Source organism: Rhinolophus sinicus, chromosome 17 (genome assembly GCF_057876585.1).
Source record: "Rhinolophus sinicus isolate RSI-liver-muscle chromosome 17, RSI-T2T, whole genome shotgun sequence".
Taxonomy (NCBI): Eukaryota; Metazoa; Chordata; class Mammalia; order Chiroptera; family Rhinolophidae; genus Rhinolophus; species Rhinolophus sinicus.
In genome coordinates this window covers 162,440,979-162,686,792 of record NC_142517.1, presented here as the reverse complement: position 1 = coordinate 162,686,792, position 245,814 = coordinate 162,440,979, and the positions used below count along the sequence as shown (strand labels likewise).

Below are 245,814 nucleotides of genomic sequence, written 5' to 3'. Positions count from 1 at the left end.
CTTCCAGAGCCCATCCTTTGCTCTGGGCCTCTTCTTCCATCTGCAAAGCTAACAAAGGCTACTCAAGTCTTCACATCTAATCACTCTAACACTTTGACATTCTGCATCCCTTTACCACTTGAAGGACCCTTGTGATTACAGTGGGCTCACCAGGAGAATCGTCCTATTTTAAAATCAACTCATTAGCAACCTTACTTCTGTCTGCAACCTTAATTCCTCTTTGCCATGTAACCTATTCACAGGCTCCAGGAATTAAGATGTGGATATCTTTAAGGGGCCATTATTCTGCTTACCACAGATGGCCCTTCTACTGCTGACATACAACTACTAAAGATTTTACTTCTAAAGATTATTTATGTAATGTCACAAATGGACTAATGTGAACTCTTCAGATATATTTAATGAATATAGGTATATAAGGCATATTTAAACTTAGCTGCAAAATTTCCCTTGTGTTTCAAAGGATCGGATAAAACTAGAAAAAAAAAAATCAGTACAAATTACAAGTAACATGCAGTTCCAAAGGATATATACTAAACATAGACACAAGTGGTTTTCATCAGGGTTCCACATTTTTTAAACATTTTGTTTAACACAATACAAATATTAGATGCTTTTGAGGGTTGGGAGTCATAATGTCATAAATTCTGTAAAAAAGTAAGTTTGAAAGGAGATAAACCACTCCATGTAGTCTGATGCATATGTCTTTGTTTTGTATAAGTGCACATACAAATGTCTTCTGATTTGGAAGCAGCTAAGTAAAGTCATAAGCAACCCTTTGATTACTTAGATTTTTCAGAGAGTTGGTGGGGAAGAACTTAAATTCCTTCTACAGTATTTTTTAATAACTTTCAGTGCACTTCAAAGATCCCTTTCCTTCATTTAAAAAAAAACATGCATTTGAAATTGATAAAGACTGCTAATTTACACCTTGAGTTCGTTAGTGTTGCACTGATTATTTTTCTCTTATGCCTCTTTAGACTTTATAATTTTTATAATGTCAAACCTATGCATTACCTACGGCCTTAAAGGGTTTCTGAACCAACACAGTGTTCATGAAGAGAAATGCTGAAATGCATCTTGTAATTAAAAATAAATACATTATCATTTTTAACACTTCATTCGACTTTCAAAAAAGTCCACTTTTAACTTTACAAGTGGCCTTAGGAATTCTTTTTAATCTCTGCTTTAATTATTCTTCATTGTTAAGATTGAGGAACTATAAAGTGCTACCTACCAATAGTCGGGATATTCTTACCCATTCAATGATGAGAAATAGTCCCATGTAGTTGTGGAAGGCACTGATTTGCTGTTTGGCTTTCAACCTTGGTCACCAAGGATGCTAGACAGCCCCAAGAGGCTAGCATTCCAGCCTTGCAAACTTAAAAGCTGAGGGAAGGTATTTCCACATACAATTATAACATAGTAACAGCTTTAAAGAGGCTCGCCTTACTTGTTCCACATACTCTAATGATATGGGTAGAAGGAATTTAAAGTGATAAAAATGTTAGGCATCTAATTCTCCTTTTTTGAAATAATAAAGTAGAAATCGAACACATAAGCTTCATAATAAAAAGGATGTCTAGTTGTATGTGTAGAGATTCCCCTAAGTACTGAAAACCAAAAAGGAATCTTCCAAGTTTAATGAATCGATTCAAGAACAAAAGCCCTCAACAGTGACATTTCTTTTCAAAAACGACAGGAAAAATCGGGTATTTGTCATTCTTATCCTTATTAGAGAAATTCTTTTTTAAAAAAATCTGTGTGTGCCTAGTGACATTTATTTGTCCAGGGGACTGGAACTGCACTGGCAGACTTAAGACACATTTTGGGGCACTGCCTTTTTCCCTAACGTTTAACATAATTTAACACTAGCAAATTAATTCCTATAGGAGGTGCTGTCGATTTACAAATGGCCAGGAAGGATCAGGTTACTAGGTTAGGACTTGTTTATTTATCTGAATGTTTTGTGGTAAGTTAGTCATAATTTTATTTAATGTGCCAAAATAGGCAGAGGTTGCTGCATAACGGCAGGTCTGCTTACCTTGCAAAGTGAAATGGAGATCTTATTTTGAATAATACGTTTTCATCTGAAGAAAGCATTTTATCTGAAAGGCTGGGAGAGAGACCTATTTTGCTGTTCGCCCATGACACCGCTTGCTGATAAAGAATCAGATCAGTCCCCGCTGCTGGGAGCACCGCGTCTCCCAGTTTTAATCACCAAACATTTAATATACTTTAGCATCGAAGTTAAAAGATTTCCAAAATCCACCTGAGCCGTTTCATTCTCCTTACGTAATGACCACTGAGCCAAGACGCTGGTGGAAGCCGCTCAGTAAGGCTCCACACCCGGTCCTAAGATCAGGAAGAAAGCTGCCTTTTAGCTTCAGTAGCTGAAGGATATTAAGAAATCTTACTTAGGTTTTCTGAGAAGAAAACCTTAGTAGTTTAATACTTTTTGAAAAGATAAAGATATGCAATAGCTGCAGGACTTGGGAGCGGTTTTTTGTTTGTTTGGGTTTTTAAATTATTATTAAAGGGGAGAAATGCTTTTAAAAAGTTGTAAGGAACAAACAAGACGGACGCAGCTGAGAGCTCTCCTGATGAGATTCCTAAACTCATCACCTTCCGCCTTTCTCCTCCCTTCACGCCATACTTACCACCACCCTCAGAATGTAACTAATAATGAAGCGAGGTGCGGGGTGAAACGCAGAAGTGGCTTATAATGGAAAGACACTCACATTCTGGTCCAAACTGCCCGTGAGCCACTTTCCCCCCTTTCTAGACGCAGGAAACCCCTGTCCCTTTGACTCGATGGCCTTCCGGAGGGGTTGGGCAGCAGTGGAGGTCCGGGGTCTCAGAGGCTGACCAAAGCGGGCTTCCTAGGACCTTGCCCCAAACCCAAAGGAAACCGGACAGGCGCTGAGGTAGGTGATGGAGTGAGTCCAGAGCTGGGGTTGCACCTTCCCATCCCCAGAGGCGAGGCTACCCCTGCGTTCTATAGCGCTTTCCTTCTACACCCGCGACTGGGAACCTTCTGAACATACCTCAAACCAAAATGGAAAGGCTGAGACTTAGGGGGCGCATCCCGGTCCTATATGAAGCGCCACCCGCGCGAGGAGTCCGCTGGACTCCCCACCCGCAAAGTGCAAGGGGAAAGGATCGGGTTAGCTCGCAGCTCCGGTTCTCCGCCCCAACCACGCCGGTTGCCCTCCCAGAAGAAATTCCTGGGCCACTCCGCCAGGTTGCGGGCCACAGGAGCTACGCTCTGGAGACCCGCGCACCCGGACCATCTCGCGCCCTCGCCTGCCAGCTTCTGCCTGAGCTCGCTCGGCCTTCCGCGCGTTTCGCGGGCGCAGGTCGTAGGGTGGACTCGCCTTCAGCAGTCAGGAAAGCGAGCGAATTTCTCTCGTCGCTGGGGCTCCACAGGTGAAGAAGGCGCTTTAGGACGCCGGTACTCCTGGGACAAAAAGGAAAATGTCAACTCTCGCCAGCAATCTGCAAGCAGAAAACGGACTAGGAGAGACGTCCTATCACTTTGTATTTCTTTTATATATGAATCGCCCAGAAATAGACGTTTGTAAAACAATGCAAAATCTCTGGTATGAATTTCCAAAGGAAGAGAGTGTAAAGGTCTTGGAAAACCTAAAACCTTGGTTGCTTTCCTTTCCCGGATCCCAGAGAACAGGCCGTAGAAGAATGTATCCCCACTGACATTCTGAAACCTTCCCCTTAACTGGAGTTGCAAACACTGTATATATTTATATCAGTAACATATAGGGTAGGCATGTCTGTATGTATTTACCTCATACATATTTCTATAAACTCATGCGACAGGAAAGGGTGGGGGGTAAATAACACTGAACGGTTAAAATTATGGAGAAGGGATAATAACTGATTACTAATTTGAAAGTAAATAAACAGGTGACTTTTTCAGATCAAATTCCTCCTTGGATCGTTACAATAAATATCTCTGAAGGAAGCTCTCTATTTATGTTGTCATTGATTAATTCTTCACTACCTCATTTGATTTCGATTTAGAACGATTTGATTCTAATTTAATTAGCATGTAATTTGGATGTACATAATTACTGTAATTATGACATTCAGGTAAGGCAGCTTTAGGCTGAAAGGCAATTTCAAATTTTCTACAACCTACTTTGTACTGGGAAATGGACAAGGACTTTGCGCCCTGCTATCCAAGTAGTAATTAGCACATCTTTGAAATAGGCAGTGCGGCAGGGTTTGTATTAAAACAGCAAATACAAACCCAGCCGAGTTATCCGCTGCAAAGGTGAGTGAGAGTTCCCGGAAACGCACGGCGTTTCCCTGGCGCGAGATCCGGGATCCCCGCGCCCCTGCGCCTCCGCGGGCTCTTGCTGCTGTGGTCGATGGCGCCTCCCGCGCGGGACTTGGAGGTGTAGGTTTTCAGATTAAAATACAATAAACGTGTGAGGTAGGGGCGGAGGGAACAAGAAAGGAGGGGAAGAAGCCACTGCACAACGTCTAAAGATGGGAGGTGGGGTACCCAACTAGGAAGAGGAGGGAAAGGGGCGGCGGGGGGAAGGCAATGCAAACAGAGGAGAGAAAATTGGTCAACGCCCCCAACTGTTATCCTATTTTAGATTTGGGTTTCAAAGGGAAAAGTTAGGGGCAAAGGGGGTCAGTTTGGGCGGGCTGGGAATGCAGAGCCTTTGGGAGGGGCTGGGGTGAGGGGTGAGGGGTTTCTGGCAGCTCTCGGGGCCCTGCGCGCCCCTCCCGGCCCCGGCCTGCCCGGCAGCTCCCAACACCCAACGAGGGCCCGTCGCCTGGAGGACGCGGGCGAAGCAGGAGGCTGCTTCTGCCATCCCGGCCCTGGGCTGGCGAAAGCTTCGGGTCCCTCGTTCCCTCCCCTTCAAAGGGGTCTGGGGACATGGGACAGTCTGGTCGCCTGGTTTAACCAGCTTGGTTGCGGCCCGCCCCGGATAGTACACGCGGGCCTCACCGACCCGGAGGCCTCGGATCCGGTGTCGTTGGGCGAAGAATGCAGGGGCTCCGCCCACGGCCGGGTCCCCATCCCGGGGTCCACATCGCCGCCAACAGCGCCCAGCTTGCTCAACTGAGTTGGAAGATCCAGAAGTTGCTTTGAAAGGGTTGTTCACTGTGACAATTACAAGACTAGGGACAAGCAGGGCGTTATTTTGTTTTGTTTGGATTTTCAGTTAGCACGTTTCAGAAACGCCCTCCTTCCCTAGGAGCAGTAACATCAGCCATTAGTTGGGCTCGTCCCCCCGGAATACAAAGGCTCGCGTTTCTTTGCTTGATCCGCTGGGTTGTTGCAGATGGCGGTAAACGCTGGTCTCCCCGCGGTTAATAGCGGTGAGCGGGGCGGACAGCGCAGCCTTCCCTGCCCGGAGCTCTAGATGGCGCCAGCGAGCCGCACTCGCCAAGCTCCTCTTAAGGGAATCAAGAGCGACTGTCAAACATAAAAGCAAATCAGAGTTTTCAGTTTTTTTAATGTGTTAAGAATGTTATTCCTTAAGAAAATTTGTAGCTAAATTATTCTCACTTAAAATAAACACTTAGTATACCAATTACACAAATGGGCGGGATTTATGTAAGATTTACTTCATCTGCATTTTTGTAGTGGGAGAGAGCCTTGGTGAATACAGATAATAGATGCAAATAAGATTAGAGTTAAAATAAATAAAGTTTCCATCTGAATAAAAAGAAATTCAGTTTTACACGACTTATAACGATTTGACGGAATGTCCAGACACACCGTTCAGGTGCACAATCCAATCTTGTCAAAATAATGTTGTTTTCCCTCTTGAGGAAAGAAAATCTTTCTCTTTTCGTCTCCTTCGTCTTCTCCTTCTTCTTCTCCTCCTTCTCCTCCTTCTTTATTTCTTTTTCCTCGTCAGGTAAGACCCAATTCACTCTAAGGGACAGAAAAAGAAAAAACCTCCGAGGGAGGCTGTAGATTGGAGCTTGGGTAGGCGCAGGGTCGAGGAAAACGGTCTTCCTCTTCTGCGCAGGAAGCTACAGAGCAGGAAACGCTGGAAGAAACCGGCTGAAACGAAATCGCATTTCCCCTCACTCGGGCCTGAGCAGGACTCTAGGGCCTTGTCTGCGCTCCCCACCGCACACCGGCTTCCGGACAGCGACCCTCTGCTGCGCCCCGACCCCTGGCTCCCGCTCCTCCCGGGCCCCAGAGGCAGAGCGGCGAGGCCGTAGGAGGCCAGGGGTGGCCTTGAGGAGACGCCCCCCCGCCCCCCAGGTAAAAACCTCAGTCCTCTCCTGGTTGGAGGCTCTCTCCTCCCACACACGCCCTCTTTAATTTGCTCCGCCTCAACTGGTCGCCACCCGCTCAGGTCAAGGTTGCCCTGCGCCCCCAGGGGCCCCTAGGGCTGGGGCTTAGTTGGAGGACTGGGGTCTGTTTTCGCTGTTGCCTTCGGCTGGGAGACAGGGCCCCTCTCCCTCCAGGTTCAGGTTCCGCGAGCGCTGGTCTCCCGGCTGGACGCTCCCGCCCCGGCTGCCGCCCGCGGTTCCCGGTAGCCGCGGTGATGGACGTCCTCTGACCCGCGGGGCAGAGGCAGCGCGCAGAGGCCTTGATCACTGGGCTGCGGAGGGAGCCGCGCGGCCAGCGGGACCTGCACCGCCAGGCCCTTTGATCTGCCTTTATTATCCACGAGAAACAAAGCTGCCTGGGACAGACGCCCCGGCGCCTTCATTCCTCAGGAAAGCCCACCACACCCTCACCTTCCGCGCCGCCGGCCCGCACCCCCAAACGCGCCGGGCACCCTCTCGGCCTCCAAGCGCCTCGACCTAAAGGCCCCAGAACAAATGCACCCCTGCCAGCTTCTGCAGAAGACCAGACCTGACCCAGAAGCTGGGGGTGGGGTGGGGGTCCTGGTTAAGAGCTGTTTGAGAGGGGAGAGAAAATAGCCAACGAAAAGAAAAACTCAAGAGCGGGGCAGCCGAGGCTGCGGGGACCACAAGGAGGAAAGGGAGGAAGCCCTAGAATCTCACGCAGCAAACGCCCCTCTAGGGACCTTCGCTCTGTTTTATCGCTACTTTGTTACTTGGCTTTTCAGAGCAGAGTTTCCGAGAAAACATTTTGTTGATTGTTAATGACAATAATTTATATTTTCTTTCCTAAAAATCAAAACCTCCCCAAAATGGACAATAATCAAAAAAATGTTTTTTCCCATCGGGGCTGACTTTGCTTGTATTTCCTATTGTGTGGAGAGCCTTTTAGAATTTTTTTATTCTGTAAATACGTACTTTATTTTCTAAATTAACATTTTTTCGAATTGCGAAATTATCTCATTTACCAATTTTCTTTTCGTCCCTTCCTCTCTTCTCTCTCTCTCTTTTATACTGGGGCTGTTAAGTTGGTGGTCAGAAGACAAAGAGAGTGAAAATAATTTTCATTTCAATAATTGCCTTCTGGTCAATTTAACTGTGCCTTATTTTGAAAGAGACTGTCTAAATGAGATTCCTGTCCCAAATGTGTTCCCAGGCCTGATCCCAGCCTTTAATTATTCCTGAGTTTTTTTTTCTTCAGAATAAGACGCCGCACTGAGTAATCACAAAGAAGTCAGAGAGCATCCTTGAACCTTTTCAGAAGCAGCGCCACTGATATTCAAATAACCTGCGAGGGCCATTTGACGGCGCGGGGACCTAGGCATTTCCAATTCACTATTTGCATAGATCAGCCGTCTTTGAAAAGGAAAGGAGCAGTTGTCTTCCATAACATTAAAAAGCCTAGTTATCAAATCAAGTGCTTAGTTTGGGGGCTTTTAAAACGTTTACATTTTATCTCAGGTTGCCCTTTACCGTTTGACATGCAAATTTGGTGCAGTTAATTTAGACAATTAAAAAGATCTTCAAGGGAGCTTTGTCACGGAGAATATTTGGAGTTTTCCCCGTGGACCAGCTGAGATAAAGTTGGCCAGAACAAATGATGTCTAGGAGATTAATTAGATATTTGATAAGACATGAATCCCTAATAAGGGAATACAAGGCACAGGGGGCTGCTGTGTGCTCTAAGTCAAAATTAATAACATTTAACAAGATTTTCATTTAGGCATGAAATGTCTTTTCCGGGGTATTGACTCTAGCGATTTATTCCCCTGAGTCCCCTCCCAACATAGAGGGTCTTGGGAACTAAAAGACTTCTTTTAAAAAGCTTTTCCCTTTCACAGATTGTTTTTAAATCGCTTTTTAAAAACAAACAAACCCACTGGAGTTTTTTCTGACCCCGGGAGAAGTCACCTCCCCAGTTAAAGCTGCCAAACACCTTTGCTTTTTTTTTAGGTGCTCCATAGTTTTTAAATGTCACCTTTTGAGAGCTCTCCCATTAATACAACTACACATTCTTATAGCCCAATTTACTCTGTTGATATACAAATAAATAATTTTGACTCCTCAAAAACGTATATGTAGTATGGCTTTTATAATTCACATGAACCTTACATCAACTAAAACTAACATTAAGGGAATTTTTTCCCAATCCAAAAAGTCGACCCACATAAAGATTATTGAGGGAGGAACAGGATTTTTAAAAAAGAAAGTGTATTGTTCAGAGTCCTTTAATAATGCCAAAATGAAAATATGTCAAGATTTTCTTCATACAGATAAACGCTTTTAATTTCTTTAGATGACCTTAACTTACGTGTTTGTGAGTGAAATGATAACTCAACATTTTAAATATCTTTTACATATATACTGACTTTCACAAAGTGCATCAGAAAATTAAAGAAAAAAAACTCCCTGAATTTCAGGAATTCACCAAAAAAACTATTCGAATGAACATTTACAAGAAAATAAAAGAGAACACAATCTTTTGAACCCTATTTATACAGATATTATGAAATACAGAGAAATTGTCACTAGACTTCCAGTTGAATTTCTCACCTTAAGCCTTTTTTGATGCTTCCTTTTTTAGGAAAAAAAAAGTCTCATTGTAAGTAGATATCAAGCAGGACTTGGAGCATTTTATATATAATATAATCCACACAAAGGGTCTGTTTTTATAGGTCCCGTTTGTTTTCAAATGTTCTGACAGTCCTTTGCAGGGTGGTGGCTTGTTTTTGGAGAAAAGGAAAGAGAAGGGCAGTGGAAGGGGTGGGCGATAGAGGAGGGAGCGTTTCTGTATATTGCTCTTTGCTCGAGAAGTTTGTGCAAGTGGTGTGTGTGCGTGTGTGTGTGTGCGCGCGTGTGTACGCGCGTGTGTACGCGCGCGCTTACGCACGCGCGAGGATGCGTACTTATGGTTGTAGGTCTCCTGTGTGTGTTTATGTCTCTGTGTGTAGTTTTTAAAGTGGTGTTTCTGTCGGAGGATGATTCGCTTTTGTTCCTGGACCACGCGTTCGATTCTTGTGTAGGCTCGGACAGCAGAGGGGAGCTCCTAGCGTGGCTGGCGAGGAGCGGCCGGGGAACCGGGTGCGGCTCCACCTCACGCCGGCCCAAAGGCGTCACTGGAGCCCCTGCCAGTCCGTCCCCAGCTCGCTCGCCCTCCCAACCTCTAGCTAGCTCTCGGTGTCTCTACTCGTTCGCTCGCTCGAGCCTCTCGCCAGGCCTCTAAGAGTCGTTGGGGCCAGATGCGGCTTCCTTGCCTCCCGCCGAGGCCGCCGCCGCCGCTGCGGCCGCCGCCGCCGCCGCCGCTGCCGCCGCCCGGGCCGCACTGACGCCGGAGTCGTGCAGGATGAGGTCGGGGGACTCAGAGCGGGGCGTCTCCAGGTTGCTGGCGTCTGTGTCACTGTCGCTGCCCTTTTTGCCCCCGCCGCCCCCGTTATGCGTCTTAATGTGTTTGCTCAGGTGGTCGCTGCGCATGAAGCGCTTGTTGCACACCGGACAGGCAAAGCGCTTCTCGCCGGTGTGAGTCCGCAGGTGCCGCTGCAGCTCGTCCGAGCGCGTGAAGCGCTTGCCGCAGAAGAGCCAGTTGCACACGAAGGGCCGCTCGCCCGTGTGCCAGCGCAGGTGCGCCTTCAGGTGCGACGTCTTGCCGTACACCTTGCCGCAGCCCGGGATGTGACAGCTGTGCAGGCCCTTGCGCCGCAGGCTCGCCCCGGCCGGGCCCAGCCGCTCCGCCTCCTGGCAGTTGGGGCAGTCGCAGGTGGCGCGGCCCGAGTAGCGGCGGGCAGACCGCGCCGAGCTCCCCCCGGCGGCGGCGGCCGCGGCGCCCGAGATCATGGCGCTAGCGGCGGCAGCCGCCACAGCGGCGCTGGAGTCCGAGTAGGAGGGCAGCACCGGCTTGAAGCCGTCCTGGGCCAGCAGGTGCTGGCTTGTGGAGAGCAAGTGCGAGGCGGCGGCGGCCGAGGAGCCGAGGCCAGTAGAGCTGAAGGCCGAGTGCGTGAGCGAGCTGAAGTCGGGATTGTAGGTACCGAGCTGCGAGTGCAGCGAGGCCTGGGGGGCGCCCGAGTGCAGCGAGCTCTGGAGCCCCCCAGCGGGGTTCTGCACCTCCAGCCACGATCCCGGGCTACTGTGCACGTCCCACCATGACGACGCCGCGCCGTTGGTCACCTCGCCCGCTGCCAGCGTCGAGTGGAAGCCTGACTTGTACCACGACTCGTACGGGTGCGCCATACCCACGCGCGGGTACAGGCCGTCGGCCGCCGTGGTGTGCACTTTGGAGATGAAGGCCGACTGGCCTCCTGCCTCCTGCGGGGACACCCCGGCCGCCGCCGCCGCGGCTGCCGCCGAGTTGGAGAAGAGGCCGCCGTAGTCGCTGCTAAACGCCGACGACGTAGGGGACGTGGAGGCCAGGCAGAAGGCGCTGTTGGCTGCGCCCGAACCTCCCGCCAGGCCGCCGGAGCCGCGGCCTCCCGTGGCCACTGCGAAGCCCGAGAGGCTGGAGCCGAGGTTGCAGCTGGACGAGGAGCGCTTCCAGGGGTGGAAGCCGCCCTTGGCGAAGGCGCTCGACTCCGGCAGCGTCGTCAGTGGGCTCGTGTTGCCGATCTTGTTGCAGGTCGCCGCCAGCATGGCCAACGGGGTCGTTCCGAAGCGCGGCTCTTCCTAGAGTGGGTGGAGGGGAGGGAGCAAGGAGGAGGAGGGCAGGAAGAAGTGGGAGGAAGACACAAAGTGCACCCGTGAGCAGCCTCGTCCCCTGCGGCGGGTCCCGGGGGGAGGGGTGTCGTGGCTTCCCGGTTCGCGCCTCCTCCCCGCGCTCTCGCTGAGGATGCGCCGCGCCGCGCCCCGCGCGGAGCAGAGGCGATCACAAGGGCGAGGAGCCCAGCGCTGGAAAGTTGTTCTTTGGTGGGGCTACAAATCAAAGACATCCCGGTTCTCCTCGCCTCGGAAGCTGCAACCCCTGCCCAGAACCGGACTCAGGTTGCTCCCCTTCCGCTCTCCGTAAGCCCGCTCCTCTCTCAGAAGCCCCCAAATCGCCCTTCCGGGTGAAGCACGGAGGTAAACACATAGACTGCAAACACCGGGTGAAAGCGGAGGCGGCCGAAGCAGTGGCCCAGGGGCGGGGGAAACTTGGGCACTCTTTCCAAGGGTGGCTACGATTTGACTCCTCTTTTTTAATAGAAAATGTTTTTAATGTTTACACACCGAAAAGAAAACCCGATGAGGAAAACAAGAATCCGAAGGGAAGCGACTCAGCGATAGATTTCTGTCACAGGCGAACTGGGGAGCCGCAGAAGTGTAAATGTTTGTTAACGTGACTACATGAACTGCAAACCGATTAAGGCTGTTTTCTGGAAACACCACTGTCGCGTAATTGCAACAATCCCCGAAGCAAGGGGGGATGGGATATAAATCACGAGGGGAAGAAAAGAAACCTCTAGGTTTTCTTTAAAACCAAATTAAAAAGGACTTGCTTAACAAATCATTTCTTACAAAGGCACCTCCTAGTTTCCAATAACTTGGAATCAGTCCCGGAAATGTGGAAAGTGCTAAAAGAAGCTGACGCTGCCATCCGGCAGCAACAGTTTCTCCGGAGCCGCGGACCCAGAGAAGCCATAACGAAAAATTACTCCAGTTAGAAGAAGCAATGTGTTGCTGCGCTTCGACTTACCCCGAGTATAGACGTGGCCATAGCAGGTCCCTGGGCTGCGCGGCGGGGCCGGGAGCGGGGCTGAGCCTGGCGGCTGCTCGGGAGAACTGCTCGGGTCCCGCGCGGTTCCCGCGTCCCCGCGCTCGCACCGAGCGGACTCCGGGCTCCCGCCGGCTAAACTCAGCCTAAGTGCGAGGAGCACCCGCTTTGAAGTGCCGCTGGCTGCGCCTCTCGCCCAATGAGGGCGCAGGCGGAGCAGAAGGGAGCTGCCCCGCAGCCAATCAGACGCGCCGACGGGCCCGAGCCCGGGCTCCCGGCGCGTGCCAGTCAAGGCGGCTAGCTAGGTGGGGGGGTCGACCGAAGAGATTATAGTGCAATTAAAAATTTACACACACGCACCAAGCCAGGTTTAAATACCATTGAGACCGAGCCACAAGCCCCCCGAACCACCCCACCCCAGTAAGTTAGGACTGACATCCTACCTACTCCCCACTTGTGGGAAAGGAGGCGAGAAGGGAGGGGGCGCCGAGGCGGAGGCCGCACGAGCAAGGCCCAAGTGGAGACGGAAATGTCAACGCTAACTTTGTCCGCGCTCTTGCCTGTGGAGCACATCAGCTGGAATCCATCATTCTTGCTGGCGATTTTATCATTGTCGTTTGTCTTCTATCCAGTTCCTTATTCCCACTGGATTCGGTTTTACTCACTCTGAGTCACAGTAAGGAGAGGGCGCGAAGGGAGAGCTCCTCCAAGGGTAGAGAGAGAGGCCTTTCGGTCCTGGTCTACACCCACAGACGTGATGGGAGGGCCTGGAGTCTGCTGCATCCCGCCATTTCCCCCCAGCGGTCTAAGTGACTTCCTAATTGTCGCTCTGGCCTCTGACCCGGGGGGTAATACAAATGCCACTCACACCAGAAGCTTGTGGTGGTAATTGAGGGCACTCTTTGTACCGTTTCGCCAGCGCCTAGTACCAGGTTAACCCAGTTGTCAAATATAACTAAACAGTGGGACGTGCTGATTATCTGCCTGGGTTTCGCTGCGGACTGGCATGGGGGTGGGAGGCATCAGCCCTTACAACAAGCTGCACGAAGCTGCTTATTTTCACATTGTAATAACTTTGGAAACAGAGACCCGCGCGAGCCGCGTCCGCCCCCACCACCACCCCCGCTGAAGCTACAGCTTGCTCCGCTGTTTTTTTAACCCGGTGAAGATTTACATGTTACGTTTTAGCCTGGAGTCGAATTTTCTTGCCCCAGTTTCAACCCACTCCCACTCCATACCGCCTGGGCCTAGACACTCCTCTGCTGAGCAAGGGCGCCCTAGTGAGAGGTGATCTTCCCCCAGCGCTTTGCTTTCGTGGACGTGCTACTTAAGGAGCCTCTCTCAGGGACCTCTACCCGCGAGTGCGGGGAACAAGGACACATGGGCGCCGCGCGCTCCACATTTTGCAAGCTGGAAGCATCCTGAAGTCCTCTCCGGATCTGGTCGGTGTGAAAGGTTGTGTCCTCAGACAGACAACTGCGCGTCCTGGAGTCCCTCTGTTTTTCTTCTTTCTGGGTCTTGCTTTCTCTTTCTTCTTCAGAGCCGTCAGGAGCCGCTTTTGAAGCAGAAATACTAGCGCCCTCGGACAGACCTGGGTACTGGTTTTCGTGCACCACATTCCCCTCCAAACCCAGATCCTACTTTTAAAAAGACATTTTAAACCACGAACCTCAAATGCTTGGGTGCAAAAGACGAGTTGTTGCGTAGGGGGAGCAAGTGAGGAGGACATGAAATTGTTCTTGCACTCCTTTTGCAGTATCTCTTGGCCCCAAAGTGCAACCAGCGTGGCTCTTCTCTCGGCTCTAAGATGGAACCTGCGTGCATCCTGGTGCTCTCCGTGGGTGGGGAGGGCTATGTAGGTTGCTTTCTTTGCTTTTCGTTAGAATACCTTTGCTCAGAATGCTTTTTCCTCCCCTTCGGTTTAAGGTGGTGAAAGCACCGAGGAAATTATGACAGAGAAAGAGAAAGGAGAGAGAATACTCGCGTTTCTAAATCGAAGCGCTGTGCCCTGGGGGATTGTGGTGGAAATCCGCGGGGGGTAGGGGAAAGCTGTGACAAGCCCCGGGGGACTCAGGGTGGAGGGTTGAGGGGGAATCCAGGAAGCTTGGAAGAGCCAGAAAGCCCGGCAGGGGGACCTGGGAGCTGTTCCCAACAGGTGACTTCTGCCCTGGAAGGGGAGACTGGTGCTCTGCTTCCTGTAGAGTCTCCGCGTGGATTTACTAATAGAGGGATTGTTAAGTGGCAGCGAGGCGTTTCCGACTCACCCAATGCAGTCCTGGGAGGAGAAGCAAGGAGATATCCCCTTTCCACCTCCTCCCCCACCACAACATACCCTCTCCTTAAGGAAACCTGACAAAGTAATAAATAAGACAATCCGAAAAGCCACTTAGCACTGGTGACATTTTCAAGTCAACCGTTTAAAACAGTTCACGCTCCTACCTCGGGTTCCCGGCGCCCTGTTTGCCTTCCTCCTTTCCTCCTCTTTCCCTCCCCTCCCCCTCCTGCCGTTTTCAATGTAGTTCCAGTTGTCAGATTCTCGACAAGGGTACAGGGATATTCCTTTAGATACACGCGTCGGGATCACAATAAAAGTTAGGGAAATCTTCCAAACCAACGCTGGCAGACACACCGGCCACTTAGACTCTAAGGAGGTACCCCAAGGAAATCTTTCCAGAGAAGTCCAGTTTTTTTCTTTGTGACAGATTTTTTTCATCCTCTAAAAAAATCCAGTTTTTAAACAAAGATCAATGTGTTATGCTAAAGTATTGAGCTGACTGTTAAAACATTTGGGGAAAAAATGACAATGTAACAAAGGCCTGGTTTGGAGTGAATCATCACCCTTTTTAAAAGTTAAAGCAATTTTCAGGAGAATAGCTTTCAGCAAACGCTTTACATTATTCAAAACGGCCAAATAATGCTCTATTATAGCGCCTGAATGCTGCCAGTCAGCCCCTAAGTGCAATTTGTGCAAAGGCCCCGGTGCCTTATCTCCACTTCTTTATAAAGAGGTGAATATAAAACAATTTCTTCCAAACCCAGACAGAGAGCACGAAAATTGCTTCCCTTTCTGCAATCAGGGCAATTTAACTGGAGTGCAATTAGCACTATTAAATGTCGATTCTGCATAAACAAATCTGACTGAGCAGCGAAAGTGGGGTGAGAACCTCATATACACTGAAACTGATTTTTTAAAATTATGTATCCGGGTCCTTTACAATTGATCCGTGACGTTTTTATCTTGGAATATATTTACATTGTAAATACACTATGGTTAAATCAACATAATTTTTTTTTGCAAAAAAGTTTCAATAGGAATCCTAATAAAAAAGAATGGAGTAATTAAAAGAAAGAGTTCACTTCCTTTGAACAAATATTGTTTCCCCATCTTGCCTCTCCCGAGAGCTTTGATATAGAGAAACTGCTCAAGTTGCTGCGTTTAGGAGGCAAAGCCAGGGAAACAATTCCGTCATTAGCACTGATCCGAGGGGTTGGAGCGCTTAGCCACGGGGGGGGTGGGGTGGGGGGGTGGGGAGGAGGCGAGGAGGAGGGGAATGCTTTTCCCTGATGCACCAGAAGCAGGGTGCAGAAGGGGAGGACCAGTTATCTTCTGAATAACTTGAAATATTAGGTGGCTGCCGGGTCTCCCGGGTGCTTTGGCCGGTCGCAGAGTTAGCAGCGGATATACAGCCCAGGGCTGGGGTGGAACTGGGGAGACTTGAGGATGTGGGTGGGAGGCGAGGTGTCCGAGGAAGGAGAAGCCAAGGTTCTCTCCTGGGCCCTGCTGGCCGCTGCCAAAGCCTCTGCCGTCCGTACCCGGATGCCTAGGGGCGGGGAGAGGGGAGAGGGGACAGAGAGGAACCCGTAAAAAGCATTTATCTGACCTGTCCTCCCACCTGCCTTTATTTATTTGCTAAGCCACAGGGCTCCCTTTTTGAATCATTTGCGCAATTAATTATGCTTTTCCATTTGCATGACCTATACTAGAGCAGTGATTATCAGGTCAGCACGATGTGGGAGTTGGGGAGATACATTAATAACTTGAGTTAAGAAAAAAGAAAAAAAAGCTGCCCTGTGTACCATAGTCACCTGCCATGAACAAGGGCGGAGGAAGCCGGTACAGACCATAGCGCCTGTTGAGTGTGGTGAATCCTTCCCACAGTTGGAGTTGGTAAGTGGTGGGTGCAAATGAAATGCAGCTTTTGATTAGAAGGGAATCTTTTATAGTTAACATAAACTCATTTTTAAAAAGCACCAGGCTTGAGATCAAACGGATGGAGAAAATTAATTGAAAATTAATTTTCAATTAATTTTCTCTCCCACAATTTCCGTTGAGCTTTCATTTAATATTTGTTCGAGAATGCCCTCATTCTATCCCAACCCTTGCAAATAAAACAGCAGGAAGGATCAATAGGCCACTAGAACTTTCATCTTTTCTCTCAGAAGTGTTACTGCTATTTAGAGGTGGCAGGAGATGCAAATCCTTCTTGTCTATAAGGTCTCCTGGAGAAACTGAAAACTCCTCGTCTATTAAGTACACTCCAAACATTTGCAACACAACTAATCTGCTGCTAGATGTATCTGGGCCATATATTTTAAGCCTGACTTGATCTGTTTATCTGAGCCAAAAATGTATTAACAATTAAAAGAAAGACTCTGGTATGTCAAAGGAAGGAAGGTGACTGTAGACTGTGTGATGATTTTAATGACTGCAATTATTGGAAGATTATTCAACAAGCATCATAGATTTGTTTACTGCATTGCTCCGAAACTATGGGGGGCCTGTTCAGCTTGGGATTTTACTTTCTGCCTTCCCTTACCAACTACCATAGAGGGGTGTTAGACCTCAGCAAATGTGGCATTCAGTGTTGGCTTTCTTTTTTTAGAGCATTTCTACCCAAGTGAAGCACATTTGTTGTCTCAGCCAACTCTAATGGGACCATCTTTGGAGACATTAAAGCAATCTTTTCACATAGACCCTGAGCTGATAGTAAAAACAAAATAAAACAAAACAAAACACAAAAAAACAAAACACAAAGGCTTTTAGTTATTTAGTCAGCTTCCGCCCAGCCAGGGTACCAGTTTCCTCAGTTTTACCCTTTCATAGGCAGCCTTTGAGGAGACTTCCAACTCTTCCTCCTCCATTCAGGACTTGGAGGAGGCACTGCAACTGCAAGACGTGAAACACGAGCTTCGGCATAGCTCCAGGACTCCATATTGGAGAATGTGTGTTTTTTTCTTCCTTCCTTTTAACACTCTCTTCCCCCCATATTATTTCCTATCACAACCCTTGATGTTGCCCTTTTAGAAATAAGTAAATAAACAGAAGAGTTATGACTAAGGGGCATACCAGTTTGTGACTAAGAAAGTTTTTATTGTATATACAGACACAGGGAATACAAATAAGGAAGATTTCATGAAACTGTCCTCAGTCTACAATAACCTATAAATCACAGCCCAAGCTTTGCTCATCAATGAATTAATGATTTGGAAGTGAGATTTGAAAAGAAAAAAAAAAAGAATAGCCTCCCAGTAAGCCTCTTTTCCTCCCTCCCCTGAGTCACTGAGACTGCAGTGACCTAGTTATCTTGGTGCTCTTCCTGGGTCTGTAATCATCCAGTCTCAAGATTGAGGTGGACTTTGTTGGAATCGAGAACCTTCCCTGTTCAAACAGGAGCCTGCAGAACTCTGCAAGTGGCAATTAGTGGCCTATTACAAGACATTAGATTGATTAATGTACTTGAAACAATGCGAATGATTTATATGGCTGCTTTGGGGTGGGGGGGAGAATAACTCCACATCCTTTACATCCATCGCACTGTTTTGGAGAAGACCCGGGCCCAGCCTCTGTTCATCACTGCTTAGAACCACCAGAGAGATTTATTTAGAAAACTTTTCAAGCAAAGACAACAGGCTCGCCTGGCTCGTCCGGTGGGTGGCGAGATGCACATTCTTTGCCCCTTTCTCTCTTTTCTAAGGAGGAGCTTAGAAAGACCAAGGCCGGGAGGAGCAGCCGGGCGTCACAGCGACCCCACTCTCCTAACGGAGGACACCGCCCGGAGCGGTCCCAGCTGCCTCTCTTCCCCGGATCTGTCCCCGGAGAGGGGGAGGATGAGTTACATATTTGTTTAACGGAGTGTTGGAGAGCTGTGTGGCCTCCTAATTATGGCAGGAACACAGAACCACGAGCCCTTGAAGTTTTTAGGCGAGACTCGGGGAGGAGCGGCGACCCAGCTCCTGCATGCACGTGACGCGGAGGTTGGGGTGGGGGTAGAGAGGGAGGGGACTCCGCGGAACGAAACTCCTCGCTAGGGCTGACTATTTCAGCTAATCTATCTGACGAAGACAAAATTACAACAGAGCTGGAGCGATCAAAGCTGGCCCCGCCACTCCCCTCCTCCCGCCCTCCTTCCCGGCCCAAAGTCTGTTTGTAGTTGTCTCCTCTGCTGCAGACACTCGTAGCTCTTCTCACGACAAGGAAATTCCTGCCAGTTTTTCCAGAGCCTGCAAGGAGAGGACAGACGCACTTCACACTTCCCAGTGAGGGAGAATTCCCTTTGTCTTATCTCCCCCTCCCCCAGTCTGCCATCAGCTCTGAAATAGGGGACAGGAGGCGGGCCAAAGGATCCTGGGAACCGAGGGGGGCGATCAGAACGGCATTCCATGTCCGACTCTGCCCCTGCTTGTCCCTCCTCTTCCTCCTCTGTTTTCTCTTTCCCAACCGTCTCCTCTCTTCCTTTCACCCTCCCTCCTTCCAATCCGTCTAGATCCTCTTACCACTCAGGTCTCCCGGGCTCCCGCGCCCAGAGCCTGGGCAGGCGCTGCTTATTTCCTGGCCTTAGTGGTTTGGCGGGAAAGGGCTTCGTCCTAGCTTGTTCATGGGTGTCTGGGACAAATCCTTTTGTTTGTGTCTAAGTATGGAATGGGAAGCATTCGGGTTGATAATGGGGCATAGAGGGAAGAGGGAGAAAGCCAAGAAACCACATGCATTGGTAGAGTTGCTACCTGTGACTTTTGTAGCCAGTATGCGATGGGAGTCCACGATTTGGAAACTCTTCTAGGTGGATCATGATTTCACACACACACACACACACACACACACACACACACACACACACACACGCACCCCTCCCACCACCACCAGCTGCTCTTATCTATCCTGTATTACCCCATGTCTCACTCTCCTGAGTTCTTCTCTGAGTTAGTTCCTTTCAATCTCCGCCTTCCTAGGACTTCTTCTCAGGGCCCTACAGCTCAGTGAGAGGCTGAGAAAGTCAGTTATAAAATTCCCACCAAGAACCCAGGCACTCCTGTGACACCCCCAGGAAGAGGACTTCCTGGGTCCACACTTTCATGCTTTCAGGATTTCAGCCACTTTAGAATCCGGCCCTGCGCGGGTTAGCCTCTCTTGTCACACCCACTCGCACCGCGAGACCAGACTGACACCTTTCCACTCTGACTCACTTCTTGAAGTATCAGAGCCGGGGATACAGAAGGGCAGAGGGAAGGCCAGCATTCATAGACACGTGAACGTCCCTTGCTCCCCCTCCCGCGATCTCATGCAGAATGCACATTGATGACACACATACACTTACTCTGGCAAGCACCAACGACGTCCATCCTCCTTCCCAGCCAGGCAGCAGCGGAAGAGACGGCCTTGAGGCAGGTGACATCGCCGCGGGGAGGCGGACTCCGCGCCCCAGATGCCACCCTTGGAGCGGGGATGTTGAGGTCTCCCAAAGCCAGCTGTGGGCCTCCCTGGCCTGGAGGCCTGTGGCCTTGCAGCGGCTGGGCCTCCCCTCCGCCTCCTGTCCCGCTCCGGGCACCGCCTCTTGCTCTGAGCCCCTCTCCGCACCTCCGCGGTCGCAGCCCGAGAGGGCGCGTCTCCGAGAAGCCTGCCGCCCTCCCGCCTTCCATAGGCTCGGTTACATCTGGGATGCATTGTCCCTTAATTGTCAATAGCATTATTGTGATCAAGTGAACGTTGCTAATCTCTACATTTATTGTTTAGGTAAATAGAGGCTGCGTTTAATCAATACCCAGGGCCCCAGCCCTCGCAGAGCCAAGTAACTTAAGTCAACGGTGAAGATTTCAGTGTGTGCGTAATTACAGAGCACGCGGAATATTCACTCCAGCCTAATCCCACATCTCTTCTACTACCCTGGGGGAGCCGGAGGAGGGAACTCGAGGAATCTCCACCCTCCAAAAGATTGAGGGCCGGCTCCATCCGGGGAAGAAGAGGACTTGGTGCCTGTGACACCGCGCGCCTGTCACGGGGGCCTGAGGTGGACTAGGGATGCCCGGACCCACCTCCGTGCGGTTGGATTCCGCGCTGTGCGCTGTCTCCCTGCAGCCTTCGGAGCCCCTCCCCTCTAAATCTACCTCTGTGAAGAGGAGGGCTCCCCACTGGGCAGGTCCCCGCCCAGCGGGAAGGCTGAGGGCGGGGCCCCGAGAGGCGGGTCGCCGGGTGCTCCCCACGCCCGGGCCTGCGCGAGCTGACTCCCTGTTTCCTCCCCGGCTGTTGAGAGCTGCCGGGTTCCTTGCCCGGCGGGAACTTTGTAGAATACCACGCTTGGGCGCCCAGAGAGCAGGCTATTTGCGCTTCTTCTTAGATAGCTATTGTTTCCTAAAAGAGTACCTTTGCCCTCTGAGACCGAGAGGCTCTGGTGTTCGCAGCAGGGGGTGGGCAGGCCTGGAGAGGTGGGCGGTCCGCTCTGCCGAGCCGTGGTGTCGGCTCCTTACACAGCCCTGCTGCTGCTCTGGCCTCAGAGTGAGGGTCTCTGCGCCTCGGCAGGGAAACGGTTACTTGGGACTCTTCCCAGTGGCTTTTAAAAGAACTCGAGACCTCCCCAACGCCCTGCAGTGGGGCCCAGGAGGCTGACCCTGTTTGAGGCACTAACACTTTTCTCCTTGAGCAGTTTGTCGCTTGGAGTTTGTTTCTCCTGGTGCCTCTTTCTCAGCTCCATTCCCGAGAACGTTCAATATAAACAACCTATAAATCCAGTTGTAATCAGATACCCGCGTTGCATGGAATTGTCCCACTTTAAATAAGCTGGATTCTAAAGTCAACTCTTCATTTGTAAGTTTAGGGTGTCGGTGCAACCACCGAACTAAATTACAGCTGGAGCTTGAATTAGGGCCTACAGTATTGAATGGCAGCTGGCTGTTTTTAATTTTTGGAATTGAACAGTTCTCGTATAAGGTATCTCTCTCTCTGCTTTCTCCTTCCCTTAAAAGTTGAATAGCGTTTTGAACAAGAGGAAAATTAAACACAAATGTCAGTGCAATCCCGAAAACCGTTTTCTTCCTGAGCCTCTCCTCCACCAACCCCACGCTAGCACCCAAGCCTGTGACTCTCCTTATCAGGTAGGCTGGCCTCTCACCGCCCTGCCGCAAATCATCCTGCCAGTCAGTCCGCAGGGCAGATTAATAAGGTTGCAGATTCTTGACTGGAGATGTCAACTTAACTTTTTCTGGGTTGTGGTTGTTTTTAAGCTAGGACAAGGGGGAAAAAGGCAAGGGGGCAGATGGCCAGAGCTCCTAGGTGGGCACAAACTCTTTGGGGCTCTCAGGAGCTAGGTGTGAGTTAAGGACCCCCACTTAATGTTGTGATCTTGGGTAAGGCAAGAAAGTTCTAAGTTTTCTTGTCTCTGACATGAAGCTAATAATTTAAACTTCGAGGGATTGTTATAAAGGTTAAATAAAACTATACGGGGGAATTCCTAGCAAGGTGCTCAAAACTTAATAGTTGAGCTACAAAAAAAAGTTCTTGCCTTTCGGTTTCCACTGAAAGTATTCCCACCTAAAACTCACATAGAGTGGCCGGTTAGCTCAGTTGGTTAGAGCCTGGTGCTAACAGCACCAAGGTTGCTGGTTGGATCCCTGCATGGGCCACTGTGAGCTGCGCCCTCCTTAAAATAAACAAACAAACAAATAAATTAACAAACTTATATGGGACTAAGGACAAAATCAGCAGCTACTATAAAACAATTTGTGTGTGTGTGTGTGTGTGTGTGTGTGTGTGTGTGTGTGTGTGTAAAGCACAGGACCTGGTACAAAATCAGGTTGGATGAAGATGAATGTAATGGTAGCTACCAGCTGCCTGTTTTGGATGGGGTAAGGTTAGCTGCTCCAGTCAGAAACACATTTCATGGTCTGGCTTTCACTGTGTGAAAGAGGAGGCATTTTCTCTGATAGTAATAGCTAAAATTTACTGAGCATGTATTATAATGCAGGCACTCTGCCAAGTGCTTTTCATACAGCATCTCATTTAACACACCCAATAACTTATCAGGTGAGTATTATTGCTGTCTCTCTTTTTAAACTTTTATTATGGAAAATCTCAAATATATATATATATATATTTAAAAGTAGAGAATACTATAATTAACCTCTCTATGTCCATCATCCAGCATCAACAATTGTCAGCTCATAGCCAAACTTGTTTAATCTCTACCCTATTTTTTCTCCTCCTTTATTTTGAAGCAAATCTTAGACATTATATCATTTTATTTGTAGATATTATAGTATCAAAATATCAAAAGACAATTTAAAAAACCCCCACAATACCATGTTATAATCATATCTAAACACATTTGAAATAATCCCTTAATATTACCAAATAGCTAAGCAGTGTTCAAGTCTCCCCAGTTGTCTCATAAATGACTTTTTGCAATTACTTTTTTCCCCCAAATCAGAACTAAGTAATGTCCACACATTTAGTTTCTCAAGTCTCTTTTAATCTATAGGTCCCTCTCCCTCTTTTTCTTTCCTTGCAATTTATTTATTGAAGTAACCAAGTCATTTGTTCTGATATCTTTTTTATAAATGAAGAAGTAGGCTCAGAGAGGTTAAAGGAATTTAGTAAGAGATAGAAAAGGAATTCAGTCCTAGAATCCAAGAATCCAAGTGCTTAATGGCTTTATTATATTCCCTTGAAATCAAGTGATGAAAAGCAGGACACAGGAAAAACACAATCACCCATAAAAGGTTTCAGAATATGCATGACTCCCCTAAGTAACCAGTTCCTTTACCAAGAGCCCACAGAAAACCATTCACTTAAAACCCAGGCAGGGTTTGAAATGTGGGAAGAGAAATTGAAAACAGCATAACCCAGTATCCTCCTTATGTTTTGAATCTGACCAAATAATTCTGCGTGCAAGTGTATCTATAACATGGTGAAGGGATTTTTATTTCCAACAAGTATTCAGCAAAGTAAAAACATTTCTTGAATGAATTTACCACTTTCCTTTTTTTATCTTCTCCTTCTTTACTTTCCTCCTATTTTCTCCTTTTCTCTGTTCTCAATAGCTAGCTAGATAAGGAGAAAACATCTCTTACATAGTTATTTTAAAATACCAGTCAAATTAACAATTTGGTAGTTTGATATGTGATATCTGGCTTTTGTCATGGTAGTTTTGAAACCATAATTACCCTAGCAACTGAATACATTTTTTCTTTAAAAAATTTTTAGCTGTCTGGAAGAGAAAAAAAGAAAGAAAGAAAGAAAGGAAAAGAAAACTTCTTGCCAGAATTTTCCCATAATAGCTTCCATTAACTGTAGGGACTTCTATTGGAGAGGCCAGCACTGCTGTCTCCTGCTGTCACCCATCATTCACTGATCTAGCAGACGTTTTGTTTGATAAGGCCAATTTGAGCTTTATAAAACATTTAATTTTTTCACTTCCTAGGAGCAAATACCAGTAAGGATGGGATTCAGCATTTATCACTGGATACCTACGAGTGGAGCTTCTAGGTGAGAAGAAACACTGAAATAAACCTAAGGGCTTTGTTTATTTTATTTATTTATTTTAAAAGATTTTATTGGGGAAAGGGAACAGGACTTTATTGGGGAACAGTGTGTACTTCCAGGACTTTTTCCAAGTCAAGTTGTCCTTTCAATCTTATTTGTGGAGGGTGCAGCTCAGCTACAAGATCCAGTTGCCATTGTTAGTTGCATGGTGCGCAGCCCACTATCCCTTACGGGAGTCGAGGAATCGAACCAGCGACCTTGTGGTTGAGAGCCCACTGGCCCATGTGGGAATTGAAGCCTTCGATTAGGAGCATGGAGCTCCAACCACCTGAGCCACTGGGCTAGCCCCAGGGCTTCATTTATTTTAAAACAAACAAGAGAAGTGACATCATAGGAATGGTGGCAGTGAGGTGATCTTCTTGAGTTCTCCTCTGGAACTTACCACAAATCGAACATCTATAACCCATCAAAGGACTTTCTGCTCATCACACAGAACAGCTAAGAGACTCGTACGAGGATTACTTGAAGGGCCCAGGCCAAGAGGCACAAGATTTAACACACCCAGAGGCCAACTCCAGACCAAACCAGAGTATTACCGGGTTTGACTTACAAGTGACACACCCAGAAGGAATTCTCTACAGGCACAAGAGCCCATAGGGGCCAAGCCTCATCTGAGCGGTCATCCCTCACACAGCAGCTCATCCACTGTGGGCATAGCCAGTTCTCACAACTAGTCAGCCTTGGAGTCAATCCCACCTACTGACAAGCCAACAGCAATTAAAGCTCAACTTTAACAGGATACACACAACACAAGGGTCACCTTTGGAGCACACACACAGGAGAATAGGGAAGTGGTGCAAGTCAAATATAAAGGACACATACTACATAAGATCACCCAGCAAAGACCAAGAACCCTAGGGGATCTACCTAATACATCAAAGCAAACACAGCGAGTTAGCCAGAATGGGGAAACAAAGAAACATATCCCAAATAAAAAAACAGAAGAAACCTCCAGAATTAGAACCAAATGAAGTAGAGGTAACTAAACTATCAGAGACAGAATTCAGAACACTGATGATAAGAATGTTTAAGAAGCTTAGTGACGACATAAAGAAGGATAGAGAAATCATAAAGAACAACCAGTTAGAACTAAAGAATACAGTAACTGAAACAAAGAATACATTTGAAGGAATTGTGAGCAGGTTAAATGAGGCAGAGGATCGAATCAGCAATTTAGAAGACAAGTTAGCAGAGATCACCCAAGCAGAACCACAAAAAGAAAAAAGAATAAAAAACAATGAAAATGGTTTAAGAGACCTCTGGGATAACATCAAGTGCAACAACATGAGCATCATAGGAATACCAGAAGGTGAAGAGAGGAAGCAAGGGATAGAGAACATATTTGAAACAATAATGATGGAAAACTTCCCTAACCTGGTGAAGGAAACTGACATACAAGCCCAGGAAGTGCAGAGAGTTCCAACCAGGATAAACCAAAACAGGCCCACACCAAGACACGTTATAGTTAAAATGCAAAGGTTAAAGACAAAGAGAGAATCCTAAAAGCAGAAAGAGAAAGACAGCAAGTTACATACAAGGGAACACCTATAAGACTATCAAATGATTTTTCTACAGAAACTTTGCAGGCCAGAAGGCAGTAGCAGGAGGTATTCAAAGTGATGAAAAACAAAGGCCTACAACCTACATTGCTTTATCCAGCAAGGCTATCATTTAAAATTGAAGGTGAAATAAAGAGCTTCCCAGAAAAGAACAAGCTAAAGGAATTCATTACCACCAAACCAGCAAGGCAGGAAATGTTAAGAGGGCTTCTGTAAACAGAAGAAAGATGAAAACAATCTAACCAATGAAGACCAGAAATATAAATAACAAAATGGTAATAACTATATACCTATCAACAATCACTTTAAATGTAAATGGATTAAATGCTCCAATCAAAAGACATAGGGTGGCTGAATGGATAAGAAACCAAGACCCTTGCATATGCTGTATATAAGAGACTTACCTCAGATCAAAAGACACACACAGGTTGTAAGTGAAGTGTTGGAGTAAGATATTTCAGGCAAATGGAAATGAGGAAAAAGCTGGAGTAGCAATACTTACATCTGACAAAATAGACTTTAAAATGAAGAATATATTGCAAGACAAAGATGGGCACTACATAATAATAAAGGGATCGATCCAACAAGAGGACATGACCCAATTAAAATCTATGTACCCAACCCAAATATATAAAACAGGTATTACTGACATAAAGACAGAAATCAACAGTAACACTATCACAGTAGGGTATTTCAACACACCACTGACAACAAGGGACAGGTCCTCCATACGGAAAATAAATATGGAAACAGAGGCCTTAAATGACACAATGGACCATTTGGATTTTTTTTTTTTTTCTAAAGATTTTATTGGGGAAGGGGAACAGGACTTTTATTGGGGGAACAGTGTGTACTTCCAGGCCTTTTTTCCAAGTCAAGTTGTTGTCCTTTCCATCTTAGTTGTGGAGGGCGCAGCTCAGCTCCAGATCCAGTTGCCTTTTCTAGTTGCAGGGGGCACGTGTGCCCACCATCCCTTGCGGGAGTCAAACCGGCAACCTTGTGGTTGAGAGGACGCACTCCAACCAACTGAGCCATCCGGGAGCTAAGCAGCAGCTCAGCTCAAGGTGCTGTGTTCAATCTTAGTTGCAGGGGGCAGAGCCCACCATCCCTTGAGGGACTCGAGGAATTGAACTGGCAACCTTGTGGTTGAGAGCCCACTGGCCCATGTGGGAATCGAACTGGCAGCCTTCGGAGTTAGGAGCATGGAGCTCTAACCGCCTGAGCCACCGGGCCGGCCCGGACCATTTGGATTTAATCGATATTTTCAGGGCATTTCACCCCAAAACAGCAGAATACACATTCTTCTCAAGGGCACATGGAACATTTGCCAAGATAGAACACATGTTAGGCCACAAAACAAGTATCAATAAATTTAAGAAAATTGAAATCATACCAAGTGTCTTCTCTGACCACAGTACTATGAAATTAGAAATCGATTACAGGGAAAAAATTGGAAGACACACAAATACGTGGGGGCTGAATAACATGTTACTAAATAATGAATGAGTGAACAATGAGATAAAGGAAGAAATCAAAAGATATCTCGAGACAAAAGAAAATAAAAACACAATGACCCAAGATCTATGGGATGCAGCGAAAGCAGTCCTAAGAGGGAAATTCATAGCAATGCAGGCCTACTTAAAGAAATAAGAAAAATCACAAATCAACAGGTTATCCTTACACTTAAGGGATCTGGAAGGAGAACAGCAAAATAAGCCCAAAGGAATATAAGGAAGGAGATGATAAAAATCAGAACAGAAATAAACGCAATAGAGACAAAAAAAAAAAAAAAAAAAAAAAAAGGACAAAAGATCAATGAATCCAAGAGCTGGTTTTTCAAGAAGATAAACAAAATCGACAAACCTTTAGCCAGACTCATCAAAAAAGAGAGAGAGAGAGAAGATGCAAATTAATAAAATCAGAAATGAAAGAGAAGTAACAACAGACACCACAGAAATATAAAAAAATTTAAGAAATTACTATGAGCAACTATATGCCAGCAAATTAGACAGCCTGGAAGAAATGGACAATTTTCTAGAAGCATACAACCTTCCAAGGCTAACTCAAGAAGAAACAGAAAACCTGAATGGACTGATTACTACCAGGGAAATTGAATCAGTAATCAACAAGCTCCCAACAAACAAAAGCCCTGGACCAGATGGTTTTACAAGTGAATTTTACAAAACATTCAAAAAAGAATTATCACCTATTCTCCTCAAACTATTCCAAAAAATCCAGAAGAAGGGAAGGCTCCCAAACACTTTTTATGAGGCCACTATCACCCTGAACCCAAAATCAGACAAAAGCATTACAAAAAAAGAAAACTACAGGCTGATATCCCTAATGAACATAGACGCAAAAATCCTCAACAAAATATTAGTGAACAGAATTCAGCAATACATTAAAAAGATCATACACCATGAGCAAGTGGGATTCATTCCTGGTATGCAAGGTTGGTTCAACATCCACAAATCAATGAATGTGATACACCACATTAACAAAATGAAAAATAAAAATTATATGATTATATCAATAGATACAGAAAAAGCATTTGACAAAATCCAGCAGCCATTTATGATAAAAACTCTTAAGAAAGTGGGAATAGAGGGACCATCTCTCAACATAATAAAGGCCATATATGATAAACCCACAGCTAACATCATACTCAATGGGGAAAAGCTAAAACCATTCTCCTTAAGGTCAGGAACAAGGCAAGGTTGCCCACTTTCTCCACTTCTATTCAACATAGTTCTAGAAATTCTAGCCACAACAATCAGACAAGAAAAAGAAATAAAAGGCATCTAAATTGGTAAGGAGGAAGTAAAATTGTCATTATATGCAGATGACATGATACTATATAGAGAGAACCTCAAAGACTCCACCAAAAAACTATTAGAACTGATAAATGAATTTAGTAAAGTAGCAGGATACAAAATTAATATTCAGAAATCAGTTGCATTTGTATATACCAATAATAAAATATCAGAAGGAGAAATTAAGAAAAGAGTCCCATTTACAATTGCTTCAAAAACTATAAAATACCTAGGAATAAATTTAACCAAAGAAGTAAAATACCTGTACTCAGAAAATTATAAGACACTGAAGAGAGAAATTAAAGAAACAAATAGATGGAAACACATACCATGCTCATGGATAGGAAGAATTAATATCTTTAAAATGTCCATACTGCCTAAGGCAATATACAGATTCAACGCAATTCCTATCAAACTACCAAGAACATTTTTTACAGAAATAGAACATAAAATCTTAAAATTTATATGGAGCCGTAAAAGACTCCGGATAGCCTCGCCAATCTTGAGAAATAAGAACAAAGTGGGAGGTATCATGATACCTGACATCAAATTATACTACAAGTCTATAGTAATCAAAACAGCATGGTACTGGCATAAAAACAGACACATAGATCAATGGAACAGAATAAAGATCCCAGAAATAAATCCATGCAGATATGGTCATTTAAACTACAACAATGGAAGCAAGAATTTACCTTGGGGTAAAGATAGTCGATTCAATAAATGGTGCTGGAAAACCTGGACAGACACATGCAAAAAAATGAAGCTGGACCACCTCCTTACACCATATACAAGAATAAATTCAAAATGGATTGAAGACTTAAATGTAAGATCTGAAACTATAAAACTCATAGAAGAAAATATAGGAAGAAAGTTTACAGACATTACCCAGAGTAATATTTTTACTGATATGTAGTCACACAACAGCCTAGCCAACTGTCCCCCCATGTCTTTCCTTAAGGAAAGAAGAGTCTGTGAGACTGTGCCTTTCTGGGACTCTGTTCCATCCTTGTGTTTACAACTTATGTCTCTCTATCTGGTCCCCAAAAGATGGTTTGCAGCCAAAGATAAGATATCTCACGGGAGATACAACCTAAGCCAGGCGGAACCGAGTGGGGACCCCCAATGAGCTGCCTTAGAAAAATATGGGAAGGGGCCTTGCCTCCCCTTCCCCCTGCCTGGGAAAAGCCATTGCCGGCTCTGGCTTTTCTCTCGCAGCTGTTTGTGAGAGAAGTCATGAGGACAACAAAGATCAGTTCTCTCACTTATCCCAACAGAGCTGTTACAATAGGAGAGACTTGACCCTGAGAGGGTACATACCTTAGGTAAGACATCATGGGACCTTGTGCTTCGGCTGTTTACAGACAAAGGGTGATTGGAATAAACATTTTTGTGCTATAATGTATGAGTCTCACAGACCGTGTAAGAAACAATGTTACTTTCTTGTTTTCATATACCTATCAATAAAAACCTTCAGTCGGCCTTATTCTGGGCTCCAGTCCTCTGAGACTGAGAGACCCCTGGCCTTTTGGGAGATTTAACTGCATTAAGTCTCAGTTTGTTTCTTTCTTAAAAACTTAACCCAAGCCGACCCTTCTCGCACCCTCACTGCCCCTGTTGCGCTGGACGCAACACTGATATATCCCCTCAGGCAAGGGAAGTTAGAGAAAAAAATAAACATATGGGATTACGTCAAACTAAAAAGTTTTTTCACAGCAAAGGAAACCATCAATAAAACAAAAAGGGAGCCTACTGAATGGGAGAAGATATTTGTCGATGGTATAGTTGATAAGGGGTTAATATCCAAAATTTATAAAAAACACATTCAACTCAACACCAAAAAAACAAACAATCCAATTAAAAAATGGGCAGAGGACATGAAAAGACATTTTTCTAAAGAGGACATACAGATGGCAAACAGACATATGAAAAAATGCTCAACCTCACTAATCATTAGAGAAATGCAAATAGAAACCACAATGAGATACCACCTCACTTCGGTCAGAATGGCTATTATCAATAAATCAACAAACAAGTTCTGATGAGAATGTGGAGAAAAGTGAACCCTCGTGCACTGTTGGTGGGATTGCAGATTGCTGCAGCCACTATGGAAAACAATATTGAGGTATCTCAAAAAATTGGATATGGAACTACCTTATGACCCAGCAATTCCACTCTTGGGTTATCTATCCAGGGAATTCCAAAATGCTAATTTAAAAAAAATGTATGCATCCCTGTGTTTATTGCAGTGCTATTCACAATAGCCAAGACATGGAAACAACCAAAATGCCCATTGGTAGACGACTGGATTAGGAAACTGTGGTACATTTATACAATGGAGTATTACGCAGCCATAAAAAAGAACAAAATCTTACCATTTACAATGATATGGATGGACCTAGAGAACATTATGCTAAGTGAAATAAGTCAGACAGAGAAAGACAAATACCATATGATTTCACTTATATGTACAATGTAAAGAATAGAATAAATGAACAAGCTAATCAGAAACATAGAGGAAAAACTGAGGGTTGCTAGATGGGAAGGGTGGTAGGGAAAAGGGAGAAGGTGAGGGGATTAGAAAGCACGTTTAGTAACCACCAGATTGCCATGGGGATACAAAAGTCAATTTGGGGAATATAATCAATAAAGTAAAGATTTTGTAGGGTGTTAGATAGGCACATGTCTTATTAGGGAGACCACCTCAGGGATGGTGTTGATGCCTGATCACTGTGCTGTACGCCTGAAGCTGAACAATAATGAATGTCAACTATAATTATACATATACATATATATATATACATATACATATACATATACATATACATATACATATACATATATATATATATATATATGTATATATATATATATATGCACAAGAAGTGGAGTACAGCATAAGGAATAGAGACAGTAGAAATGTAACGGCTGTATGCAATGTCAGAGGGGTAGTAGACAGGGGTAGGAGGGTGTGGGGGCAGAGCCCCAGAAAGCAGTTTCCAGGCTCTTGGCCTCACATAGAAAGGTGCTGGCTCAGGTAGTAAATGGCCACCACTGTGATTGCATGGCCATCAGCTGTGGCTAGTTGGCCGTCAGCTGTAACCAGTGAGCCATTGGCCACTAATATAACTGCTGTGGCTACGCTAGCAGGAAATGGGGGCTAGCAAGAAGATGGTGGCTGGGCCTGCAAGCGGCGGAATGAGGGTTGCAGATCATGTAGGTCCTGTTTCCTGTTTTTCCAACCCAGCCGCCAGCGAGAATATAGTGGTATGACTCCCCTATCTATGTGTGGGGACAGAGCCCCAGAGAGCAGTTTCCAGGCTCTCGGCCTCACATGGAAAGGTGCTGGCTCGGGTAGTAGATGGCCATCAGCTGTGACTGGTTGGCCATCAGCTGTAACCAGTGAGCCATTGGCCACTAATATAACTGCTGCGGCTACGTTGGGGAGTCGAGGAGGGTCGAGGAGAGTCGTTGGTCGGTTGGCAGAAAAGCGGACAGCAGGTTGCACGTCGTGTGAATCCAGCCTCCAGGGAGACTATAGTGGTATGACTCCCCTACCGATGGCTCTGTGGGTGTTCTTTTTTGGCCTCACCATCCTGTGTTCTTATGTGGGGAGTGGGACCAGAGACCCAGCATGACACCCCGCATGACACATGGCGCAGTGAGCAGGGTCTCCTGCATGACACATGGTGCAGTGAGCAGGGTACGGTGCCGGCCAAAGTTCTCCGAAGGGCAGTGGAGCAGTTTGTGCGTATGAAAGCTCAATCTCAGGAAGACCAGGAGGAGCAGCTGCCAGAGAGCTGGACCCCGTGGAGGGGTGGAAAGACATGTACGTTTTCCCAACCAGCATAAGCCGGAGAAAGTGAAGGACGTTGCGGCCCTGTGGGCTGGGAAGGGCTTGCTGAGGCAGCCTGGATGCAGGACTTGTAGTCCCAGGAAGAAACGCTTGCTGAGTTCTCTGTGGGAAATGAGGGTAAGGTCAAGGTCGTTCCTCACCCCCCAGGACAGCCCTGGCGAATGACTATGGACTATGGGGAATGGGCTCCATCCCTAATTTAATGGACAGCTTGACTGTTTGCTTGGGAACATGCCACCATGTAGTGGAACTGGTGGATGTTTGTTTTTGTGTCTTGATCGGCCGCCGTGGAGAATATGTGAGAAAGACTGGCTGTGCCCAGGAAGACTGGTGGTACCCTGAGAACCCTGGCTGAGCCCAGGAAGTCTGGCTGCGCCCAGAGAGAGTGGCAGTGCCCAGAGAGTGTGCCCAGAGAGAGTGGCTGTGCTCGGGGAGACTGGTGGTACCCTAAGAAGCCCAGTAAGTCTGGCTGTGCCCAGAAGTACTGGTGGTGCCCTGAGAAACCCTGGCTGTGTCCAGGATATTGCGTTCACCTCCAGGCTCCTCGCACAGGGCCCCTTGTCGAAGACGCTTGTTGCATAGATTGTGAGGCAAGACCCTGTAGGGGTGGAGTGTGGGGACAGAACCAGGAGTGCAGTTTCCAGGCTCTCAGCCTCACATGGAAAGGTGCTGGCTTAGGTAGTAAATGGCCATCAACTGTGATTGGATGGCCATCAGCTGTGGCTTGTTGGCCGTCAGCTGTAACCAGCGAGCCATTGGTCACTAATATAACTGCTGTGGCTATGCTAGCAGCAAATGGGGGCTAGCAAGAAGATGGTGGCTGAGCCAGCAAGCGATGGAGTGGGGTTTGCGGATCGTGTGGCTCCTGCTTCCTGTGTCTCCAACCCAGCCGCCAGAGAGAATATAGTGGTATGACTCCCCCATCTATGGCTCCATGGGTGTTCCTTTTTGGCCTCACCATGTCCTGCGTTCTTATGTGGGGAGCGGGACCAGAGACCCCGCATGACACCCCGCATGACAAAGGGTTATTTCTTTGTGAGGGGTATAAATGATAAATGTGTAACTATTACAGTGTTTTGTTCACATAAAACTAATAAAAACATAATTTAAACAAAATTAAAAAAACAAGAAAAAGAAGTGAGGGATGGCTAAAAGACATTAGATCAGTCCCTAGAGACTTAGCAAGAACAAAAAAGTGAGTAGAAGAACCGATAGTCTACTATGGAATCTTTCTGGAAACACCTGGTAGGTGTAGAGTTGCCAAAGTGCATGCAGTTGCCAATGATGCTAGTTAATACGTAAGATAAGGAATAAGAAAGGGGGTGACACACATTGCATTGGGTTGGGTTTCATAGATTTGATAAACTCTGTGTTAGCATTTCAAGGGGGTGAAGTAGAGAAGAATCAGCAAGGGGAAAAGGTGTACATTAGGGGTTTTTGGGAGCAACTAGACTCTGAGCATTTGTGAGAATATTCACTTGTTTCTGAATAAAATTTCCCTCACAGTCATGCTCCTAATGCACATAGCTCTAAACAAAACAAAACAAAACAAAACAAAACAAAACAAAACAAAAACCCCACCTGATTATATGAAATTACAAATACTCATATCCTTTTTCTTGAATAGAAAGAAGAAGGTTGGTTTTAACACCTGGGGCTATGGTCAGGGTAAATCAAAAGGGAGCAAAAGAAATGCTGGGTGATTTTGCTAGTGTTGGTAAGATGCCTACGTTTATGCATCACTTAGGGGATTGTTTATTTTGTCATTCTACAGAAAACTTTAAAAAAAAAAAGACTTCTGGTACAGGAAGACCTCTTTTGCAATATAATGGCTCAATGAAATGAAGGTTCCAGTCTTTCAATTTTATTTCAGATTGCTCTATGTAGGTAAAATATATATATTTTTAAGATTTTATTGGGGAAGGGGAACAGGACTTTATTGGGGAACAGAGTGTAATTCCAGGACTTTTTCCAAGTCAAGTTGTTGTCCTTTCAATCTTAGTTGTGGAGGGCTCAGCTCAGCTCCAGGTCCAGTTGCCGTTGTTAGTTGCAGGGGGCGCAGCCCACCGTCCCTTGTGGGAGTCGAGGAATCAAACCGGCAACCTTGTGCTTGAGAGTCCATGGCCCATGTGGGAATTGAACTGGCAGCCTTCGGCATTAGGAGCACGGAGTTCCAACCGCCTGAGCCACCCGGCTGGCCCCTAGGTAAAATTTTTTGACTTGAAGAACTTTATGTTTTGAGCCAAGGTGAGAACTAGAAAAAGAGAAAGAGAGAATATCAATTCTATTTGCAGAAAATGTAATTACTCTATAGTAAACTAACCCTAAGCAACAAAAAAAACTTGTTTTTACAAATATGTGCACATTCCTCTGTAAGTCAAAATAGAAAAGAAAAAAAAAAAGAGCAGGATTAGCAATATCACTTAGAACTTTTTCTTACCTACTTGAACCTTTAAAAGAATCTTTTTGAGGTATAATTGACACATAACATTGTGTAAATGTAAGATACACATATTGATTCGATATACATATGTGTTAAGAAATGATTACCACAACGAGTTTAATTAACACATCCATCACTTCACAAAATTACCATTTTTTAAATGTCATTTTTTAAAAAATAAATTTTATAGGGGGATATTGAGGAACAGTGTGTTTCTCCAGGTCCCATCAGCTCCAAGTCATTATCCTTCAATCTAGTTGTGGAGGGCACAGCTCAGCTCCAAGTCCAGTTGCCGTTTTCAATCTTTTAGTTGCAGGGGGCACAGCCCACCATCCCATGTGGGAATTGAACTGGCAACCTTGTTGTTGAGAGTTGAGAGCTTGCTAACGCTCTAACCAACTGAGCCATCCAGCCGCCCTTCTGGAAGCTCAGCAGCAGCTCATTGTCTTCAATCTAGTTGCGGAGGGCACAGCCCACTGGCACATGTGGGAATTGAACCAGCAACCCTGTTGTTCAGAGTTCGCGCTCTAACCAACTGAGCCATCCTGCCACCCCACACAATTACCATTTTTGTTGTGGTGGTGCTGCTGGTTGTGGTGAGAACATTTAGGATCTACTATTTTAGCAACTTTCAAATACACAATACGGTGTTGTTTAAGTCACCATGCTGTGCTTCATTAGATCCCCAGCCCTTATTCATCTTATGACTGGAAGTTTGTACCTTTTGACCAACATCTCCCCATTTCTCCCCCACCCAGAGTCAGGAATAGATAGAGTATGGTGGGTATGGATGACTTGTCGCTGAGCCACCATCTCTGAATGAAGCTTCAGCTGGGAAGACTCAAGGGCTGTCGGTGACTCAATGACTGGGGGCTGGAATGATCTGGATGAGTCTTGGCAGTTGATGCTGGCCCTCAGCCAGGATGCGTATATGTGGTCTCTCTGCCGGGGCTAGTTTGGACTTCCTCACAGCATGCATGTGAATTCCTACAATTGAGTATCCCAAGAGGGCAAGATGAAACACGTGGCATTTTTGTGATCTAGCCTCAAAATTCATATAATATCATTTTACATTTCTTTCTTAGTCAGGGCAGTCATAAATGTTTGCCCAGGTTGGAGGGGAAAGAACATAAACAGCACTTCGCTATAAGAGGAGTGTTAAGGTCACATTGTAAAAAGAGTATCTGGGATAAAAGGTACTGTTTCAGCCCCTTTAGGAAAATACTCTCTGTAAGAATATACATATATACATATAAAGGGAGCCTCCTAACAGAGTGCAGAGAGTTGACATCTGAGAGCTATTTTTATTGTCTGTGGCAGTTGAAAATTAAAGTCTTTCTTCAAAGACTGAGGCGTAAAGCAGGATTTTAGATATTCCCTATGCTTTCTTTATTAGGAATTATTTTCCCTTCATTTCTTGGAAGTGTAAAATTTGCAGTATTTTGATTAACATTTAGTTCTCACATGCACAATTTAGTAGTTGCATTATAATTCTTTAACTTCTCACCAGCAGACAGCAAGTCCAGAATGTCAGTATTTATAAGAGTTTCTGTTTTGGCTCAAAACACTGCCATGAGTGTATTGATCTAATAACTTGATAACTCCCATATTTTTAAAGAAAAATTTGATAGACTGCTTTAATAAAGAATTATCGATAATAGAAAAATAATGCTCAGTCTCTCAGTTGTGCTTTCCTTTTTTATTAGCTTCTATTTGATTATATAATACAAAGGCTTGGAATATTAGAAATCAGCCTGTATCTTTAAAAGAAATGTTGTTAGTACTTTTCTCTGTTATTGCAGATCTTTTCTGTTTTTTAATATGAAAAGAAACTGAGAAAATGTCCAAATGTTTGGTTAACAAATTAAAAACCCATGTTTAAATGCTTTAGTGTCCTGGTCTTATTTCATTGTGTCATCAGGGGTTGATTTACCAGCTGTAAAAATGACATAAGAAATCTTTTAAATGTAGAACTGTTGATAATATTTGAACCTCCACATAGATACTGTGATCTTCTGATAATGACTACATTCATTGTGACAGCTCGTTGTGGCTCACCCAGACTGGCTCTGAAATCAGTGCTGCATTTTCTGAGATCTGAGACAGGTCATAGGCTGTCTTGGTTTCAGTATCCAAAGCTTGTTACACATTCAATAGTTCAGGCCTTTTCCACCCTTCTCCAAATCCTTTTTGCAAACTTTATGAACAAAACACCTGTTTTAAGAACCAAACAATTGGTCTATTTGGGTAGCCGATCACTTAAGAAGGCAGAAAAGATGTTGATTATACAGCAAGACAGACCCAAGGGAAAGGAGTTTTGGAAGTTGACAATTTGTCATTTTAAAACAGTAAGTTAATGGAACACATTTCAGTTAATAGTCATATTAGATGAGGTGGCATTAGCTAACCCATTTTTCCTGTGTGCCTAGCTCTACCATAATTGAGGGATAGAGGAAGAAGTACACAGGAATGTGTATAAGTTAGGATTTGTTTGGATACATGTGTCAAATCAACCAGAAACCAAAATAAATAACATTGGCTTGAAATTTAGAAAAAAGAAGTTTACTTCTAGACTGGTATTGTGGCTCCATGCTCATCATGGATCTGACTCCTCTCTTGATGTCTCACCTACTTAGTACACAGCCTCATGAGTCAAGATGTTTAAGTTCCAGCTGCTCATCATACATTCTAGCCAGCAAAACGAGGAGGGGTGAAGAAAACATACTCTGTCCCCTTAAGAACACGTCCCAGGAGCCAAACTCAATATTTAACATCTCATGTAGTAGAATTTACTCATATTGCCACATCTAGCAGCAAGGAAGGCTGGAAAATATAATCTTGACTCCTTGTAGCCATGTTTCTAGCTAAAAATTCTGTAACTAAGGACATTATTGGAGGGCAAAACAGTATTCCCTATCTAAGATGGTCAAAATATTGATAATTTTAAATTTTGGTTTATGGATATATGGGATTTATCATAGTATTATTCTTTAGAGTATTTGAAACATTTCATATATTTTTTTAAACTCATCAGGATCAAAATTTCTAAATCCTAAGTGATAATCTGAGTTCTTTGTGGCTTTGGCCATGTTACTTAATGTTTCTGAGTCTCGGTTTCTTCACATGTAAAATGCAGATGGTAATACTTGTCCTAACTAGGTAACAGCACTGCAGTGAATGTCAAAGGTGAAAATGCCTGTGAAAGTGTTTCAGAACCTATAATACAGTATGGCGTCAGTTATTGTTAATAACATGCTTGCTATCATTTTTTTACCATTATTAATGTGAGGGCAGAGGCCAGATCTCATTATTCATTGCTGTATCTCCAGTGACTAGTATTATAACAATGCCTGGCATTTACTAGATATGAAATAAATGTTTCATAAACAAGTGATAACACAAATTCAAAAATATTTGTATCTGAAATTGACATGGATAGACGAGACCTGAGAAATCATTCAATAACTTCATATGACATAGAAGCAAACTGAGGCCCAGAGCAATTAAATGACTAGCTTAAAATGACACAGGGTGGGTGGCAGAATTTCAATACAGTGGAGATGCAAAGGCACAGTTACCTTTAAAATCACAAGGGAAATACCAGAAACTCAGAGAGAATGTTATTCCTTTTTAGCTACCTTGGGAAAATACGCCATAATATAATCACATCACTTTTTGTTCCAGTCCCAAGGAAAATCTAGCAGTACTCAGATTGTTTTCTATTAACGACTGTTTCCAAATAGGAGGCTAACTAAGTAACTAAGTAACCTGAGTAAGAATCCTTATATATTTAATACTGCTTCTAGTTTATTATAGGAGTTACTTCCTAAAAATGTTGATCACAGCTGGATTGAAAAAGTATTTGGGAAATTTGGCAATATTGTTAATATAAGTACACCACATTATAACTCTGCTGGTGATCCAAAGGGATTTGCCTCTGTGAAATTTGAAGCAAAAGAACAAGCAGCAAAAGCTACTGAGGTAGGTCCAGAAACTAAAAAGAAAGAAAAGCGAAGAAAATTAGCAAGTATATAAGAATGGAACTTTTTCTGATGATTTCATTTCAGTTTCTTAACCCACCAGAAGAAGCACCAAGAAAGCCTGGTGTATGTCCTAAGACAGTGAGAAATAAGCCCATCCCTGCCCTTGGAATAGCTGGCGAGTTATTTAATACTAACATTTAAGTTGTGTTACTATTTAAGTATATGTAGCTGAAATAAAAGGAAAATGAATGATAGCACTGTTACAGAAGAAAAGAAAAAGACTGAATGAAGAAAGAAAACAATATCCAGACCAAAGAGTCAAATGTGCACACAAACAAGGAGAACATCTGCAAAATGAAAAGATCCAGGACAACACCTGAGGCTCTGAAGTAGAGATTACTGAACCCCAAAAAGCCACTGTCAAAGAAGAATAAACAGGATAGAGCTGAAATATCTGGCTTACCTGTGATCACCACAGGCTGGAGGAGAAGCAGCTCTGAGGAGGCAGAATGCCTCACTCCCAGATCAGAAGTAAAGAAAATGGCTCGGAAAGACGACTTAAAAAAAGAAGCTTCAGAAGTTTCCAACGAAAACAAAGGTATTTACCTGTATAACTTTAAGGTTAGGATTAGATAAATAAGCTCTCTGATTTCTTAATGTATGTCTTTATTTCATAACGCGATATTTAATTTCAAGATTTAGAAGTCTCTACCGAAGAGGAAAAGGATACTGGAGATATATAAAAGATGGATCCATCTTAAAAGCAGAAAAGAAGTATAAGAAAAAAACCTAATGGGAGGCATTAAATGGGAGAAGAGGTTATACCACTAAGAGTACTGTCAAAGTAAGTCAGTGGAACAAATTCTATTGTTATAGGTTGACACAATCCACAAACATTTTGGTTCTAATAGTCCCTATAAGAATTGGTCTTGTAGGGGTGGTCTTGTAGTTGGTTAGAGTGTGGTGCTAATAACACCAAGGTTGCCGGTTTAATCCCCACATGGGCCACTGTGAGCTGTGCCCTTCTTAAAAAAATAAATAAATAAAAATAATTGGTCTTGTAGATGGAATGACTTCTTATAATCTTTTCTTTAAAACTTCTCATAATGCTGTTACATGATCTTTGTGGCCAAGATCTGTAAATTCTATCCAAATGTTTCACGGGAAATTCTCTACTTGAGTATATATCTGAATTAATCATTGCATCAGTGTCTACAATCAAGCAGAGTTAGGACCACTTTTTTCCATGAACACTAATTTGATGTGTAAGCTATGTATGCTCAATGCTCCCCAAGCAAATAACAGCAGATAGCCTTCATTCAGTAACCAAGATTACAATGATAGACATTATCTGACATTAATTTACTTTGGCATACAATAAATATGTATTTTTGCTCACGAGACTACGAGGTTAGTTAAGTAGTTCTACTGATCTGAGCTGGGCTTCCTTGATCTCAGCTGAGTGCACTCTGGTCTGTGATCAGCTGCAGGTCGGCTGGGAGCTCACTGAGTCAGTATGGCCACGGGTGAGATGGCTCATTCCTGCACTCGTCCTCCGGCAGGCTATCCCACGCTTGCTATCATGGTGGAGGCAGGGTTTTAAAAGAGCAAGCAGAAGTATGTAAGGCTTCTTGAGGCCTCAGCTCAGAACTGGCACATTCACTTCTGCTGCATTCTGCTGGTTAAGCAAGTAACAAGGCCAGTAAGATACAAAGGTAGGGAAAACAGATTCCACCTCTACATGGGAGAAGCTATAAAGTCATATCGTAAGAGACATGGATACTGGGAAGTGAAGCATTGGGGCCATTTTTTGCCATCACTCTACCATAATAAGGATGAAACTTTGCTAGGGTTCCTGTGGGGACAGAGTCCCAGAGAGCAGTTTCCAGGCTCTCAACCTCACGTGGAAAGGTGCTGGCTCGGGTAGTAGATGGCCAGCAGCTGTAACCAGTTAGCCATTAGCCACTAATGTAATTGCCATGGCTAAACTAGCAAGCGGGGATTGCAGCTAGCAAGTGGGGTAGGTTGGTTGGCAGAGAAGTGGATGGCAGATTGCGCTTCTTTGTGTGGAGGCTGCTTCCTGTGTCTCCAACCCAGCCACCAGTGAGACTATAGTGGTATGAACCCCCCATCCATGGCTCCCTCGGTGTTCCTTTTTGGCCTCGCATTCTTATGCGGGGAGCAGGACCAGAGTCCCCGCATGACAGTTCCCTTAGTGAGGTTTCCTTTTGGGGTGTTCGCAACTAACCAAAGGACCTAGCCTTCCACGTCCTTTACCTCTTCAGTTTGGAGAAGAGAAGAGCTTCATTAGAACTAAGATAATGATGACAGAACATTTCTTGTGAGAAACAATATAAGCAAAACAACAGCAAAAATAACCACAGTGAAGCAACATTTTAAAGCACTGAAAAACAAAGAGCTGTCATAAATATACTATACTCAAATATCTTTTAAAAATGAAGGCGAAAGAAAGACCTATTGAGACATTAAAACCTGAAACAGTTAATTACCAGAATATCCACATTACAAAAAGATGTTAGAGGAAATCTTTTAGGTAGGAGGAAAATATTATCAGTTGGAAACATGGACCTACCAAGAGCAATAAAGAGCATTGGAAACAGTAACTATGTGGGTCAATGTGCAATATTTTTTCCTATTATTTCAATCTTTTTAAAAAGATAAGTGACTGTTTAAATGACAACAAAAATAATGTGGTATAGGATTTATAACATACGTAGAAGTAAAATGCATGACAACAGTAGGACAAAGTGCTAGTTTGCTTGGAGGGGAGGCTAACGGAGGTCTGTCAGTGACCGAATGTTATGTTACACTTCACAGAAGTATTAGAAAACCTGTCTGGCCTACAGTCTGAGTCCAGCTCTCCAATGTGGTAAGTATAAAGCCAGTATTTTCTTTCCTAAAGAAAAGGAATGAAGATGAAGACTGATCTGTATGGGCATTCAGTATGGATTTCATCAAAAATGCTGTAGGTCACTGATTCTTCCTTTGAACGTCCCTTCCACTGGGCCCCAAGCCACCACTACAGCAGGCTTTGCACGTAGGTCTGTCTCAGGGTAGGTTGGGACTGGGGAACAGGCATTCAGGAAGGTTCCCTTTTAGGCAGAGAGCATGGCAGAGAACAGACCAGCAAGCTGGCCTTCCTCAAGCCAGGGGGACACGGCTACTGGGATACTCAGATGGCAAAGCCCACCCTGACTTTATGGTCCGGCCAAAGTGAAGCTACTGGGCAGAGAGCCGTCCTCCAGAAGAGGCTTGGGGACACTTCCCAAAGTCCTTTTATTTGTCCCCCAATATGAGAAACCAGAAAAACAGATAAATATCTTTATAATCCCAGAGAGGCAAAGATATTTCTAAATAGCATAAGATCGAAGCCGTACATAAGGAATGCTACCTCATTTACCAGTCAGTGGGACTCACTTTTGCCAACAGTGCATCAAACAACTGATTTGCCTAATATGTTCGTTGATTTGACAATAATTTTGCCACTGTATAAATACAGAACTGGAAATAATTTTCAAAAATTAAGACTGTAGTGTTTGGCCTTAAGGATGTCAAGCCTAGAAATTGTAAAAATTGGGTTCTCAGGATAAAATACAACTGAGAGAGGAATTGATTATGGTCTGGTGCTTTATTAGCTATGAAAACCCATAGAAAGCTATCTGGTTCCTAGCGCTTTTGTGCTCTGTTCTAATATATGATTTTGCTTCTAATACTGTTGGGAATGTTGGAGATCAAATGAATTATTTATTCAGACTCATAAACACAAATAAGTTTCTCACTCTACACAATACTCTGGGAATTAATAATGTTTTGACCAAAAATGAGGATTCCCTTAGACGTTAGCACATGGTTTTTATATGAAGAGATGTTAGGCTGATAAAAGTCTTAATTTGACTGAGTAGAATAAAAATCTTTTTAATGAACATGGAGAAGCTGGATATATTATATTCTACCACCTGTTATCAACCTTCCAAATAAGTGAAAAAGCCGTAGAAAGAAAATTAAGACTAACATCGATTAGCTTTCTTTACGAGGCATGTTTGTATCTAAGCTATTTGGACTCTAGCACTTCATCTGGAATATGCATATTGCAGAGTTGACAAAATGGATAACTACTGTGCTAATTTGCATGGTTATTGTATGAATGAGCTTTGCTAGTTTATGTTGCAATAAGAAACATACACAAATCTCAATGGCTTACAGCAACAAAGGTTTATTTCTCACTTCTGTTTAATATGTGTTCGTTTCAGGATCCAGGCTGAAGGAGCAACACCTATTTAGGACACTCATTATGGTGGCAGAGGGAAAAGAGTGTAATGGTTCAACCATGCAACGGTTGTAACCTTCTGTTTAGATGGCACATGTCAATCATACCTCACATTTCATTGGCCAAATCAAATCACATGGTTAAACTTAATGTTAATGTAATGAGGAAGTATGCACTTGCTGTAGGAAGGGACTACAAGTCACATGGAAATGTGTACGATACATAATTTTCTTAAAGGCAGTGTAGTGAAGAATTGAGAACAATAATGTAGTCTTCCATGGTTATTAAATGGGATGCATCTGATGAAGAAATAATTCAACAGACTCTTCTGCTCTGATCATTCAAATAAGACCAACCTGACGGTTTATGTAATATCGTTGCAAATTTTATAACTGCACCTCCACTTTAAGAATTATGTAACTTCTAGGGAAATACAAACCATTGCTACTCATTGCTATTTTTGGGGGGTGGGGGGTGTGTGGAAAGATGGGGAAGAAGAGTCTCCTTAACAGGACCAATCACTAATTAGTTATGCCAAAGATAATGACTATTCTCTCTAACAGCAGTGCTCCCAAGCATTTCTTACCACATATAGCTCATACGTTCTTTTAAAATGTAAGGTAGCCATCACCATTCATAGTCCCTAGGACAGTAACCCTGTCCTTTAAAATTTGTCCCTGACTCAAAATCTTTTCTTAAGGAGAGCTGTCATTGCTTTTGTCCAATATTCCAGCGTGATGCCACATTGTTTAAAGCTGACTGTCAGTGTGTATCCTTCCAGCAGTTCTGCCTGTAATCACCCTCCCTCGTCTGCTTGTGCTCATCCCGTAGAAGCTCGTTGGTTATCTTGATGCCACACACATGTCCAGGGCAGGGAACTGTTTTGCAAGAGCTCTGCTACTGAACAGATTTTGTTAAGTCTTCATTTGTGATTCAAGAATTTTGGGATGATGTCTGATGTTATGTTTTTAGGGAAGAGATAGAGTTCCACCACAACCTCAAAGACCTTCATTGTTGTCTGTTGCTTGATGCCACCCTATTTTTCAGTTTCCATTATGATCTGATGGTCTTCCTTAATAAGAAAATTATTGATAAATTTTCTTTATTAGTGCCTGTGAGAGAATTACCCTCCTCACTCACACTGCTGCCTTTCGAGAGAAAATTGTCTATTATTAATGGATGAGATGAGTCATTAAAGAGATTGTGGGTAATGGGCAGACCTGATAGAGTAGGTAAAGGTGAGATTATTCATTAGGTTTAGAACTTGGCTTTCATCTTTGCCAGGCACATGAGTGGAAAGTTTGAGGTTTCCGAAAGATAAAACTGGCAACTGAGTGGAAGATCCAACAGAGAGGCATAACTTTTCAACTTCAAGAGTCAGAAATTCATCTGCTTGCCCCCGGTGGAATGTTGACAGAAGATGGAACATATGCTATGAGGACTGAGATGCACGGAATTGCTGAAAAAAGCAAATGTCCCTTAAAAGCCTTCACAATTCACTAGCAAAAGGGCTTCAAAAATCCCAAAAAGGACCGCTCATGCACTATTGGTGGGAATGTAAATTGGCGTAGCCACTATAGATAACAGTATGAAGGTTTCTCAAAAAATTAAGCCTAGAACTACAATATCATCCAGGAATTCCATTCCTGGGTATTATTTCAAAGAAAATGAAAACACTAACTCAAAAAGATGTATGAACCCTCATGTTCATTGCAGCATTATTTACAATAGCCACGATATGGAAACAACCTGTGTGCATCGACAGATGAATGGATAAAGATGTCACACACACACACACACACACACACACACACACACGAATACTACTCAGCCCTAAAAATATGAAATATTGCTATTTGCAACAACATGGATCTTCAGAATATTATGCTAAGTGAATAAGTCAGGTGGAAAAGGACAGAAACTGTATGATTTCACTAATACGTGGAATATAAAACAAAAAGAAACAAATGAACAAACAAAAGAAAACAAAACAATCTCATAGATACAACAATGACGGTTACCAGATGGAAAGGGGAATCTGGGAGGGCAAAATGGGTAAAGGGGATCAGCTATATGGTGATGGAAGGAAACTAGATTTTTGTGGTGAGCATGCTCTAATGTATACAGATAGTGAATTATAATGTTGTACAGCTGAAACCTGTATCATGTTATTAACTAATGTAACTTCAAAAAAATCCCAAAAGTTACTGAGAACAAGGGTCAAGGATAAAGCTCTATCATCATCAATGTGAAAAAGGTGACTAGCCAGTCATTACAGGATTCTTCCAAGGAATTTTGAAACCACAGAGGGAACTGTCTCCTTTCGGTCTTTAGGGGATTAGGAAAAGGCAGAACTCAAGAGGCAAAGTGGCTGATGGCATTGGTTAGGGCATTGGGCCCACATATAGCAGAATGGTTTCTGGAAGAGACAAAGAATTCTGTCAGTTCTGGTGTTGGTGCGAGATCTTGCTTAGGCGAGACTGATAAGTATCTAACTCACCAAGTATCGAACTCAGACTGGGCAGTACCAAGGCATGGAAGGGGAGGCTATGTTAGCCAAAGCCAATCTGGGGCTGAAAGCCCAGAAAAGGGAGAGAGAAATCTCATGCCCCTTTCGCCAGGGAGGGGGGGTGGATACTATTGTTTGACTTCAAGAAACTTATTAAACCACAGTTACCTGTGGACACGGTCACTGTGATTCAAGACATGCACTTTCTTCTCCCTGCTTTCATACAATGAGCTGACATGGAACTCTGTTCAAAACACTCAGATATTTTACTCTTTTTTGATACTTCTCCTCACTCATGCAGCAGAAGAATAAAATGAGCTGGGGTCTACCTCCTTGGGAAAGGCTGGCTTTTCTTTCTCTCTATCCTTTTCCACTAGGTGCTGTAGTTCCTAAGTTAAGTCCTTTGCAGGGCGAGTTAATCTTCCTTGGTCCAGGTAAAACTACCTGTATTCTTAAGCAGTTTAAAAAAATCTTTCTTGTGTCCTGGAAATTTCTATGAAGAACAAGATATACGAACCTGAACCTGTTCCCAACCTGGCTTCATTCTGTTGGTTGGAGAGAATTAACTCATTCTCCCTGGGCAACATCAAAGAAAAAAGACAAGATTTTCAGGGCTACCAAATGTGTCCAGTGGTGTTCAGGTCTACAGGCTGTAGGTTTTCATTTGTTATAAATGTTTGCTCAGCTTATGATGGAATAAGCAATATACTGGGCAGTGGACTAACACATTAGATAACCCATGCTCTACAGGTGTTTTACATATAGAATTCTTTCATGTGTAAAACTGGGGAGAAAACAGCTGTTCCACAGCCCTTCTTATCCCAGCAGGCCTTTTCTTTTAAAGAATAATAAAAATATATTGCTCCTTGCACATTCTCTATTTCTGCTGTCACAAAGATTGTATCCAGGAGACATGTGATTCCAGAAGATCCATTTGATGATGGGTGAATACTACAAATTAATTTGGCTAAATTTCTGGAAGTTGAACCCAACTATCCTGTCCCCTTTGAAATGTTGCACAGAATGGCAATTTGCTGCTGACTTTCTGAGCCTATTTTGTGGGATGAAAGGACCAGTACCATGTAAATTACTATTGTGTTCAGACTCTCTCCATACATTGCTCCCTCAAGAAACAAGTCTGTGTTGGCCGGAAGATGATCCATTAGTCACAATGCAAACAAAAATGTGGTAAGGTTAACAGTACAACATGGAACTCGCTTTCAGACTTTCGTATTCAGTTGTGGGACACAGTAAGGGAGGGTGTCATGAGGGGAAGGTAACTACTAGGGTCATTGGATATACCTCCATCAGGAGTCTGTTACCTTGGGCCAAGCACCATGAATCCAGATGGTAGCCCTAGAATTCAGCTGCTCACCAGAAATTGTTCTGCTAATTTGATGGCCTTGTCTATTGGAGCAGGAAGAGAGGAATGTAACATTGAATCAAGAGCATTCCTGCGGACTTCAAAGGAAGATCATGAACTGGGAGCATTTAGCACTTTCTGATTCCTTATGTCTGATTTATAACATAATTTAGATCCAAACATCTCAAATAAGTGAGTTATGAATATGATTATTTCAGGTAAACATCTTTGTTCATATCTGATCAGAATGTATTGAATTTTTTTGGTTTAACTGAAATATGTTTCATCATTCAATGCTATTGTAGCATCATTATACTCTAGGTTATATATACTCTAGGAAGTGAAAATTTCTTTTCACAGAATTTCTTGCTTTGAGTAATAGCTGGAACTCAATATTACGTAGATGAGCCAATGACTATGTCAACACTTAGAACTCCACAAATCTTTATTGAATATATAGTACTTGAAAAGTAGGTTCCAAGGTGAACCAAGTAATGAACCCTGTTGGGAAAGAGATTAAAGTATACATATCAAAATATCCTGATGAAATGTCAAAAATGTAATGTCCAACATAGAGATGTTTGAAAATTGAATTTTTTGATTGTTATCATCATGGGACAATGTAAATGTAGCTTTTAAATACTGATTGACAATTCTGTTAAAATTTCCACGTATAAAAAATCACCTCTATTCAACAATTAAGTTAAAAATCCATGTTATATTAATATTAATAGAGTATTTCAGTTCTCATAATACTCTGCTTGATAAAGATACTTTTCAGGTATTTTTTTCCTCCATTCCCCTACTCCTTCTCTTCCTTTTCCCCTTCTTCTTCTTCTTAAAATTATTAAAGAATTCAAAAAGGAACAAATCATAAATTTCATTTTTCTAAAGTGTACAATTCAGTGATTTTTAGTATACTCTCACAAGACTACACTCATCATCACTATATAATTATGAAACATTTTTATCACTCCAAAAAAGAAACCCTATAACCATTAGTAGTAACTTCCCATTTCCCTGTGCTCCCAACCCCTGGCAACCACTAATCTACTTTCGGTCTCTGTGGATTTACTTATTCCAGATGTTATATAAATGAAACCATATAACATGTGGCCTTTTTTGTGCCTGGCTTCATTCACTTAGTATAATGTTTTCAAGGTCCATGCATGTTTAGCATGAATCAGTACTTCATTTCTTTTTATGACTGAGTAATATTCCATTGTATGGATATACCACATTTTGCTTATCCATTCTTCAGTTGATGGACATTTGGGTTATTTTCCAAATTTTTGGCTATTATGAATAATGCTGCTGTGAGCATTTGTGTACAAGTTTTTGTGTGAAAATATGTTTTCAATTCTCTTAAGTATATACCTAGGAGTGGACTTGCTGGGTCATATGGAAGCAATGTTTAACTATTTGAGGAGTTGCAAGCCTGTTTTCCAAAGTAGCCACACTCTTACTTTCTTATCATCAGTGTTATGAGTTCCAATCCTTCACATCCTTATCAATACTTGTCATTGCCCATTTTGTTCATTATAGTTATCCTAAGGGGTGTGAAGTGGTATCTCATTGTGGTTTGAATTTGCACGTCCCTACTGAGTAATGACGTTGAGTGAGCATTGCTCATATACTTACTGGTTGTTTGTATGTCTTCTTTGGAGAAATGTCTATGCAAATCCTTTGCCCATTTTTAAAATTGTGATGTATTTTTGTTTTTGAGCTGTCAGAGTTCCTTATATATTCTGGATGCTAGACCATTAGCAGATATATGATTTGCAACTACTTTCTCCTTTTCACTTTCTTGATAGTGTCTTTTGAAGTATACCAGTTTTTAATTTTGATGATATCTAATTTATCTATGTTTTCTTTGGTTGCTTGTGCTTTATGTGTCGTATCTAACAAACCATTGTCTAATCAAGGCCATGAAGATTTACCCCTATGTTTTCTTCTCAGAGTTTTGTAGTTTAGCTTTTGCATTTAGGTCTTTGATCCATTTTTCATAAATTTTTGAATATTGTGTGATAGGGGTCCAACGTCATTCTTTTGAATGTGGATATCTTTTCCATTTTGTAGGCATTTATGCTTCTATTTTTTAAAAAAGGAAAGCACTGATCAAGGAACTGATATAATTCTAATGAAATACAGTACTAACAATAAACTTAAAATTCAGAATTTCTGATTTCTAGGTTCATATCCAAATCACACTGATTTTCATTTAAGGGAAATCACTAAATTTCTTTTGTTGAACTTTGAAATCATTTGAGCATCATGGATTTGCAAAACTCTCTGAAATACCAGCTGTCTATAGGTTTTGGTAGTTTCTTATAGGGCATTTTAAAAGAGCAAACTACTTGAGCTGAGTTTGAATTCCTCAGTTGGTACAGCCAACCTTCCATATGCATGGGTTCCACATCTGTGTATTCAATAAACCATGGATTGAATATATATGTATATATATACATATATATATGTCATTGCTGATGTGTACTATGTATTAATAGTTAGGCCTATGATGATTGTATCTGTACCGAACATGTACAGACTTTTTTATTGTCATTATTCCCTCAACAATACAGTAAAAACAACTATTTACATGGCCTTTACATTGTGTTGGGTATTATAAGTAATCTAGAGATGATTTAAAGTATATGGGAGGATGTGTGTAGGTTATATGCAAATACTATGCCATTTTATATGAGGGACTTGAGCATCCACAGATTTTGTTGTCTGCACAGGACCTGAACCAATCCACTGCAGATTCTGAGGGACAACTGTAATTGGCATTCTGAACAGGAAGCAAGTCTGGTGAATAATGTATTTTATACATTTTATTTTAGCATTACACTCTCTCCATATTTTTACAGCAATGATTGGACAGTCAATATTTTTAGCTTTACCCTCTTATTTCTTGGCATTTATTGACTTGGCTTCAGTCAATTATAGCTGTTAAATTTGAATCCTGTTCTTCTATCACCCATAATGCTCCCTTGCCTGTTTGTAGCTAGAATACATAGCTATTTTATTCAAAAATGGTCAATGAAATTACTCATCCTAACAGACAAAATATCTCAAATGAGTCAAGTTTGGCTTCATCTACCTCATTTTTGAAATTAGTGCAATTTCCACTTACCATTCTCGGTCCAGGAAATATTGGCTGCCTTTGATGAAAATGTTATAGAAATAAAAGCAGATACAGCAATGCATTTATTTTCCTCAAAGACATTCAGACCTAAAGCTTTCCTCCAAACCTGGCTGCCATGGAACTGGCGCTCTAACAAGCAGATTCTGTAAGCAAGAATGTCAATTATTAATGCACCATAGCATTGTCACCAACAGACCACAAAATCTATTTAAAAAATTCTTTTACATACATTGTACAGATTTTGCTGTGGCACTATGTGCTCTAAAAGCTGTGGATACATTTTAGAAAACACTGATGAAGCCATTACTGCTCTGTCCATTTGTTCATAGTATATATCATTATTCAAGAAATTTAAGAACCATAATGATGGAAAATCACACAGAAAGAAAAGAGAAGGAACATGGACTCTGTCAGAAACAAGGGCTACATTTTTATTCAAGAGGTTCCTAATGATGGAAAATCACAGTGAAAGGCAGAGGCGAAACCAGGATTCCATAAAGGATCTGACACACACCAGTAGTACAAGTAGGAGAACAGCCATAGCAGACGTGTAAAAATAAAGAAAAACAAAATTAACGAGAGATAAGCTGTACTGGGACTGACGCACAAAACAGCAACAAATCACAGCGAATTCTGAAGATTAATTTCAAAGAATCTTCTGAAATAAGCAAGGAGACAGACAGCATCAATATTAATGAAGTTGAAATGGAACTCCAAAAGAGCCACAGCATAAAATGGCACATGAATGTTTTGTTTTTAAATGGATTGTAGATTGGATCACAGGACCATCAGGAAAATGAAGGGACATTCACAAGAACATCATAACAGGGCCAGCTGTGTGATAAGCAATTACAACATCAGCGCTAAAATCTCCAATGTGAAAGAAAAACATCAGTGTTGAAATAAAAGAAAATGTCAACAGTCTGCAGATGAGGTAAAAGACAGTGAAGAATAGATTTTATTGAGACTCAATAGTCTGCACTGTGTCAATATCGAATGCTTTTGATAAAACAGACAATAGGCATTCGAAGAAAGATCAGAATTTTATTCCATCTTGTATTACACTCAATTTCCCTTCAGACTGTCAGTTAAGGCGGCCCTGGAATCAGCCCAATGTTTCTCCTGCTTAAACTACTTGCTGGTTGTAAACTAGATGCTTTTGGAAGCTATACAACTTTGACAGTCTCCTAGAGTTCAGCAGATGTATCGCTTATGCATCCCTGCAAATCAAATTTTAAAATAAATATTTTAAGTGTGTTAATAGCACAGGTTCCTTAGAGGAATGTTATTGTCCAAATTTTTATAAAATGAAGGATTTATTATTAAAAGGCAAATTATCATATCCCCGTTGGTTTGATGGAGTGCTGACCTCTAGGTGGACAGGTCCAGGGGCGGTGTAGTAATGTAGCCATGGCAATTCTACTTGGCATTTCCATTAATATGTAGTACCACTGAGAGATAAAATAATGCCCACTTCAAGCTTTTTCTCTCTTCCTATAGCTCTACAACATTGATGATTGCAGGTTGTTGAGATTTTTAAACCACTAGCTGAGCCAAAGCATGTTTGCAGGGGAAGGAAAAAGTTAGAGAGGTTCACATCCTATCTACAATTAGAAAAGTAAGTCATGTCTGGCACAAAACAGCTTCTATAGGGTTGGGTTCTTTGCCAGTCTCTTCCATAAAGATGGGTGGGAAGTTATGGATATTTCTGGGGAACTTAAACTAAGGGGTCCTTTTACGAAGCGTTGCTCTCTGCACTACCATAAGGAAACAATATTAGTATTGTCGTAATTTTAAAATATGTCCACAGAGTCTTTTGTACTCTTCCCTTCAAGAGCTGGCACTTAATTTTAATTCTCCTCTCCTTGATAGTGGGCTAGACTTAGCGACAAATAGAATATGCTGAAAATGATGGGGAATGACATTGAAGACTAGGTCATGAAAGGCATTGAGCCTTCTTCCTTGTTCTCTTTTGAATCACTCACTCTGGGGAAAGCAGTGGCCATCTCATGAAGTAATCTCAGGAGGGCACTCAAAATGTCCTACGGAGAGGCCCATCGGTTGAGCAACTGAGCCTCCAAAGAGCCCCCAACAGGAGTAACTGAGGCCTTCTGTCAAGAACCATGTGAGCAAGCCATTTTCTAGTCTAGTCAGTCTTCAGATGGCTGTAGCTGGGGCCGACATCATGACTGCAACCTCATGAGAATCTCTGAGCCAGAATCTCTTAGCTAAACTTCTTCCTAATAACTGACTTACAGAAACTGTTAGATAATAAATGTTTGTTATTTAAGCGCTAAGTTTGGGGGTGACTTACTACATAGCAATAGATAATTAATACAAGTGCCTGCCATTTATGGTATTTATGTGCCAGACTCTGTGCAAAACTTGTATGAGGGTGAGCTTCTTTAAAGAGGTCTAAGACCTCTAATTTCAATGTACATATGAATCAACCTGTTAAAATTGCTGTTTTCTGTGGCTCAGCCCCCTAAATGGGGCCTATGAATCTATATCTTAACTAGCTTCCCAGATGATTCTGATGCAGTTGGCCAGGGCACACTATATGAGAAATATTACTTTAAGCCTTTACCTCTTTCCTTCAGGAAATACGCATCTTTTAAATAAGACCCTATGGGTATATTGTTCCTTTTTTAAAAATTAGTACATTATTATTTTAAAAATACTACCCAAAAACTGTATTGGAGTTTCTGGAAAGAGAAGGAGCTAGTGTACCCTGATGAAGAGAAAGTACTTTTGGATCCTAACAACTCCTCAAACCAGCATTTAAGCAATTATCTTCTTTGCTTTGGTGGACATACTGGATGAGACACCTGCACCCGCTAGGGAATTTTGGAATTGTATTTAAAATAATTCTATAGGCAAGAGCCTAAGCTAATTTTGTTCATAAGTGTATCTAATTTTCAGGAGGTCAGACAGGTCTGTCTCAGAAGAGTAGATAGTTGCCCATATGATAGCTCTGAGGGCACGCGAAAGCCTTTACCCACAGAAATCTCCTTTACTTTCATAGGATGGATTAATTCTCTTGACCATATCTTTTAAAATGCTTTTGGGATAGGTAACATTCTTAACCATCTGTCACTAAAAGAGAATGAGTGAATCTTTTTTCCCCTGTCAATCTTAGACAAGAGTAGGGGAGTGGAGACAAAGAAGGACCATTTCATGGAATTTGCGATGCCTTCTGTCATAAGAAGCACTTTTATTTGACTTATTTTTAAAAAAGAAAACAAGCTTCCAATTAGAATTGGAAGATGCTATCAATTGTACAATACAAATTCCTGACATTAAAACAGTTCTATACTCCTAACAGTCAGCTATATTCTATTATACTCAAATATTCTATAGTTAAAGATGAATTAATACAATTTAAAGATCCAATTTCTTTAAAAAACATTTACAATAACATCAAAAATATGAAATACTTTTCTGACTAATGACATGCAAGACCTGTACACTGAAAACTACATAACGTTGCTGAGAGAAATTGAAGAAGACCTAAATAAAAGGAGAGCTAAATTTTGTTCATGGAGTTGAAGACTCAATATTCTTAAGATGTCAGTTCTCCTCAAATTTATCTACAGATTCGAGGCAATTCCAATAAAAAACTCAACAGTCTTCTTTACAGAAATTGACAAACTGATTCTAAAATTCATATGGAGAAACAAATGACCTAGAATAGCTAAAGCAACTTAAAAAAAAAAGGGAACAAAGTTGGAGGACTTACTCTATCTAATTTCAAGACTTTATAAAGCTTCAATAGTCAAGATAGTGAGGTGTATTGGCAAAGATAGACAAATAGATCAATGAAATAGAATAGAGTCCGGAAATAGACCCACATGTATATGGACAGCTGATTTGTGGACAAAGGTATAATGGCAATCCAATGGAAAGAGGATAAGTTTTCCAACAAATGGTGCTGGAATGTTTGGATATCCACATAGAAAACAATGAATGGGTATATACTTATGTCAAAACTGGTCAAGTTGTACACTTTAAATATATGTAGCTTATTGTAGTCGTTATATCTTAATATAGCTGTTTAAAAACATTCAGATTTATTTCTGAAAAACCAATGTGTAGTTTTTCAGATGATGTTGTCAGAAGTCTTCCAAATCATAATTGGAATGCCATCTGTGTTAGGATCTCCTCTGGACAGAGAAACACAACAAGAGTGCAGAACTTGGTCAAGGCAACCCTCTCCCTTTGTCAGTTCACAACGACTAAATTCAGATGCTGCCATTAGATTATCTTCTTTTGAACTTAAAAAAATTTCTTACTGTACTGGATTAGAATTGGTGATCTGAACCAGTTGTCATTTTACTAAAAGTTAAAAGAATATATTTTTAACTTTGAAATGAGTACAGTAATTCTCCAAAATAAATTCTAATTTTAGAATCACATGATTCATCCAGATATTTTTTTTTCTGTCATCTTTGATAATCTGAGTTTGTAATATTACGTTAGACAGGAAATCCTATTAAATTTAATGCTAGGGAAATGAAATGATTCACCCAGAGTAAAATTCTAAGGGCAACAGTTTAGCTTTTAGTATATTCTGACAGTGTAATAGCTATTAGAATAACAGTTGGGCTTGGTTTAGTGGTTAAGAGGTTTGTCATTCAAAAGATCTGGCTAACTATCCATCAAGCAATGAATGGATAAACAAAACATGGCATACGTACAATGGCATATCATTCAGCCTTAAAAAAAGAATGAAATTCTGCTATATGCTACAATATAGATGAATTTTGAAAACATGCTAAGTGAAATAAGCCAGGCACAAAAGGACAAGTATTATTTGATTGTGCCTACATGAGGTACCTAGAATAGTCAAATTCATAGAGAAAGAAAGTAATAGAATAGTGCTTACCGGGGGCAGCGAGGAGCGAGGAGGGGAGAATTAGTACTGCATGAATATAGTTTCAGTTTGGTATGATGAAAAAATCCTGGTGATTGACGGTGGTGATGATTGCCCACCAATGTGAATGTACTTAATGGCACAGAATCACACTCTTAAAAATGGTTAACGTGCTAAATTTTATGTTATGTATATTTTACCACAGTAAAAATAAATATTTTTTAAAAAACCTGGACTGAGAACCAGTTCTGCCACTTAAAGGTTATGAGATCTTAGGCTATATAGGAGCCACACAAGTTCTTCATATGCAAGTAGGGATAATAATAACCACCGACAGAATTTTTGTGAGAATGAGATAAATTATGTAAAGCATTTAAACAGTTTTTTTTGGACAAAGTACAAATGAAGAAGTGGTAACTATTATATATATATACATATAATATATATTTATATATTCTATATTTATATATTCTGTATTTATATATTCTATATTTATATATTCTATATTTTATATATTATATAATATATAAATATGTATTTTTTATGTTTACTTTTATTTTATAAATAAATAAACTTATTTATTTATTTATTTACCTCTGTATCTCCAAGGTCAACAATTTGTTGAATGAATAAATGAATGAGTGAAGAAATCAATGAATTGCAGCGCACTTTTCCCAGTGTATCTGAAATGTTAGAACAATAGCAATAAAAATGACAACATTTGCATAGCGATGCAGGGTTTACAGAGAACTTTCACGTTCATCACCTCGTTTGGATGTCACAATAAGGAAATGAGAAGGGCCAATGTGAGGCTGCTCTTTCTAACCACCAGGAACCTACAGCAAGGGCAGCAATTGGGGGGAATGGTGCCATGAAAGAATGGAGTAGAGCAAACTAAAACTTTAAACCCAGCTTTGGAGTCCAGGGTCTTTTCCCTAAACACAACATAAAATGACCAACAGGACAGGAAAATGTGAAATGTGCAGAACATAAGGTCATGAGAATGGTTGCTGGGTAGTACCACTTTGGTTCCTTTGCCCTCACACCTTTCTCCGCGGACCTAAAAATTAGCTACTACGCCTCCGGCAATTAGAGGTTAAAGTAGTAATTCACAGCCCCTGAGATGGTCAGTGAGAGCCAGAGAGAATGGGAAAGAGAAATCTGACACTGACAACCTCACAGGAAGAAGCATGGCTGTCCTACAATCTCATTTCCATTGCTGTAAGAAAGCCCTAGAGCAGTAAGGAAGACTGTCTCATTTCTTGGCCCATGACTTCCTCTCCTATTGTGCAAGTCACTGTCTTCCTCTACGATATTGCACTTCATATAGGGTGGAGGATGGACAAGGCAAAGATTGAAATAGACAAGGAAACTGGGCTAGTGCAAACTCGACCAGATGTGTTTTTGCTATAAGTTGAGGACAGTGACTTAAACAATAAGTGAAGAAAGGCCAAGCAATTGGACCATCTTCTTTTATTGCCACAGAGCAGAGCATTTTGCAGCAACGAAAATGAGACTGGAGTCTCCCGTGCATTATTATCTGTGGCAACTCTTCCTCCATAATTCCCTGGGCTGTCTTTTTTTGATTTGTTTTTTCAGACTACATTTTTGGAGGTGTTATCTTCTACCTACAAAATACGATTTCTGCCCTTATATTCTGCAGCTGAAGTGTGCACTAAATTCTTATATCCTTTAAAAAGTTAGAATTGAGTCATAAGAAAGCTGGATAGCCATACAATCACCCTGAAAAGTGCTTGAAGCAAAGCCTTAGTGAGATGAGTCCCCCTCAAACTGCATGGCAAGCACACATGCAAGGTTCTCCCAGCGCCTTCATCACGATAGAGGTGATCTTCCTGTCTGTCGTCTCATTTGTTGTCTGCCCGCCTAAGATGCTCTTTCCGGCTCTAATGAGTGAGGCTACAGACACATGTCATTGCTCCTTTCTGTCTACTCCTCTGACCTCGGATAGCATGCAGCCAGTCTCCATCGTTACTGCAGAAAGTGCTGTCTCTAAAGGGCCATGCCTTTTGCAGTCTTGTAAGAACTCCAGCTGGTCTGGCAAAGGTTGTAATCTATCTCACACCTTAAAGGACTACTCTTCATTTTGGGGTGTCTTTAAAAAGCAATACTCTACAAAAACTTGTTCCTCATGTAAAAATTCCTCATGTCCTTTACTGCTATGCTTAAGAACACTTGGATGGCATAAATACTAAGATCTGAAAGCTCAATGCTACAAATTATTAAAATGTCATGAAAAATAAAAATAGTAAATGTTATTACCTGTACATGTGAAGAAACTTTAAAATAAACAGAAACTTCTTGAGTGAACATCTGTAAAACACAGTATATTTTCAGATTACACCAGGTTGTTGGTCTACTAGAAGATACAGAGAACATTTCATATGGATGTGAAATTGTGATGGTTTCTAAAGCTACTGCTGTACCTATCAGGAAAAAACATATATGCGGCTAGTATATCATCTAGTAATATAGATGCTACTTTCACTGGTTCTGGGATAGAGAAGCAACTGAGGAATATGGAACCTGATGACGGATGAGGGTAATAATATAATAGACCTGTGGGTAGTTCAGGGCCCCATGGAAGAATGGAGCCCAAGGCAGGAGTGGCTGTGTGCTAATAGGAAAAGGGTCTTAGAGAGGAGATGGGAGTCACAAAGTTTGATGGAGGCAGTAGGTGGCCAAGATAGTTGGTATTTAGAAGGAGATTCTGGAGGAATACATGGGGAGTGCGTTAGTTTTCTTGGGTTGTGATAACAAAGTCCCATGGGCTGAGTGGCTTAAACAACAGAAATATAAGTCCTCACAGTTTTGGAGGCTAGGAGTCTAAGATCAAGGTGTCAGCAGGGTTAGTTTCCCCTGAAGGCCTCTCTCCTTGGGTTGAAAGTGGCCATTTTTCTTTCTCTGTCTTCATCTGGTCTTGCCTCTACGTCAGTGTCCTAATCTGTTCTATGGCGACCAGTCAGTTTGGATTGGGGACCGCTCCTATGATCTCATTTTACCTTAATCACCTCATTAAAGGCTCTCCCTCCAAATACAGTCAATTCAGAGCTATTGGAGGTTAGGACTTCAACATTTGAATTTGGTGGAGGGGATACAATTCATTCCACAAGAGAGAGCATTCTAGGCAGAGCATGAAGTCAAGAAAGTATATGCTGATCACTGAGTGTTTGCTATAGTAAAAGTGTAATGTGTTCCTGGGGGAGTAGAGAGAGATGGGGCTGGAGAGGTCAATGGGGCTCAAAGGATTAAGGGTCTTGTCTACTAAGCTGGGGAGTTTGGATTTTAACATGGAGACTATTAGAAGCCATGGAAAATTTTAAATTATGGAAATGGCACAACCAAATCTCTGTTTTTGAATGCTCTATCTTCATTGGGGATTGAATTGTAGAGAGGGAAAGTGTTTGAAAGCAGGGAAATGAATTAGGCAGTTAAGGGTGAATCCAGACAGATGGGACAAGCTAGAAGGAGAGGGTTTTTAGGGTGTAGAGACTGCAGGGGAGGAATGGTGTGAAGAACCTGAAACTATATATGAGGCAGTCAACCAAATAAGGTCTTGAAGGAAGCCAGCGGCATGCAAAAGGCACAGAGAAGGAGATCAATGAAGAAAAGAGGAAAGATGTAAGGATTAAGAAAGATTCAGGTAAGTTTACAGATAGGAATTAAAGGAGTCCCCCCTGCCTGATGCCTATTTTTGTTTTTGTATTTGCTTCTGCAGAGAGAATGATGGGTAAAGTCTGGGACTTGAAGACAAGAGGAAAGGTTTGGAGTAGCCACCATGAATAGAAAAGAAAACAATTTCTGAGCCACATTGAAACCTCAGCAAGGCAAGGCTTTCACAAGAGTGCAGAGAGACCTGAGATGTGATCCCGGAACAGAGAAATTGAACTAGGTTGATTCATGTTTGCTCAGCTGATAAGGCTGAGGGAATTAAGGAGATCCGTGAGAGAGTGGCTGACATTTTGGGATCCAGGCGAGGAGGTTAAAAAAGAACCAGGAGGGGGCTAGAAGTCTGACAAACTAAGACGCCTTCGATATAAGGCTGAAGAGCAGGTTTAATAACAGGGAGAACATGAGAAGTGCAGGAGCATAGAAAACGGTGGTGAAAACAGTAAAGTTTCTGATTAAAGATTTTGAAGGAAGAGTAGTTTCAGGTAGTGACCAGGTCCTAAAATCTGTATTAATATGTGGAGATAATGTGCGGAGATTACACAGGAGAGTTTGCTATTAGACCTAAAAGGAAAATTTCCTGAAAAATTATATCAACATGGCTCTATTATTTGGTCTTTTTAAAACTTTGGGCTTGGGAAAATATTGGAAACCCCTGTTACCTAAAGTAGATGAAAGTAAAAAGATAGAGCACTAACAAGCAAGTCCATCTGGGGATCATTAATTATGTGTAAAAAACCAGAAACCTCCTCAAAACAAGAAACAGGACAGGAGAGGTAAGCACTTTGCCGCTTGCAATGTTAAATAACTAGCTAGAAAGAATTCTTTGCCTAAATCTTCATAATAAGGCATTTTATTTGGCTATACTTCCTGTAAATCTTAAAACCAGAGAACTTTTATTTAAGTTTTGTTACATAAATCCCCCCTACCTCTGAAAAACAGCTTGAATTCTCTTTTATGTTCTTGTCATCCTCCTGGGGTTATGAGTTTGATTAGTAAAGTGGACCTGTAATTTCTAACTTCACACTCTGTACTTTATCTAACCATTCATTATTGCCCTAATTTCTCCCTCCAGAAATCGTTTTCTTTTAGACAGCTTTCTTTTCTCCAAAACTGTCCGTAGTATTACAATAAAAACTAAAAAAAAAAGCATTAGCCTTGTTTATTTAGGATGTTCTATAGGAATCTTTGGTTTAAAGTGAATAAAGCTGTACATGAATGTTCATAGCATTGTTCATAATAGCCAAGAAGTGAAAACAACCCAATTGTCTATTAACTGACGAATGAATAAATAAAATGCAGTATTATCCATACAACTGAATATCATTTGGTCATAACAAGAAATCAAGTACTAATATGGGCTACAGCATGGATGAACCTTGAAAGCATTATGCTAAATGAAAGAAGCCAGATGCAACAAGCCATAGATAATATGATTGTTTATATGAAACATCCAGAATAGGCAAAACCATAGAGACAGAAGAAATATTAGTGGTTTCCAGCAGCTGGGAGGACAGGGAAATGGAGAATGACTGCTAATGGGTGTAGGGTTTCTTTTTGGGGTGATGGAAATGTTCTAGAATTATAGCGGTGATAGTTGCGCCTTGTGGATATACTAAAAAGCACTGAGTTGTATGAGTTGTACATCTTAAAAAGGTGAATTTTATGGCATGTGAACTATATCTCAGTAAAAAATAAAGTGAATAAAGCTACTAGAGATTAAAGTAAGACCTATATGAGACATTGGGCATGCTACATAGAAATAAAACATTTACTCCAATTTAGTGCCCCACGGCTAGTTTATTTTGCCTTGTTATACTTATCTATCACCCTAAGCTCTAAAATTATCCAATTTAAAATTTTAAAGAAAGGATTTAAACTTACCTTTTAATCAGTTGGTCATATTTCCTTTTTGTATGAATTTAAGATTCCTACATACATTAAACATTTCTTAATGCCCATTATTTGAAAAGTCTCACTATACAGGCCAATACTTCATGGTGAAACTGGGTCCATAGTCTGTAAGTCAAACAGCCAGGAGTGGAATCGACTGGTAGTAAGTATTATACTCCTTGACAAGCTCTCTTATACCACATTGGGAGAATCAGTTAAATGATAATTGGATGAGATATTTTATAATTCAAGCAAAGTAGGAGATTGGGTCAAAGGAGATACTAGCTTAGAAGCAAGATTTTCTTCTTTACCAAGACCAATTAAATGTATTCATGGCCTATTTAAAAAAGAAAAGAATAGAAAAAGAAAAAGATGGATGGATAGAGGGAAGGAAGGAAGGAAGGAAGAAGGAAGGAAAAAAGGAAGGAAAGAGAAAAAGGAAGGGTAAACTTCTCAATCTTCTAATGTCTGGTTTAACATTCCCTCATTCCCTGATGACTTGCAACAAGGTTTGAGGTTGGGCTAGGTCTAGTCAGCGAGCTTCCCCCACACGTAAGTGCACCAACTTAAGAGTCAGAACCCAGACTTCATGCAATTTACCCCAAACCAGGCAGCTCTAGACTTAACTGTTATGGTAAAATTGAGGGCTGAAATTAGCAACAATTCCTCTCCTCCCTAAAGGTACACTTTGTTCCTCATTTTTAGAAGTGGAGTGTCTTAGCTCAGGCTGCTATAACAAAACTGCATAAACTGGGTGGCTTAAACAACAGAATGTTTTTTTCTCACAGTTCTGGACACTGGAAATTTGAGATCAGGGTGCCAGCATGTGGGGGTTCTGGTGACAGTCCTCTTCCATGTTGTAGATGGCAGACTTCTTGTTGTATTGTCATATGGCGGAAGGCCTCTTCTTATAAGGGTACTAAACCCATTCACGAGGGGTCCATCCTCATGACCTAATCACCTCCCAAAGGCTCCACCTCCTAATACCATCACATTGGAAGATTACGTTTCAACATATGAATTTCGCTGGGGACACAAATATTCAGTCCATAACATGGAGCTTTTTATTCCCCACCCCCCTTCAATATGAGCTGGTCTTGTGGCTTGCTTTGCCCAATAGAACACAACAGAAGTGGCTTTCTGGGACTTCCAGGTTCAGGCCTTCAGAGGGCTGGCACTTCACCTCTTGCATCTTGGAACCCTGAGCCATCACGTGAGAAATGCAGACTCTGCTGCTGGAGCGAGGCCACATGGAGTGACTTTGGAGGGTGAGGTACCATATGGAGGGGCCCTGAGGCACCAGACGTATGAGTAAAGAGGCATTTGTAAGTTGTGACTCAACCACTATAACTGCAATCATTTTAAGTCAGCAAGTTTTGGGATGTTTTTTATATAACAATAGATAGCCAAGACAGAAATTGGAATCAGGAAGTATGTTGCTAGTGTAACAAAAACCCAAAAACATGTGGCATTGGCTTTGGGACCAGCTGGAGGGTAGAGGGTACAAGGGCCTTGAGGAGACATGAAGGCGGAAGGACAGTGATAAAATTATTATTGCACACTGGGGAAAAGGCAACCCCTGTTTATGTAGTGGTGGAAAGCTTGTCAACCCTGTTGACGGTGGTAATATACAAGCTAGAAAACATATCTGATGAACTTGTGGATTGGCTAAGGAGATTTGCAGGCAGAATGTCACAAGTACCAACTGGTTTCTTTTAAGTGTGTATGATGAAATGTGAATATAAATAGAGTCCAACCAGCTAGACGATAGGGTTTCTACGAATTTTGAGTGCATACATCTTGGATTTTTTTTTTGCTAGACAAAAAGTCTTCTGAGAATCTTCAAGGCCATTGTCCCACAGCATCTGACTCCAAATCCAAGATAGAGGTGGTCTGTCTCAACCAGATTTGTGGGTGTGGCTTTTTATCTAATGGAGATTATAACTTGATATACTGGAAAACCTACAGAGTGCTTTAAAAAGGAATTATACAAGCATGGCCTGAAGGAACAGAGAGAGTTTAAAAATGACAGAGGCCTCTGAGAACCCCAAATTTTCTGGGCAGGAAGCAAGGAGAGAAAGCTACTCCGCTGCAAACACAAGCCATGTCTTATGGAAAATAATGACTCAAAGGGCAGCGCCAAGGGCCTAGAGATCTGAGAGAACTATGCTCAGCAAGCGGAACTGGGCCTTCCTCAAGGAACATTCTCTGATCTCAGAGTTGGGGAAACGTGATCATATGTGCTTGGACTAATTTCAAAATTACTATGGTCTGGTGACTGCTATGTGCCTCCCAGCCCCCCACCCTTTTGGAATGGTGTATCTGTTGTGGTAATCCTGTCCCCTTTTCACCATTGTGTTGTTAGATGCTTGTGGGGCAGGTAATTTGTCTTTTTAGTTCACAGGTATTGCAACCACAGTGCTGCACCTGAGAGACCACACCAAAAGAGGTTCAGCTGCTGCTGGACCTTATTTAGCTGACAAGATCTGGACTTCGACCTGATGTTGTAAGAGTATGAGACGTTATAGGGGTTTGGAGGAGTGGGTATCCTTTGCATGTGGAAGGATGTGAATTGTTCTGGCCAGAGGATGGATTTTAATAGGCTAATCTCCAAAGATTGTCCCTTCAAATACTTCCCCTACTTCTATACTTGCCACTCTTGACATTAAGAAGAAGAGCTTATTTCCCTTTCTTTGAATCAAGACTGGCTTTGACCAATAGAATGTGGGCAAAGTGACAGTCTAGGTCTGGACCTAGACCCTAAGAGAACTGGCAGCTTCCACTTTCAGACTTAGACCCTAAGAGAACTGGCAGCTTCCATTTCCTATTGCTCCTGAAATGATCCCTCTTTGAACCCAGCCACCATGCTGTGAGATGCCGGAGCTACATGGAAAGGCTGTACAGAGAGGAACTGAGGTGCCCTAACCAACAACCCCAGCTGACTAGCACCAAATGCCAGCCAAATGAGTGAGGTCATTTGGGATCTTGTAGCAATCCCAGTGCCTAGATAATACCATTTGAAGCAGAAGAACTACCCAGATAACCCACAAAAAGGTGAGACGTACTAAATTATTGTGTTAAGCCACTGTTTTGGTTGTATAGAAGACAGTAAGGGAAGGAAACGAAGGGAAGGGAACTGTGAAGAGAAGTGCCAGGTCGCCTGTTTGCCGCTGTATAGACCACCTTTGTTAATCCTCACAAAACCTTTATGAGGAAAATGGTGGTAAGATCAGGAAACAGGCTGAAACAAATAAATTGATCCAAATGACATAGCTAGTAAGTTCTGTGTTTTCGGGGAAACATGGTGGTAATACCAGAATTCAGGTCTAGATTATCTGGCTTCAGTGCCTGAGTTCTTTTTAGTATACCATGACATCTACCAATATTTTATAATAGAAAAGCTTCAAGTTTAACCTAAACATAAAACACAAATGATTTGTGATTTTAAAGAGTATTACTCTAGAAACCATGTTTATACGAAGTACTAGCAAGTTCTTATTTTATATACAATGCTAATGTAGAGATAACCAAATTCTTGCTTTATCATTGTCTTAACAGACTTTTATTGAACTTAATTTATTCTTTTAGCTTGTGTTATTAAAATAACAGTAAGACATGTTCATTGTTTATTTTGATAATAAATTTATATTATATTTCTACGAAAAAATCTTTTGTTCTTGTAACTTATGAAATTCTTTGGTTGGTTTAGTGCTGTCAAACCAGCTGACAAAAATCTATTCATTACATTACACTTTCTTTAAAGTTAATATTTGTGACATAGATAGAAACTGCAACAGAAGATAGTTGCATTTGAAAGGTACAACATTCTTGATATTTTGGCTTATAAAAAATAATGTGGGTTAGAACACTAACATTAAAAAATTTTTCAAGCAGCATGAAATATCTGCTTCAAAGCCCCATATCTAAGAAAGAATCTGTGGATAAAGAATAGTGACATTTCTATACTTTCCCAAGATAGCTCATTTCAATTTATTCACAAATGGTTGGGTAGTTATATTTGGCTTACAATTCTATACAAAGGAGTCTCTGAACATTCGGTTTAGCAGTATAGTTTTATATAAATGTGAGTAATGGTTTTAGGCAAAATTGTTCCTTTTATTTGCTTGCTTTAGACTTTTACAGTTTCATAGTCTGGCTCTTCTTGGAGTTATTTTTCCAGTTGGTAGGGACTTTACTACATTTTAATTGTGTACATTAACAGAAACATTGATGGGGACCGCAGTGGCGAGAAGCCTGGCAGGCAGGTCCCTTTAGGATCTTGCCTGTCCACTGCCATGGAGAACCTCTTGCCCCGCCCTAGCCACGTGCAGCTATTTACTGGTGACACTGTGAGTTGTGTTCTTGCATTTCTCTGAGACTTGCTCCCCATCTCATTTAACTCCAGTCTTTACAATTCAGCACAAGTGTCCCCCATGCCAGTAAGCGCTCCAGTTCTTATCAGTCTTGGTACCACACTGCATTCAGTCTCCTCCAGTTTAGCCCTCACTTATTACTTTGTGATCCCTTTGTTTCTTTTCCGCATTAAGCTACGGAACTACTGAGGGAAGGCAGCCGCATTTTATCCATTTTACTTTTCTGTTTCTCAGCAGAGTACCTGGCACAGCTTTAGGTTCAGCAGATGCTTGTTAAAGCAGAGAATGAAAGGGAAGCCTTTCTGCCTTATAGAAAACAAAACAAAACAAAACCAAGACTTAGAAAGGCACCTTCAAGGAGGACCACAGAAAAACACTCTTTTATTTTCTCTTTTAAACAGCTTCATTGAGAGACAATTCACATGCCATGTAACTCACTTCTTAGGGTTCTTTATGTTATGATGACCTGCTGGAGGGAGTTGAAATTTATATTCCTTCAGACAATCACATATACTACAAATAGTTGTTTTTGAAAACTAATGTATTTTTTTTATAATGACAATTTTCAAACATACTAAAAAATATTCAACACCTTTAAAATTCCCAGAAGCCCATTTGTCTAGCGCAGTGGTTCTCAAATGTTAGCTGCCTCAGAATCACCTGGAGGCTGTGTTACACCCCAGGTTTGCTGGACCTGCCTTCAGAGTTTCTGATCCAGTGACTCTGGGTGGATTCAAGAATTAGTATTTCTAACAAGTTCTCAAATAATGTTGCTGCTGTTGGAGGAGCACATTTTGAGAACTACTGGTCTAGCAGTTTGAACAATTACCAGCATTTTGCCATATCTGTCAGTTATGCCTCCCTCCTTCACTTCCTTCTTCTTTCCTTCTTTTCTAAAAGAAAATTTCTGATATTTCCTTATCATGTTACCCCTAAGTACTTCTGTTTGTATCTAAAAAATAAGGACTTAAAAACATATTATAATATTATCACACCTAAAAGCTAACAATGCTTCCTTAATAGCATCTAATTGATAATCATCAAAATTTTCTGATTATCTCACAAACCCTTTTTTATGGTTGATTTGTTCAAATCAGGATTAAAACAAGGTTAACACATTCTGGTTTTTTGTTTGTTTGTTTGTTTTGTTTTTTATTGGGGAAGGGGAACAGGACTTTTTTTTTATTTTTTATTGGGGAACAGTGTGTACTTCCAGGACTTTTTTCCAAGTCAAATTGTTGTCCTTTCAATCTTAGTTGTGGAGGGTGCCGTTCAGCTTCAAGTTGTTCTTTCAGTCTTAGTTGTGGAGGGCGCAGCTCAGCTCCAGGTCCAGTTGCCGTTGCTAGTTGCAGGGGTTGCAGCCCACCATCCCTTGCGGGACTTGAGGAATTGAACTGGCAACCTTGTGGTTGAGAGCCCACTGTCCCATGTGGGAATCGAACCGGCAGCCTTCGGAGTTAGGAGCACGGAGCTCCAATCGCCTGAGCCACCGGGCCAGCCCAACACATTCTGTTTTGTTGTTGTGACTCCGAAGTCCCTTTTTGTTGTGAATGTAGAATAGAATCTAGAACAGAAATTTAAAATTTGCGTATCTTTTTATCCTTAGAATACGTATTTTTAAGAATATATAGTCTCTCCTTTTTATTTTCTCATGCCATTGACTTGTTGACAAAATTAGGTCAATTATCATGCAGAACGGCTTATTTTCTGGATCTGGGTAATTGCTTCCTTGCAGTGGAATTTAACTTGTTTTCCTATCCACTGTATTTCTTGCAAACTGGAAGTTAAAATTAAAGTTTCAATTAGATTTAGTTCTAACTTCTTTAGCAATAATATCCTGATGCCTTGTAAATTATTGTGTATCATATCGGGAGGCATATAATGTCTGGTTGTCCTACTTTTAGTGATGCTAAATTGATTGGTAGATTCAAGTGGTAACAGCTTAATCTTTACATTGGAAAGTGAACCATCAACCTTTCTCCTACAGTTTTATCATCCATTGATGAGCACTGCTTAAACCACAAAATAGTGGTTTTCTTATTCTATCATTCTGTTCACATTTGTTAACTGGATTTTCCTCCTCACTTAGGACTATTTACTAGTGATACTAAAACAGATCGTACAAAATAGGCTGGATAAATTCTTTTTTCTTTTCCTCTAATTTCTAATTTCCAAAGTAAGGACTTGGTGCCTGTGGTTACTAAATTGTGTCCCCTCCTCCCCAAACTCATAGGTTGAAGTCCTAACCCCTACCATCTGTGTTTAGAGATTAAGTCTTTAAAGTGGTAATTAAGTTAAAATGTAGTGGTCCCTAATCCAATATGACTGGTGTCCTTATAAGAAGAGGAAATGTGGACACAGATATACAAAGAGGGAAGGCCATGTGAATGCAATGGGAAGAAGCGGCCATCTGCAAGTCAAGGAGAGAGGCCTCAGAAGAAATCAACCTTGCTGGCATCTTGATCTTGGATTTCTAGCCTCCAGAATTGTGAGAAAATAAATTTTTGTTGTTTCAGCCACCCAGTTTGTGGTACTTTGTTATGGCAGGCCTAGCAGACTAATACAATGCCCTAGCTACTTCTAATGATGACCTGTGACTTTTATGTATTTAATTAATTAAGTAATTAATTAGCTTTCTAATATCATTATGAAGTCATGGATTTTATCCGTTCAATGGGTTTCAATCAGTTGCAGTAATTTTTCTTCTGGACGTTTAAATTATTCTGTGTTTTACCAGAGAAAGCCCCAGAGGAAGTTGACTTTTGCGTCGTTTTGATATGACCTCCGCAGTCTTTGATAACTTCCTTGTTTTCAGGCAGAAGACATCCCAGGCTCATTTTTTACATTTTCTGTCCCTGACCTGGAACCAGCTATCTTAAAAATGGTATAAACTGGGTGTCAGGGGTGTTCATTGCTACTGGTTACCATTGCTTTTAAGCTTTTTCAGGAAAAAAAATTATAGGGCTTTTCTTCCTTTGTTTTTCACTTTGTATGTTTCATCTGTTACATAGAAAATTTTGGATCCTAACACATTAACATAATTATTTGCTCTATAATATTTATAAAAGTTTCAAAAATGATGCAATTTTTTTACTAATTATTACACTACCAAATGAAATTTAAAATTTGCCTATCTTTTTGTCCTTAGAATACATATTTCTAAGACTATATAGTCAAAGTCTTATGTTCTGAAAAATCTTAAAATAGTTCTCTTTGTGTGGTTATATCACCAACTTGGTATACAGTTAAGTTCATTTGTTTTAAAACGGTCTTCTTGGCACTCTGTCAGACAATGTTCTTTGTTTATTTTATAAGCATCATTAGAAAATACTTTCCTTCAAGCTGTAATGAGAACTGAAGTTAAAAGACAGACGAAATGGGAAGAAGCAGCGTTCTGGCACCTCAACTTCCTACTTTTATGCATCATGTAATAGCTCACCAATGAATTCACAGCAATTCATCCAGAATTCCCTGAATAAAATGTTCCTGACAAAACATTTTAATCATTGTCTCAATTTAGGTAATCCTGGTCATGTCATGAACACTGAAGCCTTAATGTTTCTAGGCTGCTATCTGTCCTTGAATAGCAAAGCCTACAGATATATTGAATATGTCTTCCAGGACTGTTAATAGTCGTATTTACTGAACTGAAATATTCATCATTAAAAAAAGAAATCCTAGCCAGAAGTTCCCTTTGAGGTCAAATTTTTTTACATGAAATATTTGAGTTAATCTTTTGCTCCAGTAAACAGCACTTGTGCATGTGTGCACACATACACACACACACACACACACACACACCTTTCTTTTTTGTACTGTCAGACAGACTGCAGCATTTGCTATGTATAAAACATCATTGAGCTATTGTGAGACAAGTATATTTGAGTAGAAAGTCCAATAAGTCTGGAGTCAGATGGACTTTATTTTATATAGCCCAATAACTAGTAACAATGAGACTGTAATCACATTGCCTAACCTTTTATGGACCTCGTGTCCTTAGCTATAAAAGGGATCTAATAACACATACTTAGAGAGTTAGTAAATTAGGTCCCAAATGTAAGCTGGCTAGCACAGTACCTGGCGCACAAGAGGGGTTTAATAATCGTCTTCATTTTCTCAACCTAAAAATCTCTTAGGAGAAACAGAAGCAGAGGAAATCGTTTGATCTGGAAGATGATTGTGAGTAGAGCCCTACTTCTTCTCTTGATTCTTAGGTCATTTTGTGTAATCTACCTCTATTGTAAATGAGCACCAACTTGAGTTGTCACTGCGTCAGTTAGCCAGGAAGCCAAAGCGTTAAGCAGTCTTTTTAGTCCTGCTACTTTGCATAAAGCACAGGGGTAATATAAGAAAGTGGCTATCCTAACTTGGGGTTCTCCTATCAGCTGTCAGACAGGATATCCAAAAGATAGTTTCTGGAGGAAAGTTCCTCAATAATTTCCCAGGATCACGCAAGGGAAGCTACATGCTTCATCCCACTCTTAGGAGATCTTCTACTCCTTTCGAAAAGGCATTTTCTCATCCAAAGTAAAACGAAGCACAAGACTCTTAATTATAATTCTAAATTTTATCCTGATAGTGAGACATCTGATGGGAGCAATGCTTTCCTTAGGGTTGGTACTCACGTTTTTTTTCCTTGTTAAATAATCATGTTTGTCATTTGGTAGTTGTTAACAAACAAAGGAAGAGCAAGCTCTTCAACAGATTTTTACTGCAACAAAAAGTACTACTAAATCACTATTTAATAGCAAATTTCAAAGAGTTTTTCTCCGCAGAGCACATGCTGTGAGAGATTTTAATATGAATTATATGAAAAATTATGTCCACATTTGGTAATACTGGGTTGAGGAGATTTAACAAGTTTCTTTACTGCAGAACTTCTCAGACCCTTCAATATACTGATGTATATTACAGTCTCCCAAAGGGGGATGCGGATGCAGCACTTTCTGACCCTGGATCCCTTGTTCCACAGAGCAGCATGGAGGATCATGGTCTCAGAGAACACAGTCCAGAAAATAATGTCTTATAATTTAAAAACGCAGGCAAGAGCAACATTGGACCAATGTGTCCCCAACATACACTAGTGGTTTTTAGGGCAGTGAAAATTCTGTGCTTTGGCTCTTGCAACAATTGTTTGACTAAGAACTAGAAACCCTTTGCAAACTAATAATGTAAACATAAAATGACAGTTCTTGGTAAAACACAAGATTATCTCACAGATTCCAAGGTCAGAAAATCTACAGGGCTTTAGGAGGACTAGACTGCAACTGGAAAGTCAACACTTGTGATTAAGGGACCATATGGTTAATTACACACCTTTTTTCCTGCCTGCCCGTTTTGTTTTTCTTTTTCTTTGGAGAGCTTTATCCATAGCTGTCAAAAAAGTGCCTGCACAGTTCTGACTCTATGTTCCCTTTAAGCAGTCAGTAGTTTTTATTGCTATGTCCTACGTCCAACTTCTCAGGAGAAAGAGAGCCTTGATTGCCCAGCTTGGGTCAGATTTTCACCCAGCCCTAGTCCAATCAGCTGTGGCGAGGGAGTCCATGTACTATAAACAGGAAGAGTTAGGCTTGAGGGGAATGGATCTTTCATAGAATGAAGGGGCCATGGAATGAGTAGGCACGACCAAAGTAACATTAGTCATGGCTTATTCATAAGAATCACCTTAGAAACAAGGGCAGCCTCGACTGCCTGTTTTATACATTGACAATAGCAAATTGATTTAGAAAGAATGTTCTGCGTAGAATCTATTTGTAAATATTACATCAGGCATTATCACCATTTATTGGTTTCTAATTCTCCTCAGCCTCTGGGTACAAGGTTTCTCTGGCCCTTGAAACTAAACGTGTCCATGTGACTTAACTTGGCCACTGAAATGTCACTTCGAGGAGGGGGAAGCACTTTGATGTACAAGAGTTGAGACTGAAGCAACCTGGAAGTGCCACGCCCGCTCATGGACAGCTGGCAGATCTCCGGCGCACTTAATGTAAGAAAAGTACTTTTGTTCTGTAAACCCCGTGACATTTTGGAGTTGTCTATCATTGTATTATCATCTAGCCTATCATAACTAGCACAAATATTCTTTGAAATGAACAACACAGGTTCAGAACTGTAATGAAGGTGAAATATTGTGCTGAGCTGGTGTTAGCGAGGCTGTGAGTTTGGTGACTTAGGTCTCTGCGCAAGGTTCCCTAATTTCCCGTTCAATTGACAGGACCCTCGTGACACATTTGGTAAGTAAGCTTCCCTTTCCATGACTCAAATTTTAAATATCTTGTAAAGATGAATAAAAATATTTTTACATGCTTTCATTTTATAACACCATTAAGTGTTACGAGCTGATCAGTTTTCTTCAGTGTTTTCTTAGGGACGAAGTGCACCGACATTTATTACAACGCAGTTACGTACATTACATCAGATGACTACCAATGCCGCTGACTCCTTTCAGAATTTTCACACTATGCTCAAGCTGTTACCTTGAAAAAATCGTTCAGGAAGTGTAGTGGATACAGCTGGTGTCCTTTTCTTATACAGCCCTGATTTTGCTCGGATACCTATTATATCCCACATGGCCATGTACCTCAGAGGAAGCTGATCTCTCCTCCAGCCCTAAGGATGGGCTGAAGGGTCTCAGGGTAACCCCATTTTCCCTGCTCGGGTTTGGTTCAGGTACAGGCATGAGACCCACTTTTGCCCAGTAGAAGAAGTCTGCTGTAGGGTTTGTGAGACATGTGTCCTTCTTTCTAAGAGAGCTGCAGGAAGAGGTGGTTCCCACCCCCTCCATGCTTCTGAATATTGTCATTTCTGGATGTGTTGCTTGGAACTGCTACAGTAGTTTTCTTGCTGTTAGCCTGAGGATGAAACCAAAGGAAGCTTGGAGAAGGCAGATCCTTGATATGGAAAGAACTAGGATCCTTGAAAATAGTGTTGAGCTACAGAATCTCTCAATCCTGAAGTTCTCCCTCTCTGGACTTTGTTACATAGGATAAATTTCCTTTGAATCAGAATTTCTGTTACTCACAGTTGAAAGCATCCTACCTAGTACAGTAATAATATATTTGCTTTTCTAGATTAGCATATGCCTTTTTCTGTTGCCTCTGGGAAAATAGCATGTAAATTTTTCTTTTAAGAATTTCTGAATATCCATGAATTACGATAGAGAGTAGATGACAAAACTCCAGTATTTTTTGCAGTGATAACCAGACTCTTTAATCAATCAGCATGCTTTCAAACACTATGAGCAATTCAGAATTGAGAGTAGTTGATTAAACATGTTTTACTTCACAGGTAACTTATGGTCAAATTTCAAAAATTCAAAAATCACAATCTGTCAAGTAGAAGAATGAAAATTGAAAATATGATGTCTGACAGGGCCTGATTACTACTGGTAATGAAATAGGGAAAGCACTGCCTGGTACATAATATCAGAAGTCCTGAAAGTAAGTGAAAATTAAGGTGGTTTATTTTAAATCTTGAAACTGTAAGCAAAGTACTTAGGTATCTTATAGATTTTTTAAACATGTTCTTAGTTATTTGACTGCAAGCTCCTGAAGGCAAGGACCATATTTATCTTGTTCTTTACTTCTCCAAAACCTAGGACAATGCCTGGCATGGAGTTCACATGCAAGAAAATAATTTTATAGGAACAACAATAAAAAGTAAAGAATAGAATATTCTAAATACATAAACTATTTTCTGGACACTGGACAGAATATGATAGAAAGGTTAATGTATAGAAAGACAAAATCTCATACAGATAACAGAGAAAAATACTATTTAATAACTACATAGGGTACTTATTTTTTTAATTGAGATGTATTGTTACATATAAAAACTTTATGTCAGTTTAAGGTGCATAATATGTTGATTTGCTACACTTATATATTGCAATATGATTACCACCATGGTGTTAGCTAACAGCTCCATCACCTCACACAATTGTCATTTCTTTTTTGTGATGAGAACGTTTAAGATCTAGTCTTTTAGCAATTTTCAAGTATGTAATACAGTTGACCCTTGAATGATATGGTTTTGAATTGCACAGGCCCACTTATGTGTGGATTTTTTTCTTTTTTCTTTTAAAACATTTATTTAAGTGTGTTTTTCCAGGACCTTTCAGCTCCAAGTCAAGTAGTTGTTTCAATCTAGTTGTGGAGGGCACAGCTCACAGTGGCCCGTGTGGGGATCGAACTGGCAACTTGTTAAGAGCACTGCGCTCTAACCAACTGAGCTAACCGGCCACCCCATGTACGGATTTTTTTTTTCAATAAATACTGTAAATATATTTTCTCTTCTTATGATTTTCTTTATAAGTTCTTTTCTCTAGCTTAGTTTATTGTAATATAGTATATAATACGTACAACATAAAAAATATGTGTTAATCAACTGTTTATGTTATTGGCAAGGCTTTTGGTCAACAGTAGGCTATTAGTAGTTAAGTTCCGCAGGAGTTAAAAGTTTCAGCTGCACAGGGTGGAGGTCAGTACCCCAAGCCCTGCATTGTTGGGGTCAATTGTACAGTATTAACTATAATCACAATGCTGTGCATTAGGTCCCCTGAACTTCTAACAGCAAGTTTGTTAGAACCTTTCACCAACATCTCTGCAATTCCCCCACCTCCATGGTACTTATCATTTTTTTTGCAAGCGGTTCCCTTCTTTTGTAAAGTTATTATCAGGACTCAATGTCCCTTTGAGTGTAGTTATTTCCATTATTTTGTTATGTGATGCCTTTAACAAATGTGGATGGGGCTGACCAATAGGTGTAGTCAAGACCTGCAAGCCCATGCTGACCATCACTGATCCCATTTTCCTCCTCTCCTTCCTGGCCTTTCTCTGTATAGGCTTCCTGTCTCCCGTCCCTTCACGTTCTATGTAGGATGAGTAAATCTCTGCATTTCCAACTGAGCTACTCTCTATTAGGGGATAAATTACCAAAACCAAACCACTTCCTAGATTCTTTATGATCTTTGGTCAACTCACTTGATCCCTGGTCGTTGGCTGAAGCCTAGGAACGAAAGAAAAACTCTGACAGGCTAATAACAGCAAAGAGTGAAAACATGAACTCTACTTTTTTTCATCCCATTGATCTTTCCTCAGTAGCACCCTCATATTGAGCTGACCTGATGGTGTGTTCTCATCCCTCCTCTGGTAGAAATCTTGTGCTCAATTTTCATTCTAGACCACTTGATTCTTTTCTCTAGTCTTCACTTAATCACTGTGCCCAACAGGTACTAGACTTCCCTTTGTTCAACAAGCTCAAGGACACGCTTCCCTATATTGAGAGTAATTTTCTTAGGCTTAGTGTTAACCCTTCATATCCTGTTTGTCTCACTGATTCTTCACTTATCATGCAGAATAACGGATACCCATTAGAGTTTTCTTTGAGACCTGCATGCTTCATTAGTAGAGAGGTCATTCATAGGGATGTTTCTACTATGATCCCTACCCACCTAACCAAGGCTGATGGCACTCTTGGTAAAACTTACCTAAATTGGGCCAATCAAATCCTCTTTCTTGTGAATATGAATTGACCATCAGTGACTGTGAGTCACACTTCCCTCAGTGAGTCGGTAATGGTGTGCTGTTATTAACTGACAGTTAGCAGCAATCAGCCACTACTGAAACTGCCTAGCTCACTGAGATTTGTGTGACCTGCTTTGTCAAGGCATTTTAAAGGTGGTCAAAAGTGCAAGTTAGAAAGATGTACATAGCTGCAAATAGAGAAATAGGTAATTGACTCAAGGACTTGATAGTGTGAATTGGAGGGAATGCGTAGATCTGAGAGATATTGAGATTGAAGAAGCAGTGGGATTTGGCCAAAAGACTATGATAAGTTGAAGATGATGCTACTACTTCACAATGGGAACATTTTCAGTTAGTATTGGAGTGGCTGGTTGCTGGGAAGAGTGGACTCTCTGGGATTCTTGAGATTTTAAAGTAATGGTTCCTCTCTGTTTCCACAAGCAGCACTGTGAAAACCAACTATAGAACTTCACTTATAAAACAGCAGTAAACAATTTAGGAATTACTTTGTCAGGGCTATTCATAGGAGTTCACATTGATGGTGGGTACAAAATGTGGGCTAGTTAGCTTCTCTTTGTTTTGTAGTTAGAGTGCACCCAGACACTGGTTTTACAAACACATGATTTTGGTGACAAGGGAGCTAGATTGAGAGAATATAGTGCATATTTATGAATGATATTAAGAAAAAAAATAGAAAACCAAAATTGAATCAGGTAGCCTGTGTCCTTAAGAATTTCCAAATTTCCAGAAAAAACTCTTAAACTTCCGTTAGTAGATCACTCTGATAGGACTAAGAAAACCTTAAGGCAATTTTATTATAATGGTTCAGATGCTACTTATAAGGAGTTCCTATTAAAGAAACTTCGAGTGTTGCAATTCTTTTGTCAAATATTACACTCATTGCAACATTTTTTTTTTCCCCTGACTGAAGGCCAGGGCCTAAATAAAAGATTTCCTTCAACAGATGGAGCTCATACTGTATGTAGTCTGGTGCGGGTGAGATGGGATGAAACCTTAATATTAACAATAGCTTTTATTACTATTTATGAGTCTTTCCTATATGTGCGGGGTACTGTAGATACAAGCTTTACACATATTGTCTCATTTTATCCTCACAATAACGTCATTCTATCCAGGAGGAAATTGAAACCCGGAGAGGTTACTTTTGTCCTGCATCACACAGCTAATGAGTCGTGGGATCCAAATTGGAACGTATGTTTCCCAAATTCTAGACGCCCCTGCTCTTAACCATCCAGAGAAAAAGGGGGATGGAGGGGGGAAATTGGCTCTATTAAACGCATTCTGGGATCCAGTGCCTGAAAAATGCACCAACGACAATGCGATTAAGGAGCCCTTAGATTACAAGCTTCCTTTAAGAAAGTTCAGTTAACAGCTTCTCACCATCTGTATTGACTGAATAAAGTTATAGGAAAAGGGAGGCGGGCTGGGACCGTGGTACTCAAGGACTCAGTTGGAGGCCAAGAAGGAATGCCACGGCTGTTCACAAGGCCTGACCGTCTCCGGGTCGGCGGTCAGGCCGAGAGTGCTTCGAGAGCGCGGCTGACGCTTGGAAGGGCAGGCCGGCGAGGAAGCGTGTGCGGGAAACGGGGGGCGTACACTGGGAAGCAAGCAGAGACCCGGATCGAGAAGTTCTACGTGCTGAGAAGGCGGAAGACGCACGGTCCAGATGTTGCAGGTCCCGACTCTGGCTCTGGCTCCAGCTCCGGCTCGAGGTCCCGCCAGCTCCTGCGCCGCGCGGATACTCCCAACCTGCTCCCGCCTCCGGCCGATCAGGCCAATGGACAGGACGAGCGGGTGCGCGGGGCGGGGCGGGGCGGGGCGCGCGGCTTGCGCGCAGGTGCGGCCCGGCGCCCCGCCCCCCCGTTCCGCCGCTGCTGCCGTCGTGCGTGCCACTCCGCAGAGGGGCGGGGCCTACTCTCTCTCCTCCTTCCTCCCCGCCTCCCGCTGCCGGTAGGACGCGTCTGCCACTGCCACTGGGACCCCCCGTGTCATTACCCTTCCCGAGCACGGTGAGACCCTCAGGGAGCCTGCGGGCGCGCTCCCCGCTGCATCTTCGGCGCCCCGGCCCGTTGCTGTGAGGCGGGCGTCAGGCCAGGGCCGGGCAGCCGGGATAGGGCGAGGGCAGCAGGCGGCGTGGGGTGTGTGGATGAATGAGGCGCTCTCGGACTAGGCCGCGCTTCCCGAGAGCGGCCCACGCTTCACCCTGGCACGCTCTGGGGAAAGCCTTCTCCGGAGGCCGGGACGACCAGTCGCCCAGTCCGGAGGGGGAAGGTGCTGGGTGGGGGCCCGCTTTGGCTGGGCGGCCGGCCATCTCGGTAGGAGGCCAGAGGACTGGAGAGGCTCCGCGCCCGCCGCTGAGGCCTGGGGTTTGAGTGGGAACAGGTGTGAGTTAAGACCCAGAGACGGGAGATCCCTGGCCCTCAGGCGCTGGAATATCACTTCGTGAGCAGGGCCTCAGCGTGGCCCCAGGAGATTCAACTGGATCCTGAAGACATGGGCAGTTTTAGTTTTAGTTCCCAGCTTATAAAACGTGAGGTTAGCCGTCCTCATGAGTTCACCTTGCAGTAGTAACGTGGGATTAATTCTGCACGGAGGAACTTGGAGCCGATGAACAGGGACTGAGAAAGTTGCGACTAATAAATAAAAAGAGTGAATGGATTCATTTACGACTAGAAATAAACAGAGCATAGATTCCGGAGGTTACTTAAGAGAACTGATGACGAGTCGTCCCCACAGTACCAAAGTTGGGAGAGACTTGGTTGGAAAGACCTTGATAACTGTCGTGGTTCATTCATGTAAAAAATGGTGCTTGTGAGGGAAATGGGGAAGAACAAGTTCCAGATAAGAGGGATGGTTTGGTATCAGTGACTTGGTTGCTGGTGGTTGTAGAATGAATTTTCTTTGATTCGTATCTGTGCTTCTGCTTCCGAATGTTTTTATTCGTTTAACCTTATGTCAAGTTAAGAAATAAAATGTTTTGTGAACAGTCTGGATAGAAGATTGGCAGCTATTTTTTTAAGTTTGTTTTTTACTTCTGGTGCCATATATTTTTAGATCAGTCTTTCTAGGATTTATCAGGAGTGATTGCTTTTATAACTATCCGATCTGTTTACAGAACTTAAAAATTTTTTTTGTTTTAATTTTTTTGTTGAAAAATAAAGTGGATTTATTTAGCTCAGTGTCAGTTTTGGATTGATATATACAGTATGTTTTATTCTTAATCTATTCAATAATATATTTTGTGTAATGATATGTATTCTTGGTTGACGGGGATAGTAAAAAGTTTTGTTCATATATGTTTGCTTTGACATTTCAGATGCCCCCCAAGAAGGGAGGTGATGGAATTAAACCACATCCAATCATTGGAAGATTTGGAACCTCCTTAAAAATTGGTATTGTTGGATTGCCAAATGTTGGGTAGGTGAATGTTGGGCTTTTCTCATGTTCATCTTGTAAAGATTTTTCGAGTCCTGTTGTAGAAATGAGAACTCATGAGATAATTAAAATTTAAATAGAAGAAAAGCATCTAGGAAGCTGGATTATAAATATGTTGCAAAGCAAGGTTTTTGTTTAATTGTATTTTATTTTTGGTTTTCTACACAGATACTGTGTTGAAACTCGAGTTACTTATATTGCTGGTTTTGCTAAACTCAGAAGAAACAATGAGAGTTAAAACATCAAGTTGAACCTGATCAGCTCTGTTTGCTTGAAACACTGTTGGGAGACACAGGATTGATTTAAGTGTAATCGAAGTAGTTTAAATTTGATTTTGGTGCTGGCTGGCTATGTAGGGTACCTCCCTAGGCTGGGTACCAGAGTCCATGCAGTAGGATACTTTAGGAAATAGTTTTAAAAACCCCATTATAAATTTGATTAGATTCGTGGGAAATCAGGGATCAAATGGTTGAATTTTTACTGGGGAAGGAGGTGACAATTTTAATATTGGAAGTTGCTAGATAAAAGGGTATCTGTTATAAAATGGCTAAATCTCAAAGCTGCGAGAGCAAAAATTTGAGTTTTGTAATGTTGAAAATTAAAGTGAGTCATTTATTTGCAAATAAGAGTGACAGGAAATATATTTGGGGTTTATCATATAAATCTATACACATGCAACTTGGATGTGTAGTCTACATTTTTCATTACTTGCCCTTCTATTATAATACCTGTTGCTAACCTTAAAGTATGTCTCAAGAGTGATTAGGGTGTACTAATGGAAAATAGATCCAATATGGATTTATCAAGGTGACTGAAAGTATGTTGGCATATGCTTTGGTTGGCAAGTGGGACAGCCATGTTCTTTCATGTGGCAAGAGCCCCTTGGAGCCTCGGTCACAGAGATTGCTTAGTGAATGGAGCATGGTATAACCAAGTAAGGCAGTTCTGAAATTCTTGTAATGTAAACATAAACAAATGTGGCTGTCCTAATTTCTTTCCTGAAGCTGGAGAGGTTTGCATTTTGAAGGGGTTTCCTGCTGTGATATAGGCTGCTTGCAAAATAAGACTAAATAGAGAGAGTAGAAATATAAGCAAAACAAATAATTAAGCAAAGTACTGTAGGGTGCTGTCAATAAATTTGAAAGCAAGGTATGGTCATTATGTATGTTGTGGGCTTTATTGCACCAATAAGCAAGACATAGTTTTTAGATATTAACACATTTCTCTTATTCTAGGCTCACTGCAATCCGTGTAGCTTGATTTTAAATGGGACTACTTTAAAATGGGCAGTCTTAAGGAATGTTTCCTATATAAGCCTTTTAGCCATAGAGCATAATAAAATCAATGTATATGAAAATAACCTAAAAGTCTTTTATTATCCAGTATAAATGTGCTACTTACGCTTTTAAATTAAATACTCATCCCCCCAATTTTATTGAGGTATACTTTACAAAGAGTAAAATTCACTCATTTAATAATGTGCGGTTTGATGAATTTTGGCAATTGTGTTGGGTTGTGAACACTTCTTTTTGCAGAATGATCTTACATTAGCTACCTATATCAGGTAGGGTTCTTTATAAGCAACACAGATTCTGGCTGTTTTACGCAAGAAGAAGAGACTTATGGGGAGGAGATATGGAAGGGCAAGCTGGACAGTGGGGCCTCAGGAAGGACAGGAACAGGATCACGTGCCAAGAAGGGACCACGTGGAGCTCAGCGGTGTGAACTGAACTTCTGCATGTTTCTCGTTCTTGCTGCCTCTCCCGTGATTCAAATTCCTGTGTGAGGAGCTCCGACTGGAAATGTCTACCTCTGGATCGGCCCATGAGAAATAGATTGGGGAGAGGGGTTGGTTCTCTGAAGGATGGCCTACTGATCAAAAATAAGGACGTGTAATTCAGAAACCCTAATCATTTTACAGAGTTTACAGAAACTAAAGGATCTCTTGACTGTTAGAGAATTAGACGAATAAGGTTTGCTGTAGTATACAAAAGGCTGATTACCTAGAAACTTAGAGGCAATATTTATAGCTAATAATAGCTGCTATTTATTAAACACTGTATCCCAGTCACTATTCTCAGCACTTTATTATCTAATTTAATCGGCAGTTTAAAGCACACCCCCCCCCCCGAATTTGAATTTCATGAAGACAAGGATTGTATTGTTCTTGTTTATTGTTACGTTGCTAGTACCCACACTAGCATTAGGAACTTAGTATGCAGTCAGTAATTACTTGTGAATGGTGTAATTTTTTCCCTTTTGATGCTGTGTATAGGTTTAATGATAAGGAGACATTTTTAATGGCCACTTTTAATGAAGTAGAAAGAATACCTAATTCAGGGTATGAAGATTTGATTTTTATATATGTTCTGCTTTTTCTTACCTGAGTGACCCTTTCTAAAGTACCTCCTCTTAGGCCACTGTACTGTTGTGGGTGTGAGGCTTGGAGGCTGTTGGGGGAAACTTTTTTTTTAAGAGATTTATGTTTTTAGAGCAGTTTTAGTTTCATAGCAGAATTGAAAGGATGGCACAGAGGTTTCCCACACACCCCCTGCCCTCACACATGCACAGCACCCCCCTCCAGAGTGGCACCTTTGTCACAACTGATGAACCGACACTGACACGTCATCATCACCCAAAGTGCATTGTTTACCTTAGGGTACATGCTTGGTGTAGTATGGATTTGGACAGATGTATTATGATATGTACCCATTATTATAACGTCATACAGTGTAGTTTCACTGCCCTAAAAAATCCTCTGTGCTCGGTCCATTCACCCACCCTGCCCCAGCCATTAATCTTTTTACTGTCTTCATAGTTTTGCCTTTTCCAGAATGTCATATAGTTGGAATCTTATAGTGTGTACCCTTTTCAGAGGGCTTCTTTCACTAAGTAATACACATTTGAGTTTCCTCCATGTCGTTTCATGATTTAAATAGCTCATCTCTTAGTAGGGCTAAATAATATTCCATTGTCTGGATGTATCATAGTTTATCCTTTCACCGACTGAAGGACTTCATGGTTGCTTCCAAGTTTTGGCAGTTTTGAATAAAACTGCTATAAACATCCACGTGCAGCTTTTTGTGTGAACATAAGTTTTCACCTTGTTTGGGTAAATACCAAGGAGCGTGGTTGCTGGATTTGTATGGTAAGACTATGTTTAGTTTTGTAAGAAACTTCTTAAGTGACTTGCAGTCTCACCAGCAGTGAGTGAGAGTTTCCGTTGCTCCATGTCTGTGTCAGCATTTGGTGTTGTCAGTGTTCTGGATTTTGGCCACTCTAATGAGTGTGTAGTACTGGTCCCCCATTGTTGTTTTAATGTGTATTTCCCTGGTGACATATGATGTGAAACATCTTTTCCATGCTTATTTGCCATGTGTATATCTTCGTTGTTGAGTTCTCTGTTAAGGAATTTGGCTCAGTTTTTAATCGTGTTGTTTGTTTTCTTATTGTGTTGTAAGAGTTCTTTGAATATTTTGGATAACAGGGCTTTATCAGGTATGTCTCTTGCAAATATTTTCTCCTACTCTGTGGCTTGTTTTCTCATTCTTTTGATATAGGCTTTTGCAGAGGCATTGTCGTACCCAGTATCACCTACGTTGTCTCTTACATCTTAGGAGTTGTGTAGTGTTTGGTTTTCAATAGGTCTGTGATCCATTTTGAGTTAATTTTTGTGAAGGGTGTAAGGTCTGTATCTAGATTCTTTTTTTTTGCATGTGGATGTCCGGTTGTTCCAGCACCATTTGTTGAAAAGACTGTCATTGTTCCACGGTATTGCCTTTGCTCAAGAAACTACATCTTGATATTCCAGACTTCTTTACTGTGTCAGGGGACAGCTCTTCTTTTTGCTACCACTGCATGAGATGGGATTAGGTTCAAATGAGAGTATTGGAAAATCCCAAATAACTGTGACTTCAAGAGAAGTTTCTTTTTTATGTAAAAGTGTGAAGTTTCTTTTTTATGTAAAAGATTGGTACATGGGCTTTGCTTTATGAGGTCATCAGGAATCCCTGCTGCGTTCAGCTCATGCCTTGGCGATCCCAAAGTTGTGGCCTTCACCCTAGTGACTGAAGGTGTTGTAAATTCCAGGCAGCTGGTAATCCCAAGAGCAAATGCCTTGGCTGCAGTCTCCTTGGGATTTATTGTCCCTGTAAACTGCCACATCATCCCTTTGCTAACTTCTGCTAACATCCTTTTGTCCAGATTTAGTCCCAAGAATTTATTTGCAAGGAAGGGTAGGAAATGTCTTTATTGTGATGGCCACATGTTCAGTTAAGAATTCTGTTAACCTGAAAAGGAGGAGAGAATGAATATTGGGGGGCAACTGTGTACTCTGTTCAAACTCAGAAACCTGTACTAGGGGAGTGCTTGTCTTGCTTGGTTGATGGTTGTAGGAATGTGCTTTGGTTGTTCCTACAACTTTCCTTTTCCCAAAATTCCACAGACCAGCCACAGTCTGTAAAATATATTTACTGTCATTTAGGGAAAACATTGTAGGAAATGCTAAAAAAAAATTACAAGATAATTATGTTCAGTGTTTTAGTTATTTATTGTGTAGCAAACCACTCCAAAAGTTGATGGTTTAAAACAATAACAATTTCTTATTTGTCATGATTCTGTAGGTTAGTTGTGTCAGTCTTCTGGTCTCACTTGGGATCCTCGTGTGACTGCATTCAGCTGGTGGCTAGTCAGGACTGAAAGGTCCCAAATGGCTACACCCACAGGTCTGGGCCTTATTAGGATTGGCTGGAAGTCTGAGGCATTTCTGTCCCCTTTACCTGGCCTCTTTTTCTCCAAGTTGTCTCTAGCCCAACTTCTTTATAGCATAGTGGCTGGCTCCCAAGAGAGTGAAACTGTGGCAGTGGCACAACACACTTCTACCTAATTCTTCTGGTCAAAGCAAGTTGTGATACCAGCCAGAGACAAGGAGGGAGAGGAAATAGACTCTCCCTCTTGATGGGAGGGGAGTGGCACAGGAGGTGTGGCTGTCTTTAATCCACTGCAGTCTACTGCTCTCCTCATATGGTTTGTAGGATGCCCCTGTGTGCCCTGCAGAAGGCTTCCTGGCTGGTTGTTAGCTTCTTGTTCTTAACTGTAGAGGCTCCATTCTTGGTTGCTTACAGAAACTCACTGGAGAAAGATTATTCTCTAGGCTGCAAATACTGGTGATAAGAGCATTTTCATCCTTAAGAGCTGATAAAATGAAGCTGAGAGTCAAAGGTTCCCATGTCTGTTGAATGGACAGATTAGCAAGATTTTAAAACAAACTCTTTTGAGTATATACTAGGTGCACAATAAGTAACTGGCTTATATTTATTCATATATTTATTTTTCATGCTGACCAGATTCTTTCCAGTGTTTGATTATAAAAAATTTCACATATAGAAAAGTCACTGAATTTTTATGTGTAATAATGTTATTATATATATATATATATATGATATACAAGGAACAATAAACAATTACGTTTATTCTATCCCTGGGCTAAATTATATTTTCCTTTTATAGTTATAAATTCTTAACTTTAATATCTTACACTTACGATTATTAATAATTTTTTTTTTTGCAAAGAGTGCTTGTATGAGCTAGTTTGAAATTGATATGGAAGTGAATGTACAGGGTGATACAAATTGTGTATTTAAACTTTTTTTTTAGGTCATTTAAGGCCTTTTAAAAATAATTGTTTTTGATAAAACTATAGCAAAAGGCAATAGTGATCTGAATGCAAAGCTGGTACTTATTTTTGTCCTTAACCTGAGCTCTCTGCCCTATTTGACACTGTCAGTGACTTCCCACCTCTTACTCTTCCTTCAGTGTTTTGCGCTTGCTATACTGCCTGTGGTTGCTCCCTAACATTAGGTTTCTCTTCTTGGCTATCTTCTCTTTTTTTCTCCCTGGGCAGTCTCCTCGCTCCTGATTTTAATCATCTGTTGGTTTCTATTTTCTATATTTATGCATTTTGCGCAGGTTGCATCTGAGCTCAAGACTCATATATCTTCTGCCCTGAATATCTCCAGTGAGACGTTTCCACTTAACAGGTCTAAGACTGAGCTCATTGCCTCTTCTGTTCTCTATTTTGGGTAATAATACTACTTTCTACCCAAATACTTGAAAGATTTATCTTTGCATCTTTTCCCCTCAACCGTATTTTTCAGTAGGGGACCAAACGTGGTGCCTAAACATCTCTCTGATCTATTTTCTTCACATTTTCATTTCTACTCATTTCTTACTTGCTTTATTCCAGAGACTTCTTAAGCAGCCTTTCTGTCAGTGATTCTTCTTCTGTTTTCCTCCAGTTTTTTTTTTAAATTGAGATATAACAAGTACAGTAAAATACACAAACTTTAAATGTACATATCAGACTTTTACATATTAATTCACCCATGTACCCAGTACCCACATCAAGATCTACAGTACACCCAGCACCACAGAAGACTCCCTGTACCCCCTTCCACTCAGTACCACCCTTCTGAGGATAACCATATTCCAACTTCTGTCACCACGGAGAGTAGTTTGCCTGATACAGATGGAATAATGAATTACATACTCTTTAATGTCTTTTAAGTCAACATTATGTCCGAGAGAATATACAGTTTATTTATTTTGAAGTAATTTTACTGTTGACGGGGATTTGGGTTATTTTTGCTTTTTGGCTGTTATGAATGGAGCTGCTTTGAACATTCAGGTACATATCTTCTAGTGGGTGGACCTAAGAAACTCATTTCTGTTGGGTGAATGAACACCTACCCCACCCACCTCCACCTGCCCCGCTCCCACATCCCTAGGAGTTAAACAGCTTCAGTAAATAGGTACTGTCACACAGCTTTCCGAAGTGGTTATTCTGATTTATGGTGCCAGCATTGTGAGAGTTCTAACTACTCTGCCTGCTAACACTTTTTCATTTTGGCCACACTTCTGTGAAGTGCTACATCGGTGTTTCACAGACCTGTAACAGCTAGTGATTTTGGGCACCCTTTTACATTTACTGGATATCTTTTTTCTTGTTAATGATTAGGTGTTTTTTATTCTGGATATTGGGTTTTTTCTTGGATATGTATTAAAACTTCCTCCTTCCCGTCTGCTTGACTTTTCTTTTAAATTAAAAAATTTTTTGAAGAAATTTCACACCTAAAAAAATTTGACACTTACAAAACTAGTTTTAAAAGTTCCTATATACGATCTGCTTACATTCCCCAAATAACATCTTCTATGAACACAGTATAGTTATAAAAATCAGGAAATTAACGTTGATTTACCAGTTGTCCCACTAGCGTCCATTTTCTGGTCCACGATCTAATCTAGGATTATGTGTTGCATTTAATTGTTTTGTCTCCTTAATTTCCTTTAATCTGGAACAGTTTCTCAATTTCTCTGTCTTTCATGTCCTTGACACTTTGGAAGGGTGCTGGTTGCTTCCTGTGGATGGCCCTCAATTTAGGTTTGTCTAATGTTTCCTTGTGGTAAGAAACACGTAACATAAAATTTACCCTCTAACCGTTCTTAAGTGTACAGTTCAGTAGTGTTAACTACATTCACATTGTTGTATAACAGATCTCTAGAACTTTTTTATCTTGCAAATCTGGAACTCTATACCCCTTGAACAGCAACTCCCCGTTTCCCCCTCCACCAGCCCCTGGCAGCCACCATTCTACTTTTTGTTTCCATGATTTTGACTCCTGTAGGTATGTCCTATAAGTGGAATCACACGGTATTTGTCCTTCTGTGACGGACTTGTTTCACTCAGCATAGTGTCCTCAGAATTCATCTATGTTGTAGCATGTGACAGGATTTTCTTCATTTTGAAGGCTGAATAATATTCCATTGTACATGTATACCACATTTTCTTTGCCCATTTATCTGTTGATAGACATTTGGGCTATTTCTACCTCTTGGCTGTTATGAATAATGCTGCAGTGACACGGGTGTGCCAGTGTCTCTTCAAGATCTTGCTTTTAATTCATTTTCATAATTACCCTGTGGGTTGCTGGGTTCATAGTAATTCTGTTATTGTTTTCTGAGGAACTTCCGTATTGTTTTCCATAGCAGCTGCACCACCTTACATTTCATCAACAGTGTACTAGAGTTCTCAATTCTCTACATCCTGGCCAGCACTTGTTATTTTCTGTTTTTTGATAGTGACCATCTTAATGTGTGTGAGGTGGTATCTCATTGTGTTTTTAATTTGTGTTTTCCTTATGATTAGTGATCTGAACATCTTTTCATATGCTTTTCATCATCTACTTGTTTGTCTTCTTTGGAGAAATACCTGTTCAGGGCCTTTGCTCATTTTTTTAATGCTACTTTTAAAGGTTAATTTTGTTGTTGAGTTATAGGAATTCTTTATATAGCCTGAATATTAACCCTTTATCAGACATATAATTTGTAGTTATTTTCTCCCATCCTGTAGGCTGCCTTTTCACTTGGTTGTTTCCTTTGATGTGCAGAAGTTTTCAAGGTTGATGTGGTGTCATTTTTCTATTTTTGCTTCTGTTGCCTGTACTTCTGGTGTCGTATCTAAGAATCATAGCGAAATCCAATGGTATGAAGGTTTTCCCCTATGTTTTCTTTTAGGAGTTTTCATCTTTAATCCATTTTGAGTTAATTTTTGTGTATGGTGTAAGGTAGAGGTCCAAGTTCATTCTTTTACATGTGGCTATCCAGTTTTCTCAGCATCATTTGTTAGACAGTCTGTTTCCCCATTGTGTGGTCTTGGAACCCTTGTTGAAGATCGTTTGACCACATGTGGGCTCTCTGTTTTATTCCACTGGTCTATGTATCTGTCTTTATGCCAGCTTCACACTGTTTTGATTACTGTAGCTTTGTAATGTATTTTGACATCAGAAATCGTGCTGTGGGTTTTTGGGGATGAATACCATGGAGGTCTCATTGCGTTATAATTGAGGCGTATGTGATGCCAGCATGACTTACTATTGGCGATACTAACCTTGATCACTTGATTAAAGGTGGTATCGGCCAGATTTCTCCACTGTAAAATGATCTTTTTTCCTTTCCAAACTCTGTTCATCAGGAGCAAGTCACTAAGTCCAACCCACACCCAAGGGGAGGGGAATTAAGCTCCACCTCCTGAAGGACGGAGTATCAAAGGATTTCTTAAAATCACCACAGTAAATTAATATTATGAAGGAACGATATTTTGAGGCTATTCGGATATCCTGTTTCTCTTTAAAGTTTACCCGACTAAATTTTATTATTCCTCTGTGGGTTTTGCCTGCAGCAATTATTAAAGTGGTATTCTAATGGTGATTTTCTATTTCCCTTATTCTTTTACATTCATTATTTGGAATTCTTCTATAAGGAAGATTTGTCTTTCCCCCCCATATTTAGTTATGTATTCAATCATTTGTATAGTTCCATTTGTGCTCACTGAAATTCATTTTATTCTTTGGGTTATAATCCAATATTATCAGAACTGTTTATTTTGTTGCTCCAGTTGTTCTGGCCTTGGCTATTGGGAGCTCTTTCAGGTTGCCTCCTAGGTCCTTTTGACAGACCCCCATCTTTTTTTTTCTTTTTCTTTTTGTAAGTACGTCCTTACTCTCTGACACTGTAAGATGTTTCAGACTAACACTGTATTTTTCCTGTCCCAGTCTTGACTCCAGGGAACCCTGGTTTCTTTTATTGGAGAATGGTAGTTAGAAACTAAGATCTGGGCTCCAGATACCGTGTTTCCCTGAAAATAAGGCCGGGTCTTATATTAAGGTTTGCTCCAAAAGATGCACTAGGGCTTAAGTTCAGGGAATGTCATCCTGAAAAATCATGCTAGGGCTCATTTTCCGGTGAGGTCTTATTTTCAGGGAAACATGGTATGATCCTCGCTGCTGGGATGTTACTGCTTTTAGGGCCTCTCATTTGTTAGGACATGTATCTGGTTATACTAACCCGTATTTATATACATTGGTGTTTATTTCTGTCATCGTATTTATTTTTGTATCTAGCAGGCGGATTTTTTTTTCTTTTTGACAGTTTAGTTATATCTAAATTCAAATCATTTTGAAAGAACATTCTACTTTTTTCCATGTTTCGGATGTGGTGTATAAATGATTAATTCAGAATGCTGTGGGAATTTGCATTTGTAGCCTGACTTCCCAATACGTATTGTAATTTTTCATATGGTTTTAGATAAAACACCTATTCAGATTTACTTATTACAGCAAAATACGTAATTTCAGAAATAAAGTAGTTAGGTCCTAAATGGAAGGGTCATACAGTAAGTCTATCCACTCTTTTTTTTTAATACTATCATTGCTGAAATAATATTTATGTAAACCCATTCTTGCATAAGAGAGATTCCTGCAATTTTGAATCTTTCTCCTTCTTTCAAGCTTTAATAATAACCTCAGGGGTTCTAAGTGTGTGTGTGTGTGTGTGTGTGTGTGTGTGAAAAATCCTTGTTTCACAAAAAGCCTTATGGGCTTTAACACTTGAGGCTTCAGGCAAAACTTTCAAATTCTTTGCTTTTACAAGGCTTTTCTTTAATAGATTGAATAGATCAAAATGTCTTAACTTGGCACTGAAGCCTATAGTAATAAGCCTTAGAAATTTTTCTTTTTTTCTTCTTTATTTCTTTTTAGTTTTTTGTCCTTACAAAGCTGTTGGAAGGTACAGATAGACGACTTAGACTTTATGAAATTTAAAATCCATGTCTAAGATGAGACGGTCTGTGAAAATGGAGATTTGTCTTCCAAGTTTAGTTTGTATGTAAGAATTGTTTCGGCCTAAGAGATAATAGAACTTTCTTTTGCTATATTTTTACTATATGATATGTTTTAAGGGATAAACATTTTTCTTTTTTATAAAACATTTTTGTCCAGGTAGACAGTCAAAAATGCTATACTTAATAATAACCATAAATTTGAAAATAACTCCATAAACTCCCTGTGGTCTTTTATATTGCAATTACTATGACTGTGGTAATAGCAATGAAAAGTTTTTTTAACTACAATATACAAAAATACAGCTGCACTTTTTTGTATATATAGAATGTTGGGAAATTCTATAGACAACCAACCAAATTTCTTCAACAACTGGGGGAGTTCTCTTTTTAAAAATCATCTCCCCTATTACATTAGTTTTAAAAATTGTATTAAGCTTCAGCGTCTTTCTGGCAGTGGATGGACTATAACTTTATTTTATAACACTTTTAAATTAAATACTGTGACATTTATCTTAACAGGATTAAAATTAAAATCTAGCTCTATAGAAACTAGTGATTTCCTCTTAATTATCATTCCTAGAGTTCTGAGATTGTTACTAGTCTCTTAGAGGTTGCCAGTATAAATTCTTCAACAGTCAGTATTATTCAGTGGGTTGTTAGCTGAGTCTGAATCTTTCCCAGGGGTTCCAAAACCTGACTTTATATCTGCATCACCTGAGATATTTAAAATACTGTGGACCATACCAGATCTGGAGGGGCCTGGTAATGCATGCCTTTATATTTTCAGCTGATCCTGTTAAAGGCAGGCATTTGAATACTACTGATTTGACCAATGGTGCTCTAAGCAACCAGTAATAATTTAAGTAGATATTTTAGCAAATGTTTCTACTTTATTCTGAAATGTTTAGTCTGGGATATAAGAGCAATATTTTTTTTTTTTTTTTTTTTTTTTTTTTTTAAGATTTTATTGGGGAAGGAGAACAGGACTTTATTGGGGAACAGTGTGCACTTCAGGACTTTTTTTCCAAGTCAAGTTGTTGTCCTTTCAATCTTAGTTGTGGAGGGTTCTGTTAAGCTTCAAGTTGTTGTCCTTTCAGTCTTAGTTGTGGAGAGCGCAGCCCAGCTCCAGGTCCAGTTGCCGTTCTCTAGTTGCAGGGGGCGCAGCCCACCATCCCCCGCGGGAGTTGAACCGGCAACCTTGTGGCCGAGAGCCCACTGGCCCATGTGGGAATCGAACCGGCAGCCTTCGGAGCTAGGAGCACGGAGCTCCAACCGCCTGAGCCACCCGGCCGGCCCTAAGAGCAATATTTAAAGACCTATAGGCAGGTACAAGTTAAGCATGTTGTTGCCAAAATATACCTCTCACCAGTAGTGTTTAGTTAGATAAGCCTTGATTGTTGCCTCTTGTTCATTACTCTATTAGAAGGTTCTCAGAGTTCAATCAAATGAGTTAATTGTAGTAAGTATAAATTTCTCCTGATGAATATAGGCTTAGATCTCATCTTAATAGACATTTTTACATTAAAAAATGTTTGGAAGAGTAAAATTCATCCATAATTTCACCATCCTAACACAGCTATTGTACTTTTGAATATTCTTGTTACCAAATTTGGTACATATGCAAGCATTTTTACATAATCATGTCTAGCTAGAGTTAGTAAGCACTAGTCTCGCAATTCCCACATAATCCTTAACTAGTTTCTTAATTCCTCCAGTTTAAAAAATGATGTAATAGTAATTTTCATTTTAAATCCTCATGTGTGTTATTGTGCTATTTCTGGAACAAGGAAAGGTTACTATAATATGAGTATGTCCATATCACTGATGAAATTGAAAACTAGTGCAAAACATCAACAAACCTTTAAAATTCCATTTAGTTTTGGATTTTATTCTATGATTTTTGGCACTGTAATTACCATATTTTTATTTTTATTTTTTATTTTTTATTTTTTTTTAAAGATTTTATTGGGGAAGGGGAACAGGACTTTATTGGGGAGCAGTGTGTACTTCCAGGACTTTTTTCCAAGTCAAGTTGTCCTTTCAATATTAGTTGTGGAGTGTGCCATTCAGCTTCAAGTTGTTGTCCTTTTAGTCTTGTGGAGGGCACAGCTCAGTTGTGGAGGGCACAGCTCAGCTCCAGGTCCAGTTGCCGTTGTTAGTTGCAAGGGGCACAACCCACCATCCCTTGCGGGACTCGAGGAATTGAACCGACAACCTTGTCATTGAGAGCCCACTGTGGGATTTCCATGTGGGAATCGAACCGGCAGCCTTTGGAGTTAGGAGCACGGAGCTCCAACTGCCTGAGCCACCGGCAGGTCCCTTATCATATTTTTAAAACTGGCTGGTGTTAATATGAGTTGGCATTCTCTGCACATGTATTATCCGATAAGAATCAAATAATTAGAAAATTATTGACCAATTTATTCATTGTTAAGATTTTAAAATTTAAGTCATACCTTGAAAAAAAGTTACATTTTGACTTTCATAACTCACAGTTCACAATTCTAGACTGACCAGTTGTAATCTTTATGTACTACCAATTAGAAGGGAGTCTGAGCTCCAACCTTCCATTTCCTGTTAGACAATTAACATGTAATTCCCAATTCAAAATGCTTTGGAAGTAATTGATCTAACAAGATACCCACCTCTACATTTATGCTGGAGAAGATTATGTTAGATGTAGGTGAAGTGATAAACAGATACTACCAGATACTTTAAGAATTAAATAGATTCGTGGTATGATGTGAGACTAGCTATCATTTATAACAAAGACTCTGGGAAAATGCTATTCAAGTTCCAAATACACTGAGATAGGAACATAACCTAATTATAAATCATGAGCTACGCTGCTGTAAATTTCATTCATTTTTGTTAGTAAAAATGTATTCTTTCCCCTCCCCCCCCATTCCCTTCCCAGATTGGTTTTATAATCTTCACGGATCTTATTTGAGCATATTTGAGCATTAAAATGAAAGTGAGATCATATTTTCTCAGTGTTAGCCTAAAAATTGATTGCAATTGTTTTTATTTATTTTAGGAAGTCTACCTTCTTCAATGTATTAACCAATAGTCAGGCTTCAGCAGAAAACTTCCCATTCTGCACTATTGATCCTAATGAGAGCAGAGTACCTGTGCCAGACGAAAGGTTTGATTTTCTTTGCCAGTACCACAAACCAGCAAGGTAAGAAAATCTTTTTTTTCTGGTTTCCTATAATCTATTTTATTTAATTGTTTTTCTAATTGCCATCTTGTGTTTATTCCAAGAAAGTCTTTATGCCACTGTTTATGTGGTGGCCCTACACAGACTGAGTAAATATAGGTAAGTGATATTTAAAATCATGTAGGAGGGTTTATTGTTTTTTGTCCAAAATTAATGTAGCATTATTGTTTTGGGTTGTTATAAAAGTAATGTAGAGCATGGAGAAGGATGAAGAAGGCTACCTTTGGTTGTTAACATTGCAGTTATTTTTTTCTGGGGAGTGTGAAATAGAGGGAGTAATTAGTCTGTACTATGTGATCTCTTTCATGTAAAATTAAACATGTATGTGTGTATAATTTTGAAGTTTGTGAAATGAAGATCACAAACTAATTGATGGATATATCTGGGTAATGGAATTTTTAGGCAATTTTTAATTTTATTTCTTATATTCCTTTGTGTTTGAAGTTTTTATAACAAGCATGTATTATTTCTTTAATTAGAAAAAATAAGATAATGCAGGTTTATTGTGGGAGGCTCAGATGATATGGAAATGTATAAAGAGAGGAGTGAAAATCACCTATACTTCTTCTACCTTGATATAATAAATACTTTGGAGGTGTATTCTTCTATTCTTTTCCCTGACTGTGTACACACATATTTAATAGAAATTGGATGCTTTTTTACTTGGGGTATGATTAATATTTTTCTAGAATAAAATAATAAAAACAAAATAATTTCTGATATAATTATGTTTAATACTGTATTATATGAATATACATAGTTTATTTCCCTATTATTGAGAATTTAGTTTACTTTTAGTTTTTCATTATTTTGAATGTGCTGATAAATCCCAAGATTCCGTCTCCAGGAGCTGGAATTCTGCTGAACTCCAGACGTATCTAACTGCCTTCTTAGCACGTACTGACACTTGGATGACTCAACAGGTGCCTCAGACTTGACCTCTTGATTTCACCCTGCCTTGTGCTGTGTTTGTTCTTAGTCACGACTTTTGTAATAGAGTAAATGCTCCTAGTATTTCCCTACTTGCTTAAGCCAAAACCCATGATTTATCCTTGATTTCTCTCTTTTCTCACCCTGCATTGAATCTGTCAGCAATTCCTGAGTTCTAACTACAAAATATATACTGAACTCATTTACTTCTCCCATTTTCATCCACTAGTTTTAGCATCCATTGATTTTTCTTTTTATCTATTAATTTTTGTGATGATTATCACATGGTGATTTTTGTAATTCCATCATTCCGTCTTCATTTATTAGTTGGCATTCTACTAATGGGATGTGCTTTTTTGTCTCCATTTATTCACTTATGTATTTATTCATATCAGTGTTACTCAGTTGGTTATAATCTGTCACAATCGTAGAATATAGTTCAAATTGTGTCCCTTGAATTGGCTCCTCAAGGTGACTTTGGTGTACTTTTAAAAAACTTTTCAGTTTTAATGATTTCAAATTTATATAAAAGCTGCAAAATTATACATAGAATGATTACATATCCTTAATCCAAATGTCTCTGAACCTTTGAGAATAAGTTGCAGTCATGATGCCACATTGCACTTCAGTTCTTCAGTTTGTATTTATTAAATACAGACACTCTCCTCGATAACCACAGTAAACCCATCAAAATCAGGATATTAACATTGATTCGATATTACCATCTAACTCACAGATTCTGTTTAGTTGTCCCAATAATGTGCTATGCCTTTGTATGTAGCCAGTCTCTTGACCCTATTGGGTTGTCACCTGATTTGGACACTGGCGTGGGCCCTGGCTACTCCTCAGCTGCTCTCCTGCCCAGATGCCTTCCTTGCACAGGCCTGGCTGCTGCTGTGCTGCCTTCTCTCCCTACTCGGTCTCCTGCGTGGGCCCTTGCCACTGCTGGAGTATGTAGTCATGTGACAGTGCTGAAATGTTTCAGAGATGTGAAGAGAACAACAATTATAATAAAGCTCTTCTTGGACTTCAAATTTGTTGAAAATTTGTTGACAGTGAGGGAATAAATTTCTCAGAATTTCCCTTGCTTTCCCTTTAGTAGTGAACATTGACTAAATGCCAATGGAAATAAAAAGATTGAGTGGGAACCTATCTTCATTTTTTCCACAATTTTGGCCTCTGTGGTCATGCGAATAACAAAGAATTGACAATAATTCATAGGTTTTCTTCTTGCTACCCCAACTGTCTCTGTTTATATTGCGAGTTCTCTCGCTCTCTCGCTCTTTTTTTTTTGATGAAAGGAGAATCCTACTCATCATTTCAGTCTGTTTCTCTTGAAGAAAAAAGTAATTGTTTTTGATACTCTGTGTTCATTATACTACAGTGATTAAAAAGATTTTTAACATTATTTTAGTCTTAAGAAAGTTTTGTGTGGTCTAAAAACACTTTTTTTGCTCAAGTAATAAAAATCATTGGTACGGTACATCAAAAATCCTTGACTTAGGGCTCAAGTTTTTATTTTTTGAGATACTGTATTAATAGTTTAAACCTTTATCCTGGCCTTAAATCAAGAATCAGAATTAAGAAACTCATTTTCATTAGAAAATAGACTCTTAAAGATTGTTCTGTTTAGTTTCCTCATAAAAGGAAACTGAAGCCCAGAAAGGTGAAATGATTTGCCCAAGGACACACAGATAATTAATGTGCATGAGGAGTAGAACCCAAGGCTTGTCACTTCAAATTCAGTGCCTTTCCACTCATGTCCATGCTGCTGTACTTCATATGCGTCACATGGGTGTATTTAGTTGTTAGAAATTATATCATTTAGGATGAGTGTGGTTGTGCTTAACATATGACTTACACACATACTGACTTAAAAAGTTGATTTGTGTTAGTAACAGGTAGCATTGTGTGTTTAGTGTTGGTTTCAGCAACTCAGTTGTGTCATCAGAACCTTTTTCTTTTTTTGCCCTCTCCATTTTACTTTATCAGCTCGATCATAAGATTGCTTTCTCCTTGGTCACAGGATGGTTCTCAAATCTTGGAATTATATAGTGTCTTATCCACGTTCACAGTGAAGGAAGAAGGAGGGGTTTGCTTCTAAAAGCTCTCTCTGACAAACCTCTCCTTAAGTCTTTCTAGGCAAATAGGCAGGGTAAAGGTCATTAACTGTGCCTAGAGGATGAGATTAAACTGCTTAGTATAGGCCCAATAGCTACATGCCCCCCAATAGAGTTGGGGGTAGAGTAAGCTTCTCCAAAGCTCTGGGCTACTCTGGGCAGGTATGGCGAGCCAAATGAAAATCAATATAGTTACCAAGAGAAGGGGCAAAGGATACTGGGGAGGCAGCCACACTATCCAACAAACAAACCCTAACCACATTTTATGTATGTTTTCTATGGATTTGCTGATGACAATTACCAAGGAATTTCTAGCACTATGAAATTTTTTGTAGAACAATTTTAAAAGGACTCATTTCTCATACAGATAATAGGCAAGTATTTTGTGGAACTTTTATGTTGTACTTTATGTGAAATTGACATTCTGAAAAATGAATACTCTTGAAAATTAACAAAGGATGCATACATACATGCACCTTATATCATACACCTTTGTCATATGACATTGAAAGGAGCTTTATTTACTCATGTACTTTAATCTCCATTTCTACATGGCTGACTGATTTTCCTAACTTGGTTTCTAACTTGTGTTAACTGTGCCTTTACTTTGAGCAAAGCAAAGGCTATTTTGTATATATGTCTAATTCTGTTGCTATTGTAAACAACTAGGTTATTTATTACTATGTTGATAACTGGTTCGCATCATTTCATGAATTTTTGGACTATGTAATCTACATTGTGATTAAATGCAAACCCAAATATCCTGTGTTTGAATCTCAATTTTGTCACTACTAGCTGAGTGATCCTGTATGCAAGAGATTTCTTAATTCTTATAAGGCTTAATTTCCTCATCTGTAAAGTGGGTTTAATAGATAACACCTACCTGATAGAGTTGTTTTGAACTTTGAAATGATAATGCATGTAAAGCATTTAGTCCATGTTAGCCTGGCTCAAAGTATGTAGACTCATTTTATGATGACTACTTTGCATTGTGTTAGTATACTCTTTAAATGTTCTCTACTGCTTTGTGTGTGTGTGTGTGTGCCAACAGAACACTATGGTAAAATTAGTGATAGCTCTAATAATCTTTAGAGATACAATAAAATAGCTATTCTGCTTTATAATTTTTTTCCTTCATTTTCCTAGATAAGAGAGTCTTAATGTATTTAAAGGTTATTTCTTATTTAATTTTTTGTTTGTTATTCATTTATCAAATCATTGTTGAGAGTCTTATAAACATTATTCTAGAAAGGAAAGAATTCATGTAAAATCCATTTGGTTAATAAACAATTTCTTTGTACTGTTTTATAATAATACCATCTTTTGTTTTTCAGCAAAATTCCTGCCTTTCTAAATGTAGTGGATATTGCTGGTCTTGTGAAAGGCGCTCACAATGGACAAGGCCTGGGAAATGCCTTTCTATCTCATATTAGTGCCTGTGATGGAATCTTTCATCTAACACGTAAGAACAATTATTTATTTCACTGATTGATTTCATTATGATCAGTGTTTTCTTTCCATTGCTCAAATAAAATTGAAATGACTGATTTAGAAGATTTGCTTTGCTCCACACGATGAATCATGGATTCATTTGTCTGTTAATTGTGACTTTGACATTATTTATCATCTCCATATGAGAAAGCTTATTCCATAGCAAGTATATGCTGTGTTGGTAGTATATTCTAATTGCATTTTATCCCTTGTTCTGGATTAGATCCATTGAGAAGTTTCTGTGTGGAAGTGATTTTACTATTTGTAGAGGCATTTTGAAATTTTCTTAACTTGCGAAACTTTTCATCATTCTTGCTTTTACGTGTATTGAGAAGGCAGAATTGATAAAGGACAGAATTCCATTATTTCAGAGGAGAGAAAGGCATCCAGGTTATTTATTAGAGATGAAAAGATTAAGGAGAATCTGTAGATCAGTTAGTTATTAATAGAAACAGGGATATAAAGCAAACAGAAAACAGGTAGAACTATGTGTTGATTTGTGTTCTTTTGCTACAAAAGTGAGCTAAGAACATAGTAATTCTCTGACAGAATAGAAAGGTTTAGGATAAGGCTCAGGTTAAGACTGCATTTTATGGTAATAGTATTATGATGAGCAAATTAATGCAAACAAAGGAAATGCAAGTTAGAGGTGGGAGCCAGCTGTGGTCTGGTTTAGTGCTTTTGTTTCTTACTGGTCCTCAACTAGATACCTATAGCAATTGAGAATGAGCATTTAGAATATTTTATGTCAGTCTGAGAAATTTTTTTGTCATTTGAATTTAATTAAAAAATTATGCTATTTTTTGTACATTTTTTGAAAAAAATTCATTTGCTTAGTAATTCATATTTATTGTATTTTATAAAAGCCTACCACAGATAGTTTGAGAAGCACTGATCTAGGTGGCTTCATCTTGGGTGAAAGTGTGGAGATACCTCTGGAAGGGTTTATGGTGCAGGCAAAGAATAAAGTTATGGGTGGGGGTGGTGGGGGTGGAAATTCAGTTGTGTAAAGTAGTGTTACCTAAATTCTGTACATTGACAAGAGCCTTTGTTTTTCTGTCGGTTTGTTTTTTTCACTGGTTCTAGTGACTGATGTGAGAGTTTCCGAGTGAGGGTAGAATCAAGTGTGACTCGTGGGTTTCTGGACTGGGCTAGCTGAATGAATCTTGATGCCATTCACTGAGATGTTAAGTATGGAAGGAGCAGCAAGTCTTGGGAGAGAGTTGATGAGTTCAGTTTGGGACAGTTTTTTGAATTTGTGTATCCAGGACATCCAGATAGGAGATGTCTATAGTAAGTAGGATTGATAGGGCAGGTGTGACAGGAGGACGGGGCAAGAGAACTGAAGGTTTGGGTGTGAGAGTGAGTGAACTGATAGGTGGAATGGAGCTTAACACAGGGTAAGAGTGAAAATAGGAGAGGACTGAAGAATGGAAGGCTTGTTGGTCTCACTTCCTGATAAGGTTCGGGAACAGACCTGCTGGGTGTTAAGGGGTGTGTGGTTAGAGAGGATATTTGACTTAGAATTTTCGGAGCTGGAGCAGTTTAGGGTGATGGTAAGATCCTGGTAAAGACCTGAAACCATTAATAAAGTAATAAAGTGTTTGGTTTCATTGTCTCAGGTATAATTTTCATCTGATACGTTTTCCTAACCCTTAGGGGGGAAAATGAATTTGGTTAGGATTACACATACTTTATTGTATTTAATTCATGCCAAAGACATTGTTAAGAAATGAAAAAAAAATCCAATTAAACTAAATACCATGCTTTGTTATAGTGATTGATTTCAGAGATATTCAACTGTGAAAATATACGTCTCAGAATTCATGAAATATGGTGTTTATTATTGTATAGTACATACCGTGTTTCCCCGAAAATAAGACCTAGCCGTACAATCAGCTCTAATGCATCTTTTGGAGCAAAAATTAGTATAAGACAGGATCTTATTTTACTGTAATGCAAGACCTGGTCTTATGTAATGTAATATTATATAATAACCCGGTCTTATTTGACTGTAAGACCCGGTCTTAATTTTTGCTCCAAAAGATGCATTAGAGCTGATTGTCTGGCTAGGTCTTATTTTCGGGAAAACAGGGTAGAACACAGAATGATACGTTTATAACTAGAATTTTTATTAATAAAAACCTTCATAGATGGCCAGCACGGTGGCTTAGGTAGTTGGAGCATCGTGCTCCTAACACCGAGGTCGTTGGTTCGATTCCTATATGGGTCAGTGAGCTGCGTCCTCTACAGCTAAGATTGTGAACAACAGCTGTCCCTGGAGCTGGGCTGCCCTGAGCCGCGCCAGAGGTTGGCCTGAGCTGCTGTTAGCAGCTGACCGACCCATCAACTGCCTCAGCTGGGGTGGGGGGAGTGCAAGGCTCATAATACCAGCATGGGCCAGGGAGCTAGGGAGCTGTGTCCTACACAACTAGACTGAAAAACAGCAACTTGAAACAGACTGGGATGGGGGAGGCGGAAAAAGGGGGAAAATTTTTTTTATTTTCATTGGTTTTCTTGTTTGCAAAGTACACTAATAAGGACATGAGAGATACTAGAAATAATGAAAGATTATCTTGTTCACATGTGTTCTAATCTGGAGTTACATCTTGATTAAAGTATATTTTTAGTTACCATATACTAACTCAGGTATATGTTCAGTTATATAAACAGGAATTTATCTTGCACTAAAGAAGTGTTGCTGAAGTTTAAACTGATTCTTATTTTGACCATAAAAATAGTCAGATTTTGCATGATGGGAATTATAAGAGCTAATCTTTACTCTGGTCATTTTTTTTAAATATCAACAAAGCTTTGTGGGAAGTATATCTGTAATACAAATGTGTCTCTGATTATTAAAATTAATTTGAAAAAAATTAGTCTTCACTTATTGCAGGGTCTCTTATTTTTCTTGCTCTATTTTAAATGTTTAGGAAACTTTCAAAGTAATATTAATTGAAGAATTATTTAATAATTTGTTTTCTATGTGAAACTTCATGTATTGCTAATTGAAGATACTGATCTCGGGTAAAGCAAATTTGCAGCAAATGTAGACTGAGTTTCTATAGCAGGTAGGTGTAACATTAAATTTTTTTCTACACAGAATAACATGGATTAATCTCAAAATAATTATGCTATGTAGAAGAAGCCAGTCCAAAAAAAATATACTATATGACTCCATTTATATACAATTCTAAAAAACACAAAACTATCAGAAAGAAGATCAGTGGTTGCCTGGAGTGAAAAAGATGGGGAGTGGTGGAAGGGGGATTACCAAGAGGAATGAGAAAACTTTTGGGGGTGATGCATATATTTATAATCTTGATTGTGATAGGGTATCACGGTATATACGTATATCAAATTGTACACTTTATGCACACTTTATTATGTCAGGTTCACCTCAATGAACTAAATGTAAATGTTTTATCTATTCTAATGTATGACGTATCTAAAATTTTCAAAAATAATTAAAATAATATCCCCATGGGGATGGAGGAGGAGAATTTGGGTACATCTCCCTATTTCCCCTACCTTTGACCAGCATCTCCCCATTTCCCCCATTCATCCCCAGGCAGCCAACAGTCTACTCTCTGTTTCTATGAGTTAGGCTATTTCAGATTCACATATAAGTGAGATCATATAGTATTTGTCTTTCTTTGACTTATTTCATTTAGTGTAATGTATGAGTATGGGCATTTATCATTTCTGACATTTTTATTACAGAGAATGTTAATGGACATTCTTATACAGGCTTCTTTTTGTTACATGTCTTGGTACTTCTCTAAGAGCTATGCCTAGAAGTGGAATTACTGGGCCAAAGTGTATATGCATTTTGAATTCTATCTGGTACATCCAAATTCTCCCCCTCCATCCTCATGGGGATATTAATATTTCAAAAAAATTTTTTTTGAAAATTTTAGATGGTTCATACATTAAAATAGATAAAACATTTACATGGTTCAAAAAAAAAATTGACATAACGTTGGGTTATACATTGTGAAATCTTGTTCCTACCCAAATTTTAATTCCTGTTTTGCATTTTCACAAGCGATGGCATTTATTAGCTTCTTGTGTTATTTTTTAGAGCAAGGTTGGGAAACTTTCTTTAGTGAGCCAGGTACTGAATATATTGCTCTGTTGCATGTTCTTTTGTGTGTGTGTTTGCAACACTTTAAAAATGTAAAAATCATTTTTAGCTCTAGGGTCATACAAAAATAGGGCACAAGGTTTAGTTTGCTGATCCCTGATCTAGAGTTTCTTCATGCAATACGGGCATATGGGAATATATTAATTATATATGTCATCTTTGTTGAAAATATTTTTATCAGTCTTTTCCTTTGACATTTTCTATACTTCTATACTTAGAAAGAAAGCGCTTATCCTCCCCATGTCTAGTTTATTTTTCTTTGTTTTTATTGAGATATAAAATATATATAGTAAAGTGCACAAAACTCACAAAGCTGAAGCATACAGCTAGATTTGTTTGTACATATGTGTGCACTTGTGTAATCATCATGTAGATCAAGATACAGAACATTTCTGTCACCCTTTTCAATCAGTTCCCACTCAGGGTAATCACTATTCTGATTTATATTGTCATCAATTAGTTTTGCTTGTTCTTGAACTTCATGTAAATGTAGCCATACATTCTATATTCTTTTGTGCCCTCCTCCTTTCTCTCAACATAAAGGCTGTGAGAATCATCCCTATTGTGTAAATTGGTATTGAAAATTTGTAATTTTGTTAAATTAGAAATTTGGGTTTTATCTACTTTAGGGCTCATATTACAGGATTGCGTTACTTAGTTAACAGAGTTGATCCTCTAGCAACTATATATCAACACACTCTGAAGGGATTTGAGTGGGAAGAAGTTTGGGGCAAAAAGAACAGCCAGGAGGTGTTTGAAGTATTTCAGAGGAAACAATGACGGCTGGATTTCAGAAAACTGTCAGTGGCAGTTGAAGGGAAAAGCACATTTGAGAGAATTTGTGAAGAATTGAATGATAGGCTTTTCTTACGTCGCCTGTAAACAAACTTCTCCTCAAATAAGACTGTTTGCCAAAGATTTAATACAGAATAGGGAAACAGCAACCATGTTATGGGAAGCAAATTCTTTTTAAATTCATACCTGCAGTAACTTCTGATTACAGGTATTTTATTTAGAAAAATGATTAATTTTTTTCTCTAGCGTTTAGTGACTTGTTTTTACCAATTTTTAGAACAATATAACTTCCTATCGTTAGATTTTTAAAGCTTTGAACATGAAAGCTATTGATTTCACTGAATCCTTAAATGTAAAGCAGTAGCAGTTTTGAAGTGATGCTTCAACAGGAGGTGAAGGTGTTATGTTACCTGATGGATGCACCTTTGTCACTATCACCAAACCTACTGTCATGCTATTTATAGATAAAACTTGTTCAAGTTTCTCAGCAGGTGCTTAGAGATATGGTCTTGTAGGCTGGAAACAAGAGTTCTGCTTTCTGAGCTATGGGTCAGTTTGGTTCCCAATTTAGAAACATATAGGAAGTTCTGATTTCTAGAACACTTAATTATAAAGTATGCATAGTTGTAGAAAACAAAATTTCAAACACAATTTGATTAATTTCAGCTAAATTGGTATGTGTATGCATGTATGTGTGCATGTGTGTGGGATGTGGCTGGCAACGGTGGGAGTATAGGATGTACCGTTCTGTTCTTTCCTGACTGCTGTTCTCCAGTTGCTTTTGAAAGTTACATTTTTTTCATGTGTATTTATTTTGAGGTTTTTGTGTGAATTTCAGTTGCATTTATTATTTTGTTCTGCTGACTTCTAAAGGGAATTTTAACTATCTTACAATAAGAGACAATTACATTAAAATAACAGGAAAAATGATGAAAGTGAATTAATTAAAAGTGAGAATTAAAGGGAATAGGGTAGATGGATGGTCAGAAGTCTAAATGACAGGTAACCCTTACCAAGTAAAGCATTGGAATGGAGAATAAGTGTTACTGCTGAGCGTTGTGGCAGCCACGGCAGAGAAAATTACGGGTGGTCTAATTTCATGTATATCAAAAGACATACCCTTTCCTAGCTCTGAATTGAAATTTATTGCATCTTTGTAGCAGACACCTGAGGCATAGTTTTCTGTTCATTTGCATAAAAGGCAGTAATTTGGAAAGAGTCTTTTACCCCTTTTATAACACTTAATAAAAACAATAAAAAAATAATCTAAATAAACAGATTATTTTTTTCCTGAAGTATTTATCTTTTCTGGAGTACTTACCTATACTGTTATATAGTTGTATAGGTTGTAGCTCTAGTTCACACAACGGATAAAATGTAGGGAATCTAGATGACCACACAGTTAACATGTTTTTAAACTATTTCTTCAGGGTATGAACAGGCTTTGGCGGTTGTGGCACAGCGAGTACTTCAGTATTAACATTATTAGCATGTCTGAGTTGTTCGCATTTTATTTTGATTTCTAGAAGAAGGGGAATGATATTTTAGGTAGTATGGTAGATTCTTTCTAATATATTCTTTTTTTTTTTTTTTTAAAGATTTTATTGGGGAAGGGGAAGAGGACTTTATTGGGGTACAGTGTGTACTTCCAGGACTTTTTTTCCAAGTCAAGTTGTTGTCCCTTCAATCTTAGTTGTGGAGGGTGCCGTTCAGCTTCAAGTTGTCCTTTCAGTCTTAGTTGTGGAGGGCGCAGCTCGGCTCCAGGTCCAGTTGCCGTTGCTAGTTGCAGGGGGCACAGCCCACCATCCCTTGCGGGAGTTGAACCGGCAACCTTGTGGTTAAGAGGACACGCTCCAACCAACTGAGCCATCCGGGAGGCAGCTCAGCTCAAGGTGCCGTGTTCAACCTTAGTTGCAGGGGGCGCTTGCGGGACTCAAGGGAGTCAAGGAATCGAACTGGCAACCTTGTGGTTGAGAGCCCACTGGCCCATGTGGGAATCGAACTGGCAGCCTTCCGAGTTAGGAGCACGGAGCTCTGACCGCTTGAGCCACCAGGCTGGCCCCTATATTATTCTTTTTAATCTTAACATTCTGCAGGATTAATGTTATCCCAGTTGTACAGATATCAAGAGAGAATGGCTAGTTTACCTAGAGTATATAATAAATTGGGTGTAGAGCCCATCTTTCTTCTTTGAAGTTCTTTTGCTCTCCAGTCTTTCTGCCATACCACACTGCTTTTGTACATTTTTACATCTGAATGTTTAAGATCTATATATTAAACATGTTTAAGACTCATGAGAGAATTCAAATGCTTGGCGTACATTGTTTTTCAGAGAAATGCCTGCTGTATAAAATAATGACCTACAGGCGTATTAGGAGACTTTTCTGAAGAGACAGGTGCTGTATAATGATTTTAAAAGAATTAGATTACAGTTTTTGTTCTTTTGTTGCCATCAAATATTCATTGAGCACTTACCATGTGCCAGGCTCTGTGCTAAATGCCTTATGTGAGGAATTTCATTTAATTCTCAGAACAAGTCAGAAGTGGGTAGAGAGAGGTTAGGAAATTTGCCCAAGGTTACACAGCTGGTAGGTGGTCTCATTGGGAGTATGTACTCAGAAAGGCAAGTCTGACTCCAAAACCTGCAACGTTAATCTCTGTACCAGTCTTTACCAATAGAAATTTAATGTGAGCTATAAATGTGAGCTACATGTGATTTAAAATCTTCTGATAGCCACATTAAAGAAAGTAAAATGAAAAGGTGAAGTGAATTTTAATAACGTACTTAATCTAATAAAAATACTATGTCAACATTGAGTCAATATGAAACATTATTGATCTTTTTGGTAACATGTCTTTGAAATCTGGTGTGTAATTTACACTTAGAGCAGGTCTCCATTTGGACTAGCCATATTTCAGGTATTTAAAAGCCACATGTGGCTAGTGGCTGCAGTATCAGACTGAAGCTCAGCTCTACATTATACTCACAGAAAGAAATTTAAAGAAGATACATCAAATAGTTGATAGATTTTTGGAAAATAGAATTGGGGTGGAGGGAGAGATAGGTGACTTTTCCTTTTACTTTAGACCCTTGGCTTTTTAAAAACTGAATATGTACTCTTCTGATTTTTAAAACATGAGAAAATTTCTAATTTCAATACCAATGTAGGATATGTACAAATGATTCAAATAAAATTCTCAAGAGGTCTGTATTAAACAGTGCGAGTTGGTTTTGGCTTAGAATCTTGTTTCAGGAGTTGCCAGTGATTTGTAAAATGTTTGATTTGTTTAATTATTAAATTTATTGGGGTGACATCGGTTAGTAAAATTACATAGGTTTCAAGTGTACATTTCTATAATACATCATCTATATATTGCATTGTGGTTTTAAGCTGGAGTAATCAGGATGGTTCTGCCAGGACGGTTTAGTTAAGGAGTTTACTCTCAGATAAATGAGTGGGTTCTGTTGTTAAAGAAGTTACTTCCTTGATTGCAACCTTAGCATTATGTTTGTATGGTCCGTTCTGCCTTAAAGTGATAGTTCTGTTTCTAAGATAACTTAGTAAACATGTATGTGTTGAGGGGAGGAGGGGAGGCAAGACTGCCCTTATATCTCTTTATCCTAATAGCTAATTTCTTTGTGTGCAATTATTTTTTCCCAGTTCTATGGATTCTTGGTGAGAGGATATTATCCAGCTTCCTCTTTTCACCCTAGGAGCCTGACTTGAGGGAGCCTTAGCTTTGCCCTTGCCAGGAAGAGGCAGAAATTGGCCCTCTCACATAAGCTTTGAAAGATGAAAAGATTGAAGGACTGTCACTGAGAATTCAGTATTTCATTTCATTGAGATCCACCCCCACTTACCAGGAGTAAGGATAATGGTAGGGAAAGAAGCAAGTTTTTAAAATGGGTTCTTAGCTATTTTACTGTCTTTATACCAGTTGTTTTAATATGCACAATGCAAGTCACCTTTTTTATTTGTCAAAGCAAAATTCATTTGTTGATTTGTCAAAGCAAAGGAAAGCCCTTGCTAGTCATTCCAGCCCTCTGTAGTTTGAGATCTAATCAGTAGCCGTCTGCTTGATATCAAAGTGTTCCCTTATAATAGATTGAATCATATGCAATTTAGGTACAAAAACTTGAGTGTCATTACATAGTGCATGTAAAATTGTGATTTAATTGCGTGTTTACACCCCCTCCCTTCATACCTTTTGAGTAGACAGTTTTGGTTTTATCAGATGTCATTCTACCTTTTGATTATAAATGGCAAAGAGATATTGTTACTTTAAAAAATATTTTATCTAAAAAATTCTGAATGATATAGGCTTATTATAAACAAAATAGGAAATAATTCAGGTCTTTAGAGTAAAATTTGATGTTTGTCCCTGTTCCCAGTCTTCAGAAGTAACTTTTCCTTTTTTTTTTTTTTTTTTTTTTAAATCGGAAAGGATATATGCTTATTTTCTTCTTCTGAATTCATGGAGGAGCTTAGTTGCTATTTGAATTTACTTTTCAATGTTTATTTTCCTGAAAGGAGTCTGCTTTAGTAAGTAGAGCATTTCATTTTTTGGAATAACTGCTAATTGTATTGTTTGGTTTTGATGTCATTTCTTTTTCTTTTAGAAGATCTATGCAGTTTTATAATTCTTAGAAAGTACTTCTATCTCCTCACCAGTATGATTATAAGTTCCCCACACCCGCATATGATTTTAAGTTCTTCACTGATTTCACTTTTATGTCAGCCTTCATTCACCCTTCTTCAACTGGGCAGACAAGTTGTTATCGAGATAGAACTAAGATAATCTGTGTAGGTGATTTCTGTGCAGATAGTTAGAATTTTTGGCCAGGAAAAATAAAAGCCTTTATCCTTTATCCTTTGTTATTAATGACAGATGCTGCTTCATTCTGTTTTATAGTACTGTTAGAATTTCATATGTGTAAATTTCTTAGAGCTTTAACAGTAAGATTCCAGGTAAGTCCTTTAGTTTTGTTGCCTGTGTTTCCTAAAGAGATTAAGGTAGCACTGATGGAAGAAATAGGTTTTAAGTTGCCTTTCTAGTTTATACGGAATTGTAGCCCTCAGGCACTACAACTTTATTGAACTACTAAATGAGAAGGTAAAAATGCCTTCATTTAATTGCCCCCCCCCCTTAGGTTAAGTTGGGTGTTTATATGTTTTGTAAATCACCTTTAATTACCAGGAACACAAATTACTGTTTTCAAGAGCCCACCTCCCCTCTCATAAGCACGTCATTTAAAAGTTTAAAATGAGTCACACATTTTTGCATAGACACAAATTGCCAATATAGAGCTGTCTTTGATTGTATCCTAAAATAATGGAGTTTTTTTCTTTGGGTCCTGTAATTTTCTTTTTCAGTAGTATTTATTAAATTAATCTAGTATTGGATTGCAATAAACAATCTGACCAAAAAACATATGTTTTCTTTGTTTCTTCGGTACAAATTCAATGAGTTAAGTGATTATGCAGTGGTTCTCATCTACATATACAATGCATTCTAATAACTAACTTCTGTTTTACTGTGGAAAATATTGCAGTAGTAGGAAACAGTTCCTTCTACTTTACATTGTAATATTGTATGAAGCTATTTAATCTACTAGCTATTTACAATTTAATTGCATGAACATATCCTTATATTCATGGTGGTCTTATACCTACTTTAGGTACATGAGGCATTCTCTCATTTTTCTTGAATGTCTTTTCTGATATGTTTCCTATCCTCTGCTCAAAATAGCAACTGTATGGAGTCTTTTAAAAACTCTTCTCTCAACTAACGCATTGAGATTATTCAGGGAAATGAGGGCAACTTCTAAGGTCTGGAGAGTCTCTTGATCTTTAAGCATCAAATTTTGAACCGTATTTTTCTTAGTCGTCAAAACATTATTATATTGTTAAAAAGTTTAAGTATTGAGACTGATTTGGTTTTGAAAACCAGTGCATTTATTGTTATACTTGCATGAATGAAATCAGATGAGCACTTGTGTTTTATTACAGTGAGTCTTTAATTTCCTTATACCTTGTCCTTTTGCAAATTTTACATTGACACCCGTAAAATACCCATTGTATGCCAGATACAGTTTTCCTCCACCAGGGACTTACAAGTTTGAGCTTATGGATTGGTAGTGCACTTGCCAGCCCAGGCAGTTGAAGAAGTCAGGGCTTCTTCGAAGGTCTACAGGCTGTGGCAGCACTGGTCCTCTAGAGCCAGAAGTTTCCTCTCCTCTCCTCTCCATTGCTGGTGTCACAGTGTCCCCTCAGAACTCCCACACTGACCCTAAGCCTGGAAGTTGCTTGCCCAGTCTGTGATGTCCCCTTGCTAGTCCATCTTCTCCTCCCACCCCAAATCTGTCTGCTTCTTCTGTGAGAAGAATGATGAGCATTGCCTGGCGGCCTGGGCTTGACTAACGCAGCTCTTGCCATAGGACCTAAACGAGACCTGACTGGACCACCAGCCCATTAGATATTTTGCACTTCACAGAGGAGTTGGCTTAGGGGAAGGTGGTTTTGTTCCTCTTCCCTTGTCCCTGAGGTGAAAGGGACAACTGTCCACCTTCTCTTCAGGCCAGTTGTGAAGGTCTCCTCTGTCATGCCAGGTGGTCAGATAGCTAGAACTGAAACTAGGGATTATACATTATTTATAGATTTCTGCGAATGGAGTTCTTTCTCACCCCTCAATTTATTGTTCAAATTCGAATAAAGCGGAAGTGTGAACGTTCAGGGATTGCATGTACTTCACCCATTTTCCTACCTTCTTTTTTTCCATTTGTGTATATACAGCTGAATTCTGATTTGTTTATTGGGAGTAACATGTTTGGGAAAGAACTCTAATTAAAATTATTTTGAATATGATTTTTAAAAACAATTGAAATGGTGTTATATTAGGAGTTACAGTCTGACCAAGAGTTGATGTTTTACTTTTTAAAAACTGAGGAAAATATAAGCAACATTAAGAAAATTTACTACAGGTAGTGATTTTAAATATAGAACCATAATCTTATTGCTGCAGCGTTTTAAATATGCTCTGCTGTTTATAAACTCATGGTTGATGTAGTAGAAAGAAATCAGTTGAGTAATAGGGAAGGGAATTTATTGAGTTAGGGGCGAGGCACTTTACAGTAATCTCATTTGATTCTCCTAGGAACCTTGTGAGTTCGATCTTATTACCCAATTTTAGAAATGAGGAAACTGAGTCTCAGGGAGTTTAATGTGTCAAAAATCACACAGCTACTAAGGTGGCAGAATCAGAATTTTTAGTAAAATGCATACTTTAACTGCTACCCCATGTTTACTTCTTAGAGATATTTTATTACCTAATATTATATCATAAAACAATTTTCTTGTTACGTGATAAAACATTCTTTGTTTTAGAATAGCTTTAATTATTATTTTAATTAGGGAATAATATTTCAGTGTGTCAATGATTTATAATGTTGAAATATGTTTTCAGTAAGTTTGTTATGATAGCTAACTCTTCAGTGAGTGACTCTATGTATCTTTGCCTTTATTGTATTAGTTCTTTAAGAAATATTTATTGGAGAGAAATTAATGAATCAAAGGATACACTTCTTTTGCATTTCACTTTTTGCTAGACATTGTCATGGTGATTATAAAAAAGGTTTCTTTTTTTTTTTTTAGTTGCAAAGGTTATTTATTTACAATGTGCTATAAATAAATAACATTTAAAATAAAGCAATTATATAAAAAGGGTTTCTTGAACTTGCCTTTTGTAGAACTACCATACCCTATTTAAGCAACTATCCATGTAAATTGTACAACATACATTGGGAACAACTTGAAGTACACATAAATCAGTGAAATAAGACTACATAGTAGGGCGGCCAGATAGCTCAATTGGTTAGAGCACGAGTTCTGAACAACAGGGTTGCCACTTTGATTCCCACATGCGCCAGTGAGCTGCGCCCTCCACAACTAGATTGAAGACAACAAGCTGCAGCTGAGCTTCCAGAGGGGCGCCAGATGGCTCAGTTGGTTAGAGCGCGAGCTCTCAACAACAAGGTTGCTGGTTCAATTCCCGCATGGGATGGTGGGCGGTGCCCCCTGCAACTAAGGTTGAAAACAATGACTGGATTTGAAGCTGAACTGTGCCCTCCACAACTAGATTGAAGGACAATGACTTGGAGCTGATGGGCCCTGGAGAAACACACTGCCCTGAGAAATAGTCTCCCAATATTCCCCAATAAAATTAAAAACAAAAAAAGACTACATAGTAACCATTTACCCTGTAGAGGGTAAAGGGGAAGAGCTGGGTGACTTTTATAGGTAAATAGCTGGCGATGCCCCAGTGGTGGGCCTGTTCCTAAAGCCTATAGCTAGACGGGTCTTGGGAGGGGATAGGGTAAATTATAGGGTGATGGTTTGTACCAGGTTTGCTGTGCTTGGCAGGGTTTTGCACTTACTCTCTGAGTTAAATTTGGTGGAAATTGTGACCAGACTATAATTTGAATTTGAATTTTGATCCTTTGTTATAATGTCTTTCTGTTCTTTTTGTCAGCCTCTCTTTGCTAACATTGTAATTTATGGTGAGAATTTAAAAGTTTGCTTCATTGGATTTGAGAGGCTTAGGAGACTAGCCTATTTTACTTGAAAATGGAAGGTTTATACTGAGTATTTACATAGAAGGATTATTATATTATAAATGTCACTGGAGTTTTTTCAGTAAATGACTTGGATAATATTTTATTAGGAAATCTAAAAAAGGAAACAAAGTTAATGTTATTTCAGATAGTATACTTAGACCTGGTGTCTGTAAAAACATGTCCACTTTTCTGTATTGTGTTTCTATACCATTTTGATAACTGCTTCCTATCAGCTAAAGGCAGGATGGTAACTCAGGTTTCCTGGGCTGATGATGATCTCCCTGGACAGTGAAAGGAACTGATCTACCCAGCATTTTCCTGTCATCTCCTTTCTTCCCTTTCATAGGAATAATAAGTCCTCTCACCAGAAGCTTTGCTTATTGAAGATTAATATGTTACAGGCAGTATGCTAAAGATTCTACCACCTCATTTAATCTTTCACAAGATTTACATGAAATACACGTTCATTTTCATCCTAGAGAAACAATTGGAGAGGTTAAGTAACTCGGTCAAGTTAGTAAATGGCAGAACTGGTAGTTGAATCTGAGCTCTGCTCCCAAGTCCTTCCTTTTAAAACCACTATCTCTCTGACATGTTGTGCACATTTTTAGTTAATTGACTATAACAGGCATGGTCACATGTTTTAAAGTCTTTAGTCACCTTTATCTTAGAACTTAGTTACTTCCAGAAATTTTTCACATTCTCTGTTTGAACCTGAAGTCCTCATGGTAATTACTTGGATGTTCACTAGCACTTCTCGAGATCGAGTTCAGAGGGGAAGAGAGATTGATCCCGTTTTGTTAGAGAAGTTGTCATTTTGTTTGGTTCTTAAAGATGGGATGTTTTGTGTAGTTTTCTTTGAAGGTAATTTATGTATGATAAGGGAAATACAGCTTACGTTACAGAGTGGATGCTCTCTAAGTAGTAGCATCAGTATATCAGTATTTTATCTAAAATTTAAAAAATTGTATTCAAAGGTTACAGGAGCTTATTTTTACCAAATAAGGATTCCATTTTGACTTAGGCTTTTTCTCCCTTCTTGGGCATGTAGGTAAGGTACAGAAAATGAATTGATATTAACATTTTCCAAGGATAGAGTGAGCACAATAATGAGTTCGTTCCTTAGCATATTCCAAAGGTGATTAATCATACTTTTTGATCATTATAAATTCATAGATTTAAACACTTGTTGTGTTTCAGTCCATTGCACTTATCATCATTACTGATGTTCAAGTTGTTCCATCTTTGGCCAAGAGAGCCTCTTCATGTTGGCCCCTGAACTCTTTGGCTGCCACACCAGTGTTCTTTGATACCTATATGTTATCTGCTATGATATGAAGGATGTCCCTGGCTTATCTTTTCCATATCCTGCTCCAGGTCTGGAAATAGGCACATGTCCAAAGAACTCTGGTCCCTTTTTCTAACTGTTGTAATCTTTCTCAACTGTCTCTCTTTATAGTCCACTCAGAAATCATTTTTATAAAAAAGAATTGAACTTTTCAGCCACCCACCTTCGTATGGAAAGGAGGAAAAATATCTTAAGAGGAGGTGGGATTAATAACCTCTAAAGTAGCAGTTCTTAAACTTTTTGGTCTCAAGACTCTTTTATATTCTTAAAATTATTATGGGCTCTCTAAAACTTGTGTTTATGTAGGTTAATATCAGTATTTACAATATTAGAAATTAAAATTAAGATTATTAAAAAATTACTTCTTAATGCATTTTAAAATAGCAATTATAAACCCATTATATGTTAATGTATTTCTGGAAAATAATTATATTTTCTAAAACAAAAATATTTAAGAAGAGTAGGATTGTTTTATATTTTGTGAATCTCTTTAATAGCTGGCATAACAGAAAGATAGCTGGATTATCATATTTGCTTGTGCATTTAATCTTTAGCAATATTTTGCTTTGGTGGAGGTATACGAAGAAAATCTGGCTTCATACAAATAATATGGTTGGAAAAGGAAGAATATTTTAATAACCTCAGATAATTGTGAATAGTATTGTTTGATACAACTCATACATCAAAATTCTATAAACAGAAGATTCTTAAAAGTTAGTTGGAGTAGAATCCACAGCTGTAGCAATGGACATTTTGAACTCTGTTGCATTAAAGTCCGTTGGTCTGTCTTGTACTTTGAATGGCTCTTTCTACCCATGCATGCATTTAATCATGTGGAAAATACTGATTCTCATTGAGTGATGAAGATTTCTAAATCTTGATACATTTAATTATCCAGTATCCAAAAATCACATCTGTTAATATCACCACAGATCTCATAAGAAAAGTCTTTTAGTATTGGGAGGTGTGAAGCTCATGATGGCAGATGGAAGTTTTCCAAAATTCTAATTTTCAATTGGAAACCTGAATTTTATCATTTACAATAAAATGGCTGCTAGATACTGAAAATTAAATAATCACAGTTTGAATATTGGTTGTTCTTTCAAGTAGAAATGGTGTTCCACAAAAAAGTGGCTAGTTCAGCTTGCAATTGAAATGCTTTTCATTGACAACCATTGTACTTTGGTATGCAGCATGTGTTTTATGTGTGCTTCTGTCTCCTCTTCCAGCATATTAAAAAGATGTGTACCTAAGGGTTGAGATTTAATAAAAATAATTTTTACTGTCTCATTGAGGACATTCTTAAGTGAAACTTGATTTGTGTGTGTGTGTGTGTAAGTGTGTAATACAATAATGACCTATACAGTTTGTCATCACTATCTTGATTCATGCTAAGATCCTGGCAGTTTTTCCCACCATTGATTTTGTACCTTGACTGCAAATGTCAACACAGTGAGGAAAGCAAACATCATAGTATTATTACGAAATTATGTTTTGACCTTGCAGGCCCCCCCGACCCAGGGTCCATGGACCGTGCTTTGAGAACCATTGCTCTAAATGCTCTGAAAACGCCCAGAAGTCTTTGTTAGTCTTTATGAATCCGCCTACTTTCTCATTTTCAACTTCTGCTATACTGGGTAAATGAAAATAGTTTTTTATTCAAGTTTGCCATTTTTGTTTTACAAGCGTTGCACATAGAATTTCACTGCAGATGTGCAGAGCTTTCAGCTACATGGTCATTTGAAAAGTCTGAATAATAGATATTACATCCTTTAAGCACCTTGCTTAAAAATGAATATTTGGCTAGAGTATGTAAATAAATTGGATTTTACATACATACTTCAGAATTAAACAGTTGTAATGTGAGTTTTAGAGATAATTCAATATTCCTTAGTTGGATTAACGTGACGATAAGAGAAGTTGTAGATCACAATTGCCTAGTCAGCTTTTTCTTATTTAGTGGCATAAGTCTATCCTTCTCCATCCCCAATGGTTGCCCTTTAAGACAAATAAGGATCCTTTTTGTATAGGAATATTTAGGGGTGGCGGATACGAAGAATCCTTTCATCAAAAGCCATTACTAATCAAAATTTTTTCCTATGATTAGTTCATTGGAGTGGGGGATGGGATAGTGACTACCTGTGTCTCAAACTTTTGAAATTTTATTTCATTCTGACTTTGCATTCTCTTTTAGACAACAACATCAAAACCAACAAAGATTCTAGTGCCTTATTAAAAGTTTAGATTGGGATAGTGGTGGTGGTGGGGAGTATTTGTCATTTTGGACACTGCCATCTGTTTCACTTTTTTGTGTCAATGAGAAAACATCTATAACACTGCTAGCTAATTAGGCCTAAAGAGCTTGGGTGTTTGTTTCTTTGTTTATTTGCTTTTATGGGGAGATTTTTTTCCAGTACTGACTAGCAGTATCCACATATCAATTAATAAGGATATATATTTTTTAATTTGAAAATATTTTAACCTAAATTAAGCTATGGAATACAATTGGTAATATATTAACACATTGGAAATATATTAATACATTGTCTCTTACAAACATTTTTAGTTCAGTATTCTAGTTTGTCTGGTTCAGCTTCTCTTTTACTCATGTTGAGAATATTATATTTCCCTGTACAATATCTTTTAGCTATTCAAAGATTAAAGCAGATATTCTGACATTAAAAAATGTTGATTATGAAAATTTTAAGAGCTTCTCTTCAATATTTTCTTTTTATAAACCACCTGTTATGTGCATAGTGTATACATTTGAACAAAGTGCTCATCACTTGTCAGCCATCAGTGGCAGCATAGAAATTACTTGTGGTACTTGCTTTGCAAGAAGTTCTTTTGTATTTGTGACATCAGCTTTGTTTTATACAATTAAAGTATTACACGCTAGAATAATCTAAATTGCAACCATTAAATGGAGATGTAGTTCTTCTTGCCTTGAACTGAATTTGTTTACTGATTGTATGCACCTATTGACTAGTATTTAACATGACAGTTCCATAAGAATTTTCTCTTTATTTTGGTAGCAAATAGGAGGTAGTTATATTATTAAAGGTTTTTCTCAATTTTAAAATTTGCCTTCAATAAGTATTACATTAAGAGATAAAAATGTAGAAAACCCTACATGTGTGGAAAATCCTTCAATTATATGATTTGCTTTTCAAATGAAGTTTAATATTCCTAATATACATTCATGATCACTTTAATAGTATTGTTCTAATTTTTAAATTCCTAGTTAAAAGCATTTTGCAGTCATTTTTATTCATTTTCTTCTGTTAAAAAGGAACAAAGTATAACTGTTTGATTAAGACTTAAGATTGATACTAGAATAAATATTTAGACTGTTAGATAACTTCTTTTATACTTACGGTAACATTAACTCTACACGCAGTCTGGATTCTTAGTGAACTTTACCAATGGATTCTAAGTAATCTGAATATTTTCGCTTTGATGTCTTGTTAAATAATCCTGGTTGTAATTTATTTAAATAAGTTAACAGCACTAATATATTGACATTATTTAATTTGAGAAGTATTTTCTTCAGATAATTTTTTTAGTGAACGGATGTCAGAACTAATGGAATAAAATTACTCACTTAAAAGCAAATTTATCTTGTACTTTGTAAAAAGCTTTAGGAATGTCACTGTTCAGTTTTTATTTCAATAAGTAAAAGGTATAGATAGCATAAGCATATTTTCCAAGGTAGGCACTGGTGTATCTGTGCAATATGATAGGTGTGCTACACTTTGACAATTGTTTATATGCACAAACTCTACATGAGTTCTGTGATTCAAAAGCAAAAAACTATTTACAAATAAGACTTTTTTGTTCTTTTCAGAAACAATGTGAATCTAAATGGGAACTTTATATGTGGAGGAACAAAATTTGGAGTTTCTTTTTCACTGCTTGGTTGCTCTGATGTGAGTGAATCAGTGGACACTAGTATATAAGTAAATGATTAGATGAGTCATAAGATGGAACATCTGCCTCAGAAGGCCTTTCAGACAGCGTCATTTATGTTGTTGAAGTCTCTAATCAGTGCATCTGTCCCTGAGACTTCAGTTAGTGCAAGGATAGTTTTCTATTTTGGATTAGTTACTATATGAAGACAGCACTGAAAAAAACTTCTCTTTCATGCATGCAACTGGAAAATTTGTGCCTGTGATATCTGAATTAAAAAATTATAGCGATTTTTTCAGCATAGTAATAATTAAGGGATAGCAATAAATGTATAAACTTTTACATGTCTTAAAATGATTATTTATGGTAGACTTTCACATTACAGACTCATAGATGTGTACCAGAGGAGATTTTCTGGCAAATACTGATGTTACAACAGGAGAGAAATCCAGATAGAACCTGAAGCACAGCAGGATTCAGATAGGATATTTAACTAAAAAAGAAACCCGTATTTTGGGTCCTTTCTGAACTGGACCATCCCTATAGTTTAAAAATTGCCACCAAAGGTAGAGGAGGGCAAAGGAAGGAAGGTGTGTGTGTGCATTTTCATGTGTTTTACACAAGGTAAAAACTCCAAAGCAAAAGCATATTGTAGAAGACCAGATGATGATAATGACATACAGAGATTTGTGCTGCATGTATGTAGCGCATACATTCTTTATAATCAACAAGCCACAGAAGACAAATTCTTATGATCACATTTAATTTTCACTAAAGGGTGTGATATAAAGTAGAAAGAATCTGCCCTCTTCCTGCAGAAAATTTATACTTAGCTGTTGAATTAATCTTTTTAACAAGAAAAAAATGAATGTAGTTAGAGTGGGGGGTGATTGGATAAGAAGTGGGCACGTGTTTGTTTACACATGAAGATTTTTAAATCTTGGAACTATGGAACAGTCATCAGGAAATATTTTTATTCCAAAAGAGGGTTGAAAAAAGTTATCAGGTCTTTCACTTTCTGCCCCGGGATGTAGAGAAGTGGAAGGAATGTCACTCCCATCTTTAAAATAAAAAAGAAATTGACTAACTTCAAATTGTAAGGACAGACAGTGCCTGCAGGGAACGGGGAGACACACTCACCTGAGGTAGTCACAGCTGGGCACCAGTAAGAAGAGCTCAACTGGAATTGTGGACAAATTAGTGAAGGCCAAGTACAGGTTGGCAGGAGCAGGCTGAATTTGTGAGGACATCAGAAACTGGAGAACCCTATACCCTCTGTGCTGTTTTTCCACTAACCCCCGTGCATGAGGTAAGAACTCCAAGAGACGGGAGGTAGAGATGAGCCCTAAGAAGTATCCATGTGGTGTATACCCTCAGAAGGAGAACAGCAGTGTCAGGATCCTTCTCCCCTCTTCTGGTACATAGCAAAAGCCTTAATCTGTGGACAAGAGGGAGTGGTCAACTATGAGGCAACATGCACCTCTGCCTTAGGAGCACTGATGAAATTCATTGCAGCAGGGGGAAGCAGGGGAGTGAACCTACTTTCTCAGGAATATGCTGAGTCCACAACTATGGGATTAGATCAAGGGGGCAGAGAACTGAAAAGGCTGCACCCGCAACACCCAGAGATGCAGTACATGACTGAGGCTGAGGCAGGCTCCCCCAGCCATTCTAGGAAGTTTCTAATAATAAGTAATAGCAGAATACTGCTGAGTTAGGTACAGGAGAGGAAAACAAAATAGACAGAGAGTGCAAACAAAAGACCTAAATGCAGAAAAGACTAGACATTACTCCGATAAACCAGCCTCCCATCCTGAACATTGAATATCCCTACAGGAATTTGAAGCCTGTGGTATACTGAGTATAACAGTAGCACTAACTTCAAATCCAGCCCAACTCCTTACTAAATTATCTTACCTCCTTCCCCAAAGGCCTAGGAGAAGAAAAAGCTTGCCTCTCTTCAGGTATAAAACTCTTTACTCCAGTCTTCGCTGTCCTACACAAGATGTTCAGCTTTCAACAAAAAAATCACAAGGCATACAGTAGAGCAAGAAAAAACACCCAGGGAGAAACAATCATTGGAACTAAGATATTACACAGACATTGGAACTGACAGGGAATTTAAAATAACTATGATTAATACATTTAAGTCTCTACAAGAAAAGGTAGACAACATGCGTGATCAGTTGGGTAATTTCAACAGATGTGGAAAAAAAGAATCAAGTGGAACTGCTATAAATGAAAAACAGTAGCAGAGATAAAGAATGCCTTCACTAGTCTCATTAGTAGTTTCCAGATAGCCAAGGAAAGAATCAGTGAACTTCCAGATAGATCAATAGAAATTACCAAAACTGAAACACAAAGAGAAGAAAACTTGAAAAAATGAAAATAAAAAGAATATCCAAGACCAGTGGGAAAACTTCAAAAGGTCTAACGTACACATAATTGAAATATCACGAGGTAAACAGAAAGAACGGGTAAAAGAAGTAATGACTGAGAATTTTCTAACATTAATGAGACACAAAACCAGAAATCCAAGAAGCTCAGGATAACAACCTGGATCTCTCTCTCTCTCTCTCTCTCTCTCTCTCTCTCTCTCTCTCTCTCTCTCTCTCTCTTTCTCTCTCTCTCACACACACACACACACACACACACACACACTCACTCACACATCATATTCACACAGCTGAAAACAAAAGTCAAAGAGCAAATCTTAAAGGCACCCAGAGAAAAAGAAACATTACATACAAAGAACAAAGATAGGAATTTTGCTTTGGCTGAGTTTTCATCAGAAACTGGAAGCCAAACGACAATGGAATTACATTTTTCAAGTGCTGAATGAAAAAATAAAAAATGCCGTGAGCCTAGAAATATATACCCAATGAAAATATCCTTCAGAAATGAAGGGGAAACAGTTTTTTCTTAGGCAAACAAAAAATAGGCATTTGTGGCCAGCAGACATAAGAAATGTTAAAGCAAGTTCTTCAGACAGAAAGACTGTGATCTACACAAACTTGGATCTACACAGAGATCACTGGAAATGGAAGAAAAGTTATATTTAATTTGTCTGAAACAAAGGTCAGCAAACTTTGTATACAGAGGACTAGGTAATAAATATTTTAGGCTTGAGAGCCATATAGTCTTTTGCATCTACTCAACCCTCCCATTGTAGTGTGAATATGCAAATGGCTGTGTCCCAGATAAACTGTTTTCAAAAACAGAGCAATATGCTAGATTTGGCCCATGGGCTATAGTTGGCATACCCCTGCTCAAAAAGATAACTGTCTAAAGAAAAAATAGTATTAATGTGTTTTATGTTCACCAAAATCCATGTTCTCCTTCCTAGCACATGGCTGCTTTTCTTTCCTACATTTCCAAACCTACCTTGAGAATAGACATGTGTCTGCATTTTCAGCTATGAATTGTGAAAGAAAGTGATAAATGACGCTTGTGGTTCTGGAATTTAAGACATTGGCTATGTCTCCTCTAGTACTTGCTATTCTTTTATGCTGATGTAACTTGAAATGCTTAATTCACATGATGCTGGTGCCTTAGAGGATAGTTGAGCCATGTCTTGGAAGGAACCTGGATCCATGCATGACTACAAGGAGTAGAGCTGCTTCATGAAACTGAACTATTCATTTCAAGATGAAATTAATGAGAAATAAGCACTTTGTTTGTTAAACCGCTCTATTTTTAGATCTCTGTAGTTCATGGTCCAGTTTTATTGTCGCTAATACACCTGCATATTCTAAATAAGTGCACACACATTACTTTTATTTATAATTTAAAAAATAAAATATTTTTTCAAAGAATGTAGGATCATATTATACTGAAACTTGTTTTTCTCATTTAATATATCCTGACTATCTTGCCATGCCATGAGTGCCCAATTTTAAGTAAACTTTATTTGGAGTAATTTTAGGTTTACAGAAAAAATTTAAAGATAGTGTTGAGAGTTCTCATATAGCCTTCACCCAGTTTTAGTTTTCTCTTGTGCTATTATTTTACCATGGTACATTTTTCAAAACTAAGAAACCAACATTGAACAATTGTCACCCCAATAAACTATAAAAAAAAAAAAAAGAAACCAACATTGGTACATTACTAGTAACTATACTCCAGAATTTATTTGGATTTCACCAGTGTATCTACTAATTTTTTTGTTCTGTTTCAGGATCCAATTCAAGATACCATATTACATTTATTGTTTTCTCAGTCTTTGCTAGTCTCCTATTATAGTTTCTCAGTCTTTCCATCTTTTCCATGACCTTGACAGTTTTGACTGTGGAGGTATTTTGTGGTGTGTCCCTCAAATTAGGTTTATCTGATGTTTTTTTCATGAGTGGACCGGGTTGTGGGTATTTGGTAAGAATACCACAGAGGTGAGTGCCGTTCACATCGTATCCAGGAGTACGTGGTATCTACATGAAATCACTGAGGATGTAAACCACCACTTGGTGAAAGCAGAGTTTGCCAGGTTTCTCCACTGTAAAGTTGCTGTTATTTCCTTTGCTGTGGAAGCAAGTCAAATCTAGCCAGCACTCAAAGAAAAGGGGGAAAATACCCATTTTTGAAGGTTAAATTTAATCCAATAAATATCAACCAGTCCAACTTTGGATACTTGACGTTTTCTGTTTTGATCCCATGGACATCTGACTAGTCAGCATAGAACCAGGCTGGAATTTCCTCCTTTAGTTGAACAGAGTATAGTATACTAGCTGGGAATAAAAGAGAAACATATTGGATAAGGGAATATACCTGTGTCCCTCCCCAAATGCGTCATTTTTTCTATTGGTCATTTAGATCTGCAAATCAAAGTTAAATTCCCTGTCTCTGGAGACCTGAACAATTCTGGTAGTATTAATACGAAGAAGATTTACTGAGTCCCTTTATTGAGTTTCATTTGGGGTCAGGACTGTGGTAGGCCTTTCACATGAATCATATTTAATCTTTAGAACAATCCTAAAGAGAAAACCATTATCTATTATCTACATTTTACAGATGAGGAAAACTGGCACTTAGAGTTTGACTTGCTTAATGCCATGTGTCTTGTAAGTGGGAGTATCCAGATCAAAACCATTTCCCCCCTTTTTTTTGTCCTCCTATACATCACAGTGCCACCAGTCCTTTTTTCTCGACATCAATGAAAACAACCTAATTATCATTAAATAGAGGGATGTGATAGTTGTTTGGTATACTTAGCAGGTAATAGGAAGAGGTAAAGCCCATTAATGCCATGTGATGTAATATTGTCAGCTTAGTACTCTCTCTTCCTCAACCTAGATCAATTGTCCCTTCTTTTTTCTCCCGGTTTTCTCTGTCCTAGTGTATACTTCCTGAATATCTGAAGATTGTCTCTGTCCTAGTGTATACTTTCTGAATATCTGAAGAAACCTTTAGGAGACTGGACTCTCCTGGTCTCAGTTCCCACTCACTGTTGCACAGCTGGTAGTTGGATTATCAAGTCTGACTTTGCCATTGGGAGTTCACTCTGAAGCCCGTGGCCTACTTTCTGCTAACCTGGAATCTTGGTATTCCAGTGAGTTATAACTAATTCCTCCCTCAGAACTGACAATGGTGAAATAAACTTGTGATTTTTCTGAGAATAAGTTATGTGTAGATATAACAGTCATATTAGCAGAGATTGATCTTTTTGTTAAAGTATTGTCCCATTTTATTTAAGGAAATGAGTTTTCTTTAATGGTATCTTTAGAGATTTGTTATAGACTATAAGTAAAATGTTTAAAATGTAAAATATGTTATATATTTGATGATAATAAATACCAAGAAAAATGAAGTAGGGAAAGAGGACAGTAAATGTTGGGGTGGGGTTTGCAATTTTAAACATACAAGGGGAGGCTTCACTGAGAAGTTAGCATTTGAGTAAAGAATTGAAGGAGGTAAGGGAGCAAGTTATGTAAATATTTGGGCACAGAGGCAACAGCAAATCCAAGGGCCCTTAGGCAGAGTGGGGCTTGGTGTTTTTGAGTTCTGTCATTCTACACCCACCTGTCTCCTACACTCTGCCTTTCCCCTTCGTGTAACAGGTTGGCCCTGGCCAGGCGAACCCCTTCACTTGCACCTTAAATCTGCTTCCCTCTCTCTCATATGGGGCTGGAGCCTGCTGTCATGCCCTCTTTTCTGTATCATGTTTCCTTCATATTGATTTGTCCCCATGACCATGCAAACATGGTGTAATGCTCCCTCCAGCTACTGCTTCTTTCTCTGTTCTCCTTCACAATGAAATGGAAAAGAGGTTGTTTATACTGTCTCCACTTCTTCAAATTCTACTCTATTCTTTTTTTTTTTTTTCCTCACCTTACTCCATAAGGCTTTGCCACCGAAAGAGCATTTCAGAATGCTCTTGTCTAGGTCACCAGTGAGCTCCATGTTTGTTGTCAGCTGTTCCTTTTTCATCATTCTGTCTGATTAAATATTAGCCAGTTATCTCTTTTTTTATTATCTCTTTCCCCCCTACTAGTATGTAAGTTCTATGATCGCGGGCACGTGGGTGATCTTCAGTATTTGTTGAATGAGTGGGTGAGTGAGGCTTCAGACCTCCTTGGTACATACCTTATATGTACCCTTGTCCACTTGCCTGATTTTTTTCCTTAGGGTAATTTTCTAAAAGTAGGATTTACTGAGTCAGAGAGTCTACATATTTTAAAGGCTTTTGTTACTTGTTAGTAAGCTGCCTCCTTAACCAAAACATATTATTAAGATTTATTTTTATAGCTTGAGTATTTATTACAAATACCTCTTAAATACTTTTACTGTTGATATTTTAGATTTGTATCTTTTCCCAGGTTGCCAGGATCGATTTATGTATGCCAAAATGCCAGTGTAACTTGAATTTCATACTTTAATGTTCTGTCAGATTTAGGTAGTCTAATAGAAAAGGGTCCTCCTGTAGTTTTGAGTCCACAGAGTTTTCTAGACTTAAAATATTCCTAAGCAGTACTACTGTCTGTAGGAAAGAGGTCTCAGCCATTACACTGCATCCTGTTGTCTTATCTGAGGAATAACACATTTGCTAGAGGTGTTTTCTTTTAGACTCCTGCCCCAGTCAGAAGTCAAATACTGTGGTAACTACACTTTGGCTATATTGATTGAAGAAATAGAGCTCTAACACACACACACACACACACACATTTGTACTCTGATTATATGGCTGGATTTCTGATGCTAGACTTAAAGTTGAGTAATCTGGTTTTACTTACATATTCCTAGTCTTTTGTAGTCCGAATGTAGGCATAGCTATTGTTAAGAATAAAAATGGGCACATTTATTTTATAATTGTCGTTGTGTTATACTGAATGTAAAATTATATTCCATACGACTTATATTTATAACGAACTATATTTTATTATGGAATCTTTAGATTTTTTTCCTTCATTGAGAGAAATGTTTCTGCTATTGTAAATTAGCTAGTAACTGCTGTTTTCAGTGTGCTTCAATTACAGTATGTTGCTTGATTATATGTTATAAAATAAACTTAAGTTTACCCGAGGCTGCTAAACTCAGTAGTTGTATGTTAGCTTATTGTTAGGAGCAGATTTCTTGTACATTTTGGGAGGGAAGGGGAAGATAAAAATAAAAAAGATATGTCGAGATATTTTCTCTTTCATTAAGCTTTCTCAGTAAATTACTCTTTTCCATTTCTGGTTCTCACTGGCACCTGAAAAGTAAGTTTAGATACTAGTCCAGAATGTTTTAGGAACATAGAGTTTTTGAATTACAGCCATCATTATTATCTAATAATTGATAGCAGACATTAATGCAATGTCAGATATAAAGCCCTAATAAAATGCATAATATATCTGTCCTTAAAAAGTTCACAGCCAAATGGGAGAATTGAGACAAATGATGGACTTCATAATAACTCAGAATTAGTCAATAAGTGAATCTGCTTTGTATTCCAAGGGGCATGCCATTTTAGGAAGTTTATTATAATGTTACCGCCAATAGAAATGTCTGTATAACCTTTATATTTTGTCAGGCCATCCCACATGAGCCTCTGTGTGTTTTACAGATAATTAAGCAAAAATATTTATAGGCTTTGTGGTTGCTGATAGTGAAGAATTTTTAAGTATTCCTACGATAGGGTGCCCATAAAAGAGCCGTATAGGCCAACAAAGATATATATTTGAATATCCAGCATATGAACATGAAGTTTGGAATATTTAATAAACTGAGAAGGTTCTGTTTATTTAAACTTTGACTTATTGTACTAATGGCCAGCAATTTTTCACATTGTTGTCAAACTATAGCCAGTAAATTGCACTTGGGTCTTAGTGAGAATTTCACGAGTAAGTTTTTTTGTGATTCCCTTGATTGTGTTTTAGCCCCCTGGATGTGAGTACAGTAAACTGTTAAGTAACAAAAATTCAACCAAGTGAAATTTAAAGATCTAATTGCTTTATTAAATGATTCATGAATCAGGCAGCATCCCATTGAGCAAATAGAAAGGAGCTCCACAGAGCTGTAGAAAAGGAAATGTTTTTTAAAGGTGGAAAATGGGCAGAAAAAAGAAATTATTAGCAGAGAATGTATTGTTTCAAGCAAAATTGTCCTCCTCAGGGAACAGACGGGATGTATCAGGTGGATTATGTCTCTAGTGCTGACCAGGTAATTCCATGCTAACGGGTTGAAGGTTGCATTCCTGGGAAGCTGAAACTGCTATTAGGTTAAGTCTTAAATCTTGGTTTGCTGATATGGGCCTAGCACAAGTGACTCCATTTTGGACCTGTTGTCTCTTTTTTAACACTACTAACAGTTAAAATAGAAACTGCATGAACAGATGTATATATAATTTTCTACTTACTACTCTTTTCTTTTAGACATTCTCCTTTGTTTAAATTTAAGTTTTATAGCTCAGATCATAAACTAAACCAATCCAAAATAAGGCAAGTAAAGCATACTGTTATGACATCACCCTTGCTCTGCTCTTCAATACTTCCTGGTAGAAGTGGAAATTTTGAAAATAAGGAGCTATTCCTTAGAAGGAAAGTTTAAAGTTACTGTCATTGAAATAATTGTTAAATTGCTTATTTTTCCTTTAAAAATTTGCAGTTTTTCAGAAGTGAGGAGTTTCTCTAGTTTGTACCAGTTTTGGGGAACTGATTCTACAACTGTGGGGACAGAGCAAGGAGTGTAGTTTCCAAGCTCTCGGCCTCACGTGGAAAGGTGCTGGCTCTGGTAGTAAACGGCCATCAACTGTGATTGGATGGCCGTCAGCTGTGGCTAGTTGGCCACTGAGCCATTGGCCACTAATATAACTGCTGTGTCTACACTAGCAGAAGATAGGGGCTAGCAAGAAGATGGTGGCTGAGCTAAGCTAGCAAGTGCGTATTGTGAGAGGCAGATGCCTCCAGCGACAATACAGTGGTATGACTCCCCCATCTATGGCTCCATGGGTGTTCCTTTTTGGCCTCACCATATCCTGCGTTCTTATGTGGGGAGCGGGAGCTGAGACCCCGCAGACCGCCCCGCACGACACATGGCGCAGCGAGCATGGTCTCCCGCATGACAACAACATAAAATAATTTTGCTATCTTCTCTTTCTGTGATTAGATATTTAAACCAAGCATAAAGCTTAGGTTAGAAAAAGTGGGCAGATAATAAGACATATATGTCCATATATATATAAATGATTTGAAATATACTTATTTCATGGGCTCATATAAAGACAGTTTAAATTAACTGGCACAATTTATGCAGAAAGTAATAACAATTTGAGCATATCAAGTGTGTGTATGTCTGTGTCTCTGTAATTTTGTCTTAAGGAAGTAGAGTAAGTATTAAAATTTTTCTTGCTCATGAAATAATTAAATTTAGATTTTCCTTTTTCCAAAGCTGTGAGGCTTTGGAACTGTATATAGTGTTCCTTTGTGGAAGGAGGTCGATTCGTTAATTGAAATTAGCTTAGTTCAACAGTCATTAACTATATGAAGACACTAAGTGGACGTTTAGAAAACCATGTGTATTTCCATGTTCTATTTTATATTTGGGGTTATACAAAAATAGTTAGTATTTATGTTCTCCTATTTTAAAAAATGATCTGCTTTGAATTGATTTAGTGATTCATAGATTGTAGTTGCCTTGTTTCACCAGCCTTTAGTTTATTCTTAAAGTTTATCTCTTCATCAGGAACTGTTTTGATTAGTAATATGCCATTAAACAACTAATAAATACTGAAATAAATACCTGTATTTGGTTTATATGTATAATTCTGAAGATTATTTATTTAATGAAATTATTACATATAGCTGAATTTTCAAGTATAAAAGGTTTTGGATAGAAACTTCTTAACTACGTTTATTAGCAATTTGAAATGTACAGCTTTTTTATGTGATTGAATCCAGTATTTTAAAGAAAGAGGGTTAGTATCTTTTTGACACCATTAGAGAATTAGTTGAATCCCTTTGGGGGGTAAGTCACTGACTTTTTGTAAAAGAAGACTTCTCTTTAAGACCTGGCTCTTCCTCTTAGTTGGTATTAATTTCCTGAGGAATTGATATTTTCTGATGAAGTATGTCAAGGTTTGCCAAAAATTTAAGTGATACAAATGTACTTGATTTTATTAAACGGACTGACTTTATCAAAGTCTGTTGCCATTTGCTTATGGTTTCTGGATTTTGCAAGCGGAGAGTGCACTTAAATTGGATTTATGCTGACTCCTAAGAAACGTATTTGTTCCAAGCAGTCTAAGAAGTGCAGAGATCCATGTCAATATTCAGAATTCATATTTTCCTTGAACAGAAGGTTGTGATAAAATGGTACATGGTGTGTTTTCATTGCCTGTTGAAAGACTTTCATGCAGTTAAAATAAGCATTTTGATGGTGGTTGAATTAAGAGTTTTTGTCAGTCTCTTCTCATCATGGATGATTAGACTAAAACGTCTGCTTGTCTTGACTTGAGATCACCACAGCTTCAGATAACATGCTTTGTGATTGAAGGTCGAAATATTTTGAATTCTAATAGGCTGCCAGATGAATTGCTTGAAATAGACTGTAAAATTTCAAGGCTTCCTTTTCCATCTGCTGTGAAAAGAACCATTGGGAATGGGTGAGCTTGATGATCATAGAATTACTGGATGGTGATTCTAAAACCCTCAAAGGGAAGTTGCTATGGAGATCTAGTTCCAAACTGTGAAATGATTCACCTTTGAAAGGCTGCGGGGTCTGAGGAGCTGAACACATCATTGTTCAGGTGGTCACTGGCTAGGAAATTGCGGTGCCTGTGTAATCAGCGCTCCTGTGGCAGCTACCGATCTAAAAAGGTTTGTTCTGAATGATGTGGGGCAACAGCAATGTGCATAGATGGCTTCTCTCAGTCATGCTTTGCTCAGCCTGGTGCTTGTAAAAATACCGTGAATTCAATAGCTCAGAAATGAACTTCTGCTTCATTGAGTAAATCTTTTGAAAACAAAATTTTGCGTTGATGAGTTTGACATCTAAAACAAAATAGTAGTTCCTTTTGAAAGTAAAGTTTTAGCAAAAACATGCTTTGTTGTCTTTGTTTTAATACACATCCCCTCGCTCCCTTTTGTGATAAGAAGCTCTTTAGCTCTTCAGGTCCAGGGCCTTGGTGAAATGTTCAGCTTTTAATATCCCAAGTACTATGTCAAGAGCCTCTTTGCACAGCCACAGGATCACATGAGGAGGAGTTGAGAAAAGCTTCCAAGTCATAGGGAGTGAGTCTAGGAAAGTCCCTAAATCATTTGGAGTAGAATGTAATTCATCCCCCTCTAGCAAATTGTTGCCCTTGAATTTTAATTATTCATTATTTGTGACAAATATTTTAAATTGATATTTTTTACAATTTTTGCTAACTTAAAATTTCTAACACCTTTTACTTTTTTCCCCCAGAAATCTGAGACCAGAATAATTTTTGAAATGTGAATTGAATTGATGGCAAATCACAGTAAACTGCTGTTTTCCCATATTTAGATTTCAAAATGGACGAAATTTAATCTTAATTTTCTAAGAGCCTATAATGTTGAGCTTCAGTAATTATGTATGAAACCTTATCAAAAATAATTTTATGTATCAAGTTTTTCTAGATATGGAGTTTTCCCCAAACATTATTGAGCTATAATTCACATGCTGTAGGTGAGCTATAAGTCATCTACTGTTATTGTACAGTTTGATGAATTTTCTTTATTGTATAGTTTTATATCCACTATCACAATCAACAGATACAAATTTTAATCGTCCTAAAATGTTTCCTCGTATTCTTTTGCAGTGGATCCCTTCCCCTAACCGGATCCCCTAGCCATTACTAACCTGCTTTTTACCATTTGCTGCTTTGTCGTTTTTAGAATTTTGTGTATCATGGTATGTAGTCTTGTGTTCGATTTCAGTTACTTGGCATAATGTGTTTGAGATTCATCCATCTCATGTATATTAGTATTTTGTCCCTTTTTTTGCCATGTAGCCTTTAATAGTAAAGATGTATTACAATGTGCTTATCCCTTCATTAGTTGATGGACATTTGAATTTGAACTTTCCAGTTTTACTGATGATATTCGTGTATAAGTCTTTGAGTGGACATATATGTCTATTGCTTTTGATTAAATGCCTAGAAGTGGGATTCATATACTGTTTTCCAAAGGGACTGTAATATTTTTATTTATCACCAGCAATAGGTGTTTCTAGGTACAACACATCCTCTTCAACATTGGATATTGTCTGTCATTTCAACTTTAGACATTCTAGAGGGTTTGTCATTGTGGCTTTAATTTCTATTTTCCAGATGATTAATGATAAGTATCTTTTAATGTGCTTAGTTGCCATCTGTGTATCTTTGGTGAAGTATCTATTCAAATCTTTTGCCAATATGTAATTGGATTGTTTGCCTTATTTTGGGCTGAAAGAATTCTTATATATATATTGGATACAAGTTCTTTATCAAATGTATGTTATGTGAAATTTTCTCCCAGACTGTGGCATACCTTTTTGTTTTCCTTATTGTGTTTTTCAAAGAGCAAAAGATTCATTATGATGTTCATTTTATCATTTTCCCCAATGGTTCAATGCCTTTTGTGCCCTTTTAAAGAAATTTTTACCTAATTCAGTGTCACAAAGATTTTCTTTTATTAAAGTTTAATAATGTTAGCTCTTAAATTTAGGTCTGTCATTCATTTCTAGTTAATTTTGCGTATGACACAAGGTAAAGAGTTAAAGTTAATTTTCTTCTGTACAGATATCTAGTTCCAGAATCGTGTTGGGAAGAATACCTTTTCTCTCATTGTATTAACTTGGCACCATGTCAAAAGTCTATTTACTGCATTTGGGGGTCAAGTGTGGGTCTATTTCTGGACTCTATTCTGTTCCTTTGATCAATTTGGCTGTTCTTCTGTCAATACTACATTGTCTTGATTACTGTCGCTTTAGTAAGTCTTGAAATCAGATAGTATAGGTCTTCCAATTTTGTTCTCTTTCAAGATTGTTTTGGCTTTTCTAGGTTTTCTGTATAAATTTTGGAATCAGCGTGTCAGTTTCTACAAATTGAAAAAATAGCCTACTGGGATTTTACTGATTTTTGACTTGACTCATATATTAAAGCTACCAATGGACCAATGGAAACTAACAATCAATGTATATAGTTAATCTCTTGATTTCTGTAGGTGTTATCTCAACCATATTTTGTAGGTTACAGTGTATAGGTCTTATTTTGTTAAATTTATCCTGAAGTATTTAATATTTTTTCTGCTATTATAGTTGATATTGTAGGTTATTTGTATATTCCTTTAATAAAGTTGAAGCAGTTCTATTCCTAGTTGGCTGAGGACATTTATCCTGAATGGATATTGAATTTTATCAAATGCATTTTATTTTCATTTATTGAAATGATCGTACGGTTTTTCTTCTTTATGATATTAATGTGGTGAATTACATAGGCTGATTTTTGCATGATAGCCACTCATATTTCTAAGGTAGACTTACTTTATTTTGCGTGAATAATCCTTTTTACATTATGTTTGATTTGATTTGCTAATATTTTTTAAAGGGTTTTTTTTGTGTCTGTGTTAATGAGGTATTATCAGTTCTGTAGTTTTTTCTTGTGATCTTTGTCTCATTTGGATATGAAGATAATATTAGCCTTGTAAATTGAGTTGGAAAGTATATCCTCCTTGATTTTCCAAAAGAGTTTGTGGAGGATTGGTGTTATTTCTCCCCTAAATGTTTGATAGACTTTACCAGTAAAGTCATCTGAGCCTAGAGTTTTCTTTGTTGGTAGGTTTTTATTTACAAATTCAGTTTCTTTAATTGATATAGACCTATTCATATTTTCTGTTTTCTTCTTGGTTCAGTTTTGGTGATTTGTGTCTTTTTAGCGTTTTGACGATTTCATCTAGGTTTTCAAATTTATTGTCATATAGTTGCTGATAGTAGTGTATTATATGTTTAATGACTTAGTATCTATAATGATGACTTCTCTTTCATTCTTGATATTGGAATGAAATGTAATGTTTGTCTTATTATCTTTTCTTGATCAGGCTATCTAAAAACTTGTCAATTTTGTCATTCTTTTCAAAGGATGATTGGTTTCATTGATTTTTCTTTATTCATTTCCCATTTCACCAGTTTCTTCTCGTATCTTTATTGTTTCCTTCTTTCTACCAACTTGGTTTTAATTTGCCCCCTCCTCCATTTCTTAAGACGAAAACTCAGACCATTGATTTTAGAGCTTCTTTTCTAATGCAGTCATTTAACACTATAAACTTTCCTCTAAGTACTGCTTTAGCTGCATCCCACATATTTTGAAATGTTGTATTTTTATTATAATTTAAAAGTATTATGATTTCTTCTTTGACCTATTAATTCTTAAGAAGTATGTGTGTTTCTAAATGTTTGGGCTTTACCTAGTATTCTTACTGTTACTGATTTCTAATTTAATTCCTTTGTGGTCAGAGGTCATATTCTGTATGATTTGTCTTTTTCAATTTATTAGGACTTGGTTTTTGACCCAGTATATAGTCTGGACCCACTGAACTATGTATGTACTCTTGAAAAGAATGTGTATTCTGTTATTTTATTAGTTATAGTGTTCAATAAATATCACTTAAGTCAAGATGATTGATAGCATTTTTCCTATCTTCTGTGTCTTTACTGATATATACATATTTTGTGTGGTTCTATCAATTTAGTTAAGAGAGGGTGTTAAAATCTCCAACTCTTGGTTATGGAATTGTCTATTTCATCCTTAAATCTCTCAATTTTGGCTTCCTAGATTTTGAAGCTCTGTTGTAAGGAACATACACATTTATGAATATTATGCCTTCCTGATGAATTAATTTTTCTCATTATGAAATATTCCTCTATCTCTGGTAATACTTTCTATTTTTGAAGTCAGCTTTATCTGATGTTAATATAGCCACTATAGCTATCTTATGCTTATTGTTTTCCATCCATTTACTTTCAACCTATGAATGTCTTTATATATAAAGTATATCACTTGTACAAAACATATAGTTCTATCCTATTATCAATTTTGATAGTCAGCAACTTTTAAAGTACATAGTTTAACGTACTTACTGATAGATTTAGATTTGTGTCCTTATACTTAGGATCTACTTGTTGCTTCTGTGTTTTGTTTCTCTTTCATTGCATTTTTTTTTTATTACTTGAAGATTTCTTAGGATTTTATTTTTATATTTATCTTAGTTTTTAACTAGAGTTCTTCACTTTTTTTTTAGTGGTTGCTTAGGTGATTACAGTATACACCATTAACTTTACAGCTGATGTATAGATATCTTTGTTTCTTACAGTTTACATACTTTATATTATATCACTTCATGTAAAATATAAAAACCTTGTAAGTGTATAAACCCATATTCCCTTTCAGTCCTTTATGATATCGTCGTTGTGTATAATATATATATCCTAAATTTAAAAATTGATATATAATTCACATAACAAAGTTAACTATTATGAAGTATACATTTCAGTGACATTTAGTACATCTCACAAACAACTTGCTTTATATGTATATTTGTATTACGAAGAAATCGAGAGAAATAAACAAAAATACTGTTTTGCATTTACTGAGATATTTGTCATTTCTGATGCTTTTCACTCCTTTCTGAAGAATCTGAGGTTATCTATTACCACTTCCCTTAGACTTGAGGAATTTTCTTTACCATTAATTGTATATAGTTCAGGGCTGTTGGCAATGATATCTCTTAGTTTTCTTTCATCTGAAAATATCTTTATTTCAGCTTCATTCTTTAAGAATACTTTTCCTACGTGTAAAATTTTTGGTTGACAGGTGTTGGGTTTTTCTCTCTGGACTTGAAAAATGTTGCACTCTGGGCGGCATTCAGCTCGTGGGGGCGGTGCCGGATGGAGGGTTCTGAGTCCCCTCGGTTGGTAGGAAGTGAGGCTGGCAGCATCGGCAGTGGAGGACAAGTGGCGGCGAGCCGGAGGCTAGGAAGACGCTGAAAAGCACGAAGACCCGCTGAGCGTCAGGGAGGGCTCAGGAGAGCAGCTGGGCCCACGGCCTCCGAATCCCAGGGAACCACCTGGGAAGTCGTCTGCGGCGGCGACTTCGCGGTGCTGAAACGGGAAGATGTGTTCAAAGCAGAGCAATTCCAGCGGAGAAAAAAATAGTGGTTCTACCTGAATAGCGTCGTTGACCATAGTTATGGAACCATATTTGAAGTGACCAGTGGAGGAAGTCTTCAGCCTAAGATGAAGGAAGAGCCTACTTCAGAGAAAAAAGAAGCGGGCACTGATAATTAAAATACAGTTGATGACGGGAGATCTCAGGAACTTAAGGTGACATAAAAGCTTTAAAGGACAAGGGCATTAAAGGAGAGGAAATAGTTAAGCAGTTGATTGAAAATAGTACGACATTCCAAGGCAAGACAGACTTTGCTCAAGATAAATATATAAAAAGAGGAAAAAGAAATATGAAGGTCTCGTTACTGTTGTGAAACCATCCACCCGCATCCTTTCAATTATGTATCATGCCAGAGAACCTGGAAAAATGAACCACATGAGATATGGTACACTAGCCCAGATATGACATTGGGAAATATTCGTGCTGGCAATAAAATGATTGTAATGGAAATATGTGCAGGCCTGGTGCTGGGTGCAATGATGGAACGAATGGGAGGTTTTCGCTCCATTATTCAGCTGTACCCTGGAGGTGGACCAGTTCGGGCAGCAGCAACCTGTTTTGGATTTCTTAAATCTTTCCTCGGTGGTCTTCATGAAATCCCCCTTGACAAAGTGGACAGTCTTCTAAATGGAACATTTTCTGCCGAGATGTTTTCTTCAGAGCCAAAGGACAGTGCTTTGGTTGAAGAAAGTAATGGCACACTGAAGGAAAAACGGACTTCAGAAGAAGAGAAGGAAAACAGCATGGCAGAGGCCTCAGAGAACAATCACCCCAAAGAACAAGAAACAATGGAAATTGTCTCAAGATCAAGAATATAAGGAGGCTAAAGAGAGAGGAAGCAAAAAGGATTATATTCAGGAAAAGCAGAGGCGACAAAAAGAGCAAACGAAAAGACATTTAGAGGCTGCTGCTTTGCTGAGTGAGAGAAATGCAGGTGGTTTAATTGTAGTTAATCGTTTTCATCCCATTCCACTGCTGTTGTCTTTGCTGGACTTCTTGGCCCCTTCAGAGCCATTGTGGTCTATTGTCAGTATAAAGAGCCTCTGTTGGAATGCTACGCAAAACTGCGGGAAAGAGGAGGGGTCATCAACCTCAGGGTGTATGAGACCTGGCTCAGAAATTACCAGGCTTTGCCAGATCGAAGTCATCCCCAATTACTGATGAACGGAGATGGGGGGCACCTTCTCGAAGGCTTCACCGTTACCATGGGCAACCTTAAAGAAGACCCTAGCCTCAACTCCAACTTCAGCACTTTAGAATTACACAAGACTGAAGAAAGAGCCAGTAGCTGAAAAATGGAAATGCCCAGAGTCTAACTCTTAACTTTTCAAAAGTTGCTTTGATTTTTGGTCTCAGGCATTACACAGTTAGTAATTAAACTAAATGTCATTACTAATTGTTTTTTCTTATCCTAAGAATAAGACTGTGTCTATACACCTGTTGGGACACAAGGGAAAGACAAGTAAGCCTTTTTGTTCACCTCTGACCAGATGAGTTTGGTCTGTCAAAATCTTGAGCCAAAATACCCAAACCTGGAGTGTGCTGTGGACTGGTAAATGGCCAATTCTGTTTATTTTACAAAAATCCTTTAAGTACTTTTAGTACTCTTTGCAAATAGCTTGAGAATTTAAACATCCTAAAAATATATTTATACCAGAGTTTGTTTCTATGTTAATGGAATGACACAATATAGCTAAAACTTGGTACTGAGAGGAAGGAATTTGTGGAAGAAATTTCCTCTGTTCTTTCCACCTCTTCAACCTGAGTAGTATAGATGTATAAGATTTACAGTACCAAAATATCTACCCCATTCTCTGCAGTGGAATAAACTTTTTTAAAATGCTAGATTTTATTATTTTAATAGTTGACCTCCTAGGAAAGTTTTGAGTATTTATTGTACCGCTTTTGTCAATAGAAAGGTGTAGTAGGGTACTTTTTTGCATTAATTTACCAATCTCCTCTCTCTTTGTTCCAAATAATGTGACTAGAATTTTTTGTGTACTATCAAATTAAAGGAAACATGGTTTTTTCCCTCACCAGAGTCTTACGGAGATAGGTAGATATATATACACATATATGTGTACAGTAAGTCCTCACTTAATGTTGTCATTAAGGTTCTGTGACTTTAAACAAAAATGACATAACAAAACCAATTTTACCATAGGCTAGTTCATATAAACAAGAGTTAAATTCCTATGGCATCTCATCAACATTATGATGAAACGACATTAAACAAAACGATCTCATTCGAGGACCTGCTGTATATGGACGTTGGTATATATACACACACATACATATTTATACTCACACATGCACATGGAGACAGAATGCACTATCTCCATGAACTATGATAAAGTTTAGTGCACGGCTTAGGCCGGTTCTCATTGCATTAGTGTCACTCCTTGTCAAATGGATTTTAAAGTGCCTTTTTCTGGTGATTATTAATGCTGGTTTGTTAAGCTCTGGCATGATTAGGTGGTTAGCGTTGCTAAGCACTGAAAAAATAAAATTGTTTGGTCATTTGCTACAGCCAGGAGAAGTGTTTAGAGGGAGCCAAGGCTCTTATCCATTTGAGTCAGTCTTGCTCACTAAACACGCTCATCATGTGTGTTGTCGCGTTGTTACAGAATAGATGCAGATCACCCAGCAAGGAGCATCTCAGAAAAAAAAATTGCTTTTTCCTAATAGTGTGTACTATTCTGGTAGTGGTCAGTGTGATTACCAACAAGTACAGTTTTGATTCCTTTTTCTTAATTGCTTTTAGAGAATAAAAGTGTTTCCTACGGTGAAAAAAAAATGTTGCACTCTGTTCTGGTCTTCTCAGTTTCTGATGAGAAGTTAGTCATTCACTGAAACATTTTCCTTTTTTTGCTTTCAAGGTTCACTTTTTACTTTGGACATTTGTATTACCTCTTCTATTGCCGTTGAGTGTATCTCTGCATAGAGTTCTTTGAGTTTATTACCCTTGGTGATCATTGAGCTTCTTCATTCTGTAAAATTTTGTCTTTTATTAGGGTGCAGTTTTATTCATTAATCCTTCAAATATTTTTCTGCCCCAACTCTTTCCCCTCTCCTCCCAGGATTCCAATTACATGCATATTGGACCATTTTATATTGTGTAATAGGTCCCTGAGAGTGTTCATTTTTGTTTAGTCTTATTTTTCTGTGTTGTTCAGACTAGTTTGTATTGATTTATCTAAAACTTAATGTACTCTTTCCTGAGACATCTCAATTTGGCTCTTATATCCATACAGCTTTTTTTCTTTTAAAGGTGGTGTGTTTACCAGTTCTAAATTTTCTTTTCTTTCCTTGTTTTTATAAAAAAAATTTTTCTTTTTCTCTGCTGATTCAGAATGCTTATCTTTTTGTCCATTGTGTGCGTAATTTGTTTTTAGTTATTGAAGATAGTTTTAATAGACACTTAAATTTTTCCTCAGCTACTTCCAACATCTGGGTCATGTCAAGTTCAGTCTCACTTGTTTTCTTTTGTCTTAACAATATGTTTGATTTTCCTCAGGTTAACTTTGGATCATATCCTGGACATTATGAATGTGTAAGTTGTGATTCTGGATTCCGTTGTTTTTCTCTGTGTTGTTTCTTTTGTATTATTAGTAGGCAATCAGACTTGAACTGCAAGCTCCGTTTCTTAGTTGGCAGATCTAGTCTCACTTCAGATAGTTTGTCTTTAGTCTGCTTTGAGTCTGCCCTACCCATGCGTGGTTCTGTTATCAGTCAGAGAGGTATGTGTACTAAATTTGGTGATTCCCTCTATTTTTCCTTCCTCTTTTCTATCCCTTTGCTCTCTTTCATTGCCATAGTTTGCCTGGCTTTAGTTTTCTGATTCCCCAGTCCAGACAGTTTATCTACTTCTTGTATGGCCTGCTCTTGGTCCCAGGCTGAAAGTCTTGAAAAGAGGAATTCACTTCATATAACTCCCCTCTTTTAAGCATGTATTCTTAACCAGTCTGTCTGTCTTTGTTCTCCAGTGCCTTTTGGTAGCTGCTCTTAGTGTCTTGTTCTTGTTCTGGAGTGTATTTTCCCATTAGAGTAGGGAGTGATAATTTTCCAGTGGGATCTTACTATGCCATTATTGAAAATAGAAGCCATTGAGTGGAATTTCTATATACTACTTAATAACTCTGTGGCACACCAAAACTGGAATACAATTTCTTATCAGATTTGTACACTGCCACTTTAGTTCTTATAGTGACAGCGTGCATATTAAGGCAGTAGGTTTGAACCTTAAAAGGAAGGTACTTAACACGTTGCGTACGGATCACGAGAATCTTCACGAGGGATTTAAACCCCGCCGTACGCAACGTGTTAAGATTTATAGTTAAATTCAACTTATTACCAAAATATAATCATAGTCTCGAATTCATTATTATGTAGTATTTTAACCTTAGTACTAATATATTAGCATCATACCCTGAGTATTATATAATAAAGTTTTGTTAAATGAAGAATCGGTAGTTATAAGGATTACATTTGTAAAGATTCTGACTTCACTTGTGCTGGAGTGCTTTCACTTGTGCTGGAGCCTTTGAGGGTGAAGAAGATGTAAAAGATTTAGTCAGTGTGTTGGTGACTAAATTGCAACTCGTTTATATTTACTCATGGGGGAAATTTTTGTTGAGCATAGGATAAATACTGTATTGACTTCTGAACTTTTTCCCTTTTTAAAAAAATTAACTCAAGATTCTTTAAGACATGATCTTCGCTACTTTTTAATGTGAGTTAATCTTTATCTTGCATAGCAATTATTAGCACAGTATTAAAAGAAGACATGTTAAGTGAATTCCTCACTAAATATTCACGATAGAAAAAGGGAAGAGAACTTTAAAGTATCTTTCTCTTAAAAAAGGTCCAAATTAATAATCTCTTTTAGCAGGATAATTTGGGGCCATAAATTGAAGTAGTAGGTAGATAAACAGTACAAGTGTATTGTACCACATCTTTGTACCCCATTTTTTAAAAGATAGTACTGATGATTATCACTAATAGAAATTTTGTAGTAGGTGTGTTATTACAGAACAGAATTTACAGATATTTAAAATTGTAGAGATGGAGATACTTAGCAAAATGATAAAGAACTGCTGTTGCTCTCTGCAATGATAGCAATAAAAACAACTTTCCTCTTGGGGACCAGAACCCCATTAAGTAAACTATTCTTTTTTTTTTTTTGAGATTTCCTACTTCATGTTCAGATTGAGTATGTGAACTGGAACGGCCACTTCCACAGTTGGGTTCCTGTCAGAGCTCCCTAGTCCTCTGTTGTGTCGGCAAGTTCATAATGGATAGAGTGGTAGCTGTCTTCCTAGGAAACTGCTTCTCAGAGGCGTTGTTATTTCGTCTTTCTCCTCCATGGGAGGCAAATTGAGGTGCCACTTGTAAGTTACCCTGGCTTATTTTTAGTTTGTGAATTGAAATTCCCGAAGTTGAGTCAAAAGTAAAATGTTCATCAGATACATAAAAAAAACTTCTGGATATTATCTTCTGATAAGTATTAGGAAGTGACATTTGAGTTATGAGTGATAAATAAGTTGCTAGACAATGAAAAGAGGAAAGACGTTCTCAGTATCTTATAAAGTACATTTCTTCTTTTCTCTGTTACTGAAATTATTTGATAGACTAATCCAATTTCTTTCATAGGTTGTACTCTTGCATATGATTGATAAGAGCTTAAACATTTAAATGAATCATTTATGTTTAAGGAAGAAATAAAACTTGAACTGAATAGACTTTGTTTAGATGAAAAGGAACAAGAATTTCCTTGGCATGGAGCCTCCAGAAAAGGGGATAGCAGCAACACTTGTTCTGTTCCTTCTTTGTATCAGAGAGTTTGCTACACAGTTGTTTTTATTTCAGTACTACTTCATATCTCTGTTTGGAGATGAAGAAACTAGGAGTCAGAAAGATTAGTGGTAGCTACGTGACCTTAGGCAAGTGAATGGCAGAACTCATAATTTCTGAAGCCAGGAATGTTGGCCTGAACATACCCTTTTCATGGTACCTTACACCGATTGGATGCATTCATTTTAAAATATGTGGTAATAGATCCTTATTATTGCAATGTTTTACTTATGGTAGGAAGCATAATGTCTGAGTTGTGATGTTTCCAGTTCCCAAGAGAATTCCATTTCGAAATGGCTTAAAAATAATCTATCAGCTTGCACTGTTGAGCAGATAAAATACAGTTTCAGGTACTACTTGATTCACTGGTTCAGAACTGTCCTGAAGGACTTAATTTTTTTCTATCTCTACCCTCTGCCTTGACCAACTTTATCCGAAGGCTGATTACTCTCTTGGTCCTAAGACGGCTTCCAGCATCTCACTAGCCATGTGGTTTTTAGTTCACATCCATCAGAAAAAAAAGAGTGACTTTTGCCTAGCTTTCCAATAAAAAGTTTTGAGATTTAATACACTTGGACCTGCTTAGGTTACCTGCTTGATCTTTGAACAGTCACTGTGGGCAGATGGAATCATCTAACCTGAAACTACTTAAACCCCTAAGAAGTAATGGGAAGGAGGGGATTGAAGAGGGTATTAAATGTATGTTGGGGAATTGACAACAAATGTGTACATTCCAGTGTCAAACTTGAACATTGTTATTTGCAATTCTGTTAATTTGGAGAGGAGAGAAAATGCCTGTTGAATTTTAAGGAACTAATTTACTTTGAGTTTTGACTGAGAAGTATCATCTTTTCATGGTAATACCTCGTAATACTGGTTTAAAACATCCCATTATTATGAGTTGAAGCAGTATAATTCTGATGAAATTTCATTAGTAGAGTTGTAATAAAAATGTTGCCTCTTCATTAAATACGTGGTGAATTTTATCGTTCATGAAAATGAAACTGATCTACTACTTTGTGGGATTACCAAATACGTGTAAAGCAAAATGGTATTTAGAGTCTCATAGTGCTCTGTATTGATCACTGCAAATTTTAAGCGTGTCTACATGAATAAAAAGCATGTCTACGCAGTATAAGTCCAAAACTTTATTAAATACCATGTTCTAAAAGTTTTCTTTTGTTCTGTTTATTTTTAAACAGTGTTTGTTTATTTGGTTAAATAAAGGATTTCCTTTCACCAAATGAAAATCTTTATTTCCTAGGTTAAAAGTCTTCTGATATCTAGATTTAAATTTTTGATCAGCTTTCTAAGTAGGCACCCATACTTTTGTTTAGAGATAATAATGATTTACTTTATCTTATTCTGTAATCTGTCATCAACTTCTGTTAGTCTTTTCTGGAAATACTTCTTTTCCTACTTCTTTCTATTTCTACTCCCACTTCAGGCTCTTATGCGTTATAACTAACTTTAGTGATATGTTCTTACTGGGGCTTTTTTTTCCTACTGATCAGTGAGTGACCCTGGGACCACCTGTGTCGGATGTTTTGTTTAAAATGCAGAATTCTAAGTAGTACCCTATTGATCCAAAATCAAGGAGAGGCCTGGCAATCTTTTGCAGCCTGGGAGATTTTTGAGAATCACTATTCTATTCTCTCCTTCCTCCAGTTTCTTCCTTCAAGAGTAGTGGTTCTCAACCATTCTTATGTCCTGTAGGGACTATGTGCAAGCCTTCAGTTCCCATATCATGGAGGAAAAAAAGGCCTATTTTTCACAAAGCAGAAAATAATTGTGTGCATTTTGGTAAATTTCCTAGTTAAGTTTTATTAACATTGCAGTATTATTTAGAAATATATATTGTTGCTATGGTTTTAACATGTATGCAAATAAAAATCTACCAATAACTGAATATTACAGTGAATATTAACGTTTTGTACTATGCTAACTCTAAAATGCAAAGATAATGAATACATAAGGATTCAGTTATTAAATAAGAAGCAGTACTTTCATAGCCTGGTATGGGGCAAGAAAAGGGGAACACCTAGAATCTAGGGATTTTGCTAATATTCTAGAGAACCACCCCTTGGCATATCTCTTTTACTGGTGATAATAGCCACTGAGAAATTGGATGTATCACTGCTTATCAGTCGTTGCATTTGATGATGTTACTAATTTTACTAACTTTTGTAAAATGTTCATGCCTTCCTTGGGAATTCCATTTTCTGCCTAGTACTCCAGGTTTTTCATTGTCAAGCATTAGTGTGCTTTACATTGCTCTTATCTGTTCTAAATGTTCTCAGATGGATTTGCTCTTTGTGCTTTGAATGTACCGTAGTCATTTTACTCTTGTTTTTGCTGTACCTCTCTAACTAAATTTTATCCTGTAAGGTCCATATCCTCTGTGATCCTATTCCTTTATCCCCTTTGTGTTTTCTTTTTCCTACCTTTGAGACCAGGAGCTCTCTTTTGTAGGTATTATTTCATGTATCTATAATTTAATTACATATGCTTGTCTTATTTCTCCAACTAGACTGTAAGCTCCTTGAAGGCGTGGGTCATATATATTATAATTTCATCTCTCCTCAGATGCTGAAATATGCTTTCTACATTGCAGTCAAGAAAAGAAGGATGTCAGTTTCATTAGTAGGAATATTTTTTCCAGCTTTAGTTTAGAGTAGTAAGCTGGTCTAGTTTAGAGTAAGCTGGTCTAAATTGTGGTCTAGCAAATTTCTTGTATTATGTATGATTGCCTAAGAGAATATGCAAGGTGCAAATGGATGTTTTTATTATCTTTATCCAAATCTGTGGACCAAGCAGTAAGATTTTAAATAAAATTGTTGTATGCATTTTAATGTTACACATTTATTGCTAGGCCTTTGTATGATCGTCACACCTGCGGATTTATATATGACATATATAAATAAACCTATAGATATAATACCTTTATGTTTACATTTTTAATTTGCTTTTATTACTATAACTTCAGTGTTATGTCATCTTCAGTATTATTAATATTTTTATGTAGGTTTAAAACTTAGCTAGCAAAATAATATATGATGTGTGTACTATTGTGTTTGGTATAGTTGGGTGAATTCTTATAGGTAAAAAAGTATGTGAAGGAAAGGAAATCTCATTTAAGAAATGAACTGTACTTTTAAAATAGAAACCTGAGAGCTCTTTTTAACATTGCAGCTGAGTTAAACAAATAATCTTTCCACCATTACTAAGAAGTGCATGTAGTTAAAAATACATTTATACATATTATTTTTTTTAAAAACCTAGTTAACTTTAAAATATGTAAGTTTTCTTTCGTTTAGGTTCTGTGAAGCTGATCATCAAGAGGGTTGCAAATCATTGGTGGTTTCTATTTTCAGATTTCCACATCCCGGAGTAATTTGCTTTAATTTCACCCAATTTAACCTATACTTCACACCATCACCATTCAGCTTTAATAGCTATGTTCTATGCATAAGAAAAGCAGATAAATGTCCACAATTAGGCTGCAAATGATTACAACTAGTTAGGGCTTTATGAAGACAAAACTTAAAGGACTATGGCGCCAAACAAAGCCACAAAAGACGGCTGAAAATGCTGTCTCGAGAAGTCAAGTCTACCATGGCATTTGATTTATTCACTTTTATAGTTGATTTTACTTATTTTAATATATTGGCAGGTGTGCCTACTCTGAGCAATATTAATCTTTAAAGAATATTAGTTCTCTGTTGTTGAAATGTATTTTAGTTTTTAATGTATTTGCTTCCTTAAATTTCAGCATAGATAACCAGATTGAATCTTTTAAAAAAATTATTTAAGTGTTTGGAAATTAAGCATGCTTGGTTTGAAATGTACTAGCATTTACATCAATGCATTTGTGAAATTAAGACTTCTCTGAAATGTGTATGTATTTGTCAAATGGTCCTATCAGACATTTGATAGAAGTATAATTTTACAATTCTGTGTAGATTTTCATTTCTAGGTGGGTCTTAGCATGCAAAATATATGCCTATGCCTATACAGTATTACTTATGTATAGTATGTACATATATGTAAAAGATTCAGAAATTGTTTTAATCCTATTTATATGTGTGTTGTTTTCCTTTCTATATAAAAGTTCTTGTTGATGGTTAGTGCACAGCATTATTTTAATGTATAAAGAATTTGGTTTTATTTTAAGGTTTTAAAAAAGCCAAACTTCATTTTAATATAAAAGTAAGTCTTCCTCCTGTAAAATAAAATCTGTCATTTTTGTTAATGTATTTCCATATTTAACAAGACTGAGTCTCATATCTCTTCAAAATTTTCAATCAAGATTTTAACATAAATCTTTTCTTATTTTTTAGTGAATAAATAAAATTCAAGGTTTTAGTTTGGTGTTTAGATTTCAGTCTTGAGTCATTCTGTTAAAATTCTCAAATTTTATATAGATAAGAGTAACAATATTGATGGATAATAATTTTATTTTACAGTTTGTGTGTACCCAGAATTATTTTTGTAATTGAATTACTCCCCATTTTAGAAATGTAGTGTCCACTGTTTTATTTATTATCCGAGGGGCTAACATGTTTTTATTTAAAGCATGTACTCATTTTAGATAATCTTTGTTTTCTTAAATTATAATCAAATAATTAATGTTTCTTTAGTTTATTGTTGCTTAGAAGCTAAAATAAATGTAGATTGAAAACCCAAGCAATTGTAGTTTTTATATGCTTGTAACAAACACACATATGTATGTGTGCACATAGTTCTTGACTTTAAAAATAATGCCCAGGAATTAATAGCTTGTTGCCTTTGCATAATAAAACCAATGTATATGGGAAAGTATATGGAAACTTATTTTTAACATATCTTTATTTTAAAGAAAGTAGTTAATTGTCTAGCCTACAAAGTAGACCAATATAGCAAGACAATACAGCTATACAGCTTCACAGTTGTATTAAACTAGTTTCATATGCTATATCACAAAACTTTCAGTCCAATCAGCAACTAAATTTAAATACTGCAAATTGTAGCAGCAAAACAATAATTCTGCTGATTAGCCCCTTTCCATTTCTTGTAAGTGAACTGTTTATGCTGTTGAGTACCTTTTGAAAAAAGAAAAAGCCAAAACAGCCTTGATTAGTCAAGGAGTAATTGGATGACTTGATTTTAGCAAGAGAATGAATTGGTTGATGATAGCCTGTAACTAAGTGTAGTGGTTCTGTTCAGATGAATACATAACATACAGTCATCAGATCTTGACAGGTATAACATATAAATCTGCTGCGGTGGGGATGGGATGGAGATGGAGGGAATAAGTTTGCTATGAAGTCTTTTACTGGAAAATTTGAGGTGATTCTTAAAGAAATTTAGAGAAACTACCATATTTTTTTTTACATCGGAGAAGGGGTGTGAAGACTTGTCTTTATTACTACAGCCTTCATGTTTCATGCTCCAAAGACAAAAGAGCTATAGGATTATTTAACTTTCTTCAGGGGGATCATTGATATTATATCCTTTCACTCTTGAAGATCTTGGTTCATTAATAGAGCCATGTGGGAAAGCCTAGCAGCATTGTGTTCATATTTAACTATCTAGTCTTGATTAATCAGAACTTTTTGTACACTGCATTCTTATTTATGATTTCCTGATTACTTTTAAAACTTTATCTGAGTTTGCATTTATAAAATATGGCATAAAGTAAAAAAAAAAAAAATTTTTTTTTAAAATGTATTTTTCTGTGAGTAGCCCAAGATGTCAACCTCCTCAAGAAGGTATTACAGTAACCTCCCCTCCTCTGCTGTAATATGCTACATGGGTCCAAAGGTTTCAGCTGCATAGCATATGAGGTCACTTTATTGCTAGATGAATTAAGTGATGGTGACCTGCACAGCTGGCTGCAGCGGGGGGTCCGGGGTGTGACTAGGTACTGGCCTCGCCAAGTCCATTCCGGGACTGGCTTTGATTTGGCACCACCTGGTGGTGATTGTTTGCTCTGGCTTAACTATTGATGGTGATGACAAGATCCTGAGGACTGTAGGATAGCAGCAGGAGTCTAAGAGTCCTTAGGTAGCTGGTACCTTTTGTTGAGCCAAACAGAGTGGATTGGATTGGAAGACTGCTGGGAATGCAGTGACCTGCCTTACACAGTCTGCTCCCAAAGGTGTGGTTATTTGCCTTTCCTTCATCGCTCTAGGTCTTACCCTTGCTTCCATGTTTCTGCTCTCTTTTTATAACTGTGGATATTGTATTTCAGAGTGTAATTATTTTGTGAGGTATGTTATCTGGTTTTAGGACATCTACCTGCACAGTACTTTTGATTTGGACCCAAGAATGCTGTTGCTATTGTGTAATATGGATTTAGTCAAACCATCATTTCCTATTCAAACACCAGATATTCTTGGTGAATTTCCCCTTTTCCATTTCTTCTACCGCACCTCCCCCCCGCCAATATCTTAGAAAAACTAGGTAAAAAATCATAATCCATTGATATTATGGATAAAGCTGTAAAATATTTAAAAAATTAATAGCCAGCCATTTACTTGACTGTCACATGTTTACATTTTCCAAGCATATAAACACAAGTTTCAGACTCTAGAGAGACAATATTATCTCTTATCACAGCATCAATGCACTCAAATATGGGATTAAAAATAATTTATACTTCCATTAAAACCTGTACATGAATCTTAATCTAAATTGTAAATGGCATCTATATAACACCAATGTTCCAGTTTGAAACCTTGAGGCTGTCTTTCCTTCACCTTGTATGGAATACTGATGCTCTCCCTGCTGTCATTCATCCTGGATTTACTTTCTTGTATTATGATGTGCTGAGCTGTCTCCCCTATTAGACCATAAACATTTTTGAAGGCAGAAACTAATCTTCCTCGGCTTTTTCTCACCTCTGAAATTCTCCTTCCAGCTCCTAGCACAACTATCTTTGTAATTAACATTCAGTAAACATTTGTTAAATGTCTCTAAAATGTGTATCTTTAACTAGCTATTTTGCACCTCCAATTATGTGACTTGCCACATTTCATTTCTTTTCAGTTTGATACCATTCTTCCTACTCACTAGACCAAAGAAATCTTTGTAAAATTTTCTTTAATTTTTTTTTCAGATTTGACCTTTTTCCTGTTATTTCTATCGCTAGTACCCAACAATCAACTGTTTTGTTTGTGACCGTCAGTCTCTCTCCGAGCTATTAGATCTTGTACATAACTCATAGAATCATTCAGAAGAGTGTGAGTAAATAAGTGAGCAACAGCAAAATCAAGAGTGCTTCTCTGAAAATCTACATAGGCATTTTATAGTCTGAAAGAGTACGTTTTAACTCCTCAGTTCAGCATTAGAACCTTCCGCTCAGTTGACATCTGCACATTTGAACCTATGGTAACATCTTTTGCTACCTTTGTCTTTAGTTGTACGCCAGTGGTTCTCAACTGTGGCTTAGCAAAGTCTGGAGTCTTTTTTGAGTCTTTTTTGGAGTCTTCACAGCTGGCATGTGTGCCCGTGTGTGTGTGTGTGTGTGTGTGTCACTGACATCTAGGTTGTAGAGGCCAGTGGCGCTGTCAGACATCCTGCGATGCACAGGGCAGTGCCCCACAACAAAGAATTATCTGGCCCAAAATGTTAATAGGGCCAAGGAAGAGAAACCCTGGTATATATACATTGTCTTTAGGTTTTCATTTATTAGTATAACTAACATATTTTGAGTGCTTACTATGTGCCAGGCACCATTCTAAGATCTTTACATATATTATCACTTTTAATCTTCAGAACAATCTTATGTGGTAGGTGTTATGGTCTACAATTCACAGACAAGGAAACTAAGCCATGGAGAAATTCAATAATCACACAACTAATGAATCAAATAGTCCAAATTTGAACCCAAATAATCTGATTCCAGACTCCATGCCCTTAATCACTTGTTATACTTACGCTTCCATCCTGCCTAGAATAGTTCTCTTGACTCTCTGCTTCCCTTTGCTGATATCTGCCTCAGAAAGTCTTCATCTGTATTCAGGCCTTCTCTTCTTAATTGTGATTCATGCTATCAATTCCTTCTCCCTCTTGTATGGCTAAATTTATTGGTCTTAGTTATGGTAGATAGGTATGTTTTCCCTCTTTTTAATTTGATTTATAATTTTTTAAATTGTACCATAATACATAATCCAGTGTGACACGCCCAGGAAGTTTTTAGAAAATCAGTGTGAATATTCGTCACTAATAGTCAAGCAATTCACAGGCGAAGAGATGAAACACAAGAAACGTCTCACGTCTATTATCGCAGTTTGCCATGCTCTGGTTTCTTTGAAATATCTTATTGTGCTGCACGTCTGGTTTCATCTGGAGTGCATAGTTCTCCTCTAACAGTTTTTCCTTCTGTGCTAAGTGCTTGAGACATTCATTCATACATCGATTCCTTTATTCTTCATTTCATCTTATACCTTATTGTGTATTAGCTCTGATCAAGGCACTGGAGGGAATTAGAAAGGCATTTAAGACAGAATCCCTGAACTTAGTATATAGAATCACATATTCTAATGTTAGATGTTTATGCTACAGGTCATATGAATAAAATGGGCAGATTGTTGTTAACAGTTCAGATAGAGGGTATGGTTAGAGAAGGCATCATCCTGAAGATACCATTTCAGTGACAAACTTTTTTTGAAAGGCAGAAGTGGGGAGGAAGAATATTCCATGCAGGATGAAGAACAGCATTGAAAACATAAAATGAAAGCATTGAGAGTGGGTGAGTTTGATTAAAAGATAGGATATTAATGGGCACCAACGTTAGAAAAAGTAAAGCTCTGATTGGCTGTTTATTTCTTTAATAGCATAGAGTTGACATGACTCCATTATTTATTGCTTACAGTACTGGTAATAAAGATAAAATTCTAATTAATTTTTCTCTCTGCATTTTTTTCACATTACTTCTTAAAAAGATACGTAAATGAATTTTCCCAGGAGCCATATTTGGTGTAATATATTAAACCATCAATTTTACTGTACTTTATTTCAAACAAGTCTCTACAACTCCTCTTATGACTCAGGAATAGTAGAGATCTCTTAGACCTAGACTCCTCCAGACTTGCCTTGTAGACGAGGGGAAATTAAACTATACATTTTAGGGATGGATGTAATTTGTAAGGATATGTGTCATTGAGGCCCGAAGAAGGGAATGGGCAAAAATATAGTGAAAATTGAATATGAAGAACTTTCAGGTCTTGGTGGATATGAAGAGTTTGACTTGAGGATTTGTGGAGAGTGAGGGTGGGACAAAGCCAGTTTACAGAGGGCTGTTCCTACTGGTAGAAGGCTGAGTGATGTTTTAGAAGTTAGGAAGTTAGTGAGATGGTTTATTGGGAAGGTTAAATACAGCCAAAGCAGCTCGTTCAGCATTAGAAATAGAGCAGAATCTCAATAAATATTCGAAATATCATTGATTAAAACTGCCTTTTATGCATTTAGGTTATCTATTATGTAGAATAAGAAATGAAAATCTTGTTGAGATGAATGCTAGTTCTCATTAAGGTGCTTCCTTTCTGCGCACTTCTTTGGAAGGAGTTGCTATGTTGCAGCAGCTGAAAATGTGAAACCCTTGAGCAGTTGAATATAACTAAGTACAGGTGTTGACTCTGGGTTATTATTTGTAACTTTTCAGCGACTTTAAGGATTCCTTCATGGTGATGTCTAATTATCTAAATATAAATACAACCAGTAATGATAGGAAGAGTTTTCTGGTATTCTATATATTTAAAAGAAGTATATTGTATAATATTGTAATGTGTTGCTTCTAATCTGTTAGGTGGTGTCAGTAATAACCAAAAGATTTTGTTTTTGCTTGCTGCTACACTAATACAAGCTCCATTTTAATGTTTTTATGTCTTTATGTTTGCATTCTTTGTTCATCTCATCCTTCCTACTTAATGTTTTGTTTTTGAGTCACTGCTTAAAAGCATATTATTTTTAATTTACATGAAGTCTTAAAGTTAAGAGAAAATAATAAGCAAATATTTTTAAGTTTTCTCAGAACCTGGCCGGTCCACTTTATTATTCTCTCTTATACTAGATACCTATACCTCTCAAGATTGGGAAGGATTTTTTACTTCTAGCATTGCTTGATTGCTTCCACGTAAGTTAACTACTTTGTGTAAATGTCCTGCATGAATTATTTATAATTTCTTTTAGCTTGGTCCCTCAAAGTGAGCCACATGTGCATTTTATTTTACTAACCTTTCTGAAAACCTTGATCAATTTTTGAATATGTCAGAGGGATGGTAGGTTTCCTCTTGGCCAGGATTTAGTTTTGGAGCCTTTTCCTATATGAGAGAGGAGGCGGGGAAAGCTCTGGAAGAGAAGCAAAGCAAAAGCAAATTCTTTAGGCGACCCATAGTTCTATTTTTTATTCCAGCATTAAACAGCCTGTGGCATAGACTGAATTATTTTTGGGCTTTTGCTATATCTCAAATAATAGGTTTTCCCTGGAAAATGAAGGTTAAATAAAGACTTTAAAGGCTACTTTTGATTGATTTGTTCTTGTAAATAAGTACAACCCAGCAAGTCTACTTACGCTATTCCGTTTATGGTATTGCATCAAATAATTAACAGTTTACATTACTAGACCAATTATTTCCATTTTTATATGTTTACAAAATATTTTATTTTTCCAGAGGTCTATAAATACATCCACTTAACGTAATTAAAATTTAATTGATACAACCCTTTTCATTTTCTTCGAACTCTGAAAGCTTAGAGACTTAAACCTACATCCTTTTTAGCAGAATTTTGTTAGCAGAATGATTTATTAGTTATTTTCTGTGTTCCAAAATTCGCCTTGTTCCCTGATATTTTTAAGAAAGAAAATTGATTTTTGAAGTAAATATAATAAATTGAGATGCTTTCCTCCTTTCTAGCTTAAGGGAAGTATAGTTAAAACTGCACATTTTATTTAATATAAAGATGAAAAAAATTATACAAGCTGAGTTCCAGCTATGAATTAGATTCTGTTTTTGCTCAAATCCCTTTTATTGTCAAGATGAGAAGGGGCTTTATTTAGATTAAGACTAGAGTTTTAAAGTTCATCTGTAAACCTGGGCTTAAACTATACTTCTAAATCAGAGCACTTGGAGTATGGAATAAACAGCTTAAACTCCCTCTTTAAACCACTCTTCCCCCCATACAAGTAAAGAATTTTTGTCACGTCATTTATGGAAAGTAAATAGGAACTGGCATTTTCAGTGTTTGTGAATAAAGCTATGGATGTTAAGTGAATTGGCAATGCAAGTTTAGGTCTCTTCTTTCTCTTTAAAAATTAATGAGCTATAGAATTATAAGGAAATTGGGAATTATTATTCTGACACAGAATAGGACTTTGCTTTGAAGAATGGATCAGAAATTTGCAAAGATAAAGATATTTTTGAGCAGGGTATCCTTGTTTTCTAATATTGTATTGAAGAATTGAACTTTTACTAGTATAGAAATGTGGCCTCTAACCTTTTCAGTGATTTTGGCAGGACTCTGGATCAGAATATATGAAGTGTGATAAAAAAATATGGTGAATGTTTAAATTTGAAAAATTTATTGCACTTAAAAACATTGCCGTTAATCGCCCTCAAAATGCTCCCCATTGCTTCAAACACACTTATCCCATTGTTTTTGCCACTTTCTGAAGCAGTTCTGGGACTCCTCTTTCGTGAATGTCTTTATTTCATCCTTCATCATGATGACGCTCCGTTTCACACCTCACTTCTGGTATGGCAATTTCTGTCAAAAATATTACAGTGTGTCCTCATCCACCTAATTCACCAGATCTGGCACTGTGTGACTTCTGTCTCTTCCCCCAAGTGAAAATGACCATGAAAGGAAGATGTTTTGAATCCATTCTGGACATCGAGGCAGCCACGACGGCGCAACTAGACACTCACAAAAGAGGACTTCCAGAACTGCGTCAGAAAGTGGCAAGAGCGATGGGATAAGTGTGTTCGAAGTGACAGGGAATGTTTTGAGGGGGATTAACGGCAATGTGTCTTGTACTATAATAATTTTTTTTTTTTTTTTTTAAACTTCACCGTATCTTTGGATCACACCTCGTAGTTGTTCAAAACATTGGCTATTTACCACAAAGGACAAGCTGGAAAGAATGTAGCATACAGGATGATTTGGTGCCATGATTTAAGATTCAGTATATTGTAATATTTTAAATATTAAAAGTAATTATTTCTTTTTTTCTAGAATCTGTACTTTGTTTATAGAATACCTTTTGGTTTCATACTTGATTTGGGCTTTGAATGCAGATAAAGATCTTTTTTGCTTGAAACCTTGTCATGATATAGGAGTGTTCTCTCTTCTTCTTTTCTCCTTCTTCTCCTCCTCCTCCTCCTCCTCCTCCTCCTCCTCCTCCTCCTCCTCCTCCTTCTTCTCTCTCTCTCTCTCTCTCTCTCTCTCTCTCTCTCTCTCTCTCTCTCTCTTTCTCCACTAGTTGATATTGTTTTCTTTAGTTAAGTCTTACTAGTCACCCTTCCTTTATACCTTCCATCAGTACTCTAGTGCACTTCATCACAATATTTAGAATACAGCAATTCTCTTTTAGCTGGTTCCCTACTTCTGGTTAGTCTTTCTAAATGCTACTTTCCATTTGTTACTCACTAACATAAAAACCAGTGTTACCTCTCTTGACTAACAGATGAGATGCAGACTTACCTTGCTATTTGACTTCCCTGTCCTTCTCCCCTACCTGGTGTAGTAAACTTTTATCTTCTACTGTGCATCAATACAATTTCTCAGTGGTCAGCCCTTCAGGAAGCCTTATTTATTTCAGCCTTTATTTTTTTTCTCTGATGCTTTTTCCTGTTGTCATGCCTTTCTTCATCTTCTTTACTCTCTACTGTTTTTTTCTATATTTAAAGGCCTTGATGATTAGTTATTATTAATTAAACCTATATTTAAAGTGCTTGCTAGTGAGTTTTCTCCTTTGTTAGATTAGATTTGTTTTCCCAACCAGATTGTACAATCATTGAGACTCAGGTCCTATTATTTTGATTTTTAATTCTCACAAGACTTAGCATATTGTTAGATATTAAGCCAGCTTTTTTTCTTTTATCTTTTTTTTACGTGGGGAACTTGTATTTAGCAAGGCATATTCTGGTTTGCATATGTGTTGGGGGTGTTGCAGTTTATGCATTGGTTTACATACCAAGGAATTCCTTATCTCTGCATTGTATAGTGACAAAGGATGGAAAAAAACGTAAGTCCAATAGGTCCATCTTGACCACATACCCTCTTATTTAAACAACAACAACAAACCTCTAGACATGCTATTTGAAATGTCAAAGTTTCCATAACAAGTGGTTTATGAAGTACTGCTCTGGAGCCGGTACACTTAAATGCATCATGTTTTTAAAAACTATTTCTACTTCTAACTAGGGGTGCTTTGCTTCTGAAAATTGAAGACAGGCTAAATTTAAGTAGTAATATTGCAAAGCAGTTCACTGAAGTCCTGAATTTCAAAGTATGTTTTTATTTCTGAAGCCCTTCTCAGTTAGATTTAGCATCTTAAATAGGATATAGATTTATCCTTCTTATTCAGAATTTGTGAAATAAGACAAGCTTTGAATGAATGAATGAGTAAATTGATCAATCTTCAGTCGACTTACAATAATTGAAAATAGCCAACTAATTTCTGCCACATCATACCAAGAAATAAATAACATGCAGAATCTCCCAATACATGTGGGTAGTCAAATGTGTCTCACCAAGTCAAACATATCTGTATTCTGACTGACTGGCTTTCAGTAAAGGAAGTACAAAAATTTAACATGCACAACTTTAGCATAAGTATTGACATTTTGCATTTATTCCCTTAGTGAATGGATTTTATAATATAAATGATTTATATAATAACTGAAAAAATATTTTTTGGTTCATTTTATCTGCTATTACCTCAAAGTATACTGGAGCCACTCAGGGGAGTTCTGGGCTAGAACTTCTGTTAATGAGTGTAATGAAGGGATAAGAGAAAATATTTAAGAGAGATAATCCACATTCATGGGGTAGTTAGAGCAAGAAAATGAATGGACCAAGAAGAAATGCTCAGAGAAAATAGAAGAACATCAGGAGAATGTGGTTAGAAGGAAGCAATGAAAGAGACTCTATACTCGCGTATCAGTGCTTTCAAGTTAGATCCTGCTGAGAGGGCATTCAAAATTCCTGAACAATGGCTATTTGATTTAGCTTTATGAAGGCAAATCATTGGTGTCCTTTTTGAGATCAAGTTCTGATAGCATCGTGGAGGCATATTCCAAACTGCAGTGGTTAAGTTTTAAGTGGGAAGTAAAGAAGTGGAGAGAGCAGGTACAAACAGCTCTTTCAAGAAGTTTGGCACTGAACTGGAGGAAAGAAAGCCATCATTGGAATGGGAATTAATGTCTAAGGGTGACTGACATGATTTATTTAGTATAGAATCTTAAACCTACTTAAGTGTTGATGTGAAAGTATTAGGGGAAATGGAGATGCTCTAAATGCGATAGGAGAGAGAGGCATAATAGATTCGGGTCTCAGGAAATACAAAGAAGTTTGCGGAGCAGACTTCCTTGGGAGAAGATAGTAATATCCAGAGCAGAGATGGTAGAGAGATTAGCCATAAATAATAGAAGGTAACGTTTCTCCATTTTACTGCTGGGAAGAAGGAAAGAATGGGTAAAAACAAAATGGGGTTTTGGTGTTCCAAAGATGACATGCATTTTTCCTGTGAAGTGAGAAAGGTCATCTGCTCAGTGGCAGAAGAGAAGAGGTTTTAAAAGGGTTGATAAGTGTGAGAAGTCAACAGGGTTTGAAAAAAGGTGCTTTATTATGAAAGGAAACATTGCAGAATTGCTCCACAAAAAATCTTGGTGATGGAATCCAGTCTGAAGTTAGGTTATGGTAAATTTTCTCATAGGAAATCATTTAATAATGAGGGTTTACTATAGTTAGTATTATTTTTCAGTCACCCATTATAGATAGATAGACAGACAGACAGACAGAATGGATGGAAATGTATAGATATAAAATAACTTTCGTGGTAATAGTGGTTTTCTCCTTGTGTCTAGTCACTGTAAAACCAAAATTTTAACTAAAGTTTTCTGCAAGTTAAATTTGTTTATTGTTTATTATGTTTTAAAAAGAATACCTTTAAAAAATGACTTGTTTTTTATAAACAATGCATATTCACTGTAAAAAGTTTAAGCAAGACAAAACTGATAGAGAAGATGATTGTAAAATTGCTTAATAGCTCACTGCCCAGGAATTATTTTCGTTAATATTTGATCAGGGTTTTTTAAAACTGAGAAACAATTTTATATAAATGTGATCATCAGTGGATGTGCTATTTTAAATGGAATACTAAATTTTATTTTATTGAGTTTGAAAGAAAGAAAAATAACTGGAGCAATACAGAAGAAATTACTGAACTTCAGGTAGATTTTTGTTTTTCTACAAAAATTATGTTTTTTTAATGATCCTGCTAGAGTTAAGAAAAAGGTTGGAGAAAATACATTTTAATTACATGTTTCATATTTATATGGCATTTATTGAAACATTTTCTTTCCCTCCCAAAAGAACACAATTCTACTTTTTCTCTGACTCTGTCACCCGTAGTTTCTGTTGCCTATCAAACATCCAAGCATGGCAGTGCTCTCTCTACATGATGCCATCCAGACCCATAACTTGAAACACATCTGATAACTCCTAATTTTGTATCTCCAGTCATGCCCTTCCTGCCTATATCTAGTCCATCTCTAAAATATATTCCCAGTACAAACACTTCTCATCTGCTCTACAACTATATTTTTATATCAAGTTACCACTTACCTGGTCATTTCTCATCTGTACCACTACAACGATGTCCTAACTTAGTCTTTCTGCCATCATTCTTGTCCCTTCCTTCGAGTTTGTTCTTTTTAAAGTAACCAAAGCGGCTTCTTTAATTCATAAATCTCATTACTCTACTGCCTCTTTATTTAAAATTCTCCAATCAATGGCTTCCCATTACAGCTAGAACAAAATCCAAACTCCCATGGCTTACAAATGTATGTGAACTGCCTTCCTTCTCCAACTTAAACTCTATTTACCACCCTCTGCTGTGGTTCACACACACTGACCATATTTCTCTTTCTGAAATACTTCAAGATTATTCCCATTTTAGGATTTTTATACTTACTTCTTAGAATGCTCTTCCCTCAGATCTTCACATTACTGCCCTATTCTGGCCATTCTGGTCTCAGCTCCGATGTCATCTCCTCAGAGAGGCTCCCTGACTAACTCAGCTTAAGTATTACATAGCAATGCCCCATCCTCCCCACCCCCCCGAGCACACATAAGCTCTGTCACATTACCGTATCTTATACAGAATAGTACCAAAAAAGTTCTTAACATCCCACCACAAAAATGACCGTAGTTAATATTATCAGACATTTCTTGATTTTATAAAAATACTTGATCTCACATTTTTCACTAAATTTATTTAAACAGGAAGCTGTCTCTAAGTGAAAAATTAGTATCACTTGCCAAAATTAAAGATAATAAAAATAAATACAATGAAAACGATATTTATTAAAGTTATTATTTTTAGCCTTTGGAAGCTCTGAGGCTGAGGCCTGCTCTGTTGATAAAAGAGAAATATATAAATATTAGACATTAAAGACCAATGGTATCGAACTGAAACTTTCTTTGACAGAGTTGGGAGGGCTGAAAGAGGGCTGAAATGGAAATAGTTTTCTCACCATGCAATTCGGTATAATAGAGTGTAGTCTTCAAGATGACTACATCTCCTCTATCAATGCATTGTTTTCCCCAAAGGGATTTGTGATGATAGTTATAATCATTATAATCATTATTTTAGTTAATGTGAAGTTGAAATAAATAACTTTGGCCATGGACTAGGGTAAACATGTTCTGGTGAACTAGTAAGAATTAGGCGGGGGGAAAAGCCTGTGAACTCACCAAGTTTATTTTAAACTATTCTGAAGAATTGCGTAACTTGAAATAGTATTACTCAAAATTAATGTTGGAGTATATTACCACGGAATTTCTTCTAAATTACTAATTCCTACAACTTAAAAAAAAAAAGTATATGCCCCAGTTACTGAAAGAGTTCCGTATGTTGGGTTCTCTGCTTAGAACTTTATGTATATTATCTGATTTAATCATAGCCATTCTCTGAGAGGTAGAAACATCTTCATTTTAAAGATGTGAAAATGAGATCCTTAGAGGTTCAGTGATTTGTCTAAGATTTTTATGACCAGTAAACCTGTCTGATTTCAAAGCCCTTATTCTTAACCACTAAATATTGTACTAAAAAAGATAAGATGTAAAGGAATGCTGTAATGTAAGTGTATGGTGAAGTCTGTTGACTCAAGAACATGTCTTTGGAAAGTGATCTGTAATTTTTTAGTTCTAAGAAATGTGAAATTGCCCAAATGGCCACCTCATTTTCTGTAAACTTAATTTCACTTCTGTTTCAAGTCTCATTTCATAAGGCTATTCAGTTTTAAAGGATAATTTTACTGTTTACTTAATTTTTATCTTAATTTTGGCAATATTTATTATCAAAGATAAATTTAGATTCTTCTCCCGGTATCTTACCACTCACATACAAATAAATGTAATAATAATACTAACTTTCAGGCATAGGAGCAACAATATAATTCAGAGTGTATAGGGTCTGTGGTTTGAGTTTTTGTTCTTATAGTAGGGGGATTGGGTTGGGGATGATCCCATCATAACCCCTTCCCTAGCCTAATCCTTGGCCAACTCCAGGCAAGGTGCAATCTAGAGAATAATTTGAAGATAATAAGATAGACCGGTGATTTCCCACCTTTATTCTAGGTTTTCTAGTTGGATTAGTTCAGATTATCAGAGAGCTTTATTTTCTTTGCGCCTCCAGAAGAGTTGTGATTACCAGTTTTCTGTTATCCACTTGGTTAAAATTGAGGGTTGTAGTTAAGAAATTGCCATTTAAAACCTGCTAATGCATTTACTGTAGGGTGTTGTTGAGGAAATCACTATAGTAGCTACTCATTGGCCCCTACATAAAGACAACTATATAGGATATTTTTTCATTCTGGGTGTCAGAAAAAGTTATTTATGTAACTGCATCGACCGTGTTTCCTTTGTTGCTTCGACTGCCAAGAAGCTAACTTTTATTTTTATTTTCCTGTTTTATTGTGCCATTTGTGTAAGATGCTTCAAATCATAACGAGAAATACACAATATTGTGCTTCCAGGGAGACTTCTTTCGTAGTTTTAAAATAAGCAAAAAATTTACCTGTATCACTCTGTCTCATATTAGTAAGCTATAATATACCTTCCCATTGCTATATAATACAATATCAGTTTGTATGCCAATACTCATAAGTATTATTTTAAATACTTATATTTTAATTTCAATAATATACTTACATTTTATTATTATTATTACTGAATAATTCCACACTGAGATACAAACAGCTTAATTATCTTTAATTGTGGGAAATGATATTAGAAAACTCTGTGACCTTTAATGAGAATATCTTGGCCTTCGGTGTGTAAGAATGTGCTAAAGTCACTGTTTTATCCTATCAAACTCAATCAAACTGTCTTTCATGATTCCTGTGGTACCTCTATCTAAAATAATTGATGCTTAATGTTTGAAAACTTCTCATTTTGGGAATATAAACTAATTGGTAATTTTAATTAAATTAATTAAAAATTAATTGGTTTACAAACGTGTTTATAGTTTGTGGGTATATCATTGTTTTCTGTTGATAATATTTCTTAATATTTGTTCATTTTTGTGATACTGTTTTTTATGTGGTAATTTGAGTAAATCCCAGTTGAATTATGTTGCCACATTATGTCTTCAAAAGGGCATAAAGTCAGTACACATGCTTCAGTAATATCTGGTTGTTTTACCCTTATGTTTCCAGTTGGCAATTTGAAATTATGGCTTCAACTGCACTTTAAATATGTGATAATAGCATGTGTTTCTAATAAGGGCCAGCACCATTTTGTTCAGATAGTGTGAATAGTTGTCACTCATATATGACAAATGCACCTTCATCTGCTTCTTTGATAGCCCCCTAAAAACCATACCCTCAAATCAGGCCGATGAAATTAGCTGCTGTGTAAATTGTGTGTCTGAGTGGTTCATTATCTAATCACCGTCAGAACCACAGTGATAAAGTAGCTTGAAGCAGGGAAGAGGTCTGCCAGATGATTTCACCCCCTCCCCCAAATCCGGTTTCCCTTGGAAACCCTAATAGTGCAGTTTAGAACTTCAGGCTCTCATGCCTGGAATTCAGTGTCTTAATATACCAAACCTGAAAATACCAATAGTTCTGGAGCATAATTTTCTTTCTGTAAAGATCATAATTTTATTTATTTCAGTCAGTTTTTGAAATGTTGAGGCTCTTGAATTACTGTTCTGTTTCTAGTGCCCTAAATATTATTAAATAGAAAAAAAAAACTATCCTACTTGCAAGAAGGCAGAATAATTTGTGTAATTGTTAACCTTATAGGAATCTTTACTCATTCTAATAATGACCTTCTGTACTATTCGTTTATTGAATTGCTTCCTTTTAATTCATTTTAGGTGCTTTTGAAGATGATGATATCACGCATGTTGAAGGAAGTGTAGATCCTATTCGAGATATAGAAATAATACACGAAGAGCTTCAGCTTAAAGATGAGGAAATGATTGGGCCCATTATAGATAAACTAGAAAAAGTGGCTGTGAGAGGAGGAGATAAAAAACTAAAACCTGAATATGTAAGTAAAATATTACAGCTTCTTCAGATACTTCAGTTCATTTTTTTTTTATTAAATTTTCTAAGTAAAGCACATAAAATATCTAATATTGTTATGGAATTTTAGAATTCAAGGATCATTTCTGCTAAAAATTGTTGAGAAACTTCATTTTTTGTTGGCAACAAAGCATGAAGATAGGCTATTTAAGGTATTCTTAAGAAGCCATATTTAGCAGTAATATTGAGTGCTTGTATGGTTACTATATGTATATCTTCAAGTTTTAGTGTTAGGGAAATGTGATTTTATGATGAAAAAAATTACTGGATTTAGAGAAATGACGGAATGTATGAGTTTTGTGGATTTGTAGAAGTAATTTGTACAAGGAATTGTCTTCCGTAGGGGTTGAGTAAATGAACACACTATTAAAGTAGACAGATAAGTTTAATCTTTTACGAAGTGAAAACATGCCATTGTATTTAATATTCAAATGTGTTTTCTATTACATTGTAGTGAATAATTATTAGTAAATTTATAATGTTTCAAATCAGTTTTGAAGCTTTTAGTTTAAGTACCACGTTTTCCTGAAAATAAGACCGGGTCTTATATTAAGTTTTGCTCCAAAAGACGCATTAGGGCTTATGTTCATGGGATGTCTCCTGAAAAATCATGCTAGGGCTTATTTTCTGGTTAGGTCTTATTTTCAGGGAAACACGGTATGATCAAATTGTCTTTTGCATTAAACATACAATGACTTAATTATATATTTTCTCATTTATTAACTTCTTCCATAAACTGCTCTTGCTCTTTTTGCTTTTTTGTCAAAGGAAGTATTTTTTTTAACTTTTCATGTATTTTTAATACATGTGTTTATTTTTACTTTTTTCATTTAAGTTTGGAAAGCTCACAGTGGATTAGGGATCTCTACACTATTAAGGAAGAAATCAACTACAGAATTAACCCCTAAACTTAAGCGCACTATTAATACGTTATGGTCGGAAGTGCCTGGTCTGGGGACACGGAGACCTGTGTGGTGCAGCTGATTTCCCTGATTGTCTGGAAGTAGGAAGCCCATGTCATTTTACTCCTCTTAACATCACGGTTATTTCAGTTATTTCCTATTCAAATTATAATTGTAGCTTTGCATTGGAGAGTTTTGAAGTTTCTGACTGAACTTGGGAAAGGAATATGGTAGGAAAGGTGAAGCTGGAAGAGATGCACACATGGGAAGTCATAGGCTTTAGGAGCAAGTCCATCTTCACTAACCTGAAAAATTGTATAGCTAAGGTAATTTGTAAACAAAGATTAAGAAGAAACTCTTTATGAGTTTTCTCAAGACTGTCATTTTGAGTTGCAAAGCCATTTCGAGTCACATATGAGACTCGGCCTTTTAATCTAAACTTGGATTTAGGTCTTCAGTTGGGGTTTTCCAGAAGCAAGGAGTGGAGTGCAGGCAGTTTCCCTGGGAGCTATCTCAGGAAGCGCACATCAGGGAGCAGGGAAGGGAAGGAAACCAAAACAAAGTATATAAATGAGCAGGCAGGTGAAAACCCTGAGCTACTGGGCCTCAGTCCAGCTGGGGACCTCTGGAAGACAGTGTAGAAAGTGTCTTGTAGTTTTTCCACTGGAAGGGTGAGGAAGCTGAGGTAATTATCAAGTAATTTTGATCAGTCATTGGTTATGGGCTGCTCCTAGGAGTGTTAACTCCCTGGCGCCTGATGTCTGTGTAGGCCAAGCATAGTGCTGAGGCGGAGTTCTAGATGCTGACAGTAAGAAGCCATCGGCGTCGGCTGGTCCTGTGAGGGCAAAGGGGATATGGGCAGGCACTGACACTCTGCCACACGTCTGACAGGCATTTAAATTTTTTGTCCTAGTCATTCTGTTTGTTTTAGGTTGTTCTTTATGATCACAAGATTAATTTGGTGGTGTTTTATATTTTTCCTTGCTTCGATTTATCTTTAGTTTTCCCAATATGAGAGGGTACGTATGATTATGATATCACCTAGTTCTTTTAGGGGAGTTTCTGAAAAGCAAATGTTTCCTTATATTCTGTGACATTTGGTCTAAAAAGATAAAATGTGATTGGCTTCTTGTTTTCAGTATTTGTTTGTAATCTTGGTTAACAGAATCAGGGATTTTAATTGGACATAGAGTCTAGGCTATAAAAGATAGCTACTTGAAAATTATAAGAAAAATAGGTAGATCATTTTATTCACTAGGCAGTTACCTCATTATTCCTTAATATTCATTCAAGTGTGTCTTTATTTTCTAGATAATCTTTTAGAAATTCGACATTCAAGCCTCTCTTTCTATGAAGTTTACATTTTCTAAATTTGGATGTCATTTGTATATTAATGTGAATATGCTGGAAAAACTTGGATTAGATATAATCTAGCATAAAACATGAACCAACTTTTAAATGCTAAATCAGAATATTTTCTAAGTGTAGGGTTGATAAATTCTGACATAAAGATACCTTTTATAGAGGGTCTTGCTGTCTGTGATAAAATTGAGGCACTAAAGAAGGCAAGAGTGGGAGAAACATTTCCTATTGGTATTAACTAGCCAAGTGTATTAATTTCCTAGGGCTGCCATAACAAGTCCCACAAACTGGATGGCTTAAAACAATAGAAATGTATTCTTTCACAGTTCCAGATGCTAGACGTCTGATACAGGTGTGGGCAGGGCTATGCTCCCTCTGAAGTCTCTAGAGGAGAAGCCTTTCTTGGTTCTTTAGCTTCTGGTAGCCCCAGGTGTTCTGTGGTTGTGGCACTGAAAATCCAGTCTCTGGCTCCATCATCATATGGCCATCTTCCCTCTGTGTCTCCGTCCAAATTTCCCTCTTCTAAGGACACCATCATAATTGGATTAAGGGCCCACCCTACTCCAGTATGGTTTCATTTTAGCTATTTCCCAAATAAAGTCACACTTTGGGTACCAGGGGTTAGGGCTTCAATATCTCTTTTTGGAGGACACAGTTCAAGCCATACCAGTAACACCAAGGCATCAAGAGCAATGTTGATAATAAACCTATTTAAGTGTGTATACACATTCCGTATGGAAAGACAAAATCTGGAAAATGAAGGTAGAAGGCTTTAAGGAACAATTTATTTTGTATTGCTCAATTATTTGGAAATCATCATACTTAAAACATTCATAGAATTAAGTTACGTAATCAAACAACTAAAGAAAGGCAACCAGAAGTAATTAATGAGTCTTTTTTTACTGTCAATAACTGAATTAAATTATTGATGTCCCCCAAAACATGTAGCTATTAGCAGATTTCTTCTCATTATTCTTATGGCAGCCTTTAAAGTTGATTTTTCCATAACTTTAAAAAAATCATTTAAAATATTTGAATATGGGGGTGGCCAATTAGCCAGTTGGTTAGAACATGGTGCTAATAACACCAAGCTTGCCAGTTTGATCCCCGCATGGGTCACTGTGAGCTGCGCCCTCCTTAAAAAGAATAAAAATAAATAAATTAAAATACTTGAATATGTAATAGATATGTTTTTCACTAAAAGTCAAAAGATCCAAAAGAGTATACTACAAAAATGTAGTTCTCTCTCCCACTCTGTCTCCTCATTTACCCTTTTCTTTAGGTTCTTATATATCCTTCCAGAACTATTCTTACATGACTTAGAGATCAAGTACTAAACGTACTTGGTGAGGATAAACTGTATTTATTCATCTTCCCCTCCCTTCCCCCCATGTTCCCTCTGTCCTCAGAGTCTCTAACTTAGTTAATGGAACCAAATTGTTTGAACTGAAAACCAGTATCTTTGACTCCTCTCTCTACCATTTATATCCTGTACCATTTATTTGATCTTCTGATTTTTCCCTGTATCTCTTCCTCCCCCATTTTCATGACTTACTTAGTTTGGGCATCATTTATGCTTAATTTATTTTTGCACTTTAACTGATTTCTTTAACATTATTGCTCTTTTCCACAAATATAAAATACAGATCTAATTATGTTATTTCCTTGATTAAAATACTTCATCATCTTCCTATAAGATACTGCCAACATAAAGTCCATGGCTCACAGATTTCTCTGTGATTTGGCCTTGCCTGACCTGTATTTTGTCAACTCTCCTGACCATGAACTAAACATTTTGGTTTCACGTGGGTTCGTTTACTAGAACTCTCCCTTTTTGCTGCACCTCCGTCCCAGTTTCTTAATCATCCTTTAAGACGTAGCCTAAAGCAGCAGTTTCCTACTCTTTAAAAAAATGTTTTTATTATGGCAGACTATACATAACAAAGTTTATCACTGTAACCATTTTAAGTGTACAGTTTAGTGGCATTAATTACATTCACAGTGTTGTGCAACCACCACCACTATCCATTTCCAAACTGAAACTCTATCCTTTAAATGACAACTCCCCATGTCCTCCTCCTCCCGGTCCCTGGTCATCGTTCTCTTTTCTGCATTCTTTGTCTATGAATTTGCCTATTCTAGGAACCTAATACAAGTGGAATCATACAGTTTTTGTCTTTGTATCTGGCTTGTTTTCATTTAGCATAATGTTTTCAAGGTTCATCCATGTTGTAGTGTGTATCAGAATTTCATTCCTTTTTAAAGCTGAATAATGTATGTATATACCACTTTTTGTGGATATTTGGGTTGTGTTTACATTTTGGCTATTGTGAATAATACTGTTATGAACATTGTCGTACAAGCATGTTGTGGTTAGAACACTTGAAGAAATCTCTATTGAAAATAGTCTAGAAGGAAATATTAAGTGATAATCGTGGGAGGAAGAGTTATGAATGCTTCCACCTTAAATGTTTTTCTGCTTCGATTTTATTGCTTTTATAAAAGAAACTTATGGAAATGAACCCCAAAGTTAGAAATATTTATTAAATATAGCAGACCATTTTGAAGTGCCTGAACCAGAAATTTAGTTCATTATTTGAGTCTATATTACACACAATACCCCAAACTTAGGAAAAGGGTTATACAATTTTCAAAATCAAAGTGGCAAGTTGCTTATTTGACGTGGCAGTGCCAATGTGGGAGTCAAACTGTGGCAGGTAGGACTACTTCATGGGTCCTAGAGAAATGATTCTCATTCTGATTATTCTCAACATACATGAGCGGTTTTGACAGTAATGCTCTCAGGCCAGTAGGAAGGATTGAGATAAAGTGTCCTCTTTTTCTTGAACTCGGATGAAAAGAATGAGAGTGTAAATTAGGATTGACCAGGATTAATATAATGGTCATCTTAACACTGCAGAAGACATTTTACTTTCTTAGTTTATAATCATTATTTTGAGCAAGTCATTGTTCTTCTTTTAAGGATTTAGGGGGAAATATTTCACTTCTTATTTAATAGTATACATTGTGTGAACAAATAGGTATGATCTACTATAGGTGAAAACCCTGAGTTATTGAATCTCAGAAGTTTCATTGTATTCTTTAATTGGGGTCTTTGAGTTGTAAGGAATAGAGACTCAGCTTAGGCCATTTCAAGAAATGGATTTTTATTTTTAAAATTTAAGGCTAGAAGAGAAATGAAAATCCAAAAATATTCAAGAGCACACAGTGTGGTATTGCGAGACCTTTAGGAGTTAGACTGTAAGTCATCCCAGGAGCTGAGCAGAGGGCTGTGCTGCTGGGAATAATGCACGTCTTCTTAGGTGGCGCTCTGTGTGCACGGAACTCGGGGTTCTTCAGATGAGCTTCCCTAGAAGTCGACTTACTTTGTTTTCCGCTGCCACTGGACATCATCTCCTGTTTTCTATATTGCTTTTATTCCTGATTTCTGCTGCTTCGTAATTTCTGCTTACCACAAATAGCTTTTATTTATCATGTCATGTAACTTACTCCATCTTGTGTTCTTTCAGTGTATGCTTTCAGTTTATGGCTCCAATAATGTTATCTTGGTATTTCCTAATTTTGATTCCTGAGATCGAGCATCTAATTGTCTAAGGTTATTCCCATTTAGGCAGAGGTTTTTTGGGTTTCTTCCTTCTTCTTTCTTCATGAGATGACTTCACAGGACAAGGGCCCACCAGCTCTGGTAAGGAGACTGTGTTCTGGGTAGGACCGTCTCCTCAGTGGAACTCAGTGAACTGCATCAGACTCCTTTAGGAGGGTCCTGGGAGCAAAGCACCATGAGGACAGCAGTTAGGACGTGCAAAACTGTTTTAGACTTCCAGAGGAACGCAAAAGAATGTATTGTGTTTGAGGCAAGGGTCCTGAGCATTAGACTCATTTGAGGCCAGACTACTTTAGACCCAATCCACTTACATCCACCCTAAAGAAAATGCACTCATCTAAGAACTGACATTAGGGTGCATATGCTATAGGCCTAGTTTCCTGGATATTCCCACCTGCCCGCTTTCTCCTTGCCTATAGCCAACAAAACACAGGTGGACAAAATTAAAAATAGGACATTAAGGGGTGGCTGGATGGCTCAGTTGGTTGGCGTGTGAGCTCTGAATATCAGGGTTGCCGGTTCGATTCCCACATAGGCCAGTGCGCTGCGCCCTCCACAACTAGATTGAAGACCACGAGCTGCTGCTGAGCTTCCAGAGGGGTGGACGGATGGCTCAGTTGGTTAGAGCACGAGCTCTGAAAAACAAGGTTGCCGGTTCAAATTCCCACATGGGATGGTGGGCTGTGCCCCCTGCAACTAAGATTGAAAGCAGCAACTGGACTTGGAGCTGAGCTGTACCCTCCACAACTGGATTGAAGGATGACTTGGAACTGATGGTCCCTGGAGAAACACACAGTTCCCTAATAAAATTTATAAAAAAAAATAGGACATTGGTATCCCCATAAACTCATTATTACCAACCTTAAGTGGGCCCTCAGCTATATCCAACTTTGCTATTTGCCCTCCTACTCTCTGCTGTAGCTGCTTCCCTAGTCCCTCAGATCTCTTATATATGCCCACTCCCTACTTGCATCCATCCTTACCCTCAACAGATGACCTTGCCTCCAACTTCAGAGATCAAAATAAAAGCCATCAGGCAGGAATTCTCTCAGTTTTCCACTAGCCTGATCAAATCTAAAGGCTACTTATTCCCTCCTCTTATCTGTGGCTAGTTATCCCAATTCTTTGGATCTTACCACTTCCTAACTTTTCAGAAACCTAGCACCATTAGTCTTCCCTTCTTTTTCCCTGTTGGTTGCTTTTAGTGACTTTATTGAGATAAATTCACATATCATAAAGTTCACCATTTTAAAGTATTCAATTCAGTGGTTTTTATTGTACTCACAAAGTTGTGTTTTGATCACCAATAATCCATCCTTGCGTGTATATACAACTTGTCCCTTTCAAACTAGATTGTTTTCATCAATTAATTGAAGATGGCTTTTTTAAAAATTAGCAATTATTGGGGTGACAATTGTTAGTAAAGTTACATAGATTTCAGGTGAACAATTCTGTATGACATAATCTATAAATCCCATTGTGTGTTCACCACCCAAAGTCAGTTCTCCTTCCATCACCATATATTTGATGCGCTTTACCTTCATCTACCACCTCCCCCTTTACCCTCTGGTAACCACTAAACTATTGTCTGTGTCTATGAGTTTTTGTTTCTCATTTGTTTGTCTTGTTCTTTTGTTGTTTTTGGTTTATATACCACATATAAGTGAAATCATATGGTTCTCTGCTTTTTCTGTGTGACTTGTTTCGCTTAGCATTATAATCTCAAGATCCATCCATGTTGTCACAAATGGTCGTATTTCATCTTTTCTTCCCGCCGAATAGTATTCCATTGTGTATATATACCACAACTTCTTTATCCATTCATCTATCGAAGGACATTTTGGTTGTTTCCATGTCTTGGCCACTGTAAATAAAGCTGCATTGAACATTGGAGTGCACTTGTTTTTATGGATAAATGTTTTCAGATTTTTGGAGTAGATACCCAGGAGAGGGATTGCTGGGTCATATGGCAATTCTATTCGTAATTTTTTGAGGAACCTCCACACCGCCTTCCATAGCGGCTGCACCAGTCTGCATTCCCACCAACAGTGTCTGAGGGTTCCTTTTTCTCCACAGCCTCTCCAGCACTTGTTACTATTTGTCTTATTGATGATAGCCATTCTAACTGGAGTGAGGTGATATCTCATTGTGGTTTTGATTTGCATTTCTCTGATGATTAGTGATGTTGAGCATTTTTTCATATGTCTATTTGAAGATGGATTTTTTTAATATTAAAAAAATCAAACTTCTTCCTGAATATACCACACTCCCCATCCTTTCATTACCATATTTTCTCTACCCTTCTTTTTTTTCTTTTTTCTTGTTTTTTTTTTTTTTTTAGGAGGGCGCAACTCACAGTGGCCCATGTGGGGATCGAACTGGCAACCTTGGTATAATTAGCACCATGCTCTAACCAACTGTGCTAACCGGCCACCCCTCTACCCTCCTTAAAAACATCTTGAAAGAATTATTTTGCCACCTCTTAATAACCTATCCAGTCTATCTGGTTACCTGCCCATCATACTCAAACAGATTTTGCCAGGGATATCAGTGACTTTTGCATTGTCAAACCCAGTATAAATTTTCAGTCATCATGATTTGTCAGTTGCATTGGACACTTGAGTCATTGCTTGGACGGTTCTTCCCTTGGATTCAATAACCACATTCTCCCCATTTCCCTCCTACATCTCGAGCAACTTCTCAGTTTCTTTTGCAAACTCATCACCTTTATACTGTTGCATTAAACATTGGCATTGCTTAAAGTTGAGTCTTAGCTTCTCTTCTCTCAGTTCTCTTCCATGTGATGCTCGTATCCATGGCTACAATTAGTATTTAAATACAAATAACTTCCAGATTTGTATCTCTAGCACTTGTATGTCCTCTGAGCTCAAGAATAGTATATTTCATTCCTCACTTGACATCTCACAGATTTCTCAAAGACATCGTAAAGTTAGCACATCTAAAATCAAACTCAAGTGTTCCCTTCCTCAAACCTGATATTTTCCCACTATTTCTTAGCTTAATGAGATGAACCACTATCTTAGATTATGCAAACCAGAAGCCTAGTCATCTTTGATACATTATCTTTCCATCATTTCTCATATCTAGTTCATCACTGAATGCTGGTAATATCTATATGTAAGGATATAATGATATGCCTATATTTTCTCGTATATATGCATACACACACAGAGAGAGATAAAGGATAAAGCAAATACAGCAAAATGATAATTAATGAATCTGGGTATAGAGATACTATTTTTGTAACTTTCCTATAAGTTTGAAATTACTTCAAAATAGAAAGTAAAAACAAAAAATAAAAATATGACTTTAATGTATAGAGATACAGTTAAGATACATAATAATCTTAGTATCACAGTAGGTGAAGGGAGCAGTAAGGGAGTAAAAGTGTTACAATCCTCAGATTAAAAGACAAAGTGTTTGGTGGTTTCTCAAATAGTTAAACGTAGAATTACCATATGACCAAATAGTTCCAGGCCTGGATTGATATTTCCAAAAGAATTGAAAGCAGGTACTCAAGTAAATATATGTATATGTATGTTCTTAGCAGCACTATTCACAATAGCCAGAAGGTGAAAACAGCCCAAATGTCTACAGGGATGAATGATAAATTGTGGTACATACATACAATAGAATATTATTCACCCCTAAAAAATAAATGAGGACCGGTACTAGATGTGGATCAACCTTGAAAACATTCTGCAGACACAGAGGTCACATCGTATGATTCCATGTATGTGGAATTATTTAGAATATGTAAATTGATGGATACAGAACTGTAGATTGGTAGTTGGCCAGGAGTTAGAGGGAGGGGAGAATGGGGAGAAATTGCTTATTGAGTGTAGGGTTTTATTATGAAGTGATGGAAATATTTTAGAAGTAGATCGAGGTGGTGATTGCATAACATTGTGAATATACTTCATTATAACCCCTTCTCAGGTTTGACCTTCAAACCAGTAATCTTCTGCCATATCAATTAAATTTCCAATTTGGAATTTTATTTTCCTTCTTTGATTTTGATTTCCTTAAAAATCTTAGTTTGTCAACTTTCCTGACATCATATCTGTTTTTTCTAACCTTACTCTGTACTCTTTATGGCCTCATGCTCTTGTTTCATAGACGCTCTATCTTTTTGCATTCTGCCAAGTATGCCAGATAATTCATTTAGCAGTTTGTGTGTGTGTGATCATTTCCCTCCATATTATTCTCCTTATTCAGTAGCCTTTTTATTAAAATCAGATTTCTGAACTCCCCCCTCCTGTCCTTCCTTGAACATGGTGAAACCCATTCAGACTTATTTACAGGAATCATAGGGACAGTGCCTTCTTCTCCTTAGGAATGGTCAGCTCCTCTGCTGAGATCTGTGCCTCAACCATGACCTGGTCATTGTTCCCACTGGCAACATTATGGCTGACGGGCCAGGAGCACTATGTTAAGTTCTCCATGTTTGCTGTATGAGCCACAGAGCTGAAAACCCAACACCTATTGCAAAAAGTAACCTATTTTAATTCTTCGAGGACATCCGCTTTGTACACACCCACCTACCCACCCAGGCAGAACATTGCTGCCACTTGTCTTAGTTTGCTCCTTTGTTGCCTGATTCTTTTCTGGGAGTTTTAGTCATTGAAGGTGTAAAAAGATTGTAGTCAGGGACCAGTACTCTAGTCTCCATAAACAACAGCATTCATTTAGTAGAGCAACAAATGCTTAATATTCTGATTCAGGCAGATCTGAAATATTAAGTTAGAATATACAGTGGAGGTCTCTTTCGTGAGGGAAAGCCCAGATTTGGAATATTTAAAGGAGATACTCCGTGTTGGAGCAGAAGGAAGCTGTATTAGTGGACTTCCAGCCAGACTATTTTGAGCTAAAGGCCTTGCCTCCGTTCTTCTGGTCTGAGTGCATTGTTGGCGGTGTGTGGTAAAGCCACCCAACCGGCATAGGCCAGCTCATCTGGGTGTCAGCATCAGGTATTAGGGTAGTAGGTTTGGCAAGAGAGAAGTATCAGGCTTGGAGGCTATAATTATTACCGACTAAGAGTGAGTCATCCTGGTAAATTGCCAAGTCTATCCATTTAGCCATCAAATTTTAGGATTACAGGTGGTAGAGAATAAAGTCCTGCCTTCTCCCTCACGCTGTGAGTATAATACCGAGTTTCCCCCAAAATAAGACCTAACCAGAAAATAAGCCCTACCATGAGTTTTCAGGATGACATCCCCTGAACATAAGCCCTTAATGCGTCTTTTGGAGCAAAAATTAATATAAGACCTGGTCTTATTTTTGGGGAAACACGGTATATATACCTTTATTTTTTTCCAATTCTAAAAATGATATATACTGGTTAAAAATAAATAAAAACAGCATTGTAGTTTTTAAAAACAACGCAGAAAGGGAGAGTCTCTGGAATCTACTCTTCTAGAGATTTCTTTTGCTAACAATTTGATGTGGCATCTGTCCAGTTTCATTACTTGAGTACATTTATTTAAATGTATTACATACAGCTTCAAAACCGCAAATGGAATTACATTATACATTCTGTCAAATAATAACAGTTAATATCTATTGAGCATTTACTATGTGCCTGGAACTGTGGCAGTTACTTTACATGTATTTTCACATTTAATTCTCACAATCACTGTATTTTGAATTGGAGTTATTATCTTAATTTTACAGAAACAGACTAAGAGAGGTTAAAGTTACACAAAGTTATATAGCTAGAAAGTGGCAGAGCCAGGACTTGTACCCAAATCTGTTTGATGACAGAATCCATATTCTTAACCTTATTCCATTATTCTGAACCTGCGTTTTTCACTTAGCAATATATTTTGGACATTTTCCCATGCAAATGTATATATAGATATACTTTGTCATAATGGATAAAAACTGTTGTTTATGAATGTTACATAACTTATTAACAAATCTCCAATTAATGGGTATTTAGGTTGTTTATAATCTATATCTCTCTTTTGGTGCTAGTATCTCACTGTTCTAAGTACTGTAGCTTTATGCTTTATTTTAATACATAGTAAAGCAAGTTGCATATTTTTCTCTCTAAACATTCTTTTAGAATAATGATGTTCTCCCACATCCCTGTTATGATTTTTAACTGGAATTGTGTTAGATAAATATTTTGTGGCTAGAGTTTTTATCTTCTCAGTGTTGGTCAGGATAGATGAATTTTGAGTAAAGTCTGGCTGATGCAATTTTTAGGTCAGTGTCTGAACCTCAGGGCTGGGAATCCACGTACCTGGGACATATACTTAACTGGCTGTTATTGGGGCATTTGAGTATTGCCACAGAGTCACTCACTTCCACGATTCTTGCACTTTGGGATCATAAATATCTTATAAGCGTTTGGAAGATATGTGCCATCGTCCCTCAAAGGCACATAAATCTAGAACTTTATATACAATTTTGGGGTTAGGAAACCCCTGAAATCCATTTATGGATCATAGATTAATTCCTGCTGTGGGAACTGAAGAATACCAAAATAGAGAAGTCTAGTAATTAGTCTTGGAAATTATAGTAAATAAATAGATTATGTTATTTTGTGCAAAGAAAAATACTAATTTTTATCATACATGGATTGACAATCATATATTGTACCCAAAGAGTAAGAATATTGAATTTCCTTGATGACCTTGAAATGAGAATGAGGACTTTGAATAACAACTTTGGGAATGTTTAGGCTGAAAAAGGAGCAATTAGAAAGTCAGTAAAGAAAACAAATAGGCCAGGGTAATAGGACAGAATATGAATTTTCAAATCACTTAGACCTGAATTTGAATATCAGCTGTGCCACTTTCTAGCTGTGGGAATTTAGGCAAGTCACACATCCTCCCGGAGTCTAAATACATTACAGCTGCTATTAACAACAATAATAACTTACATCAAGAAAATAGAGCATTTCTTGGGCGGCTGGTTGACTCAGTTGATTAGAGTACAGTGCTTGTAACACCCAGGTTTCCGGTTCGATTCCCACATGGGCCAGTGAGCTGCGCCCTCCACAACTAGATTGAAAAAAAACAATGACGTGACTTGGAGCTGATGGGTCCTGGAAAAACACAGTGTTCCCCAATATTCCCCAATAAAATTTTTTTAAAAAAGAGAAAGAAAATACAGCATTTCTAAAGTGAAATATGAGATTCTCAGTAAGACTTCAAAGTAGAAGAGCGATATGGCGTATTCAAGTTTGGATTAAGTTTCTTTGCAGTTAAAATGTAGTAGTTCAGCAAAAGGTAGTTCTTGTAAAATGTTAAGACTAGAAGCCTGAACTGAGATTTCACTCAAAGCCAGTATTGTTGGTAACCTTCGGAAATTTGAAGAAAAAGACTAATGAAAAATTATTCAGATGTTAAAGACGTGTATGTGCTTTAAGGGACTACCCAAGAGAATATATTGCCATTTTGTAGATTATTGGCATTTAATCTCTTCACCAATCATAACAGCAATGGCAACAACTCCCATTTATTGAGAACTTACTCTGTGCCAACAACTGCTCTAGACACTGTCTATGCATTTTCTCTTTTGATCTTCACAACAACCCCCAGGAGGTAGATAGTATTGTCATCTGCGTTTTATCAGTGAAGTAATAGGTCACAGACCTGATGAGTGGTAGACCTAGGATTTATTCCCACACTTAAGTGTTGAGCTGTTACCTCTAGAATTAATATGCTTACATCATAGCCATATAACCAGAAAGTTCAAATGACCAGGAATTTTTGCATAATCTCCATCATGTACAGAATTTATTTTGAAAATGAGGACTTTGCTACAGTTATTAAAACATTCCTCCTCCTACATCTGTATTTCTACACAAAGAAATGCAAAATCCTAAAGTAAGTTTGATACATCAAGCATTAAAGTGTTTTTATTTTGTTTTTATTGTATTCTAATTTATTAAAAGTAGGTTATTAGTATGTATTAGATTATTTTTTCAGTTAACTAAACTCAGTTAACTAGAACCTTTTGTTCTGACTATATTAATATATGATTATACATACCAGCATAAGAAAAAAATCAATATATTAACTATTATATACAAATATGCCCAAATGTTTTCTTTCATCTGATTAGAAAATTTTAAGATAAGGAATATATAACTTTTAATTTTTTGCTAAAATTAAAATTAATTTATACTTTAAGAAAAACAGCACATTGCAACTATACCATATAATGATCATTTATATAAGATAATCTTATCTGAGTACAGTCTGTTTTTTATTTGTCTTAAGTAAAACTGACATCTTTTAGTAGTCTAAGGTATCTTTTCTTGGCTGTTAAATCTTTTGTGGGGATAATTAAGAGAGAACTGGGTACTAAATAAAATATTTTAAATTTTAAGGTATTTTAATTTTCAGCTGTTTAAAAACTTGGTCATAACTTATAGACTTTTCTAAAAAGATTCAAATGTGGCTCTAATGAATATACTTTTTGAGAACTTTAATTATGAGTTAATTCTTTTTAAAATTTGAGTGTTCCTAATTTGTAATATAATATGTTGGTGAGGGAAAAACAAAACACAACAAAAAAAACCTAATGCCAGAAAGCTTTTATGACAAGACTTCTGGGTCTGGAGTGATATCTAGTGAATTGAAAATGAGAGAAATACTGAAATTCCTTCACTAGTGATCACCATTTATTGAGGTCCTTTGGTTTTATAAAAATGTTTATAGGTACAAAAGTATTTTATACTTTTTATATGATTAAAATTTAATTTCCTTTCTTATTTTTGGTTTGGCTTTCTTTTATCTATTTTCTTTCTTTAATTGAAAAAAACTAATGGAACCAAATATAAGATGGTACCACTGTTTTCTTCTTCTTTTGTATAATCTTGTTGCGTGTCTGTACATAAGCTGTTCTGGCCACTCATCATAGTAACCAGCTGGGCCATTTCACCTGCTGGAGCCATTAAAGAGGACTCTCTCCCCCTAGATTAATCCCCTCCGACATTAGTTTTTTGCACTGACAACTGGAGCAGGCATTCAGAATTTGCAGGTGGCCAGTGTGACGCACATAATTGCCTACAATTTTAGGCAATGAATAAAAATGGTCTACATTACTTGTCAAAGGTTGTATATGCAGTGCCAAGTGAGATCTATGGGAAGCCTTTTAGGGTTTAAAGAACAGTTAATAGCAAGGCTGCACAGGGCTTTTTTAATCATAATGCATTTGTAATATAGCACTTTGATCTTCTCCTTGTAGGAAATGGTGTTACATTAGCCACTTTTAAACATTTATGAGTGAAATTCAGTTATAGAAGAGTAAAAGTGATTATTCTTAAGCAGAACATGTTAGATTTCATTAAAAGTTTTTAGCTTGCCCCTTCCTTGTTAAAATCTGTGGGAAGTCCTTGTCCTGGAGCGGTTCAAATCAGGATCTTAGGATATAGGGCTTTTTCCTTATTTTTCCTGTTGGTAACAGCAAGGTTTGGAAGGAAGGTATACAAAATATTGAGGTAATTCATACAAGTGGATATTTATGGAAGAATAACTGATTTATGGTAAAGGAAAATACATTGATGAAAATCCAAGAAACCTATTACTAAAAATTGTGTATTATAATAAATTTCGGAAAATGCATATTTTAAACATCCATAAATTATCTTTAACAACAACAACAAAAACAGATGACTCTCAAATGCACTTCTTCGGGAAGAGCTAAGTTTGACCTTCAGACCCTAGAGCCTTTTATTAACACCTGCCTGTAAGGAGAACCTTGCCACACGCAGCTTTTAGATTCAGAACCACAAAACTGATGAGGAAAGGCTTGAAGGGTTCAGTTTGTGTCACTTGCTGTTTGCCGTTTCCATTTCACAGATGATTAATCTTTCTGTGAAGAAAGGCCAGAGAAACAAAGCACATTGGGCTCTTCCTGCAGTTACTCCTTCTGAATGCACACTAGCTTGCTAACTAAAAGGCCTTTAGATTTCCAGCAGAGAGAGATGTTCTGAAAGTGAATGCAGCTGGTTGGAGGTCACCAGTGCAGGGCTCTTGCCATTGTGTAATGGAGGCTTTGGCAGGTTGGGGGGGGGGGGGGTGCTGGAGTAGGGACAGGAGAAGTGGGCAGGGAGAAGGTGTTGGCAAAAAATTAATCAGAATAAAAAGGGTTTTGGTCAGTTGATTTATTATTTTGGAGGGTAGATTATCATAATAGGCTCAATTTCATCTATTAGTTATTCTTTTTAAGGAAAAATTATAATTCAGCCTCTCTCTATTATCCCCCTCCCCCCTCCGACCTCCCTCCATTTCATAATAGCATGTTTATCTTGCAAGTGGCATCACTAAGTAATGTTGAAATATTACTAACTTTTGTAGTCTTTGGTGTATTTGAATTGTCTTGAAATTTTAAAGACTTTTACTAATTTTGCTAGTATTCCACATTTTATATATTAATATTTTAATGACACGTTTCATTGGTATTTGTTTTTTTATGAGATATTGAAAATAATTATCTGTTTGACATAGTTCCCCTTTTAATTTTAATATTTAGTATCAAATGTTAGGTATTCATCTTGTATTTACTTTTTTTTCAATTGTGTGTAGGACATAATGTGCAAAGTCAAATCCTGGGTTATAGATCAAAAGAAACCTGTTCGCTTCTATCATGACTGGAATGACAAAGAGGTAAGTTATAAATATCACGTATCTATTATTGCCTTTATTTTGATTTCTTAAGGAACAAATTAGAGTTGTCATTATTTTACACTTATTGTTGTATTTACTTAAACTTTAGTTTTGTCAAGATTGCTTATTCCCAGGGTTGTTATTTTCTTCCTTTCCCCCTACCCCTGAGATTTTGTAGTAACTAATATTTTAGAAACAAGAATTATGAAAATGAAAATGGCTACTTGTTTAAAGAGTTTACTTTCAAGTCATTTAATGAGTTAATATTTACTCAAATTTTAAAAAAGAATTCTTTCTCTATCTCCCACTTCAGATTGAAGTGTTGAATAAACACTTATTTCTGACTTCAAAACCAATGGTCTACTTGGTTAATCTTTCTGAAAAAGACTACATTAGAAAGAAAAACAAATGGTAAGTTTTTCCTTCCCAGATATACCCAGAAATATATCTGTACACACACACACATTCATATATGTACTTACTGCTATATTTTATTTTAATATTTTTCCTCTTATTATTAAAAAGTTTAAAATGCATGAGAATGCTTTGCCTGATGTTTACATTATGAGATGAGTCTCCTAACTGATTTACACTGAAAGAACTTAAGAAAAAAAAAAAAAAAACGGGATTAAATTAGGCAATGTTGAATCATACATATTTACTTATCAAATTTAAATTTAATAGCATTGTTTCCTTTGCAAAATGAGAATAAATGTAATTGAAGCAGTAAATTTTTTTAAACTAGGAATTTCTAGCTGTGTTGGTATTGTATGTGACTTTAAAATATCCACTTGGGATTACAGTTGGGCATAAATTTTAAAATCCAGATTGAATGCTTTAAAAAGTTTTTTAAATTAAAAAACTGGGGCAGTGGTGGGGGAGGGAAACCAGGTATCTGTTTCAAATACTTCAAAAATGTACAAAGGTAAAAACTATGCATTCATGTATTATCATTTTTGACATGTAACCAAAATATACAAGTTTTCCTTTCGTTCACTAATAACTTGAAAAAATTACATGTTTGTGTAACATGTGGACATGTATACATTGGACATAGTACTTGGACTTGCCTCACTGTATCGTCAGTATTTTATACTATTAAATCATACAAACAAATCAAAACTATCCAAAGCAAAATATCTGAATTCTCCTAAAATATATTGTCGGTTTTTCCCTGTACTTCATTAAGTACTTAGATGCACATGGTTTCAATTTTCCATTAAAAATTCTCATTTCCATATGATATCAAAGAGTGAGAAGCTTTAAACTGAAAAATAAACATTCATAGACTGGAAGCCAAAACAATAATTAATGTCAGATGGTTAACTCCAATAAATCATTAGAATAAATTCTGTGAAATTACTACAACTAAAAATGCCCTGTTGATACTACTATAAGACATTTTCTGTTGCTGATAGAAAGCTGAATTTGGCCTCTTTATTGGTAATATTCTAGAAGGCCTATACTTAACATGAAAATTCAGTTCCGCCTGGTCAGTGTCCTCCAATAGATAATTAAATTTAAAATAATCAGTTCTGTCTTGTTTCAAATTCTTATAAATTTGATTAATGTTTTAAAAATTATTAGCTTTGGGAAGGAATTTTAAAATTTATTACTTGACCTCACTTAATAAATCTTCTCATTGTAGTATAAATGGTAAGGTTTCCTGAGGCTTCGTGAAACAATACAGACATCAAAGTTTACATGAAAAGGGATGAGTCAGTTTCCTTGCCCAAAGGGGCTTCTCACACCTGTATTTGGATGATTACAGGTAGAACTCCCTGGCTCTAATTGTATAGTAAATACCATTTCCCAGACCCTAATGGTAGACAGACTGCTTGGGAGACGCCAGTCTGTGATTTAGCTGTCGCCAGACACCCCATGTTTTTTGTGAGACCAGTTGTGATGATGATATGGCTATAGCCAATTGAAAGTAAACTCTTGTCTAAATAGCAAATTTTAATTTATAAAAATGTAGAGGTATGGATGATCCTATTTATAAAACCAAATTTTAGATTTTATGTATAGCTAATGATCTGGTTTAGGTTGTGTGTATGTTTGGGGAGTTGGGGAGGGGGGGGTCATATCTTGTGGAAGTTAGTGTAATTGTAGCTGAAAGATCAAAGACTCGGTAACTGAGTGATGTTCCAGAAGAGAATTTACCACATAGCCATTTTCTGTACAGTTTCTGCCGCCTGCTGTTCCTATTTTCCCTCAAGCTAGCCATTGACTACCCCCTGTGCATCCCTGCTCGTAAAAAATGATTGAGGAAGTATTTGTCATGTATTTATGAGTGGGAAACATTGTGTGATAGAGAATGGCATCTACTGGGGCCAGAAAGATTCCCATTTGCCTTTCATTCAGCCACTCTGCTCCAGCTTTAAATCCTCTGTTTATGCAGCATAGCCTTTGTATTAAAGTGCAGAATAAATTTTTATTATGAAGGATATGAACACTAGGTTTTCATCATTTATAACACTGCGAGCAGATGTAAACAGTTAAAATACATTTTAACTACTAAATCCTTTTAATTTGTGTTAGCATCTTGTTTGGGGGTAATGTTTATATCTAGGCTCCATTTGCATTAGTTTCTCCTTTAGCAACAGAAAACGGTTTTGTTTTTTAAGGTTATTATGTAATGTTACTGTAGCAAATTAAGACTGATGCGGGAAGCAGTCATAAATATTTTCCTAGGTCTTTTAGATCTAGAAAACTATTTTAAATGGTTGGGAAAGAGGAGGAGGGGTTTGTGATTTTGGCCACAAGAGAAGGACTGAAACTTTTTTTTTTTAGTGGGTCACTATTTCAGAAAAAAATGAACATTTTAATTACTAGTTAAAGTTCACTTTAAATTTAAATGGTAACATTATTTTTCAGTCCTAGAAAAGAGGGAAGCATTTTGAAAGATAAAGTCTAGTGTTTTATTGGGAAGGTGCATTGGCCTTTCGAAAAATGTAAAAACTGGAATGGCTCCAAGCATCTACTCACGGTTTTGAACAATGTTAAATTAGTCATTTCGTTGATTTATGAATAAGACCTAGCACCTGAAGAGAAGCTGACATGGTAGCCACGTTAGTTACAGTTGTGTTATTATCAGATGACACTAACCAAGATGTTGTGAGGGAATTAACAGAAACCTTTTTTTATTATTACAAGTTGCTGTTCTTTGAATGAATAAAACTATACTAAAGTTGTTGTTGTTTTTGTCTCTAGTGGGTGCTAATGATTTTGGGACACTTGAGAATTTCATATTTTAAACATGATCAGTTGTTATGTATAACTAAGATTATACTGTATATGGTATTAATTTTCATTTGAGATCGCCTGCTGGTTCCTGGAGTCAAGCAGGTGCAGGACAGTAGAACTCTCACACCATTGCTTAATTAGGGGTTTAAATTTTAATCTTTGTACTTTTGCCATTCCCTTAGTGGTGCGTTCCATCCAATTATGAAATCAGTAGAACAAACTAATTTCAGATACAGTAGTCCCCCCTTATCCACGGGGATGCTTGAAACTGCGGATAGTAATAGTACCGAACCCTATATGTACTGTTTTTTGCTATATCTATGATAAAGTTTAATTTATACATTAGCCACAGTAAGAGATTAACAACAATAATAATAAAATAGGACAATTATAACAATTACTATAATAAAAGTTATGTGAATGTTGTCTCCCGCACACACAAAATACCTTATTGTACTATACTCACCTTTTTGCCTAAAGGAAGCACTTTACAGCTTCTCTTTGGCATATCTTAATTGGCAGCATCATTACTCTTGTGCTATTGTTAAGTAAAATAAGGGTTACTTGAACACAGGCACTGAGATACTGCGACAGCCTGTCTGATAACCAAGCCGGCTGCTAAGTGTATACAGTGTAGATGCACTAGGACGAAGGCGTGATTCGTGGCCCAGGCGTGGCCCAGGCCGGCAGAGTAGGATGACGTGAGATTTCATCACACTACTCAGAATGGTACACAATTTAAAACTTACCAACTGTTTATTTCTGGAATTTACTATTTAATATTTTCTCACCAAGGTTGACCACTGCTAACTGAAACCGCAGAAAGCAAAACCAAGGAAAAGGGGAACTACTGTATTTTGTATGCCTATATAACTTCCAATTATGTTTCATTTTTGTGTTCTCTTGCCCCCATCTTTCTTAAATCTATTCATAAAGGATAATTATATTTTATTGTTTATTATACTATATATCCTTATTCAACTGGAAAAATACAACTAAAATGTAAAACATTTAGGCCGTGTGTGTGTGTGTGTGTGTGTGTGTGTGTGTGTGTGTGTAACACACATATTCGCATATGCTCTGGTGGGCTTGTCATTGAACATTATTACCCTTTGGCTAGTATTATATAAGAATCAATAAATCTGAGTGTTGAAATTGATTCAAGATAGGTAGACAAATATTAGCAAAGTCTTTTAAGCTGTTGTATAATCAGGAGCAATGTGTCAGGTTCACTAAATAAATTTTAAATAGAAAAAGGTTTTATTAATTCTTATGCAATAATTCAGTCTTACCTCCCCCACTTTTCTGTTTTTGTTAGTTTTCCACCTAATTCGTACACATTAACTAAAAATATTTTGGCAATACTATACATTGTGTTCCTGGTTAGGGGGGGAATCCAATATTTTCTTGAACTGTGTATAAGAGTTACCGGTACTATATGTCAGCAACTATGTGTGAAGGGGAAATTGTGTTCATTTTCAACATATAGTTATATTTCTATGTAGACATCCATAGACATATGGATACATACATATATCTGTAAATATAAAACTTTCTGTAAAACTATTTTAAGAAGTCAACAATTTCTGACAAGGTTATTCATTGAAACTAGAAATTTAACACAGATATGCTGCTTTAAAAAAATTACATTGATATTCATTTTATTTACTTGAAACAAATAAAATGGAAATGATTAATTTTTTTTAAATAAATTACTCATTTTAGTTCAGGAGGCTTCTCAAGTTGATTTGAAATTAGGTTCAATTTCATATAAAGTTTTCAGGAACATGTCCCATTATATAAAGCAAGATTTACACATGTAAGATTTTTTAAATGTTTCACTTTATCATCCACTAGTTTGGCATAATAAAAGCTCTGGAATATCCATGCACCGTTTCTTTGGGATTGTAATTTCTATTTTTTATCACTTGTAGTTCGTAAAGTTTTGGGGGGCTGTTATGTCAATTTCACCTTGAAGTATCTAACATGAAGACTGAGAATACATTATTAATTCTGAGTTGTTCCTATCTACTTGAAATCACACCATAATGTTAGTAGGTTTATTTTAATATGTGAGGAGTTTTTTAGCAGAATTAAATTTTATAAGCTATAATTGGTAATGGTTTTCATAAATTAAATACTTTTTTAGTGGTGATTTCTTTATGAGGACTCGTTCTTGTTTGCTCTTTTGACAGATATAAGAAGGTGATGGGGCAGGTCTGGGGTATTCTGGAAGTCTAAACTGAGCAATTGCCTTTTTTAAAAATATGGAATTGATTAAATCAGAGAATTCTTATGTAAGATAGTCTTAATTTTTCTGAAGTAAGTTATAAATGAATCTGAAAAGAAATATTTTCTTAAGACCCTTTCTCTGTTTTACTATTTCTTGTTTTCACTACTGGATATTTTTCAATTATTTTCTTTTTAATTTGTATTATGATAAAGCTTTGAAACAGTATCATATGCACTATGAATTAGGATTTCAAATAATTTCTGGTGATTGGATTTTGTGGAATTGATTATTTCTTAATTTCTCTGTTCAGAACCTTGAGTTAAAAAGAATATACTAAAGCAAAACAGTCTTTTTATTGCAAGAGCTAGAAGGCTGAAAAAAGTGAAGGGAAAAGACCTTTGCCCATTCTGGAATTTTTTTTACTTGCAATGTTCTTTTGCGTTTGTATACAGGTTTTCACTAAATAGTTTTTGGTTACTCTTTCAGCAATTTCATATTCTTATCAAGAGGTATTAGGGCCGTAGAGCGCTTAGTCATAATGAAACCAAATCACTTCATATTCCACATTATGAAAAAGATAATTACAGAAGAAAACGTTATCTTTTTATATGAACATAATGCTATTGACACAACATGTTATGTGTATTAGGAATTTCCCCGGGCCTATTTACATTTTTACCCAATACTATTTATAGACAAGAGTTTCTATTTGCAAGATGGTTTACTGAATTTGAGAAAGTGATATATTGGGGAGGGTCAGTTGTTATCTTCATCAGTCCCATCTGTTGACTTACTGACTAATGAGTGATGTAATTTATCAAATATGTCAGGACTTTCATCTTTTCTAAGTAGCTAAAGAATTTCACTCCATATAATATGAAAGGTTTTAAATTTTTTTTTTCTAGCTTTAAGAGACTAAAGCTCTTTTGAAAAAACAAGTGTTCTTTAGGATTCTCTCATATGAAATTAAAGCATGTTCCCCATATATGCACACATATATATAATTTAGGAAATGAAAGGCAAAGTTTGTCTTATAGCTTTACAGTATTCTTCAAATTACAAATGAATCATGTAACAGAAAGAATTTCTCCACTCTTTATCCCACTCACTTTGGTGAATAGTTCAGGACTCTTAATATTCTTAAAAATCTGTGCCCCAGAGACTAAGACCTGTGAGTCAGATTTTGTTTTTAAAAATATTAGTTGAGATGAGCTACACTCATAAAATGGGAGTTTTGACTGGTAGTTGGTGGAGACAGGAAAATTTGGAAGCCCAGAAATCTTAGGATTGTTGAGGATAGGAGATACAGAGCAGGGCCTTGTGAAGGGTTTAGAATGGAGCCATCATGCAGTATAGAGGGGCTGAATAACAGTTTTTCCTGGGAGAACAATGTAGAAAAGGAAAGCAGAGGGTGCCATTTGGGGTAATTTCAGTGTTTTGCCTAATGCCTAATATCTCTTGCTTATGCAAAATAGAAGTATTTCTGTGCCCTTCTCTCCTGTATTCTCCAGTCATGAGATCTACCTTTGGAGTTAATGTTGTAGTTCAGGTACATTATAAATTAAATAGACTTTTGAAGGCTAGACCAAAATGCTGGGTACCATTAATAACATTGGTTCTGTAAGGAAAATGAATACTAAGAAACTTTGAGCATCTAATCTGTTTGTAAATTAGGTAGTATGTACGTATTATCAGGAAGTTCAGGAAGTTCAGTGTATTAACAACACTGCTGTTTTAGAATTTGAAATACTAGTGTTGTGGTCCTTATTTGCTGCTAACTAGCTCTTTGACCTCAGGCAAATTACTTAGCCTTTCATGGATTGAAGACAGTGCATCAGAATGGTCATGTGTTCTATATAAACAGTATTTCCCAAAAAGAATATAATAGAAAAAGGACTTTCCCTTGGTTTTTCTATTATATGGAAAAGGAACAAAATATATATATTTTATACAGTTGACCCTGAGTAATGCAGTGGTTGGAGAACCCATGGACCAACACCCCACTCCCTACCACTGCGCAGCTGAAAATTTGCATGTAACTGTTGACTCCCCAAAACTTAACTACAGTCCTCCTTTGGTATCTGAGGGGAATTTTTTCCAGGAACCCCCATGGGTACCAAATTCCGTGGATGCCGAGTCCCTTCTGTGAAATGGTGCAGAATCGTGCATACAGTGGGCTCTACTCATCCACAGATACCCAACCTAGAATCAAAATACTGGTTTGAATCCTTGGTTTGTTGAGTCTGCGAATGCAAAACCTGGGATGTGGAGAGCCGAGTGTACATTTATTGAAAAAAGATTTGCATGTAAGTGAATCCATGCCGTTTAAACCCATGTTGTTCAAGTGTCTATTGTATATTTACAGCTGTAATTCCGTGCTTTGAAATAGTTGTCTTCCGAAACAAAAGCAAACAACTGAGAACCGTCTCTGTTGTGCAGTTGCAGTTACAGTCAGACTCCCATGATACGTATCACCACCATCTTCCATAGGACTCTGCCCCGTCTCTCTCAGACTGGGCCCTGTGACTTCACCATTTGCAGCTTAGAGGATTTTATTGTCATTCCATGGCTTCTGTTAGAGTAAATCATTCTTTAATTGTTACAATAGCATCATTTCTTTTTTAAAGTAGGTGTTTATTCTTTTAAAAAAAACCTTTTGAAACAGTTCCTTTTTGAGATTCTGTATCTCATTTTCTCTGTTTTGAATTTATATATGGAAGTAAGGCAGTGAAGGTTAGTAAAGAATGAAAAGAAGTTGTCTCTAAGGTTCCCTTCCATTGCTATAATTTTATGATTTTAATGGATTGGATTATAGCAAATAAAGGAAATATGCTCATGCAAATATCTAGTACCTTCTTAACCCTCATATATAGGTTTGTCATGATAGGATTTTTTTCTAACTGCGGAACTATACAGAATATTCCCAAGGTTGCAAGTACCTAATTTATGAGCAACTTCTCCGGACTGGGGTGGAGAGACGATCTGGTGTTTTCGGCTGCTCTTCTTCCCTCTCCCATATCTCTACACCTTGAAAAAGTATTTTCTGGATCTCACCTTGTTTCTATGTTTCCTCATATTGGGCAGCTGTTGCTCTGGCTAGAATGAGAACAAAGTGGAAATAAAACCTATTTGTAGAATTAGCATATCTATATTTGAGACTAGTTGCATTACTCAGACTACTGCATTTCCTTATTCTAAACTGACCTAGAAAGCAGTTCCCCATCAAAATCATAAGATTATGAAACACCTTCAAAAGCCTGCTTAGTTCACAGTGTACTAGAAATAGTGCAGTTTGGTATCTGAGACCATTTTATCATCAATTTTTAAATTCTGCTTAAAAATATGTTCCAAAATAACTGACTTAGAAACTTCAAGTACACTTTAGCTGTATATTTGGGGCTGCACATTGCTTTCCAGTCTTTAATATTTTATCAAAAAGAGAAGTTAACTTCATAAAAACTGTCATTATTAATAAAAATTTCAAATTTATGTTCCTTATGAAAATTCTGAACTCATTGAGGAGTTATGTACTATGCTTTCTTTTTTCTTTTCTAAGCAAATAAACATTGAGCCCTTCTGTGTGTCGTATACCATTCTAGGTAGTAAACAGGAAAAGCCCTTGCTCCTCCCATAAGGTGTATAGTCTCATGGACTAACAGACAACTAACAAACAAATATTTAGTATAATGTCACAAAATTATTCGGATGATGAATAACAATAGAGCAGGGTAAGGTGCTGTTTTAGTTCGGGTGGTCGAGAAGGCCTTTTTTGAAGTAAGAGAATGCACCGTGAGAGAATCTGAGGCAAGTTCAGTCCAGGTAGAGAGAACAGCAAGTGAAGCACCAAGTGTGATGGAGCATCAAAAAGAATAAAATGGGAAGATGGCCACTTGAAAAGAACTTGTAAATTCTTATTCACATTGTGATTAATGAATATTAAAACATATCCTACGTGCGTTCTACAATTCAATTTGGGATTTTAAGAATGACCATTGTTTTCTAGTTTGCTATAGTTTATTTCTTGTAGTCCAGGAATATTTTCGGTTGCTACATATTTTAAGTAAACTTTAAAGTAATATTTGCAATTATATAGGTTTATTTTGAATTTCACGTTTATTTTTTCATGTTTGTCTAGCAGCTGGCTGACCCACAGTACCACTCATAAAACACTTTTAAAAGTCACTTGATGTATGACCTCAAAGAAGATTACACTAAAAATATATAACAATCTGCATTTGTCAAAACTTTACAGTGTTTCAACTTACATTACTTCATTGGATCCTCAGACAAATCCCGAGATGGCCCTCATGACACTATATTATTTTGGCCTTGAATTAAACTTTTACTAAAATGAAGCATTTTCATCATTGAATTAAGAGATCTGCATTTTTCCTTAGGAATGGAGTAAACTAGCGTAGAGATAAATGAGATTTGTGTCTCCATTAATAAAGATACAAAGGTACTTTTTCAGTACTTTAAATACTTGTCACTAAAATCAAGGGGGGAGCTGCTGAGTTGGTGAACATGTGGGGAGATTCAGGGAACGTCGCCTGCCTGGAGAGGATATGGGAGCTCTGCACCCCTTCCCCCACCTTGCCTTGTACATCTCTCCATCTGGCTGTCCTGGAGCCAGATCCTTTTATAATAAACCAGTGATCTAGTGGGGGACACAAAGAAGATCAGGGGGTAATCATCAATATTCCTGGATGATTATCAACATTTTCCTTAGAAATTCTTTAGAAAGAGCAGTGTAGCCTGTAGAAGTATCTTTGGATTTAGTCCATTTTGAAATTTAAAAGACTGAATAGCCTGTCTGTTGGTGATCATTTTTCAGCCTTTTAAAAAACGTTTCAGAAGATTTTTCCCAAAGAGCATATCTATGTTTTTGAAACGTGAAGGTCACTAGTAACTTTTCATACATAATTTATATTTTAAATTGTTTCTTTTAAATTGTGCCATTTTTCTTTTGTCTATCTGCCCCCACCCTCTTATTAAGTGCCATTGACTTAGCTTTTCCTGTACCAAACCAAAAGACACGTATAACAACCCGTCATGTATTATTGAGTTCCTGCTATATGGCAGGCACCCTTTTGAGCTTACAGATTGGTGAAATGCTAATAGAATAGATGAAACTTACATGAAAGTTGTATGAACATTTTTGCAACATAGATACTCTCATGCCCATATACGGACAGGGCAGTTGGAGAGACTACGGAACATGCCCAAGGTCTTGTAGCAGGTAAGTGGTAGAAATAGACCCACTTGACTGGGATGTCTGTGCCTGTTCTGTGTACGACTGTACAAGCCACGTTTGTGACTCTTTAGGAATCTGAAAATATTGGTTTAATTAACTTTAGCATTATGCTGCATTTTATCTCAGAAAGTATCGTCTCCACAAATTGTTTAGGGTTGTAATTAATAAAAGGAAACAATTCTCAGGATGTGTGCTTTTCTTGGGATAATAAGCTTTAGCCACTACTGTTTTTGCCTTGCCTTATAATTTTATTAAGTGTATAATATTATCACAGCAATATATTTTAGCACCTACATTAGCATCTATTTTTAAATTATGCTATATCTGAAAGTTTTGGTGGAGAAAATACTATGGCTCTTATCGAAATCAAAACTAACAATTGCACCAAAGTCTACAGTAGTACTGCAGAATGGATTCCAGAAAACATAGGTATAACCACAGATCAGTTTTTATATGTTAATATGATAAGTAGAATTTGCCTTTTTTTCCTTCAAGCATACCATAGAATTTGTTAAGAATAATTCTTCAGTGTTGAGGGGAGGGAATTGATGTGTAAATGAACAGGGAAATGAGAGAGTATCATGAAGCAGGACAACAGCAGATACCGGTAATAGTACTAGTCAGCATCAGTCAACACTTACTGAGTACTTAACTATGTGACAGTAATATTTAAGACTCCCAACAGCTTTTAAAGAAGGTACTGTTATTTTAAGGAAGGCAAAGCAAATACCGAGCAATTATGACACGTGGCCAAGGTTACATAACCAGTCAGTGATTCCAAGGTTCCCACCTAAGCAGTTTGTGTCCAGAGCTCATTTTCTTTACTACTTACTGTGCCATAGTGTGTCAGCATTGGGGCATTGCTGATGCTGAGAGGCGTGCAAGGCCTGAGACGTAGGCCAGATGCTCGCCGTATTTTCTATCACTGTAAGTTTCGTTTACAGAAGGTTTTTGTTGTTTAACAGTTCATGTACCATAAAATTTGAGACTAAAAATTCACTGTGACCTGAGTAGAGAATACCAACTGAAGGTAATATAAAAGTTGTATCTAAAACTATACCTTTATTTTCATGGACTTAATCTCTGAAAACTGTTTTCCAAACATGTTCCAATTTAATAGCCCTTTGTAGGGACAAAAATTAAAATAGTTTATATATTTTTACATAGAAAATACATATTGTTAATCCTTTTTAAAATAAGCACTTTCTTTCATCTCTTAGTTGTTTTGTTTGGTTTTAACCACATAGTGATTTGTTCCATTTCTTTGAATTTTTAGTAACTTGGATTTGTTTTTGAGACCTTCTTGGGAGTAGGGAATTGTGCATGTGTGGGCACATACGCGTATCTCTTTTATTAGCCAAAACACAAATACCTAATTTGTATAATATTCTGTTTAAATACTATATTAGTGCATAGCAATATAATGGAAAGAACATTATATATACATAAATATGTATATGTGTATGTATGTATACATACGTACAAGTCTTGGGCAAAATGATGACGACTGTTTGTTGAGCGCCTATTATATGCTGGACTTCGGAGCACTTACATATGTTCTCTCATTTGGTTGAAGCCTCATAACAACGTTGGAAGGCAAACATCTACCCATTTACTCAGAAAAGACTTCTTTTAACTCGAGCTCATGAGAGAACTTTTAAAACTTTTTTTTTTGCATTTATAACATGCTTTTCATGCAACAAAAAGTATACAAAGAGTTTTCTATGCTAGTTTTAGCCTAGTGAAAAATTATACAGAAACCCATACCAGGTAGAGCGCAAACATAAATGCAGTGTTTTGTATAAGCAGGACTCAAGATAGTTTTGGTTGGTTTCCTTATAGTCCTTGTTCCCTCACCTGTCAAATAGAATAATAATTTTTCTTATAAAATAATAAGAAATAAAATATTTTATATATATTAAATGTTATTCTTTGGTAGAAATAGATCCATTTATCTTGGAATTTAATTTTTATAATATGAAAAAACATATATCATAGATCTATAGTTAGTGTCTGACAGTTGTAATTACACAATAAATTCTCTTAACCAACTTAAGTCCAGCTTATATAAACACTGCAAATTATGTTTGCTCTCCAGCAGGTATGGGTTTCTGTGTAATTTTCACTAAGATACAACTAACATAAAAAACTCTTTGTGAACTTTTTGTTGCATGAAAAGCATGCTATAAATGCAATAAAATGTTTTATACTTGCTTTCATGAGCTCCTGTTAAAAGTCTTTAAAGTGTTTATTTTAACTTAATAATTCTTAGGAAATAAAGGATAGCAATTGCCATTTTCTCCTGTTTCCTCCTAAATATACATACTTTTATATTATTGTAATGTTCTGTCTTCTGAAATTTACAAATATAAGGTCACTTACATTTTTCCTTCCTTTCACTATATTTTTGTTTCCTCTCTCCCCCCCCACCAGTACCAAACTTCATATTTGGAGCAATTTTACTGTTTCATGAATGCTCGAGACTTTTAAATGGAATAGCCACCACTTAGAAAATCTTGCTATGTTTCTCTTTTCGTTAATCAAGACTAATTTCTTCTATACCTTTAGATTCTAATGGATTTTCCCCTAGTCCTACAAGCAGCTACATTGTAACACTGTAACTAAGAAAATCAGTGGTTTACAAGACAGTTCCCAGATGTAGACTGGAAAAGAAAAATTCGTAACAGTGTTATTATTTAAAAGTGTTTTTTTTCTGAGTCTTATTTTGATATTGTATAGAATAGTTTGTATGGAATATGTCTAGCATCGTAGGATGTTACTTCAGGCCAAATCTGAGATAGAGACAGAAGAGAAAAAACGGACCAAGAGAGTAAATACGGAGAATATCAACCATTTTTTTCCTTTCCTTTGTTCAGTGGTAAACATTTTAGTTGTCTAATCTCTTGAAATTAGTACTTTTTAAAGCCTTTAAATGTTACTATAATTTGTTGTTGAAGTCATGCCTGGTTAATGATTAAGTAATTATGTTTCTACAATTACACATTTCATGATTATGATGTATGATGGGACATTATTTTAAATCTATTATTAAGTGAAATTTGTTTGAGTGGCCAACTATATGCTTTAATGTGGCTTGGTATTTCTTAAACATTTTGAATATATAGTTTAAAGACCACCAGATTAGATTGGGAAATTCTATCAGCTTCAAAATCTTCAAAGACTGAAACAAAAGGAAAAAACAATGGCTATTAAGCATTTTTAGCCATATGCAGGGGAAGTGTGGCTTAGCTAATAATAACTTTCTTACTGTGTATCACTTAAAGAATTTTTTTCCCTATGAAATGCTTGATAGTGTTACATTTGCTGTTTTATACTTATTTCAGTGCCCTATTGACATCAAGGGTTAGTGATTGTTGTATTGGTAGTTCCTGACAAATAGAAATTATTTGATATGCTAAGCCATTTCTGACAGAAGATATAAAGTTTTGACAAACACATATGGCACAGCAAGTGTCCAATTCTAAAGAGCAAAATAAATGCAAACCACCATTATGGTGAACACAAACAGCCTGAAAGCAAGTTATCAGTAAGCAAATAATTGTTGAACTGTTATGAATGGAATAGGATGTTGAAATAGGGCATGATTGGCTGATGTTACATATGTCCTTGATTACCTTCCTTGTGCTTTTATCCTAATAAGTGACATTCTTTGTATTCCCTTGGATGGCTAGACAGTCTGACACTGAAGAAGAATAAATATTGCATGTGGTACACATTAAGCTGTCATCCAAGACAGCATTTATAAAAAGTAACTGGAGAAATTCATAAGAAATTCTGCACTGCTACAGCTTCCTGGCTCCAGTCATAATTGTCAAAGTTCTTGACACATTCAGGTCTTCAGAAATGATTTAGGTTTACAGTGGCTTGGTGGATGAATCATTATTATGGATTTTGTTCTCATATTGCCTTAGGATGTTAATGTTAGTTACCAAAATGTTCTATTTTACGATAATTTTTATTTTAAGAAATGTCTCTACATTGGTAATAGTGACATATCTTCCAACTTAAGGTCTTTCATGAAAGGATTTTAGATAATTCATGTGTGTGGAAGGAAGAAGAGGAGTTTTTAAATACTTAGTTTATCTTTAATCTGTTGGAAAATATTGCTTGCTTGTGTTTAGTACAAGCAAACAACTTCCAAAATAAGCATTTTTATTTTCCTTCTCCAGAAGCATTTGGAAAGTCATCAAATGGTCGTCCAAATGAATACCATTTTAAAACTATTTCCCTCAAAACACCCAAATCACTACTTGATGTTTTATTGTAAAATATTGTATGCTTTTATTCACATACTTTTGTAATTTTAATATAGTTGTTTGAGGCAGGGCAGTGTTTCATTTGTTCCAGTCACTATTACCTCTCAAAATTTCCTTTTGGAGGATGGGTAGAAGACATAATATTGTATGTACTAAACTAAGCATACTTAAATAAAGACGTAAATTATGAATGCAAATTCAGCAAACATTTTTTAAGCCCCTCTTTCTTTCACTGAACTAAAACGTTTTTCCTTTTTATCCTATCTATATGGTATGTCACATAATAACAGGGATACCCCAAAAACCCACATTTTCTTATTTATAATTCTGTAACCTGACACAATTTTTCTAAGCCATTTCAAAGTAAGTAATTAGTATTCCCGTTCTATAATCTAATCAAGAATATAACATTCTATCAGCTGATTACTAGGACATTGTGATTAAGTATCATAATGATTTAGGATCCAATACAAATATGAAAATAAAATATGAGTATAGTGTTGGGTTTTAAATTATGAGCCCTGTTTTGGGAGGACAAGAAATCAGTCAGAATTTCTGTGACAACTGTATTTTATGTTAGTTTTTAAATTATATAATGTTAATTTGGGAGTGTTTTAGGGATATTCTCTTTATCTTGAAATCTAAACCATCCATTTGGATTGAAGAAACTTTTCTCCAGGTATAACACTGTTCGAATGTTACCTATAGCTTTTAACTCTAGTCCACTACAGAGCACAAAATATTTGCCCAACTGGTAAATTGAACTGTAAGTCCCACTGTGGGAAATTGCTTTGCTGTGCTCCAAACAGCAGTTATCTTAGTAATTGTACCTGAATTCTTTGTGGCTAATAGAGCATAGATGTCTATTTTACAAGCAGAAAATTATTTCTCTTAAATACTTTTAATTATAAATCCCCCAAATAAAATGTGAGTCAATTAGCCTATAGTGAGACATTAAACTGCATCATTTTTAATTGTTAGTGCTGAAACGTGCAATTCTTTTTTCCTTTTAGTGTAAAACTGTACATATCCAACATTTCACATTCTAAACTGGAGCTCCCAACAAGGAGCTTATCAGAGCAAATTGTCTAGTCCATCCCCTTCCTCACTCAAAACCTAATGACCCTTTATCATCATGGTTTAGATTGCTGGACACAGATGTGAGAAAATACAAGTAATCTACAGGTAACTACAGTAGCTGCACTGATGTTCTCAGGGAACTGACTGCTGGGAAGATAAAGAGCTTCCCACAGAGTCTGTGACTTTCCAGCAGCAAAGCACATCATGAGCTCATACATGAAGTTTTATTTGCTGAAGATTCACAATAAAATGCATTAGAACATTCAGCAGGGACTCTTTTTAGATGAGCACAGAAATTCTGGAGGGTTATTAGTTGATGCACCAGTGCATAGCATCACACTAAAAATTTTTTAAAGTTCAACAATATTCTGTGGGCATCAGAAATTATAGTTACAATGCAGCATTAACATTGAATTTCTTGATATTTGTATAATCTACAGATCCTAATCTCTTTTTCTTCACAAAAGACAGCTTCATGCTGAAAAGTAGTTTGGTTATGATTTTTAACATGAAAGCAGAACAGTAATTTTTCAAACTTTAGTACTATTAATAAATTGTATTTCAAAGGACTTGTTTATGGCCATTGTTTATGGCCAGGTGCTCTGCTTTTGTTAGCTGCTTAGATTGTGATCAGTGAGGTAAACTCATTTATCTATTTACATGCAATTGAGTAATTTACCATGAAAGGATGATCGTGTTATTTTTTTTTTCTTTTGGATAAAGGTACTGCACCTGTAACTTAAGTTTTATAATTGTTAGTTTGACTATTATTTGCAGCGATCATAGTTTCATAAAGCTTTAGAAAACTGTAATGAAAAAATATTTGCTTAATCTTTTTTATGTTTGAAATGTTTTTAGTCATTGAATTTGGTTTAAGTTCCTAGATTGAGGTGAATCAATATGAATTAGACTGCCTGAACTTCAGGTGTGTACTCTTTTCAAAAATCATTTGCTCGTCATCTTTTTCTAAAAGCAAATTAATTTTGTTTCTGTAAAAACTATAACTACTGGATTAGGAATAGTCATATTACCTTCGTATGTCAGAATGAATTACAGTCCTCAAATCATTTTTAGAAATTACCGTTTTAGTAGCTAAAAGATAAAGATGATTTTCAACAACCCGTGTCGGTTAAGCATTTGACAGCCAACAAAAAGAATAGTCAGGTATTTCATTCATTCTAATATAGTTGTATGGGTTATATACCTAGCTTAACCGTTACTCTTTATTGAAATGCTCAGCAAATTAGAGAAGATACTGGCTGAATCTTTTTGGCTAGGTTCCTACTCATTTTTGCTTCAAGAATATTGTAATGTTGTACTTCTAAAAATAATTATTTGCAAGTAGAGCACCAAAATTACATCAAATATACCTGCAATCTGAGGTAATTGATTTAATACTAAGTTTCTAGTATAAATGACCAATGAACAAACTAAATTTCTTTTCAGAAAACAGAAAAAGACAAATTAAGTACTGCTCATCATTAGAATTCCTATTATTCTTCTGATAGCAATTAGCATCACTTTTCTTGGAGATGTTTATCAGTGAAGATTTTTAGTTTACATTAATACATTTGAAATATTTGTAGTTGCATGGCATAGATTAATCTAAAAAATAGAACATTGAAGAATTGTTTGAGGCAGTATTACGCATTAATTCTGTTTTTAGTTTGCTGTAAGATCTAAAGAAAAAACTATATTTGTTTCCATTTAGCAGCAAATAGGAAACACAGAACTCAAAATTCTACAAAGCACATTTTCTCAAACCTCTTCGTGTTTAAAAGAAAAGAAACCAGAGGAGCATGTGCAGTGTAAGATTGTTTTGCATTTTTGTTTTTACATCACCAGATTAACTATAATGAAACCCATCTGCAAATTGTAGGAACTACTCATTGGTTTTTGTCAAAGACTGTAGTAAGTGTTTTTCCCTTCTTTTTCTACAGGTTTCTTTTTTTTTTTTTTTTTAATTTCAACAAGATATACAGAAAATTAAAAACCTTGTCTGTTATAAAGTTTTGTTTGAGCTTTTTAAACTGAGTGATTAGCAGAAATAATGACCCTGTCAGCCTTAATCACATTAAAATGTGGTTAACATCATTTAATTTTTTCCACTTAATATGCAAAAATTTCCAGTAGATTTGCAGTGAAGGCCATTGAAATTCCATTAGAACAAGAATAAAAATTTCAGGCATCATTTATTCAGAGAAGGAATAAAGGTCTCGATTGAGAACTGCTGAATCTTTCTATTAGAGACACTATGAATCATTACATTGAATGTACCTTACATTTCGATAGACCTGTGTCTGACTTTTCAAATGGTTGAAAATCATGTTTTATCATTTTTCATAACGATAAACTAGAATTGTATAATTTTATAGATACCTATAAAGATTTTTGAATGTTCTGTTTTGTACTCTAACTTGCTTAAATTTTAAGTAGAAAGTTGTTAATTTTTGCCTGAAAAACAAAGTGGAAGAATTAATTTACATGGAACAAACTACATAGCAAACCCACAAAATGTACAGATTTTGTTTTAAATAATTATGTGGGTATATGCCAAGTAAGAAATTTAGAATTAAGAACCAAATGGCATTAACTCTTTCCCAAAGTTCACAGCTTATCATTTGCCAAGCTTCAACTGGTATGTTATGCTGCAATAGCTATGTATGTATTAAAACTGAGAACATTCTATGATTTCTAGTATTATTTATCCTTTTATGATCTTTTAAAATATTTATTTGTTGTGATATTTTCATATTAAAAAAGTAGGAAAACTTTAATTTTATGCAATTAAGAAGTATCTACCTTTTGTACTTTTCTTGATTATGTTTGTATTTGCCAGTATCCTGTAAAACTTACATTATGTGGAATGTTTCTCTACCATTAAAAAAAAAAAAAAAAAGACTGTTACTGTATATACTTGATAAGAGGAAATGGCTTTCTGGAACCATTCTTATCTCTCGGGTAATTAAGTAATTATAGTGTTGGGTTTTTTTTAATTTGTATTTTGTACCCAAACCATTTGAACCCATTATATAATTACACTGTGTGTACTTTGTAGCAAAATATCATTGGAAAATTCATCAGGGAAAGTGGTCCATGCATGTGCTACTCACAATGTATACATTTTTCCACCTTTGCTTGTTTCTATGTCTGCAGAAATCTAAGAACATTTAATAATCTCCCTCTGTTCACCACACCCCTTCCTCCCACCATGGTTGGCTCCTGTGGCCTCTGAGAAACACCTTCCCTGACTACCCTGTCTAGAGTAATCCCCCCAACTCCCTTTTGTTCACAGCATCATGTTTATTAGCTTGAGCACTTAACCACAAGCTGTATAATCTTGTTTATTTGTCTGTTTTTCTGTCTCATAAGAACTTAATTCCATGAGAATAAGGACCATGCCTCTTTTGTTCATTTTATATCTCCCGTGCTTGGCACTGGACTTAGGAAATATTGTTAGTTGATTGAATGACTGGCTGGATGAAATCAGCCAATCATTCAATCAATTAATAGTATTTGAATTTATCCCGTATGTTTCAACAGTGACTTTTAGTCTTCATTAATAGAAATAGCTAGATCATTTGAAATTGGTCTGTTCTTGTTAGATACATCTTAAAATTTAGAGCACAGATGGATGGACTCCTGTGCCAGGGGTCAACAGATGTTTTCTTTCTATTTGTTTAATTAAAGTTTATTGGGGTGACAATTGTTAGTAAAGTTACCTAAGTTTCAGGTGTATAATTCCATAATACATCATCTATAATATAAATCCCATTGTGTGTTCACCACCCAGAGTCAATTCTCCTTCCATCACCATATATTTGAGCAGATGTTTTCTATAATGAGTCACTAGTAAATATTTTTGGCTCTGAGGACCACAAAGTCTCTGTTGTAGCTACTCTCCTTTGCTGCTATACTTCAAATGCAGCCATAGACAGTATGTAAACAAATGGGCAAGACATGTGCCAATCAAATTTCATTGATGGACACTGAAACTTGAATTTGAATTTCATTTATTTTCACTGTCACAAAATACTCTTCCTTTTCTTTTTCTTTTTTTGGAATGTAAAAACCTGATCGGGTAGCAGTTTCTCAGAGTGGAAACTTTTGCATGGTGGCACATCCTTTATTTGGGACATTGTGTAGAAAGCATGTCTCCTCAGAAAGAGAAGGACCCAAGAAGATCCTATAATGCTCCTAACCCACATATTTTTCTCTACCAACTTTCTCAAAATGATTCACTTATGCTTTTAAATGTAAAAACCATTCTCAGCTGTGGGCCATACAAAAATGTGCAGTCAGGGGTGGCCGGTTTGCTCAGTTGGTTAGAGCGTGGTACTAATAACACCAAGGTTGCCGGTTCGATCCCTGAATAGGCCGCTGTGAGCTGTGCCCACCTTTAAAAAAAAAAAAAAAGCAGTGATTTACTGACCTATGGTCTAAATGCTTAACTAAAACCAACCTTTCAGTTGTGCATGCGATTATATGTCCCCAATCATCCACTGAAGTGGTTCCTTCTCTCTCCTGAGCCATGTTTTTCCTTTCCTAGTGGATATTTCCCATCAGCATGTAAGCATGCTGTTATTTTCTCCAGTCTTTAGAACAACAATGTAGTTTAACCCTACTTGCCTTTCACACTACAGCCCCATTCTCAACTTCCTCCTTGAAAGAGTTATATAAGTATGAAGTGAAATTACATATGTAAGATGCCTATCAATTTCTCTTTTCCTTTTAAAAGAAATGTGGTTGTATAGTAGTATTTTTTATTACGTTTGTAGATTTCCCTTATTTGAAGGAAATTTAGTGTGAAAACTATATCCCGAGTAATAGTTTTCCTCAAAACAATGTGAATCCATGGTGGGGGGGAGAGGAAGAAGTCTATAATAGATGAAAGGGTGCTCCATTCTATGTACCTGTTTCTGTCTTTCTGTCTCCTCCCTTTCAGAATACACTGTGCTTAGAAACTTCATGACATTCTCTTCTGCTTGGCTTCTGGGTAACAGGTATGGTAGTCTTCACTTCTGATCTCTTTACTGATTTTCTCTCTGCCTGCCTGGGCTCTTCCCTAGGGATTAGGGATTGAGGGACTGTGTTAACTTTTTTCACTTGCCCTCTGTGCTCCTGCCTTCCACTCTAACCTATGTGTTAGCATGGTTCTCAAACTTCAGCACGCAGTGAACTCATTTGGAGTATTTCTTCAAACAGATTGCTCACTCCACCTCCAGAGTTTCTGATTCAGTAGGTCTGGGATGGGGCCTGAAAATTGTCAAGCCCTGCAAGTTCCTCGGTGATGCTGATGCTGCTGGTACACAGATGATACTTTGAGAAGCTCTGCTTTCTGCTAATGATTCGCACATCTACAGGCTTGGATTCCTCCTCTTAGCCCTTTTCAGGTTTCATTATTCCTAACTGTCAACAAGAAAATTACATTTGGCTATTCCATTATCATTGTTAAGTTTAGTGTGTATAAAACTAAACTCCTTATTTTAACTATAGTACATCTACAGTGGAATCTACTTTCAGATTTTCCTATCTTTGTTGATAGTAGTATGATAGTACTCGCTGAATCTTTTAGATTTTAAGTTCTTCAAATCCTTTTAACATATCTTCTTTCATATTCACTTAATCACTAAGTTCCATCTTTTTTCTTCTAAATCTGGCCCTTATTCATGCCTTGCTCTTCGATTACACTGCTTATCAACCAAGACTAAAACCTTATCATTTCATTTTTGAGTTAGGTAACAGCCTCCTAGCTTATTATCCATCCTTGACTCTGTAGCTTCTTTTCATCTGCAGGACATTCTGATTTGCTTTAAACATGTTCACTCTGCCATTTTCTCAGTCCACGATCCTTCATTGAAACATAGGAGAATATCTTCACAACTTGGGATAGGCAAAGAATTCTTGGATGAGATACAAAACGTACTAACCATAAAATAAAAAATTGGACTTTGTTATAATGAATAACTTCTGTTCATCAAAAAACACCATTAAGAAAATGAATAGACTAGCCATAGACTGGAAAAATATGTTCACTACACATATATCTGACCAAGGACTTATATCTAGAATATATCTTTCAAATTTCTATAAATGAATAATATAAAGACGAATGACCCAATTTTAAAAATAGGCAAAAGACTTAAACATACATTATAGAAAAGAAGATACATGAATAAACTCAGCATCTTAAGCATCAGGGAAAGGCAATTTAAAACCACAATGAGATATGATTTCATACTCACTAGAATGGCTAAAATCAAATAACTAACAATGCCAAACGTGGACAAGGAAGTAGAATAGGAATGTCATGTGTTACTGGCGGGAATATAAAATGGTCTGACCGCTTTGGAAAACTGGCAGGCTTTTTTTTTTTTTTAACTTACGCATACATCTACCCTGTGATCTAGTAATTCCAACTTGCAGTGTTTATCTAAAAGAAATGAAAACATATGTTCATATGTTATAAATGTTTTCATTACACAGAATAATAATAGTGGCCTTATTAATAATAGCCCGAAACTGGAAGCAACTGATGTCCATCACTAGGAGAATGGATTAAAAAATTGTGTCATATTTATACTATGGAAGGCATACACCTCACCAATAAAATACACAGAGCAGCGTGGAGAGGAGGTAGATTGACTAGAAAGCATCATAAGAGAACTTTGTGGGAACATGGAAATGATCTCTTTTCTTTTGGGGAGGGGGTTCCATGTGCATATAAAGTTTTCAGAATTCACCGAATTGAACATTTATGATCTGTGCACTTTATTATTTTTAATTATACCGCAATAAAAAATAATTTTTTAAAGCCATCGATGGCTCCTTGTTTCCTATCAGGTATGTATAAAATACCTAGAGAAATCAACAGGCTGACTTGGTAAGCTCTGTAAAGACAAGGACAGTGTTTGTCTTATTTATTCCTGCCAACTAAGCATTTTACCAGCACAGCTTCTGGTACATAGTAAATATTTAATAAACATTTTTGTGTGAGCAAATATTTTTAATGCGCCATGAATTTACATATACTTTTTCCATGTTCTTTATAGTACTGTTTCCAATGACTGTGTGATATGTTATTATATCAATGCACTGTATTTTATTTATCCAGGTCCCTGGGTGTTTTTTATTTAGATTATTTGACCTCTTTTTTTTTTTTTAATTAAATGAATAAAGTTCAGTGAATGTCCTTGTAGCCATCCAAGAAATTACATTTTCCTTAACCCCAACCAACACTGGGTATTATTGTTGGTTTAATCTTTACTAATTTGATAGACAAAAGTGGTATAGTATTTTTAATTTTTCTTTGATTACAGTGTAAAGATAGAGTACCTTTAGTGACTGTTAGATTAGTTATTGGAGAAAAGATATATATCCACTAGGAACAAAATTAAAAGTGGTCTTATGTCAATTGTTTAGCTAATAAAGTGAGAGAAACCACTCAAGAATATACATTTATTTGTAATATGTCATTAACAAAATAACCGGCAATTATTTTTCAAGTGTGTTTATTTAAAACTAGATAAATGTAGGAGGCAACGTGTCAGGGTGGTGGACAGAAACCTTAGAACTAGGAATTGGGAGCAAAGGAAAAAATGTTTCATCAGTTTTGTCTCTCCCAAGGTGGCCAGGAAACAGGTGTGAGACACTGCTCTTCATACCAGAACCAAGTAAAAAGTAGTTCCTAGACTGACTATTTTGAGTAACATTGGTTTAGAAAGTATAGCAGTCAAATAGGTTTCCTACTGGTTTACCTTAAATCTATTTGCTATGTGATATTTGCAACCCTAAATAATTTTTCACCCTTTCTTAGAAACTGTGGGACTATCATTCAGCCGTGATTTTAACGAGTAGCAAAACTCCGTTTTTCTGTACAGCAGACAGGACAGTCTAAGGAGGAAAATAAAGAAAAGAAGTGCCTTTAAATAAATTTGTAACGGTTAGTACTTAGACCTGCCTTCTCAGGTAAATCTGATTAATAGCCAGATTATAGATAAATACAACACAATTCTGTTTAAGAAATTGTGGTCCGAACATTGAAGCTCAAAAAAGACAAAGCCATTCTTCACTTTATAAATAATAATAGCTAATATATTTTGAGCACTTACCTTGTGTCAGATATCATGCTAAGCATTTTACATGCACTTTCTCATTTACTCTTCACAACAACCCTCTAAAGTAGATGCTGTTATTATCTCATTTGTAGGTGAGAAAACTGAGGCTTTAGAAAGGTTCAATGATTCATCCGTCTGGCCCCACCCAATTCTCCATAACCTTATTCTATACTGCCTCCCTTTGCAAAGGGATTGCCTGTGGGAGTCCTTTAATTATAGGATTCCTTTCATTAAAATAAATTAACGTTTGTATTTTATTTACGAAAGTTGATTTTGCATAAAATGTCTTTTCAGTAAAATAATGGACTCTGGCTTATTGCTTGCTGGGACAAACTACAAGCTATGAATCCAATTACAGATTTTGGTAGATGTGATTCTACTTCCACATGTTTCCCAGTTACTCCTTTTCTTGTGTAAAAAGATTCCATTAAGCCAATTTGCACTTTGTATAAGATTATGTACACCAAATTTTGTTAAAATAAACATTCTTGTAACAGAGAATAAGTTCTTTCAGAAGCAGCTGAAAGTTTTGCCACAGATTGTACACCACTGGTAGGGAAAACACACTTCATCTCATCTAGCATGGTTCCATTTAGCACTTCTGAAAATATTTTGTTAATAAAAATAGTTGAATGTATGTATTTGCAACTATTGAAGTTTGCGTAAGAACTTTTCTCTTTTTTAGTGCTTCTTGTTTCTCCCCTGCCTCCAAATCCCTTTTCTCCAAAGATACAGATACAGTGACTTTCCATTTTTCACAATGACTCTTTGCCTTGGGTTTGTATCCTTCTGTGTCTGCTTGGTTATGAAATTTACATCTACCCCACATGGTAAATATTAATAGACAGTGTAAAGATTTGGATAAACCGAATCATGAGGAAACAGATTTCTTCAGTACCATATGGAAGCACCCTCTAGAGCACGAATTAAGAACAATTTCAGGAAGAAGGATCCATTTGGGAAAGGAGGTCTGTGCAAATGGATTCTGACATACACCTATTTATGTTTCCCTTGGGGTGTTTCTTACTGGCCCACAAAATTTCAGCTCTATCATGAAGAAAAATCCCTTTCCTTTTCTGCTTTTCCTATTATAACTAAATTAACCGGGGGGGGGGGGGGAATGTTACAATTATATAACTGAAAAACCCATTAAATGTATTGGTTTCTTTTTCCAAATATCCTGGTTTTCATGAGGCTCAAATACTTTATTGAGATAATGTACCCTCCTCTTTATTATGCACATTACTTAGCCTATCATAACAATTATCACGCTCTTTTATAATTATGTGTTTGTTTTTACTTTCCCTACACACTCCCTCTTTCAAAGTTACATTCCCAAGATCTAACATGATGCTTATTAGTATACATAGTTACTTAATATATATTTTTGCAGTCATTGTACTCGAATTCTTTCCCTTCTAGTTACCTCTCTATCTATAGATAGTCAGTTAGGTAAGACTTCTTCCAAGAAACACAGATCTGATTTTTTAAAAGAGCTCTAATTTCACTCACAGGCAATTTAACAGGATTTTTAACTCTACAGTAACTATTAAGAATGACTCCACTCACTGATAGGAGACAGGTAAGATTGGGGGCTCACATTTGAAGGCCTATTGTGTTCTAGGCACTTCAATAGTAACATTTACCTGTGAGGATAGGTATTATTTGTGTTACAGGTGATTAAACTGAGGTTCAGAAGCTTAAATGGCTTCCCAGGATCTTATAGCTCGTATGCGATTAAGCTGGAATTTAAATCGATTCTTGCCTTACTCCAAAATCTTTTTTCTATTGATCGTTACTATCTCTGAAGGAAGGTCAGACATTATAGGATCATAATGTGCAGAATATTAGCATTTGGTTTTTATCTTTAAATTCTTAGTTTAGCTTTGGGTTTTTTATTTTTCAGATAACATACACAGACTTCTCCCTTTTAAAGTACAGCAGATCCCCAAGTAACGACTTTTCATTCAACGTTGTTTTATTGTAACATTGATGAGATACCATAGGAACTTTTGTTTAGATCAATTAACCTGTGGTAAAACTGGTTTCGTTATACGTCATTTCACCACAGTTTTAAGAACCTTAAAGTGAGGACTTACTGTATATAATTTAATGGGGTTTTTAAATATATTCATAGTGTTGTGCCAACATCTCCACTAATTCTAGAACATTTTCATCACCCTTAAAAGAAACCTTGCGCCCACTGACACTCACTTCCCATTGTCTCCTCCACTGAGCCTGTGGCAACTACTAATCCAGTTTCTCTTTGGATTTATCTATTGAGGAATATTTTGTATAAATTGAATCATGTAATATGTGGCCTTTTGTGAGTGGCTTCTTTTACTTAATATAATGTTTTCAAGGTTCATCCATATTGTAGTATGTATCGGGACATGCTGCATGACCCTTGAACAACATGGGAGTTAGGGGCACTGACCCCCATGCAGTCAAAAATCGCGTATAACTTTTGAGTCCCTAAAACTTAACTACTAATAGCCTACTTTATCGGAAGCCTTACCATTAACATAAAAAGTCGATGAACACATTTTGTACATTCTATGTATTATATACTGTATTTTTACAATAAAGTAAGCTGGAGGAAAGAAAATGGTAAGAAAATCATAAGGAAGAGAAAATAAATTTATAGTGTTAATTGAAAAAAATCTGTGTATAAATGGACCCACACAGTACAAACCTGTGTTGTTCAAGGGTTAACTGTACTTCATTTCTTTTTATGGCTGAATTACATTCCATTGTATGCATATACCACTTACTACTGTCTGTCTTTTTTATTATAATCATCCTAGTGGGTGTGGAATGGTATCTCATTGTGGTTTTGATACTCGTTTCTCTAATGATTAGTGATATTGAACATCTTTTCATGTGCTTTTTGGCCATTTGTGTATCTTCTTGGGAGGAATGTATTCAAGTCCTTTTCCCATTTTAAATTGGGTTTTTGTCTTTTTATTATTGAATTATAAATTATAATTATTGAGTATTTTAATATATTCTGGCTATGACCCCTTTATCAGATATGATTTCCAAATATTTTTCTCTTACTATAAATTATCATTTCACTATTTTTTTTAACTTTTATTTATTTTAAGTGTGTTTTTCCAGGACCCATCAGCTCCAAGTCAAGTAGTTGTTTCACTGTAGTTGTGGAGGGCGCAGCTCACAGTGGCCCATGTGGGGATCGAACCGACAACCTTGTTGTGAAGAGCACCGTGATCTAACCAACGGAGATAACTGGCCACCCCATCATTTCACTTTCTTGATAGTGTTTTATGGTGCACAGAATTTTTAATTTTGATAAAATCCAATTTATTTTTTTTCTTTGGTTGGTTGCGCTTTAGGTGTGATATCTAAGAAACTTGCCTAATCCAAAGTCATGAAGATGTTCACCTATTTTCTTTTAAGAGTTCTATAGTTTTCACTCTTACACTTAGGTCTTTGGCCTATTTTTTTTAATTTTTGTTTGTGGATATCCAGTTGTCAAAGTACATTTCTTGACTGTTCTTTCCCCCCTGAATTATTTTGGTAACCTTGTCAAAAGTCAATTGACCATAACAAAAACTCAGTAACAAAAAAATGAAATAATTAAATTACAAAATAGGCAAAGAACTTGAATAAACATTTCTCCAAAGAAGATATACAAATGGCCAACAAGCCTATGAAAAGATGCTCAACATCACTAATCATTAGAGAAATTCAAACCAGAACCACAATGAGATAGCAGTCATTCCACACCCATTAAAATGGCCACTATGAAAAGAAAATAACAAGTGTTAGCAAGGATGAGGAGAAATTGGAACCCTGGTTCGATGTTGGTGGAATTGAAAAATGGTGTACCCACTATGAAAAACAATATGGAGGTTCCTTTAAAAACGAAAAACAGAATTACCATATAATCCAGCAATCCCTCTTCTGGGTATATATTCAAAAAAATTGAATGCAGGATCTTAAAGAGATACCTGTATATCCATGTTCATCACAATACTCAAAAAGTGAAACAACCCAAATGTCCTTCAGTTAATGAATGGATAAACAAAATGTGATATATACATACAATGGAATATTATTCAGCCTTAAGAAAGAAGGAAATCCTGGCATACACTACAACATGGATGGACTTTGAGGATGTTATGCCAAGTGAAATAAGCCAACCACAAAAAGACAAAAATTGTATGACTACTTATAAGATATGTCTAAATTAGTCAAACTCGGGCTGGCCCAGTGGCTCAGGTGGTTGGAGCACCATGCTCCTACCACTGAGGTCGCCAGTTTGATTCCCACATGGGCCAGTTGAGCTGTGCCCTCTACAGCTAAGCTTGTGAACAATGGCCCTCCCTGGAGCTGGGCTTCCGTGTGCTGCCATGAGCAGCTGGTGGCCAGTGTGAGTGACTGGCAACCATCGTGAGTGGCTGGCGTCCGGCAGCCAGCATGGGTGTTACGAGAAACAACGGCTTGAATCAGAGAGGGGCGGGGGAGGCGGAAGAAAGGGGTAGAATAAATAAATAAATAAATAAATAAAATAGTCAGACTTATAGAGCCAGGGGCTGGGGGTTGGGGTGTGGAGTTGTTCAATGGGCATAAAATTTCAGATTTGCAAGATGAAAAAGTTCTGAAGATTCATTACACAGTGTGAATATAGTTAACACTGTTGAACTGTACATTTAAAAATAGTTAAGATGGTAAATTTTATGGGTTTTTACCACAATTACAATTTTTTTAAATCAGTTGATCATAAATGTATAGATTTATTTCTGAGCTCTCAATTCTAGTCCAATTCTGTTCTTCCCTTATGCCAGTGCTACATAGTCTGGATCACTATAGCCGTATAGTAGTTTTGAAATAGGAAAGGGGAAGCCCTCCAATTTTGTTCTTCTTTTTCAAGATTGTTTTGGCTCTCCTGGGTCCTTCCGTTTTCATATGAGTTTTAGGATTGGTTCTAAATTTCTGCACAAAAGGCAGCAGGAATTTTGATAGATAGTATTACATCTGTAGATCAATTTGGGGAACACTGCCATCTTAACAATATTAAGTCTTCCAATTCATGAACCCAGATGTCTTTCCGCTTACTTTGGTCTTTAATTTCTGTTAATGATGTTTTGTAGTTTTTATCATTTACAAGCTCTTCATAAATTTAGGCCAATCTCAAAAAGGCTCAATACCAAAGTTTTCATCGTCTTTACACTGCTGTGTTTCTTTGGCACACTACCCCTATGACACATGTTGCAATGCATACTCTCCCTCCACTCCAAGTAAGTACACTCTCTCTTATTCCAAGCATCTTCTCCCCCATCTCTCCCACGATATCAAAAGTAGTCTTTTGACTTTCTTCTTCATAAGTAGTCTGGATGCTGAAGTGCCATTTCTGATACCATTTACATTCTCTAGAAAGCTGTTTCTGTGATAATTCAAGATATGTCACTATCCCTATAAATTTATGTTTTGATTATGGATTGCATCAACCTGGGGTCTTCCTCTTTACACAAAAATGGAAGGAAAGATAGTTTATCCCAGGGCTCCAGAGGCAGAAGTAATTTCATTTCGTCTATAGGATCCTAACATAGTTGGGAAGTTTTCTTGGAGCTAACATTTCGTAGTCTTAAGCTACATATACTGGTTTCATACCTCATGACAACTATAATTACAGAATATTTCTATGTGTAATGTTTAAAACTAGAATAAAGAATTGCAAAGAAATGGCAAAGATTCAAAATAGTGCCTCTCAGCCATCAGAGTGCAAAGTGTTATAAGAGTTGGGTGCAAATCCCACTTCCAAAGATCATAAACCTAGGTATTTTATAGAGTCCAGGATTCACAGGTGGTCCAGAAACTATATTTTGATAAACACTCCTCTAAAGTATCAAAAATGTGCCCTGTTTGGGGACACTTAGTATGAACATTAATCGTAACTTAGTAGCCTTGAAGAGGTTAAGAAGCCTGAGACCCAGGGAACATCTTAACATTTGAGGTGCTCATTTTGGTACATTCACAATGAACCTTGATGTTCAGACTTAAATTATAGTAGTTCACGCTACAGACTTAACTTGGGAATGACAATAACACCACTCTAGTATGAATTTTTGTTTGTATGGCCTTACCTGAGTTAGGTATTCTCCCCCCACTTTCTGTTGCTATGATTTTTTTTAACTTCATCATTCTAGCTATCAAATGTGCATAGCTCCAGTGGTCAAGTCAGCTATAGCTTACTAATGTCTAAGTTGGCTCTGGCAGAAGAATCATATGTACTTCTGAGTGTTCATTTAACTAATCTTTTTTAGATGAACTTTCAGCTTAATTCATTCCTATTCATTGATCTGTCCAACATTTACTGAGCATCAGCTTGTGCCAACTTCTATAATAAGTGGTGCTGGAGATACCACAGTGAACAAACTATTCTAAAAGTTCCATGCTCTAAGAAATGAGTAAAGTAGGTTCACCAGTGCTGGGAGGAAGATAATAAACATTAAGAACATAAGTGCTATAAAGAAAAATAAGTCAAAGTGAGAGAATAGAGAGTGACAGAAAATGGCAAGAGAGAGGCTTAAAAAAAATTTTTTTTAAAGACGATAAAAAACAGTATTTAAGCAGAAATCTGAAGTGCCAAAAGATTTTAGCACTTGTGTTTGTTTGATTTCTGGCATTTGCCATAAAAATGATAGAATTTACCATCAGAAAAGGACCATTCAATCATTAAACTTTAGAGTTCTTAGAAACAGCAAAACTCTTTCTTTTGATGAAATCTGATGCAGAAATGGAACACGGGAGAATGAGGCAGCTCCGGTTGACATGCAAGAGTGGGGGGTCCAGAACCCCGCTGTTCCTCCTCCCTCTCTCTCCCTACCCTTTCTCCTAGCACCTTGGGAGCTCCTTTAGGGAGCCCAGCACAGTGTGAAAACTCCTTAGTTTGCAGATGAATAAATTAAAGTTAAGAGGCCCTAAACAGCTGCCTGTGGTCAGTCAACTAGTTATTAGCTAAAGCTCGGTCCACCTTATTATTCAGTCAGAGAATGAGCATCCAGTGTGTGCCAGGTGCTGTGTTAGGAGAGTTCTGTGGGTATATCAGAGAACGAAGACAAGTCCCTGACCTCAGGAAGGTTTTAGTTTTAGTTTACGAGTATAGTGGGAGGAGATAAACAAGAAAATAGGTCATTTATAGTATAGGGTAGATTGTGGTGATAGCATCTATCCATATGGAAGCTTAGAGAAAGCTCTGCAGGAACTGGTTTCTTAAAGAATAAGAGTTAGAGCAGTTAAGAGGTGCTGCCGTCATATACTTAAATGAGGATTAATCTGGCTGCTTTCAGCTACAAAGACAATCCCAATACATAACAAGACCCAAGATAGTGTGTCTTCCAGGGTTGGTTAATTCAATGTTCCTGTGATATTACCAAGAATAAGGGTTTTTCTCAACTTTTCCATTCTTTGGGTCACAACATGGCTGCTAGAGTTCCAGGGGTAAGATCCAGACATCGTGGACAGCAAAAATTCTGTTTTCTCTTTTAAGGGCCAAAGGGAACCTTTTGAAATCTTTCCCTAGGTTTCCCTTCTTGCTCCATTGACCAGACTGTTTCACATACCCACTCTCAGACCGGTTGCCAGCTGGAGAATGGGAGTACTACGATTTCCTCAACCTAATTAGGATTCACCCTGATGTTTCCTCCTGTTTATTCATTGTGAGACTTTTTTTTTTTTTTTTTGGAGACTTTTTGCTGAACATAGAAAATATTTCCATACAGTAGTTGCATGTTTATCATATATAAATTAATTGCATGTGTTATCTTTGCATTATCTTTTTTTGAAAGTATAGTAAGGATTAAAGGAATCTCAGTCATGGTGAGCCCCAAAGTGGTGGAATAAACATATTCCAATTTTTTAAATTTGCTTTTAAGGTTGTCTGCTGTCATAACACCTATCATTTCAGTTTCCTCATAACCTTCCAGTTATCACGAGAGTCATAAAGCTTGTTAATCTTTGAAACAGAAAGCCTGAAATCCAATTTTTATTTGCTGCAAACTATACATACATATACATATATATGTGTTTATGTGGGTATGTATACAAATGCCATTTTATTATAGCGACTGCAAAATAAATAGCGTTTTTCAGACAGAGGCTCTCATAGTAAACAGTTTGTGATAATATTCCTTTTACTTGTTATGAATTCAGATTTCACAGAGTCCCCTCTGCTGGAATCACTTCTTATAATTTGAATCTAGACTCCAAAGCTAACTTACTACAGATGTTTTTCCAGGTATTGAGGCTTATTAGAATAAAAGAGGGATAATTATGTCTTACAAAGTAAGAAACTGTTGACCGTAGTAATTCTGTCTAAACTAATTATTTTTACTGTGAATTTGAAACTTCTTTGACATTGCAGGGGATTCAGAGCAAACATTTTTATTACACTTCCTGAAATTGTAGTGACTTTTTCCTCTTCTGGTTTTTGAACCTAGGAGGGGTAAGCAAGTGTTATTCTGTTATTCTCCTCTCGTATCAGTGGGATAGGTAGGCAACATTTGCTTAGCTATCAGTTTGTCTGCAGAGTTATTTCAGACATTTTCAAGCTTTCAGTTAATGTGCTTTTATTTTCAAAGGCCTTTATTAGTTCAGTGCATCTGGAAGTTTAACATGCATATGAAATACCTGAGAATCTTTTTAAAATTCAGATTCTGTGGTTCTGCATTTCTAACAAGTCACCCAAGTGATATGATCACTTTGAGGAGTGAGGTTGTAATTGTTATTCTGTGTAACTCCATGAAATCGAACAAGAGCACTGAAACTTGAAGTCTATTACATACATCAAAGATGGGGATCTCTTTTAGAAGAGGGATTAGATTTCCAGACACTAATCAGTTATACTGGAAATTACTTTTTGGTATGAGGTGTGATCAAAAGATACAGTAAATGTTTAAATAACAAAAATTTATTAGTAAAAGACATATTGCCATTAATCCCCCACAAGATACTCCCCTTTTACTTCAAACACACTTATCCCATCATTCTTGCCACTTTCTGAAGCAGTTCTGGAAGTCCTCTTTCGTGTCTTTACTTCGTCCTCTATCATGACAACACTCCATGTCACACATCGCTTCTGGGATGGCAATTTCTGTCAAATAAAAACATTACAGTATATCCTCATCCACCTTGTTCACAAGATCTGGCAATATGGGACTTCTGGCTCTTCCCCAAAATCAAAATGATTCAGGACATCGAGGCAACCATGACAACATAACTAAAGACACTCATGAAAGAGGACTTCCAGAACTGCTTCAGAAAGTAGCAAGAATGATGCGATAAGTGTGTTTGAAGCAAGGGTGGGTATTTTGAGGGGTGTTAATGGCAATGTGTCTTTCACTGTAATAATTTTTTATTTAAACATTCTCCGTATTTTTTTATCACACCTCATATTCTTCTCCCTGTTTTTTTCCCCACTGACTTTCTTAATAAATCCATTCTAATAACTTTATTCAAAGAATTTTTAAGAGTTGGGAATGTTAGATTTTCTAGAGCTAATTTTTTGGCTTTGAATGAATATTGTTTGTGGTATGTATTTCAGTTTGTACATTGTGCTATTTTAGTGTAGGTTTCCAGTATTATTTGTTACTATTTATAAAATGATGCTTGATTAAATAATATTATGTCATCTTTAAGAAGATAACTTTACCTTCCATAAGCCTTACTCTCTCTTTGTTCTTGTTCTTTTTGTTTCAGAACACTGTAAATCGATGTAAGTTTGTAGGGATCATGTTTGGAAAATGGAAAAGAGAAATGAGATATCTTAAAGTCATTCTTTGAAACACTGAACAGTTTTAGTAGAAATGAGAGTAAACCTGCAAGGGAGGAGACTAAAAATGACCTGTGTTTATCAGTACCCTCTGGATTTACGGTACCTCCATACCATGAACAACATGAGGGGAACTAGTTTATTTAAGGTCAGGTCCTTAATAACATTGAATAACATCAAGTCACTGAATAAAGCAACTCTGGATCCTGCTTTGTGTAAGTTGCATCGTTTTCTGAATGTTGACATGTGGTTCATGTCAGCAGTTAAATTCAGTTAGAGCAAGATATCGCTGCTATTTTTTTTTTTTAAGTCAAGACCTAGATTCACCCAGAAAACTACATGAGGTGTGTATAAGGACCTAAAATTACCATGTGTAACAACTTAAAAGATTTCAAATATACTTTGATGTTGCAAAATAGAATAAACAGATTTGAGAGAGTTCTAATGTTCAACAAAGGTATCATAAGTGGTAGTATAATTTGGCTTTAGTGCTGGATTGAGCCGTCAAAGGATTTTTAGAAAATATAATCAGTTTGAGTAGCTGTGGGTTGTTGAATGGCTAGATGGACATGAAGTGTAGAAAAGAATAAATTAAAATTCTTGTTAAAATTTATTAGAGAAAACTATTTCAGGGGTTTATTTTAAGTTGTAAGAATTTAATTTTATGCAGAATATCAAATAGTACCTTTGGGATTGTTTTATATCCCATTATAAAGGTTAGTATGGTTTTGTGACACCTGTCTCTGACTATGTATATGAAAATATGTCTGTGCGCCATATGTTTGATTCAGGTATAAAATCTATTCCTTCCCGTGAGTGATGGTCCAAAAATGTTGAAAGCTGTCATATTGGAACACAATAAAAAGGAGCTTTGAGTTAAGATGGTGGACTAAGCCAATACAAGAATGTCCCTTGTTGTTTCTAATATGTAGAAACACCAGAGAAAATAACCAGAAAAGGATAGTATTGATGAAGGTGTGGTATTTTCAGAGCACACAGCAGGACTCAAAAGCAAGAAAAGGGATTCTCTAGGTGCCAAAAGCAAAGAGGACAGTGACAGTAGAGAGGAATCGGTGGTGTATGGCCCTCGGGAGAAGCTGAGCTTGTGTATGGCTTAGAGGCCTTAGTGTCCATATGGGAATAAGAGCCCAGGTACAGGCCCCAGGCTACCAGTGATGGAATGCGTCTCATTCATAAAGCCTAGAAAAGGCTGTCCTTTCCATGATCATACTGGAAAAATGCGCCGCCTTCCATCCCTTCCAGACAAGGAAGGAAACTATTACTTTCAGGAAATTAGAGATTGGGGCTGCACTGTAAGAAGTAGGGTGCCTTAATTTGCATTACCAATAATCTCGTGCAGAAACCTCCAGAACTCTTTCTAGAAGAAACAACCACAAAACTACCCATTATATACATCTCAACAACCCAGGGGATCACAGACTCCCTTGGAACATAACTGCTGCTGCCAAATAACCACACACCCCAAACGACACTGAATAGACATAGGAACCAACTGTCGTGAGAAGTCGTGTTAGCAGATGACATATGGTGGGGGCAGAGTTATACTCAAGAAATTAGAAGAGATTAGAGCAGTCTGAAAGGAACTTTTAATCTGTTTAAAATATTGAAAGGGGACTAAATTCATTAAACGAGTAAAATGTTACCCAAATAAGAGCAGATAGATTCTGAAAGGGAAACAAATAGAATTTTTAGAAATAAAATTGGTATCTGGGAAGATAAACACAAACAATGTTAACTAACCCTAGGAAAATCAAATTATAGAATCTGGAATTTCAAGACTAGCCAAGAAAAGTCAGATTATAAGACCAAAGGTAAATTTGGGACATGGTTTTTTGGAAATCTAATACTAACTTAATATTAAAGATCTCATTCTGCCAAAGAATCTGACTAACATCACAACTGGCCAGTGCATCTCCCTTTTAGCCTTAAAACTGAATAGTCCCTGCTTTGTCCTCTTACTTCATTATCAGGGAGAAAAATGCAACTAATGGCAGTTCCTCTTTCCATTTGTCACTCGTAAGACTTTGGGGAAATCATCAGTGTGGCTCTGGCTGCTTATCAAGAGAAGGATGGATCCCCTTGCAATAGTTTGTTCACATAAATTTATAAAACGAGTGTGTACTATGAAAGTCTTTATACTTGAACTCGTAGGAGTGTACTGTCTTTACTGTTTCTTCTCCCCTCATATAATTTGATATTCTGTGACAATATTATCGTTACTATTATTTTGCTCACTACCCTGTTTCTCCCAAAATAAGACCTAGCCGGACAGTCAGCTCTAATGCGTCTTTTGGAGCAAAAATTAATATAAGACCCGGTCTTATTTTATGTTAGATGAGACCCAATATGATATTATAATAAAATAAGACCGGGTCTTATATTAATTTTTGCTCCAAAAGACACATTAGAGCAATGATTGTCCGGCTAGGTCTTATTTTCAGGGAAACACGGTAACAGTTACATAGTTTTCTTTAGACATTTGCTAACATTTGTATATGGAGATTATTATTCAGTCACTTTGATAGAATGTACTTGAAATTGTTTTTCTAGTAGTGGTACTGAGCTCAACTTTGATTTTCCATATCCCTCATGTGCCAGTAGCACACGTTTTTGAGATGACTATAGTTTGGGATATGGTTTATAGCAATAGAATAGACATTTTTCTGCAAAAGGTAACTGGTCCCAATGGGGTTCAAACTTGTGATCTTGGCCTCATTATCACACTTTTGTAACCACCAGACCTAATAGTTATATTATATGTATTCCAGCCTGTAATCTTGAAATCGAGTCATATTTTTTAATTACCCAGGGCTTATTTCAAATATGTAATTAAAAATCACTTTGGGACATTTCTCACTTTTGTTTGATAGTAAAAGTAACAAAAGTAGAGCAGACAGCCAAAGAACCTAACTCACTTTTCATCTTCCCTGTGTTTTCTATGACAGTGAAAGTCACAAAAGTGAAGCTTGCAGGCAAAGAGCCTAACTCACTTTACGGAGAGTGCCACGGTACCTTTTTCTTTTAGTGAGGCTGTAGCAGGTCTGATGTCAGTCACTTTAGAGACCTTTAGACCTCAGTGCTCATTTATTGCTAAAATGTACCAGCTCTGCTTCTGCATTATGAAGATCATCTGTCAACACTTTGAGATATTCTCCTTTGTTATTAAGCTTGTGATGCCTACACTGTCAGGTTTTTTGCCAATTATAGTTAAGGTACAATGGTGTATTCACCAGATCAAAGTCTCACATTGGCGGTAGAGGAATGATTTGTAAGTCTTTATTCATCTGAATTGTACAATAGAACACCTGAGGAATGCAAATAATCCCTCTGAGGACACTGCAGGAAAGGCTGTTAAAATGACAGGGTAAAACTATTGTTATTCTGAATTGATGTTTTAACCAAAGTAATTATTTTTTATCTTGTTGTTTCATAACAGTTCTAGTTTTATTAGTTATGTTGACTGTTTATGAAACAAAATGTATGATATTTTTATATTATCCTTTTACATGGGCTTGTTTTATTTCACTTTCATTGAGTCTGTATTTGGTATGTGATCTTTTATTAATTACATATTTGATTGTATCTGAGTTGTATAATAATAGTACAGTTTTGTTTGAATAGTGTAAGTCTATGAAGTAACTTAGAATCTCATAATGTTATTATAGGCAGAAGTATCAATTTAAATTTTCCCCCTTTTTCTTAACCTGTCTTTCATAATTTTGGATAAGAAAATATCTGGTTTGGATTTCCTATTTTAAAGGACAACTACTTTATTCCAAAATAAATATTGTTTGATTGATTGATTAGATTGGATTGGTCCAGTTTTTTTAGGATGTGACCAAAAGGAAAAAAAATTATAATAAAAAACCACTGATAAAATATTAAATAAAGTATATACTAGTTTTATATAGCAAACATGTAAACACTATTGTATGAATTTTTCATTCCTTTATCCCATCCTAAACCTACTCAGTAGGCCCTATATATTCTTAATTTTTTAATAACGCTGATCCTCTGCCATTTTCTTTGATAGGTGAGTGTTAATGAATTTGTGGTGTGGTTTAGTTCTTGTTTCTTTTCCCTTAAAGTGATGTTAACATAGATTATTTAAAGGATTCCTGCCACAGTTTTTTGTTTGTTTGTTTGTTTGTTTGCTATAGTAGCTATTACAACGTTGGTCTAAACATGGGAGACTAGTGGAACTATGCATGGTATACGTTAACATTTTTAATACAAATTTCTAAGAAATCTATATTCAGTTTTATACTATACTATTCCAGAGTCATAGGCATATATACAATGATTACCTGAGAATGAAAATTAGTAATAGTAATTACTGTTAATATTTGCTTACTATATGCCAGGCATTATTTTTCTAGAGTCTTTACAATATAATATGTACTATTATTGTCTCCATTTTTATAGACGAGGAAACCCAAGCTTAGACAAGTTCAGTAACCTGCCCAGGAATAAAAAGCTAGCAAAGTGGTAGGATCAGAACCTGGTTAATATATTTACTACACTTATTTCATTTATGTTCTGACTACTACTTTGTCAAAACACTCCATGCTTTGGAAGAAAAAAAAATCACTCAGTCATCTTCAGGTAACACTTGGTATCAATTTCTTTTCAAACCCTTTATGATTAAAGGAATTTATTTCCTCTGCAATTCCATTATTCATGATCCTACAAAAGTGGGGTTCATAAAAGCAGTGTGTACATAACCAACTAGGTTTGTAAATCTGTATGTTTGGACATGTTTGTTTTGATTAGCAAAAATCACCCTCAAAACCAATACAACTGTAAGCTCTTGTTAGTCCAATAAGAAACTGGACCAGGAATATATAGATATCTGGATGGAACAAATTATTTATTTTTCAAAGACTCTTCAAAATTAGCTGGCACTTTTAGGTCTGATTTCTATACAAGCAGAACTTTTTGTTTTTAAAAAATTTACTTTGTTAAGTAAGGAAAATAAATCACAAAATTAAGGTTTTCAAGGGCACAGGTGTTATTGCTGAACAAATTTAACGTAACTTAAAAAGTTTTAAAATATTTGCATTTCCTATAGATGATGTGCTGAAGTAAAACTAAATTATAGTAAAATATTATGGCGAATACCTGAAGCAATTGCTGCCTGTTAATGCCTTGACCTTGGAAAGCTATACACAAAAAGATGGCATCATAAAACCGTGCAATTCTTATGAATATGTATGTGCTACTTGATAATAATGAATGTGGTACAGTCATGCATGCACTACAAGATAATGTTGTGCCCTTTTTTGTCTACAGGTTGATAAAAATTAAAGAGTGGGTGGACAAGTATGACCCAGGTGCCTTGGTCATTCCTTTTAGTGGAGCCTTGGAACTCAAGTTGCAAGAATTGAGTGCTGAGGAGAGACAGAAGTATCTGGAAGCGAACATGACACAAAGGTTAATTAGCATTCATTTTCCCTACACTTTATTATCAACTATTTCCTTGCAGTAATTTAATTGCTTGCGCTGATAGAATAATAAATGACAGAGTAATTACCATTATAAAGAGGGAATCTTCTCCTTTCTTTACCATGAGACAGAGTGAAAAGATTTATTTTAAATTAAGTTTTTAACTGTCATCTGTCATCTCTGTACAGTGTTTTAATTATAACATAGGTATTAGTTATGTATATTTTTGAGAAGGAATGATCGCCAAAACTCTTTCGTCATGTTCAGTGGGGGAAGGGAAAGGGTGATTCAGTTGCCTTGGTTTTTTCTGAGTAACCATAATAGATTGTTTAAACATTGGATTTCAGTCAAATTTGCTTTCGTGACCCACATCCTTCGAATAATTAATATTGGAGGAAAATAGTCATAGAATGGGTAAATCAAAAAAAATTTTCTTTTTTTTATAGTAAACAATTCAAAATGATAGAGACTAATACAATTAAAACCAGTTTTAGAGGGGATTTTTTAGAAATAGTTGTATGCTTTCTGACATCTTCAAGTACGTTATGAAAGATGAATAGTCATTTACTAATATCTTTAACATTTTCTGCTTGAAATGAATAAATTTAGCTCTGTACCAATCTCTTGTACAGTCAACTTGTATGTTGAGTGAATTTGTTTCATTTTATTTCAGCGCTTTACCAAAGATCATTAAGGCTGGGTTTGCAGCACTCCAACTAGAATACTTTTTCACTGCAGGCCCAGATGAAGTGCGTGCATGGACCATCAGGGTAAGATTCATACTTATTCATCAGCTATATCCAGTTCCACACTATTGAATTCAGATTGATATCACTGACTTTGAAGTTTGTCATGGTGGCGGTTAGCTAGTCATTACAGATGAGGTTTTTGTCCAGGATAACTTTAATTATTTGTGAGCTGCTGAACAGTGAAAGTGGAGCGGCATTGATTGAGGCAGGTAACAATTGATTCTGCCTATTACATAGTCTGAATTTCTTCATCCTGTAGAATCTGTCTACCCTCCTCCTGTGGTCAGAGATAAGACGCACCAGTATTGTGCTTGCTTAATCTGTGTGACTGGGTTTGTCTGCAGTGAAATTGATGTTGCTTTTCATTTTGTATTCGCTAAGTTTGTTTGGGTTGCGGGTGGTTCTTTCCTCCTTTGCTTTGCTCGGATTACATTTTCAGCAATAAAAGCAATATGACATCATTATGCTCTTCATAGATACACAGTTGGCCTCAAAGAGCTAAACTCAATGTGTAATAATTCATGCCTTTTGTAAATTGAATTCATAGAAGTAGTGTTTATTTTTGCTATGTTATATATTCAGTCTTCTTAAAAATGTGATATGTATTTTAAGTATTGATATATACAATGACTTGATTACGACCAGAAACAATGACTAATTTATTCCCAGAGGACAATAGAAACTGAGCTGTAATGACTTGCTTTTAGATGTAAATATATTGTAATATGGTAGTTACTATTGAAAAATATTTTGAAATATATGTAGCCCCGAGTACTGTTAAGTAATATAAAAATAATGTCAGAACTTTTAGAAATAGTCTTTTTCATTTTTATTATGCCTTTTTAATAAATGCTACATGATTAATTTTAGTGCTGCTTTGATTTCTGATTGTCCTGACCACCGCAATTTATTTTACATTTATTTTGATTTAATATGGATAGGAACATGGAGGCAGTTCAACAAAATGTTAAATGTGTTTGTTGTGTGAATGTTAGATTCACTTTTGTCTCCTCTCCCCTTTGTAAAAAAAAAAGAAGATAGATTTCTAACCAAGGTTCTTTTATATATACACTTATAAAATAATGTCAGAATAAATCCGAGTTGGTAAACAAATTGCCAGGGTTTATTTTTACTATATATTTTAAAGCCTTAAAACTTCCAAACTTAGGTATGTAGCAGGAAAGATAACGTGTTCTGGGCTTGAAAATGTGAAAGCTGGTTTATCTTAAGACTGATTATAAGTATCCATGATTTAATGTGCTAAGATATTTAGTCAGGTAAGCATCAGTGAGTAGCCATATTAACCCAATACATCTTTTATTGTAAAAACTGTGCTTTATAGTGTCAGATTTCTTATCACTTTAACATGCTTTATTAAGCAGCCTTTAGGTCACCATTATTTCTCAAATTTCTTTCCATGGTTGTGTGTGTCTGGAATATATGTCCTTGTAATTTAACACATGGAGTAATTATAAGACATTACTCTTCCTATATCAACTTGAATTTTCCTACATAGTGGGTAGAGACAGGGTGTATAATGTAAAATTCTTGAAAAATTTTTTAAAAATTTTATGAGGATTTCAAAATTATTTGCTAAACATAGATTATATGATTTGTTGGAAATATCTTTAAAATGTCCCTTTATATATTGATTTTTATATGTTCTTTAGATGAGCTGAAAATTTCAAGGTCTTTTTTATCTTTTTAAAACCTTTGATAATTCATCTTGAAAGTTACTTCAAAAATCCTTATTTTTTTTCCACTGGGAAGAATAGAAAATCGAAATGAAACCCAGGCCAATACCAGACCACTACCATCTAAATCAATAAAACTGTGGATGACTGTTAAGAAAAACAAAGCTATGCTTCTTTAATATCTACTGATCTGTCTGTGTTCAGTGTTGAAAATGTACTAATTGTGTATCTGACATCTTAACTGATATTAAACTAAGTTTAAGTCGACCCCAACTGCAGATCAGAAAAAAGAAATGCTATACCTACAATCAATCATCTTAAATGCAATTAGTTTTCTCTGGTCTTTCTTTTCAAAGAAAGGAACGAAGGCTCCTCAAGCTGCAGGAAAGATTCACACAGATTTTGAAAAAGGATTCATTATGGCTGAAGTAATGAAATACGAAGATTTTAAAGAGGAAGGTTCTGAAAATGCAGTCAAGGTAAGGAATTATTTTGGGTTTCATATTTTATAATTTTTACTGATATTAAGGCACTCATTAAAATGAATAACTGCCTTTTAAACTGTGTATCAGTGTTTAGTGTTACTGTCAACTGATTGAAGAGCCATAGTTGTTTACATACTTTTAGATAATTTTTAAAATGTATGAATTATTGTCATTCAGTAATTTTGTGGTGTTTTTCTAAAACTAAAAATAAAATAAATTATTTTTAAATAATTATAAATAATTTGTTCACTAATGGCCAATGAAAAATTATACTTATTACATTTGAATATCTAAAATAGAAGGAATATATATATACATATATATATCTTGATGATTAATTCAAGGTAAGGGACAGAAATTTAGTTAAATAAAACCAGTTCTTATTGAAACTTCATGGTTGTGCTTTTTTTTTTAAGATCTTTGGGAATTTGATTTGCTTTCTCAACACTAGAGGGCAGGTCCAAAATTGTGCTTTATTTTAGCTAATAAGTAATTTGATTTGCAGCCACTACTAGTGAAGCAATGTTATACATGAGGAATAAATGATTTTTTTTTAATGTAAATTCTGTTTCAGGCTTAATTTTGTTTCACTTATTAGGTCTTACTTAGTAGAATCTGGTAGGTATGTCATCTCCAATCGATAGGTGAGTAAAGTGATTAAACTGACATTGTAGGAAGGCTTCTTTAACTTAATTTGATATTTGAAGACTACCATAGAAAAATGTAATAGAATTCATATGTCTACTATTTCATAATTTGAAAGGGATGCAGGAAAGTTTATTTCAAGTTTATTTTCATTGGTAAGATCATACTGAACAACAGGACTTTAATAGAACTTTTGAAACACCACGAGGAGGAGGAAAAAAATCTTGGTATAATTGGTTCAATGTGGAATGAGCCATTTTGCTTTTTAAAAAGGAGTGAGAGAAGTTACAGTTTACAACTAAACAATATCATTAACTTTTCAGTGGTGTCATCTGTATCGATAGATAGGATGAGATTGAGATTGAACTTTGTCAGGAATACTAATTAGACTTGAAAGTCTCAGGTTATTTTTTAACATGCTACATCATGTTGGCATATGTATTTTTCATAGAATAAAGATGATTAAAATAAGGTACTTTCCATTACTAGCATTTAGAAATCAGAGGCTGCTTCTTTATACTCTCATGTGATAGGCCTGTTTCATCCATCCTTAATAGCTGTCTATATTATAATAAACTTGAAAGATTATATAAATTGTGAATACTTTCTTTAACAATGCAGGGAAACTTTATAATGTACAATAAAATAATATTTCCTGCTTGTAGATATGCTTAACATGAACTGGGAGCTTTTATACTATAAATTGGAAAAGATTGACCTCTGGATTTTCAGCTTAGAATACCATTAAGTGTTTTGTGTGATTTTTAATCTCCAAAACTAACATTTCAAAATTTAAACTCCAAGTCAGTAAAGCATTTATGAATTGTTTTATGCTCTCTTATTCAATAAACATTTTACTTGCATATTATCAAGTAGCTTTTAGGTTTGAGAGCAAGATTGCATGTATGTGTATGTATGTATATGTATTTCTAACACCAGTGCAGCATAACTAATTTAATGCCAGTGCTGTGAACTATATACTGAATAGCTCTGTGTGGGCTTTGTAGTCTACAGGGATATCACATTATTAGCAATCATATCTGCTTAGGCAAAGCTGGCTTCTACAGATGGCTGCTTTCAAGTGCAAATGAACTGGTTAGACGTGTCTTGTTTAATACATACTCAAGATTCACAAATGGGTATTGACTTTTTTTTTCAACCAGTGTTTCTGATAGCAGTGGAAATGGATTAAATGGTCTCTAGAGAATTTAAAGGCACACTGTCACCTTTAATTAATAGTAAACTTGAGTGGTAATAAAATATATAAACTTACATTAATATGTCAGGTCAGTATGTATTTGATTTAAATTGTCTGTATAGTTTTATAACAGTGGACTTTATATTCTCAAAATAAGTAGCATATGGCCTTCAATACATCACATGTCTTTATAAAAATCAGAGAGAGAGAAAGTGGGGAAAAGCCTTTAGAATGTTAGAGTATCGTGGCTTTTTAAAAATTAGCTTCGTTTTAGTAGAACACATTATTAGTAGGTGATTTTTTTATATGTAGTCTAGATATTTAAAAATGCTCGTATGCTTTCTAGAGCTCTGTGATCTGGTTTGTTGATTTTAACCTCAGATGTACGATCTTCGTTAGTGTTTTTTCCAGTTAGTATAATTACACTTGACTTTGAACATTCTTATCCATATCTTCAAAGGGAAGTACTAATTTTGTTGGGCAAAGGTTTCGTGTTCTCAATAAATTCTAACAAAGGAAAATACTTTTGAGACTTTTTTCCAGAAGATCCTTGAGTCCTTGTGGAGTGGTGGATTGGTCAAGTGGACAGTGGGGTAACGTGGCCCTGTGTCAGTGTGCGCAGTGTTAGGCGTAGATGCTCAGGGGCCTGCGGTGCTTTGGGGGAAGTGTGTGTGATGTGCCTGGGGTGAGCCTGGGGCTCTGGAACTGCTGCTTATTTGTATTAGAATTACAGGCCGATTGCACATCTCAATCTGCATACCAGCAGGTGGAATCAGTTACTTTGCCAACTAATATGCAAGTGGAAAAAGTACCTGTCTTTGCAGTTCCAACCTGTTAGAGTCTGCTTGTAACTAGGGTATATCTCATATTGCGCTTCACTTTATTGTGCTTCACAGATGTTGCGTTTTTTACACATTAAAGGCCAGAGCCTCTACTGGCAAAAAGATTACAACCGTTTGATTGCAATACTCACTTTGTTGTGGTGATCTGGAACCAAACCCTTGGTATGCCTGTAGTCTTCTTCCTGATGAATTCTAGTACACACCACTCTGTATGGTCATTGTCAAGACTAAATAAAAAGCTCCAAGGGGATCGTTTAAAATCTGTGCATTACAATTGATAATAGTTTTCCGTATAACAAACTACCTTTTTGACTTCATCAGTATCACCAAAGAATTTGTTTAAGCAATAAAGAAGCTTTAAACTAGTTGTATAGTCTTTTTCTCCTGCCTGGTTTTATCTGTTTTGTTACAGTGACTTGCTGGATGTTTGCAGACACATCAGAAATGTACCATAAACAGCCTGTAATGAAACTTAATGATATTGGTATAATTACATTTATGTACCAACAATTTAGTGGAGAATACATTATGATTATGTATGTATGGAAAATCTAGTGCTGCCCAAATCAGGAATACTTTGCTTCTCTCCAAGTCTAGTTTTGAACTTGTATGCCTTCCTATATATATATATATATTTAAAGAAATATAATACTTTTTACATCTGTTCCTGCCATTTACCTCATGGACTTAGTTGTAAAATAACCCATTTCCTCTATATTTCCTATTTGCAGGCTGCTGGAAAGTACAGACAACAAGGCAGAAATTATATTGTTGAAGATGGAGATATTATCTTCTTCAAATTTAATACACCTCAGCAACCGAAGAAGAAATAAATTTTAGTTACTGCTCAGACAAACGTACAATTTCCAAAAGGCGTATGATTTGTTTTTTAATTAAAATTTCTGAAAACTGAAGGGACAAAGTTGAGGGGGTGGGAATCTTCTACAAACAGAGTTATTTTTATTTGTTTTAAAATTAAAATACTGTGTACCCCCAATGAAATGCAAGTTCACTAACGTGAACAGCTTTGCTTTTCACATGATTAAGACCCTACTCCAAATTGTAGAAGCTTTTCAGGAACCATATTACTCTCATGATACTTCATTAATCTCCATCATGTCTGCCAAGCCTGACACATCTGACAGTGGGGACAATGTGGCTTGCTCCTTTTTGAATCTACAGATAATGCATGTTTTACAGTACTCCAGATGTCTACACTCAATAAAACATTTGACAAAACCAGCCTTGGTGTGTTTGGGGATGTCTGTATTGACTGACTGTAGTGTGCTGAATGCGATACGGCACCTGGTGGCTGCTGATTACAGAATTTTAAGGCGTGCGTATGACACAGTAACTGGCAGTGTGGGGCAGCTGCAATCGTATCTTAAAAGTGAGTCTTTCATGGGAATCAGAAGAATAGTATACCAGGGATTTGTCTCAAGAAAGTTAATTAATTTGTAGATGGACATTTATTGAAAGATGATAGCTGTGGTGCTACGAGGGCTATAACATGGGTGACGAGGACCAAAAGGAAAATAATGCTGGAAAAAAGGCTGCTTCAGAAATTAAGGGATTTTTGGTGTTGTCATGACCATAGTGAGGAGAGTGTTTATTTTTCATCTTTCCTTTGAAATGATGAAAGTATTGTGAAAACTAACCCATTCATGTCTGGTAGGTTCTAATCTTGGCTTAAATTCAGTAGTGAGTGTAAAGTTTATTACTAAAAAGATTAGACCTTGAAAATTAGAAAACTTTTTTCATACTTGCTATTAAAATGTTTTAGACCAGTTGAATTTTTAGTATATATAGGTGAAGCACTTTGTAAGATTGTAGTAGAACATTCTGAAGGAAAATAATGACAAATTAGTTATTTGGAGACTAGTTGACACTTAGCCTTCTTCTCTTATGATGTTAGTCTTATTAGAGTTCTCTCGTCCCTAAACCATCCCTTTCTCTCTCACGTTCACCCTCCTGCAAGACCTCTCTTGTTCGTCCATGGCCCTTTTGTGCTCTCCTGTGGTCATAGGACCATTTCAGTGGAATCCAGATTCATACCTCAGATAGCCTTTTACTCAATTACGTTGTTACATTAAAGAAAAGGAAATGCTAAAATACACACATAAACTTAACATTGAAACTTAGTGTAGCACAAAAGGCAAGAAGTGATTTTAAAGATTTGGCTGTACATAGGAAAGGATGTTTAAAAAGGATTCAGTTGAGTAACAAGTATAATTTAGAAGATTTTAAGTGAGTACATTCTTTCTGAACATCAAACCAGTAGTCCCCCTTTATCTTCAGGGAATACATTCCAAGACCCCCAGTGGATGCCTGAAATCATGGATAATGCCAAACCTATATGTACTGTTTTTTTTCTACACATACATAACTATGATAAAGCTTAATTAATAAATTAGGAATGGTAAGAGATTAACCACAATAATGAAAATAGAAGTTTTAACAATATACTGTAGTAAAAGTTATGTAAATGTGGTCTCTTTCTCATAACCAATTTGCTAACTGAGATAGCCACTGAGTGACAAATGGGTGACTAGCATACACAGTGTGGAGACGCTGGACGAAGAGATCATTCACATCCCAGGCAGGACAGAGTGAGACAGTGTAAAATTTCATCATGCTCCTTAGAACGGCTCATAATTTAAAATTTAATCATTTTTATTTCTGGAAGTTTCTGTGTAATATTTTTGGACCGCAGTTGACTGCAGGTAACAAAGTACAGAAAGCAAAGCTGTGGATAAGGAGGACCTACAGTAAGATATTCTTTTGCAAACATAAAAATTAGTTAACAGCAGAGAAATAAGAATAAAACTATGAGAAAAGGTTTTCTTAAAAAAATAACTAAAACGTGATGTATCTCAGGTGCAAGTGCAGTTGACCAAGTTTGCTGTGGAAATTCTTGTTTTACTTCTGTATTAGAGGAATATATAGATTAGTGGATTGTTAGGGATTTTACTAGCATAAGAAGAAATCAAATATTTTGCTTTTGAGTCTTCTCCAAAGTAAATTGCATAGACTTCTTATGGAAGTTTGAAATCTCATTTAAAAGTCTTTAAGCCTGTATAATTTTACTTTCGCTAACTTCTAATATGATAATTGCACATTGCAGAACAGAACCATTAATAAGAGAAAGAAGTTAGTTTTGAGGTAAATGCATTCATTAGGGGCTGAAATTACATGCTAAAAATATAATTTGGTTAGAAGTTCTGCAACACTCTATATACATGTACAAAATTGTATTTTCTACAAAAGTTGAGAATTCAAAGAACTTTTACATATAGGTAAGTGAGCATATGCCTATATCTTCATGTTTAATATTGCAATTAATGTGTTTTTAGGATTGTAAGTAAATATTTTTTACCTATCTAGATCCATTTTAATCAAGATTGTAGTTAAAAAGAGATTTTTATTTTTGCCTAACGCTTGAAAAAAGTTTGCAGTAGTATTTAGTTTAGTGTTAGCATATTACTACCATCGTAACTTGCACTTTGGGCATGCTCAGGTCAGAACCGGAACCCCTCAAAAAGCACAGATACTTTTTATCATTAACAGTTGTGTGTGAAGTTTCTGTTCACTTGTAATTTGCCAGCTCCATTTGGGGAGTAAGTCTTATGATTAATCAACTTTCCTGCATTAAAACCCAGATTGATGTTTATCTCTAGTTGTCATTTTGTATTCTCAAAGTTCCTGTGTAACAACTCTGTCCTCTCTCATTCAAAGTCACAGACAGAAAATTCCTTCTTTTCCTATCTCTTATATTTTTCTAATTAGTCTACTTAGATACACTTAATGTTCTTTTTTATTTTGCCAGACACTTCAGATTGTTTCTAATAGCAAACTGCTTTAGGTAGATAAGTTGATCTCATCTATTTCAAGCTTCTAAAAATACACTGTGGCGATAGAATAAAAGAGCTAGTTTTGACATTAGAGTGACTTTTGTCTCCTAACTAACTGATTTGGGGCTCTTATAAAAACGGACAGTTCTTGAATCGCCTTCACAGTCTGTGACTATCCTCCTGAACTGCTTATAAATTAGTATCTCAGTGAAAAGCCCATGTTGTAATTAGGAAATACAAAAAAGAAGGGACTCACTTGATCACACAGGCAGTACTTCACAGAGCTCTCAAACCACACATCCCATCTGGTCCTTGGCTTTGCAGGCCTAGGGGACTGGATTTTTTCAGCTCAGTTGATGCTGTGTGTAACACTTTCCAAACTTTGAAGAGTCTAATTTGTAAACTAGCATGCAAGTGCTTTCCTTTACAGTAGAAGGTGTTCCTGATCTATAGGTAACAAGTGGTGGTTAAGGCCTGTACGCAGGCGTCAGGAGGCCAGGGTTAATATCTTGACTGTTCTGCTTCCTAGTTGTGTGACCCCTGATTAGCCTGTTTCCTCTGCTATAACATGGGGGTAATATGACCTCCCTCAGCATTGTTGTGAGGGTTATTTGTACATGTAGAATGCTAAAATTCCTTAGTACCTAGGTAGTGCTTAGTAAATGCTAGCAATTCTTTTAACTTAGAATGGAGTGCTTTCTTCTAGCATCCATATCCACTCAAGAGACAAAATTGTAAAACAAAGTTGCTTGGTAGGTATAAAATTAGAAGACAGAAATGCAAATGTTGTTTAGGAAATCACTTCCAGGACTTCTGATGGCTATCCTATTACCCCCATGTTACAAACTTCTACTTGGTCACTAAATCCGTTTATTAGTCCTGCCTTTGTACAGTCACAGTGAAAGATGAACAAAGAATTACGATGTTTCTTCTAAGGACACATAAGAATGGGAGATGATAGGGGGATTTGCCTACTTAGCATCTCAGATTTCCAAGCGCTAAGATGTACAACAGAGTTCTGAACGAAACATGTCCCATGAGTTGGGCTTCTCAGATCCAGCTCTTCCTTCACTCTGACTGTGTGCTTCCCAAACTAGGCAGAGGCTTATTTTGATGCCATTCCAGTGGAGTGTTTCTGTATCTGCTTTCTTACTATGGATGTCAGAGTTGCTTTCTAAGCAGGAAGCTTCTCCCCTAAGGAGGGAAGAAACCTTTATATGATGTCTGGTGTGTGGCCTGCATTCAAAGGCCAGTGCGCATCCAGTAAAGGTTAGTACGTTCTGTTGCCCCAGGAGTGTGGAAAAGACAGATAATAGTGGTATGTTCTTCGACTCCTTCTGATCTTCATGCAAATTGCCTTTTTTTCCTGCTGAAATAAGGCAATTTGGTTGCCTTTGAGTACAAGGAATAGATCACATCTTGATTTAATTACATTTCAATCACATTTTTCTATTGATAATAGTTTTATAAAACACTCTTCAGATCATAACTATAAACCATCTGAAGGAGGTTATCTGTAGATTATGTTACCCATTCTACGTTGATTTTACTGAGAACATGACATGAGAGTATGCTAGGTGTCTCCCAGAAGGCATCCTTCTTCCTAATTTAAACAGAATGTAGCTGGCCACTTGGCTGTCCTGCTACAGAACAGGTATTTCCCAGACTCCTTGCTGCTAGGTTTAGGTCATACAACTAAGTTCTTCAGTGGAATGTGAATGAAGGCTGATTCCAGATCTAGGCTTCAAAATATTAGATGTGTTCTTCCCCTCAGAAGCCATTTTCCTTCCAGAGAATCCATTAATAATGCATCCTAAGGGACAGCAGAGCAACAATATGGCAGGAACCTCCATCTCTGAAGAAATTCAGTAACCCGGCTGCTTACGTTGGGACTGGTACATAAAAGAGAAATGCACTTCAGTGTTCTTTAAGCCTCTGAATTTGAGCTACCGTATTTCTGTTGTAGCAACTTAGCTTTTCACCCTAGCAAATACAGACATTTTCTGCACCTGTCTCCTTTATAGCTTATGTGGAGCTCACGCCTTCTGTTCTGTGTTGAGAGCAGAGCTTTATAGGGTGGAAGGAGTTTCTAATCAGTTCTAGATTCAGACACCACTTCCACCACTTTGATGTCACCTTGTGCAAGAAGGCTTGAGACTTTATTTAGAGTCTTCATAGTAATGAAGATCATATTAATGTGTGGACTACATGGCTTAGTATGAAAAGGCTAAAGAGAGTACCAGATATGTAATAGCCACACAATCAGTGTAAATTTCTCGATAGTTCCTTTTGCATCACCTGAAAGTAAGCATGATTAATAGGCCCAATTCACACAAGAAAATTATGGAGCAAATTTTCTGTGGTTATTTAAATACCTGTTCTGAAAAAAATATTAATTTCAATGTTGCTAAAGAATGTTCTGAAAGAGGAAATTGTTGGATTGAGGGGTAAATGTTGACATTTTGCTAACAACATGCCAGGACTTCATGTAAATCATTGAATTTTCGGACTGAAAATGTCATTTGAGAATATCTTGCTTAACTCACCGTTTCAGAAGTTACTGAGGAACAAAGATTAAGTAAATGCTCACCAGAACTACACATCATAAAATAATGAACTGTGTTGCAAAGGTTAAATTGTAAATTAGTTATTTGGAAGTTGGAATTAATGTTCTCACAGAAAATTGTTACTAAACTTCCAGAGTAGCCACAAAAGTCTGTTCAATACAATGTAACTTATATAGTATAGGAGGTCTTGGACAACCAACAAAATCGAGTAAAAGTAAAGGGAAGGAAGACCAAGCATCTCAACTTGGCAAATGAGGCTATTGATCTGGCCACAGCCTACTTCCCATTATTTTATGTATCGCCATTATTATTATTACATTTTCAGTTTTCTCTCTCATTATTCCTTTTCTTGTAAGGACACAAAGAAATTTAATTGCTTCACCAAAATTGCACAGCTCATTATTTCCTCTTGTCAAAAATGATTGTCCATAATTTCAAAACCAGTGCAGTATAGCATTATTTGTATTGAATGACCCATATTGGCCTTAATGAATAGAAACAAGTTTGGGAGAGTAGCATAAAAATCCTGTCAGCCTAGATTATATAAACTTGAAAGCTTTCAGCAATCCATGATTTTCCCATTAATCCAGCCTAGGATATCCATGAGCAGTTTCTAAAAATAAGTAAATGATTAGGGACAAGTAGAGATGAGAAAATACCCAACAGACCCTTGTGATTCTCCATTTCTTCACTTTACTCTCTCCAAATTATTACCGTAAGAATCATAAAGGAGTATTTGTCCTAAAGAAATGAGGAATGTGGAAATTTGAAGGAAAACAGCTTAAAATGTATCCTACTAATTGAAAATGTACTGTCCCTCTACCTGCTTAGGTGTAGGAAATGTTCTCTATTTTTATCTGGGGAGCACTTAGATGTATACATATGTAAAATTTCATCAAGCTGTACAATCAAGATTTGTGCACTATATAAATTATACCTCAATTTTAAAAAGATGTACTCAAATAAATGTTTGGTATAGACCTTATGCAAAAAGCATTACTAGCAATACTGAGTAAAGTGCTTATGTACCTTAAATTTTTGAAGATGTTGGTTAGAGATGATATCAATATATAAACTGCACACACAAAAATTTGTCAGTGCCTAAGATGGCCACATTTCACAATTGAACAGGAGGTTCTATTTCAGAAACTATGACAAAAGACTGGTTCCCATGATGAGAAGCTAAATTATTTTCTCTGTTCTAAAGAATCGAAATCTGTATCTGCTGTAATAAGATTCAATTGTAATAGCAAGAAGAATTAGAAACAATTTAAATATCTGTCAATATAGGAAAATAGTGAAACAAATTATGACATATCCATGCAAAAGAATACCTAGAGCCGTTAAAAAAGAAGAAAGGACATCTATATGAGTTAGCAGAGAAAGTTCTCTTATATTGCTTTGTAAAAAAAAGTAAGTGGGAGAACAATATGTATAGTATGATCATAGAAGTTACCTCAGCTAACTGGTGTGTATCCTTCTAAATAGTTATCGTATGTACACATATGTATACATCTACATTTATTTTTGCATAAATGGGATTATAATTCATTGTTATGTGATTTTCTACTTAAATAACTGAATGAAAGATTTGAAGGAAATGTAAAAATGCATCTAGAATTACATCATATCTGAGAACTTTTATGTATTCACTTAAACCAAGACTTGAAGGAGGAAAAGGATCCAGCCATCAAACGAAGTAGGATACAAACATCCCAGGGGGAAGGAACAGCCGATGCAGAGGCTCTGAGGCAGGAAAGAGATTGGTGTTTTGAGGAACAGACAGGAGGCTGGGGTAGCTAAATTGTAATGAGTGCAAATTCTCAGTTGTGCAGGATCTTGGTTGTATGATATGGTGCTGGCATTTGATTCTAACTTAAATGGATAGCCACTAGAGGGTTTTACAAAAGAGAGGCATGCAGTATGATTTATACTTTTAAGGATCACCTGGTCCATCGGCCATCTTACTCGGTCCTCCCAGTCGAGAGAACCAGCTGTGAGGAAGAAGCTAAGTGCTGGGCAACGTGCACAGAGCAGACGGAGCAGAGACCCTGGAAACAGGGAGGGGGCTGTCAGAGGCCAGACAACTGCACCGAGCATGCATTGCGGTCCAGGGCAGCTCCGTCCAATAGAGAGAGAGTGTGAGCCCTGTATGTCATTTAAATTATGTTAGCATCCACATTTTTAAAACGAAACAATGTCTCTTCGTGTATTTTATTTAACCCAGTATACCCAAGTTTTTATTTTAACATGTAATCAACCTAAAAATTATTGACCTTTTAGATTTTTTTTTTCATACCAAGTCTTTAATATCTGGTATGTGTTTCGCAGCTACAACATATTGCAATTCAAACTAGCCCCATGTCCGATGCTCAAGAGCCACATGTGGCTTGGTGGCTACTGTGATAGACAGAGCAGGTCTAGGGCTTTACCTCTCCTCCTAAGGGATTTAGCCTGAAATCTCATCCCCTTCTGATTTCAACAGGTCTAATTTAAAAAACACTCTTTGCTCAGACTGGCTGTGTTTTCATTTAGTTGGATGTAAAGTTGAATGTAAAAAGTGTATTATAAATCCTCATATCCTCATTTCCATTTTTTTTTTTTAAGAAAAGTTTCGGGGAGCTTAGTGACTGTAGAGGAGGGCAAGGGGGAGACCAGTTATAGTATTATAGTACCAGTCAGAGGGACGCTTAACTTGGACTAAGCGGATAATGGAGAGTTGCAACTTGATTTGATCTGCTTGCTGAAGGAAAAATTAAGAAGACACACTGATGGACGACAAGAGGAGGGAAGAGAGAAATCAAGAATGACTCCTAGATTTTTACCCTGAATAACTGGATGCATGACGATGCCATTGGCTGAGATGGGAAAGACTTGGGGGACCAGCAGGTATGAAATGTGTGTGGAGGTGGGAATCAAGAATCAAGTTTGAATGTGGGTGACACTACCTGACTTGAAGACTTGCTATAAAGTTACAATAATCAAGAAAGCATGGTACTGGTAAAAGAAGACAAAAGGGTCAATGGAACAGAATAGAGAGCCCAGAAATAGACCCATGAACGTATAGTCAACTGATCTTTGACAAAGGAGCAAAGGCAGTAAATATAATGGAGCAAAGAGAGTCTTTTCAACACATCGTGCAGGAACAACTGAATATCCACGTGCAAAAAATGGATCTGGACACAGACCTTAAACCTTTCACAAATGGATCACTCAAAATGGATCACAGACCTAAATGTAAAACACAAAATGATACAACTCCTAGCAGATAACTAAAGGAGAAAATCCAGATGACCTGGGGTGTGGTGATGACTTTTTAAATGCAACACTAAAGACACAATCCATAAAAGAAAGAATTGATGAGCTGGACTGCATTAAAAGTAAAAGCTCCTCTGCTCTGCAAAAGACTGTCAAGACAATGAGAAGACAAGGCACAGACGGGAGAAAATAATCGGCAAAAGACGTATCTGATAAAGAACTGTTACCCAAAATATACAAAGAACTCTTAAAACTCAATAATGAGAAAACCCAATTTTAAAATGTCTAGCATGGGGTGGAGATTTCAAGGTGGCAGTGTGAAACCCCCCCCCCCCCATAAAATAAAAATTAAAAAATGTCTAAAATGTAAGTTCAAGATGCCTTTTAAACACCCTTGGGTAGATAGGAAGTTGACCACTAGCTGCATGTGTCAAGCTCAGGAGAAAGTGTGAGGCGGCAGATACAGGTCATCACTCTGGATGGCATGTCAACCCTGGGGACTGGCGTAAATCCCCTAGACTAGAGAGAGAGTAGAAAGAGAAGAGGAGAGGGTCCAAGAATGAGCCCGGTGCATGTATCAAGGAGCAGGGGTCAACAAAACAGGCTGAACGTAGCAGAAATGAGGTAGGAACAAACCAAGCGACTATGGTGTTGGAGCAGCTGGAAGGCAGAGTTTCAAACAGCAGATGCTGCTGAGCAGTTGGAAAAAAGGAAGATCAAGATGTGCTGGTTGGCAAGTGCTGTTCCATTTAAAAGCACGTTTGGATCCCTCTTGGGAAGTTTTGGCATAAAGGGGACAAGAGAAGTGGGGTGGAGGCTGGAGAGAGATGTTCAGGCAAAAGGGTTTGGTGGATGGGTGAGTGGGTGGTTTGGTTTTTTAGCGATGGAAGATGGTAGAGCACGTCTGGGTGTTGGTCGGCCTGCTCCTGGAGAGGAGAGTTGGAGGCTGGTGGGGCGGGAGAGAAGTAGGATCCTTGAGAAGCTACAGGGTGAGGGGATACGATGGGCAACGCAGGTGGAGAGACGGGCCTCCAGTAAATGCAGGAATGCTTCTTGCGCTGGAATAGAGAAGACAGGGCAGACATGGGTCGATGTGTAGCTTGTTTTCACAGTGACGTTTGAGTGAAAGCAGTCAGCAGAGAGGTGTGGAGAGAGTGGGTTTGAAGGGAAAATAGAAGCATTTACACAGCCTTCTTCAAATTGCCCTTATTTATTTTTTCTTTTTTTTAAACCAAGGTTCCATGAACTAGCCCAGGATCCTGGAAACTCCTTTAGTGACTGGATCATGGGAAAGTGGAGGAGCACTTGGGGTTCGAGTCAACTATCAATTACTTCAGAAGGATTCCAGTCTCTTATCCACATGGTCAGTGAGTGTCAGTCCTGGGGAAACAAGCACCTCTGACCCTCATTCTGCCCTTTACCTTGTTCCAGGGACTAGGAAACGCCAGCGCTTATTAAGGTCACTTCTCAGAAGCTCTGCCTTTTATTTTTCTATGATTGTGATAAGGTTCCTCAGGTCTTGCTCTCAGGAAGCCTGCTAAATCTGAGCAGTTTCTGTTTAGAGCAGCTACCCCTCTTCAAAAAAGTTTCAGTCTTGGTCGAGAATAGCAGGCTTGGCTACTGCTATTAATGCTATAAATGGGAGGTGGGTGATGTATACAGCACAGCCTTTCATTTCAATCCTTTGAAATCCCATGAACATATAGACAAGAGAGCCCATCTTGAACTTTTGAAGCTCCTCCCTGAGTGGATTTGTGAACCCTGTTTACTAATATCTCTGTCTGCCCCTCTGAACACTCTTGCCTTTAGAATCCAGTGCTCTTTTGGCTTTGAACAAGCCTCCAGTTTGCTGCTCTTCTGATCACAGCGTGAGAGCAAGCTTATTTGCTTTGGTCAAATTTTGTGTGTGATTTCAACCACTTGGTTTATTGTATTTGTGTCATTTTGGGGTGAATTCCAGGGACCTCAAGACATTATTCCTTTTTTTACTTGAAAATGGGCGTAGTGAAAAACTGTTAGGTTTGGCCAAGTTTTATTTCCTAAGAAGGAGCCTGTCCTGTGGCTTAACTCCTGCAAAGCCACATAAGATACCTGGTTTGAGGTCTTTACCCAGTTGAAACAATATAACAAATGAAAGACGTGTTTCCTTTTCTGTGCACCTTTGAATAGTAATGACCAGCTCAGGCACCTTCCACCTGCTAATGCCTCCAAATGTCACAAATACTGCAGCTTGTTTACCCATAACCATCTCACGTACCCAGCTCACCCCCTTTCTTTGCTGACAAAATCTAACTTTTGTTCCATAGAGATTGAGTGTGCCCAGTTCCAGGAAATGAGTCATTGTTGATTTAAACTCATCATGTTATCTCTCTTCTCTGCCAGGTATAGGGATAAGCAGGTGACCCCGCTCTGACCTGTCAAATGTGAAGAGGTCTGGGGTGGGGGCTTGGCAGAGCTTTGGGGGAAAAAATTCCTCCTTGATTAAAAAGAGGGAGACGCACAGAGATAGCCACTCTCTTTTTCCTCCTGCTATGAAGACTTGAGATGAATTCCAGGGCTCTCTGGACATCATTCCTTTTTTATTTAATACACATTATTGATAAGTGTATTAATGGAGTTATGGAAAAGGAAAGCCAAGAGATGGGCAAAGAAGTGTCCCTACTGTTGTTAGCCAATCCTGGAGCAGCCTCCCTCCAGACCCTTGTTTTGTGCAAGAATTAAATGCCCCATTGTTTAAGCCACATGTAGTTTTCTATTACTTGCAGCCAAAAGCCTCCAGACACACATGACTTCACAGAACTTACTACTCTCAAGAGCATTTATAACCAGCACTCTTTATCCAGACTGCATACAATTTCCCATCTTCTGCTTGGCTGTTAACCCATGGTTCCTTAATAGCTTGTTAAATATAGTTAAAGGTCTGAGAATATTATAAAAGTAAAGTGTTTTAATTCTTCTGGTTTTCTAGCACACTTTGGTTAAGTGGAATAATGCAAATAAAATGACTTTTTCAATAATTAATCTATAGAAAAGAGAATGTCAGTATTCCCAAATAGGCTTTTTAGAGTTTTCTTCTTTAAAATGTTTTTCAACCTTTCTGGGTCAGAATTTGAGTTCTTAATTGGGTCAGCCCTGGGGAATTATTGGAAACCAATCATAAACAGCCTCTGCTATTAACGAAGGCAGTCACTGTGTTTTTCTGATTTTTTTAAATTGCTATAAAAGCTCACCTGCATTAGTAAAACCTTAAATATTCTTCATTCTTTATGGCTTGGCATTTCTTAACCTTATTTCAGCATGTTATCCACTTTTATTACTAGAGGCTTAAATTTGTTCTGTATTTAATACATTTATCACAGTTTTCCTCCTTTCCCACCCATACGTATCTGTATACCTCGTGTCCCTAAAAATGTAGGAATATGGCCAAACCTCCTTTTAGGGACTGCTGGGTCACATTAGCTGATGACAACACTGTCATGTGTAGAATTAACTACCAGATGTTGTGCATCTTCAGTTTACCAGGTTTTCTGTTTTCAATATCTTTGCCTGAGAGTACAATTAAGGTGTTTGGGTTAAAACCAGCTCCAGGAAATGCCTGATGTTTTGTAAGAAGCAAAAGCAGTCGTAAATTAACATTTGCTCAGAGCCTAAAATAAACCATGCAACCAGACTAAATGGAATAAGCACAACTTTCTCTTCATTCTGAGCTTTAGATTTTAAGTTGGCCGAGGCAGACTTAGTTATTGACAGTAGATACAAGCTTATTTGCTAATGACATGAATTAGGGCGGGGGTGGGGGTGAGGGTGAGGAGCGGGGAAAGAGTGACAAAGAACAGTGACCAAGTTAGGACATCAGTACTTGCAGTAAATTCAGTCAGTACAGAACTCGTAGGCCAATGAGCATTTCCACAAGTGGTTTATTGAACCTATTTTCAAATTCCATGTAGAGCACTGATTGCATTGGGGAGATGAATAATTTATCTCCTGCACCACTGGAGTAAAACCCATTAGTGTAAAGCTTGTTTATGAAATTCAGCAAGCGTGTATGAGCCAGGCCTGCACCAAGCGGCAAGAACTAGCGCCCTCTTGAAACTAGGCCTGAGGAGGAGGGGTTTCAAAGTTGTCTGGATTGGACCCACAGGACTGGAATGTGTGGAGGTGACTGAGTGACAGCACAAAGAGGCCAATGCCATTGAAAGAAGGTTATTATTACTTACATTTCCCAAGAAAAGGGCACACACCATGCTCCACAGGACCACATGGCGAAGCATAACTTTGGGCCAGCAGGCAGCAGCAGTGAGGGGAAAGCATGGCCCAGAACCTTTATTGTTTTCCACAGGAAAACAAGGCAAGGTGGGGGAAGCAGCTTAGGCCTGGCTAGTTTGAATAATGTCGGCAGGCTCTGGACTACCAGGCCGTCTCCGGTAGGGTGCTTGCTGGTGCTGGGTGAGTAAGGCAGAAGAATATTGGCCTGGAGAGAATTAGGGGAAGGAGGTGGCTGGGAATATGGACTGGTGATGGGTTGGAGGGTTTGCAGTACGATTGTCCTATGCCCACAAAAGCTGGCTCACAGAGGCGGTATAACCACTTTGGCTCTTAGTTTGGCCCTGAGATTAATGGATGCCAAATACGTAGAATCCAAGGAAACACAGAACAGAAATCTGCATGATCAGGGGGTCTCAATGCCAATCAGTCCTCTGAGATAAAAACACAACTTAGAAACTATACTACGTGTCAACGAGCACATGGAAAGCTAACCACATAGCTATTCCAGGTTTTCATTATAAAAGTAAAGCATTTGGCCTTGCCTAAAAAGAGGTCTGGACTTTACCCTCAGCTTCTGGGATTCATCTATGTCATACCTGATAGGACTGTCTTTGTTTAGGGCACAGGATGGCCGCACCGGATCTTAGGACCAGGTCTGGCCTCTTCAGAAAGGCCAGCTGTAATTGAGGCTGGCGCTTTGGGTCATGTAGTACCATGTTTCCCCAAAAACAAGACCTAGCAGGACAGTCAGCTCTAATTAACATAAGATCCGGTATATTATATTATATTATATTATATTATATTATATTATATTATATTATATTATATTATATTATATTATATTATATTATATTATATTATTATTATATTATATTATATTACACCCGGTCTTATAAGACCAGGTCTTATATTAATTTTTGCTCCAAAAGATGCGTTAGAGCTGATTGTCCGGCTAGGTCTTATTTTCGGGGAAACACAGTATCTGGCAACCTGCAGGTTTCGACCATACGGGCAATCAGTGCATCATTCCTACATCGTGAAACCCCATTAGAAACTCTGGACACTGACCCTCAGGTGAGCTTCCCCAGCTGGCAATACTCATGAGCATTGTCACACATAAATCCCAGGGCTGTAATGCACCTCAACTCCACAAGAGAGGACACTGGAAGCCTCACAGCTGGAACCTTCCCCAAGTCTGCCCAGGCATCTCTTCCTTTGGCTGATTTTAATCTGTACCCTTTCCCTGTAATAAACCGTAACCATGAGTATCAAAGCTCTTAGTCAATTCTGTGAGCCCTTCTAGTGAATTTATCAGACCTGAGGGGGTTTTTAGGAACCCCCCCAACCATACAGTTGGTGTCAAAAGGGAAGACAGTTTTGGGAACTGTGACCTAACCTTTGCAGTTTGTATACTTCAGGCAAAGCAGTATGTGTGCATGCGTTGTAGATGGATGCTAGATAAAATTGTAAAGTAAAGAAGGTATTAAGTAAAAAAATGGAGAGTTCTCCTCCCTTCTCTGGCTTCACCTGTCCCAGTTCTCCAGGGGATCCCACTGTTAACTCTTTCTTTCTGGCTTATTTTTCTAGACATTTTCTGCACAAATGTAAACACATATACACACTGTATTGTTTTTCATCTTCTCTATTTCACGAATAGCCTTTGTGTCACTACATCTGGATCTACCCCTGTGCCTTGGGTGGCTGAATGGTGTTTGGGTGGCTGTACCATCGTAAGAAGAGAATCAAGTCTTGGGGTTCTTGTCAGATCACATGATTCCACGTACGTAGAGCTCTTAGAACAGTGCTGGCACAAAATAAGCAAGCACTCCATATGTTTGTTACCATGTGTTTGTTTATTTAGCCAGCCCTCTATTGTGTACATTGCTATTTCTAATTTTTCCCTTACTTCCAACAAGGCTGCAATGGATATTCATTCACATCCAGGATAAATTCCTCAGAATGGAATTGCTGTGTCAAAGGCTCTGTGCATGGAACATTTTGTTAGATGTTGTCAAATGGCTCTCCATAAGTGTACTAGTTCACGTTCCTATCCCTCGCCTGTGAGACGCTTGGCTCCCCTTACTCCCAATTACTGAGCATTATCAAACTTTTTAGTCTTTATCAGTCTGATAAGCTTTTAAAAATTACATCTTCTTGTAGTTTATTTTGCATTTACTTAAGTGTTATGAAGCTGAGTATCTTTTTTTGTATATTTATTCATGTATAGTACTTAAAGTACATTTTCTTCCAGCTGCTTAATTTATGTGCTTAATTTTCTATTTGATTTCAGCAAACTTCCTATGCCATTTGAAACTGATGTCTTGAATGAGAACCAGGCAAAACGAAAAGATACCAGGATGCTTTCCCAGCCAGCATTCCACACCATCATGGCTTCCACGATGGTTTTAAACTTCCTAAAAAGGCAAAGCAAAATGAAAAACAATAGGCTGGAAAGAGGTACCAATTTTCCTTTGTTGATTGAAGGGCTTTTGTATGTTTGTTTAGTCCTCTCAACGAAATAGAAATCATTCCCTTTATTTTGGCTTATATCCATTTCTCCAGCATAGAAACCAACTCACCAAGAACTGAATCTTTTTATTCTTTCATTTAAACCAACACAATAAATAAATATTCTGTTATTTCTCACCCAACATAAATGGTGGTAGATAGCAAACTGGTAACAACTTTTGGTGTGTATTGGTACGTTTTTTGCACTTGTTGTAAGGCTGGATTACTTTACTAAAAGCAGGTTGACCCATTATTGTTCTAAAGATATATTCTTGATTTTCAAGTGAATTTCACATTTTGCAGAACACATTTGGGTAAACGTCTTAGGAATTTGATTTTTCCAAAAAGGAGAGACTCTAAAATGTGTTCCTGCTTTTTTCAAACCTCTTTTTCTTTCAAAATTGGAAAGCTCCCCAAATGGGGCTTCTTATTTTTAAATTGTATAACCTCTTCCCTCCTTCCTACCCATTTCTCAGAACTTATAACAGTCAGATCTGATTATATACATCCTGGCTTAGTTCACATATTTGTATATCTCTATATCCATCTTTGCTCCCTTGCTAAGTTACAAAACTATAGATTATGTACTCCATTAGTTATAATTTCTACATAACAAAGTATCTCCAAATTTAGCAGCTTAAAACAACAACTAACATAATCTAGCATAGTTCCTACAGGTCAGAAATTTGGGAGCAGCTTAGCTGGACTGCCGCCATCGAAATACAGGCTTAGTGGAGCAGGGGCTCTGCTGCACATGTGGGGTGCTCTCACGCAAACAATACTCCGTAGTTTCTTACCAAGGAGACTTCTGCACAGACCTAATCAGGAATCTTCATAACATGGCATCTGGCTTGCCCCAGAGTGAGTGATCTGAGAAAGGGCAAGGTGAAATCCACTTTGTGTTTTATGACTTAGCCCCAGAAGTCAAACACTCATGCCCAAATTTCCTATGGGTCACATAGACCAGCCCTCTACAAGGGGGCTTCCGAAGGCAGGAAGCGCATGTCGCCGTCCTGGAGGCTGACTACCAGGGGGACCCCAACTTTTACTTATTCTTTATATTATGCTTTCTAGATAGTAGATCATGGCATAGGTGTAATCACTTAAAAGAATCCCCCTATGCAGAAATACTGTAATGAATTAGGAAACTGGTTATTTTAATTATAACTAATGACACATTTAAACAGACAAGTCTTAGGTCACTTTACATGGGAAATATCTCTAAGGCAGAGATTTGCATGCCAGAAACTTGTGGAGAGCTGTGTGCATTACCACCCGTGTGGGGAGTGGAGGCAGAGGATTGGGGCAGGGAGTTGTGGAACCATAACAATAGGCCTCAGCTACTGCCTGGAGAGCTCTGGAGCCAAGATGGCCCTGCACGGTATTTACACCATGGAAATTGGCAAATGCTACAAATCAGGGTTTTTAATCCCTGATTGTATGCCTGAATCGGTTATTGATCATTTGCCAGCACACAAGTAACCTACTGAATCACTTGCTCTGAGACCCAGAATGTAATATGTTAGCCTATTAAAATTCTTGAGAAGTCCTACAATAAGGAAGTGCATTTAACTTTATGAAATAAGCATTCCCCAACGTATGGCCTGGGTATAGATCTTAGTCCACAGGCTCAGTTATAAGAAGCTATTTAATTTCTGGTCCTGAGTCGCTTTCAGATTGATGAGGAAATTAAAAAAAAACAAAACTTGCCTCCCTCCTCCCTGGAGTTGTCTTACCACCCAGCACCCCTGGGTGGTGCCCCAGTTCCGGGGGGCAAGCAGAGTGCCCTTCTGGTTCTGGTGCCCACTGGTCCAGGCAGGCACTGCTCAGATGCCCACATGGCCCTGACAGGTCTGAGGTCTGGGCTGGCCCTTCTGTGACACAGTCAGTTAAAGGACTCCCCATCCTTCAAGCAGGATGCACCCTCTCTTTAGCATCTCTGTCCGCATCACTTCCTGTTGCCTCCAGGGCTGTGGCACCCATTCTGCCTGGCTGCTGAAAGCTTCTGAGTTGAAGCCCTGGTCGAGGTGGCCTTGGGGACCTTTTCCTTTGCTTCCCCCCTGGGCCCTGCTGAGCCACGTGTGCACTCACACACACACACATACACGGGCTTTCTCCCTCCCGCCCCATCTTGTCCAGACCCCTCCCCCTTCCCTTGCCCCATTCCTGCTTCTCTCCCTCCCCTTCCTGCACCTTCCCCCTCCTGCTCCTCCTGCATCCCCTCATCTCCACCCCTCCTTCCCTCCTCCCTTCCACTTCTCTCCTTCCTCACCTCAAAAAGTTTCCTAGCTGGGGTAATAGCCCTCTCTGCTCATCCAGACTTTGTTAAGAATCAGCTGAATTCTCTCCAATGGATTCAGGTTTTGAATAACAAAAGCCAAAAGGGCTAGCTGTTTTGTTTTCTGTCTGAGCCTAGGCCTCCCCAAAGACAACGAGTGCATACCCCCATCTGCCCAAATGGGGGAGTAAGTACGGAACTGGGCAAGGTGGGTGGAACAAGCTCATATCTAAAAACACCTTTCACTCCATCACACCTCTTAGAACTTGGGAACAGCTTTGTGGAGCACAGTTCAGAGAAACTCTGTGAGTGGGTTCCCATGGGCCTGTGGGGCGGCTGGTACCAAAGAGGTGCCACAGGATGACCTCAGGGCTCACAGTCTGGTGACAGCAGTCTGTACCCTGTTTCCCCAAAAATAAGACCGAGTCTTACATTAATTTTTGCTCCAAAAGACGCATTAGAGCTGATGGTCCGGTTAGGGCTTGTTTTTGGGGAAACACGGTAGTTGGGAAGCACTTTTACCTACAGACTCTTCCTCCCGTCTGGGTGCCTAAGGGTAGGGAGGGTGAGGCTGAGGGAATCCCAGTTCCCTAGAGGAGCTGAGTCCCAGTGCAGCTGAGGGTGAGTGGCAGGGAAGTTCTGTTCTCCCTGGCTTTGAAAACTTTCTTACAAGACGGCATCTTTGCCGTTGCACTTGTGTTTCCACAGGTACTGCTTTCTGAGAGTCTCATGGCAATTTTAAAAAGGATCCCATTCCCCATTGTGATAGTGTAGGGCTCTGAAAGCATCTTAAATCCCTTGGAAAATTAATATATTGATTTAGAAGCGACACCAAAATGCCAAGACTCCACCAGACTAAAATAATTTCAAACTCCATTAAATAAGCATGATGTCATAGACTATTTTTAAATTGTTTATTTCACATGGCGTTTAGGTTGGTGGCAACTAAGATAACAAATCCGAGGACCTGATAAGATCAACAAATTACCCAGTGCTAATTGTTTCCTCCAGGTGTAAGGGAGGAGATAAATAGCTTATAAATGAAACAGCAGTGTCTGAAGGTGCCATTCATGGAGTCAGGGGCTGTCTGCACTCTCCGGCAAAATAATGTCCTCGTATCCCATAATTAGACACTTTTACCTTTAAAAACTGCGCTCATTAATGAATACGTTAATGAATATGTTATCCTTCCCCTGCCAAATTTAGAAGAGAAGAAAAACGATAAGGGGGTCAGTAGTGTAATAAATTGAATGTCAATGACATTCCATCCCTTTGTCATCACTGAAATACAGACTGTCTGTCTTGGACCATATTTGGTCACCGATGTAGTTTTTCCATAAAGAGCTACTTTCCCAGTGCGGAAGTGCGGTGATCATCTTATCTGGCCCCGTGTGGCCTGGCGTCTTTCAGTGGCCACACACACATCGCAGCTGTTGCTGTCATTTAGGATCTTGCCTCAGATGCACTTATTAGTGTTATTGTGCCATCAAATTTAGTCAATGCCACTTAATATGTCTTAACGTTATCACGAATGCCAGTTGTTCCCTTCACAGCTTCACATCTCAAGTGACAATCACAGGGTTGAATATCACAGCCACGTTATTTTATTAGAAATACAGATGTAGACTGCAGTGCAGCGTGAAGGCTTGTTTTCTTTCCTTTTTTCTTCAGCCTCTGAACATCTGGTTAGAAGAATATTATCTGGTTAATGTTATTTTTCACTCTGCTTGAGTCATGGTATGTCAAGTGCGTTAGAAATTCTGAGGATAAAAATGTGTCCATTCCTTGTTATTCCTTCCTTCCTTCCATCCATCCATCCATCCTCCGTGCATCCATTTATTCATGCATACGTTTATTTCATCGTGGATTCTTCTCATGTTTACCAAACTCTTTTGGTTCAGACCCTGTAGGGTGTAGGGTGCTAGATGGAAGACAAATGTGATTCTGGCACATTTCTTTCTGCTTAGCTCAGAGGGAGAGGCCCACATTGTAAATACGTACTGATTACAGTAAAAAGCTGTGGGCAGGCCCCACCTTGCCTGGGCTTAGAAAGGAAGATGCCAGTGAGGACACGATAAAGCAGAGGAGCAGCAGAGAGCAGCGGCCTGCAGGCCCCTCACCTGAGTATGCTTGAGAAGCAAATAAGTGCCTGCCTGGGGTGAAGGTGGGTGCAGCACTTGACCGGGGTCATCCCATTTTATTCTCTCAGTAACCCCTTTCTGTAGGTACTTCCCTAGCTGCTCCGTAGTGGGGAGCAAGAAGGAAAAAATCCCGGCTGCCGTGCCCAGTGTGACCTTGAGGAAGGAACTTAACCTCGCTGGGCCTGTTTCTTCCATTGTTAAATGACGATCAAAACAGTTTCTGCCTTTCTTTGAGGATGAAATGAATTGATACAACAAATATATCCTTAGAAAAATACAAGAGTTCAATAAATATCAGCTATCATTACTAAGCCCACTGATTAAGCTTAGAGAGTATAATTCAGTGACCCAAATCCCCCAGCTGAAAGGAGCAGGGCTTGGGGTCCAACTACCTCCTTACTTGCAATACTGTGTGTGGTGTACCATCAGACCACACAGGATGACCACCTAATCAAGACGGTACAGCCAGGAAAGGCTTCCTGGAGGAGGTGGCAGCTGAGCGGAAGATGGAAGGAGGGCCAGGAGTTGGCCAGGGAAAGAAGTAGGAGGAGGCATTTCAGGGAGATGGAGCAGATTGTGTGACTCCAAAGGCGTGAGCAGTCTGGTGTTGGGGGCACTGAGGAGTGAGGGGGGCCAGAGCACAGATGACTACCAGCTGAGGAGTTTGGGTTGGATCCTGAAGGCCTTGCAGATTCTTTGTTTTATTTTTGGTGCTAGTCACGTGTTTCTGTGAAGGGTAGGAAAAAGTGAAAGAAAAACTTAGAAATGTAGGTCATCTGTACTTACAATTTACTTACTATTTCTCTTTAAATGACTTGCTCTTTTTATGGAAATTTATTTGTAAAAGTAACTTGATATCACAGCCATAAATGGTAAGCTCCCAATGCCAGATGTGTTTTGGAATCCAGATATTTTTTCTGATTTTGAAAGGTAATATAGTGCATATACCCAACATTAGTTAACACCCCTAGAGGGCAAAAGAATCAATGAATATTTCTTCAGAGAATGGTATGATTATTTATACAAAGAAGGACAAAGACTATACATACAGCTCGCCTCAAATCAGCCTTGGCTCCAAACTTATAAAAAAAACCTTTCATTTTTCAGAGCTTTTTGGATTTTAGAATACAGATGAGTGGTATCACTTGTTGGAAATAGAAAGTAACAGAAATAAATTCATTGCAAAAGTAGCAACGTGAAGAGAGCCTAGCCCACCTACCCGCTGTGGCTACGGAAGACCTTTGTTGAAAAGGACAGTCACCAGCGAGGTGGTCACAGCTCCACTGGCCGTGTAGCAACGGGGAGCCGGGTGCAGGGTACACAGAAGCTCTGTAGGATATTCTTGCAACTGTTCTGTAAATCTAACACTATTCTAAAGTTAAAAGTTTATTAAAAGAGAAACAAAAAACAAGTCACCTAGCACCAAATCAGACTTTCTCCTTGACATTGAGAACTGAAGAAGCATAAAAAGTAGAATCACTTTCTCATTCAGTCGTTCCGTTTTTTAAGGCTTTCTCCTCATCCGACGTAAAATCATCCCGTGGATCCTCCCACCCCCAGGGTAGGCTCCCAGCCCTGGCTGGGCTGTGCTGGCTCCGAGTGCCACACCAAGGGCTTGGGCTTGTTCTGTGGACAGTGAGGTTTCAGTAAAGGTGTTTAAGTGGATTTGGGGGTGTCTTTAGAGTTTCATCTGGGGATAGGGGTGAGCAGTTTGGTGGGAGCAGAAGTTGGGCAGGGGGAGGGGAAGGTTGGTGATCATGACCCGACAGGGAGGAGATGTGGGTGGTCCAGAGGGTTCAAAGCAGCAGGAAGCCACTAAGGGGCTGGGGAGGGCCGGGGTAGGAGGAGAGTGTGTGAGGAGCCTGGCTGCAGCAGGGGGCTGACTTTGAGGGGGCCAAGGGCACCTGACAAAACGCCCCTCACGGGGCTGGAGGCCAGAGTTCAGCCAGAGCTGCAGGTTTGGACGCCACCCTTTTGCAGATCGTAGGGCCCTGGAACCGAGGACATCTCCAGGACAGCGAAAAGAACACTCCTCTCCCCCACCCCCTACATTCTCTCACCCCCACCCACTGTGTTTTAAATTGGGAGGAGGTGGAAGAGACCCAGGCTTTTACAAACTGGGAAATAGGCAGAGGGGCTCTCATTCTAGGTGGAAAAGATAGTTTGGTTCCTGATTGTTAACCGTGAAGCCAGTGGAATTGGGATCTAATTGGGGAAGGATAGAGACTCTCCCCCATAGGACCCCATGCCCAGGGCTGCCTAAGCAGAAAGCTGTTCTGCTGAAAGCAAAGGAACCAATACAAACAAGGAGGAGGAGGAGGAGGAGGGGAAGAAGAAGAAGAAGGGAGAAGAGGGAAGGAGGGAGGGAGGGAGAAAAGGAAGGAAGGAAAGAAGGGGAGAAGGAAGGAAGGGGAGAAGGAAAGAAAAAAGGAAAAGAAGAAAGGAAGGAGGGGGGCAGAGAGGTACACAGGGAGACATCCTGGTGAAAACAAAGAAACAGGGTTTGCCCCTCAAGGGTCTGCAGGCCTGTTTGCACACACAGGACGTCATCCTGCACTTGTGCCTATTGTTACCCCAAAATTCTCTCCTGCCCATCAGCCCCTCACCTGAGCTACCAACACTGGGGGCCCTGTGCCAAGACCATGCCATTCTGGGGCTTAATCCAGCTGCTGGGAGCAGGAGAGAAACAGGGGACCCCAGGACTGGTGTCCCGCCTGGATCCCAGCTGCGAGGCGAGCAGCCCTGAGCAGAGGCCACTCTGGCCCTCGCCTGCTGGCAGGGCCTGGCTCCCAAGGGTGGCAGGAGTGGCAGCCAGCTGCGGGCCTGCCTGGGAAGCCCGGCGGCCTGACATCCCCAGCAGATGTCAGTCTGGGAACAGGAAGCAGCTTGTTTGGGGCTTCTTAAAAAAATAAATAAATAATAACCACAACCACAAGAACAGTCTTTTATTCCAAAGTAAAAAATGCTTTAATGACTAGAGCATTTAACACATCGGGGGTTTTCATTGTTTTCAATTATGTGCAATTCTGAAAGGAGAGCACAAATTCTGAGCCTGAATAGAGAATTGTGGGGCTTTGGATTTGTGCTGTTTTAAACATTTGCTTTACTACTTTAAGAAGAGAACTGTAAAATGGAAATAATGATATATTATTACAAGTAAATTACACTGTGGAGTAGCATTAATATTGCTGTTGAAACCTAGAATTTGAAATAAAGATGGAAATATTCATTTGTACATAGTTTTTGTTCTTAGAAAAATTATTCGGAATTAGGAAAGAAGCTTCCTCCTGCGTGCGTGCCTGGCGATGGGCTGAGCTCTCACAGGCCCACACTGCCCCTCGGGGCCAGCAGCAGGGCCCCAGGTGTCTGCTGGGACGGGGAACCTGGAGTTCTCAGCCTCCAGGGGAAGGGGTGCTGGCATGGGGTGGGGCCCCCATGCTCCCCCAGCGAGGGGGAAATCAGTGCATTATAGAAATGTGTGATTTAGAAAGCAGACATCCTGGAGTCTGGGGTCGAAGGACCTAATAGTCTTAGGTGGTTGGGGACAGAGACTGGATAAGTCGATGGTGGCCACAGGGGCAGACAAGCTTCACTCTCTGCCTTCTCCCCCCATCCATGTCTCCTCCTCCCCTTCCAGGAAGAGGGATGGGAGAAGAGGCACAGGAAAAAGGTTCCGGTCTATAAGTTCCTCCTATTTATTTGTCACTTCAAGTGTTTTTTTAAACCAGTATAATATATTAATAACTCTGCTAAGCTCTACTGGCCGTTTTCTGAACCAAACCTCAAGGCCTGGCATGGCCAATGATAAGTGATGTTGGGAAATGCATCCTTTAGAGGCACCTGTCATCCTAGACCAGGGTCCACACTGATCACACGGTCCCGCCCATTTCCTGACCTGGCCCTGCCCACTCTGCCAACTCTCTTCCCTCTTCTCTGCCTGTGCCCCGGAGGTTCCTCAGGACAGTCCCTCTCCATCATCACCCATGCAGGCCACCGAAGTCACCATTCCAGACCGCACCACCCGTATGAAGTCTTCTGAGACATCCCCTCCCCCACCCCACCCTACCTCAGACCACCCAGCACTGATCTAGCACGTACCACAGTGTGTCTCCCCCTCTGATCATGATTTCCTTGAAGTCACTGGAGTCATACTTGTATTCCTTGCCCACTGCAGAGAGTAACAATAAATGGTTATTGAATGAATGATTTAACAGTTTGGGAGGTCGGACTAGGAAGTATGATTTCTTCAGCATATTAATTACAACAATCCTGCAGGGTTGGCATGATCTCTTTTCACATGTGAGGAAACAGGGTCAGAGATGTTTAGTAACTTGCCCCAAGTCACACAGCGGGGAAGGGGCGGAGCGAGTATTCCAATCCAAGTCTGCCTGGCTTCCCAGACCACCCTTTAACCCTTTGTGATGGAGTGAAGACTGACTCAAAGCATGGACTTAACGGCACTTTTGTGTTCCTGGGAATCTTCAGGACAGCCGAGCAAACACCACGGTGGGGCATCCTTGTAGAGATTTGCGCTGAGTTCCTGACAACCACCGCCCCGCACCTCCATAAGCTTCTATTTAGAAAACTTTAAACCTAGAGAAAAGTTGAAAGAGTAGAACAATGAACAGGAGGATATCCTTCACATTTGCAAACATATATACAAACTTATCTATGTATTTATAGGTTAGGGGTTTGAGGCTTTCTTTGTTGTTTTCTGAATTTTTTGCTAAACTATTTGAAAATAACTTGCAGATATCATGACACTTGCCTCCTAAATATCTGAGCATGCCTCTGTTAAGGAGAAAGATTCTCCTCCATAATCACAGTACCATTATCACACCCAACAAATTTAACATATACTTAGTAGTTAATATATTGTCTGTATTCAAATTTCCTAACTGGTTCAGGAATGTCCTTTTATAGCTATTTTTGGTGGGTTGTTTTTTTGTTTTTTTTTGATCCAGGATCCAATTAAGGATCACCAATTTCATTGAGTTATCTTTTCTCTTTTGTCTCCTATAACCTCCAAAAATTGGGCTTTTTTTTCTTTTTCATGAACTGATTTTTCTTGCAGCGTGTCTCGTATTCTGGATTTGTCTGTTTGTTCCCTCATATTTTTCCCCCAAGAATATTACCTACGTGACATTGTGTATTGCCCACTGCATTGTATCAGGAGGCACAACATGTCCCTTTGTCCCATTTCTGATGATGCTATTATGTTTGATTCCTTGGTGTGGCAGGCAGCCTCTAAGATGGCCCCTCAGGGCTGCCACCTCCTACTATTCACACCCTGTGTGTCCCCCTCCCTTCGAGGGAGAGCTGGACTGGGTGACTCACTTCAAAACATGAGAATATGACAGAAGATGCAGACTGTCACTTCTGAAATTAGGTTATAAAAAGACTGTGGTTTTCATTTTGGGAGATGTCTGTGCCTCAGGTGCTCTAGGGTCAGACAGCTGACACGTGAGGCTGTGCCAGGGAGAGCCCCACACGAGTGGTCTTGGACATGAATCTTCTGAAGCCTGCCAACAGCCACTGAGTGATATAATCGACTATAATAACTGCTTTCTGATAGTCAAATTGACCCAAACTTGGTTCGCAGAAGTTCCTTCAAGCTGCGGTCTGTGTCCTTTTGACATGTTCCCATCAGGCTTTGAGCATTTTCTTGCTTTTTGGCTCACTTTGTATTTCCCCTGTCCCAGACCTGGAATTAGCCATCTCTCCACGGTTTCTTTTAATGGAGAATGGCATTCAGAAACCTACCACCTGCCACTAGGTTTGCTCATTGCTCTTGGGATGTCACTGCTTATAGACCCCTCTCAGTGGACAGATCTGTGAAATGCTTTTTTTAAGAAATTTTTTCAAAGAAATTTCCTCCAATGAAAATTCCCCTCCATGGCATTCCTCCTCTCCTTCCCAGTCCACGTTTGTATTTCTCCTCCTCCACAGTGAGAACCCAGATTCCCAACATCAATATAGTTAGTCATTTGCTCTATCCTACAATGCTCTCACAATAGTTTCAGAATTACTCCAGCCATACCATTTCTAACAAGAAGGCTTCAAAGAAAAATCCAACACTTCTTTGCAGTTTTATTTGTTCTTATAACACATCCCACCAAAGGTATACAGTGAAAGTACAGTATCCACAAGTCATTGAAATTAACTGTGTTTCCATGATCAATTTGATAT

General features: G+C 38.0%; 2 protein-coding genes and 1 pseudogene across 3 annotated transcripts; 2 read left to right on the top strand and 1 right to left on the bottom strand.

Annotated features, from left to right (window-relative positions):
• Positions 1 to 8,560: 8,560 nt before the first annotated feature.
• Positions 8,561 to 20,443, bottom strand: SP9 (Sp9 transcription factor). 2 transcript variants are annotated; one of them, XM_088793981.1, is made up of 2 exons: positions 19,618 to 20,443; positions 8,561 to 11,001 (listed from the first exon to the last, which is right to left on the bottom strand). In XM_088793981.1, the coding sequence occupies exons 1-2, from the start codon at positions 19,693 to 19,695 to the stop codon at positions 9,568 to 9,570; spliced, it is 1,512 nt and encodes a 503-aa protein (XP_088650107.1). In that variant the 5' UTR covers positions 19,696 to 20,443; the 3' UTR covers positions 8,561 to 9,567. The 2 variants fall into 2 exon arrangements, with proteins under 2 accessions (XP_088650107.1, XP_019583024.2); XM_019727465.3 differs by lacking the exon at positions 19,618 to 20,443 and adding an exon at positions 12,008 to 12,164.
• Positions 20,444 to 76,051: 55,608 nt separating this feature from the next.
• OLA1 (Obg like ATPase 1) lies at positions 76,052 to 219,998 on the top strand. Its single transcript, XM_019727463.3, has 11 exons — positions 76,052 to 76,176; positions 77,484 to 77,584; positions 91,315 to 91,458; positions 95,882 to 96,009; positions 156,929 to 157,104; positions 173,594 to 173,674; positions 173,988 to 174,085; positions 212,991 to 213,131; positions 213,817 to 213,913; positions 215,943 to 216,065; positions 219,488 to 219,998. The coding sequence occupies exons 2-11, from the start codon at positions 77,484 to 77,486 to the stop codon at positions 219,587 to 219,589; spliced, it is 1,191 nt and encodes a 396-aa protein (XP_019583022.1). The 5' UTR covers positions 76,052 to 76,176; the 3' UTR covers positions 219,590 to 219,998.
• Positions 131,824 to 133,143, top strand: LOC109445231 (tRNA (adenine(58)-N(1))-methyltransferase non-catalytic subunit TRM6 pseudogene; annotated as a pseudogene).
• Positions 219,999 to 245,814: the final 25,816 nt, after the last annotated feature.

Excerpts from the sequence above, each read along its gene's own strand:
- SP9 (XM_088793981.1), bottom strand. The coding sequence starts at position 19,695 with ATGTCACCTGCCTCAAGGCCGTCTCTTCCGCTGCTGCCTGGCTGGGAA. Across the intron at positions 11,002-19,617 it reads CGTCGTTGGTGCTTGCCAGA|GAAGAGCCGCGCTTCGGAAC; the intron begins GTAAGTGTATGT and ends CACCCACTCTAG.
- OLA1 (XM_019727463.3), top strand. The coding sequence starts at position 77,484 with ATGCCCCCCAAGAAGGGAGGTGATGGAATTAAACCACATCCAATCATT. Across the intron at positions 213,132-213,816 it reads GAAGCGAACATGACACAAAG|CGCTTTACCAAAGATCATTA; the intron begins GTTAATTAGCAT and ends ATTTTATTTCAG. Across the intron at positions 213,914-215,942 it reads TGCGTGCATGGACCATCAGG|AAAGGAACGAAGGCTCCTCA; the intron begins GTAAGATTCATA and ends TTCTTTTCAAAG.